We start from the raw sequence: 288358 nt of genomic DNA on the forward strand, positions 1-288358 counted from the left end.
ATCATGTTTACCAAGTCCTGTTGTCAACTATTCTTTTTTTCTCATAACAAAATCACATGAAGAAACATACTGAACAATATTTGGGTAGTACAGAAAAAATGACTTTTACTGGTGATAGGCCAAGTTATGCTGTGATAACAAATGACCCTAAACCTCTGTGTCTGGAATATAAAGACTTATTTCTCATTCAGGATACATGCATACCATAGGTCTTTGGATGGGAGGAAGAGTAGGAGATCTGCCCAACTTGGTCTCGTACAGATCTCTACCTTAACTGTTTCAGATGCTGTGACAGAATCAGAATGTAGGAGAATCTCACATGTCTCAGAAGTGACATACAGTTTTGCTTACAACTCATTTGCTGGAACTAGTTAGGTGGCTCCCTCCAGCACAAGTGGCCAGGAAGATGGAGAATCTGGAATATTTGGCAAACATTATTAATGACTTACACTCTCTTCTTTCTTAATCTGGGCAGGTGGGTAAACTAAAATCTGAAGGCTAAGGAGGGTTGTGAGCTGGCAATTACTATGCTCAGGGTGAAAGGATTAACATGAGCAAAAGAACAGAGATGAGACAGGGAAAATACTGAACACATCTTGAGAGAAGCTTAAAAAAGTCCTGCATTTCTTTTTTCTCACGGTGATTAACATGGAATTCTGAAAGTTGTTCTTTGATAATGTGAAATTATTCTGTGATTACAGTTGAAAATTGTACAGTAGTGGGTTTTTTTTTAATTGTTGTTGTGTTGTTTTTGTATTTTGAAAGATGCTTCTTTTCCCATGTCCACCAACAGGATTAAATAACCTTTAATCTGGTAGCCATTAGATTAACTCTCTTCAATGAAAGAATAAACCTGAATTCAAATCTTGCCTCTAAGTTAGCTCGGTAACTGGTACACCTTGCATTTTTTTCTATAAGAAGATTAAACAAGATATTTTCTAATATTCCTTTCAGCTCTAAAATTCTGTTTATTCAGTGCCTTTATTCTATATCCAGTAAGAAAATATCCCAGAATTTTGCATCTATCCTGTGATTCAGAATTAGTTAAATGCATCCACTGGTAAATTAGAAAATGAAAGGTTTCAATGTCATTTCTGATATGTAGCTTTTCATCTAGGTCTCTAGTTTCTTCATCTTTAAAGAAAGAGATTTTGATTTCTGGGCCACTACAGCCCTTCATAGATTAAAAATTTTGTATCCCATGAATAATGGAAGGAATACTAATAAAAACTAACTGGATTTTGTATCTTTTTATGGGATATGTACTTTTCCGAGTAATTTCTTGGGATTATCCATTTGTTATGTGCTAAATTGTGTTACCCCCCAAATTCATATGTTGAAGCCCTAACCCCAAGTATATGCAGAATGTGACTGATTTAGAGAGAAGTTCTTTAAAATGGATATGTTAGGGGGCACCTGGGTGGCTCAGTGGGTTAAGCCTCTGCCTTTGGTTCAGGTCATGATCCCGGGGTTTTGGGATTGAGTTCCACATGAGGCTCTCTGCTTAGCAGGGAGCCTGCTTCTCCAACCCCCCCCCCCACCTCGATCTGTCTCTCTGCCTGCTTGTGATCTCTCTTTCCGTCAAATGAATAAAAATAAAATCTTTAAAAAAAATGGTTATGTTAGGTTGAACCCTAATCCAATATGACTGGTGTCTCTACTAACAAGAGATGGTGGGAAAAGGGAGAGAGAGAGTGCACAAGGAAGCATGTACATGAAGCATAGAGAAATGACCATGTGAGCACACAGTGAGAAGGTGACCATCTGCAAGTCAAAGAAAGAGGCCTCCATAAAAACCAAATCTGCTGGCACCTCCAAAACTGAAAGAAAATAAGTTTATGTTGTTTAAGCCAATTGTTATGGCAGTTATGTCAAACTAATACATCATGTAATACCTATGAAAATCCTGAGTTTCGTACTATTTTCTTATCCACACTTAGAGATGAGGACACTGAGTGAAATGAAGTGACTTGTAAAATTGATGTAGTTAGCTTATGGTCCTAATGACCTTAGTTGAAACAATGGAAGTAGAAGTAAAGTAAGAAATCAAATATTTCACCTAATAATAGCTAACATTTGTTGGACTTTTAGAAGCATAATTGTATACATTTTATAAGAATGGGTTTTGTCATAACAATAGTCATTAACTACTGCTGTGTAACAAAGTATCATAAACATAGTTGCTTAAAACAATGAACAGTTATTATCTTACATTTTTTTTTTTTTTTTTGGTTCAGGAACCCCGTCACATCTTGGCTGGGTGCCTCTTACTTAGAGTCTCTCACAAAGCTTCATTAAAGTGTCAAATGGGACTAGAATCCTCAAAGTCTTGACTGAGTCCAAGCTTATTTAAATGGTCGTGGAAGGGATTTAATTCTTTAAAGATTATTGTACTGAGAGTCTCAGGTCCTTGATGAGTGTTGGCCAGAGGTCCTCCTCAGTTCTTTGCTATGTGTAACTCTCCATATTGTATCTCTAAACATGGCAGTTGGCTTCCATTAGAAAAAGTGAGAACAGGAAAGAGGGAGAGACAGAAATCTCAGTCTTTGTATAACCCAATCTCACAAGTGACATCTTTCACTTTGCCATATTCTACTCATTAGAGGCAAAGCAGTAGGTCCAGTCTACCCTCAAGGAGAAGGAATTACACAAAAGCTTGATCACCAGAAAGTGGAAGTGGTGGTTACCTACCACCAATGAGCAAACAGAGGCATGGAAATGGTAAACAAGTTGCCCAAAGTCAAACAGAGTCAGGATTTGAGCTCAATTGGTTAACTCCAGGGTCTAGGCTTTTTAGCTTTATGTGATAATGCTCACTACACACAGCAGATAAAACATTAGCAAATATGTCTTAAGACCTCTTTAGACTAGAGGTGACAGGCCAAATCCAGAGTCATGCTGTACTATATAAAATCAGTTACAGTGTTTTGAGGGCTGAGGAGTCCATAATTTATGTCAAGGTTAGCAAAATATTTTTTGTAAAGAGCCATATAGCATTTTAAACATTGTAGGCCATAAGGTTTCTATTTCAACTATTCAACTCTGCTACTAAGCATGAAAATAGCCATAGATATTAGTTAAAAGAGTGGGCATGGCTGTGTCCCAGTATAATTTTGTTCACAGTAATAGGTCACAGGCTGGATTTAGCCTGCATACTGTTGGGTGCTATCTCCTGGTCTGTAGACACTGTAGTCACTGTAGACACCCAGGTGGATCAAGGAATCCTTAATGTTGTAAAACCTAGTGTTACTTGTTGTGTTGAGGTCTCATGAGTCACTGAACCAAAAGACGGATCAGAAGCCATTTTGAAGCAGTAGAAATAGAAAAAGCTGATGTGTTTTTCCATGGTCCCTATGTCAAACACCCCTGGAATGCATTCAGCCATCAACATTCCTTGCACCTTGAATGGCTTGTTTGAACCCAGGGAAAGGAAAACTTCCTGAATTTGCCTTCTGGCTTCATTCTGTTGTAGTCTGGCTAATTATTTCTTCTTTCTGCCTGAGCTCTCTTTCTTTCTTATCAATTTCCTGTTCCTAAGCCCAGTATTGTTCAGGTTGTTGCCAACTTCCCGTGATTCCAAGTCTTCCCTTGTAGTTCCCATTATGCTCTCACAGGTGAAGGGGCTCCATGGCCTCTGGGAATTTCCATACAATTGTTAAGTTCTCTCATTCCTGAACATTCTCTCATTAAGTAAATACTTGGAAACTCCACAAGAAACCCTGGTTGGGGACTCTTCATAGAAGTTTCCTGATGTAAAAAGCAACCTGGTAACAATGTATAGCCTTAAAATTGATCTTCACTTAGACTTTCAAAATGTAGTTTAAAATGTGAAATACTTATATTAGGATGGCATCAAATAGCCAACCAGCAATTCTATTTTTAGTATGCTTTCTTTCTCACTGGAGAAAATTATCTTCTCGGCAAAAACCAACAATAACAACAACAAAAATATTTGCAGCTTCTGCTTCAATCTTTATATTCTAGAGCTGGTAATAGCTTCAGTAGTAATCTGACCAGCAGTTCCCTAGCCCTTTGCCTAGGGCATCGTTAGTCTTTTATACATATTTATTTTATTTTGTTTTATTTTGTGTCTTGGACCTTCTGACACTTAATAATATAATTTACCTTGATTATACTGCAGATGGGACTCTCCCTGAGTCAATTTAAAAAATTAATGCATTTAATTTTAGCAGAAGTGTGCAACAAGACACCAGTTGACTCAGCTAAGTAAAAGAAGAGTTCCTAATTATACTTCTAAATCAAATTGTGCTCTGAGTGCCCCTCTGGGGTTAAATCCTGCAGAAGTCTAGGGTAATTGAGGATTGCTGACTCAGTTTTCCCAAACTGTAAAATGGAGGGTGGGGGGTAATCTGTATTCAACACACCCTGAGGTTTCTAAATATTTAAAATTAATATTCACTACTCTTCCTAAAGTACAGTGTTTAGAGATGCTTAGCAATGAATGAATCTATTTTTTCTCCCCTTAGACAGTTTTTTGAATTCCATTTGGCATCACCTCCTGTTTTATTACACATTTTCTTATAATTGCTTTTGTGAAATCAGGGTTTGTGGAATAAAGAAAAAAAATGACTAGTCATATCTCAAGATGTGGAATCCAGGGTGTACCCCAAAATTATTTTAGGATTATTTAAAAATGGAAGAACTGCATGCCTTTCTCTTTTCGCATAACAATGTTTCCTCATTAGGACGGATTTATTTATCACATTTCTTTTTATGTTAGTTTGTGACATGAGAATGAATTAGAGACCTTTTCAGAGGGACTTTTTAAAATGAATAGATGTTGCTTTCTCCCCTGTGCCATTTGTTAGTGTCACAGGGATGAAGAAAACAATTTTATAATGATTTTTCTGAGATATAGTCCTGGGAGGGGTGTGGATCATACTGTCAATAGGCCAGGTTTAATTTCCAAATTTCAAGGAGGAAACTGTTTAATTGAGATGAAGCCTTGACTTGATCTATTTTGATGGAGATGGTGATTTAGAGGCAATTGACTTGGTTGTTGCCAAGGGCTTGAAAAACTTTCTGGCCACTCATTTGAAACAAATGTAATCAGAAATAGGTTGGAATCTTTGAATTTTGGAGACCTAGGTTGGGAAATCAAAGAATGAATTCAGTGGTGGGTGTGAGTTGATTATAAATGTTCTGAACTAGCAAAGTTAAAGTCTAGGGTAATTGAGAGATGCTTAACCTACTGAGCCACCCAGGTACCCAGAAATAATAAACTTCTATCTTTTGGCCTCATAAATAACAAAATTATTTTGCAATTACATTTGCATATTTGAGTAACACAAAGATCATGGGGGTTTTACACAAGGCTAAATTTTTGAGAAGTCACTATTGCTTCTACTCACAAGTCATCATGGTCCTTTGATGTCAGGCATTTCACTGTTTTCATGCCATGCTAAGGTATCTACATTTTCAAATATTTTTTATTTTTTATTTTTTTGCTGAGGATGAGAAACCCAGGGACTGAGGTGTAATCTACAGAGGGAAAACCTGAGCACAAATTGCTACCCTGGGGAGCCCGGATAGAAAATAGAGGGAGAACGTACCCTTCACTCTGTGCTCTTACTGCGCGCATTAAAAAAAATAAAGTGCCTGTGATATTTTATGGGGTTATCATTAAAATACTTCTCTTGTCCCTAGTCACCATAATACTTTGAAGTTCAAAGAAATCCAACAACAAGGACATAGATTTATGAGCTATAAATGGAAATGAGGTGTTGAGATTCTGATTTTTTAACTCAAAGTTTTCTTCTGGAGGAAGCTCAACAGCTAATAACAAGGGGCAAATAAACAAATTGCAACTTAACTGAAGAACTGTACAAGAAGGGCCTTTTTCTGAGAAGGTCCTTTACTTCTCTGAGCATCAGCCTCCTACCTAGTCTGATAGTCCTACCACTCCTTGACTCTCCTCTCCCAGGATTGCCATGAGGATCCAATTCAACCAAATTTACAGAACATTTACTTAGGACTTAGGAAGAAATTGCCATGAAAATAGAGACATAGAAATAAAAACCGTACTCTACTCACATAGAGCATAATCTCTAGTGGATGGGGAAGGAAGACACATACAAAAACGAACAAGTCTAAGTATTTAAAAGAATTTTGGAAACTGTGAAATATGATCGTAAGATGTTATTAGTTTTCTCTAACATCTTTCAGCTGCAGACTTTCTAGTTGTTAAGGAGATAGAAATATTCTTAATCATGGGCCCATGTAAATCTCTTAGATCATAATCAGATGTGAAAAAAAAAGTTGTTGCAATTCCGGTTGCTCCCAGAATGAACACATAGTTCAGGAATGAAATTCTCTTGAGGATAAAGGGAGAAACATGTTAGTCACTTTTTTAGAATCCATGTGTTCAGTGCACCTGCCACCTTGCCCCCTCCCCTCAACTCAGTTTGGAATTAGTTTTTCTTCCTTTCCATTTAGGGGAAAGATTTAATTTTGAAATTGTGTTCTCATTTACTCCCTGAAAGAGACTGGGTAAAAAAAAGACATCACCCCTTTACCCTTTTTAGGGCTTTAGCTGCTTCTTCAGGTTAGTACCAATTGAACATTTTTTTATTTTTAAGGTGACAGACCTATGTTCGGTCTTCAAGCACATTAACTCATTCAATGTCATTGAAAATGGGAAAGGGAATGCAGGATGATGCAAGATGGGGTTGGACAGTCAGGGGCTCTGTGTGCTGTGTTGCACAAACTGCTATTTATTTTCTAGGCATTGAAATTCTTTGGAAAGTTTTGGGGGCTTATTCCTTAGAGAGATGCAAAACATATTCATGAAAGAGATGAAAAGTTCTATTCCAAATAGGCCCCAGGAGCTGTGACTTAAAGGATATGGGTATGGATTTCCTCTCATTGTACATATTTAGGGACAGCTTGTTCATTGCAATCACTTAAGGTCTGAGCTCTTGCTAAGCCATTCCTTTTTCATCCCCTGAGAACTGTCTTCTGCATGCTTGTAGCCCCATTAAATGCCTTAGTTTGGGTTCTAGGAAAGAGGAAGAAGGAAGAGAATGTGGGGAAAATATACATTGTCTGAGCTCTCAGGCATGGGAGTGGCCCATGTCACTACTTCTCACTTTTTTTCAATAATAACATAACCTCGTGGTTACAGCTAACGGTAGTCTGGCTGGATAGCCAAGACCTGGCCATAATTCTTTCATTAGGTGTAACTATGGTGAACATCATTAATTGGTTAATAGCTTGATAAACCTAAGATAAGACTTGAGGGCCATCTCATCTACTTAAGTTGGTGTGTAAAGATCCGCAGATGGCACCTGCCCAGTGATGCCTCCCTCAACACAATGGAGGAAAAAGTCTACTGAAGGTCTGTTCTATTCTGTTAGTGGCATGTCTTGGAATTTATAGCCTTTGTGAGACACAAGGGGGGAGATTCAAGACCTCAAATCAAGAGGCTGGGAAGTGATCCAGTGTGCCATTCTTCCTACTGCCACAAAGGGACTAATAATAGTTGTTATATTACATTTATACTGTCACAATTTGTAGGGAGGGATTGTCTGGGAAAGTCAAAATAGGGGTTTTCTTTCTTTCTTTCTTTCTTTCTTTCTTTCTTTCTTTTTTTTTTTTTAAAGCACTCTTTTTCTTCCTTTTTTCTTTCTAAGGGTGAACCAAAGAGTAGTGTTGGCTAGAAACCTGCTGTAGTGGGTAGAAGTATTTTCCTTTTTTTGCTGATATTGTTCAGAACAGCTGTCCCATGGTAATAATGTAAAGTTGACTGATTTTAGTCAGTTTTTTTGTTTACCATTTTTAAATTCTTTGTAGATAAGATAATGTACCACATTATTGCTTGCACCAGAGACTCCTCACCTTTTCCCCACTCCTTGGTATGCCACTCATTCCTTCTTCCTTCCTTCTTGTTTTCTCAGTCTCCTTAACTGACAACAAGACTCTGAAGATTTATCTATTCTCATCATCTCCTTCTCTTTTCCCATTTTTCCAAAAGCCCAGTGGTCAGACTTTTGCTCCAACTAATTCGTCCAATTAGGTTTTGTCAAGATCACCAATGACCTCACTGTTGCTAGATTCAACTGTCAATTCTCAATCTTACCTTACTTGACTTATCAGCTTTTGTCATGCAGGTTCACTTCTTCCTCTGGAAGCTCTTTCTTCTCTTGGCTTCCATGATAGCACCCTTCCCGGAGAAGAGCTAGTTGGGCTCTCTTTAGCATTATTTTTCTTCTTGATTTTCACATGTTGGACTGTTCCAGGACTCAGTTTTTGGTCATTTTTTTTTTTTTCCCATCTACACTGATTTCCTTGGTGATCTTATCTAGTCTCAGGACTTTCAATATCACATATAACCTGGCAACTCCTATGTTTCTCTCACTAATCCAGACTTCTCCTGTACTTCAGAGTCACACATCCAAATCTTCCTCTTCCATCTTCATTGAATAGAAACCTCAGATTTTACATGTTCACGATCTGACTCCTCATCTTCCCTCTTCAATTGCTCCATTGGTAGTCTTCCCATCTGAGTTAATCGCAACTCTAGTTGCTCAGGCCAACAATATAAAGAATCATCCGTGACTCACCTTTTTTTTTTTTTCTTCGTTACTTATATTTAGCGATTTGGAAAATTCTGGATGATCTTTTCAAATATGTACCAAAAATGTGACAAGTATTACCATCTGTACTGCTATTACCAAACCAACATCTTTCATCTTTCAGTACTAAGTTAGAGTAGCCTTCTAGATGCTTTCTAGATCCCATCATTTTCTCCTACACCTGTCTACACATAGAAGTGAGGGGGTAGAAGTTAGATCAAATTGATCTTATGCTCAAACACTTCCCTTGGCTTTCCTTTTACTCAGTAGAATTGCCAAAACCCTATGAGCTGTCTCTCACCGTACATTTCCAATCTCATTTCCCAAGTTGTTTTCCCTCTGTCATTCTTTCAACCATACTTGCTTCCTTTTTGTTTCTCCACTGCTCCAAGTGCTTGCATTGGCTACTCTCATTCACACTGGCAATTTTTCTTTAGATATCTGCCTGAATTTCTTGCTCAACTTTTCAAGAGTTCACTCAAATATCATCTCAGTGAAGCTTTTCATGATTACACTGTATAAAATGACATTTCCCATTTTTCTCTGCTTGTGTAGCATTTGTCAACTTTTTGTGTAGTACCTACTTTGCTAGTTTTTTATATTTATTATATCTTTCCCCCACTAGAATATAAGCTCCACAAGGGTGGGGAATTTTGACATGATATCCCCAATGTCTAGAGAGTGCCTGGTGTATGGTAGGGGCTCAGTAAACATTTGTTGAATGAATGGATGGTTTTCCTGCTTCCTGTCTGTTTGACAGTTTAGCCCCCCCTTCCAATTCCTTGCCTTCCTCCAACACTTTCCCTCCTATGATGACTTGGTAATTTTTCTCTTACCAAAAGTTTAATGCTTTCTGTTCACCATCCATCTGTCTGTCTCTACAAGAAATATTTACTGAGCATGTTCTCTGCATACTGAACTGTACTAAGAATCTAAACGGAGTAAGAAACTTTTTTCATCCCCTTATAATTGTCTGGAGTCATCACCACTAGTGTGTGTGCAGGAGATTATGGCTGGATTAGGAGAAAGAACTGAGAACCATTTGTTTATAGTAGTGATGTTCCTTTAGGAAATGCATGATCAGCTGACTTGAAGCCTCATAGTTATTATCTGTTACCCTGGCCTGAGTAAAAATGTTGACAGGGACTCCCTTACATTTTTGGTCAGGCCAGGTAATTACATGTGTGCTCCTGCCAGGTGTGGGCTTTTTGGGGAAGCAACATGAAGAGATCCTTGTTTATCACAAGAGGACATTGCTATTCCCTGAGCAGCAGGTACTATAGAGCTGATAAAGGCCAGGCTAAAAATGAGGACTCCTCTGTTATGACTGACCTTATTGGTCTTCCTTTCTTACCAGTGAGCTCTGATTCATCCCGGGAGGCCAAGGAGTCTGCAATATATGGACTAGAATAGGGAGATTCATGCAGGGTCATTCAGCCCCCCCCACCCTTTATCTGAACATCTGCCATCCAAAGGCCAATTCCTCATTCCTAGGGGAAGGAATATGACCTTTGGCATCAAATAAACCATCAAATTTTTTCTTGGCTTTGCCACTTTCTGTTTGGCTTTGAGCCAGTTAATTTGTTCTCTTTGAGCCTTAGTTTCTCCATCTGTAAAACGAGAGGAACGACAACTGCTTTACTGCAGTGCCAAGAGGATTTGATGATTTAATGCCAGCAAAGCACTTACTTCGAGGCTTGATGTCTACCAATCATAAACTATATGATCATTATTATGATTGAAGAAGTCACTATTATTTGACTAATTTGAAAAGTTAATAGTTTTTGTTGTGCCAGTTGTTTTTGGAGGTGTCTCAGAGACACAGAGTTTGAAAATATTATCATTGCCACAAAATAAACAACAATAAGCAATTCTAACAGGGTCCACAGACCGACGCTGATTTTGGATCATTGTGTTTGTGAAAGGGAAAAAGAAGGACCAGCAGACCCCTTATTCTCTTCTGGTTCCCTCCCACCCCCTGGAGGCTTCTTGCATCTGACTATGGAAAGGATCATGCTTGCTGGTTTCTGTTTTCCCCATACTACCCTGGTCCTCTCTAGATGCCTTCAGCTGCTTTGCACACTTAGGAGACAGTTTCTGGACATCATGCTCTATTTATAGTTCCAGTTCCCAAAGTGGGCCCAGACATCCGAAGCAGCCTTCAGAGGACAAGAAGGAGGAGGGCCATGGGATCATGGGAAACTTCCCATCTCCTCACCTCAACAATTCCTTAGTCATCGAAATCTTCCATTCTAGCTTATAGCAACATTGACTTTGAGATGGTGCTGTTAATTGCCAGAGACCAGAAGTTTTTGTGTTTTGTTTTACACACCGTGCAGAATTGTTGGAGGAAGTGAGATACAGTAGAATGTTTTATACAGTAGCATGCTTGGGCACTGACTTAATTCCAGTTCCACTGGTTTCCAGCTAGGTTTCCATGGGCAAGATTCTCAACATCTCAGAGCTCTAGTGATAATATGTGCCTTCAGGATTGTTTAAGGATTAGGTAAGATGGTTTATTAAAGATCTCAAGAAATACTACGTATTTTCTGCTATTTCTCTATGACCTTCTGTAAAACCAAATTCCTTTGAAGAAGAGGAAACACAGGTAAGCTAGAGTGATGGCAGTGGGAGGTGAGTACAGAATCGATGTAGGTGTTATATTAATTCCCTAGGGCTCCTGTCACAAAGTGTCAATAAGTGGGTGGCTTGAAACAACAGACATATATTATTTCATATTTTGGAGGCTAGAAGTCCAAGATCAAGGTATTGTCATGCCATGCTGTCTCTGAAGGCTCTAGGGGGAGAATCTTCCCTTACTTCTTCTAGTTTCTGGTGTTTGCTGACAATCCAGGGTGTCCCTTAGCTTGTAAACACATTACACCAGTCACGTGGTCATCTTCTGCCTGTGTGTTTGTGCATCATCTTCCTTTTGTGTGTGTTTATTTCTCTGTTCAAATTTCCTTTCCTTATAAAGAACACCAATCATATTGGATCAGGACCCACCCTAATGACCTCATCATAACTCGACCATCTATAAGTTCCTGTGTCTTTCTAGAGGGCACAACTCAACCCTTCTCAGATATTAATATATTATTATACAGTAGTGTCCCCTTATTTGAAGTTTTATTTTCTGTGGTTTCAGTTACCCACAGTCAACCGAGGTCTAGAAGCAGATGATCCTCCTGACATAGGACGTAGCCTAATGCTATGTCATAATGCCTATATCATGCACTTACTTCATCCCATCACATAGGCATTTTATCCTCTCACATCATCATCAGAAGAAGGGTGAGTATAGTACAGTAAGAAATTTTGAGAGAGAGAAACACACTTACATGATTTTTATTATGGTATATTATGATTGTTCCATTTTATTTTAGTTACTGTTGTTAATCGCTTACTGTGCCTAACTTGTAAATTCAACTTTATCATAGGTATCTATGTATAGGAAAAAACATAGTATATATTGGGTTCAGTATTATCTGTGGGTTCAGGCATCATGGGGGGTGATTTTGGAAGATATCCCCTGCAGATAAGGGCAGACTATTGTATTTTATTTCCTTTGTTTGTTTCAGAGTAATGTAATCTTCTCTTTTTGTCTACTCTCTTTCCCTTGTCAGTGTTTTTTTTTTTTTAAAGATTTTATTTATTTATTTATGTGAGAGAGAGACGGTGAGAGAGAGCATGAGCGAAGAGAAGGGCAGAGAGAGAAGCAGACTCCCCGTGGAGCTGGGAGCCCGATGCAGGACTCGATCCCGGGACTCCAGCATCATGACCTGAGCCGAAGGCAGTCGTCCAACCAACCGAGCCACCCTGTCAGTGTTTTTTATTTGCTCTTTTTTGGATGTAAAGAGACTAACCTCTTAATTAGACTGTTATATTTCAGTTTCTCTCTCTCCCTCTCTGTTTCTCATCTATCCCCTATCTATTATCTATCTATGTATCTATCTATGTATCTGTGGATCTATTTATGTAATATCTATCTATTATCTACCTATCTACCTATCATCTATCATTCATCCATATCTATCTATGTATCTATGTGACTACATTTCCATGTATCTATCAATCATCTATCTAGCTATCTCAATATAAATTTTCTTTTTTCATTTGGAAATTTTCTTCACTGGTGACAGATATCTGTGTGAACTTTATGAAAGATTAACATGTATTAGACTCTACTTACTGGAGGGTGAAAAGACACTAGAATAATAAGGATAGTTAATTCCACTGGAGAAAAATATGCTTTCCTTAAATAGTGGAAGATTCTTTTCACTTACAGTATTGTCTCCTAGTGAAAGAAACAGCTCTATCAGTTGAAACAATGTCACTTGTGAAGCAGATCATTGGGCAACGTTTCCCGGGCCCGCCAATAACATTGGGATATACACAGCAAATCATTTCAATTTACCAACTGTTCTGAAATTATCTGATCAAGCAGAAAGCATTAATCCGAATCCTGTTACAAATGGACATTGAAATAGGGTCATGAACCTTGGGGAAGATGAGGAAGAATCATCTTCTCTCTGATTTGGAATGGCCTCTTTTATCATTGTTCGGTGTTTTTCCTCTTTTTATTTGTAACTAATGGCATACCGCAGTTCAGGTCTGCTGGTCTTAATCTACAAACTAGGCCATTAGCAGCCCCAGTCTGCATGATGGCATACCAATTAAAATTAGGAGATTAAAGAGTAATGTTCCCTGCCTGAGACCAGTTTGCATACCAATGACAATTTCTTCAGCTACTGAATGAAGAAAGACTTAAACAGCAGTGAATATCATTACATTTAGAGGACATTGAAGGGTGGGGGGCTAGTCTGTTAGGAAGCTGGGAATTAAAAGCCAGAGACAGGCATTTTAATACTTGTTTTGCTATTAAACATTTATCCATTTATTTTGATTTTCAACAAATATTAAAACTCCATCTAAATTAAAAGGAGGTCAGGGTGAGGGAAATGATAGTCAAATCCATATTTCTCCATTCCTAATAGACCATCAGAGCTCCTGTTTCCCTCTCTGTGAAGAACGAACAAAGGAAACCTAGGCTTGTATTGCAGCAAGTTGGGGAGATGGCATGGAAATGAGATAAATTCAGGACTCAATCTGGGATTTTAAAGAAGATATTAAAGGAGCGTTCAGAAACAAGAAATGGGCATTCACCCAATTTCACCTAAAAGGTGGGAAATTTAATATAGGTTGAACGTAGGACCCTGAGGTGCTTTGTCTCAGTATCCAGTCATTTCTATACATTAGCATTGTTTGGCCTCCAAAATATATTAAATAAGAAATATTTCCTCGGATTTTTTTTTTTTTTAAGATTATTTATTTATTTATTTATTTGACAGAGAGAAATCACAAGTAGTCAGAGAGGCAGGCAGAGAGAGAGAGGGAAGCAGGCTCCCTGCTGAGCAGAGAGCCTGATGCGGGACTCAATCCCAGGACCCTGAGATCATGACCTGAGCCGAAGGCAGCGGCTTAACCCACTGAGCCACCCAGGTGCCCTCCTCGGATTTTTTGAAGAAGATTTAAAATAGTAATTTTATTTGTAAACTATAGCAACATTTGCACAAATCCTTTTTCTATTTGTATTGACCCTCAGCCCTCTCCAGACTCTTTCACTTCAACAGGTGTTCTCTAGAACACTTCCTAACACCCAGTGCTTCCAGAATTTTTTTCTATCTTGGTCCATGTTCTCTGGCTTTTTTCTTCTGGTTCAAGCAAGAATTCTTCCCAGATTCCTCCCACCCTCTCAGAATATCACCTATGCTTTCAATTGAAAGGAAAACTAGTTAGCACAGACATAAACTTCCTTGAAGTGCATAGAAGGGAAGACAATCAGAAGAGACTGGGGAGATAAGAGGGAATGGCTAGAAGCATCCACACATTAATACTTCTCATCTCTGATGCCCTTAGGTTATTGGGAAGTTCTGAGGAACTGGAACAGTGTCAGACAACTACTGCTTCAAACTCTTCTGTTCTTTGGCATATGGTCTATCATCTGTGCAATAGATTTGCTTGGTTTTTATCAGAAAAGTCCAGGTTCTCTGTCATTCATCTGCCTGCATATGGTTCGTTACAACAGACCACCTCAAAATGGTGGCCTCAGCCCTTAATTTGTATAAACTTTTTGACTGAATTGCCTTAATTAAGTAATTCCCAAGAGAGAGAACCTAATAGCCCAGTTTGTTTCAGGAATTTACTTCTGGTCCAATAAGCTGTGGTCACACAGGCAGGGATCATGTGGTGTGTACATTAGGACATGATACTGCTGGTAGACTTGGCAAGGTGGAGGAGGGTGTTAGGGAAGGTAAGTAAGGTTCTATGCCCGGTCCAGAGTATTTACTTAAACTTCTGTAAAGTATTATTGCTATTTCAAACTCATTTTAGACAACAGTTCATTGGGCTTTGTACTAGATCCTGATTTTGTACTGACTGCCTTTGGACCCAGACACCTCGTTTACTTAGACTTGATTTAAAAGCCTATTTAGAAGTTTTCCTAATTCAGAAATCAGTGACCTGTCACACTCCTCCAAGATTATGAAGACTCTTTGTGACAGTTGCAGGAAATTCATCCTTGGTGGAAACCCTCAGCAGGAGAAGACAGGGTTAGAGAAGTTGGAATAGTACCTAAAATCAGGAGAAGCTCTTAGCCCTCAGTGGTATGTGCTCTGGAGAGGTTAATAATTCAATTTCTCGTGGTCTGGCAGTTATTTCCATTCAGCTCAACAGGAAAGCATATTTCTCAAGGTATAATTATCAACTTGTTGAACTAACCTCAACTTAGTTATGATATAGGTACTTTAAATTCAATATACAAGTAGTACTCTGGATTCCCTTTCACACCCAAAACAAAACAAAACAAAACACTTCTATTCTGAATTTATTTACATGATTAATGCTATCTAATTATACAAGATAGAAAATGATGAAAGCAATTAGAAGGTAATTATTTAAGATGGAGTGATGATGATGAAAATGAATTTTGCTTGGACTATTGCAATAGCCCCTTAACATTTTCACCTGCTACAAGTGTTCTCACTTTGTAATTTGTTTCTACCATGGACCAGAATTATGTCTCTGAAATTAAGGAATAAAAATTCTATGTCTCTTTGTTTATTAAAGGACAGTGTCAAAATTGCTTCCTTGATCTTACCCTAACCTATCTTAAGAGTCTCTTAAGTCTCATCACCTTTTCTCTTTGTATTCTTATTCATTGCAACATCCCTAGAGCTCTGACAATGCCTGGGACATGTAGGCACTCAATAAATATTCAATAAATTCCTTTTTACCATTGTCATTGTCATCCTCTTTCCTTTTGAAGTTGATCTTTCCTTTTATTTATATCAGTCTTTTAAATCCTTGTCTTCTTCTCTTAATTCTAAATATATGTGTGTTGATGCATGTTCTTCCTGTTTTTCAAGTTCACTTATGTGTGCACCTTTATTTCTGACATCATGCTAGAATCCCAATAAGAAAGTATTTGAGTCTTCCTTTATGTTCATGTTACTTTTGGGAAGTTAAGGTCAGAAATATGGGCACATACTGATTTCAGTAAGAATGACTCTGAAGCTCAGGCTACAAGGGCTGTGGCCTACAACTGATTGAGGAGAGAGTGGACACTTGTTTACTTATTCTGAGCATTTTATGATCTGACCTCTACTAAAACTCACCTCGGCAGTACCCTGGCAAGTTTCCTTTCACCTGTCCAGTTTTTAACCTGCAACTCTGGTTTCTGTGGCTGCTAAACTTGTTCTCAACCTGGTGGTCCTCTTGCTGGTGCAAGGAGGGTGATTTTTTCCCCCATCAGTGTCAACTTTATTTTCTCTGTTAATTTCTTGTAGATCTCCAACTGCGACATTTTACTTTATTACCAAGAGACTAATCTTATTTTTCCATTTTCTTAGAGTCCCCTCCATAAGAATCCCAATTCCTATCTCTTGGGCTGGTGTAAAGGTGGCAAAGTCTCTTCTTGACCAAACTTTAGTTTGGTTCCTTTGAACGCTTTTGTCAACTAGACTTTGACATTTGGATGTCTGTGTTCATCTTTGTATCAGCCAATTTCAGCAAAAATCCTGCTAAGTGAGTTTAGAGAGAATTCCCCCACCATTGATATCTGATTACAATATCTGATTATATGATCAAATTCCTCATCCTGCATAATTCCTCAGATGACATTGATCACCCTGGTCTGTCTTTACTAAGAATCCTATGAAGTCTATTCAATCAGGGTCCCCTCATTCCTAATATTTCCTCTTAGTAAATTTCTCTCTACTGACACCCCACCCTGCTTCTTGGCTAGAATATATTTTCTTTGTTATGTTTGGAACTGAGGCCAATTCTATACTGAGGTGTCTTTTCCTGTATACTATTTTTACCATTGTAACTACCTTCAAGCTCTGTTTTTTTTTTTTTTTTTTCTGCCCCAAAAGAGGATACCTGTGGTTGTATCCAAATCTATCCTCTACATATAGTCTACCAGAATGGAGAAACTAAGCCTCTCAATTACCTCAGGATAGTTTTCCAATCTCTGTGAGACAATCTGTGGCTGTTCATCTTTCTCCTTTACATTTGTTTTGACTGGTACACTGAATCTTATTGATCTAGGCCCAGTGATTCTTTCAATTGTAAGAATAGAAACTGCTGTGGCTATTTTTAACAGAGAGAGGTTTAATGTAAGGATCTAATGCTTGAAAAATCTTTGAAAGTGCTGTAAGTTTCAGATATGGGCCTGGCTTTTGAGAATGACTTCCACCACAAGCTGTACTAGACTGGTTCTCAGGAAACACATTCCTTTTGCCAGGAAATGGGGAATTAGAAGGCTGCCACTGAAACCGTGTCCTCAGAAACACATCACCTTGGCTAAGATTTAGGGGCAGCTTCCCAACTTCTTTTAACCCCATTTACATGAGGCCAGGGGTGGTCATCAAATTCTGCCACAGTAAATAAACCCTAATATTTCCACAACCATACTTGCAACAGCAAATCCAAAGCAGAAGGAAGTCTTCTACCTCATGCTCACCACTAAAAGTTGATGAAATTGCTTCTAACTTAGTGAAAACTCATTTATACCCCGAATCTCTCTTCAAGCAGGCCTGAGGAATATAGATTTTTGTTTTTTGCAGTAGAAGGAGGACACTGAAATGCATGGTGAATGAGTTGATCCAGAAGAGCACATTGAAAGCAGTGTAAAATATCAGGACTATAATTCTGGTTCTCACTTGGATTCCAGAATTCTAAAAGTGTGCCTGAAGAGTAGGCTCTATTCTTTGCACATAAAATTGTTATGTCCCATGGGACCACATCACCAATCAATCTGGCTGATTGGGCCAGAGAAGAATCTCAAAGCTAAGGCCAGTGAATTAATTTTTTTACTAGAAAGTTAATCAGATTGTTTCTGTTGGGATGTTGAATTAAGCCACACAGAAGGAATTTGACTAGGAGACCCAATGTAACAGAACAGAAACTGAGGCCCCCATTATAGGACATGTGTAAGATGAGTGGACAGAGAATCTTAGGAAGAGAATCAAAGAAGACAGGCCCCACAAACAGACATAAAGATAGGTCCCTGAGAAACAGAAAGAGAAGACTCAGTTTTTTCACTTGCAATTTCCTAGAGACCCTGATATGTTTAATTTTCTGACTGTGGTTGCTGAAAGAATGGCTACTGTGTCCTTGCACTAACCCCCTCCCCCATTTTTCTCAAGCTAGTTTGAGTTTCTATTCCTCACAATAGAAAGTTGATTAAAGTAAAAACACACCTCTCAATTTTCCAGCTTCTTCTCTCAGTTCTCCTAAAGAGAGAGGAGATTATTGTTGGCTGGGAGAAATTTAGGCCAATCTACATTCGCGGCACTTGTAGAATCCACAGAGGCTATATGAAAGAGAAAGACTTGGGCCACCTGAAAACCTCTTGGTAGCAGATGCAGGTGAGGGAAAGGTATAGAGAAAGGCAGAAGAATACTGATGCTTCAATATACTTGAAGTACTTTGTAACAACTTTGGTGGTTGTGTTATTTTTCTTCGAATGGAGTGTGTTTTGATTGAACCACATGGATGGGCAGAATTATACAAGCGGCATCAACAAAGATCAGACATTTTTAGGCAAATACTTCTGGTATATTTTGGCTACAGTTTAATATTGGGATGTAATATTCACACACACACACACACACACACACACACACACACGCATGTCAGTGTTCCCTTGAAGGTAACAAGAATATTTGAGAAGTCTCTCTACTTCTCCCTTTCATCCATAGAACATTGATACCATATTGCATTGGTGACAGGTTGTGGGGAGCATTTGTGTAGAAGGTGTTTTGTGGCCTATCTGCAATGATGTCGACTGTTCTGCAAGAGAGGCCTGCTTCAAATAACTAAATTGGCTTTGTCTATAAACATGATTAAGTTCCGTAATAATCATGAAAACAAAATTTTCAGTAGGAGTTAATTGTGGCTTGGATAGGTATAAATGTTAGTGACTAGAACAGATGAGCATATCCTTTTAAGATAAATGCTGGTACGAACAATCAGAAAATACATCTAAAAATCATTTCATAGGGAATTTTTTTCACTTACTTATTGCCTGGTTTTAACTACATGTGAAAAAACACTTTAACCCTGCACCTTGCAAATAGTCATGGGGAATGGTTCATTGTCCTTTGCTTGGCAGAGAGACAATGTGCTTTGAAGTAAAAAAAAAAACAAAAAAACCCAAACCAAAAACTGGATTCTTCTCTTTTCTACATGGAGCACACCATATTTCTAAAAATGCAAACCCTTCTTTGTTTTTCAGGACAAATAACATATTTAGGCCCATCTGTGGTGTCAGTTGTAAAGAAACCTCTGCTGAGAGAGGGGCTGTCAGAGTTTCTGAAAGGCTAAAGGTAGAGGTATTGTTTGTGCCTCGTTAGAGTTGTGGGTTTTCCCAACCTTGCATGCTGTTGGGTTTGGCTCAAGAAACAAGAGAGGGGTGTGCAGGGACAATTAGTTCTTTTGAAATGGCCATGGAAACAGCATAGCAAGGTGTTTATTTTTTATTTGTATTATTATTTTTTAACACAGCAAATGTCATTGGCAGCTGAATTCCCAGGGACAGGGGAAGAGCCTTACGCCAAGTGTTCTGCATCTGTACCCACCAAGATTTGCTAAGATTTGTATCTGGGGTTGTGGTGGATTGCAAATTGCTTCAAACTACTTCAATTTAGTCACTTTGGCAATTGTGCTATTTCTTCTTGAAAGAAGTGCTCTGATTGAACCACAGGCATCCCTAGCTTTATAATGGCCAAATTTACAAAGACCATAATGCTTCTGCTGTTTCTTTTTCTCCTTCTGTCTGTCTTCCTCTTCCTCCCTTCCTCTTCCTTCCTTCTCCCTCCCATCCCCTCCTTCCCTCTTCTCTCTTTTTCTCTCTTTCTTACTTTCTTCTTGTTTCCCTTTTCCCTTCTTCCCCCACCCCCAACCCCGCTTTTCTTCCAAGATCCTGGTAGAAAACAAAAATTTGAATCGTAGTTTTAAGATGGTTTGATGACAGGGTTATTTATAGACATGTGGGCAGGGTTAAGGTCCCAAGCAAGACGGACATACTTCAGAATTAACAAGTAGTAACTGTTGTACCCTGGGCCTCAAGGATTGGGTTAGAATTCTCAGATCCTGAGCTGATGGTTGAGCAAGCTCTGGGCTGGTCCACACGTTGCAGAGCCTGGATCCCAAGAAGACCTAAAGGGCAGTTTCTGGAAGAACCTTAAATCCAGAGCCAAATAAAGAGTCCAATCCGATAAGATAGTCTGGAGAGCATTAGAAGAGAGTCAAAAACAAGGTAGGCTATGAAGGGATAGAGTTTGGACATTTTATTTCAGTTGTAAGGTGGGAGAGGTTTTGGGGAGCATTTCTCTGTCCTTGTATTACAGAAATGGTAAATGTTTATAGGATGTCTGCAGCCAGTCCTGTTGTTAAAAGAATCAAGCAGGTTAGGGCAGAAAGTGATTGAAACTAATTAAGCCTTCTTACTAATAATTCAGTTGAGCAAGATGTCTCATGTGTTGCTTTGCTGTGTGTTGACTATAGCACATATCCCTAAAATTTCTTGTTGTGGATCCATTTTGATGGCCTGCTTTTTTCTCCAGTTTCTGTCCCTCATTCAGAATGAATATAGATTAAGTTACTCACTTTGTGTTCCCAAAGTCTTTGGTCATCTCACCAAAGGGTCTGTGTATCGGGAGGTAGAATGAAATGGTAGGTGCCAATGCCACTTGTTGTAAAAGGAACTGTTGAATTTTAGGAGTTGAACATTATATAACTTCATTTCTTCATTCTATTACAGTCTAATGGAGGTAAGGTGGCTCTCCTCCAACTCTTGCTATATCTTCTGGAACAGGGGCCACCGATGTGACCACAGAGGGATATGAAGTATCATGTGGGATGTTTTAAGCATCTGGCAGGCAAAAGGACTGTGTAATTCCCATTCCCATTCCACTGGCTTGAACTTAGCCAAATGGCCTCAAATCAACTGCAAAGGAGTTTGGAAAATGCAATTTTTCCCTTGGATATTCTGGAAGAGGAAACAGTAGGTTACTGCCATTATCACAAGTGAAGAAAGCTCAGGAACCTGACAAAAACTCAGGAAGATGACATCCCTCTTTGAGAACTATCATGTATGTGGCTTTAACATCTTTTGATAAAGTCCTAATCCTTTAATGATGGTCCTTTGGGAGTCAGGGGTGAGGGCTCAGAAAGTAGTGGTTTAAATAATTTAGGTTGACTATAATAATACCAAGGACTACGATGTAGGCTAAGTACTGAAAAGGAAGAAGTGGGTTGAGAACAGTCACACTGCTCAAACTCTAGTCTGGAAACTGATCTGTAGGCCACAGGGATGGGTAGATGAAACGTCATTTTCAAGAATCCAAACTGGATAGACATCAATATGGTGATTTCTATGTCAGTGTAGGAAAATTAAGAAGAGGCTAGAGTCTTTGGGTTAGAAGACAACAGGGTTGCTTTTTGATATGTTGGCATGAATGCCAAGCAGAAGTGTCCTGGTTTTGCTTGGAGAAGTGTCTGGGGAGCCATAACTGTGGTAATTTAAGCAATGGAAGCAAGTGAATGCCATAGAACTGGATGAAGCTTAGCTATAGAAGGAGGAAAGAGGTCTAGAACTGAGTTTGGGGGAAGATACATGGGCAATGCAAAAACACGTGTGGCGTATTGTAGGTTCTGCTTATCAGAGAATCAGAAATGAAAATAAGAATAGTTTCAGTAAATCAAGATTTAAAAAAATTATTTATTACTGTTTTTTGCCATTTTAATCTTTCCTTTTTAATCATTTTCTCTCCTTAATTTTTCCTTAACATTTGGGATACATAATACATGATACCTGTTTCTTTTTCAGGGCAAAGTAGTTGATATTTAATATATGAAATAACCTGATACATTCAATAAAGTAAAATACTGACTTGCTTAATTCCTTTTTCCTAATACAAGTGGTTATTGTACAAAGCCTTGTTCTATAACTTATGCCTTTGTCTGTATCACTACATAAAACTATAGAGATCTAATACTAAGAAAAACACATTTCTCACATGTGCTTAATACCTTACTAAAGGAGCAGTTTTTAGTTTTACCAAAGTTAACTTGGTCCTTTCTAACCAGTTATTTAACCATCATTTTATTAAAAATTACTAGATAAGTTATGATAATCAAGCAGGTTTGTGAAACGGATTTCCTGTCTTGAAATGTTCATTTGCTTGCATGGCTTTAACCTGTCTTGAAGGCAGGTTAACAATAATTAACAACCCCCAAAGAAAAGTAAAATAATTAATAATGAATTTGAGCAAATGACAATATAGCTAAAACGTGTGCAGTAGGAAGCAGAAGGGACTGGGACTCAAGAGGAGATAATTTTGAGACACTTTATTTCTCTTGGTATGTTGCATAACCGAGAGACTCTTTCATGATAGACTTTGATGAAATCCTCTTAGTTTAAAACCTCTGATAGGAACGCACACGTGGGCTACTTTAACCACAGACTCTGAACTATATCTCTTGGTTTTTCTCCAGAAAAATATCAGTACGGATTTAATAAAAAAGAAGATTAGAAAAAAAAGTATTTTCTGACACAAGTGTTTTAAGAGAATGTGGGGGTTCAGGCTGAGGAAAAGTAACCCTTATTATTCTCACAAATTTGAAAAAGTTTCCCGAGGTATGTGAAACATGAGTAGAATTACTGTATTTTTTAATGAAAGCAGATTGTATTTGAATGTGTTGTGATAGTTATTAGGTGGAAATTTTCCCTAGAAGGTTTTCATGTGTGTGTGTGAAGAGTTTAGTAAACACTGTTAAAATAAACATTATAAAAGAGATACTTTGCTTACTAGTAAAGACAATATAGTTTTTTCTTTTGATTCCTTGTATGCCCAAAAATATAACAGAGAACAATGGGAGAGGCTCAGGTAATGTTAGAAACAGAATATAATATGTACAGGCTGTTCTTTTATGATTTGCTTTTTTTATTTAACAAGTATTTAACAATTCCCAAGCATAACTCCAGCTGTAATTCTGAGAGTCCAAAATTTGCATACGAATTCTGGGTTATTGAGCATGAAAGCAAAGACAGTTGAGAACATTTTATGTAAACTGATTTTGAGAATGTGCTTTGAAATATCTTCCAATAATGAATTAAAAAAGAGAAATAGTATCTATATGTTGGCCTTCAGGTTAAAACAGTTCAGTTTTCTTCTTTCTTTTTCCTCTTTTTTCTTTCTGGCCTTGGATGTTAATAGCAGGGTGTTAATAGATAAACCCTTTGACCTTCTCTGACTGTCTCAGTTGATTAGAGTGTTGACCTGTGACAGTGAACAGGAGCAACCATGGCAAAGGTGATTTGTACAAAGACCTCTGGAGGTCAGTATGAGTCTCAGGGAACATTCACACTTGGGGAAGCTGCTTATAAGTCGTCTTTGAGGAAAGAAGGAGAAGGAAGGATCCAGGTAGAGGTTGGAGGTTGTTGGATCAAGGGAACATATTTGAAGGGGAGAATGGGGGCTTTGGATCTCATGCGAGTTCCTGAAGGAATGGACATCTGGTTTCAGAAGTACCTGAAGGATCAGAGACAAAAAACTAAGGAAAACCACATGTGACTTGACATTGTATATTACACTTTTAAAATTTCGGAAGGTTTTTGAGAGCATCTAAGCCTATATTATTACTTCATGGATCAAAAAACAGGATAAATTTAGAATTTGGGCTTGAACCTAAATCTGGCAGATTCCACTTTGCAGTGCAGAATTAGGGTTGAAGGTGTAGACCATTCAATAAAGTGTTGCTACATATCCTGCATCTGATTAAGATCAGTATTGTGCCCTAAATAAACCAATGGAAGAAAGATAAACTCAAAGAATTTCAGCATCTGATAATCTTGTGTATGAGAGTTCAAATGATAACGAGATCTCTAGAGAACAAGAGGCCATAGAAAAACAAGGAGTAACCAGTTTTCTGAACTTCTTACATTGTTCAGATTCAGGATGATGTTTGCTTCCTGGACCCTGGCAGGGATTCTGGGAGTTCTGGATGAGTGTGGGCTTGACACAAATCTGTAGAATGAGGAGCTGAGAGATATCGGGAATTTGATATCCATGGGTAATGCTGAAGTTGAGAACTCACACAGAATGCAGTAAAGTTATTTGTTTGAGCAGTAGAAACTGATTATGTGGCACTTGGGTAGAAGCTAGGTGCCACAGATCAAAAGGGGTTAGCCTAGCTGGAAGATTATAGGCTGATTGTGGATTGATATTCCAGTCACTTTCAAACAAGAGCCTGATGCCACATCAGAAGTTGGTGAGAAAAATCTTAAGGGTGCTGAACCCATTTGGACTCAGTTATCTGTGACCATTTAAAGGAAGCTGAATCATGAGATGGAGGAATGTGGCAATGAATAAAGTATCTTAAGGTTTTCTTTGATGCCTGACTTGGGGAAACCTCTTCTCACCCACTGTGTAGGTGTGAGTCAGGGTGGCTAGAAAACAGGATGGTGACTGGGAAGAACTGTTGACATGCCTTTTTCATTCAGGCAACAAATATTTATTGAGCACCAATTTTGTGTCAGACAATGGAGATACAACTGTGAATATGACAAGCATATGATCTTTATGATGCTTTTTAAATTTAGAAAAAAAGCAGTAAGCAAGTAGATACCTGAGTAAAAGTAAGCACTATGTGCTATGAAAGAAAGAAATAATAGAGTATCCTATGAAGAAAATTCTTTAAAGTAGATGGTTTGGGGAGGTTTATAATGGTAAGATGGTGTTTAAACTGACCAGAAGGATTTATCCATCTGGAGAACTGATGACAATCATTCTGGGCATAAGGAAAAACATATAAGGAGAAACTGAGGGAGGAAATATTCAGGGTGTCCTAAGAACTGCGAAAGGCCATGTTACTTTTTATTTCTTTTTGTTGTCTGATTGCTAGGACTATATGCCAACAACTTAGACAAGCTAGAAGAAATGGATAAATTCCTAGAAGCATATAAACTACTAAAACTGAGGCAGGAAGAAATAGAAAATTTGCACGGACCAATTACCGGTAAGGAGTAACCAGTAATCAAAAGTCTCCCAAAAAGGGGTGCCTGTGTGGCTCAGTCAGTTAAGCTAGGACTTAACCGTGGCTACTATGTTGAGTAGAAGTGGTGAGGGTGGATATCCCTGTCCTGTTCCTGAAAGTTTTTCCCCATATGAGTATGATGTTCACTGTTGATTTTTCATATAGGGCCTTTATGATGTTGAGGTATGCTCCCCCTAGATCTACTTTATGAAGGTTTTCCAAAGATTTTATTTATTTATTTGACAGACAAAGATCACAAGTAGGCAGAGAGGCAGGCAGAGAGAGAGAGGGGGGGAAGCAGGCTCCCTGCAGAGCAAGAAGCCCCATGCGGGGCTCTATTCCAGGATCCTGAGATCATGACCTGAGCCGAAGGCAGAGGCTTTACCCACTGAGCCACCCAGGTGCCCCTATGAAGGTTTTTATCACGAGTGGATGTTGTACTCTGCCAAATGTTGTGTGTGTGTGTGTGTGTGTGTGTGTGTGTGTGTGTCTACTGGAATGATCATGGTTTTTATCCTCTTATTGATGTGAAGTATGATGTTGATTGACTTGTGTCTATTGAACCAGCCTTGCATCCCAGGAATAAATCCCACTTCATTGTGGTAAATGATTTTTCAATGTGTTGTTGGATTCTGCTTGCAAGTATTTTGTTGAGGATTTTTCTATTTATGTTCATCAGAGATAATGGCCAGCAGTTCTCTTTTTTTGTGGTCATTTTATCTGGTCTTGGTATCAGGGTGATAGTGGCCTCACAGAATGAATTTGGAAGTTTCCTTCCTATTTTTTGGAATAGTTTGAGAATAGGTATTAACTCTTCTTTATTATTTTAATTTTTATTTATTTATTTTGTAATTGATCGGTGAGTCTCTTTTTTTAAAAGATTTCGGTCATACAGAAATGTAGATTATGAAAATAAATACCTTTGTATCCACTACTTAGAGTTTAAGATATAGAATCTTACAAATTCATTGATGTCTCATGTCTGTCCCTCCCTCATTCCACCTCCTCTAAGAGAAATGAGGGTTGATCTGTTGGTCTGTATTTCTGTTTTCTACAACCCTCCCATTTACATTAGAGTAACTTATTCGAAACTCCTATTTTTTAAAAAAAATTTTTTTTTAAATAAACATATAACGTATTTTTTAAAATAATTTTTTATTTTTTATAAACATATATTTTTATCCCCAGGGGTACAGGTCTGTGAATCATCAAGTTTACACATTTCACAGCACTCATCATAGCACATAAAAACTCCTATCATTTTTATACATGTAGAAAGTTAGCTGCAGTGCTAATAATGAACTATCAAAGCTACAAACTGTATCTTTCTGTTTCACACTTGGAAACTATCAAATTAGAAAGCTATTTTAAAATGCTAATACTTTCACTCATGTATTTTAGTTAGATCTGAAGGTACAGAAACTATGAAAATCATTAATGTTTAAAATTAAATGACTTACAGATAGGCATTTCAGAAATTTTGGGGGGACAGTCCCAAAATGTATTTTTGAGTACCAAAGTTCCAAATTTTTTTTTTTTATCTTTAAAGACAATCACTTGATGATTTTGAGCAATAAATATAACTCTTCTTTAAATGTTTGGCAGAATTCACCTGTGAAACTGTCTGGTCTTGCACTTTCATTTCTTGGGAGTTTTTTTGTTTTTGTTTTTAAGATTTTTATTTATTTATTTGAGAGAGAGCAAGAGAGAAAGCCTCCTTACAAAAAAGGAGCCCAGTGGGGGGCTCGATTCCAGGACCCTGGGAATGTGACCTGAGCCGAAGGCAGATGCTTAACCAACTGAACCACCCAGACATCTGTTGATGTGAGATTTTTGATTACTGGTTACTCCTTGCTGGTATTGGTCTGTTCAAATTTATCCATTTCTTCTAGCATGGCTAATTTGTTGGCATATAGTCTTTCATAATATTCTTTTATAATTGTTTGTATTCTGTGGTATTGGTTGTTATTTCTCCTCTTTCATTAGCGATTTGTTTGAGTCTTTTCTCTCTCTCTTTCTCTTTCTCTCTTTTTAAAATTTTTTAAAAAAAGATTTTACTTATTTATTTGATAGAGAGAGACAGAAGAGAGAGAACACAAGCAGGGGAAGCGGGAGAGGGAGAAGCAGACTTTCTGTGGAGCAGAGGGCCTGATGTGGCCCTCGATCCCAAGAGCCTGGGATCATGACCCATGCTGAAGGCAGACACCCACTCTCTCTTTTTTTTTAAATGAATCTTGTTAGAGTTTTATCAATTTTGTTGATTTCTTAAAGAACCAGCTTCTGGTTTCATTGATCTGATCTATTGTGTGTGTGTGGTTTTTTTTTTTTTTTTTTTTAGTTTCTATATTATTTATTTCTGTTCATATCTTTATTATTTCCATCTTTCTGCCAGTTTAGTTTTTTTTTTTTTTTGTAAGTCCTCTAGGAGTAAAGGTAAGTTGTTTATTTGAGATTTTTCTTGCTTCTTGAGGTAGGCCTATATTGCTGTAAACGTCACTCTTAGAACTACTCTCCAACCCAGTAATCTCAGCAGTAGATATTTATCCAAAAAATACAAAAACACTAATTCAAAGGAATACATGGACCCCTATGTTTGTAAGCAGCATTATTTATAATAGCCAAATTATGGAAGCAGCCCAAGTGTCCATCGAAAGATGAATAAAGAAGATGTGGTATATATATAATGGAATATTATTCATCCATAAAAATAGTGGTTTTTGTCTTTTGCAATGACACGGATGAAGCTAGTATAATGTTAAGTATAATGCTATATATAATAAGCTAGTACAATGCTAAGCGAAGTAAATCAGAGAAAAGCTTGATTTCACTTATATGTGGATTTAAGAAACAAGAAAAAGCAGCAAAAAAAAAAAAAGGAGACAGACCAAGAAACAGACTCTTTTTTTTTTTTTTTAAAGATTTTATTTATTTATTTGACAGAGAGAGATCACAAGCAGGCAGAAAGGCAGGCAGAAAGAGAGAGAGAGGAGGAAGCAGGCTCCCTGCTGAGCAGAGAGCCCGATGTGGGACTCGATCCCAGGACCCTGAGATCATGACCTGAGCCGAAGGCAGCGGCTTAACCCACTGAGCCACCCAGGTGCCCAAAACAGACTCTTTTTTTTTTTTAAAAAAAAGTGAAATTGATTTTTAAAGATTTTATTTATTTATTTGAGAGAGAGAGAAAGAGAAAGTGAGCCAGCACCAGTTGTAGGAGAGACAGAGGGAGAAACAGACTCCCTGCTGAGCAAGGAGCCAGATGTGGGCCTTGATCTCAGGACCCTGAGATCATGAACTGAGCCAAAGGCTGATACTTAACCAACTGAGCCACCCAGCTGCCCCAAGAAACAGACTCTTAACTATAGAGAACAAATTGATAGTTTCCAGAGGGAGGATGGGTGAAATAGATGATGGAGGTTAAGGGGGCACTTGTGATGAGCACTGGGTGATGTATGGAATTGTTGAATCACTATATTGTACACCTGAAACTAACATAACACTGTATTTTAACTATAGTTAACTATTTAACTATTAACTATTTAACTATCTAACTATTATTATAAAATAAAATAAAAAGTCATGAGAAGTAAGCAGGGAAGATATCATGTTGGGCATTATGGGCCTTGATAAGTGGTAGCAAGACTCCAAGATGGCTCCCAATCATACTCTTGTCTGGTCCTTTCATACATTGTAGTGGGGTTAGTCTGTATGACCAATGGAATATAGCAGTAGTTGTGGTATATGACATCTGAGATTAGTTGTAAGAGACATTATAGTTTCCATTTTGAATGTGTGCTCTCCTTCTTTACCCTTCCCTCTCTTTTGGATCACTTGCAATGTGGGAAACCAGCTACCATCTTGAGAATAACATTATGATGAGCAACGTAGCCTCCTGTTGACAGCCACATGAGCAAGCTTGGAAGTGAATCCTCTAGTCCGAGTCAAGCTATTAGACCGTTGCTGTTCTAGCCAGCTGCTTGCTGCGAGCCCACAAGGGAACTACCCAGATAAACATTTCTAGATTTCTGACCTTAAAAACTGTGTGAGATAATAAGTTGTTGTTGTTTTTTTAAGATTTTATTTATTTATTTGACAGACAGAGATCACAAGTAGGCAGAGAGAGAGAGAGAGAGAGGGGAGGAAGAGGAAGCAGGCTCCCTGCTGAGCAGAGAGCCTGATGGGAGGCTCCATCCTAGGACCCTGGATCATGACTGAGCCAAAGGGTTAAAGAAGCTTTAACCCACTGAGCCACCCAGGTGCCCCAATAAGTTGTTTTAAGCTGCTAATTTTCTGGTCGTTTTTTTTTTTTAAATGTAGTATTTGTATTCAATACAGTAAGGAAATTGGGTTTTATCTAAATAAAATGCCTTTTTGAGACAAAGGAAAGCGGGTGAGGGTGCTCTTAATAATGATAATAGTTTTTAATAATTAACTGGCTTGAAGGCTGATCAAGTCACCCCTTGAGGTTACTGCTCAATGGCTGTTTGCTGGACCTCTTCACCATAGACAGTGATATATTCAGTCTCCTTGTGTTTAGGAATTAAGTACCAATAAAATAAAGAAGTCACTTCTATTTGCAGTCTCCTTGAAAGCAAAGATGAGACTACATTTAGAGCTTTTATAAAATAGTGTTACCCCTTCCATTCCAAACTAAGAAAAGGACATTTAGTGTATCAATGTTGACTGTAATTCAGTGCAGTAATCATCTGTGGAGCAACTTTAAGGAACAGTTCTGTGCTCTGAATTGTGAGGCAAGGGCTATGACCAGAGTCTTCTAGTTACTCACAGTCTAGGGTGTGGATGGATTTTTTTTAGGCCCCGTGTCAATTGGTGGTCCTCCCTTCTCCTGACCGGAGAGCACTTGATTCTTGTGATGATAAGGAGACTGAAATTGTAAAATGCTAAAGGACAAATACTGGTCTAAGGGTTTTTCCTTCCTTGTTTCCTAACAAATGCCAAGTACTCTTTCAGAACTCTACAGAAACTGGGACTTCTTTGGTCTGAAGACTGTTGTGCCCAGGTGTTGATAAGGCTTTCTTGTTGTTAAGATGGGTGCTGAGAGTGTTAGTCTGAATCTTGTAAGCAAGTCCCTGTAGAGACAATAAGTAACTTTTCTGAGGCCAGGGATGTTCTTATCCCATTTGTTGCTTCTCTCAAGGCACAGGAACTTTTATTCTATTGTGACATCCAGTCACTATTTTATATGACCATATTTAGGACATAGAGAGACAACTCTCCCCAGTTTTACATATCCATAAAGAGCAAGCAATTTTGGTTTAAAAACAAAGGGGCCTTGAGAATTTACAAATATTGCTCTTCATTGGAAATAGTCTATCTCTCAATGATTTACAGAGGCCTTTGTACATTTCCCCTCAGGCAAACAGACAACAGACATTGTACTTTAATTCTTTCTCATCTTTGGGAGAAGCAAAAACCATTGCCTGGCAGTGACAGGGAGGTGTCGGGCTGATTGTAGGGATTTTTTTCCCAAGGGCCTCCTAGAACACTAACCTACCCAGAACAAACACTAATATAAGATAAAGGCTGATAGAAGTGTCATCAGAGGTGCATATTTCAAGGTGCCTTTGAGATTTTGAGACTTCATTTTAGAATTCTGGGCAGTCTTAATAAGCAGGTCCATCATCTCTCAGTGAAGAAAGAGGTCAGCTGGGTGCACCGAGGTGGAACTGATTGGCTAAATTGCCAATGGCCACAGAATGATCCAGCAACAGTCTGGTGCCAGGAGGACAGAAGCAGCTGTATCCAAGCTGCACTGAAATCTGTCTCTAATTACATCCATCCAATAAAAGCTTGGTTATTTACCATTGGAAAAGGGTTCATAATGGCGCTTACATTTTTCATCTTTCCAAATAATTCTGCCAGGTTTTTTTCTTCCCCTAGTTTTGAGGTGCCAAATGTTGAGAAAGCACATTTCCAGAATGTCCTATTTCTTGCCCGATGCAATGTAAAATCATCTTGTAATTGCCAAGGCCACAGTGGTATCTACTTCCTGAAAAAGAGAAGCAGTCATTCACCAGGCTGCTACTTTATCTGTGTTGTTGCCCTTAGAAAATTCACCAACCAAGTTCTTCATTTATCTGATGGCAGCTGGCCCAGGTTAACTGTATGTTTCTGGGTTAGTCCTAGTGATTGCCATTGGATACAGGTTTCCACAGTTCCACTGTAGATAATATACTACTCAGTTTGCCCTGGGGTGACATTAACAGGTCAATAAAGGCCTCATAAAGTGTTTTATATACCAGTGTCAGCTAGTACATAGCAGGACACTGCTAGTCATTAAACAGGTTGGGTCTGCTGAATGGTGCTTATTTTCAGAGACTTGTCAGTATCATGTTCCTAAACAGAAGTGTAACTGTGACACATGGGGATTGTATTGTTTTCTGAAGCTTCAGTCTTAGCCCAGCTGCCTCAATGTAATTTGAAAAATGACATTTAGCAGTTTCTGTATAGAATAGTGGTTCTTATGTTTAGCTTTGGAATCAGACAGACTTTCTTTCTTATGTGATGTAAGTACAAGGTCCTTAATCTTACTGAGCCTTGATTCCTGTCATGTGTTAGGTGGGGATAATGATACAAATAAAATAAAAGGGGTATGTCTTTTCACCATTCCTGGTTCCAAAGGAGATATAGTCTTGGCTTTGATAGAATATGCAAAATGCTTACATGTTGTCTAGTACACATTTTGTGTTCAATAAGTGATTGTTGTCATTATTGGAAGGAGTTCTGGCTTTCAGTTTATTAATAAGGACCTTGAGGGGTGGCTGATATTATTTTTGGTAACTCTATGAATTCACTGTGAGAATAGGGTTAGATGATCTAATTCTTTCTTTCTGGTGTGATGTGATTTTCATGTCCCTTATTCCTCTTAGATGCTTTGTACTGAAAAGTTCTATGTAGGAAGCATCTGCAGATTTTATGTTAACAAAACAAATAAGACAAATTTCTTCTTTTTCTCTCAAAATAAATAGCTCGCTTAGGCCAACCCACCTACTCCCTTTGTTCCATCCTTCTGCATCCCACACAGGCCTACTCTTCACTACTACGGCCCTTGAGACTGGAAACCTGTCAGCCAGCATCTGATGACCTCAAATGCTCTAGTTTTCTTTCATTAGGACAAATTCCCGAGAAACATAATTAAAAGGAGAGTAGTAATAAAGAGCAGAATGTGGTTCTTTCTTCTTTGTTATGCTGCTTGATTCTTTTCGAACTCATTAAATTCCTTAGTAAGTCCCATAAGTGAGAGACCGGGTTCCATTTACTGCACCAGCTTGGATCAACTGACAATGATTTTCTGGAACATTGTCTTCGGAAGGCTTCTGATGATGTGTCTAGCAAAACAGTGAAAAATTAAAGTGGTAAATTTAAAATGACTTCTATGAGAAAATGAAGTGGAGGTGGTGGATGTCATGCCTTGAGATTTTGGGTTATTAGCAATGCTAGAAACATACAGCAAGCATCATTGTTGATCTAGCTTCATACATTCAGTACTTTGCATTTTGCCTGTCAAACTTATATGTTTATTTCGTAAATATTTGTTGAGTGCATACCACATTCTAGAAATCTGACAATTTAACCGGAAAAGTGGGTTCTACTGTAAATATAAAGGTGTATTATATTCTGAAGCTTACCATCAACTTGTTCTATTTCTTCCTCTTCCATTCATGAACACTGTCTCAGTGCGGACCCTCTTTATCTTAACCTGGGTTATTGCTACCATGGTTTTTAGGAAAAGGGAAAAACACTCCACTCCACCAACTGTGCACTGCCAAGGTCTTAAAATCTACTTCTGAGTTCTCCCAAGGGAGGGATAAAGCAATGGTGAGGGAAGAGAGACAGAGAACAAGGAGAGACATATGGTGGAAGCAGGTGGATAATTACTTTTACTGAAAGATTATTGGGAGGAAGAAAAAAAAAGATGCTTTATCTGAAGGTAGCTTTCAAATAACCACAACCTCAATAAAGACAAATTTTCTGTCTCTTGGAATTTGGCAGATGGACAGATGCCCCTTCTTTTCTTTCTTTGTAAGGTGTAACAGCCTATGATTGCTACAGCCTCTTAAATGATGCCCTAGATATCATTTTGCCCCATTCATTCCATCCATCCCTTTGTTACTAGATATTTTTTTCTAAAATGTGCACATCTAGTCATGTCACTTCTCTGCTTAAAAATCTCTGATGGCTCCCAATGCCTGTAGTAGAAGTTCTTTGTCAGGACCTATCAGTGGTTTAGGATCATTTGTAAAGTGTGAATTGAATGTCTGTTACTGAGTTAAAGAATTGAAGATTGGTAGTGATTTACTTTTTAAATAGGAATTTCACAATTTTAAGCTCTAATATTCTTTTCTGAATAGAATAAAAAGAGATGAGGTTACGTGTAAGTCGCAGCCAATCTTTTTTTTTTTTTTTTTTTTAAATGTCATGGGATATACTGTGTGACAACTGTCCTCAGTGATGGTAATGATGTCATTGTTATTTCACTCAAAATCTGGGATTATCTAGAGATATATAACAATTGCCATAGGTTTTATAGGGGAAAAGCACTTGGCCCACCAAATAAAGTTCAAATACCATGAAGGCTATGTAGGGACTTCTCTGATAACTGATATCTCTTTAGACAACTCTTTGAGAGCATTACCCCTGTCCCTGTCTACTTATTCAACTACTTTCTGTCTGAAATTCATTTCATCCTTCACTCTAATCAATTTGGTAAACCCCTCAAATATTTTAAGATCATACTTCATTTCAAGGATTACTTCCTTTACGAAGTCTACCTTGATATTCCCTCCCAACTCTGGTAGAATCAAATACTCACACAATTACATAAAAACTGTTAGAATGAGGTCTTTTCCTTTGTGCACCTCTTTCTTTTCATTTATTATTCATTTCATTTGGTCCCAGCAGGAAGTATCTGTTGTAGGAGTAGGGACAATTCAGGACCTGCTACAGGAACACACACCTCCAAAACCTCAGTGGTTTGCAACAACAAAGGTTTATTTGTTGGTCACATTCCACACACATTGTAAATTCTTTCTACTTATCATTCAGAGACTCAGGATGAGTAAGCAGCTACCATCTTAAATATAGCTGGTTATTGTGCCAGAGGGAAAAGGGAGGGTTTCACAAAGTTCAGTAAATCCCAATGTTAGTTGTATTCTTGATCCATTAATTATAACTAATAACACAGTCCCATCAAAAAAACACAAACAAACATGAAATGCAAGACTACCTTGTACATGTAAGGTAGAGAGCCAGAACTATTTGACTGATAGTGCTAATTTTATATATGTGTATGTATATATATATAGGTGTATATAGCTAACATAAACCAATCATGATTATTTCCTAGATTATGGGAGTGGTTTATTTCCTTGGCATATTTATATGTCCTATCTGGATGCAACTGACTCCCCCTTCGGAGAAGGGGTGGGGGTTGGCTCTTGGAAAGATAACTAATAATGTCTGTCACACCTTGTTCCTCCAACTCCTGCACCTAAGTTCTGGATTTGGAAGGGGCTCAGAGCTCCACAAACCATACAGTATTTTTAGTTCCATAGAGAACCTTGAAAAGCTTTCCATAGCTAGAAACTTTTTGTGAACCATTGTTTTGGGAACTTCCTATATAACATCTCACTCATTGTCCAACAACCCTATGAGCTAGGCATTATTTTCCAGATGGGGAAACAGAAGACCAGGCAGTATAAATAGTTGTGTCAAGGTCACATGGCTAAAATGTGGTGGAACCAAATTTAATGTCAGCCTGCCTCCTGATTTCAGAACTCTTGCACTTTTCTTTATTTCTCTATGGAACCCCTGAAATTGTATTAACCTTTTTTAAAGTTGAATGTATTTTTAAGTTGTACACACTATCATTGTAGGATATTCTAAGTCTTGGGTTTGTTTTGTGCTATGTAAACCGCATGCCTTTTTGTTTTAAACACTTCTCTATCTACAGTTTTAAGAGAGAGTGTCAAGGGTTTATCTTCTTGCACAGTCCTGTTTTGACAACACGAGGGCATTTTGTAGTGACAGTGTGCTTTAATTCAGAAAAATGGATGGCACAGTGCTTCTCCTGCAGTGGGAGATTTATACTTATTTCCTCCTCTCTGTTAACAGGATTTATTCAGAGGCCCTGAACAACACATGCCAAAGGCTGCTCTCCCCACTGCCGCCTCCACCCCCCAAAAGAGCTATTGATATTTAATAAATGATCATTGTTATGACTTGAAATGCTTACTATAACCAGATCAAACACGGCAATCAGGTTTTATATTTTAAAGCTATGAAAAGTACTTAGTTTATTGTGTCTCTTTCAGAGAGTTTGGGTGGGGGTTTCAGCCACAATGATGACACTTTATTATGAAATTCTATTAGTTGAATAGACTGAAATTAACATTTGATGACTTCTTCATTGATATCTGACATTTTTTTCATAGGCAGACTTTAATAAAGAAGTCAGTTGGAGCTATTAGACATATTTTAGGGGAATTTTTTGATGCATATCTCCACTTAGATTAAGAAATTTAAATCATTGGTGCTATCAGTATGAATACTAATGATATAGCCTGCCAGATGGAAACCTTTCATAAATTTTCACTTTTCTCTTGCAGTTGGCTGTAAATCTTAAGTAAATGACTTCTTGGGTGAACTATGTTGATGTCAGCTTTAATGCCTTATGTCCACACTGATTTCAATGTCATAAGTACCTGGAAGGCAAGCAACTCTTAATTAAATGTCATTTTCTTTTTCCATTATTGAGCTAAAGCAGAGTGCAGACTCTCCTTGCATTGTCTGTGGCTCCCCGGCAAAGAGCTCAGCTCTGGCTTTGTCACAAGTGGGTTCTTTGGAGCTACATAAATGCTTTGGTGTCATGCAGTTCCTCCTCTCTTAACTAAAACTGTCTCCCTCTGTCTTTCAGAGAGTAGAACAGTGTTTCCTTAGCCCTTTGTTCTCGATTTTGACAAAACACATTCTGTAAGTTCTTGCCTCATTTTAACAATATTTTTTCCTCCAGAAATTGATGTTTCAGTTCTTTTCAGGCGTGCTAATCTCCATATGAGAACTACAGTGCATAAAACTTCCTTTTCCCCTGTGGGGATATATATCAGTATTCAGACCATAACTTCCAAAGGCCTTTCCTTACCAATTATGTGGAGTTTCTGGTAACTTGTGGTTGCTTATCTCTTAAATTCCTTGTGCAGGTTTTTCTTTTATTTTCTTTTTTAAAATAGAGCCAAACTTTGAAAGGTATTATTACTTTTTTTTTTTTTCCTTTTAAACAAAACAGGAGACAAAACAAAATAAAATTAAATGAAAGATTGTTCAAACTTTCTGGGCTTTGGAAACCCAAAGGAAAAAGATGATAAAAAACTCAACAAAAATACTTAGGTGAGTCAATAAATATTCCCGGTAGAAATCTTAGAAATCCTATAGGTAAACAACTTTTTCCACTTATTGAGTTATTTTCTCACCAGTTGTTTATTTATTGATTTGTTTTGCCATTAAACCTACGAGCCAAATGATAAATGTGCTTCTTTTGTTGTTACAGTGTAATGCATTGAGCCTTCCTTGAAGCTTCATTAAAATTATATCTAAAGCACCGATTATAAGAAAATGATTAATAATACAATAACGTGGAGCAACTGTTCTGCAGCGCTGTTTGGAGCTGTGGGGTTTTCTATCAACCCTCTGTTTTGTTCTCTGCTTCCATCTATGCAGGGAAGTAAATGCCGGTCACCATTTTTAAATTTTTTTCTTCTCATCAAGCAATAAGAGCCATCATTTCGTAAAAACAAAGGTAACAACAAAACATTCTAGACCATTAAAATAATTTTCCAACATGGTTTCAGTAATTAGTGTATTTCAGTTTCAACAACTGTAATTAAACCTGACCTTTAAGCTAATTATGTCTTGACATTTATGATTTTAAACTGGCTTTCCCTGCGGTGATGGCATGTTATACACAGGTTCTAATGAATAGTTTTGTAGTATTTACCTGTTGTCGAAGAGTCTCTGTTGTGACTTGGAGGGGACCACTTCACTCAGCATCCTGTCATTGGATGCCTGATGGTGCCACTCTGAAGGAGCATTATCTGCTACAATATCAGGTTGATGTTTAATTTTTGTAAGAGTGTTTTGATATAATTACAGGTACAGCAAAATCTCTGCTGGAAACTTTATAAAGAATAGGCCAAAAATTAACTAAGAGTTTGAGTGCAGATAAAATGGGCTTCCTTGGGATCTAATAATTTGTGGCAGGTCAGTAGAATGGAGCTTCCTAACTGCCATAAGACAAAAGCTAATTCAAAGAGGAATCGGTGAAGGGGGAGAAACCAAGATGGTGGGCCTTGTTTTGTTGGCTTTCATTAAGCTTGAACAGTGGTGGAGATTTCCTTTTTTGTTGTTGTTTGTTTGCTTGTTTGTTTTGTTTCTTTTTTAGGTTTGTTTGTTTTTATTTTTATTTTTCTGTGTTTCCCTAGGCTACTTCTAACTCAGTTTCTTCCTTCTTGATAATAATAGCTAACCTTTTCCAAGCACTTATTGTATACCAAGCACTGTGTTAAGTACTTTACATATATTATTTTGACCTTTTTACAGACCCGTGAGGTAGGAATACTCTATCACCTAGCACAGTTGATCCATAGATACTTGCTTTTCAATTGCTAAATGCCAATATCTGGTGAGGTCAGATAATATTTTGAAAAATTAACGTTCCATGTTTCTTTTTTCCTCACTTCCTTTATATGATTATCTTACCCCCATCCTCCAACCCATGCCATTAATCAGAAGAATCCATGTTGCTTTTAGAAACTGCAAGAAACTGTTGTTTTATTTTCCAATCTTCAAAGTGGATCCTAAGATATCAGGACCGTAACCAAAAATGCTGGAAAGAATGTAGAGTAAGGACCAGAGAGCTAGGCTCCTCTTCTTTCTACCCCACATTGTCAGGTCCCTGCATGAAAGGGAGGGGAATCAGAGAGGAGTCTGGGTGCCCTTAGTGGAGGGAAAGTAGGGAGATGATTAGTGAGGGAAGGTGGTATAAACCAGGTAGAGAGGTGGTGAGGGGTAGGAAGTAGGAGAAGCCAGGCAGAGCATGAGGGAGTACCTTGAAGCTCAGCCCTCATAGGCAGCCCATTTTCTGCCAGCTGGGGAGAGGACTGCCCCTTTTCAGGTAGTCAGAAAAGTCATGTTGATGAAGCCATTAGTCTCATTATCTTGTAATATATTCACTTTTCATGGAAAGTTGTCTTTAGTTGCTCATAAATTATAGATGATGAAACATCACTGAGGCCCTCTAACTGCTCTCTGTGGGGGGCACCTACTTTTCTCCATGGCCTAACATACACAGAAGAATCCCTAAATATAGGTTAGAGGTCATATATCTGGAGAGGTAGAGATGTTGTGGTAAGCAAAGCGCAGGCTTAATGTTTGAATGGAACTGGACTGCTATATTAGTTCAGGTTTATATTTACACTGGGTATTTATGTGTGACAGTGATTTTGGTAAAACAAACAAACAAACAAAACTATCCTTTAAGACTCAATCAAATGGCTCTTAATGGTGGGATTAGAGGAAGGGGGATATTGGGGCTAAAAAGGGCATTCTAAACATCCCTTAGATTCAAACTTATGGGTCTTTTCTCTTTGCATAATGTAAGGATATACCTGCTTTCTGGGCAGCACAGAGAAAAGATTAGAAAGCAAGATGCGTGCTTCACCATTGTGTGGTACAAAGGAAAAGTTTAAACCAAGACTGTCCACTGACTGAGCAGTGGCAGGGGACTTAGGAGTAAGATCAGTAAGGCACAAGCGGAGCCTGCAGATGTGATGTGGTTGGAAAATCAGAATGTAAATATTGGCAAAGCTACTCTAGTTTCAGAGTTATTTTGCTTCCTTTGCACGGTCTTCTTAAAGATATAAAGCTTCTGCTGTGAACCCTGATAAACCAAGTTTATTCTATGTTACTAGTCAAGTTAGTCCTCAACCAAGTTAGTAACCAAGTTACTAGAACATTGTGTGAAGAGACATTGGCTTTTGCCTTACTTTAGGTAGATTTCAGACAATGTCATTTAGCTTCATTTTACTCAGTTCTTCTGTATAGATAGAACTGAGGGAGGCTTAGTGTCTCTACACTACTGGTAGTTAAAAAGGAGAATGCGGATTAGAAAAATATTAAAGAGTTAAAATCAGTGGTCTTTAGAATTTGGAATTAGCTCCAATTAGACCAGTGTTGTCACACATCTTTGTGTCCACCTGATAGCATGTGACTTATGGAGTTGGGGTAATTTTTAGTTTTGTTTAGGTTGATTTTGTTTTTATATGCACAATGCTTGGAACTGATCATAAATGCTTCTGGTTGGAGAAGTCCAGACTTAGGAAAATATTTCTCCTTTCATGAAAGGACAGTCCATGTGTAGCCACTCATTCCATTGTTTTACTCACTGTCACTATTCTGGTGCCTAAGAGGAGTTAGCTGAACAAGTTGTGAAGGCTCTAATTACTCCAAGACAGCTGATCCTTGCTGCCTGGGCATCTTCTATTCCCATCAGTATGTGGACAAAGCAGTGCAGCCAGCTGGTGACTCCAGACCACCCCTGTGGTTGGATTACAGAGGAGCTAGGTGGATGGACCAGTGCTTAATTTGTTCTCCCTCTGAGAAGCCTTTATAGCAATGGGTCTGCTATTCAATAGTGCCTCACAGGAGAGAAATAGACAAATCCTATCAGCCCATATGTGTTTCATGGTCTAGAGTCTAACATGATCCCTGTAGCTCTGACCTCCGGTGGCTTCATTATCTGGGTCTTACAACTCCTTGGTGTCTTAAAGACTATAATCTGTAAAATGTGTGGTGGGTAAAACAACTAGCCAGATTGCCATTCCTGTTGTGTTATTGGCCTGTAACTCTGCCAAGGGGGCTCAGAAAGCTGTAAATCTGTTGTGAATTTATAGTGTCAGACTGAAGTATAGCCAACGACAAGAAATTCCCATTGCTTACTAACAGGTGATTGCCAGCATACCAAGACCCACGGAGCTGGTTTGTCATGAGTTAAAAGTAACATCCGGTTTCAACAGGCCTTCACCTAGCCTAGCTCTAAACACTCACGGTGCATTTATTTACCTCTACAACTCAGACCCTCCTGACCTAGATCTTTAAATTTTCTGTGCTAGTGGTTCATTCTTTATCAGTAATGATCTTTCTCGAGCCATTTGATTTGTCTGTGCAGTGACACATGATATTTGGATACACCACAATTTATTTTCTCGCTGACTCTGCATGTGGAGTTTGGTGACATGTTTCATAGGAGATCACCTGTGATGAGGACAAAGGTCAGTGGAAAGCTGTTCAAACAGAGAGGTTTGGCCTCGAGGAGCCCATCTGAACCTCAACTCTCGACCTGTTCATTGACCGTGTTTGCTAATTGGGTCTTCAGTGCAAAACAGGAAACAATGCTCAGCATTGCTAACTGTTTGTTTAGCCAGAACATGAAAATCAATCTACTGATGACCAAAAGGGCATAGCAAACAACATCCCTGTGGAGTTGGGTGTTTTTGGCCTTGGCGTTCAACAGATGTGGTCTGAGAGCTCCCATAACCCATGTGAAGATGCGATTCACATAATTAATGCCAGGTTGGCTCCTTGCATGTAGGGCTGCAGAGAGATGGAGAAAAAGCAAGGGAGCCTGAGGTTAGTAGAAATAAGTGACCTGTGAAGACTGTTTGGATTTAGTAGAAATGATGGTGCATAAGATGATGTCATTCCATGTATTCTTCAACTCCTTCTCACTGATTTTTGTAGCCTGTGAAGGGAAATAAATAACACGGACACAAAACAACAACAACAACAACAACAACAACAACAACAACAACATCACCAATAACAACGAAAACCCTTTCTCTGAGTAAATTCCTTAGTTAGACTCAAAGGAACTAGCTTGTCTGGCTGGCTGGGGACCGAGGAAAAATAAACCTGGCAGCTTCTGGGTCCTGAAGTTTCCCCTTGCAGCTCTCCTGTTGTCAGCATTTGAGAGAAAGAAATCAACTGATCTCATCTGAAAATCCCATGAAAAGTAAGCATGTTTTCATTACATGGAAAATGAAAAAATAAGCTCTTTACTTTTCTCAGCTTAATGCTGTCAGATCCAAAGGAAATTAAAGAAACATATGTTTAAATTTAGGAACGTGATTAAAGGAACACCTTGGAAAGTAGCCCTCTTGTGCTGGACCTTAGGTAGAATTTATTAGAAGCATCCCAAGTGGCAGGCATGCCTTTTATTTTCTCTTTCTCATTTAAGATGGGAAGCTCTTTGTTTCTTTCTCAGATGCTTGATGCTAAAGCAAGTACAAAATAGGAAAGCATATTTTAATCAGGGGGCTATTTTCAAAGCTTGGAACAGTACGTTACATTGTATCTATCCAGGAAGACATTAAAAAAAAAAATTAACAGCACCTCTTTTTCCTGCTGTAACTGTTGAAATTTATCTCCAACCAATCCCACTTCACGTACTTTCTTTTTAACAAAGGAAGGAAAAAGCAAAGAGAAAATAAAGAAGGAATAAATCGACAGTAACGTGGCAGATGCCTTCGTTGCTGCTTATAATTGTGTAAAGAAACAATATGATGCAGTAAAACTTGGAGGATTTTATTTGGTTTATTAGTTCTGACTGCATCCCAAGCTGTCTCACTGCTCCAATTTTAGACAACACATGACATCATAATTGCTTCTGGCACTTTACAGTAATAGATACTGGTGAGAATTTTTTAGCACCTCCCTACCCCCCCTGAACTTTATGAGTATTTCTTCGGAGAACAGCAGCCTCTCATCCCTCTCATTTGCAGAGCATGCACATTTTGACTGAGGTAGCTTTCCACTATGTTGCTTGCAAAGATACCTGCCCTATTTAAGTTTGAAGGCAGTTTCTTCCTCCACAGAATAGACTCTCAGGATTTCACATCACACCTACTGGCTTATTCAGTGATGCGCACCTGTCCAGGGTCCTGAGCTGGGGAGGTTAGCAAAATGAGCCCTGACCAGGGCAGCAATTAATCTATTCTCAGAAAACCTAGATCCTGAAAGTGATACTCTGGACCACTTTGTACTAGTTCTGAGATACTATTTAGATCCTCAGAATATATGGAGGGATTTACTTTCCCTGGCTTGGATGACCTATGCTGTGTGCTTAAGCCTTAGCTAACGAACAAGTGACAGGGAGATAGCTAAATGAAGTTACTGAGACAAATGTGAGTTTTTGACTGACTCGAGCACCGGATGATAAGGGCATCTCTATAAATATGTGAAGTTGATGCAGGCTGTGACTTCCACACAACAGATTAGCATTGTTAAACTGTGTTGCAGTCCAAACAGTGCCTGGTTTGAATATTTATTATGTTCTTTAATCTTGCTGAGCAAACAGGCTATATTTATCAATAGCAAAGGGAAGGAGCTCCCCTTTCAAGGGTCAGTGTGTCCAGAAAGGCTTCATAAAGACATTCATTGTTAGAGCTGGCAGGGTTAGTGGAGATCATTTAAGCCCCTTCTTTCTATGTGGGGAAAGAAAACCAGAAATGGTAAGTGACTTGTTCAAGGTCACATAGCTATCATGTAGTGGTGGTGAGACTGGTCTTCGGCTCCTCTGATTTCTAGAGAATCATTCTTCTCCTTGACACAAGCAACCTCACAGCTTGGGGCAGCCTATGAATCTACAAATAGTTTCTGCTGTCCTGCAAAGTCACGTAGTGATGGTGATCCTGAGCTACTTTATATATTCTCTCCCCGATGTCCCTTAGCAGTAACCTCTGGGAGGAACAGAAGGAATTTCTCTGGTCATCCCACTGCCTGGGCCAAAATCAGCATGCCGTGATATGACCTTCTCTTTGTTTCACTGAAGTTCATTTAAGGCTTATTTCTTCAAGACCGTCTCCTCACGTGTAGCTACAAATGGTGTGGGCATAAATAGTTTCATGTTGCAACATGAGGCCAGAGCCAATTGGAAATAAATCCTCTTCTAGGTCCAGGACTCTATATGTGTCTTATTTGGTTCTTAACACTTTCTACTTTGAATCACCATCTTATGTTCTCATATAATACTGCTCAGACTATATGCAAATGTCCAATACTGGTATTACTACTTCTGTTTTACAGATGAGTAAACCAAGAGTTTAAGAGACTTATGTAAGATAAATGAAAGCAAATTAGCCAACTGAGGATCCAATATGGAAGCCAAGATAACTAATTCCTGGTCTGATCTTATTTCTACTCCCACACAACTCCATCTCCCTCCAATGCTTTGCACATAAACAATAATTAAAACATTTGTTTTGAGTAAGTGAGACAAAAACTCACTTTCAAATGTTTCCAATTTCATATTTAGAGATACCTTAAACTCAGGGTCCTAGAATGAATTTATTATCTGTCCCTACAAATCTGTTTTCCAACTTTTGTTTTTTATTTTATAGGAGACATCCTGTTTATCTCTCTGCCCAAAGAAAAATCCTGCAAGTCATTCAAGACCCAGGGAATCATCCCCCAAGTCTTGCTAATTCTCTTCCTACTGTATTTTGTTTTCCATTCTCTCCTCCTGCTGCTACCATCTTAGATCAGGTCCTCATTATCTCTGAGCTGCAGTAAAGCAATAATCTTCTTAGAGGACTCTCTCCCTAAGGCTCCCCTCTCCTTCAGGTTGTTCCTCACAGAGCTGTCAGTTCTAACTCATGAATCTGATCATGGCACTCACCACCATCATGGACCTCCATTTCTCAAGGATCATAATCTTAAACAATTTACAGGACATGCCATACCCTTCATGAACTGACCACTGCTTGCTGTTAGGGAGTTCTCTCTTCCAGGCTTAACTTCTCACTCTGTATTCTAGCATTGTTGAACTCTTGTTGTTTGTCTCACAGGCTCTTTCATATGTTCACATCTTTGCATGTGTCATCCCCTGGAATGTCCTCCATCTTTGACAAAGTGGTACCTAAATCAACGCTACTGAGAAGACGTGTAACCAGCTCTTCTCCCATTGCAACTCACATTCTTTTCACAATGTTAAAGTGACATTGAAAATCAGCTTCTGGGACTTTTGCTTCAGGCAAATGAGATACCACATACTTAATAGTGGTTAAAATGAAAAAGATGGACTCTATGAAGTGTTGGTGAGGATATAGAAAAAGTGGAACTCTCATACGTTGCCAGTGGGAATGCAAAGTCATTCATTTATTTTAGCACTTTCTTTAGAAGTTCAGCGTATATCTACTTGGCCCTTCTATTCCTCAGTATTTAGCCAAGAAAAACTGAAGCAGGGGCGCTTGGGTGGCTCAGTGGGTTAAGCCTCTGCCTTCCGCTCAGGTCATGATCTCAGAGTCCTGGGATTAAGTCCCACGTCGGGCTCTCTGCTCCACAGGAAGCCTGCTTCCTCCTCTCTCTATCTCTCTGCCTGCCTTTCTGCCTACTTGTGATCTCTCGCTGTCAAATAAATAAATAAAATCTTAAAAAAAGAAAAAAAAAAAAAGAAAAACTGAAGCATACGTCTACACAAAGGCTCGTACACCAATGTTCATAATAGCTTAATTGTTATAGCCCCAAACTGGAAACCCTAATGTCCATCAACAGGTGAATGTATAAACAAATTGTGGCCTTTCTATGTAATGGAACACTACTCAGAAATAAATACGAATGGACTATTGATATACTCTACAATATAAGATAATATCAAAATACTTACAGTAAATGATCGAAGCCAGAGAAAAAGCAGGGCATATTGTGCAGTCCCATTTACATAAATAGTACATCTAAATGCATAGTGACAGAAAACAGATTAGGGTTTATCTGGGGATGGGGAAGAGAGAATGAGAAAGAAAGAGGAGGAATGGATTAAAAAAAAGGCATAAAGAAACTTTTGGGGATGCTGCATTTGTTTATTATCTTGATTGTGGTTATATTTTAACAGATGTATATGTATGTAAAAAATTATATATTTAAGTATGTATGGTTTATTATATATCCATTAACCTCAATAAAGCATTTTTAAGACTCATTTAAAAAACTAAAAGAGTGAATTTTTTCGTTAGGTTCTAAAAATTAAAAATAATGAATTTTTAGCTGTAAGAATTTCAGGCATTTTGGTGGGTGATATGATCCTGGTCAGAGACTCCTTTTCCCTCTTTTATCGAACACCCAGGAACAAAGCTCGTTTTACTGACTGTTCCAAGTCAAGTATTTCTAGGAATAAATTTTACGCCTGGAAATAAGAAAAGGAGTGGAGAATCTTGCCAAGAAGAATTAAGAAATTTCAGACATCTTCATCTGGGATTTTCTTCCCATACTCATCAGAGTAGACTATATACTTTCACAAAAGTACCCCAAAACATCAATGGCTCAAGACAATGAAATGTTATTTCCCACTCTCTGCAGGGGTTCAGCTGTCAGTGCTCCCGTGGTGATTCAGAAACCTTTATTTTCCATCTGATGGTTCTATCATGCCTCAAAACCTCAGTGTTTTCTCTTGTCAGTAGGCAGAAGAAGTATAAGTGGAGGATGACTCTCAAGATGTTTCATAGTCTAGGACTGGAAGTGGTGGACCTCACTTTACCCATATGCCCAAAGCCTACTGGCCAGAAACCATCCTCAAAATCACACTCAGTACTAGCTCTGTGTCTTGGAGAAAAGGGAAATGGCTACCAGTCTGTATGACATTCCTCAATATCACCTTCACTTTCTGCCTTTCTTAGGGAGCCAGCACCACCATTTGAACAAATGCACTCATTCATTATTTAATAACTACTTTTGGCATACTTCCTATGTGAGCATACACAGTAGGCCTGGTCCCTGTCCTCATTGTATTACAGTGTCACAAGGAAATATAGTATACACAAGGAGAAAGGGATATTAAAAAGATATGTTTATAAATGATTCATTACAATTAAAGTATTATAAGAAGAAGGATCAGACAGAGTACTCACTGGGAAAAAGTACTCAGAATACTCTATAGGAAAAAGGTGAACATTCACCCATGCAACTCTTTTTCATTGAACACTTATGCATGGGGCACTGAGCTGTCATGATTCAAAATGTCCAGTTATCCTTGCATTTCTGGAGTTTACAACAAGTTGAGGAAATAAGATACCCATGCAAGAAACTCTAAGGAAAACTGCTATAAGAATGTGGAGTGGTGACTGCCAGTTATCCACATGATCTGCTTCCCCATCTTTTGGTGAGAAGTTACATTTTCCAGATGTGCTGGTTAATTTTATATGTCATCTGGGCTAAGGATATCCAGAGAGCTGCTAAAACATTATTTTTGGGTATGGCTGTGAGGGTTTTTCCAGGAGAGATTGGCATTTGAGCAGGTACCGAACATAGACTGCCCTCATCAGTGCAGGCGGACACCATCTAATCCATTGAGTACTTGAATAAAGCAAAAAGGCAGAGGAAGGGTGAATTTGCACTTTTTTGGCTTGAGCTTAAACCTCCATCTTTTCCTGTCTCCAGATACTGAGCTCTCCTGGTTATCAGGCCTTTGAACTTGAACTGAATTATACCACTATCTTTCTTGGATCTCCAACTTGAAGACAGCAAATTGTGGGATATCCTGGCATCCATAATCACATGAACCAATTCCTATAATGAATATTCTACCTATCTATCTATCTATCTATCTATCTACTATACATCTATCATCTATCTATCTATCATCAGTTGATCATCTATCAGTCATCTACCTATTCTACTGGTTCTGTTTTTCTGTAGAACCCTGAAAAACACACCATCCTTCTATGTAGTTGGGTATAGCTATGAGACAGTTTTTACCCATAGAATGTGAGCAGAAATGATATTTTCAAATGTTGCCTTTTTCTTTTAAAAGAACGTCACTGGGGGCACATGGGTGACTCAGTTAGTTAAGCATCTGACTCTTGATCTCAGCTCAGGTTTTGATCTCAGGGTCGTGAGTTCAAGTCCTGACACTGGGTTCCACACTGAGTGCAGAGCCTATTTAAAATAATAAATGAACAGATAGCGAATAAATAAATAAATTAAAGAAGGTCATTGGCCCTAGATTCCTGCTATTTCTTTTTTCTCTTTAGCTGTGCCTGTGACCCAATTTCAACCAAGTGAAAAAGGACAATGACTGAAAGTATGGTGAGGCCAAAAGATGGAAGAAGTCTAGGTTTCTAAATGATGGGGCCTAACCTGGGCTGCTCATTGCAGAGATCTTATGACAGAAAGCCATAAACTTTCATCTCATTCAAGCCACAATATTTCTGCATCTTTTTGTTACAAGAGCTTAGTCTTTACTTCTAAAACATTCTGAGAAATACAAGAAAATAGAATGACTTTCAGAGGAAAGAGATCCCTTCCTGCAGTGATCAAAGGATGCTTCATGGAGAAGGTGGCGTTTAAATTTAACCTTTTTGACTTGGTTGAGGAAAGGGAATTACAATAGAGGAGTGTGTCTAAGCAAGGGAATGGGACTAGTAAAGCATCAATTAACTACAAAGCCACATTATCACACATAGCTACAGACAAATTCACCTTCTTTTCCCTCCCACCACACAGGATGTAGAATTCTCTAATTTTAGAAGTCCTTTTTTTCTTTCTTTCTTTTTTCTTTCTTTCTTTTTTTCTTTTTTTTGTTAGTTCCAGTCTAAAGATGTTCAATAACCTGTAGGGTTGGCAACATACTTAAAATTATTTTTAGACTTTTTTGGTGAAATTTACCATTATAATTAGAAAAGATTTCTAAGACTGCGCATAATCCCTGAACTATCACTGTAGTGAAATGAGGATAATCAAGATAATTGGCTGCACGATTCAGCTTTAAGTCTCATGACGACCTGGGTGATCTGGGCTGTTCAGAATTTAGGGCATAAATCCTCCGAACATCTCCATGTCACCTACTTGTACTCACTTAAAAAGTTATATTTATTTGTTTAAAGGGAGAGAGAGAGAGAGTACAAACCAGGAGAGGGGCAGAGGGCAATGAATATAATTCTCAAGCAGACTACCTGCTGAGCACAAAGCCAGACATGGGGTTCAATCCCTGGACCCTGAGATCATTACCTGAGCCAAAATCAGGAATTGGACACTTAACAGACTGAGCCATCCAGGTGCCCCTACTTGTGCCCATTTTTTTGGGGGGGGCAGTGGGTAGAGCTAACACTTCCTTTAATTTAAAGAGATTTTCTTTGTTCTGGGCTACCAAATTCATATGTGAAATCCCCAACCCCAGTACCTTACAGGGTGACTATATTCAGAGATGAGGTTCTTTAAAAAGGTAACCAGTTAAAATCAGGTCTTTAGGGTGTTTCTGATTCAATTTGACTAGTGTCCTTATAAGAAGAGGAAATTTGGATGCAAAAAGAGAAAACAGGGATGCATGCATACAGAACAAAGACCATGTGAGGACACAGCTAGAAGGAGGCCATCTGGATGCCAAGGAGAGAGGCCTCAGAAGAAGCCAAACCTTCTGACACCATCACTCTTGGACTTTCAGGTTCCAGAACTGTGAGAAAATAAATTTCTGTTGTGTAAGCCACTCAGTGCGTGGGATTTTGTTATGACAGCCTGAGCAGACTACTATATCCTTCGTCTTACCCTTCTCCCAGCCTAAATGTTGAGATTCTATTTCCTTGGAAGTCATGATCATGAGAATTTGCTCTATAGTTTAGAAAGTATTTGTTATATGTATGATCTCATTCCAGTTTAGGTAATGGTGAGATAGATTCTGGGCTGGTATCATTATCCCCACTTTATAGTTAGGAAAACGGATGTCCAGAAAAGGAGACATGCTTGTTGGCTTGAGGTTTTACCAATATATCATTAAGGATCCAGGAATCAAGCTCGGGTCTATTGATGTAACTCTCAGGTTTTAAGCTAATAGACCTCCTCTCCATATAGTGCTTTGTCCCTAGAAGACTGCTAACAACATCTCCACCGCAAAATAGAGAGGTATGTGTTAGTACTGGAGCCATACTGCATGGGGCTATGTCATATCCCAAATGCATGACCTTGGGCAAGTTAATCACTTTGTGCCTTAAGTTCCTTAGGTATAAAATGAGAATAAGAACAATGTCAAACTCATATTTTGGCGAGTTTAACGGATATATTATATGTCACATTCTAACTAGGTATTAGTTATTTTATTGTTATTATCATTAATTATTTTTATTATTTTCTGCCCTATTCTGATTATCTAATCCCTGAAAATTCAAGATTAAATCCATTCAAGTTTTAGGTTGTAAATTCCAAATGAAGACCTCCTGGGGAATTCCAGATCCTTAAGTTTCAATGTTCCTTTATGAAAGGGGAACTTGTAATATACAGTAGACAACTTAACATCTATAAGACTTCAATTCATCAGAACCCAGTGACCCCAAACCCTAAATTAACTAAAATTTGTTTCTTTTACTTTGTGTTTTATCTTTGAGAAAGAATCAGGAGAAGCAGTTGATGTTTACTCATATAGTAAATATTAAATGAACACCTACTCTGTGTGACATATTCTGCTTGGCCCTGTAAGGGACACAGGATCCAAATACTTTGTCTTCAAGCTGTTTATGGGCTAGTAGCTAAGACAGGACATGTACATGTAAGTTTAATGTAAGGCACAGATAATAAAAGAAATGAAAGGGATATAAGTATTTTCCCAAAGTGTTAGAAACCTGAACTTAACTTTTTTTTTTTTTTTTAAATTAGGCAAATCATAGGCTCAGTTACTTTTGGGATCTGTTTCTTCTTTTTAAAAGATTTTATTTATTTATTTGACAGAGAGATCACAAGTAGGCAGAGAGGCAGGCAGAGAGAGAGGGAGGGAAGAAGGCTTCCCGCTGACCAGAGAGCCTGATGTGGGGCTTGATCCCAGGACCCTGAGATCATGACCTGAGCTGAAGGCAGAGGCTTTAACCTACTGAGCCACCCAGGAACCCCTGGGATCTATTTTTTACTGTCTGTACAATGAAACTAATGTTAAGAAGGTTCTTGAGGATCTGCTGGAACCTCACTTAATACTATAAGATGCACTTATGGTTTATTGGGCTGATGTAGGAAAAGCCTGGGGTGAAGAAACAAAACAAGATTTTATCCTGCACCACCCAGAATCATGTCACCAGGATATTCTCTTCCTGGCTAGAAGCTTCCCTAGCCTCTTGCAGGCCAACAACATATGTTTTTAGTGTCTTCAAAAGTTCTCAGTGCTTTGGGGACTTAGAGGGGGAAGTTGCAAAAAGTTCTTACTATTTGACTAAACAGATTGGCAACAAGGAAAAAAAAAAGAGAAGTGGTAAGTAATAGCTAATTAATTCTTATAATAATTTAGTAGGTATAGATTAAGACACTGAGGCATAGAAAAATACAGCAACATGCCCTATATCACATAGTTAATAACTACTGGGGCTAGGACTTTAGCGAATTCTAGCAGTATGTGGAGAAATCATGCTTAACCCTCTGTTAAACTCTTTAAAAATTTTTTTTAAAAAGATTTTATTTATTTATTTGACACAGAGAGAGAGATCACAAGTAGGCAGAGCAGCAGGCAGAGACAGAGGAGAAGCAGGCTCCCTGCTGAGCAGAGAGCCCGATGTGGGGCTCGATCCCAGGATCCTGAGATCATGACCTGAGCCAAAGGCAGAGGCTTTAACCCACTGAGCCACCCAGGTGCCCCCTTTTTAAAAAAAATTTATTTATTTACTTAGAGAGAGAGAGAGAGAGAGCGCGCACATGAGTGGGAGGGGCAGAGGGAGAGGATCTCAAGCAGACTCTGTACTATGTGTAGAACTCAATGTAGGGCTCAGCCACACAACCATGAAATTGTGGCCTGAACTGAAACCTAGCTGGACACTCACCTTCCCCAGGAGCCCCCTCCATGTTATACTCTTAACAACATAGTACAAAAAGTAAATGAAGAGACAATTCAGAGGTGAGCAAATATAACAGATAACAAAGATTTAAAAGGATTTTTAGCCTTTCTAGTAATCAGAGAAACACACACACACACAAATTTATATCAATTTTAGGTTTGGGAGTGATACATTGTCTGTTATCATTGCTCAACTATGCGGTTGAAGCAGGAAAGTGGCCATAAAAAAATTATAAAAAATCTATGTGGCTGAGTGCCAATAAAACTTTATTTACAAAAATAGGCTGCAGGCCAGATTCAGAGGGCCATAGTCTGTTGATCTCTGCATGACGATATTATACGCAATATGATATAAATATAAAAAATAGCACATAAAGAACATGAAGATATATCACAGATGAGTATTCAGAAAAAAATCCAAGGTTTAGGGTAATGTGTAGGGTAAAACTCAAATGTTGTGAAGAATCATGTATCAAAATGTAGAGTTATATGTTGAAAAATATGTACACAAATATATAAATGTTGGTATCGGCAAAGTGCAGAATGATATGTATACTCAAGCTCCTACCATTGGCTCCTCCAGGGTTATGATTGGAGTTAAGCAAGTAGAGACTTATTGATATTTTATATCTGTGTTCTGATTTGTTTGGCTCTAGAGACCAACCCATTATTACTAGAATTGAAAGAACAAACAGTATGTAATAAAAAGAAGAAAAAAGGAAGCATGAAGGGAAAGAAGGAGGGAGGGAGGAAGGAAATAGGAAAGGTGGAAGGAAATAAAGAAGGAAGGAGGGAGGCAGGGAGGAGGGGGGAGGAGGGAGGGAGGGAGGGGGGAGGGAGGGAGGAAGGGAGCGAGGAAGGAATCTTTATTGATTCTCAGCTTTCTAGTTGGAGAAACACTCTGTAGGAAGCAGTCCTCATATATTGCAGACATTTTTTATAGGCAAAAGGTAGGTCAGGATATGTGTCTGGCGCAGAATACAGGTCCTCAATAAATTATTGGTAAGTGAAAAACTTCATGAAGGTGTTTTCATGAAGGAAAGAGAAAAGATCAATGACTTTATGCGCATTTCCCCTTCCTTTCCAGTTTTTATATGGAGGAAGGAAGACTGGCGTTGCGGATGAGTATGTGGTTGAGTTCCTGCAATGCCACTTATTGGCACTGTTTCTAACTTCTCTGTTCCTCAGCTTCTTCTACCATAATAATAGGTATTATTACTAATAATAGTAGGCATGTCTAGAAAAGCACCGTTGTGAGGACAAAATGAGAGAACATGAAATGATGCTTAGAACAATGTTTATATTGAAAAGTTTGAACCAAACACTGTTGATTTTTGACTCCATCTTAGAAAACTGGCAACTTCATACAGTAACACTCTATAGAAATGAGATCTTGCTTTGTAGTTCTTTCTAGTCTCAGGGGTTGGGTGAGAATCAGCTATAGGTATGGGGGTAGTGCCCTGGAGAAACTGGGCTGTGGAGACAAACAGTTTTGACCCTGCTTCTATGAACAGTGTGATTTTGGGCACGTCAGTCTTCTTATCTGTAAAATGGGGATGATAATATATCTTTTCCAGTTGCTATGAGAGTTGCACAGAAAATATGAGTCCTTGCACATGGCCAGCATCCACAACAAGCAGTTCTATTATAGTTGACCCACAATGTCCTCTTCCTGTTGGTTTTTTGGTTGCTCACGTGCTCTTCTCTGTGGCTGTTAACATTCTCTTGCTTTTGTTTCTACTGGTAGAAAAATTCACTCTGCCATTGCATGGCCTCCCATGGAGATTTTGCTTCCAATCCAGTGTTCTCTTTTCCCTGCGTTTGTCTTCCATCCTCTTCTTTTCCTTCCTCTATAGCTTGTCTGCTTTCAGCTCTGGCTGTTCCTGACCCATGTGTTTCTCTAGTTACTACAACTCTTAGAGAGGACTAAAACCTTCAGTGTGTGTATTTCCTGCTGCCCTGGGACTTGGATTAAGCGTCACCATGCTCAAAAATTATGCCTCCATGATGACCCCCTAAATTCTGTGATTCTAGGCAGGATTTGGGCACCTTGGTTCTCCTGTCCTTGAGGTGAATTTCTGCCACACATCATTTCCAGTTCTCACACCCTTTCATATGCTCTTTTGTCTTATTTTTATCTTCTAATAGTGTTTATCTTGATGTCTGAGGATTAACTATCATTCTTAAAATTGTCTTCCCATTTTTCCTCAAAGTTCCATAAAAGGAACTCTCAGTAAACTGCTTTAAAATGTTGGGTTTGGGGGGCTATATACAGCTTTAAAACTTCCCATCCCTAACCCCTATCTGAAGTATAGAGACCTTTGCTAAAATTAACAACTCAGGAAATAACAGATATTGGTGAGGGTGCAGAGAAAGGAGAATCCTGGTATACTATTGGGAACACAGACTGGGGTAGCACTCTGGAAAGCAGTATGGAAGCTCCTCAAACAGATAAAAATAGAACTATCTATGACCCAGCAATTGCACTAGTAGTTATCCAAAGGATACAAACATAGTGATTTGAAGGGGTAAATGCACCCCAATGTTTATAGCAGCAATGTCTGCAATAGCCAAAATATGGAAAGAGCCTGGATGTCCATTGACAAATGAATGGATAAACAAAATGTGGAAGATATATCTATCTATCTATTTATCTATCTATATATATCTATATATACACACACACATATATATTATGTATGTATATGTGTGTATATATTTTATATATTTATATATATAATGGAATATTAGTCAACAATCAAAAATGATATCTTGCTATTTGCAATGACTTAGATGGACCTGGAGGGTATTATGCTAAGTGAAATAAGTCAGAGAAAGATAAATACCATAATATTTCACTTACATGTGGAATTTAAGAACCAAAACAAATGAACATAGGGGAAGTGAAGGAAAAATAATATATGCAACTAATGAATCATTAAACACTACATCAAAAACGAATGATGTACTAAATGTTGGCTAATTGAACTTAAATAAAAAAATAAAAATAATAATGAATAAAGTAAGAGGAAAACAGAGAGGGAGGCAAACCATTAGAGACTCTTAAATATAGGGGATAAACTGAGGGTTGCTGGAAAGGAGGTGTGTAGGGGGATGGGGTAATTGGATGATGGACATAAAAGAGGGCACATGATGTGATGAACCCCTGGTATTATATGCAACTGCTGAATCACTAAATTCTTCCCCTGAAATTAACCACCATATGTTAAATAAATTGAATTTAAATTAAAAAAAAATTCTTAGAAATGTGATTGTGGGGCAGGAATGTGGAAGCAGCTCATGGAAACGAACAGAATCTTTTTCTTCAATTTTTGGTATTTTTGCTGGTGACAACAGCCTTTGCTATCAATTAAAAATGTCTGGGGTCTCAGGTTCAGGAAAACTCCAGATAACAGTCAGATGATACCAATTCTTTCTGCTATCTTGACTGCCTTAGGTGCCCTTTCCTGCATGTGAGATTAGTTGAAAATTCATGTGTGCCTGGCTTCATAAACATTTACTATCCCCTATCCATCTCATCAGAAAACAGGAGGTTAAAACTGTACTTAAACCCTATGACCTCTCTGAAGTTTGGCTTTTCCTTTATTGAGCAGCAGGCTCCTGAAAGGAGGAGTAATGACATCTGACCCCACAGGTATGCATGTCCAGAGATCACAGAACAGACTGTGTGACTTAAGAGCATGACATTCAAAATTCATGCTGTGCCCAAGGAAAAGCCATTTTAAGGATCAACATCCTGAACAGATTTTGTTCAGTACTCATCCTGCTAAACTTCTCTTGGTTTTTTTCTCAACTCTTCACCCTCTCTAATTCTTCCCATTGAAAGTGTTTGGTTCTGGTATTCAGATGATTGAGTTGACTTAAATCACCTAACCTTTCTCAGCTCTAGTTTACGTCTTTGCAAAATGGGGATAATAATAGCATCATGAAGAAGCTGTAAAGAATGGACATTTGTTGAGTCCTGACATGTGCCGTGTATTTTTTATTGTAGGGATTTTTATTGTCTTTCTGTCATCTTGGATGATATGTAGCAACCTTTCTTTCCTCTGATAGCATTCAGTTTCCTCTGGAAGATCTCCCTCTTCCCTAGTGTGGGTGTTCTCAGTGGGACTATGGATCTAGGAGCCTCCTTTCTCACCGTTGCAGTAGACGGGGTCCTTTCGCCAGATTGTTTTTTTCACTTGGCCGAATATACCTAAAGGGAAGTCACATATTCCACATATGGTTAAGCAGCCTTTCGGGCTGGGGGATCTTAAGCATTGAACAAAGTAACGGGAAGATACAACTAGAATTCATTCCCCCTAGGAGAAGCTCTGCTGTGGGACTATAGAGTGCATTCTATCATGAACACATGTTGGGAGTTTCCAGGTTCCTATCTGGTGAGAGCCCAGTTCTTTACTTTCCCTTCAATCTTTTTACTTCCTCCCACTTTTCTCCAAATCATTTCTTTCCTTTGAAATTTTTTTTTTTAAATTTGTTTAAAAAATCCCTATTTACCGGCACAGACATTATTTTATTTGATCCTGACAGTAATCCTACGAGGTGGGTACAGTAATTGCTCCCACTGTCCCAACTCCAAATGTCAAGTCATTTACTTGAGTCATGTACTAGGAGGAGAGGTGGAAATTTAAACCCAGAAGAGGAAAGATTAAAGACGATGCAAGCATTTAAAGGCACCTTGCATAGTCCTTAGCACACAGTAAGCACTTAGCAATGTTAATTAGTTCTAAAATTAATTCTGAGTCTTTGTGGTCAGTGAGAAGTGAGTGCTTACTGAGGAAACAAGTAACATCTCCAGGATGAGAAAATGTCAAACAAAGCGACGATTCAGTGATTTATCATCTTATAGGAATCTTGTTCGTCATCTTTGTCCGTTTCTTGAAACTTGGGCTTTTTAAGGGCATGTTCTCTGCTCTGAAATCTCATTTTGTTTCCAGAGAATATTAGGATAGTTGGGCATTTGAGCTTCCCTGAACAAGGTCTGTTAGAAACTAGACACAAGGTTTGGATTAAAATCTGTTTCTTGTGGTTCTGTGTGGTCCAGACTTGAAATAGCCCCAGCCACAGCTGCAAGATCCCACCGACATGCTCGCTCCACAGCAAGCAGCCACAATCTCCCAAGCCTTCCGATCATCCTTGAAGAGCATATAGCACTCACGGTCTGGGAAACGTTTGCACGTTAATTGTTTAACAGAAATTCCACAAGATAGCAGTGACTATTCACCAGGTGTTCCAAACTGGTAGAAATCTAAATGCGTGGCAACAATTTCGATAAACGCTGCTATTAAGTTTTATTTGGATTCCCGCTATGTATCTCAAAAGGACAGTTTGATTTCTTCCAGGGATATTTTCATTCAAGCAATATCAGATTTAGATTTATGTTTGGTATATGCCTGGTGTTGTACTGATCGCAATGAAACCTCCGGGCCTTGAGTGTTGATTGTGAATGAATTCCTAGGAGAAAATGGAACAGTATCTGTTCTTTTTCCTTCCTTCTTGAGGTGTTTTGTGCTTCTCTTCTTCCTTTCCCTTCTCTTTCCCTCCCTTGTCCTTTCTCCTTTTCTCCCCTTCCTTCCTTCCTCCCTCCCTCCCTCCCTTCCTTCCTTCCTTCCTTCCTTCCTTCCTTCCTTCCTTCCTTCCTTCCTTTCTTTCTTTCTTCTTCCCTTCCCCTTCCCCTTCCCTTTCCCTTCCTTTCCTTTCCTCCCAGACTAACATAGAATGGACTCTAGCCTGATTGTGGATGTTTGTGCCACATTAAATCTGACCATTTCCCCAAAGGTCACTTTAGTCATTTGGAAATGACGAAGGGTAGACCTCTCTAGGGCCTGCACCTGTTTAGTACCTTCAGCATCGTGCTCTCCAGCTTCCTTGCAAGGATATATTCCATTGCAACAAAGTGGTGTGGATTTGGAAGACTCAGGGATGGCCTGACTTTCTGACTGTTTTGTCTTAGTCAATACGTCAATAATCAGCAGGGTGCCCTCACTGTTTAACATAACCCCTGGTCTTTGCACGCACTTACTCTTCAGCTGAGTCCCTGATCACATGGGGGTCGGCTTTCACATGTACCTCTTGTTAAGCTTGTGGCTGTGTTTTAAAATAATGAGACCAGTTTGAATGGAGTGCTCTGGGGATGGAGCAAGCCCTTCTGGTGTGGAGCTTGTTAACACTTAGGCTAAGGATCTGTCATTCTTACATTCTACTTTTGGGATTTTGCCACAGCGTGGCTTGCCGCAAGTGCTGAGTGTCTCCCCTGATGGGGGAAGTTTTCTTTATTGGATGGGTGTCCTCAAATGTGGTTCACAGGTTTTCCTGGAGGATCGGCCTACTGAATCATGACATATATGTGTCTTCTGATTAAAAGAACCCTTTAAGGATGACTTATTTTACAGAAAACTATGTCCAGATGAACATGAAAGAGGGCCTTGAGGCAGCTGTGTTCATTTTTCATATAAAGAGTAACATTCCCTCATAATGATCAACATACTGAAAACATATCTGAAACTAAAATAAATTACTCTCACAGAACTCCAAAGAAATGTTGACAATCTTTCTGTGTGTGGGGAATAGCAAACATAGAGTTTGTCAGTATTCTTGAATGTTAGCTTATTACTCTGAATTTAAGGTGCATTTGTAGGAATTAAAGGGGATGACCCTTGTAACTGTGACATAGCAAATATGAAATACACGTAAAGAATTTAGGATATTAATCACATAATGAATGCTAATTTTTATTTTTGATATTGATCTCTTGAAAGATAGAATATTTGGAGAAACACAGTTGAATTCATTACTGTTATATATTTGGCTTTTAGACAGTAAAATGATACATTTTGATAAATTATTGAATTATAGTGTCCTAGATGTTAAGTGACTTGACCAAAGCCAATGTGGTGATTTCAAAAATCATGCTGTAAATCGTTGACTTTCCTTGCATCAAGAAGTAGAGGCAAATTCCTTTTTTCTTAAATATGGGCAAGACTTAGTGGCTTGTTTTTATGGAACAGAATGCAGCCTAGGTGAAACTACGTGACTTCGCAGAGCAGGTCATAATAGGCGACACGATACATCTGGCTGTCTCTATATCTCACAGAGATCTCCCTAAGAATCCAGCTGCTGCACTACAAGCAAGTGCAGACTATCTGTCAGTATTTGGCCAACAGGTAGGCTGTGCTGAAATCCCAGGTGATGGCCACAGTCAAGAGCCAGGCATGGGAGTAAGGAAGACTTTAAGTTAACTCCAGGCCCACTCACCATCTGATGCAATTGCAGTGCACCTGCACGGGATCCAACTCCTCAGTCCAGACATTTCCAGAGAGGAAATCCTCAGGACTGATTAGGGTTGCACATCCCATCAAGTTTGGTGTGCTTTTTAAACAGCCAGGAGATAACCAGAACACAAAATGGAAGCACCAGAATTAGAATCCACTCTTTTTGACTTTTGTCCTTCGTTTTTATTACTTCATTAAAATAATCTCTTGACTTCCATTTGGTTTAAATTAGAATTTACAAAATGCTTATATTTTAGATATACTGCAGGTCTTAGATAATTCTTAGAAAATGACATAGCTGGGAGAACATCAGAGATTATTTCTTTGAACTTCCTAATTAGGCAGATATATAAATTAAGCCTCAGAGAGTTCATGATTTAGGACCATTGTAAGTGGTGAGATGCAATGCTTATTTAAATCTTGTTAAGTGCCTAAATGCTACATCGTGGAGGGCAATGATGACAGTCATAAGCAATGGGGCTAGACCAAGTTGTCCCCACATACTACTGAGGGACAGTGTGTGGTTAGTTATTACCAAGTTCACTTGATCAAATAATTTGGGCTTCTACTTGATTTTGGAAGGCCTGAATTAGGCCTGAGGAATAAATTTATTTTCTAGTATCCACTTCATTTTGTGCTTTGTCGTCAGAATCAAAATACTCACTTCAATGCATCCAGAAGTGCACACACATGTGGTTATCCATTTGTATACTTTTACATTATACCTTGAAAGCTCTTTTCCTCTTCTCTCGGAAGCTATTGGAAGAAATGGATTAGAAAATTGAAAAATATAAAAGACAGAATCAAGGTGTGTGAAAAACGTGGTGTTTACCGAAGAAGCCAGTCTTCCGGGGTTCGGTGAAAGAACACACATCGCTACCATGACAGCATTGCGGTCTTGGAGAATCCTGGGGGAAGATTGTAAGAAGGTGATTGGGAATTTCTATTTTTTGCTTCTGCCCACTCTGCATATATCTGCCTGAGGGACAGAAAGTTAATCTCAAGTTATCCAGATTTTTTTTCTTTTTTTGCTGCTGCCAGTGATTTTTAGAAGCTGCAGCTCTTCTAGTTCCCTGAGGCTGAGCGAAGGGGGCCCAGGTGCCACCACCGGCAGCACATTTTGATACATTAAACCTAAAACCCCCCTTTTTCCTCTGCCAAGTGCTCAGCCGTCTGGGTGTAATGTTATTGGTGCCCCTTCCTTTCATTTCTAACTCTTTTACACTTCCAAGTGTCATTTTAGTTGAGTTGTTTTGGGCTTTTAAGTCTCTTTTGTCCTGGTTTTTGTTTTGGTGCTTATGGATGGATTTGTGATTTTCACAGAGTGTAGGCACTTTCCCACCTGCTCTCTGGGAGGAAGCGTTTTCCTGGAGAAAGAGGACACTCTAACTTCTGGATGTGTCTGAAGCTTTAGTGTAGAGGAGGGCTTGGGTGTTCTCTTCTTTATTTTCTTGGTCATTGGCTCAGAACATAGTAGACACGTCCCTGATTATGAAGCGAGTGAAACTAACTACCTTTTTTCCCTGGTGCTATGGTTTGGAGAGTTGAGTCATATTTGAAAAAGCCACTGTGGTGTCAGGAGACCTATGTTCAATCTTACTCCCATCATTTATGAGACTGGAGTACATAATTTAACGTTTTGGAACCTCAGGCTCCTCATGTGTAAAATGGGTACTTTTTACACATTTACACGTTTAACTTTACTAGTTACCAAGATACAATTTGGTAGCTATGAACCCAGCTCTTGGGATTTTTTTTTTCTTTCTTTCTTTCTTTTTTTTTTTTTTTTTTTTTTTGCTTTGCTTTACTTCTTCATAACACAACCTAGGCCAAAATTTGAATCTAATGTACTGATATCCAAGTTGAGAAAGAGAAAATAGGATAATTCCATTGTTATTTTATATGTAAAATAAAGTTTCCAGTTTGAGAAATTTTCACTCTAATGAAAACTGAAATTTTATCTGTCTGAATCTTTTGTGTTAAAAATTGAGTTTCAAAAGCCTCTAAGTTTTCTCCTCCTCTCTCCCACCCATGGATAATTTCTTGGGAGATGCAATACTTTAACCCATTCAGGATAAATGAGTTTCAGATAAACTTGAAACAAGTCCTTCTGACAGGGGTATCACTTTCATAGCAGGAGATAAAAGCACAGTACTAATGCTATGATCTTTTTTTTTTTTTTCCCAAAGAAATGACTGCTGCTGAGTTTTATTATTGCAAACACTATATTCCATGTCGGGAATGCAGCCAGAGTCCAGAGACTGAAGGTTTTGTGCCCTAAGTATGAAATGAACACATGATAGTTGTTAGGATTGGTGAAGCAGGGATAAATATCTCTGGTTTTTGTTTTAGTGCTTTTTTTTTTTTTAAACAAAAGATTGCAATCCTTTAAATCATCAAAATGCAATCCAATTAAATTTATGAGCGAGAAATTAGAAGGCTTAACATCTAGCATTATAGAAGGAAGACTGAAGTTCCTTTTTCTAGGTTACATTGAAGATCCAGGGAGGAAATGCTGTTCTAGAAAATCTAAGAAACAGAACAATGGAGTTGCCTGTAATGTGAAAACCTCCTGTTGTTAAAATTACACTTTAAAATCCTTAGGAAGGCAACCCATTGGAGGCTGACATCTGCGTCGGGAAATCCACCGCAGACAGTTTCTCTTCCAATATTGGAGCAGATGGCTCTTGTTTTCCTTGGGCACCAGGGGAAGATGTTGGCTTGCATTTGGGGGCAGGTGTGTGAAAAGCAGTTTCCCCTTAGTTAGCCTTACATTCACACTCACTGCGGTGAGAGCTTACATTCCAGAGACACATGGAGATCTCCCGAAGGGTAGCAGAACTATGGCCCCATGTCACTTCCATTCCCAGGCGGGGAGTGGTAAGGAATTTTGTTTGGAATCAATTACATTCCTTGTGTAGTTATTTCTCTATCCCACTGTCTCTCTGACTTTCCTTCTCTCTTTCTACCTGAGAGCATATATTTAAAACATAGTAAGTTAAATGTGCATATAATGGAAGTCTCCTGAATATGCATTGAACTTCTGTCATTATTTTTAAACTCCTCTGTTTTCAGACTCAGCATTTATTAATGTTTCTGATTGACTTCTTCTTTTATCCCCAGGGCTCAGAGTCACAGAAGCTGATAGAGGATGATGCAAGTTTGCTGAATGGTTGACTTACAGTCTCGGTTCTCTGAGACATCGATCCCTACTGGTGTCTGCTCAACTCCACAGGGAACCACGGAGCTTTCTTAGGTGGTCGAGGACTGTCTCTTTTGTTCAAAAATGTTCAGCCTTTTACTCTGTCGTAGTGAATAATTTATTTAATACAGTCAACTACAGCTGGGCAAAAAAAAAAAAATCATTTGTGTTTCATCAAAGCAGAGACAAACTTTCTATTCATTCTAGTAAAGAATTTTTAAAATAGTGTTAACTAAGAGAACTTGTGTTTTTTTGGTTCAGAAACCGGACATCTGATAGACGGAAGTTGAGCCTGTGAACTCGAAGTTTTGAAGTAACGTGGAGCAGAAGGACTTGCAGAAGGACTTGAAAAGAGTGTAGGACTTGCAGCCAATTGAGTGTGACTCATATGCCAGGCTTTGGGTGATGAAACTGACGCTTACTGTAAGCTAGATCCTGTTATAAGAGCTTTTCATATATTAGCTCCTCCTCAATCTACCCCCAAATTCTATGAGGTAAGGTTACTATGTTTCTCTCCATTTTAAAGTCATAGAAACAGAGGCACAGAGAAGTTAGACAACTTGCCCCAGTCCACCTAGCTAGGAATTAGAACTGGGATTCAAACCTATGCAGTCTGGCTCAATGCGTACATATTTAACTGTTGCCTCTCTGTCTCCGCTCTACTCTATCTCATCTAATCCTCATAAGAACTCTGGAGTGCAGCCACCATTACCCACACTTCACATGTAAGGTTACAAAGCAAGCTCCAATTTACCTGCTTATAAGCTGAGTGTTCAGGGCTTGGGACCAGGTTTCTCCAAAAAAGCAGAAAAAAAGAAAAAAATGTCAGAATCCTGTTTTAAAGAGGGACCTGAATTTAAGCTGTGGTTACAATGCCTTATACAAGCTCTGGGACCTCATGTCAGGCACTTATCCTACTGGAAATTTGCTTTCCTTATCCATAAAGTGGACATGACGATACAGCTCTGCCTGCTTCGTGGGTTTGAGGACAGGAGTGGGTGAAGTAATAGAACAGGTGAAATCTTGTTTCTTTCCAGTGTCCTTGGCAGTGAGTAAGGGAGTGTGTTTGGATCATTTCCCTTTTTCATTTTCAGAGAGACAATATAGTGAGCTGCAACGTGGAAGAGTTACTGTCCTTTCGTGAACATGGAAGTTACTTCCCAGGAGGGACTTGGGTACTGAAGTACTTGGATTTGCTTCATCAATCTGAGTGGTGGAGGATTTTCTAATTTTCCTGACCTTGCTTGGGAGCCCAGGCTCAGGTAGAACCTGGAGGAAAAAAGGAAGGCACTTAAAATATTTTTTTTACAAAAATGAAAAAATACTTTGAGAAAAAAAGGTGTTTTCTAAAATAAACTATTGTGGTGGTTCCTCTTGATGAAGTTTTATTTCCATGACACACATACAAATTTATAATCTGGGTAAGTAGAATACAGAAGGCCCAAGGATTGTATTTATGAGATCATATAAGGTCTGATATTATTTCAAAACTTATTAAAATTGACAAACATAATATAAGATCCTCAAGATGTGATTTTGGAAGACTTGGGTGGGGAAAAGTGAGGGCAAAATTTGGACTATGATTATGAAGAATAAGATTTATGAAAGAGAATCCAGTACCAATGGAAGAAAGCTAGAGCCACTGAAAAGAGTCAATTAAATTAGAACTTTGTCTCATCTCAATAATTCTTATTTCAATCATCTATTGCTACATACTTAGTCTGGGAGCTGGCTGGGTGGTTTTTTGTTTTTGTTTTTTAAAGATTTTATTTATTTATTTGACAGATATAGATTACAAGTAGGCAGAGAGGGAGGCAGAGAGAGAAGAGGAAACAGGCTTCCTGCTGAACAGATAACCTCATGCAGGGCTCCATTCCATGACCCTGGGATCATGACCCAAGCCAAAGGCAGAGGCTTTATCCCACTGAGCCACCCAGGTGCCCCAAGGCTGGGTGGCTTTTTGTTGGTTTTGCCTGTGCACATTCAAGTGGCTCTATTGAGCTACAACGTTAACTGGAGGTTGAGTTCAGCTGGGACAGCTGAAATGGTTGGACCTTTTATCTCCCATGGTCTTTTATTCTCAAGGAGGTTAGACTACGCTATTGTGAGGGCAGCATTATAAGAGAACAAACACCAAACTTACAAGTTCCCTTCAAATCCCTATTTCTATCGTGTTTGTTGATGTCTTACTGGCCAAAGATAATACATGTAATCATACTCGGAGTCTATGCAAGGAGACTCAACAAAGACGTGGATACTGGGAGGTCAGATGAATTGGGGGAGATCAATTTGAAACCCAGTCATTTGTGTGCAGCTTTTCTTAGTCTTGAGATCCATGAACTAAAAAGATAAGTTACTTGACTCCTAGACCAAATACACAGTGGTGAGACAGAGGACAGAGTCAAGATAACCAGTGTCAAAAACCTAAATCAAAAGGGGCAAATAGGTAGGATGTGAGAATAATCTGGCTCTGACATTTGTCAGCCCACTGATCACCAGGGTTGATCTGGCTGATCTGGCTGGCAAGGTAGGTGTCCCTTTCCTCTCTCACATCTCCTTCTGTGTCCCTCCCAAAACAGTGTGTTTGGTGAAGGAAGATGACCTTCTCCGACAGAGGAGGATTTTTCTTTGGTAAAGGGTATGTGTATATGAGTAGCTGTGTTCCCCTACCAGACCCTCCAAACAAGCTCTCAAGGTCCATTTGTAGGAGAATGTAGTGTAGTCAAGCTTCCAAGACTCCAAACACATCTAAATGAGGTACTGCATGTGGCAGTCTGCTCTTCTTAGAAAAATAAAACAAAAGAAACAGAACAAAAAATTTAAAAAAGAGGAGTAGGAGGAGGTCCTTAACAATTCTAAACTCCAGCCAGGCACACAGCACAGGGGCTCCTTATTCTAGGGAAGGGAATATTTCTTGACTAGGGCTCAGTTCTTCTCCATGGGAGTGGCTCCCAGTTCATTGTTTTCTGTGGGCCCTGCATCTGTCCTTTGGATTTGCCTTTTCTAAAAGAAATGGCCCATGTTTGCAGCTAAGTAGCTTTCTCAGCTTGCTCCCTGCTTGTAGAATGTTGGGGGCCCAGAGCCTCTTTTCATTTTGAACTGTCTCTGCCCCTTCTAGCCCAAGCTGGTACAAAGCTTTTACATTTGGCCACTCAGTGGGAATTCTGTGAATCCAACTGGGTTCGCCTCATGCCCCTAAAGTCACATCCATAATTCTTTTTGAGACAGACCTCTCTCTATTTTGGGCTAAGTGTCAGGGTGCTGTAGAACACAGCCTTTAAGATTTTTAGAAACTCTTTATTCTAGTGGAGAGGGTCTAACTAGGCACTCTGCTAAATCTTTCTGAGGCCTTTAACAAAAGGTCTTAGAGATAAACTTTTGATTTGATCTCAACCCTGAGGTCATTTCTTCATTTTTGAATCTTTTACTGACTAAAGATAGTGAAAATGTGAAATAGTTTTGTTTTCCAACCCAGTAGATCCTGGTTCTTCTATATCTTCTTGAAATTCTGCTTGCAGACTTAACCATTCTCTCTGTAGCTAATCTCTTTCTTCCTTACAGAACACAGCCTGTTGGCACTTTCAACCATTTGCCTGGAGGTCTCTTTAGTAAGATGTGCAAGTCCATTTTCTCTCTTCCAAATTAATATAGGAAATAGTTTTACAAGTTGATTTTACTAAAACCAGAGCCACTAACTTTCTAGACTCCAACGGCAGTTTCTTCACTGGGGTAAATAGAATAATGACCCCGTTAAGATGTCCATGTACTAATCTTCAAAAACTGTGAATATGTTATTTTACATGACAAAAGGGACTTTTTAGTTGTGATTAACTTAAGAATTATTAGCTAGGGAAATTATCCATATTACCTAGGGGCCCAATGTAATCACAAGTGACTTTGTAAGGGGAAAGGTAGAGGTAGGCAGATAAGCAAAGGAAAGGAGATGTGATAATGCAAGCAGGGGTGGAGAGAGAGAGGGAGACAGAAATATTTAAAGACAATACCCTGATGGATTTGAAAATGGAAGAAGGGGCCACAAGTCAAGGAATGCAGACATGAAAATGTTGGAACAAGCAAGAAAATGTCTTCCCCGTAGCTTCCAGGAAAAAATGCAGCTCTGTCAACACTTGATTTTACTTCTGTAAGACCCTTTTGGACTTCTGCCATTCAGAACTGTAAGATCATAAGTCTGTGTTGTTTGAAGCCACTCAGGCAGTCTGTTACAATAAGTGATTGGATCTATCCCATGTAATGAGTTCAAGTAGTCAGAAGTCTGATTTGAGAGAGTCCCAAGAGCATATGGACCCAGAGAAATGAAAGTGGAATTGCCTTTTCTTTTCTTTCTTTTTTTAAACATTTTTTGAGCCCAAGCAGCAGGTTGGAATGTCGGAGTTCTTACTAGAATAGGCAGTTGGCAAAGAGAGTGATTTAGTACTGTATTAAAGCTTTTGTGAGCTACTGGTCATTAGTAGGATATGTTAAGTATTTTCTACATATCTTGGTCCCTATTCCATTCTTCTTTTCCACTAACAGAAAATAAAATACTCAAAAAAGATACTGTTTGGTAATGTAGCCTCACAGAGAAAGTATTAAGATCCATGTAAGTATTAAGTATTAAGTATTAAGTATTAAGTATAAAGTATTAAGATCCAGTAAGTTAGCTTAGCTGAAATTTGTATTATCTCAACCATGAAATTTTAACAAATCAAGGAACAAACGAGATCGGTGTGATAGAGTCAGAACCTGCAAATCTTTTGTCTGTCGGTTTCATTCTTGGGTGATTATTAATGATGGCCATTTAATGCATTCATGTGTAAGGATACTAATTCATAGCAGGGAAGTGGCAGCTCTCACTTAGGATCTAACTCTGGGTTTTGTGGAATCTGAGCCAATCAAATCACTTGAGCGCAAAATGTTTACTGGAAGGTGCACACCAAGGATACAGGTATATATATCCAGAACATCCCAGGGAAAAGTTGCAGCTATTCTGAAAACTGTAGTTTGACAAACGGACACATGAGCAATTATATATGAGCTGCTTAAGAGTTCCTAATTTAATTTCTTATTTTAACTACTGTGAGAGTTCAGGGTGTCAATATGTCTTGGGAATATTAAAATGAAAATGAGAATTATAAGTAGAATTTCCATCTGTTCTTAGGATAGAAGAAAATGCCTATCATTCGTGAGCCTGAGATTATCTTTTATTAATTAGTAAAGAGATACTTCTTGCAAGTTCTAAAGAGTGTGTGTGTGTGTGCACTTTGCACTAGAAATGCTTGGTCAGTAGAGGTGAATTACTGGGCTGTGGGCAAGGGCATGGAGCAGTGAGGTGTTGGTAAATGTTTAACAACTGGCTTTCAAGAGGAAAAAAAAAAAAAAAGAATCCCTGATTAGTAGCATTTGCCATTCTCTGTGATGTAAAAACTGCTACTGTGACCAATTTCAAGCTCCTGAACTGAGTATCACTGGATCCAGATTTGGGAAGAGGCGTGCCCTGTTGGCTCTTATCAGCTAGTACAATGTGGCATCAACAGTCATATTACTGCAAAGGGATTTCAGGGGCAGAAGCCACACAGAAGCTTCTTCTACCTGGGGCTCTTTCAGACACCTACATTTGGACTTTAAAACATTGTAAATACAAGAAGGTGAGCAGTATAAGGATTTATCGTCCATTATTTTTGTTTCTGTTTTTTAGTTTCCAGATGAAAAATAATTTAAAATGCACTGATCACATGAAGGACAGTGTGATTCATAGCCTCCTGGATATGTCTGACATTAAACACGATGAGGCCCAAGTCTCAGACTGCCTCAAGTGTGGAGATACCTAACCAAGTGGCCATAGCAAACGGCACATCCATTTAGGTGGTTGGAACACGGGCTGGATTTTTTTTTTATTGAACTGTGATTCCAGTTTTAATTTTTCAGAGACATGTTATGTGAGCGATTAAAGGCCTTTTTTTTTCAGTGATTCATTTAAATCAATTATGAATAAGTTGACATCCCTGGGAAGCTGTTGAATATTTTATTATGTGTACTGACGGCACTTCTAATTGGAGATGGTTATACTTACCTACTCCAGCTCTCTCTTTCCCCAGCGCAGGTTCCCAACCCCATCAATCTTAAGCTTCTATATTTAAAAATTATTCTAAAATTATTCAAAACAGAGTGGGAATAAGAGAACCATATGATATGATCTCATTGTTCTGAATTCCTTAAGGTGGTTGCTGGAAGCGTCGGTTCTGACCTAGATTCATGATAGGTTGGAGCAGAGTTCATCTAAGGAGTGGCCCCTTGGGTTGTGCTTAGTAGGCTTGACTCAGCTGTTCAGTCTGGCAAGCACATGCTGTGAGTGTTCCCTACAAAGCAACTGTTCAATGATAATTTGAGGATGATGATGATGTCTGAGCTTCTGAGAGTGTAATGACTCAGCTCCTGGAAGTTTATCGAATTGAATATGTGGTGCTCTGATTTCCTTTACCCCAGGCAATGGCATAGGCCTGCCTCAACTGTCCTAATCTAGGCACTGAAACTAGGGACTGAGGTGGGAGGGATGATTAAGCCAACATGCCCACCAGAATATTTAGAACAATGCATAATAATGCATGTTTAAGAATGCTTTTCTCAGGGGCACCTGGGTGGCTCAGTGGGTTAAAGCTTCTGCCTTCGGTTTCGGTCATGATCCCGGGGTCCTGGGATGGAGCCCCGCGTGGGGCTCTCTGCTCAGTGGGGAGCCTGCTTCCCCCTCTCTCTGTCTCTGCCTGCCTTTCTGCCCAGTTGTGATCTCTGTCTGTCAAGTAAATAAATAAAATCTTAAAAAAAAAGCTTTCTAAGTTGCTTATAAAATTGCTAAAAATTTGGAAACAATGTAAATGTCCCCAAACGGGACACTAAAAGAAACAAATTATGGTTTAATAATACAATGGGATTTTATGCAATCATTAAAAATATCAATGTAGATGTATATTCATGTATTGGTTGAGGTTCTCTGGAACACTCTACTTAAGACATACATATATGTTGAGACGGAGAGAGAGATTATAAGTAGCTGGTTTACATATGATTATGGAGACTGAGAAGTTCCACGATCTGCCATCTGTAAGCTGGAGTATCAGGAAAACCAGTGGTAGAGCTTTGGCCAAAAACTGAAAGCCTGAGGACCAGGGGAGCCAGTGATGTAAGTTCTAGTCCTAGTTCAGGAGAAGACCAGTCTTCTAGCTTCAGAAGTCAGGCAAGGAGACTGAATTCTTCCATTCTCCACATTTTGTTCTATTCAGGCCCTCAGAGGATAGGCAACCAGATGACTCCCATCCACAGTGGGAAGGCAAACTGCTTTACTCAGTCTACTGAGTCAATGCTAATCTCATCTGGAAATGCCCTCTTAGACACAGCTAGAATTAATGTTTATCCAAGTACATGGACACTCTGTAGCCTAGTCAAGTTGACATTTACAATTAATCATCACTATTTATTCATCCTAAATGAATGAATGATGTATGTAATTAAATAAAAAACTTTATATGGTATATCTTATGTATATAAAAGATGCATATACATACATATGTATATAAATGATGGAAAGGATTTGGGGGGTTGGGGTTATGGATATTCTTTCTCATATTTTGTCTTTCTGCATTTTGCCATGCAATGGACACCATGCACTAATGAAATAATAGCAAAAGGTTAAGAATGAAAAAAAAAAAGTTGTTGTAACATTTAGGAGAGATGTTTATGAGGCTCTGGCCATAGTTCTGTCTTCCTGGACTTATTCCATCTTCCACCATTCCCTCTATGTCTCCCCTTCCCTTAGGTGAATGCAACACCAACCCCATGTAGGAGATTGAATGGTTTTATTGCATACACCTAAGGGTTTTCCTCAAGACCAGGTGAAGACCAGGATACCAGAATTTTTCGTGAAGGTCAGGGAGGTAGAAGCTATTTTAAATATTCCAAGAGGGGGAAGGAAGCCACTGCTGGAATCCAGTGACTGGAATACAGGTGATGGACTGTCCTGCTGACATTGTCACTGACTCAGACACCCAGGTCTTGTTGTCGGTTTCCCTTGACTTCTCTTATATCCCTTCTGTGGATGCGCTTTGGCCACAAGGGCCTGCAAAGCCTGGAGGAATCCTCAAGTAGCTCATCAGGATGCAGCTGCCCTCTCGGTTCAATCCTACTTAATGTCTAAGTCAGCATATCTCTCCCTTCTTAGGTCACAGTCCTCAGAGTTGTGTTTTTAGCTTTCCTAAATGGAAGCATGTCTCAAGAGGAGGATTAGCCAATTGGCTAAAGAACAAAGAATCAATTTAGTTTAAAATAGTTCCTTTAATGGCGGTATTTTGCATCTGCAGTAACTTTCCAAGGCACTGTGTACTTTTGTTTGAAATCCTCAGGGAGTCCAGAGTGGGTTGCCTTCCACCATTAGGCAGGGAGAGGTTGCAGTGGACCTCCTGCTTTCTGTGGCAGTGGAAGTTGGGCCAGAAAAGGATATCATTTTTAAACATCAGAAATGAGATGGCAACTGCTTAGGGTATTTCTTGGGTGTTTTATCCACAATAAAGGGAAAGAAGAAAATTATCAAAACCTAGAGGGAGAGGTCAGCTGAAGAATTTATAGCCTTGCCTATACACTAATTGATTGCAAGAAATGATCTAACAAGGTCTCCTGGCACTGAAACATAGCCTGATCAACATAGGGACTTACAACTGATGTTTTAAAGTAAAAAGTCTCTCATTGCATGGTTAGCTAAATAATTAGGTCATTCATGTAGCTCATTAGAAGTAGAAATCCGAATTTAGGCAACACCATCTAATAGTTGAAATCAGGAAAAATGCCAAACTTTGAGATATGTGAAGAAGGTACTGGTTAAATATCCCCTCCAAAATTTACTTTTCTCACAGGATTAAATGACACATAAAATTCTGTTTTTTTTTTTTTTCTCTACAAGAATTCAAAATATAAAGCAATGAGCATGCTGATAAAGATGAAAAAAATACAAATTTCTGAGCAGTTACTGAGCACCAAATACCAATATAAATTATTTGTTTTCTATACTAGAATTATGAAATGTAGACATAATTATTATTCCCACTTATCAGATCCAAAAACTGAGGTCAAGGAGTATCATTTTATCCTAGACCTTCTAGCGAGGCAGTGGTCGAGCCAAGCGTTGAATTCTCTTGCTTTAAAGGTGCCTGGCTTCCAATGAGCCACAAACTTTCCAGATATGTAAACAGCATCTACATACAAGGAAAGAGTGTATTTTAGAAACCCTAGAAGTACAAGTGAAATTATCTAAGGATTTGTTTGGCCGGTGAATGTCAGGTGCATCAAATACGTAGGTTGAGGCGAGAAATTGTAGTAGAGTAATAGAGTCTATACAGAACCCTACCAAATGCTAAGGCATCTGACAACTCATGGAGAATGGCATGGTTCAATGATGAAGAGGAATGTAACGATGAGAACCAAGACAAGGGAGTTAGTCAATAGTTCTTTGGAGGATATGGAACTACTAGATTGTTTCTTCAGTGCCTAGCACAGAGACTTCCTTTTGTAGTCTCCATGTTCTGTGAACAGCTCTCAAATGAGGGAATAGAGTACTTCAGGACATGGATGTTGAGGGCCCAGACAGGGGTTAGAACTACCAGGATATAAAGTCCAGGTCTGCCTGTCCTATGTAGTTCCTAAACTACTTGGTACCTGGTTTTAATCTAATCTAGAAAGAATCCGACCCAGGAGCTCTGCAGCAGAGGTTCATGGATGGACTTGTTTGGGGAAGGAGTGTGTAAATAGTAGGGTCTTTTTAGTGTTTGTGCACGGAACAATTTTTATAGTGTATGTACATTTTAATAAGGGAAGAGAACTCACGGCTTTTATCAGATTTGGAAGGACTCTGATCATAAGATGAAGTAAGGAAAAGACAAGAAAGCTTCAGAGACTGAAAAGCTGAAAACTTCAGTTCAGAGACTGGCCTTTCTATTCTAATTCATTTCCTTCTCTCCAATCTCAAAGATGCCAAAGTTATTCTTGACCACATTCCTTTGCTTATGCGGTCCTCTTTCTTTAAATACTGTCACCTAGGTACTAACTCCTCTGTATCCTTTGGAACCCAGAAATTTCTTCTTCCATCAAGTCTTTTCTGACTTGATGGTCCCATTGATTTCATTTTTTCCTGCTTCGAATTCCTATAGAACTTATGTTGTATCCCACCCAATTTATCATTTAATTATGTATTATTTGTTCTTATTGTCTTGTGAAGTCCACTTTACAATAGAGAATAGGTTCTTGGATACAGGGACCATATTGGAGATGAGTGGCTCAGAGCACATCTTTGCCTGAGTCTTCTTCCCTTACTGTTGTGCCCTTGTACAAATTATTAAATCTCTATAACTTTTGATTTTCTCCGCTGTAGAATGATGATAATAGAACTTATACCATTCACTTGATGGAAGGAAAATAAAATAATGCATACAAAAGTACTTAGCACCATCTCTGGAAAACAATAATTGCTTTTAACTATTATAGTGTATTTATTATTACCTTCCACTTGTATTTCTGCTTTCAACTATGGGAGCTCCTCTGTTCCTACTCTTGAATTCCAAGATAGCAGCAAAGACACTTAAGTTAGTTTCCTCATCTTTGGAACAAGGTAATATATTTGCAAACAGATTTTTGAAACCCTGATTTGAAACAGGGTTCAAATGAGATCATGAATACAGACTTGTCCTGGATCTCTAACCTCACAACAATCCCAGCCGGGCTGTCAAAGTTCAGGATTTTCATACTGAAGCGTTACTCTTATATTATGAGGTGCAAGGGTCTGAGCAAGAGTTTCCAGGATTGAAGTTATCGAGGATTCTCATTAAAGTTAGGAAAAAACACAGCTGATATCCAGAGAGAAGCCTATCTGAGAGGGAGAGGGGATTGGGTGCAGGGAACCCCTGCAGTGAAGTCCCCTCAACCTGTACTATTTCTTCATCTTTGTTGTTTACCTAAGTCAATGACTCCAAAGCCCTCCACCAGCCTCCATGCTCTGCTTTTCCAAAAGAGCTGGTTAGAGCCAGGTACCTGTCTGAGCTCCCAGAGTAGCTCTTGACTAATACTAAAGGGCAAGAGCGAAGTTAGTTATTCAGTAAGTGAAAAGATGACTGAGACAGGTGAATTTTTCGTTTTATGTGTGTTTTTTTTTTTTTTCCCAACCAGAAAAGAAATAGAAAAAGTCTTAGAAACTTTAGAGAGAGGGTAAGCAGCAGGCATCCCATGGGGGCTTCTTGCTAGAAGAGAAGGGACAAACACTCGTTCTCCATAAAATTTGAGGTGTGCATATACCCCTAGACCACAGAGTATCCAGAAGTCTGGGAGACTCATTCCTGTGCAGTGTAGTCTTTAGGCAAATGTCTGTTCCAGTCCTTCAGGAGGTGGCCACAATTGCAGCTGTGTGTGTGTGTGTGTGTGTGTGTGTGTGTGTGTGCACGCACGTATGTGGTGGGGGAGGCATTGATTACAAGAGGTGACAGCTCTTGGGGGAACAGCCACAATGACAAGGAAAGATCTCAAGGTAGAGAGAAGCATCTGTGAAGGAGTAACAGCTGGAGCCTCATGCAGCAAAAAGAATTCAGGATCCATCCCCTCCAGTTAGCTAAGAAACCAGAGTTTAGGGGGGTTGGGAAAACTGGAGGAGGTCCATCAATTATGCTGATAGGAGTCTTATCAAAACAGATTGGGTTCTGTGGTCCTAGAAAGGTTACATACATCTTTAGAATCTAAGGCTTAGACCATCTTTTTATCAAGGGAATAAATGTTACCTCAGTTCCTAAGCTAAAACCCTGAAGCTCTCAAGGCATGTGTGGGTGCATATATGTATATGAGGTGATTACATATGTATATGGCATAGATGTCTTGGCAGCTGTAAATATCCATAAGACTTGGTCCCAAACAGCTTCTTCTTTTCTCTGTGCAGACAATCATTTCATAAACCTAAGATTGTAGTGATCTGGGGAAGGCTGCATTTTATGCATTTTTCAGAATAAAAATTTGCCCTCTTAAGGGCAGAACCCCAGGGTCTTCTGAGGAGACTTCATTTTTAAACAACTGATTTTAGAATAAATGATTACGAAAGTAATGAATGTTCATGTCAGGAAATCTGAAAAAGAGTGTATAAAGGCCAAATGAGAAAATGGAAATTACCTGCAAGGAGACCTTTCTGAGAGGAAAAGGATTCCCTTTGCTATTTCAATATAAACTCCTTTGCATTCAATTCAATTGAAAAAGCATCCACTGTGCCCTGCAGACCTGAGTGCAGGGCATTGCGGGGTGGGGGGGTACATACTGGAATAGCCCTGAGCCCTCTTCAAGGACCTGGTAATCAAGTAAAGGCTATAAGGACTCTGCTTATATGAAATACTGAGCTACCTCAATGACTGTATAATGAAGTTCCAGCCTAATCACACTTGTCATATTTGCCAAGCCACTGAGGGCTGTGGTGAAGAAAAGAGGCTTGTACAATTCCAACAACTGGCTAAATAAAATGTGAAAACAGCCTTTTATCCTTTGTTTCTATCATCAGGCTCCAAATGATGAAGTTCAGGAGCCAAGAAAAGACTGCATTGCAGCAAACATCTAATGGCAAAGGTGTACTAACTTGCCTTTGCATTTGAGTGACTTGGGGAGGAGGCCATTGCCAGAAAGATCTGATGCAGATTGGGGCTGACTATTAACCAGCTGGGTGTACCCCACGTGTGGGCTGAAATCACCCTTACCAAATTGCCCGAGACAGGTTTTACAGAAGCTATCAGCTGCTACTAGCTTCTGACTTGCCACTAGTTTTTTCTAGTCATTTCTTATTATTGTCTTCGTGCACAAACTCTTCTGTACAGATGACTGCGTTTATTCTTTGGGTAATACATACTCAGGAGGAACTTATATTTTCAGGGGACAATTTGGGGGAGCATACAAGATGGGGGTGGGCGTGTGGAGACTACAAATGAGTTTAACAGTTATAAGAGTGTGCAAGGCAGCCATGCTTACAAAGGATTCCCAGAAACTGGGCAGCATCTGTGCCTCCTGGAGGTTGTTTTACTGCTTCTGTAGGGGAATCTCTGCTTGGAAGTGATGGGGCTCTAGGTGAAACAGGTGCAGTGTAAATGTCATCATGCTTGCCCCTCCCCCCATGCTCCGCATACCCTACACCAAATTTGAGCAGAGCAGTCAGAGAAGGGAAAAAACAAAGCATGACACAACAAAACAGAACACTAGCACATAGTCATGAAGGAAAATTACACAAGCTGGAGAGGATTAGCAAAGGACTATAATGCTGGGTTTGGGGTCAGTTCTGTGTTTTAAATTAAAATCTGAAAATAAATTGCCATCACTAAGGAAGAACTAAGTAGCTCCTTGTGGATTGTCCACAGCTGTTCAGATGTTGATTATCTTTCTTTTCTGCAGGCATTCTGGGGAAATAATCAAGGAAATAAAGTGAGCCTACTGTTAAGAAACTTCCTTTCATACATGCTACCTTGTCTGAAGGGCATGGTCCCCTCAGACAGCTTGCTGGAGGGAGGGGATTTAAGTACTTGGGCCTTTTACCTGCGTCTACAATAGCCATTTTGTCATGTGTAGGTCAAAGGCCAGGAACTCAGAAGAACAAGAGTGTCTTTCTCCTTTGAAGATTTAGGGTAAGAAGACTCCACAGCTGCCCATGTTCCTTTTGGGCACAAGAATAAGTTTGGTTGTGGTGTTCTGTGTCCTCGGTTCAAATAAAGCCACTCTGGAACTTATATCTTACTCCAACATCTCTTCCAGAATTAAATCCTCCTGGATCTTTAAGGATTATTTTTCCTCACGGCTCTTTAAGGATTTTGTTCCTCCCAGCTTCACTTGTGGTCATTGACTTTGGACTAAATTATGGTAGAGATATTTTTTTCACAGTCCTTGTTCTTTGTCTCTCCCCTCCATCCCATACCTTTCTAATTTTGACTCGTTCAGTATACATCTTTCTACTTGGTGCATACTGGTTTTTTATGCTGTGCCATGAGAAATCAGCAATTAAGAAAGAGCAATGGGGGTGCCTGGGTGGCTCAGTGGGTTAAAGCCTCTGCCTTTGGCTCAGGTCATGGTCTCAGGGTCCTGGGATCCAGCCCTGCATTGGGCTCTCTGCACAGCGGGGAGCCTGCTCCCTCCTCTCTCCCTGCCTGCCTCTCTGCCTACTTGTAATCTCTGTCTATCAAATAAACAAATAAAAATCTTAAAAAAAAAAAAAAAGAATGAGCAATGTTCCAGGAATCAGAATACAAGAATTGGATTCTAGTCACTAGTATCCTACATCCTATCACCTTGGACAACCTCTTTAAATTCAAAGCTCTTTTAAAAGAAAAAAATTATCTGTAAAATGAGATTTATAATCTCCATCACAGGGATTGTGAGGATAACATGGTAATGAATTATTTAGATATCTATGAAGATAGAAGTCTTCTGTACAACTGAAGTAGTATGTCTCTATTGCCTGCTGCTTTGACTCAGTTTGGTATTAGAAAGAATGTGGATTTCTCTTCCAAACAGATCTGCACTGTTAGAGTTTTGTCTTCTAGTCTAAGGTTTAAGCTCAGTTAAAATGGAGGCCATCATTCACCGCTAGACTCTAGATAACTCCTATGGATGTGTATTTCTGTGGTGTCCTCCCATTTTCTCCCATTATTTGAGCCCAGTAAAAAGAAAGCCATGGACTGAGGGTAATTTTTTATAGAGAGAACTTCAGACAACTCAAAATCAACAGTTTTTTGTTGTTGTTGTTGTTGAAGGCACCCAGGGAAATAGAGCACAAGGAATCATAGGGTTTTACTATTGGTTTTTGAGGCCGATGGTCAACTTTATGGTATTCTCATAAAATGCATGGTGAATACAAGTGAAATTGTATTTGATTATAGTTTGTCATTGTCTGATGGTGGATAACACTGCATTTCATAACACTTGACATTTAGTATACTTGTGGTCAAAGAACTGAACTGTTTCTAGTGGCTTAGGATTTATAAAGCATCTAGAGGACCTGAGGGTGGGATTGATGAAGGGTATGAGACTATGTGAAGCTGACGATGGCTTTTCAGAGACCCAAGGGATCTAGAAAAAAATATTTTTAATGAATGTACTTCACATAAAGATGAGTAGTGGTAATGCCATAAGAATAGTAACAATATCAGTAATAATAAAATTAATAATAACTAATGCATATTTATGGTGCACTTAGAATAACTCAGGCTTTGAACTTATCATTTTATATGCATTATCTCATCTGAGTCTCACTTCACATCCTCCCTGTGAGTTATGCAATATTATTATCCTCATTTTACTGGGAAGGGGTCTGAGAAACAAACTAACTTGCCCAAGTATGCCCAATTAATAGGGCAAATCTTGTTTCAGTGGAGAGGCAGAAGATGACTGGCCACTCATCAAACCTATTTTTGCTTCTTCTTGGTCACACAGGTAAGCTGCATTTCCCAGCTTCCCCTGCAGCTGGGTGTGGCCATGTGACCAAGTTCTAGCTAATGGGAAGTTATGTGCAGAAGCCCCCCAGAACTGAGCTATACAACCACCCATAATCTATTTCCTATACTCTTTTCCTGCTTGATGTCTGGATTTAGGGGACTTCTGACTTCAGGGGGATGGCAGAGATATAAGACTGAAGAAACCTGGGACCCTGAGTGACCACATGGTGGAAAGCTACCTGCCAGTGGGGAATATTAACATCCTAAATTCAAATGTGTAAGTTAGAAATATGTTTCTATTATGCTAATGAAATATTGGCATTTATTGGTGACAACAGGTCTTTAGAATTTATTCTTAATTTCCCATCAGTATATACCTGGAAAAGATATCCTATCAAATAGCACATTGCTCTTTATTTCCAGGTATTGTTCTAGAAAGAGGCTCACTTGTGAGGAAAAATGAAATCAACAGATCTTACATCTTCAGTGCCTATGGTAACTGAAAATCCCATGACTTCTTAGTCTGTTGGAGCTCAACATGTTTTACTATAACATACCTTCCATCTTTTGTTCTTTCTTTTCTCCCTCCTATTAAGTGTCATTGTGTTTCACCTCTCTGCTGTGTGGGATGCAGAAACTAAAATAAATTAATGTAGTCCCTGCTCTTAAGGAGATCAGAACCAAAGCGTGTGTCAAGATCTACAAGTATATATCTTGCTACATGCTATACGTTACAGTGTGGTAAGGACAGATTACCAGTATTATCAAATCACAGAGGAGGGGTATTTGACTTGGCCAGCAAGGAGTTAAGAAAGGCTTAGAGAAGGTGAAGACTTAGGGGGAATTTTCTGGGATGTGGGACTTTCAGTGTGAACCTTAGAAATTCTCAGGCAACTCTAGATGAGTTAGTCACCCTTGCTGGAGGTACTGTCATGATTTCTTCTCAAGGATGAGTAGGAGTTTGATGACAGCATTCTAGATTCCAGGGCAGCGTGAGCAAAAGCAAGGAGGAGAGAAACAGCATGAGATGTTCTAGGGGAACTGGAAGCAATGCAGAGTCACTGGAGATACAGTGTGAGACAGAGCTGGGGGAAATGAGGCAGAGAGAGGGTCAGGCATCCTGGGAAGGCAGACTGGGAAGGGTTTTGTAAATCATCTTAAGGAGCACAGCAGTACGTTAAGCAATTGAACACTTGATGACAAACACTGAAAACCTCAGGATAAGTAAGGAAGCCAGTGCAGAAGTCCAACCTGAATCAGAGTAGAGAGAAGAGGCAGTGTTGAGAAGTATTTAGAAGACAAAAATCTCTCGTACTTGGTGGTGATCTAATGGAGGGCTCTAGAGATAGAGCATAGCCCAGATGGTTTGCAGGCTTTTAGAGTGTCCCAGGTTCTAGAAATTCAGCAGAGAAGCCTCCATTCTCTATGCTTATATGTTGAGCAGCTGGCCAGTCCGTTGTCCCATGGCTACCCCTTTTCACACCCCTCCCCCCAGGAGGGAGAGAACAGCTCACCCTTTGCTGTTTTTTCAGGAGGCCTTTCTTCAGCCCCCAGCCCCACCCATGCTGTTAGTACATACACAGTGACCATAGAGCTCACTCAGTGAAGGGGCTGCCCAGCTACCTAAGAGAGATGGGCTAATGCTAAGAAAATGAAAAAGAGCACAGGAAAAGAGATATTGATATTTGGACTAGAAATTTATCAAGACCTGGCTTCAGGAAAAGGAAACTATTTTCGTTTTTTGTTTTTTTTCCATTTATTCTGTCCCTTTATTTTTTTCGTTTTTTGTTTTATCTGCCCCAAATCTCCACATGGAAAAGAAAATCTCCAGGACCTCTCCTCTCCAGACTCTATTTATTCCTAATCACCTGCCATAGTAACATTTCCACCCATCACTTGTGGAAACTTGTCACTTCTCCGGCTTCCAAATGTCTGCTCTGGGGCCCCAATTCCCACCATCTTCTTGGGACAGGTAGAGCGCTTACTCTGCACTGAGCTTTGGACTTAAACATTTTTCATGCATGATCTTATCCGAGCTTCCTCTCACATCCTCCTTGTGAGGTCGGTACTATCTTGGGCAATTGGAATCACTAAAAATGCCATGCTTAAAGTAGTTAAAGATTTTCTTTACCTAAGAGTTACCTGAGGTCAGGGACTGTCTTTATTATTCACTTTCACATCCAAGATAGTTTCCGGCCAATATTAGATGCCTAGGAGTGTTTGTAGGATCAGTGGGAGGAATCGTTCCTTGAGGGAAAATAAAGCTAAGGGCAAGAAAAGAAAGCAGCTTTGGTTGCCATTTACCCAAAATCATCTTAAGGATTCCACTGGTGGAGAAACCAAAAAGATCTCTCCCCAAATTTCTGTATTTTCCAGTATTTGGTCAAAGAGCTACTGTCATCCACCATATTCTCTGGATAAATCACCACATTCCTTGGATAAAATAACATATTTGCACAGGACAGTAATTTGTAAGATCTAGTTCAGTGCAGAAAAGAAAAAAAAAATACACACCCAAGTGTAAAGAAAACTGAATAGGAATTGCTAAAAGTTTTGTGTCTTGTTACATGACTAAATTAGACAAGAAGCTTGTATTATTGGAGCATTATTTATGTGCTACAGCTGTGACTGGAGCCTGTCCTGATTTACTGTTGTATGTTCTATGGATCTAACTGAGTCTGGGACATAAATGGCAATATTCTGTAACAGTTCACTCATCAGTTGTTTAATAAAAAAAAAAAATCAGTGTCTATTGTATTTATAAGAATATGTTAAAAGGGAATCAGAGAAACAAGACAAATATCTTCTGGATACTGGCCTTGAGAAATACACATTGTAGTTGGGAGTTTAAAGGATGCAATGCATTTATAAAAATCATTTCTCTTAGTTTGTCTTTTATTTTGAAATAAACTTGAAGAGACAATTCACATATTTTGTGGATCGTTATTTTGCTCTACCACTACATTATGTGGTCATGGGGATCAAGGAACTGAATTAGGTCATTAAGATCAAGGGGATCAAGGCATACCAAATCCAGCGAAGAGATGGAGATATACAGAAAATGGGTGATTTATCCAAAATATGTATTAGAACAGAAGCCAGAACTTGTTTTGTTCAACTCTAGATTTGGACAAAATCCAATCATAGCAGATAAACTCTCACTAGTGTTGAAAGTAGTGGGCCATCTGCTGGAATGTGATAAAATGTTTGTAATCACAAAGTGTGTATTACCATCATGTTTCTTGTATTATATCAGTCTTTTGCACAGCCTTATAAATGAAAACAAAAAAAATTATTTTTAATCAATTTCAGCTTATTTTTGACTTAATAGAAGCACATGTTTTAGTGTTCATAGCCATTGTGAGCTTATTACCTACTTTGGATTACAAAAACATCATCATCATCATCATCATCATCAAAAGAAATCCTACGCTATCAGAACTGACACACAAAACAAAACAGTAAAAACCAACCTGAGAGGAATCACTATGACTTTTGCCAATTGTAGATTTTTCATCTAAATATATGTAATTTTGGAGGGACTAATCATATTGACTTGTTCCTAAATGCAAATGTAACACCGGTTATATCTTTGAAAGATGCAAATTAGTCAGTAAGACAAGTTTCAAATGGAAGATTTCTCTAAATGTAGTTGGTTGCAAAGGTGTAAATTACTAATCTGAGGTCAGTTTAGAGTGACTGGAAGAATAATGAGATCAGGGAGAAAATCAACAAAAGAAAATGCTGCAGGTGGATTAGTGGATACATTTTTGGCCTAAAAGGGAAACTTGAAGCCCTTGAAATTCCTTCCTTGCACAGAAGAAAGGTAACAGAGTTGTACCCTAGGTGCCATCTGTTACAGGGATAGTGCCCTTCTCCACTTTCTAATCATTTCAAACATGGTCTTTCTCTTTCCAAAGGAGTAGCAGTCCATGAAGAAGTGGAAGTGTGATTAGTGTAAAATCAGTTTCAATCAGCTTTAAAAGTTGTTTGTCTCTTTGACAAAAACATTCTTTAGGTCTCGGTGATTTGCACAAAATATACAGTTAGATGAGAACTTCAGTGGACCAAGAGAACACAAGCATGAGGATGAAGTTATGGGGGTGGGGAAGGGCTGGAAACCTCGTGCTTTTACAGTGAAAAGGACAAATAGTAGAGGGGCTTCTACTTCTACCATAACATCAGCAAGATGCTATGGAACTTTTGGTGTTTTAGAGGTCATGGTCCACCATAACCAAAGGGTCATGATGGCCTGTAATATTCCTTTGTGGTTCTGTGCTTAGTATCTACCCCAGTCCACATCATAATGACTATGTTTTCTCAATCATTCCCTTCTCTATCCAGCATAACAGCTTCCTAAGATCTCAGCCTCTCATTTTGCCTTTCTATAAATCCCGTCTCATACTGGGGTGATCTTTTTCAAAAGTGGGCATTTGAGCATACCACATTCCTACACAGTATGCTTCAGCATCAAACTCTCTGCTGTGAAACAGGAAGGTCTTCACAAAATGATCCCTACTTACTTTACCAGTCTAATTTTTTTTTAACCATTTCCTTTCTCTCATACATGACCCAGCTTTTCCAACTACCTCTACATGTCTTGTAACATTTGTCAACATTAGCCATTACAGTTGTCGTTGTCTTCTTGTCCACCCAGAAAACTGCCCTCTTCTGGGAAGCTTTCCTATCAGAGGTAAATGTGTCTTCTCACAGATCTTTTTACACTGCACCTCTCTGGGTTGGGGATGGCCTCACAACAGGAAGTTCACAGCCTCCTTCCCTATGCTGATGCTATTGAGCCATCCAAAGGGACAATGGTGTCCTATGATGATAGGTGGTGAGCATAGCATAACATATAAAGAAGTTGAATCACTATGTCATACACATGAAACTAATATAATATCGTGTCTTAACTGTATTCAAATAAAAAAATTAAAGAAAAAACAAAAAACAAAAAACCCACAAAGGGACAAATTAGAAAAGTCACACCTCCTGGGAACCAGAGCTTTAATTATTTCACATGGAAAAATCTTCCATTGCACCTATAAGTGCCGAGTAAGGCCTTTTGTTATCATCATCATCATCATCATCATCATTATCAGATCATCCTCACCACTTGCTTGCTAATGATGAGCTGCTGAGCTAAGTGTCTTTACATGGACCACCTCCTTCAATCTTTACAATACTATTATTTCATTATTATTATTACCTCCATTTTATACATGATGGAAGTGGAGTTTGGAGAACTTATATGACTTGTCCAAAGTGACATGGCTAGTAGGTAGGGAAGTAGAAGTTGACCCCTTGTTGTCCAACTATCACTTAATACGCAATGCAGCTTTTATTTTGATCTAACTATAGGGAGGGAGGAATGGGTAGTCAAGTTCCTTATAAAGGTCAATATCTGCCTTTCCTATTTAAGTTTATGGATTATTTCTCTTTCACACTCATTTCCCTAGCACCTATCATGGTCTCTAGTTATATATGAGTCAATACTTAATTGAATTATGAATGAATACTGGTCAACATGGCCATTCTGGTGTTTTAGAGTGGATAAAAATTACAGATATGTATCATTGTTATCTTAAACATAAAAAGTTTTCTATCTCAAGACAAGAAACCTGGAAAAAATGATATGGAGCCCAGATGGCTTATTTATTTATTTGACCTTATTTGGTTTTTTATTTCATTTTTGTCTTAAGAAGAATCAACATCTGAACAAACCCAATGTTCACAGGTATCCTCAATATACACCAAGAACTTTTAAGAAATGTTTTTTTTTTCTTGAAAAGCCTTGTGTTTTAAGTTTCCTTTTAGTATTTTACTTAAAACTGCATCTAAACTTGTTGAGTGATTCTATCAAGGAAATGTCACACTGTGGTTCCATCTACTGAATTACTTGTTCACATCGCAGCCTAGTTAACAGTGTGGACATGGTGCAGGGGGAGAAAAAGGCTCACCAAGATCCGAGAGCTCTTCAGCGGCAGGAGCACTTCTTTGAGGAGAGTGGCTTTGAGTGTTCTGTCCTGTAATATAAAATATCACTCGGCAAGCTGCACTCTCTGATAATTTTTATAGCAAAACATAACATGCTTTTCTAGCAAGGTCAGAAATGTCAATAAAAAGGTACAAATGGACTTGCCTGTGATTCCCAATTCTGAAAACAGTCTGATCTCTTTAGTGCACTGGTGCTGAGGCTTGAAAAGCAAGTATATTTTCAAAGGGACTCTTGAGGCTGCCCTAGTCTTTTAACCAGGGCACCTGTTTGTGTGTCCAGGGGGTCCTTTGGAAGGTAAGTAGTACCTTGGCCTTGGATCGGGGTATGTGGGCACCTAGGAAAGAATGGGTTGCATGGTTATCCCTCCTTCCCCATTTCACATTTGTTGTGGGTTTGACAGTGGTAAAAATGTTTGGGATAAAAAAAGAAACTTTTTTTTTTTTTTAACCAGAAACATTACCAAGGGCCTGAGTTAGTTTTCCACTGATGCATACATAATGAAATTCCACAAATGTAGTGGCTTAAGCCAACACTCCTGTATTATCTCACAGTTCTATAGGTCAGAAGTTGGGGCTGGCTTGGCTGGGTTCTTTGCTTAGAGTCTTACAAGGTTGAAATCAAGATGCTGACGAAGCTGTGCTCTGATTTGTAGGATGTGGAGAAGAATCCACTTCTAAGTTCATTTTGGTTGCTGGAAGAATCGATTCCTTATAGTGTAGGCTCTTTGGGATATAGGAATGCTTTCTTGCTGGTTGTCACGTGAGGATCAACTTCAGCAACTGGAGGCAGTTCTTAGTTCCTTCCGTGTGGCCCCTCCATCTTAAAGGATATCAACTGCACACTGAAACCTTTTCACATTTGGACTCTTTCTGACTTTATCTTCCTTGACCAACAGAGGAAATCTTCTAATTTTTAAAGGGCTTGTGTGATTAGATGAAGCCCATGCAGATATCTCAGCGTTTTAAGGTCAACTGACTTGGGACTTTAATTACATCAGCAAAATCCCTTTATAGCAATACTGGAGTTAGTGTTTGATTGAATAACTGGGTTTAGAAACCCTTCCATTTCAGAATTCTGCCTTCCACAGGGCCAATGTGAATCATTTGTTCTGCATATGCTGTTTAATTTACACCTTTGGACAATCTTTGACATAAGTTAGTTGCCTAATTCACTCTTCCAGGAAGTGATGAAGCTGGCTTTGCATCGCAGCCTCTTCTGAATCTAAAATTGGTGCTGTTCCATAGTGATAATAAAACATGAATCCAAACAGCACTATGTGCCAGTTCTAATTTTTCACTTTTCAGGTACTAACTCATTTAATCCTCACAACAACCCTGTAAGTAGGTACTATTACTGGTCTCATTTCGTGGATGAAGTAGCCAAGGAGGAGCCAGCCAGTTATCAATGAGGCTCTCATTTGTATAATTTAATCACTCTATCTACTCTCAGCTTCTTTTTTCCAGTGCAGGATGTAGAAATTCAGAAGATTCAGATTCTTTCCCAACACCTACGGCAGGTGCTCATGGACTTCCTAGCTTGAGACTTCTGACTCAGTTCTGTTTTCCTGTACAATTGGATATGAAACCTTTCACGACTTTTATTGTGTGAAAAGTAAAACTTGCACAGGTCAAGTTCAACAGGCAAGGAAGACTTTATTCCAGACTACTGTAGTAGGAAAGAGAGTCCAGAACTCAGTGAGAGCTCATTTCTGCTGAATCAAAGTCCAGGAGAGTTAAGAGTTGGGATGGGGGCATGAAAGACCATCTGTGTGCTAATTGCATTCACCTAAAGGAAAAGTAAATTTCATGACAGGAAGTTAGGCTGTCCAATTAAGCTCCTACCCTTCCATAGAAATGGAGAGATTTCCTTCCTCTATGACTGTGTTTCCAATAGGTGGCTTCCTGGTTCTTGAGAAATTCTTGGGCTATAAAACTGGCAAGAAGCTTTTAGAAAGATTTACATCTCAAAGGAGCGAAGACAGACTTTACAATTACAAGTTTTCTAAAGCAAAGGCTTTTAGAAAAGGGAGGTCAGAACCTAGATTCAGGAAGAAATCTGTCTAAAGTTTAGTCAACTGAAGGGAACTGTAAGACCATCTTGGTCAACTGTATAGACTAAATAGTTTAATGTATGCTATCACACCATGTAATCTGAAAAGTAATATTCAAGTGTTGCTTTCTCTAGGAAGTTCTCCTTTCCCCAGTAAGTCCAGATTCTGAGCTCTTTCTCTCTGGTTTCAAAGCTCCTGATTCTTCCTCCATCCTATGAATATTATGTAAAGTTGTCAATAGCTCAAGTGCCCATCAGTAGTACTATAAACAGATATATAAATGCATAAATAGCATATGTGTATATTCTAAATAGGAATATAAACAGATAATTGTACTTTATTTGCACAAATGGTATAGATTATGTTGAAGAAAAATTTAATAACTTATAAAAGAGTTCACAGTACATTGTTATATTAAAATAAAAAATTATAAAACACTATGAAAAATATGATCACAATTAAGTAATGCAACAAATAGGCAAAATCCCCTGAAAAGATATACACTGAATTGATAGCATTTTTCTGTGTGTGGTAGGATTCTAGATGATTTTCTGCTTTCTTCTTTGTGCTTTACCATCCTTTGGATTTTCTTCAATGAAACTTTATTACTTCTGCAACCTTGTTTTTTGAGAATGAAAAACACAATTTTACACAAGGAACTATAGACAAAAAAAGGTACAAATGCTTTTTTTTTTTTTTTTATATGATTCCCCAGCTATAATCCAATAGAGTCAGATATAGCACTTTGTAGTATTTCCTGAGTAATTTCTAGTCTTTCTTTTGATACTATGCTTCTGGTGGTCCAAATTATAAGCAGAGATCAAGGTGACAAAATGGGCTTTACTCCTACTGATCCAGTGGTAAGTGCACAGGCTGCCAAACTGTAGGGAAGAGGGTTTGGGGGAAGGGTGTATAACAGGACTGTGATCAGCCTTTCTTGCTTTGGCTATATCTGCATTCTCGGTCTTGACTTAATGCCATTAACTGATGGAAGCACTTATTTCCACCTATGTACCTGGCTGAGAAGAGTAATTCAGAAATGGCATGAGTGATATTGCAAGGTAATGAGTTTGCTGTTGTAAGAGGTAATCAAGCAATGTCTTAATGCCTCTTATCAGGAACATGATGGAGAGACTTTCAGCCTCATGTAAACCAGCTGGTTACCTTTGTCAGATCTGAGATAATCCCTCAAACTAGTTCTAGGAGAGGGGGCTTATTGGTAGGATTCTTGTTCCTGAACAGAATAGGAAGCACAGCTAAGTTTCTAGGAAATGGGTTGGGGGTGATGGCAAAGTCATTGAGAGCCCAGGCAGTCACTTTCTCAGGGATTGTGAAGTTTCTCTGTTCCCTGCTTTCTTCTGCACTTGCATCTTGTATAATCTTTGCCAGCCCCATCTCGAAGGCAAAGAATCTGTCCTCCAAGAAACTACTGGAGATAGTGCATCTAGGTAAAAAGAGAAGGAGAGAGAGAAAGAGACAGAGAGAGAGACAGAGACCAAGACAGAGATTGATTCCCATTCAGAAATTTTAGGCAGGATTGACAGCATTATCACAATGATTTAAAGTAATGAGAAATTGAGGAGCCTGGGTGGTGCAATCAGCTGAGTGTCTGAATCTTAATTTCTGCTCAGGTCATGATCTCAGGGTTGCAGAATTGAGCCCCACATTGGGCTCCACACTCAGCACGGAGTTTGCTGAAGATTTTTTCCCCTTCCCCTACTCTCTCTCTCTCTCAAATAAATCAGTAAATCTTAAAAAAAGAGAGAGAGAGAGAGAGAGATCTACTGATTGGTAAAAATGCTCAAACCTACCAAAAGGATGTACCTCTATATGAGGCAAATTTTCACATTGGTTACCATTTTCCAAAATCTACTCTATCACCTGTCCTCTCCTTGATAGATCATTTGACACTACAGAAATAACTGGAGGATTCTATCCAAGCTCCTGCAGAGCTGATCAGGAAAGCATTCTGAAGTTGTCACTCTGAATTGTTTTTCAAAATACACTATCTGGAATCCAAATGGCCTATCTGAATATTTCAATTCAACTATTTTTTTTTTAAAGATTTTGTTTATTTGACAGAGATCACAAGTAGGCAGAGAGACAGGCAAAGAGGGGGAAGCAGGCTCCCTGCCGAGCAGAGAGCCTGACTGGGGGCTCGATTCCAGGACCCTGATCATGATCATGATCATGACCTGAGCCAAAGGCAGAGGCTTAACCCACTGAGCCACCCAGACCCCCCTCAATTCAACTATTTTGATTATAGGTGTAAACTTGTGTTCTTATGTTCATCTGAGGTCATTTCTTATATTTATTCAGTGGACAGAGCCAGTTAAGTAGGGAATTAAAGACATCTTTTGAAAATATAGAAACCAGTAGCAAATATAGAAAATACTGAGAGTAAAATTCCTCTCTTCTGTGTCACTGTGAGGCCTCGGGTTACAGCTGCAGGTTCTTTCTATAACCTTTAACAATATCCAGGCTCCCTGTATTGGGAGCCTTTGCCTGGAGCAGCCAGCATTTCCTTAATAATTTATGCCACCTTTTCATTTCTGTTCACTTCATCACTTAATCAGCAGTGTTGTAATTCCTGTTCCCCAATACATCTTCATTTTTGACCCTTTATGGGCTCTGAAGGCTCTCCTGTTCTTGGCATGGCACATGTCTGTTCTTCAGGCGCTCTCCTGGGTCTCTGGCAATCTGCTTCCTGCTAATTGCTGCAGATGGGAGTAGGAAGGTGAACAGAGCACACGAGGGAGGAAACAGATTCTCCCGGTAAGTAAGGGGCCCTTGGGGACAAGCACTTTGGGGAAGCTGCTTTAATACTGTCAGGCACAGTGAAAGAGCGATTTAGGGAGTCCATTCTATGACATTTTTCTTGTCCTTCAAAGGGATATATCCAATAGCTACCCTGGTGTTCACTCACCCTCTTGAGGTCTACACCTACGTAAGCTCAGAGTGATGATAATAATAAATATCACTTATTATCCCTGACCTAAAGCTGAGCATGTTGTCCATATTAATTCTTTATTAATCACAAGAAATATCTGAGCTATGTATTCTTATTCCTGCTTCATAGATGAAGAAAATGAGCCTCCGAGACAGTAAACAGCCACTTGTCTTAGTCTACTTGGACTATTGTAACAGAGAGTACCATAGATGCGATGGCTTATGAAAAACAGAAAATTATTTCTCACAGTTCTGGAGGTTAAGATATTTAAGATCAAGGTGCTGGTAGTTTCATTTTTTGGGTGATCCATTTCTAGGTTCACAAATGGCTATATTCTTGCTGTGTTCTCCCAGGGAGGGATGGGTGAAGGAGTTCTCTGGGGTCTCTTTTTTTAAGGGTACCAATCCCATTCACCAAAGTTCTACCTTCATGAACTAATCACCTCCCAAAGGCCCCACCTCCGTAGTTTTTGGGAGGACATAAAAGTTGAGTTTATAGCACTAACCTATGGGATGCCTGAGTAGAATGAGACCCCAAGTTTATCTGGTTTCAAGGAAAGTATTCCTAGATACTCACCCAACTGCCACAAGAAGGTTGAGTTTATTTTTAGATCTTTCTTCCATCCCTTTGTATGCCCTCTTTTCTCATGTCTGATACTCCTGGGCTCCATCAACTTTCCAAGAACCTGTGCTGTGTTACATGATTGTCAATAGTTATCTTGGAAAGTATCTGGTGCACTGATCCTTATTGGAGTGATAAGATGGTAACCCCAGTGTGTGCATTCAACCAGAATTCACTCTTGAGAACCAAAAGCTAATGTCATAATTTTTCATCACCACTTTTTTTTTTCATTTATTTATTTTCAGCATAACAGTATTCATTATTTTTTCACCACACCCATTGCTCCATGCAAATCCGTGCCCTCTATAATACCCACCACCTGGTACCCCCACCTCCCACCCCCCCACCACTTCAAACCCCTCAGATTGTTTTTCAGAGTCCATAGTCTCTCATGATTCAACTCCCCTTCCAATTTACCCCAACCCCCTTCTCTCTAACTCCCCATGTCCTCCATGCTTTATGTTATGCTCCACAAATAAGTGAAACCATATTTCATCACCACTTTTGCAAGCAGGGAAATAGTTTTGGGCAGGAAGCTCTGCCACACATCTTGTATCTTATTGGTGGTATTGCCTGTTTTACTTATATGATGACAAGCACCTTGAAGTTGTTTGATAAATGATTATTGAATTGACTTTCAGTGACATCTCAAGTCTTAGAAACACTTCAGTGTTTTGGTATGCATGGAATCAAGTGCATCATGGTAGACTTTTGGACATCTGGACTGCAGGTCATTAGCGCTCTGGCAAGTTCTAGAGCTCCTCAGATTTTGATTTGGGACCTAATCAAACAAGGCCCAGGACATGCTTCAAAAGATTCAATCTACCTTAACAACCCAGGGATTCTGTTGGGTGTCTGTAGGGGGCTGGTAGGGGCTTGGGACAATGGAACAAGGGTGCAAGAAAGGCTGGCAAGAAGGGCATAGGAATCTGAGTTTAAATTTCCTCCTTCCTGTGTTGATTCTACAAATATTTATTAAGAGCCTAATAATGATTAGGTACTATTCTGGCCATTGGAATTAAAGTAGCAAATCAAGCAGATAAAGCTACTGCCCCCATGGATTTTATATCCTAGTGTGGGAGACAGGTCGTGAACAAGTAAACAAATGAGCATGCTGTTTTCAGATATTGGTAAGTGCTATGGAGGCAAACAGGTGAGGTGAGGCAAACAGACTGGTGTGGGCATGTGCTGCTTCTGACAGGGCAGTCAGTCAGGGCTCTTGAAGGAGGTGATAAGACGCCAGAATAAAGTGTCTAACAGGAGTCTCCATTTAGGGGCAGACATTAGAGGGGCTGTGGCAGCTTATTTTTACGTGGATATTGCTTTGTTATTACTCATAACTTGGCTCTTCAAAATCAGTCTCAACACAATAAAATTTGTAATGACCCTTCAACATACATAGTCTAGGATAGGTTCGTCGCTTTTTCCATCCACAGGAGGTTTACTCACCGCTAAGTTCAGGATAACCCATAGGAGGTGAACAGGAGGAGGGAGAAAGAACTGGGTTTGGAAGCTGGAAAAATGCACAAGCAGCTCACTGAGGAATCTTGGGCAAAGTATTTCAGTTTTCAGGATCTCAGGTCGCGCATCTGTTAATGGGTAGGGTGGGCTGGGAGAGATGTGGGCACTGAAAAAAAAAATACTACTTCATCTCTATGGTATATCTGTGAGCTCTCCCCTTTGATTTATCCATTAAAGATATCCAATAGTTATTTATATAGGTAAAAATAACTAAAGCCTATAAGCCATATACATTTTATATGCCCTCTTAGCTCTCCCAAGACCTATACAAAGTACTAGCATTATTGTCTCCATTTTATAGATAAGGAAACTGAGGCACAGACAGATTAGGAAAAGAAAAGGGGTTTAATGTTCAGTGAAACATTTGATGATTTTAAAGCATGCTCTTGTTTAATCGTACCAACTGACTGCTGGATCTCCTAAAGGGTCTTTACATATAGGGAAACTGAGGCTTAGTGGCATTGTATGATTAGCTCAAAGGATGCAAAAAAGAGGACAGAGCCAAGGTTTGAGCCCAGCACTGGGCGGCTGCAAATGTTCCTTCTTTTCCCACACATTACATGTAGCTGGCTGATGGGTGATGCTGTTTTACCAACAGGGAAGACTGTGGACTCGTCTCTGCTCTAGTCAATACATCATTTGTAGAGAACTCTTGACATATTTCCAATTATAATGCTGGACTTTGTAACTGTCACATGAGTTATGGGACTACCGTGTCTAATTGTATCCATCAATATCACCAGTGAGGAAATAGTACCCACCTCAAAGATTTTTTTTTTTTTTTTTTGCCAAGATTGAATGACATGACAGATCTAAAATACCTCATCCATGGATACAGGGTAAGAAAGTAACTGATAAGGGGTCTCCATTGTCATTATTGGGAAATAATGACTTTTTTTCTTTTGTCTTCAGGCCTGAACTCAGCAGTTGACACTGAATTAAAGGCAAAATATGTGCTTGATGAATAAATAAATGAAGGAAGGAAAGCCACAATTAGTTAACTTCTTGGGGTTTGGGGACCTGACGTCTAGTCCAGTCTCTGCTGTCATGACTGTGAGACTACCCACAAATTGCTTATCATTTCTGGATCTGAGTGGCCTCTCTTGTCCCATAGAAGACTGGTCTCAAATGGTCTTTACAGCCTGCTTGAATTAGGGATTGATTCTTACATTATTTAATTTGTTCCTTGACTCTTGTCACTCCTTAATCACCCTATCTGCTCTTCATTTGATACCTTATATACCTGCTTTCTTGCTGTTCTTTTGGGCTTCTTGGTGTGTATACTCAGTTTCACAACTGGTGCTTTAGGACAGGAGGGGATATCTTCCTTTTGTTTTGTTTTGTGATATTGGTTCTCAGTTGTGTCCCCTCAGACATTTGACAATGTCTGTAGAAACTTTGAGCTGTCACAGCTGGGGGTGGGGGTTACTGGCATTGAGTGGGTAGCTAGGAGCAGCTAAATATTCTACAATGTCCAGGATAGTCCCCCACAACAAAGAATTATCTGACTCAAAAATGTCAATAATAATGGGGATAAAAAGCACTGTATTACATGGAAAATATATTTGCAAGGGGTGAGACTCTCCTAACACTGAATCTGAGAGCACTGCTTCCTGTCATCTGCCCTGGAAGTAGGGTGCTGGCAGATGGAAGTCTGTGCTTAGTGATTAAATGTACACATAAAAATCCCCTGGTGTTTCGCAGGATTCAAAAGCACAATGAGGGAGGCCATTACTGTGCATCAGACTCCTATACAGAGCAAACATATTATCTACCTGTAATGAAGGATTTCTAAGCAGACATGGGCTGTAGCCTCTACAGGAGAATATCTTAGCTGGGGGCATGTGGATTTTAGCTGCATGAATAATATCAGCATTAATGGGAATCATTATGCTGCCCTGCACTGGAAATTTACCCCTGAATGGGTAGCAATATCCCACAGACAGAGGCCATTGAAAATCTGTTTCACTGACAGTGTGCATGGGGAAGGACTGCTTGGGAAGCAGCATCGGCTGCCCTCTCATGAGTGCCTTTGGGCTGACTGATCTGTGTAGGAACAGAGGAGGGCAAATAGGGCAATGTTTTTCAGTGACCAGCATGAGCCTAGGGTGACACTGGGATAGGCCAGTGGTCTCTGGCACATCCCTCCTCCCCTTTCAGAGATTTCTGCTCGTGTCAGAGTGCTCTGGCTCCTGTCACGTCCTTAGGTCCATAGCCATCCTGCCTCCCTCAGGAAGGTGGGCTAATAAACTCTTTCTCTCTAAGGTGTCAAGGACTCATGGGTTACCTTCTGCAAGGTAATCTGTGGTTCAAGGGATGTAGTCAATGAAGTGCTACGTACCTGGCCATAGATCTTTGTTCTCTGGAGTGTTTGCAAGGGTGTCCCCTAGGATATAATCTTACCCCTACATGAATCCTTCAGATCTTGATTTAAGCTGCTATAGAGCTCTTTCTTGCACATCACCATTTCTGGAAGCTTGCTATGTAAAGCAGTGAAGTTGTGGAGTCCCTGTGTTGGAAGTGGGTTGGGGAATCTGGGAGCCAGGCTCCTGGGTTTCTCCCTCACACCCTACTACTGGCTTCTGAGCACCTCACTCAGGCTCTTTGGAGCAGTGCTCCTCAAGCTTTTCCCCAACCTGACCACAAAGAAAGAGATACTGTTTATCTGGAATCTGAAGTGTCTGGGGAATGCTGCCCTAGGCTGGAAGTGAAGGCCTAGCCACCCCAGAGACTGAGCAGACCAGTATTGTGCGCAGTCTGTCCTGGGAAGCTGTGCTGGGGAGCACGGCTTGAAAATCACTGTCCTTGGGTGGCATTGACAAAGCCTGGCTACTTCAAAACCTTGAGATTAAAGGGAGTAGAGGCTTTCAGCCACAGTTTTAACCTGTACTATATCAGAAACAATGGGATTGAATTCATTCTTGAATGCAGTAAGTAAATTCATGGATATTCAGTAAATATTTATCTACTATGTGCCAACTACTCCTCTCACTCCTGGGGAGACAGGATTTAAGAAATCCCTGTCTTCAAGGAATTTGGATTCCATAGGGATAAGGGTGGGTAACAAATAATCCACAAATAAACTATTACAATGAATGGATTTTATAAAATATTGCAAGATAAGCATGCGTGTGTGTGTGTGTGTGTGTGTGTGTGTGTGTGTGTGTGTTTAACTAAAACAGAGTGCTCAGAAGAGATCTTTCCAAGAAACTGGTCTTTTTAAAAAATGTATTTATTTATTTGAGAGAGAGAGAGAGAGATTGCATTGGGGATATGTGTGTGTGGGAAGAAGCAGAGGGAGAAGGACAAGCAAACTCTGGGCTGAGTGCGGAGCCTGACCCTGAGGCTTGATCCCTCAACCCTGAAATCATGACTTGAGTTGAAATCAAGAGTAGGATGCTCAACTGCTGTGCCACCCAGATGTTCCCCAAAATGGTCTTTGAGTTGAAACCTGCCACGTGAGGTGTTAGTGTTAAAGAATTGCAGACACACATCACAGCTGGGTCAAGGTATGGTGAGAGACTATGACTGGCATGCTCAAGAAACAGAAAGAAATCTCAATTTTATCTTCGAGAAACTTTTAATCACCTCCACCAATTTTTAACGGGTTTTAGCAATTTCAATATCTTTTTGCATTTGATCCTTACCGGAAGCCTTTGAGGCTTGTTCTAATCTAGCATTAGCTATTTTTAGACACACGGAAATGAGGTTTGGGGAAGTGAAATAATTTGGCCAGGCCAAATTATTGGCCTCATGCTGCTTGAGGGCATGGAAGTGGCAGAGCTAACCACAGAATTTGCTAGAGGTTTTGTTAACTCATCTTTACCTTGAAACCAAAGAATAAATGAAATTTATAGACAGACAACATTTTGAGTTATATTCAAGATGTTTAAAGGAAGGATTTCATTTATTCTTCACCATAATCTTACATAATAGGTATTATTAGGATTGCCTTTTTATGGATGAGGAAACTCAAACATATAAAAGCTAAGTTCTTGGGCAAAGTTGTAACTAGGTCAAACAGGTAAGGTTTGAACCCCAGGCAGACTGAGTCCTAGGCCTCCAGTCTTTAATGTTTTAATTTTTTATTTAAATTCAATTAAGCTCACATGTAGTGTATTATTAGTTTCAAGGGTAGAGTTTAGTGATTCATCAGTCTGCCTAACAGCCAGTGCTCATTCCATCAAGTGCCCTCTTTAACGTCTATCACCCAGCTACTCCATCCACCCAACCACCTCGCCTCCAGCAACCCTCAGTTTGTTGCCTATAGTTAAGAGTCTCTTATGGTTTGTCTCCTTCTCTGTTTTCATCTTGCTTTATTTCTCCCCTTCCCCTATGTTCATTCATTTGGTTTCTTAAATTCCACCTATGGGTGACATTATATGGTATTTGTCTTCTATCACTGATTTATTTCTCTTGGCATTATATTCTCTAGTTCCATCCATGTTGCTGTAAATGGCAAGATATAATTCTTTTTGATGAATGAGTAATATTCCATGCATGTTTATCACATCTTCTTTACCCATTCATCTGTTGATGGACATCTGAACTCTTTCTACATTTTGGCTATTGTAGACATGGTTGCTATAACATCGGGGTGCATGTGCTCCTTCGAATCACTATTTTTGTATGCTTTGGACAAATACATAGTAGTGTAATTGCTGGGTCATCGAGTCGTTCTCTTTTTAACTTTTTGAGGAACCTTCATACTATTTTCCAGAGTAGCTGCACCAGTTTGCCTTCCCACCAACAGTGTAAGAGGGTTCTCCTTTCTCTGTACACTTGCCGACCCCTGTTGTTTCCTACGTTGTTAGTTTTAGCCATTCTGACTGGTGTGATGTGGCATCACATTGTGGTTTTGATTTGTATTTCCCTGATGCCAAGTGATGTTGGACATTTTTTCATGTGTCTGTTACTAGGCCCATGTGGTGAAGATGACCTGGATCTCCATGCCAGCATGTTCAACGTTTTTAAGGGGAGTATGGTGATGGAGCCTTTCCTCATTTGGAATTCACAGACTTCACTCTAGCTCTTAGAGGTCTTGCTTAATTCTGGCTGGGATCTGTCAAAGCCTTCAAGGTGCAGTGCTTTTTGTATTTAAACACAAGACTCTGTGTCTATTTTTACTGTGAGGTAGGCTTTTCTGTCAGCTGGAAGGGAAGTCTCAGTCTTCCTTACTTGGAATGTCACTCAAGCCACTTTCTTCCCACCATATCTATCTATCAATCAAGATGTGTGAAAAATGGAAGAGAGGGAGACATAAATTTTAAAACAATGAATTTCTCTAGCCTCCTTTGAGTGAGACCCAGTAAGTCCCTGGTACAAATTAGGAGCGTTTTATAAATGCAGAGATGACTATCTCAAATTCTTCTATGACCTTTCATTATCACTCCTTTATGTTATGAGAGTGACAAAGCCCAGCCCTGTGATGCCCAGCCTCCAGTTCACAAAAACTGCAGATTTCCCAAGTCTTGGTATGCTGGGGCTTAAGAGAAGACACTTCCCTCACCCATCATCACCTCTCACTCGTTGAGGGTGATCTGAGCTGGAATTCAGACAAAGTTTCCCTGGTCTCTTGTGATTAAACTCTGTATGAAGGTCCCAGCTTCGGGGTGTTGAACAAATACACCATTAGAGCAATATCAATATCAAAACATGCAGTATTATCAGAGAAAGAGTTGACTTGGGAGAGTCAGAGTACTTTTTCAGACAAGACAATGTATGGGCTTGGTCTCCTAAATTAAGTGAATTTATTTAAAAGTTCAACCTTGCAAATTTTAACTCTAGGGAGGAAGCCTTTAGGCTATCTCTCCCTAGATAGTTTCTGTCAAGTGATGTTGATGCTCACATATGCCTGGGTACTGCTGCATAGTTCTTATCAGAGCATAGAGGGAATTTCTCATCCACAATTCAGTCACTTATGCACTATCTCTTAAAAACTGTGTGATCTTGGGTAGGTGACTGGATATTCCAAAGCCTCAATTTCCTTGGTTATATAAATAGGAATAATAACACTAATACCACAGAAAAGATTGCTGTAAGGCGGATCAGACAGGATTCTGAGCTGCAAGCAACAGAAACCAGTTCTGGCTGAGTTACACAGAAGCAGGAATGATTGAGAGAATCATCTGATGTGTTGGAGAACCAGACACAGAGCCCAGAAGAAGAACAGCCAAAGTCAAGACCCAGGGGTGTATTCATTGGTAGTGGTGGTATAGTTCCTTTTTTCTCTCACTTGTCCCTTTTTCCAACTCTCAGTCCAGCCACAAACTGGATGCCTATAGCTGGAGCATATTTTTGACTTTGAAAGAGATGCAGCTTCCAGAATAAGGGGTAGGCTCAGCTTCCTAGCAAGACTCATTAAGAGGAGAATTACTAAAACATAGGAGTGTAAATCCAATGATGGAAAGCCAAAAATAAATACAAATGTTCACTCTCTGAAGATTCAATGTGATTATATTCCCAAACAGTACCCAGTACATAGTTGGCTGTGAACAAATATGAATTCCATTTTTAACTGTTTTGGGTCAATATCTTTACTGTTGATGGTCATATTAATGGAATTTATAAAGCACATTTTAGTGATTTGTAGCACTTAATAGTTCATTTATTATTTCTTTGCTTTTTTTTTTTTTTACAGCTAGGAGAACTGTGCCTCAGGCCCCTAAAACAGTAAATATTCGAAAGGCTATAAAAACAGGTTTGTGCAAAACTCAAATTATACTAGTTTATTTCATTTACATGTTTTGTACTCTTTGCTAGAGCTTTAGAAACTCTCATTCTTTTCTCTTGGCTATGTAAAAACTCAACTTACGCTTTTAGCACTTAGAATACGACAGGGCTTTAAATATGAGCCTTGTGAGTGCTGATCAGTGGACAAGGATACTCTGGAACATGATTTGTGTGTCTAGAACTACTCTGCTTGTTTTCTTCCTTAATCACTAAGTCACTTCCTGGAAATAAATGAGTCATTTGCAGAGACACATGTGGACTCTCCAGCCCTTGGGGCACACTTTGAGCGACAGGAGAAAAATAGACTAAGTATGTTGGTGCTGAGTCCAGTTCAATTCATCTGTTTTGAGTTTCCCTTTGGCTATTCAAGTTGCTACAAAGCCGGGTGACTTATTACTACAAGGCAGAGCTGAGTTCAAACTCTTTTTTATCACTCACTAGCTGTGTGTCCTCAGGCAAGTTATTTAACCTCTCTGAACCTCAGTTGTCTTATCAGAGGGTAAGTCTGGGAGTTTTGTAAAACACTGTCTATAAAGTGGCTAGTAGAGTGCCTGGTTCATAATTTATTCTCAACCAATGGATGGCACAGAGAGACCATTGAGGATACATCTATGTTCTGTTCTACTAAATCTATTATATTTCCTTTCTAGTAAAGATAAAGAATAAGACCATAATAATGACAAAAACAAAACTCTTTGAGGGCAGGGTTAGTGTTTAATTAATTTGCCTTCCTAGGGTTAATAGAGTTCTCTGCACAGAAAACAAAATCTATGTACTTTTAATGATAGATGATGTAACCAGAGCTCATGGATGGGTGTTCAGAATTGAAAAAAAAAAAAAATTCTGAAGATAGACATTTGTGCAATAGGCTTCAGACAAACTGCACAATCTTGCAGGGTATGTTTAAGGAACAGGATTTATTTGGGAGATTTGTAAAATAAGGGTTAACAAGAAAAGAAAGTACACACTCCCCAAATTTCTTATTATCCCCAAGGGGAGGCAATTTGAGGACAGGATACTGTGCTGAACAAACCGTGGGGATAAATCTCAGGGCAGAAGCATGTTTCTTATTATTATGGTTTCTTATGGGATGCTATGTCTAAATGTTTGTGTGTCCCTTCCCCTCAAATTTGTATGTTGAAATCCTAGTGCCCAATTACGATTATGTTAAGGGTAGGACTTTAGTTGATGCTTAGGTCATGAGGATGGAGCCCTTGTGAATGGGATCAGTGCCATATAAAGAGAACCCACTGAGGTCCCTCACCCTTTTTACCATGTGAGGACACATGTGTACCAGGGAGAGGGCTTTCACCAGCACCAGACCATGCTGGCGCTTTGAGTTGGACTTCCAGCCTCTGCAACTGTGAAAAATAAACATCTATTGTCTGGAAGTTACCCAGTTGGTGCTCTTTTGATTTAGTGGCCAAACAGATGAAGACAGAAAATCTAAAATGGGAAAGTGGCCTTGTCAAGTGGTTGTGGTGTAGAGGGAAAAGACAAATACATTACTTGGAATCCAGATAATTCTGGATTTGGATGCTGCTATGTACAGTGGTAGTTTAAGAAAAATAGCTTCCTAGTACCTACAGACGTTGGGAAATGTGTGCCATTGCAGGCCATCCCTCTGTGGGATGATACCCCTAGTCCTACGGGCAGTTCGATTACAGGGAAGCTTCTTGCCTAAGGAAGGATCAAGCTCCAGTGTTAGCTAGTTCAATTCAGAGAGAACTCCTGGAATGATTTTTAGATACTCTTGTTCATAATACTACATAGAACTCTCTATAGATGCTGCATTTTGTCTCTATAGATGAGATAGTTTAAAATAATATTAGTGTTCTCTCTCTCTCTCTCTGCCTGTCTCTCTGCCTACTTATGATCTCTCCCTGTCAAATAAATAAATAAAATCTTAAAAAAATAATATTAGTATTATTGTGTCTTTGATAATATTAATATTTTATGTTTCTTCTTGAGTACTTGTTTAAGTTTTTATTTGATTTTCTCTAAAATTTTTACCAATAACTATTATATCCCAAACTCCTACTTTAAACATTTTTTTAAAAGATTTTATTTATTTATTTGATAGACAGAGATCACAAGTAGGCAGAGAGGCAGGCAGAGAAAGAGAGGAAAGCAGGCTTCCTGTTGAGCAGAGAGCCCAATGTGGGGCTCAATCCCAGGACCCTGGGATCATGACCTGAGCTGAAGGCAGAGGCTTTAACCCACTGAGCCACCCAGGTGCCCCCCAAACTCCTACTTTATATCAGTGAGCTGATGTAACATTCCCCCAAGAACCCTGGAAGTTAGACATGATTAAGTCCATTTTTCAGATGATGAAATGAGTAGCACAGAATAGAAAAGATTTTCAGAGCTACTACATGGTCAGATTGAATTGACACCTAGGACTCTGCTTCCACAGGTTGAACTCTGTCTGTCTGCTAGATGCTTCCCTAGAGATCTTGATGGCATGAGAGGGACTGTGCCTTTGCTGGCCTTTCTTTTCACGAGAAAGCAACAGAATGCAGTGGTTTTCTTCTACCTTTGTAAGGCTTAGAAGAGTGAGGATCCTCCACACACTGGGTGATCGACACCAGGAATGCTAGTTAGCTTGCATGCCTAACGAAGAGGCAATTATGTCCATCCAGTCTGTCCTTAGACCACACAGACTGGCAAGAGTTATGGACTGGAACATTATGGATATCTGCCAAAATTATTCATGCATATCTATAGGTCTGCTAGTATTTCACTAACAATCAATTGGATTCAGTTGGTCAACCAAATTAATCTAAGCATACGGTCTGCCACGTTGGCTTCCTCAGTCATTAATGAGAAAAATCAACAAAAACTAGATACCCAGAGAGCAATGTTAAAAAAAAAATGAGCATAACTATTTTAACTTAGTTCAAACATTGTCATAAAGAATTTCCATTGTTTTAGCCCAATCTATTTCCCCTGTGGAACTTGGTACGTATCCTAAACTGGACATTTATCATGACTTAAGATATTGGACATCCTACCTGACATCTTGAAATTGTTGCAAAGCCTCAGCCTATTATTAAAAAGGCCTGTCACTTAAATGAGAACCTTTAGCTGAGGGGGAGAGGAAAAATCAAGGTGACCAAAAGATATATTTTGAAAGAATTACACATTGGCAAACCTCCATCCTGCTCCAACTAATTATTGTATTCCTCAGGGGAGAGAAAGAAAGAGAGCGAGAGAGAGCGAGAGAGAGAGAGAGGAAGGGGGGAGGAGAGATAAAAAGAGACAGAGAGATGTAGTTTCATTGATATTTCTGAGACACTTGAACACACAGAAGCAAAGAAACCCTTAGTCTCTCAGTTGGTAACTTATTGATTGCATGAGCAGTTCACTAATGAGCCAGCTGCAAGAAGGCTAGATCCAAAAAGTTTCTATCTCCAAATGTGCTGACGTGTTTCAAACAGAATGTGTGTTTGCAAGGACACCCACCCATGTATGAAACTGGGGATAAACCTCTTTGGAGCCTTTGACTTATTTCTTGGGCTCACAGCTATATATTATTCATGGTGATAATTAATTGTAAGGTCTATTCACATCACAAACACAAAAGAAGCAGAGTTCAAAAGAATGATGGAAGTGCATAGCTAGGAGTGTTTTTCTAAGGGAAGAAGTTTGTTACTTGTTTTTTCTGACTTGTGCTCTGCTTGGGAATGAGATGGGCAAGGGATTTCCTTAAAAACTAAGATCTTGACAAGATCATTGTGGTAGCCCCACAGTTTTGAGAGAAACAGGTCCCCACTTGGACCATGGATCAAAGAACTGAGTTGGCAGTATAAAAATGGTAGCTGCCACAAAAAATATCATCTTGATTCCTCCAGGATGTAAAAGGTGAAGCTAAAATGTACACACAAATACACACATATTAATGAGGCACTCACATAGTGGTGCACCCTATTAGAATCTATATGTAATTTTCTCAGCAGAGGAGGTAAGCCCGTTTATCAACTCCATTGTTTGGAGCTCCTCCAGATTCCCTGTGTGCTAGGCCTGGAGTATGGAGGTCTCCCAACTTGAGAATATTGCCCCAGTGAAGATGGCCGTAAATTACATTTTAGGTTCCATTTCTAAATGCCCAGTATGAATCGCACATGAGTGCCAGCCACTGATGTGATCATTTTACATTTACTCACTAATTTAGTCCTCACAATAGCCTGTGAGGGAGGTCTTATCTCAGATTCACAAATAAGAACACTGGATCACAGAGGGGGCACTTGCTTCCCTGCCCATTCACAATCTGCCTCAGCACTTCCTGTAATACTCAGCCCATTTTTTCTATTTTACTTTGCAGGTCTCACTCCAGAGCCTTGTACCTGACCAACACTGTCTCCCGAGCAGCATGAAAACTCCATCACTGATTTAGGCCTTTTCTTTTTTCACATGAAAGAGATATGACCCTTACTAAGTAGAAATGGGATTTTTTTTCCCCTTCAACTCATAAACCAAGATACTCAGATGTAGAGGCAGGCCTAGCTTTAGACTCAACTGTTTTCAGATGCCCCAAAGACATTGTCAGGATGTTGTCTCCAGTCCTGCAAGCCACCTTCCTCTCCATGTTCACTTAATTGTCAGGCAGGATATTTTTCATAGATGGTGGATAATGTCTTGCGTTCTGCCAGCTGAGCAATGCTGGCAGACTAATGGTCTCAATAGCTCCTTCCCCCATGATTTCAACTGAAAAAGGGACAGGAACTTAAGACTGAGAGCTTGTTGAGGTTGTTGAATTCTGAAAGTTCATTTGTAACAATCCCTTTATTTTTTATTTTTTTTTAAATTTTTTATTTTTTATAAACATATGTTTTTATCCCCAGGGGTACAGGTCTGTGAATCACCAGGTTTACACACTTCACAGCACTCACCAAAGCACATACCCTCCCCAATGTCCATAATCCCACCCCCTTCTCCCAAACCCCCTCCCCCCAGCAACCCTCAGTTTGTTTTGTGAGATTAAGAGTCACTTATGGTTTAAATTCAACCCTTTGATTGGCTGCTGGTGAAATTAAGGAAGGAAGAAGAGGCTTAGTGGAGTGGAAACTAAATCTGGATTTGGGGGTCAGAATCTTTTCAGGCCTCATTTTTATAGATGTAACTTTGGAGAAGTTTTACTCTATAAACAGTCCTAAGAGAGGATCATACTAGATGATCTGTCAGGTCCTATGCAGCTTTTAGGGTCCGTGACACTACACAAGATGGCATGATTTTAGGGGACCGTGGTTATTTTATGAGAACATTTTAAACTGTCACCCAGAACTCCTGGCTCCCAATCCCACATGAGGTACAAAATTCCAAGGACTCTTTCCAGTTAAGAATAACAAAAATGCTGTCAGTGGATTTTAGTAGGGGCTAAAGCTAGGAGATTTCTCTCTAGGGTTGAGAGAAAGTTTTACGATTCAGTCTGGGGGACAGAGGAAGAAAAAGTAACAAAATGGCAAGACATTGGGGTCTTAGTCTCATTTGTTACCTTTACTGCTTCTTGCCTAAAGTCCTTCATTCTGTGATAGATTCTTCTTATGGGATTAAGTGTAGTGAAGAATTGTCCTGGACGTAGCATAGATGTAAAGGGTACCGATTATAATTTTATACTGGAGATCTAAACTGGAAGCACAAGAACCATCTGAGCCACATGGTCAGTCCAAAGCTGCAGACATCAACTGGAGGGGCTGGGGGTGACATGGGGACCAAGGTGTGATGGAGGTGGAAAGATGGTGGGAAATCCATGATGCCAAGGGGGAGGAACAGCATAATGGTGGGGGGGGGGGATGGAAATCATCCTTAGGCAAATTCAGGCCTAAATTATTCAGATATTTTTATAATTTTTCCAATTGTTCTTATAAACTGGATTCAGATAATTTACATGAGACAAACTTACAAGCATCAGAGTATCAACTGGCATGCCAATTTGAGTTTTTTACCAAGATAAATTTAACTACCAATATAACTAGACTAGAATATTGGCAAATCTGTTCTGGAAATGAATTGAAAATTGGAAGGTTGCTTGGTGAACACAGAACTAGAACACAGGGAGTTAGTTTTAGGACATAAATGTTTAATGACAATGGGCTAAGATAGCCCAAAGTATCTTTCCACAGGAAGGACACACAGGGATTGGACGGCTCAAGGGCCCCTCTCTTCTGCCAATTCTAGGGTTTCTGACTCTTCTTTCCTAAGCTCCAAGGGACCCCTTATCTATCTTGTCTCCTCTGCTTCCTCATTCTAAAGATTAACTCTTACCTTCAGTTGTGTAACATCCATTTTGATTTGTTTGCTTGTTTACCCTAAATGATTTTATCTGTAAGGCACTTTTTACATATATTGCATCTCTTAGTGTTGACTTCATAGTTCAATTCTCAGAATTCAGGTTATATGTTGCTGTCGTCCCTACTTCTGTCAGCTGTAAAGAAATTTTGGTAAGCCAATTTCTTCTAAGAGTTCATGATTGATCGATAGAAAGAAAAAAAAATTAACCTTCATGCATTTTAGTGTTGTTTCTCCCTGCTGCCGCCATGCTGAGGAGAATTTTTACTCCTCAGGTTTAATCTCCGCTCTTGATGGTGGGTTCTTCTGTTGCCAGAGTTGTTCATTAGGTTGTTATGGGGCTAAAATCACCTTCAGATTCATGGACATCCTTTTTGAATTTTGCTTTTTGATTGTTAAAGTAAGAACTGGAAGCCAAAGAATTCAAGAAGTTTTTTCTTGTAGTGTCTGTGGTTCTTCTCCTTCGGCTGGGTTTCATGACGTCACCGGGTTTGAACTTCATAGTAGAAGGTTTACAGTGATATTTTAATAGGTCGTGAATTCTCATAATCAGTACCAAATGTTTTCCTGAAAACATATGGAGCTGCAGCCACCCTTAAAGGGGGAAGCGTGTGTGTGTGTACATACCAAAGAGGTGGAAGTGAGGGGGTGGTACAAGACAAAGCATTAATTGAGAGTTCATGGGAGCTGCTTTTCTTTCTTCTGACTACTTTTAGTAGCCATGCTCTGATAAACTTTGGCCTTGTCAATAGAATGATGGCAGTGATTTTCCTGAAGTGGGTCGGCACATTCTCAGAGGCCCCAAAAAGTAACACTAAAATAATGGAAATGGAACTGTTTTAACAGTTAATTAAAACAAAACAAAACAAAACAAAACAAATCTCCCACCTACATGGGATGATTTACTAATACTTGTATTCTTTTTTATCAGAGAATTTTTATAGATTCTGCTTTAAGAAAATTGACAGGACCTACAAGAACACATGGACACCCCACAATAACAGATACACCCACAAAGCCATTATAAACATACTATTTTAAAATGATGCTGGGAGAATTTTAGGTTAATTCCATAGTGGTTGTAGCATCCTCTGCCCGAAAGAGGAAATGCCTGTTCCAGAAATTACCCCTGATTACACAACAAAAGAAACTTAAACTGTTAAGTGACAGGAAAGCTGTGTATCAAAGGATGGCATTGAAAGTAAACTTTGACAGCAATAGAGAAAAAAGTACAGTCACTCAAAGGAACACATCCAATTTCTTTCCTGCATTCATAGGATAAAAGTAGGAGAACTCAAGAGCCACTGAGGCAGACTGAGTTTAGTGAAGGGCCCAGCGTGCTCAGTCTCCTTCGTTTTTCCTTGAGGCTTGCACGGTGGCCGGGAAGCATCACTAGTGGCTTCTTCTCTTTGCTCTTCAATTTCCATGTTTATTACACTGGACCCAAGCTGTCCTCTTCTACTGTTGAGAACCTAAGAGACTTACTTGATCTTTCCAGACTCTATGACATTCTTGGATGCACAGCATTGGCAATGGTCGATATTTTCACTTCAGATGTGCAACTGGAATAGCTCTAAAACTCAGGTTGCTTTGCAGAGTTGTACGTTGACAGGTAGTCCTTTCCTGATATGGGAGCAAGTCAGGTGCAGAGTGGTCTGGGAGACCCCAGTGAGATGGGCAATGTCAATGTGTCCATCCTCTTGACAGATGCCAGAATGAGATAGGACACGCTTAAAGATTTTATTTATTTATTTTGAGAGAGAGAGTATGTGAGTGAGAGTGAGCAAGCAGGAGGAGGGACAGAGGGAGAGGAAGAGAGATAATCCCAAGCACAATCCACACTTAGTGCAGAGCCTGAACTGGGGTTGGGCCAAAGTCAAGAGTCTGATGCTTAACCAGCTGAGCCACCCAGGTGCCCCAATGATATACTTAGATTTTATTCTCTGTGTGCAATTGCTTTTTAGAGACCACTTGCCTTTAGGTAAATATTTTGAAGGTTTACTACTGTCGCTTAAATTTTTTGGTTAGAAGGGAGCACAGGGCTTAATGATATTCACCTCATATCTCATTAGTTCACTAAAGGGTGGGGGATTTATGATCCTCAGAGACCTATTAAAGGAAGTAATTTTATTAAAATCCTAATTATTATTTGAAGACATATAAATTAATATTCTTATTTGTGAAGTTTCCCTCCCCCTGCTTAGGATGCTGCATCTACAATTAAAATATAATAAAGATGATTAATAATGAATAAACATAAAATTAAAATATCATAAAGTACGCAATTAAAAAACACTAAAAATCTTAGCTGAGCAGAATCATTAGAAAGGGCTAATCATGACTAGAGGAGAAATGCTTCTGGAAGACGATGTTGCTAAGTACTATTTAACCAGTGAGAGTTTTTAAAAAATGCTTAATTCATGACTTATCACTGATAATGATGTGACTCTTGTTAGACTCTTGATGCCTCAAATGAGCAAACTAAAATGGTCCTGGGTCATACTCTGATACATCTTTTGACTCTCCAGTTGCTTCTGTGTCATAAAAAAGCCCATCTCAAGCCTGAAGGAAAGTAGCCAGATGTGTTGTCAAGCATGTACCACTCATAATCATAGATTTCACTGTTATTTTATTAAATTTAATACCATTTATGTGAGTATTGACATGCATGTATTTTTTAGAATAGCTCTCTAGAAAATGGACTAGATATCCTCTAAAGTTCTTTCCTGCTTCAAAATTCTACCTCATAGCTAAAAGTAGGGAGCTGTGATGTGGCAGAGGAGCATCGAACAAAGACACCTAGCTGGATCTGATGGTTTCTTGTTTCAAGTCCACAGTTTTCTTATCTATAAAACAGAGAGTGTAACCTCCTTCTCATTGGATTGCTGGTACTGGGAGAAATGTATGTAAGAAATGTATGTGAAGTATAAAAAGCATAAATTCCCAGAAACACTACAAATAGTTCTGCCATAGCTAATGCAATATTCAGATCCAGGTCTGATGTTTGGGCCCCATAGATATGGATGATCTTTTGGAAGAGTGCATTGATTCCTTTCCTTCATGATTGGTGATGTTCTGTTTTGTTTGTTTGTTTGTTTTCTTCTTTAATTGATCTTACATTATATGTTGCCTTTTTTTCTTAGCAATTCCACATACTTTCTGAAAAGGGATAGGATGGAAATAGTTCAAATGTCATTTTCATGGGTTTAGGGGAAACATTCGACCCATGAAATATCTTAATCAGAATTATAACCCATTGTGTAGGGAATTTATATCCTTGTGTTAGAAATAGATTCCTTTGTGTCTTTCAAGGAGCTTTGATTTCCAAGATGTTGCTGGTAAAATGCTCTGGGAGGGAAAAACATGCAAATTCTTGCCTATACAATTTATGTGCCAGAGAAGGGAATTTTGCTAACACATCAGGTGGCTGAGAGAGTGAGGCTCTGATGGTGGTCAAAGTAACAACCACTGTGCCAGATGTTGTGTGAGGTGTTCTGCATGGCTTGTCCACGGCCATTATTATAATACCAAAACATGGGCATTGTTCGTCTCTTGAGCACACGTGTAAGTGGAGGCACAGAAAAGTTAAGTTACTCAGTTTATGTAGTTGTAAGATCACATGGCACGTGAACCTGGAAGCTGGAACCCAGAGTGGAATCTTAGGGAGAGGACAAAGACAGGTATTGGCCAAATCTTCATCACAAATTTGCCTGGGAGCACCACTGTGATCTGATCTAAATGGACAGGGCTTGTGGACTTGAAGAAATATATGTTTTTACTGGGTAGTGTTTCATGAGGTATTATGTGGTATTTGTATTTATCTCCTATCATGGCAAGAAGTAAGATAAACAGAATTTGTTGCTCTTTGTTTTTTAACATTACCTCTAGTTTTAATGCATACAGTAAGAACACAGTTTTGTTATCTGTGAAATAGAAATAACAGTATCACCTACAAATTTGATAATCTATGTAAATGCTTAGCCTAGCATCTGACAAAATTAAGAGTTCAATAAATGTTGGGTATTACTATCTAATCCTCTCATCTACTGGAAACAATTAGAATGCACACAACTTGGGGGTTTTATGATTGAGGTCACCATATCTCATGAAATGCTCCATATTAATGCATATTGTGAACTGTTTGTGCCTTTGCCCCAAAATCCATATGTTGAAATCCTAACCCCAAATGTGATGGTATTAAGAGGTGGGGTCTTTGGAAGGTTATCAGGTACCATGAGAGTGGAGACTTCATGCGTGGGATTAGTGCCTTTCTAAGGAGAACTTACTTGCCCACTCTCTGTTCTCTGCCAGGTGAGGAGGATACAACAGAAGATAGAGTTCTACAAATCAAGAAGTGGGCCTTTGCTGGACACTGGATCTGTTGGCACCTTGTTTTCAGACTTGCTAGCCTTAAGAACTGTAAGAAATAAGTTTGGTTGTTTAAAAGCCACTCAGTCAATGGTATTATTCTGTTAGTAGCCCAAGCAGACTAAGACATGGCAAAAAACACAATTCTGGGTGACGAAGTTCTACTGGCTTGAAGCTTAGTGTCCTAGGAGTTGATATCCAGGGAGATTCAAAACTCAACCCCTTCCTTTCTGCCTGCCCAAGATGGCATCTGAGTTAGTAGGAAGGAGGTTTGCATGTTTAGTTCCTTTTCTGGTTTTTATAGGGTTTTCTACATGATCACTGGGTTGGTCCCCACTCTGGGAGTCATTCAAAAATGGGTGCAACAAGCGGGGACTGGCAGGTGTCAGGGAGGCATTCCCCCCTTCTCCCTCTGGGCTGGTTTAGGTCTGGGCTTAAGTTGGGTTGGTGGTCTTGAGTTAAGTGGTGCACACATACACCCCACCCAGGCTCTACTAGTATTCAGTTTTACTTCTGCTTCATGGTGAGGAAGGGCTGTCATGTACTCTCTTTAGGTTCTGCCAGCTCTAAGTGCCCATCTCCTGGAATGCTGTCCAGAGCAGTATGTTAGCACAACAAGTCTACTCCCCTCTTTGTGTCTCCATTTTGGGGCCCAGAAACGCAGAATGCTCTTTAATGCCTCTGGAGCATAAGGAATGGGCTGGGCTCCCTTCTTTTGATAAGGCGTGTCTCAATATGGTTCCCTCACATCCCACTGAGGGGGAATAACTTGTAAGCCTCCCATTTTCAGACATCTCCAAATGAAAAGTGAATGCCAGTCTCCTCATTTTGAAATCACTCCACACCTCAAGAGAAATCCTCTTGCTACGCCCACTTTACCAGGGAACACATGGAATAGAGCAGCCTCTATTGCTCTTTTTCTGCCATTCACACTCTGCTCTTCCTCAGACTCCTTCTGTATTTTTCTCCAGAAACAGTTGCAGAAATGAGGTCCATCGGGCTGTTTCAACCTCTCTGTCTCTACCACTGCCTAAAGGGTATGTCTAGAACCTAAGAAAGGTGCCTCTTTAAATGTCAGGACTGAAAAGTGGGGTTATTTTCTCATTTTTCTTAGCCTGTTACCATTTATTGGATGCTTGCCATACGCCAGGCACTGAGCTCTGTGCCTCATGGGCCACATGATGTCAAATCCTGAGAACTTCTGAGAAGTAGGCATGGAAACTCTACTGTTTTTATAGGGATGGGGTTGAGGTTTGGTGATGTGAAGCAACATGGTCAGGCTAATTAGTGGTGGGATGGGGACTTTCATCCTGAGGACTCTGATTCCAGTAGCTCAATAAATAATTGAGAAGCTGAATATCTCATGTGGGAAAGCACTGGATTTTATGTTTACCCAGATTCTCTCTCTCTTATTTTCTTTCTGCCTGGCATGAAGAAGATTCTGTCCTCAAGCAGCAATGAATTGATTATCCATTGTTGCTTCCTGCCTCCATGTCTTATTGTGTTATTCTTTCTTTGTGGATTTTCTTCTCTTTGTCTGGAAAGCTCCAACTCATTTTTCAGTGCTAAAATGTAAAATATTACTTCTTCCATCACATCCTCTCCCGCACGTCCCACTTGGGGACTGAATCATACACTCATTTTTTGGAATCATAAGACATTGTGTGGATTATACACCTCATTGTAACACTTGTGCTGTGGTTAGGAAATCTTTCGTCTTTTAACAGCAATTAGTCTTGCACATAATAAACTATTGAATAAATGAATGAATAAACAAATGAATAAATGGTGTAACAAAAAGAATGTGATTACAATAAACAAAATTTATTTAACCTATGGCTTCACAGTGTATTGAGCATTTACTCGGAAATTTTCTTTCAAAACTCTGTGACTTGGAATTTCTATTTTAGGGAATCAGACAAATTTTCACCGGTAGTTGGTCTTCCCACATATGATTGCTACTTCCTGACTATATAACTCTCTATGTCAGTCAGTTGGACCTCAATTTCCTTAACTGGAAAGATGGGATAATAGTGTTTATTTATTTCATCCATTCATATTGTAAGTTTTTTTTTTTTTTTAGGATCACTGGGATCGTCACATGTCTTGGAGCTAATCTAGATTGCCCAGGTAGTGGTTCCCTTTTCTTCCTTCCTCTGGCATAACTCTTTTTTTTTATTTTTTATTTTTTAAATATTCACTCCTCATGCAGTCATATCCCTTAGCATGAGTTGATTACAACTCCTATAAGGTAGCAAGGGGATTTCCATTTGCCATGTGAGTGATGCACTAGGAAAAGACAAGGAATCCAATAAATGAGATGTGAGGGAGAAATGGTTCTGAGAGCTTCTTGGAAAAGTTTCATTGCTGGTAAAGTAGATTTGCAGGCTCTGACTCTAAGAATTATGTTTGCTCAGGTTCAGGGAGAAAACAGCAGTCAGGGGATTATGAACTTCATTAATTGTAATAAAGAGTGTGCCTTCTTCAAAAATAAATGGACAACGCATACATAAATAAAGTCAAGAGAGAGCCGTAGGGAGTAATTGCTTTTCTTCTTTCTGTGGTCATTATTATCTGGATGGGACACTTGCTTCAGTCATTGTGTGACCATGCAGAGGTCATGTTGATAATGAAAATTCTGCAGAGCCATGGGTTGGAGGGAACAAGATCCCAGGATGATCTTTTGAGTCACTGAATCATCCAATCTAGAAGTCTACCTACCCTGGACTACTAGTTATGACAGAAAATATATTATCAGATTATTTAAGACAGCTGAGTTCATATTTCTGTTGTTTGTAGCCATTGGCATCCATCTCTACTCTTACAGACCCCAATTATTATTGTTCTCCCTAAGAAGCAGTTTACCTCTTACATCATTTTGCTGCTCTACAATACTAATATTCTCACTCTTTTTGTAGTGTCAATGACTTTTATGCAAACTTCTTTCATCCCTGGCTTAGCTTGGCTCTCTTTCTAAGGCAGTTCTTGGTCTTTCCAGGTGCCTATACCCCAGTGATTCCTCAACTCAGTTGGAGTCTCAGTAGTGAAAACACATCAATCCATGGTAAGACATGGTAAGACAAGTTCATGGTAAGACACATTGCTGTTTATCACACAACAGACCTTTATATTTTGGCTGCATGTTATCTTGGTGAATTTCTTCATTCCTTCATTAACTTATCTATTAAAAAATACATATAGAACACCTACAAGACTAGACACTGAGTCAGGCTCTGGGGATACAACAGCAAGCAGATGGAAAGAAAGACTATTGCTCGGCAATCAGAGAGAATTTTTCTGGCCAGTGATGAAAGAGATGGTGTTTTAGAAAGTTTAGGATAAAGGGAAGAATATTACTTGCTCTTGACTGACATCAACTCAGGAGAAACCAAGAGTTTTCTGATTATGGCTAAAATTAGAAAGAATGGCTTAAGTGAGCCATCATCTTTCTGTAGCTGAAAGTTAAAGTCATTTTCTCTTTCCTAAGTCTTATTATTAATGCTACTAAACAAATGCAGGAACTGGAGGCTAGTGGGAGGAAAATACTGTTAGTGTGTGTAACAGCTTAGGATGTAGGAACACCAGGTGAGGGGTTAAGAACAGGGACAGAGGGCCCTCACAATCTTCCAACCAACTAATGGTTTTTATTTTTATTTTTTAATTTTTATTTTATTTTTTTCCCCCAACCAGCTAATGCTTTAAGGTAAGTCATTGATTCTGGATATTACATCTTGAAGAATGTAGGACTGGATGTTGCCTAAGTTCCCTCTGACTTCTTGCCATATAAAATTTTATCATTGTGATTGATAGAGTTCAGAACTAATCATGAGACAATAAGGATCCCCAAAATTTACCCTAAGCAAAACAAGGAAAGGATTTAAAAAGAATAAGAAAAGGATTTAATTAATAAATAGAGACATTATTTTTATCTAAAAAGTTGAAGAATGCCAGGATTTAAAATTTGAACAAATTATTTAAGGTGCCAAATCCAGGTTTTTAGCAATGGTCACCAAAGCTCATAGAAATTCTCAAATAATTGTTCACCTCTTCTTTTAGACAATGACAGCTCAAAAGTCAACACTAACTGGCCCTTTTCCTGTTGTTGAGGAGTTTTCCTTGCAGATGTTTGGGAGAGAAGTGGCTTTAACCAATTAATGCTTCAGTTATGGGCCCTTGAATCCCATTACTTTCTTTGTGCTCATTGATTGGTACTTTCTTTGTGCTCATTGCTTGGTACGTCTTATTGCTTTGAGTCTTTGGGGTGTGTCTGTTCTGATGTGGTTGAATGCTATCTTCCCAAGTTCTGGTCATCAGGCCATGACCATATATCCATTGACAGTGAGTCCATATAATATATTGCCTAAATGGGACACATCTACAAATGAATGAGGACACTATTAGTAATTATGCTGGCGAATAGGGGTATACTGGGATTGGCTTGAACAAATTGGGCCTTATGTATACTGTCTCTATTGAGCACCAGTTATTCAGAGTGGGGAGATCATATATAATATGGAGACAGAGATAGCTATCCAGGTCACCACTCCCAGCAAAGGACCATCATCTTGGTTAGCCAAGACCAGTCTGCAGGTGCCCTTTACTCTACCTCCCACACTTGGTGAGGTCTTTATTAACCCCTTTAAGTTTCTGATGCACTTGCTTGCTTTGTTTGAAATAACAAATGTTGGATGGTTAATTGTTTCATAGGAAGTCCCCTCAATTTGTCACTTTGCTAAAAAATTAAATAAATGAATCATCCCTGCTTTATCCCCTATTTGATATAATTAATTCTAATATTCTGCATTTTCATTTTCTCCATGTTTAATTCCATCATTTAAAAGACACAAACAGAAGAGAACTCTTTTAAAATTAGTGGAATAATTCTGCTGCTCATGCTATTCTGTGAAAAGGCTGTTGAAAAAATACCATGACCTGATCTCAAACATTAAATGATTTAGAAGTGAGACCTTCAAAATCAGATTGAAAGGATCACATTGAGAATTGTTTTTATCTTGGCTTATATACTTTCAGATGTGTCCTATCTCTCCAGCACAGCATTTTACTCTTGGAGAATATTAAGCATGGATTTCTAGTTAATTACTTAATACTATGGATAGCTTCAGTTTTATACTTCCAACTCATTGTTTCTGGCATTGAACAGTATCACAAATAAACTTCAATTTTACAGCAAATAATCTGACTATTGAGATAACCTGAAAAGTGCTTCAGTAATTGCCTCTATGCATACAAAGCTTGTCACTACCATGGAGGAAGAAGAAATTTCAGGGCATTTCAAGACACCCAAGTTGGAGGAAATAGTCCTGATTGCCCTGGCTCATAAAATATAATTTGCAGAATCTGCTTGATCCAAAAATTGTAAGTGCCTTTTATATCCATAAGCTTTCTTCTTTCTGAGGGGCTACCACTCCCTGGTGGTAAGGTATTCATAGAGACATTACATATAGTAATTACAATAAAAATAGCACTCTAAATTTGCATAGCAGATTATAATTTACAAAGTAGTTTTGCATACTCATTATCTCATATGACTCTCTCTACAACCATTGAAAAAAGTGTTTTTGGCAGAGAGTGTTATGAGTTCTTAACACCCTATTTTCTTTTCCTCTTGGACAAATGCAAGATATTTTCTAGGTTTCTCTGGAGTTAGTTATGTCCATGTTCTGGCCAGTGGAATGGGAAGAAGAGATATATGTCATTTTTAAGCCTGGCCAATTAAGAACTTCTGCCCATTTCTCACTCATGCTTTGATCACTCCCCTTGCACACCGTGCTTAACCAGTTGTTTGCAAAGAATCCAGAAAATACCTTCAATAACAGGGCAGGGGTCAGAAAACCATAGCAAGTGGGTCAAATCTGTCTTGCCACCTATTTTTATACATAAAGTTTTATTGAAACTCATCCATGTTGATTTATTTACATTTTTTTCAGTGGCTGCTTTTGTGCTATAATGGCAGAGTTAAGCTGTAACATATGGCCTGTGAAGCCTAAAATATTTTCTGTAAGGCCTTTTGTAGATAGACAGTAAAGGGGATGACAGATCCATAGAATAGAAGGGGCCTTGGTCCCTGAATCTCTGTGTGGAATGCTACAGGCTAAATACCTGTACTGAAAAGTTATATGAACGAGAAATAACCCTGCATTGTGTTAAGCTGCCAAGGTTTTAAGGTGTTTGTCTGTCACTGTCTTACATTTAATAACACAATTGTTTTATATTCATTTATTGATAAAGTAATGAGGTTTAGAGAGGTTAAATTACCCATTTAAGCTCACAGAGTCAGACACTAGTAGTGGTAGACAGATAATTTAGTGGTAGACAGATAATTTAGAATTTGAACCAACCTAGGTATTTTAATTCCAATTCCAGTGTACTTTCAACAACTCAGATGTCACTTTTGATCATATTATATGAAAACATATAATACTATAAATTGAATACCTAAATACCTAAATTGAATACGTAAAAAATACTTCTCATGGTCAGAAGTAGTTAATGTATCTCTCAAAGTATCTGATAGGCTGTAGAAAGCCATATTGGAAGAAGGAATGTTGCAACATCCTTGTTTTGTAAGCTTTATAAAATTGGGGCTTGGTGAAGTAAGCTGATTTCCAAAAATTGCAATACAAAAATTGTGATAGTAAAGTAATATAAGGTGTTGTAAATAATTAAAGCAGGTCTTCAAATTATCTTCAGTATCTCTCTTTCAGGCTATGTCAACAGAAAACAAATACTTCAAAAAAGAAACCAACAAAAAGAACTTCCTTAGGGTAGGAATAAATAGGGTTATCACGAAAAATCACTGAGCCTTCAACTGCTGGGTATCTGGGTTTCACCATATTGAAGAGAAGATTCTGGGAATTTTGATTTAGGGAGCATCTTGGATGTTTGTAATCATGTTGTAGTAATATTAAGTGGTGGGTACCTTCTTTTGGGTAGAATCCTGCTAAAAATCTAATCCTGAGTATTATTTTACTCTTTACGCATTTGGAGCCTACAAACTTCCTCCTGTTTGGAGGAGTTCAGAATTGACACCATGAGGAGATTTCTTTTTTTTTTTAAGGTTTTATTTATTTGTTTGACAGAGAGAGATCATAAGTAGGCAGAGCGGCAGGCAGAGAGAGAGGGGGAAGCAGGTTCCCCACTGAGCAAAGAGCCCAATGCTGGGCTCAATCCCAGGACCCTGAGATCATGACCTGAGCTGAAGGCAGAGGCTTTACCCACTGAGCCACCCAGATGTGTCCCATGAGGAGATTTTTGAAGTGAGGAGAAACTGAGGGCAGTGGAGACATGGATTGTCAAGATGATGTGTAGATCAAGCTGGTAATAAAAAATCAGAGATCAAACTATCCAATTATTCCTAGGGCTCCACAGAAGATAGGGTGGCCAATCACACACTAAAGGAAATAAAAATAAATGTAATTTTGTTTGATTTTTTTTTTTTTTTGAGCAGTGTCAAAGCTCTTCCCTTCATCATCCATGACAGTATTTCTTAAATTCTTTCTATACGCTCTTCTCCTACTTGCTTGTCACATTATCTATCCACGACCAACTTTTGTTTTCTTTTAGTTTTATTTACTATCTTTTAGTTTTCCATGAAATGCTTTTCCACATCCATTTCTGTGGACCTTATTTTTTCGTTCCAATCCCCTTTTTCTTTGACAACTCGGGACATTGTTTCTTTAATGGGTAGATGAGGTCTGGGTCAAGCAAAGAAAAATAAGTTATATATACCTGTACATTAACCACTTTTATCCCTGTTATATTAGAAAGGCAAAAATGGAGAGAAAATATTTTCGGACAAAGTATAAATAAATTATAAAATCTTTGTCTAAAACCAACTAGCCTTTCACTGCATCTTTAGCAGAATTCGTGAGCTTTATTGGATTAGGAACCAATATGCCTTGATCATCTTTATTTTCAGGTACATGGCCTTTGCAAGGGCTGTTGAAGGTTACATCAAGATAGCTTGAGAGCAGTTGCTAATGCCTAATGCTTTTGATTTTTGTAAAATGGTCCATGAATCATTATTGGGTATTTTCTAAAATATCTACCCACCCATCTATTCCTGATCACTCTTTCAACTTCCTCTGTTGATTCTGGCATGAAGACTTAGCCTAGTGAAATGAACCAACTGAGAAAGAACATTTAATCAAGCCAGACATGAAACAAACTGGTTCTGAATGAATGAATTTGGAACTGCCTTGCCAGTGCTTATTGTCATAAAATACTTTTGGGGTAAATAAGATCAATACATCCTGGAGACGATGATTAGGAACCTTGGCCTTGACAGACACATAAGTACACATGAGGAAATTGCATCATTGGAGGTAATACAGTTAAATCCATTGATGTCTGCAGTAGCTAAGAAACCATGAAAAACTCAATGTATACAAAATGACACATAGCAAAAGCTACTTTTTTCTTCTACAAGCTTTAAAGGCTAGTGGTTTTGAATTTGGGAACCAATGATGATGAATCCCACGTAAGTGCTCTTTTTGCAGGTCAAAGTTGACTATCAAGACTTTCATGTGGTTTTGTCTAATGTCCATTTACTTCTGGTTGAAATAGTTTGTAAGATATTTAGTAGTCATATTTCAAAGCTATGTTTGAAATTCTATTTTAGTGAAGGGAGCACACTGCTCCAGGCTAGAGCGTCATATGGATATGAAACTCTGTTTATGCATTTCTTATTGTGTTTCCTTGGAAAAGACATTCCACTTATCTTTGTGTCAGTGTTCATATCTGTCAAATGGGAATTGAATATTTATAGAGATCAGAGGCTTTGTGGGAAGGATTCCTGTGGAAAAAGAGCCAAGCACAAGGTCATCACGTGAGTCAACTTTCCCAGAAATGTGCTACTTTAGGTTCACACAAACTGCAGTCAGGTCACATATGGTTCCCTAGAAAGAGGTGGATACCATGCGTCAGCAGTTAACTCCTTCTGGAGCTTACTGAGCTCTAGTAAAATGAGTATCTTGGAATGACTTCTATGTGCTGGGCATTGTGTTCAGGGTTGAATGGAGGAGAGGTCCTTGAAAAGCATAATTCATTCTTGGGTTTTCTCCTTAGCCTCAAAGGGCACTTGCTTGAATCCTAACATGCACACAATTAATACATAGGCAGTGGGTATCCAGAAAACACATTTTAAAAACATTAACAAATACTGCTTGGTTTGGTTTTAGAAAGAGGCATTGATTTAAATGGGGAAATTTTTTTTCTTTCAAGGTTATGTTTGTGAAATATTAGGCTACACAGCACGGGCACAATGTCATACATTTTACTTATTTATGCATTCCCCAGATGCAGCACCACGTATGACCTTGTTCAGCTATCCAAACTGTAAAATAAAAGATTACCTAAACGTTATCGGATATGTAAAAGAAATTACTTGGCGAGTCAGAGCTGATTTCTCAGTGCTTGTTTTTCTCTTTGAGCTGAGCAATTTCTTTTCCCTTGGCCTGAAATCCCCTAGATGGCACTAGAGAATACTATATTTAAGTGGTTTATATAATAATATCTCTAAGCAGATGAGAAGTAATTTTTATTTTTCTGCAAATAAATGTTAATAAGGAGTTGAACAGATTGGAATAGATTGTGCAGGGTTAGCGTTTATGCATACTGTAGTTAAATGGTATACTCAATGTTCCTTGAAAGTGAAAATGGGTTATTGTAATGGTGGATGTCTCAGAATTGGCTTTTGGTATTTTGACGAGAATAAAATTCATTTGTTACGGGCAAAAAGACTAGTCGTAACAGCAGAGGTCTGGGACTGATTGTTAGCCCAAATGACATTTATATCAGTTGTTAAATACATCTGATAAGACAGGAAGGATTGGGTTGAAATGGGAGTCCTGAGCTTAAATGTCCAAGGAAACGGGCAGGTAAAATGAGTGGAAGGGCACCTGAGTAGCTCAGTCAGTTGGACTCTTGATTTTGGCTCCTGGGTTCTGGGATTGAGTCCTGTGTCTGACTCTGCCCCAGCTAGAAATCTCCTTCGATTCTCTCTCCCTTTTCCTTCACCCCTCCTCCTGCTCCCATGCACTCTCTCTTTCTCAAACGTACTAATTAATTAAAAAAAAAGAAGAAGAAGAAATGAATGGAGAAGCCTGGATGTGAGACAGTGGGCTGTGGTGACTGTTGTACAGCAGAACCACAGCTTCCAGGCACGTGTGCCGTAGGTCCAGTGGGGCTCACAGGCTGTGAGCTAATTTTTGCAAATGTAATCCTCATAGCTTTTGGACAGAAATCTGAGGCTGAGATCGTGTGTCCCTACCCAAGGTCACAGAGTTATTTAGCGACAAAATTAGGCCTCAAATTCCAAATTCCATTTCTCAGATTCCATTCTCTCCGCCTTCTAATTGTCCCATATGTGCCAGAGTGGTCACTAGCTCCTCACACCTGTCCAGCCTCCCCATTGTTCTTCTTGGGAGCCCCCTTCCCAATTCCAGGGTTCTTTTGTCATGTGATAGGTTGGGTGTGCTGAACTGCAAGTGTACACTTGCAGCTCAGCACACCCAACCTATCACATGACAAAAGAACCCTGGAGTGCTCCCCGCTTAAGAGACCTAAACAATAGGCAATTCCATTCCTTCATAAAGGAACTCTGAGCTAGGGCAGCTCCAGGATTTGCTATTCAGCGGCTTGGGGATGTTATCATGGGCCCAGGATTTTTCCGTCTCTGTACTCTGCCATCTCTTCATGCACAGTTTTTGCCTCCATGGGTGAAAAGTAGCTAGCTCAGCTCCTGACATCACCTACAGACACAACTACATCTGGCAGTGAGAGAGATCTGCTTCCTCCTTGGGTCTCCTTTACAATGTGAAGAAACTTTTCTCGGAAGTTCCAGGCAGACTTCTGCTCATGTCTCATTGGCCAGAACTGGTGCCCTTGTCCACTAAACCAGTGACTGCCGAGGATAAGAGATAAGCCTGATTGCCTGGCAAGGTGCCTCTCCCCCAATGGAAAGATATGGAAATGTACAAGGATGTTCGTGTTTTACAAAGTGACTCCACAACTGTGTGAAGTATTTAGGGCTCAGGGCACAGGTGAATGAAGAATCATCTTACCCACGTGACAATATTGTCCCTGTTGAGAATCACTGGCCCCATCAGGACTTGCTACTGAGTCACATGGAAGGGGCTGAACCACTGAACCGAGGAGAACTCCTGCAAAAGAAAGGAAGGGTAGTGTAACTAATGAGTAACAATCTGCAACCCCTTCTCCCTGTTCCCTGTTACCACTTCTAGAGTTCCACGCAAGTCACCTTAAGGCCAAATGTTCAAAGAAGGCCAGCACCCCCACATCCCCACACACACTCCCTCCCAGATCTCCTGGTAATAGACTACAATTAAAGAAAATAATGTAATAATAATAATCAGGAGTTGCATGGATAACATGAATGTGGAACAAGCTGTTGTTCCTCTTCAAAACTCCAATAAAAGGAAATTTGGCTATTATTTGCACACTGGGGTGAGAACAGGAGGCAGTAGATAATTGGTGAGAATAGTTGAGTTTGTGCACTGGTTTTTGCAGGGGTGGGGGAGTTGGGAAGCCAGCTGGAGCTAGAGAAAGGCCCTGGAGTTCTTGCAGGTTTCTGAAGTGCCCTGGGAGAGCACAAACAAAGCTGAGGCATAGACATCATTTTATGGAAAGAACCCAGGCTTTGAAGCCATGGAGACCCTGTACACGGCGTCCAAGCTTATTGTGAGATATATGACCTTAGGAAAGTTACCAAAGGTCTCTGAGACACAATTGTGGCCCTTTGAAATACGGCCAACAGCAACATCTACCTAATGAATTGTTGCCACGATTATATGGGGAAGCAGAAGACAAGTCCTTTGCATAGGGCTCAGTAAATGACAAGTCCCATCACCTTTGCCTGAGCATGGCATTGTTTTTATTTACCCACCCTTTCTCCCCACAGAGGGTTGTAGGATTCAACAAATAAAAATACAGAACTCTCAGTTAAATGTGAAATTCTGGTAAGCAATTTGTTAGCATAAGTATGTCCCATGCATTTTGGGATATACTCATACTAATACGTTATTTGTTTTTTATCTGAACCTCACATTTAATTAACTGGGTGTCCTGCATTTTATCTGGCAATCCTATCCCCACATTCCCTCTTTTCCCTAGGTTCTCTCCAGCCAAAGAATAAGCAAATGCAGCCTAAGTTAAATCATTCTCCCATTCCCATGGTTGAACCTTAGCAGGAACCTGAAGACCAATGCACAGTACCTATACCTTCCTTTAGGGAACAAGCACCATCCAGGCTCAACGGGAAGGACTCTGCTTCTGCTGAGACAGGAGCAGATCTCAAAAGCCATCTTCATCTTATGAACTTTGTGCTCTATCTTCTTCCAGAGTGTTTTTTTTCCCCCCACAGTTGGCTGTTCCATGTCTGCAGAGATCTGCAGTAAATACTGTACTGCACTGCTGAAAAGGGAGGAAAAACATTACCATCTGCATCTACAGCTTGCAAATTACAGCTTGCAATCACCTGCTATTAAATAAAGACACTTTAACAATATTTTGGGTTTTAAATTAGCAATTTACATCACAAGACTCTGAAAATACTAGTCTTTTAATACTGCAATTTTCTTTCCTTTTAACCAGGCATCAACATGTATTGAATGTTTTAAAAAAGCAATACAGAGTAATGTTTATTTAAACAATAGCCACCAATGGTATGAGACACCCAGATGGAAATCCAGTAGTTCCTCACGCAGAGGGTGGCTTCATTGGAGGACCCTGATGGAGCTGCAACTCTCTCATTTACAGCACGGGGGGATATTGAGGCATTGCCTTTTTTTTTTTTTTTTTTTTTTTTAACTACTTGGCCACACCAGGCTCTGTGTCATGTAAGAAAGTAGTCTCAAGCCGGGAATTAGAGGCAAAGTCTTTGTCTGAAGGAGACTTAAAACGAAAGGCTGGAAGGGAAAGTGTTCAAGTGGGAGTATTTCTTTTTGCCACTTGACATTGGAGCTGAACTGGAGGGATTGGCATTTGTACAAAGCACACCGGATGCAAAACGAGATGGGATTTGGAAACACACAAAGAGAGAAAGATGAAACAGCTTTGTGCCTAACGGACACTACTTATATCGACAGAAGGTTATATCTATATCTAAATATAGTGGTTTGTCTTCAAGGTCTTATTATGGGACCTTTATCCCCCCTTTCTCCTGACATCTGAGTTAGAGAATGGGAAGACGCCAGGAGCTGGCACGAGTTGCAAAGAGATAAGTATAAGCTTCGCGGTGTGAATCACTGGGTTGTAAATTCCTTCACACAAACAAAAAGCATTCTGGAGCATTACAACGATTAGCAGGCAGCCTGCTTTCCTGTGTATCCTCAGCTCTTGCATGCGTTCAGCTGCCGTTGACAAACAGCTGCTTCTCACCGCTTTCCCAAATTCAGGGAATCTGCTTTCCATACTGGTTTTCTTTTATCCTAAAAAATGGACACAGCCCTTGTCTTTGTTGTTCACGTCTTGCCATTTTGCTCTTTGTAATCCCAGACACCTGTGTAAATCTGAAATTCTTTCCTTTTCATGCTCTCTTGAGCTTTGATTCCTACATCTGATGTGTGCTCGGTAAGTCTTAGATAGTAGTAGTAGTAGTAATGGTTTAAGCTATGCCACCCAAAATTCTAGGTTGAGAAAGAGTCTTGGAGGAAAACATTTAGATGTCGGCTCATTCCAGGAGCGTGCAGTGGGTGATTGGTCTAGAGGTGTGGGCAGTGCTGGATCCTTCCCCCGTTCCATTAAATTACACTGTTGAGCTTCACAAGTTCAGGCACCAGTCAAACCAAACATGGCTCTGATAGAGCCAGCGTGTGACCGTTAGTGATTTACTTGGAAAGCTGCAAATTGAATGACTCTTAGACTTTTCCAGTCCTCTTAGGCTTATTGGTCACCTCTGATGCCATTTATCACTGTATCTTGTTATCTCTGTTAAGGTCTGATGTTAGTTCCTCTGTTTAAGGATTAAATTGGTTTCAATCTAATCTCCTAAATAGAATTCAGATGATTTGGGGCGCTAGCTCAACTCTTTCCTGGCCAGAAGGCTTTGTGCAGGTCCTTTTATTAGGTGCTATTTATAGTACCATTGGCTGATAGCACCAGGGGATAATGGATAGATTTTATTCCACGTTGATTACATACAGGTTCTTTTTAAAGGCTTTTAGAAACTAAATGTACAACTTATCAGCAAAGCTTCACACTGGAGTCATTCTCATTTGCTTAAATAGTACCTGTAAAGGATCTAATTCTCTCTTGAAAAGTATATAAAGTTCTTGAGTGACATAAAAGCCCTTCAATGCGTATTGCAAGCTGTTTTGGGTTCATGACCTATCTCAAGCCTTTTAATGAATATCCTAAGTGTGGCTAGCCCTTTGATATAATCATTGTCTGAAACAAAAAAGTTGTCAGCATCTTTGGATGATTAGACTTTGAATGTTTTCTCAGTGGTGCGTGTTGTTTTTTATATGTGTGTTGGTCACAGATGCTGTGGTGTGAAGAGTACAGACAGTCCTTAAATTTTGCCCTGCCTGGTTCAGCAGTCAGTGAGGACAGAGTGAGATCATCACGTAAGCCTTTTGCAGTTTGTAGAATGCTTTTTTTTTAAAATTACTTGAATTATACAGTGGAAATTCATCCAAGCTTTGATGTCATAAAATAAGACCAACACTTCATTTTGCTAGTCTTACAGCAGGATAGTAGTCTATTTTGTGTGTCTGTGTCTGTGTGTGCGTATGAGCAGGTATATGGACATGCATGTACTGTCATGTTTGTTTTAAATGCTTCTGTTGAATTTTCCTCATAAATAAGTTTTCCAAATACAAAACAATACAATAATTTGCCTACAATAATTTCTTTTCAATGATGAGACTGCTGATTTCTTGTTTCTATGAGATGTTCTTGAATCCTTTTTTTTTTTTTTTTTAAATTTAACAGCGAGAGAGGATGCACAAACAAGGGGAGTTGCAGGCAAAAGGAGAGGGAGAAGCAGCTCTGCTCCGCGGCGAACCTGACGCAGGGCTCCATCCCAGGACCCTGGGATCATGACCTGAGCCGAAAGCAGATGCTTAAGTGACTGAGCCACCCAGGCACCCCCTGTTCTTGAATCATTTTGAGGGAGGGAGAGAGAGAGCAAATTAGAGGGAGAGCAATCAACTAACCTTTATTAAGATTTCACAATATTTGTATGTACACTTCCTTAAAACTCAATAGTTCAATGGTCCTGACATTTTACAAATCCTTGGATACTTGTTAACATTCTTCATATCCATTTTTATGATCTCTCTGCTGGAGAGAAGACAGTTTACCTGTTTTAACTATCTTTAAGCCGTTAGCTAATTAAGTAAAGATAATTTCATATAATGGGTTTTGCCATTGAGTTTACATTTTAAAGAGTCTCATACAATCTATCCACTCACTTGGGTTTTGCATAATGAATTTGGCACTACAGGACTGTAGCTGAGAAAAGCACCTTTCAGAGCCATAGTAAATGGGAAGATGTAGAATGTTTCAATCCCCAATGCTTAGTTTTGCTAATGCCGTCAACATTTTAGCCCATCTATTTCTCTCAAGAATTGCTCACAGATTGCCAAATTGATTAGATTTTCTTTCACCTTTTAAGATTTTCCCCTTGCCTCCTCTTTTGGGGCTGGTAATGATCATAGGACCATAGAATTTCAATCTTAGAAGGTATTTTAAATGTCATAAAAATCCAATAGTTCATCCCATGCTTGAATCTTTTATATGACATTCCTAACAAAGGCTAGCCAGGATCCTCTTGAATTCCTTTAGCCATGGGGCACTCACTACCTCTCAAGGGAATCCAGCCCATTTCTACACAGCACTAGTGGTCGGAAAGTTATTTGCCATGGTGAGAATAAATTCCTCTATCGACTTTTGCCCTGTTCTCAGTGGGTAGACAAAATACACGAAATCCTTTTCTTTCCCGTGTATTTGTGACCAACTGTATGCTCCTCTATGCCAAATATTTTTTTTGTTAAGATTTTATTTATTTGACAGACAGAGATCAAAAGTAGGCAGAGTGGCAGGCAGAGAGAGGAGGAAGCAGGCTCCCTGCTGAGCAGAGAGCCCAATGCGGGGCTCCATCCCAGGATCCTGGGATCATGACCTGAACCGAAGGCAGAAGCTTTAACCCACTCAGCCACCCAGGCACCACTATGCTAAATATTTCTGACAGTACAAGTCCTTATAAGATGTGATTTCGAGTCTAGATATTCTGGATTCCTCAGCTCTACATACACCATAGTTCACTGATAAGAAGAATGAAAATAAGAGCTATCATATTGAGTTTTTGATAGGTGCCAAGTATCTTACAATTATTACCTTTAATATTCACAATGATCTGATTTAGGTCTTGCAAAGAAACCAGTGGTAAATGGAAGTTAAGTATTTTTCCCAAGGCTGCCTATCTAGTAGTTGGCAGAGCCAGAATTTGATCTAATGTCTTTACTGATTCCAGAGGGCATGTTCTTAACCATACATTATAGTCCCCTTTATGAGATGTGATAACAACCCCCTTGCCAAGGCCATGAAGTAAGCTGAATATTCCAGGTTTGGTGAACAACTCAGAGTAGAGAAAGGTTGTTTATGTGGGAACAAAGGCGAAAGAAAACTTAAATTTCCTTACTAAATGTATCCCACTGACAAGTTCTTGAAACAGGCAGAGAGACATTCCTCTAGCAGTTCAGCTGCCTTGATGTTAATACCTTGCCAAGGGCAACAGGCTATCTTAGCCCAACCTCCCAGGATCCTGTAAGTCTACTTTAACATATAAAAATTCCTTTGAAAACTTCCTTTATCTCTATTCATTCCTCCCCCCCCAGATATATGTTGGCAATCGTCGCCCAAGCATATGACCCACTGATATACATCTAAAAGGGTCTTGTGACTAAGGTTTCACTGGACAGTAATAAATGACATTTTCCTAACAATAGTTAGCCCCCCTCAAGGTTCTGAACTCTGCTTCCAAAATTCCTTAGAGATTTATGTAATCCCCAACTCGCTTCCAACTTGAAAATATGTAATCAGCCACTCCTCATGACCCCAGGCACGTCTTTCTGCGCACGTGTCCTGTCCCTGTGCTTTAAAAACAAACAAACAAACAAACCATTTTTTTTTTGCATGAAAGACATCTCAAGAATTCTTTCTTGGCTGTCAGCTTCGAACCCTAACATCTTTCTACATCAGTTGTCATTTACTTTGTTCTAGAAGTGATGTCAAACCAATGGAGGGATAAAAATGAGGCCAGCAGGAGAAAGAAAGAGGGAAAATGAAGGAACTAGATGATTAATAGGATGGCTTGTAAGCCTTGGAAAAATTCATAATGGTGAATCAACAGGTGAGGAGGCAAGTCTTCAATATGTAGTGGCTAAGTAGAGAGTTGGCAGGCAAAAAGCACTGATGGTGTTGTACAAATCCCCAGTGTGCACTCCAATCAGAAAGCCAATTCTAAAAAAGCACATTCTCTGGCATCAGTTTCAGGGACTGAGCTATATTGCCTTCTGAGCTGCTCAAGGCCTTGGGATGAGAACAGTGAAGCCTGGGGGGCAGGGCGGGGCGCTGGGCCGCAAACACCAGCTCTCAACATCTTGCCTGCCTATCCCTATGCTGGGATGTTAGAAAGCCATCAAGCTTTATTTAAATTGACTTTGGAGGGAGGGTCTGGTTGTAAAGAAATAACTGTAGAGATTAGTCATTTTCTGCTTCCTCAGGAAAACTGGGCTGCGAAAGCAGAAAAAAAAAAAAACCCATACACATTAACAAATGCCCCTAGCAAGCAAAATTTATTGAAGATGAAAGAAAATAAAAAAGGAAAGTCCTAGTGTCTTTTAATTAGACCTTAATGTACTCTAAGGGAAGAGATTACTCCTAAAAGTATTAAAGAGATGGTTTTGTTAAAATTCCCATTGAATATATGGAAAACTGAGGTCCAGAAAGAAGTGTCTTGCCCTGTGCTTTACATCTAGATGGGGACAGAGAAGAGGATCTGAGTTAGGTATTGTGATCACAAGACCAGGACTCTTTTTACTATACTTTTTTACATTTCCTATTTCTTTGGTAAAGCAAGTAAGTTCTGTTGAAATACACTGACACAATGAATAGTCACAAGATAGAAGCTTACTCTGGAAGCTTGCTGTGTAATGGGATGCAGAATTGTGTTGGCTGCATCTTTCATGGGAATGCTTGCTGAAAGTACCAAGAAGGGATTTGTGGTAACATTATTCTCGCGAGCATCATAGTTTTCTCTATCTTATGACGCTGTCTACGGTGAATCCGATTTCATTTAGTGTTGTAACCTTGAAATCTGACTTGTGGGGACGGGGAATGTACACATTAAAAATGCAGGTTCTTAGGCTTACCAGCAGACCACATCAGAATTCTGGGGGAATGGAGTTTAAAAATTAGTATTGGACAAACATCCCAGATAAGATTATGAATACTGAAGTTGAAGAATTTTTGTATTGGTCCAGTAGTGAATGAATTTCCAAAGGTGGCTGTAATAAATTACACACATTTAGTGACTTAAAACAGCACATTTTTATTGTCTTACAGCTGTGAGGGTCAGAAGTCCCAAGAGGAGGTCAAAAATTTGAAATGTGTTTCATTAGATAAAAATCAAGGTGTCAGTAGGGCTCCAATTCTTCTGGAGTCTCTAGGGGAGATCTGTTTCTTGGCTCTTCTGCCTCTAGAGGCATCCACATTCCTTGGTCATGCTGCCTTCCTTCCCTTGGTCCTCTGCTTCACCATCACATCTCCTTCTCTGGCTCTGACCTTCTTGCTTTCTTCTTTCCCTTATAAGGACCTTTGTGATTACATTACCCAAGAGAAACTCCTGTCTCAAAATCCTTTAGTTAATCACACCAGCAAAGTCCCTCTTGTTATGCAAGGTAACATATTCACAGGATCTGGGGATTAAGAGGTGGACTTTGGGAAGGCATTAAACTGCATAGCACAATTGGTTTTAAAACATTTCAAAGAAACACAAAGGAGCTGAGAGTGGAACATGAGGCATCGGTAGGGTCTCCTTCTGTTTCCAGAAGTTCCCTGAAATTTCCCTTTAAGAAACCTGAAGACTCAGAAAAGCACAGTTTGAGAAAAGCAATCCTAACATATTTGCTTCCTGAGGAGTTTGCATGGAGACATCTACCAGTCTTCATTTAGTTTATCTTGCATGACTTTCCAGGAGTTAATTTGCAGCTACCACTCGGCTTCCCCTTCTCAATTTTCTGACAAACTCCATTCACACCCTGCAGAAAACAAATAAAACACGACCTTGCTTTATTAGTGATCCAATCACTGCTTTGACTGATTTTAAGAGAAAATGTCAGGAAAGGCAGGGGACTTTCAGTTAACTTTACATTCCTCAGTATTTTCCAAAATTATTCAATGAAGAAGAAAGTAAACAAGTAATTAGTGTAATTTTTTAAGGTATATTTTTTTTTCTTTTTTTTTTTTTTAATTTTATTTATTTATTTGACAGAGAGAGATCACAAGTAGGCAGAGAGGCAGACAAAGAGAGAGGAGGAAGCAGGCTCCCAGCTGAGCAGAGAGCCTGATGCGGGGCTCGATCCCAGGACTCTGGGATCATGACCTGAGCTGAAGGCAGAGGCTTTAACCAACTGAGCCACCCAGGCACCCCATAAGGTATATTTTCTTTTGTGTATTTGTATAGCTCTGTCTTTTGTCATTATGTGCCTCTCCCTTTATCCAGCACACACCTTTGTCCTTGAACTAACATCGGCATTGGCTGTGAAAGTTTAATTCTTTCTGTAATAATTTTTCTTTGAGATGCTGTTTGGGCTCTGACAAAACTCTGTAGGTGTTTCTGAATTATCTAAGAAAAAGTGGCCCTGAGTTATATATTTTAACTAATATACAACAGCACTAAAAATTATCTAATGGGAAATTAACCAAAAGCAAGAAATTACTTTTTTTTTCTTAAAAAATTCTTTCTGAAAAAATAAATCTCTGTACAGGAGACCCTTGGTCATCTACCCTATGACTGTACTTGGAAAGAATTGGATTTAATAATTGTCCTCAATGTCTGTATTAGTCAGCTTAGACTGTCATAACAAAACACCACAGTTTGTGTGGCTTCAACAACAGAAATTCATTTCTCATAATTCTGGAAGCAGAGAAGTTCAAGATTAAAGTGCCCACAAAGTATGTTGCATTTTGAGGTGTCTTCTCTTGTTTTGTAGATGGCTGCCTTTTTGCTGTGGGTTCATCTTGTAAAGAGAGAGCCAGAGCTCTGGTGGCTTTGCCTCTTCTTACAAGGGCACCAGCCTTGTAGGATTAAGGCCCTACCCTAATGTTGCCAAGGGGCAAGGATGACTAATTCTTTTAGACAAAGAATAAGATATAAGTTTAAAAAAATCTGTGCTTCTGCTTCTTTCCCTTGTCATAATCATATAAGCCATTTTTAAAAATACTGAAATGGTCAAGGTCTTGCAGGAATCAAGAAACACTTGGGATGCTCTGGAGACAAACTATGCACTGAATTGTGTCCTCCAAAAATTTGGATGTTTAAGCATTAGCTCTCCCTGTGACTGTACTGTATTAGGGCCTTTTAAGAAGTGATTAAGAAATCCCTGAAACAATTATATCTACATTATCTTTCTATCTGTATCTATTATCTCTCTCTCTTTCTCTCTCATCTCTCTCTCTCTTTGTCTCCCTCTCTCTCTAATCTTTCTTATATTTAAGTAGTTACCTATTGCAAGGAGGGAATGGGATGCCATGTTTGAAGAACAAAGTGGCTTTATATCAGTTAAAAAATTGTTTCCCAACCTGAATTTTGCCAGTCTCCAAGGAAACTCTTATCACTACAAAGAAGTAATGGGATTTACCTGAAAACTATCATTTTAACAATTTCTAAATCACTTGCATTGAAGAAAGAAAATGATTGCTTTTTTGAGAGGGGGTAAAATTCCTATTCACACTTTTTATTTTAAAATATCCTTCCTTTCTCTACTTATATAGGTCTCTAAACTTGTCCTACTCACTACTAAAAAACACAACACATAAAGGGAATGAAACTGAATCTCCTTGGTGATGTGCTCCTCCTATTCTAAGCAAACAAACAAGCATATCTGTTTTCAGCTCTGCATTTGGTTTGTAGGAACAAATTGACACAAATTAAATAACATAAAAATATGATATATAAATGAAATAAATAACTGAAAATGTAAATATAATAATTAATATATAAATATAATAAATAACAAATGAATGGATAAAGTTTGATAATATGTTTTTAGTATGGGTAGAAAGAAATGAGTGAGGTAAGGAAATAATTTATGTTTAAAAAATGTCACAGCTTCCAAATTGGAGAAATCATGGATTCATGGATTCATTTCCAATATGATTGATTTAATAATCTACACATTTTAGCCTAACATTCTGAGAAAGAGCCCAAAGAACCATTCCTGAAAGTGCCAAGTGCCTCATGGCTAGATCCTACAAGAAATGAGGACATCTTTTTATGTTGTTGAAAGAGCACTTACCTCCAAGTCAGAAGATAAGGATTGGAATCTGACTCTTCCACTAACCAACCTTATCTCCTGAACAACTCAACTCACTTCCCTAGACTCAGTTTTCTCATTGTCTTGGTAAGATTAAATGTCTATAAATCCTCCAGGAGTCTGGAAACTTCATGGAACTCAATTGATGAGAGTAGGCTTTTGTTGCAGTGGGTTGTGGGAAAGCCCTGGAGATTACAGCTGGAACATGCTATGAAGAAAGAAGCCTGCTAAGGATGATGGGGACAAAGGAGAAAATTGACCTACTTGGAGAAATTTTGCAAAAAGCTGCCTAGAGAATTTGAAAATGATTTTCAAATAACGCCCAAGTATTCCCAGGGATGCTTGGGGCAAGACAATGCTCTGCTATTTCAGGAAAGAAAATATGTACTGTGTTCTGTGAACTTGAATACAGTCAAGGACATACATCATAATTGTGTGCCAAACCAGTCTTGTCAGGATAAGTTACAGTCTGAGAACAATTCTTTTCTGGAACAAAGCTCTGTGAAGTATACAGGAGCATGTAGTACTTTGATATCATCTCTACGCTGATGGAAGGTGGTTTTTCTTTTTGGTACAAGTTTTAACAGAATTAAGTTCATATATTATGAATATTATACATGATAATGAAGTCTTTGAAAGTCGTGTGATAAATTGTGTTTTGAATATGATGATTTCAACCAGTTTATTACAAACCTCCTTTATTCACCAATGCAGTGAGGAAAGAAATCTTCCTGACCTACTATGTTGCCACTATTGACTAGGTTCTGTGGCTACAGAGATGAGTACAATGGGTCCCCACAAGTATATTTGTGAAGAATGTAAATTGAAAGCAGCTGCATTTAATTAGAAAGATAACTGGTAATTCAAAATTTGTGTGCATTCAGGAAACGTGGAATGATCAACTAGAGCTTTTGAACTCTTTGACAGTCATATTAACTGCCATGAGAATCCCAGGGATAAAGGAAATCACCCTTTTAAGCCTTGCAGATAGTATTTAAGGGCTTTTAAAATAGAAAATTTAACCTAGTAGGGCACGCATTCATGAAACATGAAGTCAGAAGGAAGACAGAAACCATATTTCATGTCTTTACTTGTTCTATGGACGTTTCATTTCTTGATTTATATTAGGGTCAATTTCTCCTATGCAAATGACTGACTCATTTATAGGATGGCAGCACACTGGGTACAGGCTCCAGGGGTTGAAGTCCAGAGTTGTTTTCACCTTCCGATTTAATCCCTTAAAGATTCTACTCATAGATTTGAAGACTGGTATTCACAAAGGGTGCCAGTTCAATTTTTCTTGACTTCTTGCCATCATCAATTTAGATCATCCCTTCTTGGAGTTCTTTTCTTCCTTGGTTTTATGACTCCTCCTGATTGCTCTTGACCTCTCTGATTGTTTTCAATCTCTCTGCAAGACCCTCTTCTTTTGCCTTCCTCTTCCTACATGGTCATTCTCTAGATTCCTCTTTTTGTCTTCAAATTTGAATTAGTTTTCTATGTTACCACAAATGTAGTGGTTTCAATAAAATACATTTGTTATTTTGTAATTCTTTTTTTTTTTTTTAATTTTTTATTTTTTATAAACATATGTTTTTATCCCCAGGGGTACAGGTCTGTGAATCACCAGGTTTACACACTTCACAGCACTCACCAAAGCACATACCCTCCCCAATGTCCATAATCCCACCCCCTTCTCCCAAACCCCCTCCCCCCAGCAACCCTCAGTTTGTTTTGTGAGATTAAGAGTCACTTATGGTTTGTCTCCCTCCCAATCCCATCTTGTTTTATTTATTCTTCTCCTACCCACTTAAGCCCCCATGTTGCATCACCACTTCCTCATATCAGGGAGATCATATGATAGTTGTCTTTCTCTGCTTGACTTATTTCGCTAAGCATGATACGCTCTAGTTCCATCCATGTTGTCGCAAATGGCAAGATTTCATTTCTTTTGATGGCTGCATAGTATTCCATTGTGTATATATACCACATCTTCTTCTTTTTTTTTTTTTAATTAATTTTTTATTTTTTATAAACATATATTTTTATCCCCAGGGGTACAGGTCTGTGAATCACCAGGTTTACACACTTCACAGCACTCACCAAAGCACATACCCTCCCCAATGTCCATAATCCCACCCCCTTCTCCCGAACCCGCTCCCCCCAGCAACCCTCAGTTTGTTTTGTGAGATTAAGAGTCACTTATGGTTTGTCTCCCTCCCAATCCCATCTTGTTTCATTGATTCTTCTCCTACCCACTTAAGCCCCCATGTTGCATCACCACTTCCTCATATCAGGGAGATCATATGATAGTTGTCTTTCTCTGCTTGACTTATTTCGCTAAGCATGATATGCTCTAGTTCCATCCATGTTGTCGCAAATGGCAAGATTTCATTTCTTTTGATGGCTGCATAGTATTCCATTGTGTATATATACCACATCTTCTTGATCCATTCATCTGTTGATGGACATCTAGGTTCTTTCCATAGTTTGGCTATTGTGGACATTGCTGCTATAAACATTCGGGTGCACGTGCCCCTTTGGATCACTACATTTGTATCTTTAGGGTAAATACCCAATAGTGCAATTGCTGGGTCATAGGGCAGTTCTATTTTCAACATTTTGAGGAACCTCCATGCTGTTTTCCAGAGTGGTTGCACCAGCTTGCATTCCCACCAACAGTGTAGGAGGGTTCCCCTTTCTCCGCATCCTCGCCGGCATCTGTCATTTCCTGACTTGTTGATTTTAGCCATTCTGACTGGTGTGAGGTGATATCTCATTGTGGTTTTGATTTGTATTTCCCTGATGCCGAGTGATATGGAGCACTTTTTCATGTGTCTGTTGGCCATCTGGATGTCTTCTTTGCAGAAATGTCTGTTCATGTCCTCTGCCCACTTCTTGATTGGATTATTTGTTCTTTGGGTGTTGAGTTTGCTAAGTTCTTTATAGATTCTGGACACTAGTCCTTTATCTGATATGTCGTTTGCAAATATCTTCTCCCATTCTGTCAGTTGTCTTTTGGTTTTGTTAACTGTTTCCTTTGCTGTGCAAAAGCTTTTGATCTTGATGAAATCCCAATAGTTCATTTTTGCCCTTGCTTCCCTTGCCTTTGGCGTTGTTCCTAGGAAGATATTGCTGCGGCTGAGGTCGAAGAGGTTGCTGAAGAGGTATTCTTCTCAAGGATTTTGATGGATTCCTTTTGCACATTGAGGTCCTTTATCCATTATTTTGTAATTCTTAAGGTCAAAAGTTTGACATAGGTCTCACCTATGTGCTGGCAGGACTGTTTCCTTCTGAAGGCTCTAGAAGAGGATCTGTTTCCTTGCTTATTCATTTTTTGACAGAATTTAATTTCTTGTGGTTGTAGGACTAAAATTCTTCTTACTTACAGGCTATCTACTGAGGCACATTCCCTGCTTCTAGATGCCTCCCATATTGCACTGCTCATGGCCCCCTTGCTCCATTTCCCAGGCCAGAAATGGAAGGTTGGATCCCTCTCACACTTTGAATCTCTTCTCCTTCTATATCATCTTTCTGTGACCATAGGTAGGAAGTTTGGGAATTCCTACTTTTTTTTTTTTTTAAATAAGATGTATTTATTTATTTGAGAGAGAGGACAGCATGAGCATAGGGAGGGGCAAAAAGAGAGGGGGAAGAAGAGTGAGAGAATCTCTCTGAGCATGGAACCTGACTTGGGGTTTGATCTCAGCACCCTGAGATCATAACCTTAGCCAAAATCAAGAGTTGGGTTCTCTTTTTTTTTTTTTTTTTTTTAATTTTTTAGAAGTTTCATTTATTTGACAGAAATCATAAGTAGGCAGAGAGGCAGGCACAGAGAGAGGGGAAGGCAGGCTCCCTGCCAAGCAGAAAGCCTAATGCGGGGCTCAATTTCAGGACCCTGGGATCAGGATCTGAGCCTAAGGCAGAACTTTAACCCACTGAGCCACCCAGGTGCCCCAAAGTTGGATTCTTAACTGACAGCCACCATGTGCCTCAGAAAGTTTCTATGTTTTTTAAGGACTCATGCAATTATATTGGGTCCAACTGGATAATCCAGTGTACTCTTCCCATTATAAGGTCCATAACCTTATTGACATCTGCAAAGTCCCTCTTGTCATGTAAAGTAATGTACTGATAAGTTATAGAGGTAAAGACATAAACATCTTTGCAGAGTCATTTTTCTGCTTACTACAAAGTCCAAAGTCAAATTTATGATCAGATTCTGTACACTGTATTTTCTTCTTGCTTTCATAGTAAATCTCTGCTGCATATATCAAAGTCTGTTACTAATCAGCAACTTCAGACATCATTGAGATGTCTTTGCTTTGTCACATCTTCCCCATTCCCCTCAAATTTGACCAGGTCTTTTCTTTGCTAGATAACTTTCAGTGGCTTCCACTGCCCATAGGATCAAGTTCAAAACCTTCATCATTTGCCTAAAGATTCTTATTTGTATTTTTATGATCCATTCCTGCGGCTCTCCCTACTCTACCTCTTTGTTTCCCCACATCTTTCGTCTACGTCATGCCAAGTCTCAGTGCCTTGAATTCTATTTTTCTTTCCGTCTGGAACATATCTCACCTTCAGCTGCTCAGTGTCTTCCAACTTAAAATGCTCTAAGAACTGACTTTTTGCCTGTCTTTGACTACCAGTGTCATGTTAATGGTCCCTCATAGAATTTCTTTTCCTTTCTATTGTCCTAACTTCGTGTGTATGTGTATGTCTCTTGCTGTTTATCTGTCATGTTACAGAGCATAAGGAACTGGAATTATTCACTTTTGTATTATCATTGCCTGGGAGAGTGCCTGGGAAATATTTGATACCAAATATATATTTTTGAATAAATGAATTAATGAGTGAATGAATAAGAATAATTTGTCTAGGGGTGCCTGGGTGGCTCAGTCGGTTGAGCGTCTGCCTTCGGCTCATGTCATGGTCCCAGGGTCCTGGGATCGAGCCCCATGTGAGGCTCCTTGCTCAGCAGGGAGCCTGCTTCTCCCTCTCCCTCTTCCTACTACTCCATCTGCTTGTGTTCTCTCTCTTTCTCTCTCTCTCTCTCTGTGTCAAATAAATAAAAATTCTTAAAAACAATTTTTGTCTCTTGAGGAACTATAAATTTTTCATAGAAATCAATTAAAAAGTATTTGTTTATAGTTTACTATTTATTAAGCATGTATATCTATGAAGTAAGTGATCTATGTATGACAAGTATAGGTAAATCAGCACATTTAGCTGTATTTTATACCAAACACCCAACACTGAGTTTTGTACTCAGTGTACCTTTTGTATAGAGGTTGCTCAATAAATGGCTATTGAATTTCCACCCTGCTTCTCTGATAGGAAACATCAGCTCAAGTGCCTGGAATTGTGGAACTTTGCATCTCCCGCATCCTCATCATTTGGAGGATTCAACTGGCTGGATTTATAGGGTCAGATTCTTGGAACGTGAAAAGCATGGATTTTCATGGATTTAATTCCTGCTTCAGGTACCAGTGCGTTCTGCATGTGACTTTAGAGATTACATTTCGTTGTTCTGAAAATATTTTACTGTTTGTAAAATAAGGCTTTTAATTATATGATTTTTGAAACCCTATCACATTTTCTGCCCACTAATAAGAATTTTCTGACCCTATCTGTGTGGCTGGCATTGGGCTAGGGTCTGAGAGTCATTCAAACAAGTATCAATCATGGTCCTTGTCCTTCAGGGAATAATCTAGCTCAGGAGGCCAGTGTGGTTGGATAGAAAGAGAGGTAGTTTGGTAAAAAAAAGTTTGAAGCACAAAAAGAATGCTTGTATTCTTATTTATTCTCCTGCTTTTCCACCTACTTGAGAAGGCAAGAGAGCTCCAACTCTTTCACGTACTCTGGTGTTCGATTGCGATCTTGAATTAGAAGGGTGGAAATGCATATTCGCAATCGTGGATGAGATGGCAGCTGTGAGAACATGAGGTAAGTGTACAGCTGGGTGGCCAAGGCTTCCAAGAGAGAGGCTAGCAGGGGTGGTGGTAAATCAATGGTTTATCAGCCCTCTAGAGATCACCTTGGAGATCAAGGATGAGTCATGCCTCCTCTTGTCTTTCCCTGCATTTGAAAAGGCTGTGGCCAAAGTATATTTCAGGAGCTAAAAAACAAAACAAAATAAAACCAAAGAACAGCTCTCTTACCAGCAGTGAGGAAACACACATACACACACACACACACACACACACACACACACAGTATTTGCTGTGGTTTAGAATGCAAAGACAAAAATTGAAACTCTGTTCTCACTGAATGGCTAAGACAAATTGAAATCTTTTTCATCTCCATTTTCTTAATATCGATTTTGTTGTCTTTCATGCTTGATGGAAGGTTGCTGGAGTCAGTTTAGATTAGAAGGCGTATGCCAACATAAATGGTTGGTAGCTGAAACAGTGCCTGACAGATCTTCATCATAAATCCTTCTCTGGAAACCAAACTTTCAATTAAAAGAGCACTTTTTTGAAAGGATGATGCCCATGTGATCTTAAAAGGATCTTGGGAAAAGAAGTGAGATAGAGCAGAGTAAAATAAAAAAGACCTTTAGTAGGCAGTTTAAGAGAGTAACCAAGGGGAGAGGAAGAAACCATTGTTACCAAGGGAAAAAATTGCAGTTTTTATTATAATTTTTAATTCAGCAAAGAAAACTTGATGAATGACTCTCTTTTCTTGGTGGTGTCATAAAGGGAACAGGAAAAGAGAAGGACTCAAAGTGATGATAATAATGCCTCTCACAGGGAAGGAAAACCAAGTCTTTGATCTGGGTATACGCCTTCTCTGTTTAAATGATATGTGCCAAGAGTTCTCTTAGTGGAACAGATAATTGAGACCTAACTGGATTCATGAGATCTATGATGTAAAGCTTCATCAATTCTACAGCAGAGTCCTAGACTGGGAAAAGAGTAAAAGATGTCTGATCAACAGAGTGGTTTGACTTAATTATGCCTTTGGAGTGGATGTCCCATTCTCTCCGGTTAACCTTTCCTTTTGACATGGATACTTTTAATCCATATGGGCACACAAAGTCCTCACCTACTTCGGAGTTTGGGCGTATTGGACAGTATTAATGGGGAGTCACCGTTCTTCACAAAGCCAAATCAATCAATCCAGTCTCAGAGATAAGAATAGTTTCTCCCATTGAATGGCTTCGTTACCCCCATACTTTGTGCTCTGTAAGCAAGCATTGAGCCCCATCTGCCAACTGGAAGGAAAAGGTGTTACTCATCCTAACCCAAAGTACTAAGGTTACTTATGTTTCCAATACCAGTTAAAAGCTTCAAGAAAAGCAGAGAACGATGATTATTGCATTTCTCTCTGCTTGGGCTGGAGATAATGAGAGGCTCCTGCTGCCCTTTACATGCATAATGCCTATTGATGTCAATGAGAGCCTCATGGTGTGCAAAAGCTGTTAGATCACATGCATCATCTCGAAAATAATAAGGACAAAGGGATGTCTTTTTTTTTTTTTTTAAACTTGGCAAAGAGAATATCTATGGTTCCAAGCCTCTCTAGATGATCCCAATTAAGAAGAAATAATTTTCCTAGAGTAGTGTGGCTGACAATGTTTCAAGGTGAGCTTTTCATGAGGAAGGGATGGAGCGGTTTCTGGGACTGTTTTAGGCTTCCAAGGTCATTTCTCCTGAGAGACATGATTAGGAAGTGTTAGCAGTCATCGCAGAGATTGATCAAAAACATGTAACTTTATATATTGGAAAGGAAATAAGGAAAGTTAAAAGAAGAACAAAAAAGAAAAATTCTTTTTCAATTGCAGGAAACGAAAGGCTTCTTTAGGAAATTACTTAACTCCTTTGAGCTTTTTGTTCCCTCTTTTGTAATGCTGGCTCTAGTCTAGATCTGTGCTTCTCACACTTGGCTCATTGTTGGTACAACTTGGGGAACTTGTCAAGGAACAAAAAAAAAAAAAAAAAGGAAAAGAATAGCTTTATAGATTTCTCTCCAGGAAACTCTGATTCAGTAAATCTGAAGTGATTCCTGGAATCTTCATTTTAAAGGTCTATTTATTTACTTATTTGAGAGGGAGTGTACTCTCAGAGGAAGAGGGTGTGGGAGAGGGAGAGTAGACTGTGCAGGGAGTCCAGCTCCAGGCTTGATCCCAGGACTTTGGCATCATGACCTGAGCCAAAGACAGATGCTTAACTGACTGAACCACCAAGGTGCTCTGGAATCTGCATTTTAACAAATTATTTTGATAATTATATAAATTTGGAAAATACTTGTAGATGGTTTCTGGTGTTCAGGACACTTGAATTTTTTTTTTTTTTTTTTTTTAGGTGTTAGATTATGGACTAACCTTGTCTAGTTAATGACTGGGCATATTGAAGAGACCATACCCTAAATTATGTCTAGCTACTAATTATAGTGGACAATGAGAGGACATGCTTCAGAGGTCGAGGAAAAGTCTAATCTGGGAGACAGGAAATAGTATTAAATGTTATAGCGACAGGTAGCAGACACTCATTCTAGCAAGGTAATGGGCAAATTAAGAGGAGAGAGAGATAGATGTTGGATATTCATATTCACATGTATCAGTAGGTATCTGGCTTCATAGCGATTTTCCAGCGTCTCATCCAACACAAGCCACTGCCCTTCCATCGTTGTTTCAAACAAAAGCCTGGAGTTATTCTTGATTCTTCTTAGACTTTTGCATCTAAGTGTGACTAAGCCTTCCCAGGTGGGATGTATCTACCCTATTTCTGACACACAACCTGAATCTGACTGCTTCTCATCTTCTTCAGAACTACAATTTCTAATCTAAGGCTCCACATTTCTTCCGTGAACCTCTGCCACAGGTTTCTAACTGGTCTCCTTGTTTCAAAGCTTGCTTCCTTGCCACCCTATACAAAGGAATCAGTATAATATAAAAAAAAAAAAAAAAAAAAAAAATCAGGTTATACCACTTTCCCACTTAAACTCTGATCAAATCTTTTTTCTAAAATTTTCTTCAATTCAGATTATAGGTGAAGGGTCTGTCTTAGTGGAAAAACTATTTGAGAAGGATTCAGCAGACTATCAAAGGTCACTCAGTGATTAGATGACACCAAGAGTATCCTTTAATTTACAGAAATAATTGTTTTCCGAATTCTCTTCTACTGTATTGTCTTTGCTGACTCACAATTAACTGAAACTTTGACATAAGAAATCTTCATCTTTCTTAATCATATCAAATGAACTTAGGAATTTAATTATGCTCTCTGCTTTTCATAAATGCAGTTGGTATTCTGCAGCTTGTTGTTGGGAAAACTTTCTCAATCAATTATTTGTAGTGATTTTTTTCCTAATGTCTCTTTTCTTCATTAAACACTGGATTAAGCAATCAATGGTAAAAGTCAGGTAGAGTGCTGGGGAAAGACATTATGAAAAGAGGAATAGTATGTCTGAAGGCACAGACATGTGTGAAGTAGTAAGAAAAATTTAGGACAGTGAAAGTCATTTGGAATCCTATGACTGAAGAGGGTGCTTCTGGAGGAACAGAGGGAGGTGAGATTAGGGATATGGACAAGTGCCATATCATGACAGGTCTTATGAGCTATTTTAAGGAGTTTAAAGTATGAAATATATGGAGAGACATAGGATATAATTCAGGGAAATAGGATGATAACATCTGAAATATAGAAGACCTCCCTGGCATCAGTGTAGTGGGAGGGATAGTGGTTTGAGAATGTGAGGAAGACAAAGAGAGGGTAGATTGATAAGACATAAAGAGGAATTAATAATATCAGGACATCTTATGGATTCTACTTTCAAATTGTAAACTGAATGTGACCAATTCTTCCCATGTACATTGTTACGATCTTGTGATAAGACATTATCATTACTTTCTTGGATTACTAGAATAGTCTTCTAAGAGGTCTCCTGGCTTCTGTACTTGCCTTTGCTCCTTCTATAGTTTATTGGCAACATAGTAGCCAGAATGATACTTTTAAAACATAAATTATATAATGCTTCATTCCTCAAAATTGTCCATGGGCTTCTCATTTCACTCAGAGTTAAAGTCACTCATTATAATAAGTACAAGGCCCTTCCTAAAATAATGCCCAGTGATATCAGTGATCTTGCACGATGGGTTTCCCCTACTCATTCTATTTCATCTGTATTAAACTTTTGCTGTTCTTTCAAAACACTAGGTATGTGCCTTCCTTAGGACCTTTGCAATGGCTATTCCCTCTTCCCGGAATGCTCTTCCCACAGATATCCACACACAACTAATTCTCTGACCTCCTTTAACTTTACTCAAATATCTCATTTCTAAAAGGTTCTATGTACCCTTCCCTGATCCTTCTTTTAAAATCGAGATCTGGGGCGCCTGGGTGGCTCAGTGGGTTAAGCCTCTGCCTTCCGCTCAGGTCATGGTCTCAGCATCCTGGGATCGAGCCCCGCATCGGGCTCTCTGCTCAGCAGGGAGCCTGCTCCCCCCACCCTCTGCCTGCCTCTCTGCCTACTTGTTATTTCTGTCTGCCAAATAAACAAATAAAACTTAGAAAAAAAAAGAAAAAGAAAAGAAAAGACTTCTAAAAAAATAAAAAATAAAAAATAAAATTGAGATCTGCTGCAACCTCCTACTCTAGATTCCCTTTCTCTTGCTCTGTTATTTCCCCTGACACCACATGCAACATACCATATGATTTACTGACCTATTATATTGTTATTAATTTATTTAGATATTTTGTTCTGTAATATGAGATCCATGGGGAGGGATCCTTCTCAGTTTTATTAACTGGTATATATTCCAACAGCCACTGTGAGGATAGGTGACTTGAGAAAAACTGTAGGAATGGAATGGGCGAGGCTTCCTAGGACTTTTTTTTTTCTTTTAGAATTCAAAGAGAAGCATTAAGGGGACAGATATTATCTGTAGTTTCTCTCTTAGAGTTTTAGACTTTTGGGTAATTCAACTGCAGTGTCAGGTGATTACTTTCATAAGCAGTTGGAACCCCAATGCTCTAGCTCTAGGGTCTTGGATTTCCTCTCTGGCTTTATCTATTTCTTTACCACTCACCCAAGTAACGTGCCAAGAGTGAGTCCCATCTAATTGTGTGATATAGATCAGGGAGAAAATAATGTCTACAGGCAACATTTATTGAATGCTCATTATGTCTCAAGCACTTAATTAATCCTCACAGCAATCCCATGAGGTAAGAGCTAATTATTTTTGTTCCTTTTTTATATATGGGGAAAACTAGCACACAGAGAGAGATTAAAGCACTTGGAAGTAGCAGAGATGGGATTTGAACCGCAGTCCTTCATAGTAACCACAATGCTTTAATTTTCTTAGAACAGTGGTTCTAATAGTTGTTCATGAAATGAAACTCTTGGGCATCATGAGAAAAATACTGTAACCATTGACATATTGATTTTTTATATAAATTGAGGAACTTAGTTGCAAGCAACAGAAACCAAGTGTGGTTATTTGAAACAGAAATGGAATTTATTAAGACACAAAATATCTTCCCAAATCTTCAAGACAGGTGGAGAATCAAACATGGAGTTTCCACAGTAAGGAATGGTCCATGAGTGATGCCATGGAATAAGAGGACTGGCTGGGCTTAGTCACTGAACACTGCTTCTAGGTATAGGGTTCTAAGATGACATTACCTGTTCTCAGATGCTGGACATAGCCACTGTAACTAGAACCAATATTGGTGTGCTGCCTCTGCAAGATGGATCTCTACAAGATGGTCTCTCCTTCTGCCACCTCACCAGAAAGGATTTTCTGCACAGACCCTGCTACTTTGTGTTCTTAACTTGGGTTTCAAAATCTGGGCTAGTTTATCTGATTGGTGAAGTGTGGGGAGTATGCTGTATACTAGTTTCAAAGGAGACTGGGAAGGTGAGAATTTGGCATTTTCAACTTTTACTTGTGCCCATTAGTCATTCTTTTAGTAAGAGGACCCTTTTCTTGGTCTTGTGAAAGTAGGGTTCCAAAAGACGTAAAGAAATAACTAAAAAATGATGAATATCCATTAGAACCTGTATATTGACACAAAAGTATCTACATTATATGTATACAATGGAAAATTATAAACTTCAATAAATGTGGGTACAGATAGCTAGAGCTGTCAAACTATGCATGATCAAGTATTTTGTCAGTGACAAAAGACATTGACTAGTTTGTGGAGGAAAATTTTCAGATTTAGATTCTCCTACCAATAGATTTATTCTTTTTTTTTGTATTTTTTAAATATTTTTTAATTTTTTATAAACATATAATATATTTTTATCCTCAGGGGTACAGGTCTATGAATCACCAGGTTTACACACTTCACAGCACTCACCATAGCACATACCCTCCCCAATGTCCATAACCCCTCCCCCCTCCCCCAACCCCCCTCCCCCCAGCAACCCTCAGTTTGTTTTGTGAGATTAAGAGTCACTTATGATTTGTCTCCCTCCCAATCCCATCTTGTTTCATTGATTCTTCTCCTACCCACTTAAGCCCCCATGTTGCATCACCACTTCCTCATATCAGGGAGATCATATGATAGTTGTCTTTCTCTGCTTGACTTATTTCGCTAATGAGTTAGGAAATGGTAGTTAAGATTTAATTTCATAAGCTTATCACCTGGGTTCAGCTTTTCAAATTCTATTTGAGGAAGAGCCAGTACTTAGTTGGGGTGTGTGTGTGGGGGGGTGCCTAGGTGGGGAGGAGGAAGAGAGGACAAGGAAGACAAGAGGCAGGCAGCAGTGAGATGGGAGAGGAAGCAGGGAAGTACATCTTTCTAAAGGGAAAGCTACTCATTCAAATGAATGTCCTGAGGACTCAAAGGTCATGATCTATAGTGGCCTATTACTAAATTGAAGTCACAGTTTTGTTTTATTTGGATTTTATAAACCAACATATTTTTGTAAAAAAAAAAAAATGGAGATTTCTTATAAAGTCTGAACTTGTGGCTTCACTTGAAAAAATGTACTTGGATTGTCTACACTCAGGACTTCCCTTGTGTGCTCATCTGGCACTAATTGGTTGGAGCTAAGTAGCTTCTTCCTTGCTTGGACAGGTGCCACAGTCCCCACTATTCCCCACTATAGCCCTAACTAATGTTGTTTGCCTGCCACTGCGTATCATTAGGCTTTCACTTTCATGTGCCTTTTAGCAGAAAAATGTTTTTCTACCTATGTCTCTATCCAAAGTTGGAAAACATGTGCTAGACTGTTTCAAGAAAAATGAGAGAAAACATATTTCTTTGCAGAAGCTTCTACATTTTCAATAAACAAACAAAGTGTCTTGGGCAAAAATTTAATGCAAGATGCCTATGTAAAACAAACCATAATGGGAATTATGAAAATTGCACAGAAAAAGCATATGGAAATGATGCATGATAAAATGTTTAATGATTTAAAAAAGGAGGTGAGGACTAAAATTTCAGTAAAAGCTATTTTTTAAGTGAATAAAATAAGGAAATCAGTTCATATTAGCCAGTCCATTTCATTCACCAGCATTACTTTTCAACCCCCGTGGGCACATCAGTTTGCTGCTGGAGTTTGCAGTTAGAGATTTATTAATTCCTTGAATGTTTAACCAGTTGGTTTGCTCCTAGAGTAAAAGAACAGGGAAGGAAACTGACTTTTATTTACAATAATGCTTCTCCTTTCTCCCATACTTACTCACCGATCAATCTGTGGTTTGAATTGTGTCCCCCCAAAATGTTATGTTAAAGCACTAACACACAACACCTATGAATGTGACTTATTTGGAAATAAGGTCTTTGCAGAAGTGATCGAGTTAAGGTGTCCTCGATGAGGGTACATATTGGACCCTAGTCCAATATGCTAGTCCAATATAATTGGTGTCTTATAAAAGCAGGAGAGACACAAAGATAGGGAGGGTACAATGTGATGAGACCCAGGAGAGAACTCCATGTGAAAGTAGAGGTAGGGACTGGAATCATGGGTGTATGAGCCAAGGTGTGTCCAGGATTGTCAACAACCATCAAAAGCTAGGAGAGAAGAATGGGACGTTTCTTCCTCAGGGTCTCTAGTAGGAACCACCCCTGCTGACATGTTGATTTCATACTTATGGATTCCAGCACTTTGAGGCAATAACTGTGTTGTTTTAAGCCACTGAGTTTTTGACAATGGCAGTGCTGGGAAACAGATGCAATCACTTTAGGAATATATTTGGGTGACTTGTCTTAAACCGTACTATTTATTCTTCTGATTCTTTATTGTCAATGACATCAATTTATAGCCATAGATATCATGCTTCTATATCAGAATGTGATTCTTCTAGTTTTCCTCACAAAAACGGAAGAAGTTACTTTTCCTATCCATACAAAGTGTGTGGTTGAGAGCCATTAATTTGTGTCTCATGCCCAGGATGAATCTCCGAGCATTCTCCTCCAACTGCATACATAAATGTTATGTGCTATTTACTAATTTGAAAGGCAGTTTAAACTTATCTTTTATCAGTATACTGTGATAAAAGAGGCTTTAAATTGCTTGCTGACCCTTCTAAGCAGGTTTACTTCACTCCTGAAATAATTGTCCTCCTTCTGTATAAAAATACTGCTTAGGCTCCCATGGTGTTACCATTTTGTTCCCTTGGAGAAGATAATATGGTAGGTTGAATCAACTGAAATAAATTGAGTAGGATTATTGTCTCAGTGCCAGCTTTGTTGTCATTCTGTAACACATTGTTGGATGCTGATGAACTTGATGAAATAAACAGTGATGTTTTCTTTATCTAAAAGAAGAAGGAAATAAGTCTTGAAAAAGGCAATTTTACTTTTTGTTTCGTGTCAGATTTCTACTCAGGACCCAACCCATTTTCCCAAGAAGAGAATTTTCCTGAAACTTTAGCCTGAACTCTCCTTTATTTAACTTTTGAAAATGCAGACTTTTTGGGAAAGAGCTAAGAAAGGATATAGACATCAGAATTCATCAGCTAGGCTTCATTTACCCCTTAATTTACCCCCATGGTGTCATGTAATCATTTCTTAGACTATTTTACTGTGCTTTGCAACTTTAAAAAAATGATTTAAGGTACCTTAAAATTTTCATACTTTGCTTTACTTTTTGTGTATATATTATTTAAATTGTCATAAACTGGGATCCTTCGACGTGCACGTGACGAGAGAGTGAGTTGGAGTGAGAAAAACTTTCACAACAGTGAGAAAAACTTTTACGGCAAAAATTCCTCAGAAATTGAAATAGCTTCAGATCTAGATCATGATTAATGATTTGTGATTGTTATTTGCTGCATGGTTCCAATGCCGGCTGTTCACACAGTATTATAAAGGAGAGTTTCTGCTGAGTATTTAGGATGAAGCACCCATAGTTTTCACACTTTTTTCTTTCTTTGTTCTCTGATACACTCTTCTCTTTAGTCAATGTGTGCCCTACCTTTATTTACATGCTTAGTTCCTTCTTTTTAATAAGCCTGGCATACAAAACAGAAGCTACGACCTTGAGAATAATCAATGTCTGAGAGCATGGTTCACTCCTTTTATTTTTTCTTTCTGCTGCCTCCTCGTTCTAACTCCTGTCTTCATGCCTTGTTTTCATTTTTATTGACTCTGTAACCATTTCTAAAATAGCATGTCTATTTTAGTTATTTTTGGCTTTTAAAAATAAAGCATATGTTTCATGTAGTCAATTGAAACTTAGAATTTCATTTACTATATGACTATGATTCATTTAGCTTGCTCCATGCCACTCTAGTTAATTCATTTGCATTGCAATATAATATTCTATCATGTGAATATAGCATGTTTTGTGTAAACAGTCTCCATTGGGCAACTGGGTTACTTCTAGGTTTTCTATCATGGGCAGTACTGCTATGAATATTCTGGAATATATCTTCTATTGTACCTCTGCAAGGAATGCTTTTGTGTAGACAATAGGATTGAACTGCTGGACGCTCAGATTTTTGGTTATTCAATATTAGACTATAAAGTCTAACTTTTCCAAACTAATTGTGCTCATTTATGTTTATCTTCCCATTTTTCTATAATTTCCTTATGATATCAATTTATATAGTATTATACCTTCTTCATATTTATGTTTGGTCCATTTTGCATAATGTAAATATACTGAGTATATAGATGAACTGTGTTTTCATGTCCTTAAAAAGACCTTCTGTTTTTTTCTTTCTTCAAACAAAATTATTAATTTTAATATAGCATGATTTATCAATTAAAAATTTTACAGGAAACATAAGAACTTTTTCCATATCCCAAAGACTAAACAGTTCTAGCTTATATTTTCTATTTTATTTTTGATATTTTAGTCAATGTGTTCGGGAACTTACTGACTATTTGATATTAAAATAGAATAGGTTTTTGCTTATTGTGTGAGGTAGGGATCCAGTTTCATTCTTTCCCCATATGAATAATAATTTTTTTCCTCCTTTATTTATTGACTAATTTCTGCTTTCCTCACTGATCTTGCATGATACACCTGTCATTCTAAAGATCCTGGTTGTTTTATCTCCATGATATGATGGTTTCATAATTGATTTTGATATATGATAACATCTTTCCTCCTTATTCTTCTTCAGAAGCGTCCTGGCTATGTTTGACCCTTTATTTGTTGCACAAATTTAGATCTCTATAAAGTGGCATAAAGACTTTTGGAAGAAGTCGTTTGAAATTTTATTGATCTTACAAATACATTTTTGGAGAATAGGCATCTTTATGATACTATCTTCTTATCCATAAACAAGATTTATATCTCTTTTCATTTGGGTAATGTTTAATACTTCTTTGTAAAGTTTTATAGTTTTTACAGGACATTATTTCTTGGATTTATTCTTACCTACTTGATATTTATTTGATACAGTTATAAACGGAGTCCTCTTTTTAATTATGTTTTCCAGATTTGTGCTGCTGAAGAATAGAAATGTATTTTACTTCTGTGTTAAGCTTATATCCATCTACCTTGCTAAATGCTGCTATTATTTCTACATTTTTTTTCTGTGCATTTTTCTTGGATTCATTGGTGAATGATAATATCTCTAAATACTGACAGTTTTATGTTATCCTTTCTAATTCTTGTGACTATAATTTTTTTCCTTGCTTAATTATAGTAGCTAGAATATTCAATACATTGTTGATTAGAAGTTGTGATAAATGTGCTTCCTTGCCTTGTTCTTGATTTTAAAGCTAATGCTTTAGAATAATGTATTTTTTTATAGATATTTTTTCCTCAGGTCAGATGTTCTTTTTTTCTAATTTACTAAGAACTTATTACCATGAATAAGTTTTGGATTTTATCAAGTTTCTTCATCTATTGAGATGATTATATAGTACTCTCTTTTAGTCTGTTACTGTGGCAACTTACACTAATGGATTTTATAATATAAACTATTTCTACATATCTGGAATAAACCCAGTTTGGTAATATTGTATTGTCTTCTTAATGTACTATTGGATTTCTTTTTTTTTTTTCTTTTCTTTTTGCTTATTTTTTTTTTTTTTTTTAGGAATTTTGATTCTATATTTATGAGGGAAATAGACCCGTAATGAGTTGTATGACTTTATTATCAGCATTGTATTGGGCTTATAGTTTGAATTGGGAGTAATCCCTCAATTGAAACCCAATTCTGTCTAGGGGAAAAAAGTAAAGAATTCTGTCTAGGGATATAGGCATAGAAATTTGTTGAAATTTTGGTGGAACTTGTCTTTTTTTTTTTTACTTTTTTTTAAAGATTTTATTTATTTATTTGTCAGAGAGAGAGAGGGAGAGAAAGTGAGCACAGGCAGACAGAATGGCAGGCAGAGGCAGAGGGAGAAGCAGGCTCCCTGCCGAGCAAGGCCCCAGCCCAATGTGGGACTTGATCCCAGGACGCTGGGATCATGACCTGAGCCGAAGGCAGCCGCTTAACCAACTGAGCCAGCCAGGTATCCCTGGAACTTGTCTTTTAAAGCCAACCAGGGTGATGTTAGGTTTGAAGAAAGATTTTTGACCACTACTTCAGTTTCGTTATTCTAAAGCTAGTCAAGATTTTACTTTCTTCTTGATGAATTTTTTTTTCTAGGAATAGCAGAGTCGATAATGCTATTCTTTTATCTTATTATTCTTCACATTTTCTGTGATTATATATCCTCATTCATAACATTGTTTCTACTTTTTCCTTCTCTCAAACAATTAACAGATTAATTTCTTTTGTTATAATTTTTATTAAAGAAGCCAACTTTTTCTTTGTTGAAAATATAACTTTTCTTTTTAAAAAATGTAAATTTTTTTTGTATTTTATTATCACAATTATTATTTGTATTTATTATTTTCATTTTTATTGTCTCTTTCCTTCTATTTTATTTTGATTAATTCTGTGGTTTGGGGTGGACCACCTAACGTCTCAATGTGAATACTTAGCTCATTAATTTTGAGACTTTTAAAATGTCTAATATAAGTATTTAAGACTATAAATTCCTTTAAGCAACTATATTTGATGCGTTCCACATATTTTAAGTAGTGTTTGCTGTTAGCTTTTTAAAAGGTCCATTATTATTTCTTTTTAAACTATGAATGATTTATCAGGATGTTCTTTTAAATTTCTGCCAGAAACACAAGAGGTAGTTTTGTTTGTTTTCTCTGATGAACCCCGAGAAAAACACACTCTAAACTTCATTTCTTGATAGGCAGAAGTCGGATCTTAATATTCTTAATATTACATATCTTTTAGATTTGTTTTGAGGATTCAATGAGTTAAGGCATGTAAATAACTTAACACAGTGCCTGGTACACAATCATCTATTAAAATGGTGGCCGGGATGATTTTTTTTTTACTCTGTATTTATGAATCATGGTATTTGTCCAAAGTTGGAGAATTTAGTGCTTATTGGAGACACTTGCAGCAAGTTTAAAGATAACACGCTAGGTGAATTCTATATGAGGAAATATTGGGATTTCATTCCACATTAATGGAAAATAAGAATTTGGAAAATGCTCTTACATGGACATGTTATTATGTTTTCTATAGCTTAATATGCCTCTCTTTATGTTTAAGAAAAAAAAAACAACAACAAAAAACCTCTTTCCCTCTCAATAGCACCAGGGGTAATCCAAGTTTAATAGCTATATCCAAGCGAAAATGAAAGTCGTACCAAACCATGCCTTAAATGAGCATAAAATATTTTCTGAACAATATGCATTTACACATTTATCTTAATTGGATAGCTACAATCCACAATCAGTGAGCAGAAAATCAGAGAACACAATGTTGGTAGGAATTTAACACCAATTTACTCGTGGAGGTTTAAATTGCAGAGTTTCTATAATAAAATGCAAAGGCTACCCCTTTATTTTTGCAGACAGTTAATTAGTATCCTCCCTCTGGTGTGAAAATGCTCTTGCTATAAACAAGACCCTATTGTGAATAAAATGTAAATATCTTTGCACAAAAACAATGCATTTGCTTTGTGAACTTCGTTTTCTCTATTTGGGCACAAACTATATATTTTTTAAAAGTGTAATTTCTACTTTTATGGCACACCATTTTCAAGGTGTCTTTCTATCCACATTGAACCTCACAATTTTTGGTGAGGTAAACATGGTGATGTTGTGATACCCATTTTACAGATCAAGAAACCAAGGCCCAGAGCAGTAGCATGAGTTCCTTAGGATTGGAGAGTCTGTAAGTTGCAGAACCAAGATAAAATTTGGATTTCCTAACCTCCTAGTCAGTGCCCTTTATTAGTACCCCTATTCCCAAATGTACTGTCCATTTCTTCACTAAATGCATTTTAATTTTAATCAAATTATCCAACATGCTTTATGCATGCCCAGAGATTGTGTTCTTTTGGAGGACAGATAAGTCTATTTGTCTCCGACAAGAATACCATGGTGTTTTTATCATTTGCCAATAAATTTATAAGCCATTGAAAAAGTATAGTACTGTTTAAAAACATGGTTTTATTTATCTCTTAGGTAATAACACTTTGATGAAGAATCTAAATCAGTGGTGTTAAGGCATTTGTCACACGGTTTATGAATGTTAGAGCCCGGAGTCAGGAGTCATCCCTGGGCAGTTTGATCCCCAAACCAATGCTTTAGTCACTGTATTACATGATAGCAAAGGAATAAAAGATGAAGGAATGAATAAACTGAGCTTGGTAATGATGATATTTTCATGGACTATAGAAGAAAGATAAGTAATTTGACCTCAACCTTTTTTTTTGGTTTAACAATAAAAATAATTATTCCCCAATAATTTACATTTTACTTAATATTTTACATATTTTATTTCTAATTTCTACACCACTACTATAAAGGATGTATTATTAATTACTATTTATTTATTATTATTTATATCATTATTAATTCTTAAAGGTAACTTGTAAGTGATTGAAATAGATTTCAAATTTCATGCTAATTGCTCTGAAAGCTTATGCTTTTACATTTTTTCATATGACTAAATCTTTTTAAGCTACAAAATCATAACTTTATTTTTATTTTTTTATGTTCAGTTAACCAGCATATAGTACATTGTAAGTTTTCGCTTTAGTGTTCAATGATTCATTAGTTGTGTATAACCCCTAGTGCTCATCCCAACGCATGCCCTTCTAATACCCATCACCTGGTTACCCCACCCATCCACCCCCCTCCCTTCTGTAACCTTCAGTTTGTTTCCCAGAGTCCACAGTCTCTCATGGTTTGTTTCCCTCTCTGATTTCTTCCCATTCAGTTTTCCCTCCCTTCTCCTGTGGTTCTCCACACTATTCCTTATGTTCCATATATGAGTGTAACCATATGATAATTGTCTTTCTCAGCTTGACTTATGTCAATCAGCATAATTTATTACAAAAAGGCAAAATAGGTATAGGATTTCAAATAGGTAGCCATTGAACTAGAAATTAGTTGTATGGATAGTCAAAGTGCTTAGCATTGTTCTGGACATAGAGGAAGAACAGATTAGGAATTCTATTTTCTTTTCTCACAACCCAGAATTCTACCATGGATAAATCACTTCAGTTTGCTTTTATTTTTTCACCTACAAAGCAGGCATTGATCCATGGTTTAACTAACTAGTGATCATTACAGATTATCTAGATACATTTTTAAACTGTTCATAAACAGGTTTTTAAGAAATGTATTCCCCATATAACAAGTTTCTAATTATACAAATATTTGTAAGAAAAATGACTTGTGGCATAAGGAATTTAAGAAACCATGTGGATATTTTAAAACATGACTCCAATCTTTTGCCATTTCTAGACTGAGTTGGTGGTCTGTATTCTGTTTTCTTGAATTTGAGTGGGCTCATGAATGCTCTTACCATTGAATTACAGTAGGAATAATGTTATATGATTAATAAGGTGAGATCATAAAACAACCATGAAGCTTCCACCTGGTTCTTAAGGAACATTCTCTATCTGGAAGGTCCCTCTTAGATGCTCCTTTTTGGATCCCAGTCACCATGTCATGGTAAGTCCAAGCCACAAGGAGAGGTTGTGTGCAGGTGCTTTAGTTGATATGACAGTCTGAGCTCAGCCAAGTCTTCAAATAATCCCAGTTCAGGGACCAGATATGAATGATTAAGGCATCCCAGAAATGAAACCTTTAATCCCAGTTATTAGAACTCCCAGCTGTTTGAATTGTCTGTCACCATTCAAGTCTTCCCAGTGAGGCCCCAAACACGTTGGAGATACAAGTTGTCCCCACTGTGCCCTGTTTGAGTTACTGATCCACAGAATCTGTGAAAATTATTATTTTATTGAGATGGTTTTTAATGCAGAAATGGCAACTGGGACAAAATTTGGTATCAGAAGTGTGATGCTGCTGTAAAAAAACCTAGGACATATGGCTTTGAGATTCGTGGTAGTGGAAGCTGTAAGGTCTAGAGGAGGTTGTTAGCAAAAGCCTGACAGGCCTCAAGAAAGAAAGTTGGTGAGGGTGCAGTGAAGACTGAGAAAAATGTTATTGGAACCTGGAGGAAAGGAAATCTTTATCACATAGCAACTTAAAAAATTTAAATGTTTTCATTTGTAAGAATGTAAAAAATAGATAATATTCTTATTGACCTGGAGGGTTTGCTAAGACTATTCTCAAAAAAAGAATGCTAAACATGTAAGCTGGTTTCCTTTATCTGAGAATTATAAGATAGGATATAGAGAAATGTGTTAAAAAGAAAGAAGAATTAAAAAGAATCATTCAGTTTCAAAAAGTATCTAGGAAAACTTTAAAGATCTAAAAATTCAATAGTTCAGGGGTTGCTGTAAACATAATTCATATCTTCCATAAGTTTTGCACAACCACCACCATTAAAAAACACAGTATTTATAGATACTGTGTAAGTTGTATTTGTATTGGAGATACCTATATCTCATATTTCTATCTATCTCTCCACCAAGATTTATATGTATCTCCACAGTGTCTATATATAAAAGTCTGCTAGTATTGCCATAATAACTAACACTGCTTAAGCAATAGAAATTTATTTTTTTCATAGTTCTGGAGGCTGGAAGTTTGAGATCAAACTGTCAGCTGGGTTGGTTTCTTTTTCTCTCCTACGCTTGCCGATGGCTCTCTTCTCCCTGTGTCCTTATACTGTCTTTCCTCTGTTTTTATGTCTTAATCTCCTCTTCTAACAAGGCTATCAGCCATATGGGATTAGGGTGTGCCCCAATGACCTTATTTAATTTTAATATCTCTTTAAAAACCTTTTGTCCAAACACAGTTATATTTTAAGATACTTGGGGTTAGGACTTCATTCAAGGTATGAATTTCAAGGGGAAACAATTTAACACATAACTGATTGTCTCTCTCTCTCTCCCAAATAGGTTTTGTAAATGTTTCATTGAGTTTTGATCCCAGGGGAACAAGATCTGGTCATCAGAGATCCTAGTTTATGTATCTCAACATTCTGAAACACATTAACCTAGAGTATCTTTGGTGAAAAGAATCCAGAGCCTTCATAGAAAATTCAAAAGAATCCAGTGCTGTGTTTCCTATTTAATTATGAAAAAAGTAGTAGAAAATATTCATAGAAAAAAAAATTAAGAATATGAAGAAATTTTCCTTAGAAGTGTTTATTCTTTGACATTAGACCTAATAAAAAAGAAAGGAAAATGTGATGTTTTCTCTACTAAAGGAAGAGGTCTATACACTGTAAATATGAACTGTTTAGTTCATAATGCAGTGTGCCAGATATCAAAGCCCTTTTTATATTAGTTGAGAATGTTCCAGAATCTCTAGAAGAGGTAGAATTATTTTGTGGAATAAACCAAGGCTTTGTCTGTTTGTGGAATATGTTGTACTCTTGCATGGAGCACATTGAAAATAATAAACCACATCAGTGGCAAAGCCCAAAATAAACTTTAACCAGAGAGAATAGAGTGAAATTAGAATAGCTTATGTCCCATGTCTCTTGGTCAGCCTGATCCAATTCTCAAGGCCAAACATTCTCTCTGGACCTCTGGACATATTTTCTCAGACTATGGGCTGGGTCTCTGTTGCCCACTATAAATGAATTATATTTTATCTATTAATATTGTAGGCTTTGGGGTGCCTGGGTGGTCCAGTGGGTTAAGCCTCTGCCTTCGGCTCAGGTCACAGTCTCGGGGTCCTGGGATAGAGCTCTGCATCATGCTCTCTGCTCAGCAGGGAGCCTCCTTCCCCCTCTCTCTCTGCCTGCTTCTCGACCTACTTGTGCTTTCTTTCTCTCTCTGTCAAATAAATTAAAAAAAAAAAAAAATAAGAGGACCCTTGATGATACTGGCATTCCTGGTTCTCTCATTGAGGGACAAGTCATCTTGGGGTTTTACTTGCTGTGTTTTAGGAATATGCTTGTACATTCTAGTCTTCTCTCCTTCACTTCCAAAGGCAGAAAGACAAGCAAATTAAATAATAGACCTCACTCATGTCAGTTTGCTCCTTCACATCTCTCAGTGAGCAATTTGCATTTGACATGGCCTGGATGGTTTCTATGGGTGGTTTAATTTTTCTCTAGATGCTTTACACTCCCTGGAAGAGAACTTTTCTGTCATTTGTTATCACCTGAAAGTTCATCTGGCCCCTTTATTCTCTGTATAAGTATTTTCTCTTCATTCTTCTCATTATAATTTGCAATTCTTTTTTTGTCGTCTTTAATTTGAGCTATTTATCTGACTGTACTAGAAGCTCCATGAATATTTAGGACCATGCCTTTCTTGTTCAGCTTTTTCGTCCCAGAATAACAGTAAGTATTCAATATATATATATATACACAAAAGAATAAAGGATTATGAAAAAATAGTTGCAGTGTAGGTTTCTTTGTGGTTGTTGGATTTTTCTGATCAGCCATATTTAGTCCTTAGCAAAGATTCTTAGTATTCAGAAGTCATGTCATCGTATTCACCTTTGCATTTCAATAAGAATCACCTTCTATCTCAGATGACTAGATAAATCTCAAGTTCTCTAATCAAAAACAACTTTGCATTTTCTTCCATTAGCATGATTTTGCCTTTGTAGTTTTCCTAGACACTAGCAAGGCAATTTAGGTAGACTTTCAAAAGTTTGACTTATTATAGTTAAGGGCGAACCTTTTGGGTGACTCTTTTGTTATAAATAGCATAAAGTGAATGAGATATGTATTTTTTGACTATATTGAAGAAACTATATGGACTTGGGGCTCACACAGTACTTTGTGTAAAAACAAATATTGTAAAACGAAACAAAACAGAACAAAATAAAGTCTTAAGATAGCTGCATAGAAGAACTCTAAACACTGGGGTGACTGGGTGGCTTAGTCAGTTAAGCTTTGCCTTCGCCTCAGGTCATGATCTTGGGGTCTTGGGATTGAGCTCCGCAAGGTGCTCTGTGCTCAGTGGGAAGTCAGCTTGAGGATTCTCTTTCCCTCTCCTCCTCCTCTACCTTCTCTCTCTCAAATAAATAAATAAATCTTTAAAAATAAATAAATAAATAAATAAATAAAAATCTGAAATGTGACTCAGAAAATATCACCATAGTTTTTAAAGGTATTTAATAATTTATATGTATCTACAATAGTATATATATTATTATATATGCTGTTATTATATACAGCATTATAATAGTATATATATAATATTATATATACACACATGAATACATATATAACAACATATATATCACCAAAACTCTTTTAGATTATAGATAAAACTGTGGAATTATTTGTTTTTGACAAACTATCTTAAAATGCTTTGAGTGTGGTGTACATTTCCCATGCATATTTCCTCAGAAGTTTGCCTTATATTCTCTCCATGATTACTGGAGTATATCCATTTATAGATCAGGAGAGATTGCAGCGATGTTTTGATATAGATTAGGAAGATTGACTATCAACTTCTCAAAAGACCATCAGAATAAACTGTTCTTCAAACAAAGCTAAGTTCATTGAATGTACTGCAGTGAGGTAGAGAATGACTTTGATAGTCTTAGCAGCATCTCAGAAAGGAAAGGTCAGGGGTAGACATTGGCGGGAGTTTGGGCTCTGGGATCAAATACTTTAAGGCAGGTCTTTCAGTGCACATATCTGATTGGGATTGGGTACAGTTCTTGATGTGGTATTTTTGGTTTGGTGGGCACAGTGATGCAAGTGTCTCGAAGGAAATTTTGATAAATAAACAGATGTTTGTTAAGTGAGATATCTGGCCATGTGAACAACCATTGTTCCCAGAGCAGAGGCTGTTTGCCCAGATGAGCAAACTAGTCACTCGAATGTTTTGGCTTTTAGGAAATTCTTGGCAATAGTAAAGTTATTTATTGGTTTATAGTATTATCTTCCTGGCCAAGAATCTCCTGAAATGAAGAGGCAAGTCATATGGACACAAGTGACTTCGGATCTCCATCCTGGCAGTTAAAGCTGTGTGAATGCAGGTGGTTTCAGTTCACAAAATTTAATGTAGGGGATAGATAATGCCATTTTTTTAAGGACCCTGAAAATATTGTGATGGTATGTAGGTTTAAGGGGACAATCAGAAAGGAAGTCAATTTTGAAGATGTTCCAAATCTTCAAGATGCTAAGATTTAAATCTAATTTAGAACTTTTTTGAATAGGAGAGGTATTTTTAAACCAAGTGTATATACTGTAACTGTGTTTTATTTCATGAAATCCAAGATCTCTATTGTCTCAGGATATTAGGAACGGAAACCTTTCATATCCCCATTTAAGTGTATGACCCTGTGGAGAGTCATTGTTTATCACCTGGTACACTGGTTTTTGAATTCAGTCACTTACATGATTCTGGGTTTTGTTTGTTTGCTTGTTATTTGTTTGCTTTGCTTCCATCCTCACTCTATATGTATAATAGTTGAAAAACATGGCCCATTCTATCTTTAAGATAGTAGGCTTTATGATCCCAGGAAATCACTGGGTAACTGGGCTCTCAACAGTAATTCCTCTTTCCATGATTCATAGCAGTTCTATCACCACTAACCTTTGTTTCTATGTGGACCAGTTGACATAAAGAAAAATTCTGGAGATTGGACAGAGGAGAGCAAGTGACTTCTCCCTTCTGTAGCAACCTGGTCACAACATATGGCCCTGAGTATAAGAGAGCTGAGCGGGGAGTTGGGTCAGGATTAAAGGATGAACAATTTTTGAGTCACTGAAGGGCAACTGTTATATATGGGGACAGGCAAGCATCTTCCATTCATGAGTAGTTTAAAAGTGATAGTTGTATAAAAATAGGGAATGTATGAAAGGAAATATTGAACCAAACCTGGCAATCTCTGGGCTTCTTAAATTGTTTTGGGGTTCTCTCATTCTAATACACGATACCTTTATAATATCACTCAATATCCTTTCTGGCTAGGACCTAACTTTTCTGAGGTTGCCTAGAAACTTACTACAGGAAGTCAGGAATTATTCAAGCAAGTGTTTTGAATGAGTGTGACCTGACGAGCAAATCATGAAATTTTCCAGTTAGAAGGTAAACCCCTTGTCTGAGAGATCTCTTCATAGACGAAAGCATGCAGAAGGAGTTATAGCCTGTTTTGCTAGCTCTTTCCAGAGTTATGACAGTAAATATTGCATGTTTTGGAAAAGAAACTGGAATTTCAAACTGTACTTTAGAAGACACCTTCTGCATAGGTCCAAGTTTCATTCTACTCCAACCTTACCCTAACTCAAAGGCATTAGGGAGAGTTTCAACTTTGATTGTTCCTATCTGGAATAGCACATTTTACTTTTCTTATGTCATTTAGAGCAAAATTCCACAATATGTCTGATTTCCATCATGGTAATATGTTGCCTTTTCCCATCTTACACAGTATTAAATTCCTTTAAGACCGCAGAGTAGATGCATTCATACAATTTTTAGTATGTGCTAACTATATAACATTTCTGTGATAGTTACTAGGGAAACAAAAAGGAAGACATCATGCTTGTCCTCAAATATCCTATTTAATAAATCTGCATTTTACTTATCAAGCCCTTCACTTCTTGTCCTATATGCTATACACATTCCACAAATATGTCTAGTCTTTAGAACTAGATGGGCTTTTATGATTTAAGAAAGAGGACTTTAATCAAAACTGAGTTTGGATCAGTTTCCCAAGGTGAGTTTAGGGACCACTCAAAGTTCAGTGCCCATTTTAAACATTTTTACAATGTTTATTGAAATGAAGTAAAACATATAAAGTTGTTCACATAGAGTAGGTGCTCCAACAATGTGAAGATTTAGTAGTCATTATTACCAAGCCCAAGGGTTTGTAAACTTCTGCGAATATTCTTGGCTTCGCACCCATATGGTCTCATAGTCACTATTCAATTTTGACGTTGTGGAACAAAAGCAGCCATAAACAATATGCTAACGAATGGATATGGATGTGTTCCAATAAAACTTTACATACCAATACACAAATGCAGGTGGCAGGCTGGATTTGGGGCATAAGCCAAAGTTTTCTGATCTAGTCCAACTTTCCTAATTTATAGAAAAGAAAATTAAAACTCTGGCAGAAAAATGAATTATTCTGCATGCCGTGTACATGCCTGCCTCATTAAAAGCATCACATTTGTACCAATTTCCATGTCAGTTGGGATGCTCATGGTAAGTTTATATAAATCAGGGTGGATTTGCCTGCCAGTTCCCTTAATGTGACTCTTAATTCTTCATTTTACTGTAAGAATTGGGTCTAAAGTCTAAGGTAATAAAAATTGCCTCTCAGATGAAATGGAATTTAATTTCAAAGCTTAAAAGACTAGGAAAACTAGATTATGCCAAACAGAAAGGAATGAAATTCAGTTTTCATTGACCACTGTCTTCAAGGTAGAAGAGCACTTGGATCTTCCAATATTTTCAGTTAAATATTGCTTTGCTTCATTTTATATTCTATTTCAAATTTTTTAGGTTTTCTTCTCTTGATGTAAACATATTTTTGTACCCTTTCTGCTTTGGCTGTGAACAATAGTGTTACAATTAACAAAAGGGTCCCTATGGGAATTATAAGAAATAAATACGTAGAAAATAACTTCACATTTTGGGAAGGACAACATACTGCTTCCTGTCATATTCATATCCAGTCTCATAGCCAAGACGGGATGGTCATATCCATATTGGCAATAAAATTTTGTTGTTGCTGCTGAAGACTCTTCTAAGTTATACAAATAGTTTGCTGTCAAAATTTAAAAACTGACATACTTGATATTTCTGGTATTTTAAGAGCAATCATTCTAGCATGGTGATTTGTTTCTCAATACTGGGATATAAAATGAATGGTCTCAATATTGACACAGTTTGTCTAGATGGTTTTTTCCCCTGAGGCTATAAAGCTATCTCAAGTTCTCTTAAGTGAAAAGAGAAAAAAATATAGAACAATGTGTATATAATGCTTGCTTTTTAAGACAGAGAAGTAGTTAGAGAGACCAGAAGGATTAAGAAACTTGTAAGAATGCTTGTTTCTGAAAAGAAAAGCAAAGGAAAAAGGCTGTAAGAAAACCTTTCATCTGATTATCCTTTTATAATATATGTAATATATAATTTTTAAATTTTGTGTTGTATGTATAAGAGATATATTCAAAAATTATATTAAATTATATACACATTTCAGTTCTTAAGATTCAGCACAATCCTACTGATCACAGTCTTTGGAGGTTGGGCCCAGGCTTTTGAAATTTAAACTCCCCCCACGATTCTGATGATCAGTCAGGAAACATTCATCTGTTCCACTCACTGGGTGCTTATTTTCTTGTATCACGGTGTACATGTGAGAATATAACTTTTTTCTCCTAAGTAAAGAAACCAAGTGGGTAGGAGAAGAATAAATGAAACAAGATGGGATTGGGAGGGAGACAAACCATAAGTGACTCTTAATCTCACAAAACAAACTGAGGGTTGCTGGGGGGAGGGGGGTTGGGGGAGGGGGGAGGGGTTATGGACATTGGGGAGGGTATGTGCTTTGGTGAGTGCTGTGAAGTGTGTAAATCTGGTGATTCACAGACCTGTACCCCTGGGGATAAAAATATATGTTTATAAAAAATAAAAAATTAATCAAAAAAAAAAATAAAAACATAAAAAAAAAAAAAAAAAAGAAACACATGGGGGGAGGTATCTCATAGTATTTCATTTTCAACACAATTTCCAGCCCAGAGGGTTATTCAGTAAATATTTTTTGATGGCAGTAGGGCAGAAGAATAATTCCCATTCTCTTCTACATTTTATTCCAGTGTAGAATAATTTTTAGAAATACATTAAATATTATAATATTACAGGAATTAAAAACTACCAAGTATGAGGGACCAAGTATCAAAAAAAAAAAAATGCCAACAATAAAGAGCTATTGGTATAGCCAGTCTGTTAAGGGCAAGTCATGAAGTTCAAAGTGAAGACCATATAACTTAGGGATGAGTCAGACTTCATATTCTTCTACATGAATTAGTAGAAACAACATTAAAATAAAAGAGTGTGTAGATACCAGATTCCAAAGAATCTCCATTTTATTCCAGAGAGTGTATAAAGCCCTCTTTTCATATAGCAAAGAACTGTCACCCTCTTTAGTGTAATATATGTGGCATCTCTACAGTTTCCAACTTTCTCTTCTACTGTGAATCTTATATCAGTTAGTATTTGTAGAGATAGTTGATGTGATGATTAAAGCCCTGTGGTTACCAACAAACATGCAATTTGCATTCAGTTTTCTTCTTTCAGATGCAACATAGCAATCCATTCTTATTTAAACCTTAAAGTCATCTGAGAACCCTAAAAAGTTCTTTGTCATGCTTACAAGTTCCCCAGGATTTCACTGCTGCCACAAAACCTCTAACATGGCCCTCCTTTCATTCTGATAATCAACTCTTTTGGTAGGGGAGGGCATGTGGGCCATATAGGGAACAATCCAAGGATGTTCTTTCTTGTTTCTTTGGGCATCTGTGAAATGTGAAGGAGATGAAAGTCCAGAATCTGGAACCCAGAGCTTTGGAATGTTTAAGGACCATACCCTTTGTCTGTGCTTTACAACAATTTTGTGCCATATCTTTTTTTTTATTATCCCCCATTTATAGAGGAAGGAATTTGAAGCTCAGAGAATGAAATCCATTTCCAGAAGTCACATACTACAGGATATAGGATTTTTTTTTAAATTAATATATAGTGTATTGTTTGTTTCAGGGGTACAGGTCTGTGACTTATCAGTCTTACACAATTCACAGCACTCACCATAGCACTCACATACTCTCCCCAATGTCCATTGCCTAGTCACTCTATCCCTCCTACCCTTCCCTCCCCTCCAGCCACCCTCAGTTTTTTTCTTGAGGTTAAATCTGTTATGGTTTGTCCCCTTCTCTGGTTTCATCTTGTTTCATTTTTCCCTCCCTTCCCCTATGATTCTCTGTCTTGTTTCTCAAGTTCCTCATATCAGTGAGATTATATGATACTTGTCTTTCTCTGATTGACTTATTTCACTTAGGATTATACCCTGTAGCTCCATCCACATTGTTGCAAATGGTAGGATTTAGGTTTTTTGATGGTTGTATAGTATTCTATTGTATAAATATATACTGTATCTTCTTTATCTATTCATCTGTTGATGGACATCTAGGCTCTTTCCATAGTTTGGCTATTTCTTAGCAGAAACTACAAAAGCCAACTGACATAGTAATGACATTTTTCAAGGTTTTGATATAAAAATAACTGTCATATTAGAATCCTATATCAAATTTTATAGCAGGTCAAAAGTAATAGTAAATTTTTAAAAAAGATTTTTATTTATCTGTTTGACAGACAGAGAGATCACAACTAGGCAAGAGGCTGGCAGAGAGAGAGGGGGAATCAGGCTTCCCGCCCAGCAGAGAGCCTGATGTGGGGCTCGATCCCAGGACCCTGAGATTATGACGTGAGCAGAAGGCAGTGGCTTAACCCACTGAGCCACCTTGGTGCCCTATAAATGACATTTTTCTATAGTTTTCTTATTGGGTGTGGTCTCTGGAATTATCTGTTCTTTAAATGTTCTTATATGAAAGTCTGAATTTATGTTCCCTCTTTTTCTTTCTCCTTCTCACCCTTCCTTTCTTTTTTCCTTTCTTCCTTCTATCTCTCATAGTGGAAATCAGTATTTTTTTTCTTTAACAATTTTCTGTTTTTTTATCCCCCCAATATTAGTGTTCTATTCTGAATTTGTCTCTCTTCTTTCTTTCTTTATTTATTTTTATTTATTTATTTTTTTATTTCCAGCATAACAGTATTCATTATTTTTGCACCACACCCCGTGCTCCATGCAATCCGTGCCCTCTATAATACCCACCACCTGGTACCCCAACCTCCCACCCCCCGTCCCTTCAAAACCCTCAGATTGTTTTTCAGAGTCCATAGTCTCTCTTCTATTGTAAAATTTAATTATGTATGTAAATAAAGTTATGTATTTTCCCAGAAAATTATCCATTTCACTCAAAGCTTCAAATTTATTTAAATGTATTTTAAAAAGGTTTTTTTTTTAGATTTTAGTTTTATCACCCTTTTATTTATATACTCAGATTTCTTTTATTTTTCCTTAATTAGTTCAACAAATGATCTAGTTTTTTAATTGTTTATGACATGGACAGTACCCTTAGTTTATTATTTTCTCCTAAAAAAACCATATATGATTTTATCTGTATTAATCTTCTCTTTATTCCCAAGTTTTATACTATTTATATTTAAACTTCTTGGATTGGATAATTAGTAAATAATTAATCTAAGCTAAAGGAAATATTAGACTTTAATGAATTTCCTCTGAGCATTGTTTAAATGTAACATATAGCTTATCCAGTGATACATTGTTATTATTGCTATTTTGTGGAAATTCTGAATTTTGGTTTCAATTCCCCTTTAACAGTGTTTTCTGTTTTATTAGTTCAAAATTTTTAGGTTATAAGACTTCTTAGTTTTTGGTTTCTTGTTAATTTCTAGTCTTGTTACAAAGAGATCAAACACTAGTTTCTCATTTACACTTTGTGGAAGGTTGTCCTTGAATATTTAATTTTTGTCATTTTTTCATAATAAAGCAGAAAATGACAACAAAACTTAGTGATAACAGAGATATATTTTATTTTATTTTATTTTATTTTTTTTTTTTTTTTTTTATTTTAAAGTGTAGCACCCAGTATTATTTTAGTCTGGGGAGAGGTTTTGAATTTAACATTCCTGTACACTATCAGTTGATATTTCTGATGATAACTTAGTAAGCATGGATATATAGAACCATTAAAAAATATTTCATATCTTTTATAACCTAATACTTGTTAAGTTGCTTAAAAAAAGATATTCATTAAGAAATCTGGAATAGAAAAAAAAGTTTTTTTTTTTTACCTTAAGGTTCTTACTAGAAAATTCATTAAGTTATTTTTATCATTTGGAATTTATTTACAAATTTGGTATAATCAACTGCTTCATATCTGTCTACCTGTAAGTGAAGGGACCATGTTGGCTTTGTTCTCACAAGCATATAGTAGCACTTCCTGGCATACAACAGAGGCTAATCTACATTTATCAAATGTAGGATGAACTATGTTTTTCAGAGGTGGACAAATCTGTAACTACTACTCTTCAAATCAAGTTTCTGTTCTTTTCTCTCTCTCTCTCTCTTCCTCTCTCTTTCTCCCCCCATGCCCTGGAATCTTTCTTTCTATATTTCTGTCTTCTCTACTGATTCACCTAATATAACTTTGTTTTCAGGAAAATCATGTTACTTTAAATGCCCCAGCTCACCTTTTCGCCTCTATTCAATATACTGACTCCTGGTGCTCTCTTTTCCCTCAGACTTCTGGACTCCAGTCAAATGGTACAAGTGGAACCTGAGCAGGATGTGAAGTAAGAGGGAGTGGGAGGAGTGGAACCCAGTGTTCCAGCACTGCCTTTCCCCAGTGTCTTTAAGAGCAGATTCCACCTCACCTAGTGATGTGCCCCAGATACCATTAATAAGGCAGTGCTTGACACCAAAAGACCACACTAAAAGGAATTCCAGGGCTGAACTTGAGAGAAGAGAAATATAAGCTTAAGTAGAAGATCCAAATTTCATGCAGCAGGAAAGAAATGATAAAAGTTAAATACATGGACAAATTCTAAATGCATTTGTGAATAAAATTATAACAACAATAGCAATGGTAATTATTGTCATTGACATTTTTAAAACACGTAGAAATAGCTTAAGTATAATGAATTCAAAAAAGCTAAGAAAGGAGAGAAAAAGAAGCATAGAACAGGTAGTACAATAAGATGTACAAAAGATGGAACTTTAAACCCAAATGTATAACAAATTATATTAAGTACATGTGGATTAAATGTTTCGGTTAGGTAGCAAAGATGATCAGACTTGGAAAAAAATGTGGTATTCACTAAATACAAAAGACAAATCTTAAGCATAGGTATATGTCAAGGTTGAAAGTAAGGTGAGAGAAACAGATTTAGTATGTAAAGTATAAGCAAAAACAAGTTCTTGTAGCTATTTTAACATAAAAAAAATAACCAGATCTTTGGCAAAGCACATTAATAGAAATCATGAAGTCATTTCATAATAATAATCTTCATCATATTATATGTAGTTCATCAAGAATATATTTCAAATTTTCACATGCCTATAACGTAGTCTCAAAATATCTAAAACAAATTGGTATGACTAAAAGGAAAAAATAAAGACATTTACAATCAAAGTGGTGTATTTTAACAAGTCTATCAGGAATTGATAGAGGACAAAGAAAATGGGAAAATTAAATCCAGTAATATATATTAAAAAAAGACAAATGCATCATGATAAAGATGGATTTGTCCCAGAAGTATGTTTAATTTAACATTACAAAAGCAATTATTAGAAAGTAAACAGATTAAAGAAGAAAAATCTTATTTAATAAGAAATTATACTTAATAAAGTTAAACATTTATGTTTAAAAATTTTAGTCAACTAAAGGAAGGAAATTTTTTAAACAGGAAGGATATACTAAAAAAACCTGAAACATACATAATAAATAATGCTAATGTATTGAAAGCTCTCCTTTTGAGGATAAATATTCAACATTGACCTAGAGATCCCAGTCATTAGAAGAAGGGCAGAAAACAAAATAGAAAGTAATATAATAAAAAAGGAAGAAACAAAATTCTATTTTCAAGTTACACGTTGTTAATATAGAAAATACAAAAGAATAAATAACGTCTCATAGAGCTTAACAGCAGACAAAGGTACAAAATCAATATGCAAAAATTAACTGAGTTTCAATACAACAGCAAAATATTTGGAAGGAATAAAATTAAAAACTGTTTTACCAACAATTGCACCAAAAATATCAAGTATCAGAACACCTGGAGGGCTCAGCTGGTCAAACGTCTACCTTCAGATCACATCATGGTCTCAATGGCCTGGGACTGAGTCCTACATCTGGCTTCTTGCTCAGTGGTGAACCTGTTTCTCCCTCTGCTTGCTGCCCTGTCCCCCTGTCCCTGCCCCCCACAACTGCTTGCTCTTTTCTTTCTCTCTGGCAAATAGATAAATAAAATATTTTTAATAATCATTGAGAAGATCAAGTATATAAATCCAATAATATACAAAATTTCTACAGGGAACATAACAACTTTATTAGAGATATAAGAATAACTAAATAACTGACAGACCTCATTCATGGGCTTGAAGACTCAGTCACTTAACTAAATTCTACTCAGATTAATTACAGATACAATGTAATCTTAGTAAAAATCAGTGCAATCTGTGTTTTTGGGGAGGATGCTAATTTTCTTAAGTATTGTTGAAGAAGAACAAACAAGTGAAAGAACTTTCTCTACTAAATATAAAGATTTATTTTGCAAGATTTTAAACTTTAACATTAATGGAGAGAATGATAGATCAATGCAATACAATTGATATCTAAGTGGTGCCTGGGTGCCTCAGTTGGTTGGGGTTCTGCCTTAGGCTCAGGTCATGATTTCAGGATCCTGGGGTTAAGCCCCCAAGGGGGGCTCCCTTCTCAGTGGGGAGCCTGCTTCTCCTTCAGCATGTGACCCCACTGCCTCGTGCTCTCTTTTCTGTTTGTCTCTCTCTCTCTCTCTCAAATAAACATATAAAATCTTTAAGAACAAAAAAAGAGTTGACATCTAGAATCACATCCATACATGTCTATTAACGCCTAATAAAAGGTAATGGATGCTTGTACTTCAACGTTCGTAGCAGCATTGTTCACAGTAGCCAAAAGGTAGAAAAAACCCAAATGACACTGGCAGCTATAAAAAAAAAATTCACTGGAATGTTATTCAGCCTTAACAAGGAAGGAAATTTTGACACAACCTACAGCATGGAAGAACTTTGAATACACATGCTAAATGAAATAAGCCAGACACAAAAGGACAAATATTACATGATTGTGTTCAAATGGAATACTTAGAGCAATCAAATTTACATAGAAAGTAGAATGGCAGTTGCCAATGGCTTGTGGGAGGAGGACATGGAAGTTAATGTTCACTGAGTACAGTGTCAGTTTGGGCAGATGTAAAAGTTCTGGAGATGGATAGTAGTGATAATTGCACAACAATGTGAATGTATTTAATGCCGTTGAACTGAACACTTAAAAATGGTTAAAATGGTAAATTTTACATTATGTGTATTTTAGCCTAATAAAAAGATAATTATAGCACTATAAAACAATTTATGCTGTGAGAATTGGGTATCCATATGCCCCATGCACACAACTCAGTGCCAAGGAGATTAAAGTTGTGTATATCAAGACAAAACAATGAAATATCAAGATTGTAATAAAGGACTTTAGAATAGAGAAATCAAACCAGACATTAAATTAAATTAAAATTACTTTAAAGCCAGGAAAAATGATGGTTAAGTGAGGAAAAAGAATACTTTTTCTTAACTTATTGAGCTAAATACTTAACATCTATCTATTATGATGTATAAAATTATACCTTAATAAAGTTAGAATTAATAACTGGCCAATAGAGGAAAAAGTAAAGCTTTTGAGTGGAGTTTCTGGAATTAGCTGGAATTTACAGAAGATACAAATACTGAGGATGACAGTAATGATGGTAATTGAAGGCTGATTGGGATGGAGGCAAAGATAACTGTAAATGAGAAAGTGAAGGAAAAGAACAATCAGATTCAGGAATGGATTATCCAAGAGTATCTCAAGTATCTTCAGGAATGGTGATCAGATAAGAGGTGGAGACAGATATTATGAGCATATTAATATCTTACAAGAAATGAGAGAAGAGGTGCCTGGGGGGCTCAGTCCATTGAGCATCTGACTCTTGGTTTTGGCTCAGGTCATGATCTCAGGGTCCTGAGACTGAGCCTCACCTGGGGCTCTGCACAGAGTGTGGATTCTGTGTAGGATTCTTTCTCTCTTCCTCTTCTTCCCTCTCTACCCCTCCCCCTGCTCATTACACAGTCTCTCTCTCTATTAAATAGACAAATAAAATCCTAAAAAAAATGAAATGATACAGGGGTGCCAGGTGGCTCAGTCAGTTAAGCATCTGCCTTCAACTCAGGTCGTGATCCCAGGGTCCTGGGATCAAGCCCAAGTCACACTCTGCTCAGTGGAGAATCTGGTTCTCTCTCTTCCTCTGCTCTTACCTGATCTTGTGCTCTCTCTCTCTCTTGCAAATAAATAAATAAAATCTTTTAAAGTAAGATATAGAGGAATATCAGGAAGTGAGGAAATGACATTTATTATTTTTTATTTTATTTTTTTCAGTGTTCCAAAATTCATTGTTTATGCACCACACCCAGTGCTCCATGCAATAATGCTCTCCATAATACCCACCACCAGGCTCACACAACCCCCCACCTTTTCCCCTCCCAACCCCTCAGTTTGTTTCTCAGAGTCCACAGTCTCTCATAATTTGTCTCCCCCTCCGATGTCCCCGCAACTCACTTCTCTTCTCCATCTCCCAATGTCTTCCATGTTATTCCTTATGCTCCACAAGTAAGTGAAACCATATGATACTGACTTTTTCTGCTTGACTGATTTCACTCATCTCTTCCAGTGCCATCCTTATTGATACAAAAGTTGAGTGTTCATCCCTTCTAATGGAGGCATAATACTCCATTGAATATATGAACCATATCTTCTTTATCCATCGTCTGTTGAAGGGCATCTTGGCTCTTTCCACAGTTTGGCGACTGTGGCCATTACTTCTATGAACATTGGGGTACAGATAACCCTTCTTATCACTACATCTGTATCTTTGGGGTAAATACCCGGTAGTGCAATTGCATGGTCATAGGATAACCCTATTTTTAATTTCTTAAGGAATCTCAACACTATTTTCTAAAGTGGCTACACCAACTTGCATTCCCACCAACAGTATAAGAGGGTTTCCCTTTCTCCACATCCTCTCCAACACTTGTTGTTCACTGTCTTGTTAATTTTGGCCATTCAAGCTGGTGTCAGGTGGTATCTCAATGTGGTTTTAGTTCGAATCCACCTGATGGCTAATGGTGATGAACAGAAATGTCTGTTCCTGTCTTCTGCTCATTTTTTGACATGATTATCTGTTTTGTGTGTGTTGAGTTTGAGGAAGTCTTTATAGATCTTGAATATCTGCCCTTTGTCTGTAGTGTCATTTGCAAATATCTTCTTCCATTCTGTGGGTTGCCTCTTTGTTTTTTATTTTTTTATTTTATTTTATTTTTTTTAAAGATTTTATTTATTTATTTGACAGACAGAGATCACAAGTAGGCAGAGACAAAGGCAGAGAGGAGGCATAGAGGAGGAAGCAGGCCCCCTGCCAAGCAGAGAGCCCGATGTGGGGCTCAATGTGGGTTGCCTCTTTGTTTTGTTGACTGTTTCCTTTGCTGTGCAGAAGCTTTTGATCTTGATTAAGTCCAAAAGTTCATTTTTGCCTTTGGTTCCTTTGCCTTTGGAGACATACCTTAAAAGAAGTTGCTGTGGCCAATGTTGAAGGGATTACTGCCTATGTTCTCTTCTAGGATTTTGATAATTTCCTGACTCATGTTGAAGTCTTTTATCCATTTCGAGTTTATCTTTGTGTATGGTATAAGAGAATGGTCACATTTCATTCTTCTACACGTAGCTGTCCAATTTTCCAGGCAACATTTATTGAAGAGACTCTTTTTTCCACTCTATATTTTTTCTGCTTTGTCAAAGATTATTTGACCATAGAGTTGAGGGTCCATCTCTGGGCTCTCTACTCTGTTCCACTGGTCAATGTGTCTATTTTGTGCCAGTACCATGCTGTCTTGGTGATCACAGCTTTAGAGTGAAGCTTAAAATCGGGCAATGTGATGTCCCCAGTTTTGTTTTTCTTTTTCAACATTTCCTTAGCAATATGGGATTTCTTCTAGTTCCATGTAAATTTTAGGATTGTTTGTTCCAGCTCTTTGAAAAATGCTGGTGGAATTTTGATTGGGATGGCATTGAAAGTATTGATTGATCTGGGCAGTACAGACATTTTAACAAGGTTTATTCTTCCAACCCATGGGCATGGGATGCTCTCCCATCTTTTTGTGTCTTCTTCAGTTTCTTTCATGAGTGTTCTGTAGTTCCTTGAGTACACATATTTTACCTCTTTGGTTAGGTTTATTCCCAGGTATCTTATGGTTCTTGGTGCTATAGTAAATGGAATCAATTCTCTAATTTCCCTTTCTATATTTTCTTTGTTAGTGTATAAGAAAGCAACTGATTTCTGTACATTTATTTTGTATCCTGCTACATTACTGAATTGCTGTATGAGTTCTAGTAGTTTGGGGGTGCAGTCTTTGGGTTTTCCATATAAAATATCATGACATCTGCAAAGAGAGAGAGTTTGACTTCTTCTTTGCCAATTTGAATACTTTTTATTTATTTATTTTTTGTTGTTGCTGTCTGATTGCTGTTGCTAGGACTTCTAGTACTATGTTAAATGATAGTGGCAAGAGTGGACATCCTTATCATGTTTCTGATCTCAAAAGGAAGGCTGTCAGCTTTTCCTCATTGAGGATGATAGTCGTGGGTTTTTCATAGATAGATTTTATGAACTGAGAAATGCTTTCTCTATCCCTATACTTTGAATTGTTTTAATCAGGAACAGCTTGTCAAGTGCTTTTTCTGCATCAATGAGAATAAAGACACTTTGGTCCAAAACCTATGGGATATGGCAAAGGCTGTCCTAAGGGGGAAATACATAACCATCCAAGCCTCCCTCAAAAAAATGGAAAAATCCAGAATACAACAGCTGTCTTTACACCTTAAAGAACTGGAGAATCAACAACAAATTTAAGCCAATTCCACACACAAGAAGGGAAATAATCAAGATTAAAGCAGAGATCAATGAGTTAGTAACTAGAGAGAGACACAGTAAAACACATCAACGAAACTAGAAGCTGGTTTTTTGAAAGAATGAATAACATCAATAAACCATTGGCCAAACTAATCCAAAAAAAAAAAAAGAGAGAGGACCCAAATTAACAAAATTATGAATGGAAAGGGAGAGATCATGACTAACACCAAGGAAATAGAAATATTCGTCAGAAATGATCATCAACAGTTATATGCCAATAAGTTAAGCAACCTAGACAAAATGGATGCATTCCTAGAAACCTATAAACTTCCAAAACTGAATCAGGAAAAAACTGACAATGTGTAGAGACCAATATCTAGTAATGAGATTGAAGCAGTGATCAAAAAGCTCCCAAAACACAAGAGCCCAGGACCTGACAGATTACCTGGAGAATTCTACCAAACATTCAAAGAAGATACGATATCTCTTCTCCTGAAGCTGTTTCAAAAAATAGAAACAGAAGGAAAAATTCCAGATTCTTTTTATGAAGCCAGCATTACCCTGATCCTCAAATCTGGCAGAGACCCCACCAAAAAGGAAAATTTTAGACCAATATCCCTGATGAATATGGATGCCAAGATTCTCAACAAGATCCTAGTTAATGGGATCCAATAGTACATTAAAAAGATTATCCACCATGACCAGGTGGGATTTATCCATGGGATACAAAGGTGGTTCAACATTCATAGATCAATCAATGTGATAGAACCAGTCAATAAAAGAAGAGAGAAGAACCACATGGTCCTTTCAATTGATGCAGGAAATGACACTAAAAAAAAAAAAAAAAGGGGGAAGTCAGTGATACCACCTCAAAATCTAAGAGCTAAGCATTTTTTGTTTTTGTTTTTATTTTTGTTTTGCGGGAAAAGGATAATAAATAACTTGGAAAGTGAAAATGAGACAAAGGAGTACTCTAGTTCTTAGCTTTGAGGTATTTGGGGGATGGGAGAAAAAAAAATCATTCTTCTTACTTACTCTAAGAAGAGTAAGGACTCAGGGCTAATAGTATCTCCATGGGATAGCCCACATTCTGTCCAGTAAAAAGGAAAAAAAAAAGTAAATGGAAATTTTAAAAAAGTTAAAGATATCGAGGTTTTTAATTAATTAATTAATTAATTTTAAAAGATTTTATAATTTATTTTTTTATAAGACAGTCTAGACCTATCAGAGGGCACAGTGGAACAATGTGGGAGATGCGGGCAGGAAGTTAATTTGGATAAGTGTGAAGATTAGGGTAAGGGTAAAGAAGGAACAGAAGGATGGGATGGGTGCTGGAGCTTCTGGCCATCACAGAAGCAAACAGAGTTGGTAGCTTTAATGTCGGGTAGTAACTTCTTTTTTTGCAGCTGAAAGAAGTAACAGCCTCTGCCTGGGAGTCCTTATGTGAGTTCTCTGTTCTTTCTGAAATGAGACAAAATCAAAATGCCTCAGAGATAATGACCAATAAATGTGTTCAATATTCTCATAAAGATGTTTTAGGATCCTAAGAATGTTATCAGAATTTTTGATATGTTACACCAGCTGAAAGACATAAAATATGCTGTTGTTTCTGGGAAATAAATAACATTAGCTTGTATTTTAAATCATTTTTCTTAGGTCATTTAGAGCTCAGATTTCAGGTTGGTTATAAGATGGAAAGGAAATTCAGCAAGGGACAGTGTTGGTCATATTGTTAAGCAGAAAAGGGTTAAATATTTTTATCTGCTATATATATACACTATATATAATAGAGCATCTATCCTTTCAGAAAAAAGATTATAAATTAGGAGATGGAGGGACTAAGTAAAATTGGCAAATCTGATTATTTTTACTTTTATTTTAGAACTCTCTTCTTAATAATATTCTTGAAGGATGACCCTCTGTTCAGTAACATAGAGACCACATGAATAGGCACTGATATTTTGATGAAAGTAAAACAGAAGTACATTTTGCCTTTCTTAATCATAGATAAAAATCACTGAAGTAAAAAAGACTTCAGTGACTGTGCCCTTTTTATAGCATGAATATAGAAGATTGCCAATAATCTTTCTTCATTTATTGTTTGGCTATTTTGCTTGATATGCCTTTATATCCCTATTAAATGTGGTTGGGAAACTAAGCATTTTGGTCAGTCTGTTGTCCTTACATCATACAATGGCCTCTTGGAAGAAAAGCAATGTAGCTAACATTTCTTGGAAGGGTTCTATGAGCCATTTTCTTTGTTATTACTAGCAATTCTCGCAATCTTCTAAGGAGGTATTACTATCCCCAATGTTATGGTCAAAAAATTTGAGGCTCAGTGTTAAGTGGATTGTGCAATACAGTGCAACTCACAATTGGGAATTGGGACTTGAAAGAAAAATAGGAACTATTTTGTCTCTATATTTTTGAGCTCCTAGAAAACGTAAGATCTAGGTTCCCAGGGAAGAGACACTAGCAATAAATAAATAATAATAATAATAATAATAATTGGTAGGTGTTCCCTATTATTTATCCAGGCTACAGGGATTCTAAATTCCTTTACATAGTTGATGGATGAATACACAAATAATTTGTTTCATGAACTGCCTAAGAGACCACAAATGCTCTAGATGTTTTATAGGATTGCTATGAGGATCCAGGAAGACAATTTATTTTAATTTGGGATAGGGCCACACTGATATGGGTACTCTTGGTGGTCATGTTTTATCCTTTCTGGCTTTTTCTGAGAAGAGTTGAGCGAACAAGGCTTTGCCTAATCTTGTAGGAATTTGGTATTTTTATAAAAAAATCAAAGATACTGATTTGAGTTTTCATCGGGTTCCCTTTGCATCCATATGCGATGAAGCTTGAGAGGAAAGATTAGCACCTTGTTAGTTTTTAGTTGTCCATTTCAGAGCTTTATGTCAGCAGGTGCCATAGCCAAACTCAGTTGCTTCTGCCTTAGGCATCCCAGCATCAGGAATGAGGCAGAACTATGAAGACTGTTTTTGGATATTTAATTGGATAGTTCTCAAGAGAAGTCTATAAAAAGCTGTTCTAAATTTCAAATGATAATAAGAATAAGAATGACAAATACTAAGTTCTTAATGTGTGACAGTATGCTGAGGGATTCTTATGTACTTCTCTATCATCCGAAACAACTCTATGTGGTAAGTGCTATCATCATTACCTTTTTGCAGAAAGAGAGGTGAATGCCAAGAACAAATGTTTACATCTCCCAAAGTCACATGTTGAAAACCTAAGCCTCAGGGTGATGATATTAGGAGGTGGGGCCTTTGGAAGGTGAGTCAGTCACGAGGGTGGACTCCTCATGAATGGGATTAGTGCCCCAATACACGAGATCCAGGGAGCTCCCTTCCTCGTCATGTCATTTGAGAACACAACAGGAAAAGAGACATCTATGATCCAAGAATCCGGCTCTCCTCAGACACCGAATCTCCTAACACCTTGATATTGGACTTCCCAGCCTCCAAGATAGGGAGAAATAAATGTTTGCTGTTTCAACCACTTAGCCTGTGGTATTTTTTGTTATATCAGCCTGAGCTAAGACAGGAGACTAAAGCTTAAAAGCATTTGACTTTCCAGAGCCTCATTGTTAATGAGTGGCAGAGCCCAAACTTAGGTATACCTGACTCTAAAACTTAAAAGCTTGGTTATGAAAGGACATTTACTGATAACAATTTACTTAATTAGGCAAACCCATATTGAGGTAAATTTACTATGTGGTGGGTGTTCTATCAAAGAGAGTAATATGCTAGAGAGAATTATAATTAGAGAGTACTAAGTGTTGTGTTAGAAATGACTTACCTAGTGACATCTCTATCAGTCAGGGTTCAACCAGAGAAGCAATTATATTCATTGATTGACTGATTGTTCCATTCACTGATATACTCATTGATTCACTGACACATGTATATGTGTGTGTGTATATATATTTTTTAATATATATGTGTGTTTGTATGTATTGCAAGGATTTAGCCTCTACTAATTGTGAGGACTGGCTGGACAGATCTGTAATCTATAGAACGGGCCTTAAGGAGAAGCTGTCTGGAACTCTCAGATGCTAGCTGACCACTGCTGCCCACAGGTGGAATTTCTTTAATAGGCAAGTTGCTACTAAGGCCTTTTAATTAGTTGAACCAGGCCTATCCAAATTGTCTAGAATATCCTTCTTACTTAAGGTCAACTGATATGGACTTTACTTATTTATTTTTTTTAAAGATTTTATTTATTTACTTGAGAGAGAGAGAGATTGAGATTGAGAGAATGAGTGGGAGGAGGGGCAGAGGGGAAAAGCAGACTCCCTGCTGAGCAGAGAGCTTGATGCGGGGCTTGATCCCAGGACCCTTGGATCATGAACTGAGCCGAAGGCAGAGGCTTAACGGACTGAGCCAGCCAGGTGCCCTGATTATGACCTTTAATCACATCTGTGAAATACATTCAGAGTGACTCATTAGAATAGCATTTGATCAAGTAGTGGAGAGCTAGCTGTAGCCAAGCCAAACTGACACATGAAACTACACATCACAGTACCTAACTTGGGAAAGAAGAAGAAGGGTAAGGTATCAAGAAAAGTTTGTGGGGGCGCCGGGGTGGCTCAGTCGGTTAAGCGGCTGCCTTTGGCTCAGGTCATGATCCCGGGGTCTTGGGATGGAGTCCCGCCTCCGGCTCCTTTCTCAGCGGGGAGCCTGCTTCTCTTTCTGCCTCTGCCTGTCACTCTACCTACTTGTGCGCTCGCTCTGTCTTTCTCTCTCTCTCTCTAACAAATAAATAAATCTTAAAAAAGAAAAGAAAAGAAAAGAAAACTGTGGAAGAATTTGTTCCTAGGATGATTCTTAAAGGATATGTAGGAATTAATGAGTCAGAGCACAGTTCAGGAGATCCAGCTGGCAAAGGAAGACACACACTTTTGAGTCTGCTAGACTGTAAAGTCCAGAAGAGAAGCAAGGACCCGTGGCTCTTTGCTTCACGTTCCTTCACTCTGCTTAACCAACACTGGACAGAGAGCAGGAAACAAGAGAGTACTCTCTTAGGAAAAAAATCAATGGATTAAGAAGAGCTGTCATTCATCCAAGAGGCATCAAGGAATAGATAGGGTAGAGCAGGGAACTGAAAAAAAGAATTTGCAAGAGCAGAGAAGCTTTCATGGCATTTCAGAGACGGCACCCAGGGACGACTCTGGAGTGTGGCTCCGTTTTTGCCACTGGTGTGTAACTGGATGTCCCTTTATTTAAAGCTCTCCATAGCTTCCATTCTGGTTTCTATCACGAAGCAAATGTGACTGCTACCTTTAACTGTTTCTACTAGTGTTCTCGTTAAAATGATGCCTCCCTCTTCTAAGTCCTGTGCTCAAATTCTAGATGCTTACATAGATTTGCACAATGAGCATGGTTTTTGTGAAGGTATTAATGTGAAATTGAGGCTCAGAGTGGTTAAGGGATGTATTCAAGATTATGTGTGTGTATTTTTTACTATGTCATTAAAAATCATGAAAAATTCACATTCCTTTTGTCATTAGAATCTCTACCAGTAAAACATGAATTTATCTGACTTCAGTCACCTAATCGAGTAAACTTTATATAATTTAACTATTTCTACCTAAAGTATCAGTCATCACATCCAGATTAGAGCTTTCAGATCTGCCTACCAAAAACTAGGGTTCTGGTTTTAGGTCTATGACTTAATGTTTCTGGATTTCACTTCCTACTTCTGTTAAAGGGGGGAGGGTAGTCATTCCGTCTCTGTCCGTCAAATCCACTAAATGAGATGGGGTCACAGCAATTGCTATACCACCACCACTATTGTTGCTGCTTTCCCATAGCAACAGAAACAAATTCACTGAGCTTTATATGAGCACTCTGTAAGTGCTTTATAACACACACTGCCCTTTGAGGTAAGCCATTTATCTGCATTTTGTGGAGAAGGAGCCAAAGCAGAGGGAAATGAATTGTTTAAGGGCACACACATTTTAAGTCTTGAGCCAGGAATCCAATGCTCTGTTTGACTTCCTGCCTCTTCTCAACTCATGGAAGCCTCTCCCAGAAGGAATACTTTTCCTTGAAGGTGAGTATCATGCATTAATAAACAATGGCATTTTCTCTATACTTTTGCATAACGTTTTTTTTTTTTTTTTAAAAGATTTTATTTATTTATTTTGTTGACAGAGAGAGATCACAGTAGACAGAGAGGCAGGCAGAGAGAGAGAGAGGGAAGCAGGCTCCCTGCTGAGCAGAGAGCCCGATGCGGGACTCGATCCCAGGACCCTGAGATCATGACCTGAGCCGAAGGCAGCGGCTTAACCACTGAGCCACCCAGGCGCCCTGCATAACGTTTTTATGAAAAAAAAAATCAGCTGTATGTACTCTGAAGAAAAACAGAGTCATTTTGCCCAGTTTGGGTGCCTGCATTTTAACTTTTGGCCTCAAGAAGACAAAATGGCTGCTTAATTTTACTGGCAGCATCTTATACTGGTGATTCAGGGGGAACATCGCAATATTTTTCAAGAAGATGAAAATTGGAACTTGCAAAATTTATCAAGAATATTCTTCAAAGACTCTGAGATCCTTTTTTGGTATGTGTTTTTTCATAGTGGCTGGCAAAGCAGGGGCAGCTTATCTCTAATGCTCTCATTTCGAGAAGTATACTCTGATTCACCAGATAGTAGATGTGACTGTTCAGTCTTTTCATCCAAGTATATAACAGTGACACCCACGAATGCCAAAGAAACAGGTGAAAAAATATATATAGGTATTAGAACAAAATCAAAGTTTTCTGAAAATGGAAATGGATTTATTTTAAGATTCTGTAGCAAAGTCAGCCACCTTATCAAGATGCAGAGAAGAGAGCTGGAGTTGAAAAAGTGGAAGGTATAACTTTTTAAAGATTTCACCAAGTTTGACTAAGGTCCTTATTCTCCAATGGTAGTCATTATTAACTCAAAATTTATTCAGCTCTAATGAAGCACTTTTTTTCCCCAATCAGTTTCTTCAGTTTAAACTGTAGGAAGAATCACTTGGTAAAATCTCTCTGATTATTAAAAATACACACATGTGCTTTGATCTAGTTCCTTCTAGGATTTAACCCTCCTGAAATTCATACATATGTGTCTGGGAATAGATGCAAAAATCTTCAGTGTAGCATGATTGATAATAGTAAATTCTTACAAATAACCAAAGTCTTTTTCAGTAGAGATCTAACGATATAGTTTCAACACATGTCAAGTAAAAACTGACAGTTTTAATGAGAAACAGACTAATCAACAAATATAGTTTTTCAAATTTTAACATGCTTCTCTTAAAAAAAATTGAACAGTGGAATTATTCAGGTTAAATAGATGATTTAAATAACACAGAGAGGGCGCCTGGTGGCTCAGTGGGTTTTAGCCGCTGCCTTCGGCTCAGGTCATGATCTCAGGGTCCTGGGATAGAGTCCCACATCGGGCTCTCTGCTCAGCGGGGAGCCTGCTTCCCTCTCTCTCTCTCTCTCTCTCTCTCTGCCAGTCTCTCTACCTACCTGTGATCTCTCTCTGTCAAATAAATAAATAAAATCTTTCAATAAATAAATAAATAAATAACACAGAGAAAGCTGGCTTTAACAAACATCCGTAGTGTTTGTGTAGAGTGTACAGTGTAGGCACACAATGTTAATGAACATAATGAACATTTTCAAGACCGTTGTAAAAACTGTCTGTGTAATGGAGCACAAAAAAGAACCACAAAGAAATTTAAGAACAGAGTTGAACATCTCTCTCCCCAAAATAATAAATTAGTACTCAATCAAAAAATGGAAACTGAGAGGCGCCTGGGTGGCTCAGTGGGTTAAGCCACTGCATTCGGCTCAGGTCATGATCTCAGGGTCCTGGGGTCGAGTTCCGCATCGGGCTCTCTGCTCAGCGGGGAGCCTGCTTCCCTTCCTCTCTCTCTGCCTACCTCTTGCCTGCTTGTGATCTCTCTCTGTCAAATAAATAAATAAAATCTTAAAAAAAAATTAAACAAAAACAAAAACCAAAAACTTTAAAAAATAAAAAAAAATTGAAACTGAAAATCCAACAGAAGATTAATGCCTGAAATATATTAAGAACTCATAAAAATAACAATAAAAATAGCCTGATTCCCAAATGGACAAATAACATAAATGTGCAATTCTTAGAGAAGGAACTGGAAATCTCCATAATTGGATGAAAAAATTCTTGGCCATATAATAATAAGGGAAATTAAAATTAAAATAGCTATAAGACAACATTTCACAGATTGATACTCTTTAGTACACCCAGTAAAGTCAAGTGATCACAAAGATGTGGGGAGAAAAGAAACACATTCATTGTGGGTGGGTGTTAGTGGGTACAATAGAAAAGGCATGCTCTTTTTAGCTAACAGTAGTACATGAGTTCTACCCTGGAGAATGGCTTGCCTTTTCATAAGTTCCATGTAGAAGGATGCATACTATGGCAATCTTAATGTGGAAACAATGTAAATGTCACACAGAAGGGTAATGTTATATTCACATAATGGAAGACATTAAAAAATACATTTAAAAATAGTTCAGATATTTACATACATTGAAAAAACATAAGAACATAATATTGGATAAAAAAGGAAGTCACTAAAAGGTAGAGTATGATATCATTTATAAGGCAAGAAGTTAGTTTTATCCATGAATATAGTTAAAAAATATCCAGCGAAATAATACATTTGAATGAGAGGAAAGTGGTGATGTCTAAAGAGAAAATGAAGAATAATGAGACATATTTTCTTGTAGGTGGAATGTTCTCTGTTCTTTTTATCTTTTCTCTCTCTCCTTCTTTCTCTCCAATCCTTTCCATAAGAACTCTTAAACAAGCATGGCACAACTTTGATATTTTAATTTCTCTTGTCGGCACACACACAGGTGTTGGTTATATTCTTTTTCATATTTTTCTGTATGTTTTCATTATTTCATAATTAAAAGTAAAACATTAAAAAAAAACTATCACTCTACTATAAGGTCCTTTTCTACTCACATTTTTCGAGCCCTGAGCCAGACTCTTATACCATAGGTCCTATCATTGCTAGAGTACCTTACGAAGCCCCCTGGCCTTCCATGCAATCTACCTGGCCTATTGCTTCCAGAATATTCCTAAAAAACACACTGAAGTAGGTAGAGCAAGCAAGCATCAGTATGTTATTGATTTTATAGATGAAGAAAAAGAGGCCTTTTGCCCAAGGCTCTATAGGCAGAAATGGACTTAAACCACTAGTCTCCCTGTGAAGTGTCATTTCATTACTCACCTTTCCTTATATTATTTCATGTCAATTTTGCCTTGAAAAATAGTTCAATATCCTTTTATATCATATACAAACATGATGAAAAAGAGAAGCAGGGCAAATAGATTTTACCTCTTGTGTCAAACCAGATTAATTTGTAATTGTTATCTATATTATGTGTTTGAGGTATTGTTCTAAAGAAACAATTCACAACAGCCATGTTTTTAGTTTTGAAGGGGAAAAAACACTTTAGTTTTATTATAAAGTAAATACCTAATGGAAGTAGAAGAAGAGGGAGATCTATGCATAGATGAAGGCAAGCAGTAAAGGAGAATAAGAAAAAGTTACATCAAATTGGGTACTTAAAACATCCAACTTCATTAGATGGGGAAGCCCTATGGTGACAGCCAAGCTGGATTCCCAATGGAGAGACCTGGGTGAACAGAGCAACCTCCTCTCAGGTGGGACTTCCAACTGACCATCCCCATCAGGGCCATAGTTATAGGACAGATGATGGGGTCCAAAGTGAGGAAGTTAAACTTGTGTTTGCCTACATGCAGTTTGGAGCAAGCTGCATTCCATGTTATTATGTCCAGTGGAGCCAGAAGGGATGCGATGCAAATTTTTTAGCTCTTAACATCCAAACCAGAAGGGCCAGTTCTCACCTGGAGGCCAGCTAATGTCTACCAACCAGGCTCCTGAGGTTACTCATGCAGCACGAGTCTCACAAAAAACTTGCTTTACCCTGCCTTCCTACCTGCAGTTCTGGACAGTGGGTTATGTAGGACAAATCACAGAAATCTCTATGCATACAGTACAGGCATTCACCAGGGATCCACAGAAACTGGGTCTTGAGTATATCTCAGGAGTTGTCTCCATATTGCTCATGCTTCAGATTTGACATCCTAATGATATTAGCTACATGGAAGGTAATTATTTGGTGATGATTCTTAACTACTTAAATGTAACCTGTTTGTGTTTCCTTACACACACACACACATACACTCACACACACACACACAGAAACATGGCCACGACAAGCATGACTTTCACCTCTTGTCTGATCTGCTTTAAACTTTGGACTGTGACCTTTTACCCTTTTACCCTGATGTTCATCACCCTTACTTTGTCCCACTGAAGAGTTCAGGGCCTTGCTGTTGGTTGACTTACCCCATGTCATACATTTCAGTGGAATATTTTATTGATTCCATTGCAATTTCTTCGCATATAAGGGCATCATTCTTTCCTGAGAAGGGCTTACATGATCCAAAACAGGCTGTAAATCTATGGGCAACTCACAGTGTTTCTTAGTGGTTTGAAATCTTACTCCATGAAGCAGAGAAGAAAAGTCTGCAAAATTAAGCAAGCAAGCATTCTTAACTTGCGTTCTGCAACCAGTTGCAATTTCTTTTTTCCTCCTAATGTTCCAAGAGTGTTAACCTAACCTAACATAGTCAATGAGAACTTTCAGATAGTGTCTCATATAAAGGTTGTATATGGAGAGGTTCTTAGAACCTTACCTCAGCTAGTCTAGGAGTGCTAACCCTTTGACAGAGAGAATTCCTGACCCCATTGCCCTGTTTGTCTCCGAGAGACAGAGCCAAGGCAGGAGGTGCCTCTTGAAACCCTCTCCTCTGGGTCAGATCTTTTTCTTGCTAACACGTCAGCATAAAATCTGGGGTGTGAAGTCTCACCCAGTTGTCATATCCATCAAATTGCTCACCATCTATTTCCATCATCACTGCCGCACATAGCTAGGCTTAATGGTCTCTTGCAGCAAAGTGAATAGAAAGGGAGGGCCATATAAAGTGAGTTAGAAAGGGTTAGGATTCCTTCTCCCTGTAGCAAACACCTCATGAGGGAGGAAAAGTGGTCATTTCTTTTTCATTCTTATAATGAATATCAAACTAATAAACCACAGGTCTTAGATTCTATAGAAAAGGAAGAAATTATAGTAATTCCTTATGTTTAGAACATTACATCTTTCAAGTTAGCTCAAAGATTTTAATAGGCTTTTTCCCAACCTCTAATCCCTCATGCCTAATGAAGACTTCTTGAACCATGTATTAAGGGGATTATATTCTTTTATTGGTTATTTCCTTATTCTCATACTCTGGAAATTTATGGCCTGCAGATGCTGAATCTTTCACAGTGGGAACATTTTTGTTCCTATTTATTCATGAGTATTGATCTTTGTACTCTCTTGTCCTTTAGGACTCTTCCCCTACAGTTTTATTTTTAATGCTTTTCTCTAAGAACATTACTGATGTTCTCTAAGAACATCACACTGGTGCTAGCATTAGAAGGCAGGTTCAGTGGGGTGCCTGGGTGGCTCAATAGGTTTAAGTGTGAGATTCTTGGTTTCAGCTCAAGTCATGATCTCGGAGTCATGAGATTGAGCTCCACAAGGAGACCCACATAGGGCCACATGCTCAGTGGGGAGTCTGCTCAAGATTCTCTCTCTCTCCCTCTCCCCTCCCTCCACACCTCTCTCTTTCTCTGTCTCTCAAATAGATAAATAAATCTTAAAAAAAATAAGGCTCGGGGTGCCTGGGTGGCTCAGTGGGTTAAAGCCTCTGCCTTCGGCTTAGGTCATGATCCCACGGTCCTGAGATCGAGCCCCGCATCGGGCACTCTGCTTGGCAGGGAGCCTGCCTGCCTCTCTGCCTACCTGTGATCTCTGTCTGTGAAATAAATAAATAAAATCTTTTTTTAAAAAAAAATAAGGCTCAAAGAAATGGAGAGGAATGGCTTCTATATTTACAATCAAAATATAAGTGTGAGTCCATTTTGACACATGTTATTTGACCCATGAGTAAATTAATTTTTCTTCCTGGACCATAATTTCCTTACCTGTAAAATGAAGCTGTTATTTCCTCTGATGTTACATGTGTGATGTGATGACCCAAAGTTCAATGATCCCATCTGTGTCTACACCTTTGTATCACCAATTCCTATTCCTTTATTCTCATGGGAGCTACTCTTCCTTGTCCATCAACTTGACTTCCATATTTGCCTTCTGTCTGGAGTCAGTTGTCTTAGGAAGTATATAGTTTGAGTTATTTTTTTCCTTCTTAGTAATTGGATAAAATTGTACTTTTCTCAGTGAATTGAATAAAAATGATTTAATTGGAGAACTTGATTGTGTTGCTGCTGAGTATCATTTACATTTTTTAACTCCCTTTGGGATGAGGGATAATCTAGCATTGCCATATGGTGCTCACACCATTTCATCAATGATTATTCCTGCAAAGATGCAGTGGAGCTTGGTAGTCCATGTCTAAGTTCTGAGATATGTTTATCAACTGAAGTTAGAATTAAAGACTTCTTTTCTGTCCTTAGGATGGAATTCCATTAAAAACAGCTAAATAAAAGAATAAAGATTTAAAATGTATTTTTGATTTTTTTTTGTTTTTGTGTGTCCTATTTGCTTTATAAATCTCTTTCTCATAATTTTAAATCAGCTATGTTTTTTTCTGGCAGGCTGTTGCTTTCATATTGTTTTATAAAATATGTTCATGTTGGGTTTTGAAGCAGATGCAGAACACCTGTCTTTGTGTAAGGGAATATGGTTGGCTTTTTACTTTTCCTTTCTTCTCTCTTGCCTCACCCTGAAATGAAGGTTGCAGTGTGGGGGAGAAAAAAGGATGGGTGCTCCATGTTCTTTACCTTGAAAACTCAGGGAGTGCAGGATTACCAGCCCAACTCATTTCTCTTTCACTAAGCATCTTCTGGATCATCTTTATAGTCTTCTGAATGTCTCACAAGTGGATCAGACATATCTGCTCTGCTTTCTAAACTTAATATAAATACTACATTTTATGAGAGGTCCCACTGAAGCCCTTCAATTTTAGGTTTGAGAGGAAGAAAGTTGAGCCCCCCACAACCCCTCCCTCAGGTGCTGGGTATGAGTGTGTGCATGACAGAGATTGTGAAAGAGAGAGAGAGAGAGTGAGAGGGGAGAATGAGAGAGAGAGAGAGAGAGAGAGAGAGAACACTTAGCAAGGACTAAGTCCTCCATTGGTTCTCTGCCAAGGAACCCTCTTCACAGATTCCTCTGTGCCTCTTCAATATACTCAATAATGAGAGATGGATCCAAGAGACTTGCAACTAGTTCACAAATAGTGGCTTTAAAGATTTCTCTGGGAGAAGAAATCTGTTTTATGCTCTTAGAGATATCTGATATCTGCTGTATTTTGGCTTTGCAGTAGAAACTTTGAGTTTAATGTCATATTACAAATGTAGTCATAACATTGACAAGAAATCATATTTTAAAAGACACATCTTGACTCAGATTCAAACTTTTAAGAGGACTAACCATCCTCCAGTCATTTAAACTTGTTAAAAACTTGGTCTTGAATAATACCAGGTCACTATAAGTTAAAATGAGACATTCTTTCACTTTTTAAAGTTTTAATTACAATACACCAGAACTCATTCTACAACTATCTTTTGAGCAGCTACACTATGACTTTTTGTTAGTTAAAGCATGCAAAGCTGAATGATACAGAGGTTTCCTCCTCAAAGAGTTTGTAAATGAATAGGGAAAACAGGTAATTAGAGGGCACTCTATAAGTACAGTTAACAAATACATACACAGTGTCACAAGAGCACATAAGAGAAGCACCCAGCCCTATCTGTGGGATATCATGGAAGGTGTTCTGGAAGAAATGGTATAAAGAATAAGCCTGAAGGTTGAGTATAACCAGGAGAACAGAAGGAAGGAGAGTTCCTGGGACAGAGCAGAACATGTGGAAGGATCCCAGTTTATTAGAAGAATAATTCATGAACTCAAAAGGGCACAATCACTACAACTAGACAATATGATATGGCAAGAGATATAAGCAAGAGCTAGGTGGTCATGACCTTTTAAAACATAGTATCACAAAATTTAGACTTTACTTACTGGGAAATGGAGAACATTATATTAGGTGTTCAGGTCCTAAAGATACATTAGGCAGCATCCGTAACTATGAAACAGAGTATAGAGGTTATCTTTTTTTGCATAGGTACTTTGTAGGTTTTTTTTTTTTTTGTATATTTTCTTGCTTAGCTTTCATAAAAAAATTATAATAAAAGTGTTGGCTTCTTATAGAGTCGAGTAAAATGGGCTTACATGTGCTACGAGATTTGCTCAAAGTCACACGATAGCTTTGGTAGCAGGAGATTTTGAGTCTTTATCTTTTAAACTCAGTTCCTCTTTATTTTCATCATGCTAATATAGGTTTATGGACATTTGAAAAACTCTAGGTAATTTTATCTTTTAGCCAGTGATTGTTTACACACAAAGATCAACAGTTACAACCCTAAGAAAAATTTTAAAAAGTTAGGTAAATCTATTCTCACCTAATGCACTTTATTCCTTTCCTTTCTAGTTAATATAAATTCTTATAAGTTTTAGCTCTACCTATGCTAAAATATCCCTCCATGAGGAAATCCATGAACTTACCTGGGTCACCCTAGTTCTATACTCACTGCTTGGCATCTAACTAAATCCATTCCTACTCTCTTATCATGGAAGCAATTTTTTTTTCAAAATTTTATTTATTTATTTGAGAGAGAGAGAGAGTGCACAAGCAGGAAGGAGGGGCAGAGGGTGAGGGAGAAGCAGACTCCTTGCTGAGCAAGGAGCCTGAAGCAGGGCTCAATCCCAGGACCCTGGAACCATGACCTGAGCCGAAGGCAGATAAACATTTGACTGAGCCACCCAGGTGTCCCTAATCTGGGAACAATTACTCCACTTGATAAATAGGTGTTAGATAATATATAGTTAGATGATATAGATAAATAGATAGATAAACTTAAGGACCATTTATTAAGCTGTTACTTTAATAAAGTAAAGTAAAACGGTTAAAGATCAACAAACCAAGTTTCCCTGTTGCTTTTAACTTTAAATAATTTTTGTTACATTCTCCAGAAAAGAAAAATAAACAAAATGAAATGAAAGGCTAATAAGGCTAATACTATCTGAAATGGCGTGTAAGACCCAGAGATTGATAGAGAATGGACTCTAGGTAAGGACATCTATTGGGGTGCACCAATTAAGCATCTGCCTTCAGCTCCGGTCGTGATCCCAGAGTCCTGGGATTGAGCTCTACATTGGGCTTCCTGCTTGCAAGGAGTCTTCTCCCTCTCTCTCTTCCCCGCCCCTGACTTGTGCTTGGTTTCTCTCTCTCTCTCTCTCTTTTTCTCAAATAAATACAAATGAAAAAATAAAGAGCCTTGAAGGATCAGGAACCCTCCTTCCTCATCACTTAAATATTCTCTCTACAAATTCATGACCAATGAGGTGTTGAATGATAATAATCACATATTAATGTTATTTTTAACATTTTTTTTAAAAAATAAGACTTTATGTTTTTAGAGCAGTTTCATGTTAATAGCAAAATAGAGGGGAATGTACAGTGATTTACCATATGGCTCCTGCCCCCACACATGCGTAGCCTTTCCAATCATCAACATCCCCTACTAGCATGGTATGTTTATTACCACTGATGAACCTACATTGACACATCATAATCACTCAAAATTCATAAATTTACATTATATTTCACTCTTGGTGTCCTGTCATTCTATGGGTTTGGACAAATGTATAATGACGTATATATTCACCAATACAGTGGCATATACAGTATTTTCACTGCCCTAAAAATCCTCTGTGCTCACCTCTCTGATTACTTTCAACTTGTGAGGGAGGAATTGATATGAACACAGGGAATCTGGCTTGACAGCTCCAGATCTTCAGCTCTATACCATTGTGTTCTCTCATTTGGTTTGAAAAGTATCTGGAAAAGTCCCTGATGGTCCCTTTTGACTTTTCCTACTACTAGACCAATAATCTGCATCCAGAGATCCAGAGTCAATTAAAAACATGAATGCTTCCATTGGAAAGCTGCTGGGAGTGTGGGAAAGCATCTTACAGAAGAAATGGGGAGGAGTACTGGGCAGGTGGAGCAGTCATGCCCGCCAGATTCCCTGCATTCTTATGAAGTGGTAGCCTGGGGTCTGCTTAAATGCTTCAGTGATGGAACAATAAGTACCTTAATGAGTATAAATGTTCTGCAGTATTATTTCTGAAAATTTCCTTAATTGAAATGCATATCAAACCTACAAGCCCTTGTTTTCTTAAGATCTTTAAAATGACCAATCAAACTCTCAGAGCAACAGGACTGAGGAATTTGGAGAACCCTTACGGTTCACTGGTTGCCAGAGGAACTGAAAATGAAAAGACCAACAGAGTTGTATTTTTAAGCACTTGAACTCCAAAGAGTATTGTTTGTGAGAATTTTGTTTTATAATTTATTTTTTTTCTAAATAAAAGCTAACAGTCAAGTATTTGAGCTATCTTGGTTTAAACAAATAGGAAAAGAAAATTGGATTGGCTTGATCCTTCATGAAAGTTAGGTAGCATATTGTACATGCAGTGAAGGGCTCTGAGGACCCTTCTGCCAAGCAAATTGGCATTGTTTCCTACTCTGTGTGTGAGGTAGAGCGTTCGGGAAGAATGTGCATGGGTAAGCAAGCAGCCGCTGGTGGGCAATGAGGAGAGAATCGGATGCGGTGAAATGACACTTTGGATTTACCCTTCTAAACATGTCTGTGGTCTTAATTCCCTGCTATTTCCTCTTTGTCTTAATAGAGAGTTGGGAGTAGGAAAAATAAGAAAATGAGATTTTTTAAATTTGTAGCTTTGGAAAGCACTAGACCGAGCACTGAAGACTTAGATTTAAGCCTGGTTTTGATAATTTACAAGGTGGCTTTCTTTCTTTTTTAACTTAGTGATTATAATATATTGGATATTATAATATGCTAGACTACATGCAATTATAAAATTAGTTACATATAGGAACAGACTTAATCCTCAAAACAGCCTTTTGAGCACACTGTTACTATTTTTGTCCAGTGTAGAGTTGAGGAAACAGAGAGATAAAGTACTTACCAAAGTCATCCATCCACCAAGTAGCAGAACCAATAGTGTGATTCTAGACACCCCCCCCCAGCTCTACATCATCTTTCAATAGTTCACTTTTATTAAGCACTTACTACATACAATATATTATTTTATGCACTTTGCACGTTAATTTTTATCATAATTCTAATTAAATCAAGGATTAAACTGTGAGTGTTTTATCGAGTAAAGAAGAAGTGAGTGCAAGGCATTATGATAATTATTAATTATGTTCCAACTTCAGAGAAATCTTGTAGCATAATATTTTTCTACTTAATTTAGACAACTACTTTTGTAGTAGGAATTTTATAAAAATTTTGTAATTTTATAATTTTATTTTCTCTATAATAAAATGCATATTAAATATTTTAAGATATTATATATAAAATACATTATTGTATAATAATAGTATTATCAGTGCTATCTTAACTGTTTTTTATCTAGTATTCATTTAGTCCTGAAAACTGCCAGTGAGATGGTACTGTTATTTTTCCCAACTTGTAAATGAGAAAAGAAAGGTTCAGAAATGGGGCCACTGTGATACCCAAAGCCAAGCATTTCATTCACTCTAGAATTCTGGCTCTCACTGCCCTAATTTTCTACCTTGTCTTCGTTTTTCTCTCCGCTTATCAAAATTGTATATATATGTATATATATATTTTTACCTCTAAGTGACTGTGAGTTAATTCATGCTAAAGTGCTTGTGAAATCTCTAATTTCTCATCTCCTGGTGCTTTTGGAGATGCAGGGATAGATGAGGAAAAGCCAAGATAAGGCAGGCAAAGTATCCTTGTTCAGACTTTAATGATGCTCTGTGTGGAAGTGAAAGCATGTGTGTGACACATGTAACAAAATTTTCTCTTAATGAGCATTTCTTTTTCTCCTCACCATCTTTTTACTAGAATGCCACCCTGTCACCTGCGGGGAATCCTGAGATGATACAAATTGCTTCAGCCTCTGGAAGAAGAAAGAGAAATTCCTTCCAGAAAAAAAGAAAATTACTTAAGTGGATAAAATTCTGAATCTTATGGCAAATAGTCTTTTCCTTTCCCTTCCCTTTTCTTTCTTTCTTTCTTTCTTTCTTTCTTTCTTTCTTTCTTTCTTTCTTTCTCTCTCTCTCTCTCTCTCTCTCTCTCTTTCTTTCTTTCTTTCTTTCTTTTTTTCAAGAGCCCTGGGGAGTGAGGCACAGAGAAGAGGGACAGAGAGAGAGAGAATCTTAAGCAGGCTCTCTGTCCAGTGCAAAGCCCAGTGAGTGGCTCAGTCTCAAGATCCTGAGATCATGACCTGAGCTGAAATCAAGAGTCAGATGCTCAAACAACTGAGCTACCCAAGCGCCCTGAGTTTGTTATTTATTATTTGTAAATCCTCTTATTACTGGAAATGTGGCATACTAGTCAGCCCCACAAGTGTGCTCTTTTCTTAATGAGCACTGAGGTGCAGAAATGGGAGCAGGAGTAGACATAAGAGTAGACAGCGGCTACTCTATATTAGAGTAGCCATTTTAAGAGTAGACAGTGGCTTCTCTACATTTATGTAATGCCTATGGACCCCATGTTTTCAGAGGCAACTTTGCACTCCTGTCTGCTTCACCTCACAAAACATAACCTGACTTGCATGGGGCAGGGGTGTGCACGTGAGGAATGCAGTAGGGCATAAAGTTCCAAAGGGCTAAAGAAAGTTCAGGTGTGGATTTTGCTTCAACCTCACAGTGTATGAACTAGGGCAACAGAAGTGACTTGTTATGTGTGAGTTTCCTATCCTTAAACTGGGCATAATAATAAGGGTACACAGCTCATACAGTTGTTGCAAAGGTCAAATGAGAAACTATCAAAAAATAGTTAACAAAGTCTGGCAGATTGCATTCAACTATGATTATTATTATGATGATCTTCATTTATAACATCAGGATAATGACCTATTTTTGTTGTTGTTGTTGTTGTTAAAAAAACCCCATATATGTCCTGTATGCAATGCCAAAACATGAATGAGCACAGGCTGGGATTTTGTTCAGAATTTGTTTTGGATAGCTCCACTGTTCTGCCATCACTGTCTTGCCCAAGGGAAGTAGGAGATAATCTCACATCTTTTCCCAGCCTCAGTTCTCCATAGACATTCTCAGATAATGGATTTTGTCACCCAAGCCTGTGGTCTTTTGGAATGACAAATACTCAAATATACAGATTGCTGAACAAATCTGCCAAGACTTCTAATTTGTGTCTCACAGAATTTGAAAGCTACAAGGGACCACATTAGCTCTTTCACAGATGAAGAATTGATGCACAGAGGATAATCTTTTGAAAATGTAGATTTTAATTATATCATCCTTCTGAAAGAAGCCACTCAGTACTCCTACTTAACATAAAACACTCTTTAGCTTGAGTTACATTACTCTACCTAGTTTCGTCTTGGTTCATTCTTACAGACTCTTGTTTCCATGTCCCCTACTCTTTTAGTTTTACTTAACTCACATTGCCCCTGTTACTGTTAACATACACTTTCTATTGCTAGGAATGTACCACTTTCTTCTTCCCCTGCTCCCCTTCACCTAGCTAAATTCTACTCATTCTTAATATGTCAGTTTAAAAACACATTGTCTTAGAAACTTTTTCTTGATCTCCTACGCTATATCAGGTCCCTGCTGATATATGCTCCATTATCTATCATAAAACTAACATTTTTTTCCTTAGTATTATTATCTTTTTGACTACCTATCCCATGTAAGACCAGAAATTGTGAGAAATTTGAAACTATGCCTTATTTGATTAACATCGTATTAACATTGTTTAACAGAGTGCCCAGTGTATCATAGACATTTAATGAAGAATAGATGAATGAACTAAAAAATAACATTGCAATGATGATTTTGCTAATGGCCCAAATCACATTACTGATCAGTGAGGTAACAGTAATATTAGAGCTAATTTCTAAACAACCATGACCAAAGAAAGAGCCTATAGGAATGAAATATACATCATAAAAGGAAGATCTCTGAGAAAACATATTTCAGGAAGATCCTTGAAGATATAATTGTTACTTCTTGTTTTGATTCCACTAGTCACAGGAATTTATAGGGATTTAAATTTTGGTTTTGATCCATGCTGATAGCAACAAAAATTAGGGTACAGGCAAGCATCAACAAAGCTACCTACACACAGGTTGCGTGTGAGGAAATGGCCAGCTGTGGAAGCTCGATAGAGTATTTCTATATGTGTTTAAGCATATAAATATCCTAATGATTTATACCAGGCATTAGAAAGCAATTTATTAATCAGTCTTTTTTATAATGTTGTGCGACTGAAGAGTGGGTAATTATACTGACATTAGCAGCATAATGGCTTTTTTTTTTTTTTTTTTACAAAAACAAAAATCCTCTTTGAATTTCTTTCAGGTACTAATGTGGGACTTTCAAAAATGCCAGGTGGTGTAACATGGACTTTTGAAAAGCAGGGGATACTCTCTGCTTTAAACCATTTTGACATAAGAAAGTTTTCATGGGAACGCTCTCTCTACTTTTATGTAACAGCGGAAGTGCATGTTAGAATTCTATTTTTTATGAAGATATTATGTGTCTTAAAAAATGCTAAGACAATATTGATAATAAAAAGGGGTGACAAAGATAGTAGCTAGAGAATTGATAATTGGCATAACGATAGGATGCAATTTTTCTCGGTTTTGACACATTTTTATCTCATCTTTCACATTACTCATTAGAATGGTCTTGGAATACACAGTAAAAAAGAAAGCAAGTTTCGGAAATTGATCTTATTATCATTAAAATGTCAAACATAATAAGATTCATAGAAGGATGGAGCATTAATATATTTAAAAAACATGCATTTTGAGAGTTTTAAGGGATTTAACTTTTTGAAAGTTTTACCAAGATCTGTTTTATGTGAGTAATTTAGAAACTTGTGGTCTTAAAATAACTACAATTAAAGTAATATGTCAGAAGGTGATAAATGCTTTAACCTATAAACATATTATTTTTTAAAAATAGTGTTTTTTTTTTCCTCAAAAAAAAAAAAGAAAACACTTTTTTCCCTCTTCTTTATTCTTCCCTGGAAATATGTATTTTCATTTTGTGGTTTCACAGCAGGGTGGAGAAGATCATGTGTTTAAGTTTGCATATTTCTATGGTATTGCCTTCATAAATTGTTATTTATTTGTTCCACTATCTGCATTCAATAGATAAGTGAAAAATTTAGTCTTCCTTTTTTGGTTTCTGCTTACCATTTCTTTCTAGCATCAGATAATAAAATATATCAACCTAGCCCCAAACTCTCTATTCTGTCTCTGATTCCCAGTCATGTTTCCATCTATTGTAGTTAAGCTGCCTGACGTTCAGAAACTGAGTACTCCTCATATTCCTATCGATATCAGATAGAGAGATTTGCTCCATCCACCAAAAAAAAATAAGTAAAAACTCACCCATCAATCAAGTCCCTTATCTATGAGGATAGGCCTTGTCAACAGCTCATTATCTCAGTTACAACCATGGTATTTTCATCATGACATGGGCGGCCATTTGAATGGACATTCAAGAAATAAGTCACAGGACTGTAGATGTGAAAGAGATTATGAGGCTCATCTGATGTAACCAGCTTCCCACTTACATATGAGAACGTCTATAACATTCCTTGACATCCTGTTTTGCTTTATGGATTTCTGGTGGGCCTTCAAAATGAAACAAAGTGGACTGATAACATTAGCAAAAGCTTATCTTCTTGGTTGAGAAGCAAAATACAGTTAAGATCAGAAATGTAAGTTGAACTTGCCTGTAGGGTGCACTATGAATAGCACAGGGACAGATGAAACTGCATTATGGTAGCTTGTGCTGAGAGGCCAGCGACAGGCAGCGACAAGAATGGAGACAGCAAAGTTAAGAAAAACCCACCATCTACTACCAAGGCTTTTGTCTGTAAATAACACTTGGCTTAACACATGTCATGTGCTGAGAACTCTGGTCGTTTTAAGATTTAGAGAGCAAAGCAAAGCTCCTAATATCAAGGAAATTATAGTCTTTGTAAAAAGACAATCCCCCTGAGGTAATAACTGAATAAGTGCTTAATTATTAGGTATAGAGACATTAATTGGAAGCATTTACATGAGTTAGATATAAATTAAGTTTCTACGCATAAAGAATACCTAAAGACAGTAAATATCTGATAGAAAAATACGCATTCTCTCATCAATTTATACTCAGATATTTAAATACTTTATTATTGTAGCAAAATCAAAGACTATAGAAAGGACACTGAATTATATTAATTGTTTTAGTGGTTGCCTTAGGATTTACAATGTACATCTCTAATTAATCAGAGTCTATGTTCAAATGATATTATATACTTCACAAGTAGTGTTAATCATTAGAACTGTATATTCCAAGTTTTTTCCTCTCATTCTTTGTGCTATTGTATGTTTTATGTTTCTATATGCTGTAAATACACAATGATTGTGACCATCTTTGCTTTAAATGGTCAGTTATCTTTTAAGACTGTTCAGATAAACAAAGAAAATTACTTTTACTTCATCTGCTCCATTTCTTATTGTTTTTTCTTTCTTTGTTTATATCCAGATTTCTGCCTGTTGCCATTAGATCTTTTTTAAAAAAAAATCATTTTATTTTTTCAGTGTTCTAAGATTCATTGTTCATGCACCACACCCAGTGCTCCATGCAATACGTGCTACGTGCCCTCCTTAATATCCATCAGGTCCTCCCAACGTCCACCCTCCTCCCCTCCAAAACCCTCAGTTTGTTTCTCAGAGCCCACAGTCTCTCATGTTGTCATTAGTTCTTAAAAAACTCCCTTTAACAGTTTTTTAAGATGGATCTCCTGACAATGAATTTTCTCTATTTTGTTTATATGAGAAAGTTTTGATTTGTCCTTTATTTTTGAAAGGTACTTTCATTAAGTTTAGAATTGTAGCATAAACTTTTATTTCCTTTAGCACTTAAAAAATGTCTCTTCATTGTCTTCTATAGTTTTTGACAAGAAGCATTTTATATTTCTCATTTTTATTGTCCTGTGGATAACATGTCTTTTTTCTATGGCTGTCTTTAAGATTTTTTCCTTTGGTTTTTAGCAGTCAGAATGATATATCCTCATGAGTTTTTTTTTTTTTTTTTTTAAAGTATTTTCTTTTTCCCCTCTGGTACTGATATTGCTTGGTGTTCTCTAAGATTCTTATATCTGGGGTTTGGTGTTTGCTCTTAGTTTTGGAAAATTTGTGGTTGTTTCTTCAAACTAGGACTGAAACATCAGCTCTTTTTGGGTCTTGAGGTTGTAGGATTTTGGACTGAAATTACAGCATCAGTTCTCATTGGTCTCCAGCTTGCTGACCCATTTGTGGACATTGAGCCTTGTCAGCCTCCATAATTGCATTAACTAATTCCTTATAAAAAACCTCTCTTTTGGAGGGACCTGGATGACTCAGTCAGTTAAGTCTCTGCCCTCAGCTCAGGTCATGATGGCAGGGTCCTGGGATGGTGCCCCGCATTGGGCTCTCTGCTCTCTCGGAAAGCCTGCTTATCCCTCTTCATCTGCTGCTCCCCTTGCCTGTGCACTCTTTTTCCTCTTTCTCTGTCAAATAAATAAAGAAAGTTTTAAAAGAAAATAAATCTCTCTATATATACAGCGAGACATCTTGCGCAGGATAATAGTCACTGTGGTAAATGGATTTTATGCTTGGAAATGAGCATGACTTTCCTTCTTCTAGGCCTTCAGTTGTGGGAGTATGAGTCACTTTAGCTAGGAGTTAATCAGCATTTGGGATATTTGGTTGTTATGGTTAACCTCAGGGCATTACAGTCATCAAATTTCCTGGTGCTTCCTGGTTTTCCGAGAGGCGGTGTCCCTTCCAGTGGGCTTCCCTCCATGTCAGCTCTAACCTCAGCTTAAAGAGCCTCCCCTTTCTGCTTCCCTCCTTCTCCCGGCCTTGCACCACTCCAGTGGTATTCCTATGCATCTTGTTACTGGGTACTGGTCAGCTCAACTTGTTGCTGGATACTGGTCAGCCCAACTTGTTGCTGGATACTGGTCAGCCCAACTTGTTACTGGATATTGGTCAGGGCAACTTGTTACTGGATACCGGTCAGCCTTACATTAAGACTGGTGGGACTGTTCTTGGCCATTGTCATGAATCCTTGGTCCTGAGCAGGCTCTGTGTCCCTGATCTTGGGGATATAATCAGGTCAGTGTTCCCATCCCTTCCCTGACTGTAGTTCTGGGCAACTTACCCTCTCCCAGGTATGGAGAGGTTTTTGTTTGTTTTCCTATTTCTACTCCTGTTACAATGAGTTTTCAATACTGTCCCAAAAGACAGCAATTTTTGCCCCTTTGCCTTTAGTTCAAGGCTTTTGTTCCATAGGGGGCACAGGAAAGAAGCCACTGGGTGGGTGGGGGTGGTGTTCTGTTCCTTTCCCATAGTGGCTGTCTTCCTACAACTAGCGTATGCCACAGGAGACTCTTTCTCAGGTCTCTAGTTTAATATATTTGTGAAAACCTTTCGGAGTCCATGGAGAAGAGTCTGAATGTAGCTGGGAATTCCATTTATATCTGTACCCCCAGCAGTTCTATATTCTCTCATTAGCCAACATTTTGTCTTTCCCAATTTACTAATGACTACAGCTGAATTATTTTTATTGGCATCTCAGGTAAGCAAGTATCTTGTCTCACCCTGCTGGGATCCATCTATTCAGAGATTTCAGCTGGCTGTTTGCCTGAAGAACGCAGCCTTCAAGCAGGTTCAAGAAAATTGTGAGTTCAGATATTCAGACTGCTTTCTTTTTGTAAGAGTGTGAGAAATGTACTTTGCAACTTTTTACAGTTCAAGTGGAACTGGAACACTCTGCAAAAATGTTTTAGCCTTGGAGCTACTTCTGATGATCACATGAGGACACTGAGTTTAATGCAGGGGAACAGTGAGGTATGGTGCTCAGGGCCCTGAATTGGTAGTTGTGTCTGGGTTCCAAGACTGAGAATAATTACAGTGTACTCTCAGACGAATGGTATATTCTCTTTGGGTATCAGCTTCCTCCATTTAGGCTAGATATATCTAAAGTCCTTTCTAGATTGACAAGGGTAAGGGATTTTTTTTTTTTTTTTTTGACTAGGATATAAGTCAATGCAGAAATAAATCATTAACAGTCTGGCAGTTATCTGGTTACTAATTTAGGATTCTTCTGAAAAATCCCCAATTTTTTCAAAAGTTATCTCCTAGTCTAGAATCACCTTTGAGATTTCTGATATCAAATTTTAATTTAGTTGTTCTACTAGTTAAAAATAGTTTTGATTATAGATAATAGTAAAATCTGAAATTTAACAGTAGGATGAGGTTAGTTGTAAGGATAATAATTAGTGAACAATGCAACATACTACACATGTTTACTATGTACTAGCTACGTTTTAAAGTATACTCTGTAAAGAATCCAGAGTCCAGGAAATAAACAGAGTCCAGGAAATAAACCCCCTCCTCAGAAGGGAGGGGGTAGGGGGATGTGGTAACTGGGTGATGAGTATTAAGGAGGGCACGTATGGTGATGAGCACAGGGTGTGATATATAACTAATGAATCATTGAACCCTGCATCAAAACTGATGTTGGTTAATTGAACATAATAAAAAAATAAAAATATTTTAAAAAGTATATTCCATGAATTAGTTCAACTAATTCTCAAAATAAATTGCATGTGATAGGCATGACCATTATGAGTCCTATTGCAGAGGAGAAAAAATAGGTTTTTCAAAGTGAAGTGATAGAGGTATGTGTTCTCTGACATCAGGGTAGGATATTATTAATTGTGGCTTTGAAAACCAAGCAAGTGGATGCAATTATCTAGACAAAGCATAGAGAAAGAGAAGTAAAGAAATATATTTAAAACAAGACACTTCAAGACAGTAGTCTGATTAGATAAAAAGACTTTGTATTGGTTTTCCATTGGTGTATAACAAATCATCCCAAAACAAAGGGGCCTGAAACAACAATTTTAATTTACTCATAGTTCTGTGGGCTGATGTTTTGAGCTGGGCTCAGAGGGGATTTTTTTTTTTTTTTCTTCATGTGGTATTGTCTGAGCTCATTCATTTGTCTGGAGCTTTTGGGACAGATAGACCTGTCACTTCATACAGAGTCTCTCATTCTCAAGAGAGTCAACCCCGTTCACAAGATGACAGCATTTCAAGAGAAGCATGTTCTATGTGACACTTTCTGAAATCTATGCTCAAACTTGTTCAGTTTTATTTCTGCCATGTTCTCATAGTCAAAGCAAAACACAAGGTCAGCCAGTATTCAAGGGACAGAGGCACAGACTTTTTGTCTTGATGGGAGGAGGGGTGCAGTTACCCTGCAAAAAGGCATGTGTGCAGGAACGAGAACAATTTATGGCCATTTGTTAGTCCATCATCAAGTGTTCTATGTCCACAAATTATACATATTCTTATCTTGTGCTAAATATGCTCAGGACCCAAAAATTGTCATCTAATTTTCTCACCAAGCCTAAAGTTCAAAGTCCATGAACACATGATGAGATCTGGATGAAAATAAGACCCAGCTATTTCCCTTTGTATATACACCTATGGACAAGAATTAAGAGTTATCTGCCCCGCCCCCCCCCCCCCTTCCCATACAACACAGTAATCACTGCCATTTATAAAAGGAGGAACGGGAAAGAGATAGCAGTGCCTATACCATAGAAGTTCTGCAGCGTGGCAGGGCATAAGTTATCAGGTTCTGCAAGCCTGAGGACAGCAGGAATTCCTTGAATAAGTTTTAGTCTGCTCCCATGGAGTGGTTACTTAGTCTAATAATTCTCTGAGGCTCTTGGCTCTGTCCTTTTGGTTCTTGATTCTGCCCTTGGAGATGTCCTTATTTTTATGTAAAAGATGGCCCTGAAGTGAGAAGCTGAACAGCTTTCTCACTTTGTTGCTTAGCCATAGGAAGTTGGAGACTCAGACACTCACTTTTAACTGTCCCAGTCTTTCCTTATTCATATTGGCAGAGTTCTTTATAGATTTTTCGTGTATCATACTATAATCAACATTGTAAAAAATTGTAAAAAGTACAATTTTTTGCATATGGTTCTCTCTGTACTTTGACATCCTGAGGACCTTTGTCGAGATGAGAAGTTCTGTTATGCACTACCTCAAATCCTTATAAGGTATTGACAAAGGCTTACATCCTCAATCTGATCTTTAGCCTGAGGCTCTACCTTACTTTTAGAGCTTTTTTTCTGGTTTGGGGCCAGATTTATAAGAATGAGCTTTATTTTCCAACTGAGAACATCCTGGGTTGTTTTTTTCTGCATTTTCTCAAAATTCAACTTGTGAATTGGAACAGTTCCTTTATCATTTCTCCTTCTGGTCACATTTGACTAGGAGTGCTTAATTGATACTTTCAGCATTCTGCTTGCTATTATCCAAATCTACACATCATTAGGTACATATTCACTCTTGCAAATTATCATCGATGATGGTTTGACAATCTTTTTTCTACCCCATAAGAAAGATCACCATTTTCTAACCTGTTATAGAAGTTTTCTCACTATTTTCGTCTTTTCATTACCTTTGTTAATAGTTCCCTTGCTACTTTTCCAGCCAACTGGTTCAAAGCCAATTCTACCTGTATTGGAGTTTTGTCCCAGTGGTGTCCCACTTGTAAGTATGAATTGCTACATCGGTTAACTTACTGCATAGGACCACTGTGACACTTGTTGCCTTGAAACAATAATAATCTATTTGCTCACAATTCTTTGGGTCAATAATTTGGTCTGGGCTCAGTTGGGACAGTTTATCCCTGATCTGCATTGTACACTTGGGCCTGTCCTCATGACTGGGACTCAGCTGGGATGGCTGTGATGTCTGTAATGTCTGTAATATCAGAAATAACTGAGCCATCCTACCTGGATGCTGGCTGGAGCTTTTTCTCATGTTGACAGTATTCTATTAGGTAAAGCAATTTTCATGGACATTCAGATTCAAAGTGTAAAGGGATAGACTCCTTCTCTGTGTAGAATAATGTCAAGATCTCACGGCAAAGTGGTGTCCGTACTATAATGGGAACATTTTGTAGCCAAGTTCTACAGTTTACCAGAGATTAATATCCAGAAGGGAGAGGAGTTTTAAGGTGGAGGGGTTTCTTTCTTTCTTTCTTTTTTTTAGGGAGGACTTTTTTTTTTTTTTTTCCAATAAAGTCTAATTAACATCGTGTTGTATTAGTTTCAGGTGTACAATAAAATGATTCAAAAAAGTTCTATACATTATTCAGTGATCATCAAGATAAGTGTACTCTTAATTCCCTTTATTTTGCCTATCGCCACCTCACTCTGGCAATCACCAGTCTGTTCTCTGTATTTAAGTCTTTTTTTGTTGGTCTCTTTTTTTGCTTTTGTTTATTTTGTCTCTTAAATTTCACAAAGGAGTAGAATCATATGGTATTTGTCTTTCTCTAAGTTATTTCACTCAATGTTACACCCTCTACAACCATCCATATTGTTGGAAGTGGTAAGATCTCATTATTTTTTATGGCTAGGTAATATTCCATTGCATACACATACAACATCTTCTTCATCCATTTATCTATCAATGGACACTTGGGTTGCTTCCATATCTTGGCTATTACAAATAATGCTGCAATAAACAGAAAGCAAATTAGTGTTTTCATTTTCTTTGGGTAAATATCCCATATTGGAATTACTGGATCAAATAGCAATTTTATATTTAATATTTTGAGGAAACTCCGTATTGTTTTCCACAGTGGCTGCACCAATTTGCATTCCTGCCAGCAGTGCATGAGGGTTCCATTTCCTCCACATCCTCACCCACACTTGTTATTTCTTATGTTTTTTATTTTAGCCATTCTAGGTAGCCATAAAGTAGTATCTCATTGTGGTTTTATTTGCATGTTTTTGGTGATTATTCATGTTGAGCTTCTTTTTCACATGTCTGGCTACTATCTTTGTTTGGTTTTTGTAAAAATGTTACTTAGCTCCTCTGCCCATTTTTAAGGCAGATTATTTGTTTTTTGGGGGTTGTTGAGTTGTGTAAGCTCTTTATTTATTTTGGATAGAATACCCTTACCAGATATATCATTTGCAGATATCTTCTCCCACTCAGAAGGTTGCCTCTTTGTTTTATTGATTGTTTTCTTCACTGTGCGAAAGTTTTTATTTTGGTATAGTCCCAATAGTTTGATTTTGCTTTTATTTCCTTTGCCTGAGGAGACACATCTAGAAAAATGTTGCTATGTCTGATGTCAGAGAAATAACTGCCTATGTTTTCTTCAGGATTTTTATGGCTTCAGTTCTCACATTTAGATCTTTAGTCCATTTTGAATTTAGTTTTGTGCCTGGTGTAAGAAAGTGGTCCAGTTTCATTCTTTTGCATGTTGTTGTCCAGTTTACCCAACACCATTTGTTGAAGAGATTGTCTTTTCCCCATTATATATCCTTTTGTCCTCTGTTGTAGATTAATTGACCATATAAATGTGGGTTTATTTCTAGTCTCTCTATATTGTTCTGAGGGAGGACTTTTTCTTTCTTTCTTCTTTCCTTCTCTCTTTCTTTCTTTCTTTTTTTTAAGGATGAGAGAAATATGCGTATTCTTAAAGATTCAGCCAGAGAGCCAAGAATTAAGGAGAGTTAGAAAATTTTAGTAATAGAGTAGATAACTGTCAGAACAAGTTTCCAGAGGTAGTGGTGGGAAATATGATCAAAGGCATAGGATTGATTAACTTGCTTTGGGCAAAGGAAAGAGACTACTTATATGAGTCAGGACAGGAACAAAGATATGTGTGTATGCAACTAAATTTGGATGGGGCATTGACAGTTGAAGTGATCTTCCCTTAAATGTCATTAGCTTTCTTTTTTTTTTTTCTTTTAAAGATTTTATTTATTTATTTGACAGACAAAGATCACAAGTAGGCAGAGAGGCAGGCAGGGAGAGAGGAAGAAGCAGGCTCCCTGCCGAGCAGAGAGCCCAATGTGGGGCTCAATCCCAGGACCCTGGGATCACGACCTGAGCCGAAGGCAGAGGCTTTAACCCACTGAGCCACCCAGGCGCCCCTGTCATTAGCTTTCTTGATGAGATAAATGGCAGTATAATTTGCTGATAGGGGAGTAGTGACTTGATGACAATAAATATTTAGACTAACTCTAGGGCAATGAGAGAGTTCATTGAGTAGAGAAGAACTGAAGGATTATTGCTCCATGTTGAGGGCCCAGGTGAAGGTGAAGACAAAGAATTTATAGTGGCAAAAAATGAGGAGCTGATAAAGGAGAGTCATACAGGCATAGTTAAGTTTCCATTTTGGAAGGATAATACCGACAACTTTGTGGGAAATAAGTCACAGTGATAGCAGATCAGAAGTAGGACCTCTGAACCTGAGTTTCCATGACTATAACAAATTACCATGCACTTGTTGTCTTAAAAACAACAGGAATTTATTTCTCACATTTCTAGAGAGTTGAGGTCTAAGATCAGGATGCCATCATGGTCAGGGTCTGGCAAGACCTCTCTTTTAGGTTGTAGGCTACCAATTTCTCCTTGTATTTTCACATGGTAAAAAGTAGGTGAGAGAGCTCTCTGGTGTCCCTTTTTAAAGAGACTTTAGAATTCATGAGGACTCTGCCTTTATGACCTAATCACCTCTTGCAGGTCTTACCTCCTAATACCTTCACATTGGGGGTTAGGCTTTTCACATAAGAATTTTGAGGCAACACAAACATTCAGTCCCTGCATCCTGTTATGATGAGGCTGTTCCAGTTGCCATTGCTGCATAACCAATTTTCCTCAAACACAATAGCTTAAAATATTCATGGATTTTGTGGGTCAGGAATACAGAAAGAGTACAACAGGGTTAGCTTATTCATGGTCCATGATGTCTGGCCTCAAAAAAAGCTGCAGGAGTCATGGGTGGATTGATGGCAGGGGGATGAGATCATATGAAAGTTTGTTTACTCACTTGGCCAGTCTCTGGACTGCCAGGAAAGACAAGGACTGCCCACTAGAGCACCTATCTTTTGTTTGTTGCATAGGGCTCCCCTTCCTTGCAGCATGGTTGGCTGAGGGTAATTTGACCTCTATCATGGTGGCTCAGGATTTTAAGTATGGTGTGAGTGTTTCAGCAAACAAGTAGAAGCTGAATCAGACTTTATGATCCAGCTTTGGAAACCACATAGAATTCCTTCTGCAGTATTCTGTTGCTTAAAAGAAAGTCACATAACCACACAGATTCAAGCAAAGGGGATCTGGTGTGTCCCTGTTGATGAGTAAGTAGCAAGGATCTAGAAAAGCATATGTGGGATAGGGGATCTTGTAGTCATCTTTAGAAAATGCAGTTTGTCATAACGGCTTTGCAGTTATCTAAGTAGAAAAAAATGGAAGCCTGGAACTAAGGTAATGATAGCAGAAATGGAGAGACAGACTTGGGTTTGTAAAACACACCACCTATGTAACTGACAGAACTGATCTCATCTCCTAAATCTTCTACTAAGAATGTTACAGAGCACAGGTGTATGGTCAAAAATGCTTCCTAACACTATATGTCTCAGTATTTCCACTTCTTTATATAGTCAAGACTTACAGTATTTTCTTTTCATTCACTGTGTATGACATTCTAAAGCCTTGTGAAGAAAGAGAAGTTATGGTTCATATGAAGAAATATGGAGCTCAAGTACTCAGAAGAAAAAGTTCTAAAAAATTATATACTTACTGCTTTTTAAAAGAAATTCTTTAAGATTTATTTATTTATTTATTATTTATTTTTGAGAGTGGGAGAGGGGAAAACAGAGAGGGAGTGAGAATTTCAAGCAGACTCCCTGCTGAATGTGAAGCCTGAGAGAGGGCTCCATCCTAGGACCTTGAGATCATGACCTGAACTGAAATCCAGGTGTCCCATATAAATTCTTTTTAAAAATGGAATGTAATTGCAACTTCTTAGAATAGCATACATAAATCAGTGCTAAGGGGAACAAGAATTTGAATATTTGAAGGGACAACTGACACACTAGGTTGGGGAAATGCAAAATATTTAGGTGAAATATACAACTAATTGGTAGAAAGGAAAACTTGGGGTTTTCCTTAGGCATTTACATTCTTTCATTTTGAGGTTGATAATTAAAGTGGTTTTTATTTTTTGTTTTTAATGGTCTTCACACATCCAGATAACCTGGCATGCCCCTGGTTATTTTTTTTTTTTCAGTGATTTAATATATTTATTTAAAAAATCTATTTTCTGGTTCCATGGATTTCCTTGATGAAATGTATCATGTTGAGTGAGCCTCACCTCTGGAGGACAGGAATCCTCAACTTCATCTGGATGTTTTGTCACTTGGGTATTTGTTCATTTTGTGCCTCAGTTTTGTCATCTGAAATAAAAGAGTGAGCCAAAGGCCATCATAACTTGAAAGATTTTCATAAAGATAAATGGGTGCAATAATGCGCAGTATTTATGTACTCGTTCAAAAGACTTGCTACCTCAGGCGAAGCCAATGGATTTGTCTCAAGATGGGAATTCAAAACCAGTGCTGAGATTGGGTAAATAAAAGTGCATGTCATAAAGCCAGGGACATTTTTCTCATAAATATTTACACGGAGATCTTAGGTGACTGCAAATCTCCAAATGTCAAATACTAATGGCTGTGTTGGCTTTCATTTCTTATACTCAAAATAATCACCCTTCATACTAATATAATTTCAAAGGAAATTTTGAAAGGGAATGAATAGAGTAGCAACTTCAAAATTAGGAACTGGTGTTGCTGTTCAGTGTTCAGGTATTTATGAAAAGAATTGCTCTGTTTGCTTAGCTCGTAAAGCTCATGTTTTTAGAAGTTTTCAATTTTGGCCTTGATTTGTTTTATGAAAAGAGACTTTTTTTCCCCCAATAAGAGCATTTTAATAAAGGTTACTTTGTGCCTTAGAATTATGCTGATGCAAGTCGGTTGGCAACTTTGAGCCTGAATCCTACTTCTTCGGGTAAAATTCTTCACAGGATTTTTTTTTTTCCTAATTCATCTTGAGAGTCAGTGTCCCAAGTAAACAATAAGGAAGTTATGTTTTTATGTTTACTGATAAAAAATTATAAATATTGGTGTTTTATGAATAGCTGAAAGGATACTCAAAACTAAATTATAGGCATATTGGAAAGATACTTATTCACTAGTTGGGTGACCTTCAGAAGCTTACCTAATTTTTGTTTTCCTATTGCAAAATGGGGACAATAATACTTTTTTTACTATATAAGTTGCTTGTTAGTGTTAATCAATATAGTTTTACTCAACTGTCATTTATTGAACACTTTCTACCCTGGGTATGGACAGGTGAAAAGGATATAGCCCTTGTTTTCCAGGTATACTCTGTTTTGGGTAAAAAGGTATTTTTTTCACATTTCATATTTTTTTCACATTAAACAACTGAGTGTAATGTCATACACATAGAATCTTTGTAGTCTACTTTTTTTTAGCACAAGGAAACACATTCAATTATTCTATGGTTCATCACCATAGGTTTCCTCTGTTGCCTTCTAAAGAAAGAGAAAACAGTCCTTTTTTTAACGCAAAGATTTAGCTACAAGGTAAGCTTGATATCATTTAATAGCTGATAATGGATATACATACATATGTATATGCATTATATGTTCCTAGGGTAAATACTTTGTGTTTGTTGTTATTCATGCTAACACATCAATATTCTCATTTTTCTAAATCCAGCAAAAAACATACCTCATTTGTAATCCCTCCTCCTTATGCCTTTGGAATTTGTCACTTCCTTATTCCTGCAAATCTGAAATTGCATGTTGTTTTATCTATCTATCCCTCTATGACTTCTCAGATAATTTGTTTTGTATCCAGGATCCAACAGAAAGAGGAGTTTCAAAAAGAAGGTAGCAAGTTAGAGTCAAACACTGCTGAGAGATACAGTGAAGTAAGGTAGGAGAATGCACCCTTTTTATCGTACAACTGGGGAGTCTGGTGGTGTTGGCAAGAAGAGCTGTGAGTGAGAGCATCTAGTGGAGGGTGAGGTACAGAAGTCTGAATGAAATGGCTTAAAGAGAGAATCGGATATGAGGAATCAGGAAAGAAGTACAGACAAGTAATCTTGGAGTCATCAGATTAAAGTGTTAAGGACCATTCCAAAGTAGCTACAGAGTCTGGAGCCTGGAGATTTGTGGTTATTGCTTAGATAGGGAATAGTTACAAGGTTGTGCTGGTTAGGGTGATTCAGTAGACATGAAAGCATGGATTTTAGCTTTTTGATTTTTTGTTTTTTAAATTAATATATAATGTATTATTAGCCCCAGGGGTACAGGTCTGCGAATTGCCAGGTTTATACACTTTCACAGCACTCACCATAGCACATACCCTCCCCACTGTCTGTAACCCCACCACCCTCTCCCTGCCCCCTTTCCCCTGCAACCCTTAGATTGTTTTGTGAGATTAAGAGTCTCTTATGGTTTGTCTCCCTCCTGATCCCATCTTGTTTCATTTATTTTTTCCTACCCCCCAAACCCTCCATGTTGCATCTCCACTTCCTCATATCAGGGAGATCATATGATAGTTGTCTTTCTCTGATTGACTTATTTCGCTAAGCATGATACCCTCTAGTTCCATCCATGTCATCGCAAATGGCAAGATTTCATTTCTTTTGATGGCTGCATAGTATTCCAGTGTATATATATACCACATCTTCTTTATCCATTCATCTGTTGATGGACATCTAGGTTCTTTCCATAGTTTGGCTATTGTGGACATTGCTGCTATAAACATATGGGTGCGTGTGCCCCTTCAGATCATTACATTTGTATCTTTAGGGTAAATACCCAGTAGTGCAATTGCTGGGTCATAGGGTAGCTCTATTTTCAACTTTTTGAGGAACCTCCATGCTGTTTTCCAGAGTAGCTGCACCAGCTTGTATTCCCACCAACAGTGTAGGAGGGTTCCCCTTTCTCTGCATCCTTGCCAGCATCTGTAATTTCCTGACTTGTTAATTTCAGCCATTCTGACTGGTGTGAGGTGGTATCTCATTGTGGTTTTGATTTGTATTTCCCTGATGCCGAGTGATGTGGAGCACTTTTTCATGTGTCTGTTGGCCATCTGGATGTCTTCTTTGCAGGAATGCCTGTTCATGTCCTCTGCCCATTTCTTGATTGAATTATTTGTTCTTTGGGTGTTGAGTTTCATAAGCCCTTTATAGATTTTGGATATTAGTCCTTTATCTGATATGTCGTTTACAAAGATCTTCTCCCATTCTGTCAGTTGTCTTTTGGTTTTGTTAACTATTTCCTTTGTTGTGCAAAAGCTTTTGATCTTGATAAAGTCCCAATAGTTCATTTTTGCTCTTGCTTCCCTTACCTTTGGCGATGTTCCTAGGAAGATGTTGCTGAGGTCGAAGAGGTTGCTGCCTTTGTTCTCCTCAAGGATTTTGATGGATTCCTTTCTCACATTGAGGTTCTTCATCCATTTTGAGTCTATTTTCATGTGTGGAGTAAGGAAATGGTTCAGTTTCATTCTTTGCATGTGGCTGTCCAATTTTCCCAACATCATTTATTGAAGAGACTGTCTTTATTCATTGGACATTCTTTCCTGCTTTATTGAAGATTAGTTGACCATAGGGTTGAGGGTCTATTTATGGGCTTTTTATTCTGTTCCATTGATTTATGTGTCTGTTTTTGTGCCAGTACCATGCTGTCTTGATGATGACAGCTTTGTAATAGAGCTTGAAGTCTGGAATTGTGATGCTACCAACTTTGGCTTTCTTTTTCAATATTCCTCTGGCTATTTGAGGTCTTTTCTGGTTCCATACAAATTTTAGGATTATTTGTTCCATTTCTTTGAAAAAAATGGATGGGATTTTGATAGGGATTGCATTAAATGTGTAGATTGCTTTAGGTAGCATAGACATTTTCACAATATTTGTTCTTCCACTCCATGAGCATGGAACATTTAGCCATGAATTCCAGGCTTTGCTTTCTTCTCCTCTGGAATTCAGCTGTTCTCCTTGGTAAGTGAACTTGGTCTTGGCTGGATTTCTTGCTGATCTTCTTGGGGAGGGGCCTGTTGTAGTGATTCTCAAGTGTCTTTGCCTGAGGTGGTATTACACTGCCCTTACCGGGGGCCAGGCTAAGTATTCCACTCTGGTTTGCTTTTGGGAGCTTTTGTTCCCTGAACGCTTTCCGTAGAGTTCCAGAGCATGGGAATGAAAATGGCGGCCTCCCAGTCTCTGGCCTGGAGGAGCCGAGAGCTTGGGGCCCCACTCCTCAGTGTGCCTTCGGAGAAAAGCGCTCAATCACTCCTGTCTCCCTGGCCTCCGCTGTGCTTTGAGCTCACTCAGCCTGTGCCCAAGCATCTCTGTCTCTGGCACACAGCCCCGCCTGGAGTCTCCAAACCCCACAGATCCCTGCGTTCTTCCAGATGTGTCTCCCTGGATCTTGTGGGGTCCCCACTCACAGAGCAGTGGTCTTTGCCATGGATCACAATTTAAGGTAACCCCTAGTTGAAAGCTCACTCCTCAGCTCTGTCTCTCTAGCAAGCTTCTCTGCTCTAATACCTGTGAACTCTCTGACACTCAGACACCCCCAATCCTTCTGTTACCCTGCAGGATCTGAGATCACACTGTCCCCGTGTGGGCTTCACCCTGGTTTAGTCTCTGGAGTCTCAGTGGAGCAAACTTCTAAAAGTTCTGATTTTGTGCTCTGTTGCTCCGCTGCTTGCTGGGAGCTGGCCCCTCCCCCTGTGGTCTATTTTCCTGTTGCATTGGAATCACTTTTCTTCAGGTCCTACCTTTCAGAAAGTGGTCGATTTTCTGTTTCTAGAATTGCTGCTCTTCTTCTCTTTGATCTCCTGTTGGATTTATAGTTGTTTGGAATGGTTTGATAAGCTATCTAGATGATCTCCTGCTACCTGATGTTGTCTCAGCCTGCTACTTCTCTGCCATGTTGGCTCTGGATTTTAGTTCTGAAGAGCAGTTGGGGGATTCCACTCATTGTCCAAGGAAGATGAGTTGAGTATACAAATGCAGGCATAGTTGGTAGGTAGGTCTAGAGAAAGCATGATTACGTGTTCTCTTCTTATGCTTCTATTTTATTAGGCAAATGAGATGCAAGGTCAATATCTGTGATGGCCAATTTTGTGGGACAACTTAACTGGCCCCAGAGTCTCCAGATTAAACACTATTTCTGCATGTGTCTGAAGGTGTTTCTGAATGAGATTGGAATTTGAATTGGTGGGCAGTAGTTTGCCCTCTCAAGGCATGTGGGCATCATCCTATCCACTGAGGGCCTGGATAGAATAAAAGACAGAAGAAGGAGGGATTTTCCCTTTTTGCTTTCTGCCTGCATGGATTGGGACATCTCATTTCTTCTTCTGATGAGAGTTTAAACCATAGTTCTTTCTGGTTCTCAGACCTGACATGGTTTGAATTATACTACCTAGGTCTCTAGCTTGCAAATGACAAATCAAGGGACTTAACCTCCACAATCCTGTGAGCCAATTTGTCACAGTAAATAAATATATATTTATAAATCTATTTTATCTGTCTATCTTACCCTTCTATCATCTATCTATTTCTCTCTCTCTCTCTCTCTATCTATCTATCTTCTATTAGTTCTGTTTTTCTGGAATAATTTGACTAAAATAGTATCTGAGAGTCAGTAAGAAGGCATATTGAAGATGAGAAAATATAAGAATAAAAATGTAATTTGTATTTCAATACGATACTCAGGGAATTGAGTATGGGATGTATTAGAACTTTCAGGCAAGACAAAAAACATCCTTATTTTTTGTGATCCTTGATTAAAAGTTGTGTGCTTTTTCTTCCACTACGTTTGGCTATACAAACCTAGGCTCATAGCTGAATGATTGAATTTAACCAGGAATTGGGATTTTTCTTTTAAGTAAATGGAGGGAGAAACCAAGGAATTGAAAGTACATGAAAGGAAATGGGATATTTTTTCCTCTATACTTGATGGTCTTAACCAGTTTGAAGGCCTAAAATATCTTTCATACCTTAATATCTGTCAATACTATCATCATCCTAAATATGTCTCTAAATTCATATGCACATTCTCAACTTTGTACTTGGATGTCTAATATGTATCTCAAAATTACAATATCCCAAACCAAAGTCTGTATCTTCTCTCCAAAACTTGCTTTCACATCTCAGTAAATAACAACTCCATTCTTCTTACAAAATATAAACTCTTGGACTCATCATTGTTATCTTCCTCACACAACACATCCTCTACATGTAGAAATATTGCTACTTTTTCCCTCAGAATATAGCAGAGCCTGGACATATCTCATTTTGTGCTGTCCACTGCCATGTATCCCAAGGCACCATTATAGCTTGTCTGCATTTCTTGTCTGCTTCTAACCTGATAGTGTACTCTCAAACCAAGACATTTAGAAGAGTGATCCTTTAACAACACAGATCAATTCCTATTGTTGCTTGGCTCAAAACAAGACAGTGGTTTCTCATCTCACCTAGAAAAATTGCTAAGTCTTTAATATAGACCAGCAGGGCTTATATTTCTGACCCTTTTCTCTCTGATCTCATTCCCTACCACTCTACTCCTTGCTTATCCTACTCCAGTAATACTGATCTGCTTGTTATCCCTGGCATTATACCTTTTAGTTTCTTTCTTCAGTGATATTCCTCCCTCAGATTTCTCTTTTCCTAGATACCTGCATGGTATTGTGAGGCCTACACTGACCACTCCACTTAAGATGGCACCCTCTCTTCCTACTCTCGGTCACTTTCTAAGCTCCTTCTTGGATTTACTTTATTGTTATTTAACTTGTGTGTTTTGCATAGCACTCACATTTGACTAAATACACTTGTGTTTAGGGCAATAATTGAACCAAAGCTGAGTGTCACTGTTACAGAATAATAAATCTGATTTATATCTAATATTATTTATTTTTACATGATTTTAACTTTATTAGTAAAAATATGGGTCATTGATTTTACAAAGCTTAGCCTTACAGAACCAGAGCAATCCCTTCTTCACTGCCATGTGTTAGACTATTCAGGCAGCAGTACTATACTACATCTTTGTGATACTGAATGGATGCTCACTTCCAAAGACTATGATTTTATTTTTTCTAGCTCTGCTCACATAGGGTAATTTTGATGGGGTTATTCCCAATAGATCCTCAAGTTTTAATTTCTCAACATGAGTAAATAACTAGGAAAAGGCATATGATTTTCATCTCCTAGATCAGAAGATTTTGTCAATGGTGATAATGTAGTTTCATTGAAACAAACCCATGAATTCAAACTTTTACACTGCTACATAAAAGATGCTTGCTGAATATTTTCAGAAGAAAATTTGAGATCATTGTTCCATTTATTATTTGTTATTTCTGATATTTTTGCTCTACACAATACCTTAAGAAACATGTTATTTTATTTAGACAATCAAGAGACATGGATCTAGCAATTCAGAAAAGGAGGGAAAATTGGCTTAAAGAGAACTCTGTGCTCTCTCAGCTTCTATTGATATCTCCATTTTCATTGGCATTGATGCTAATTTTAGCAACCACTGTGCTGTAGAATGCTATAGAACTTATCAGGGGAGAAATACATACACTGTCAAGGTTTATCAAGTTTACGTATAGTTCCCAGCAAGTAAACTGTGTTCTCTGCAAACAAAAGTCCATCCACTTTAGGATTCTTATAAGCTAAGTTAAGCAAAAGACATTCTTTTGCTCCAGAATCTGTTTTAAATCAGGGGATTGCTGCTGTTTTATCCTGCTAGGACTTGTTATATAAGAGCATAGCAAGGTGATAACAAAATCTGTTGTGTGTTAGGAGTTTGTCTTTGGCTGGAAATGAGTGTAGTCAACTGTCTCTCTGATAATGGTCAGTTGTTCATTTATATCACACAAGACTATATCAGTCTATAAACATTCAGCTGCAGGGTGTTAATGTCTATTCTGTAAACATTTCTTCCATCAGAATCATCATGTTGTTGTCAGTGTGAAACCCAGCAATTTCTTGGCCCTCTGGTTAAAAAAAAATTATTGTCAAATTCATAATAAATTCATATGCTGTTGAACATTTAAAAAAATCATCTGTTGTTTCTCTATATCCAACTGATTGAGCAGAACAGAAGAGATGAATTTAATATTATCACAGATTTCTATGTGCATGGAAAACTATAATAGAGAAAAAAAGATTATTTTGGTAGCTTGATGTAAGCCGTAATTGGATAGTGGTTGCATTATGGTCATATTTGGAAATGGCCTTGAGTCATTGTAAAGAGAAAAAGATCTTTCCAATCGGCAAAGCTATTTTGATGCACCTGGGCATCTATTTTTGTGAAAGGAAAGGTGGCCTGAGATGAGGATGTATACAGTTTTCTGGGCAGTGGCAAATAACCTAGCCAGTTGCCTGGAGTTCTGGAAGGAAAAGGATTGGGAATCAGAGACAATGTTTTGGGTAAGATCATGTAAATGAATGTATGGTAGTGTGTCCAAAGTGTGAAGATTTTTGTAACATATATAAATGCCCTCCAGAAGTATCCATTAGAGAAAAAACACTCAATTAATAAATATTGATCCTACATCAACAACCACCTCAGAACTAGCACAATGGTAAAAAAAAAAATGGAGTAGCCTGTTGCAGATATGGTGGCATGGTTTCTCACTTACTGAGGGGGACCTAGATGATGTCCAATCTACCTGCCACAAAGACTAATGTTGCTAAAACACTATTCCTCGAGAAGGCTGGCAGGCTTCTTCATGGCAGATAGACTGTATGGATGGGACTCTTCTGTCCTGGAAGAGTCAGTAGCCAAAGATAAACACTTACTTTGTTTTGTTTTCCTGTCTGCTGAGTCCTAGTCAGGGCCATTTTCCAGAAGCTTATGGTACCTTATGGCAGTTAAAGAATGCCTGATCCATAAGCATGGATTCTTATACAAGACAACATCTGACCAAGGGACTGACCAGTAGGTATAAGAATGAGCCCATGACTCTGGAATATTCTGGTTGTTTCATATATAAAACTGGCCAAAAGATACTAATCTATAAAGCATTTGGATGGTCTACTGAAAGTACAGCTAAAGTGTGAGCTCAGAGCCAGTACTCTTCAAGAATGAGGTCCCATTTTTCAGGACACAATACCTGGATTGGCTCATTCTATATGGTACTGTTTACAAAATAATAAGAGTTAATGAAACAGAAACCAAGAGGTAGAAGCAGGCCTGGCTCCACTTGCCATTCTCCCTAAGAATCCTCTGTGGGATTGTGTTTGTGTCCCTATAATCCTAGAACCTGTAGAGTTAAAGGTCTTGGTCCTGGGAAGGAGAGAATTCTTGCCATAACATAACAGTGGTTTCCTTGAACAATAGCTGCCATCTAGGCACATTGGACTCTTAATATCCAGTGACCAACATGTGAGAAGATAAGGCACAATCTTGTCAGTGGTAATTGACACTGATCGATAGAGTGAGAGAGGGCTGCTGTTACACAGTGGGAAGAGGAAGGAACACAGTGGAATGCAGGTGATCCATTTTGATATTACTTGATTTTTTTTTCCAATTATGAATGAGATGGACATGTACAGTGACCTTAGCTTGAGAAGTTTATTGTTACCAAGGGCTCAGAGCACTCAGGAATGAAGGTTTGGGTCACACCACCATGTAAAACACTAATGGATCTCCAGAGGTAATCTCTGAGGGAGAGAAGAATTTAAAAGATAGTTGAAGGAGACAATGAATACCAGTAAAGATCCCGAGACCAACTAAAACTCACTAATATAGCCACTGCCCAGATTAAGAAATAGATTATCACCAGCACACAAAAGCCTTTGTCATGGTCCCTCTGCATCATACTACTCTTCTCTACACTTTCTTCTTGTAAATTTAGCCTACATTCTGAGTTCTAGCAACACAACTGGCTTTCCCCCATTTTTAGAACTTTATGTAAATGGAATCATGCTGTGTATGCTCTTTTGTGGCTGGCTTCAACATTTTGTTTGGGTGTTAACAAAGTTAACATGCCCCTTGTGGTCATTCCACAGCTGTTCCAGACAAAGCTAAATGCTATTCCCTATCCAATTGTTGCAGCTGCCAAGTTCCCCTTTATACAGCTCACTGCTAATTTTCTGTCTATTGCTTTGTTAACATCATGAATTCAGGCTTTTCTTCTTTCTACTGTGAGTATAGGAGGAGACCAATTTACCTTTACAAATAGTCAAAGATTTTGTGAGAGCTTTCAAAAAAATGAGCAAAGGTAAAATGAAGATGAAAATAGCTTCTAGACCATTTAGATAAGGCAGATGTCATTATAATTGAAGTCAGGGATGAAATATATACTTTACTTGATTAAATTTAGCTCTGAACTCACTGGTCATAAAGACAAAAATGGAAATGATCTTACATAGTTCTCATCGATTATTAATTGGAAATATACGAGGTTTCTATAGATTTATTTTTCTTGCTTTCTCATAGTCCTTCTTTGAGCTATTCCACAAACTATAAAGAATATCCCATTCTAGCTGACATGTTGTGTTAAATGTCACAAAAACTGCAAATTTGTACCAAAATCTGTTTTATTCTTACAGTCTTCCCTGTGTTGGTGTAAAATAGTATCACAGACTGAGCGTACTTGGGAGGATGGAAGAGTCCTTCCAAAGGCGATATTCTGAAAAGGCCACACTCAAAAACATCGCGATTCCTTATGTTTATGTTGTTTAAAAAGAAGGACCAAATATTCTAGATTTGAATACCGGTGTTAATGGTTTTATCTTTGTCGATTTAGGCAAATTATTTGGCTTCTTTGAGAATCGATTTCCACATCTCAAAGATGATGCTTGTCAAAGGGATCTTGAAGTTTTGTTGTAGAGATTATAAACGAGTTAGCTAATTGAAAAATACTTAATGAATCAATGAATCCTTGAAAAATATATGTAAAACCTTTGGCACATAGTAGATTTTGGAAAAATTCATTGACTATTCTTTCCTTCTAAGGCAAATTAATAAATGTTTAGAAAAAAATGTTGACCTGTTTCATGAATATAAATTGTATTTTGCAAAAGAACAAGGCTTATGATAATTTCATTTAGTTTTCTGTGCTTATAGATACCTCATCTTGGGAACTGTATACTTATGAAGAGGCAAGCCTGTGATACCAAACCACAAACACTGTAACTGAGGAATCAAACAGCTTTGCCATTTTCTCTGACTGCCGAAGTGATTGTCAAAAGACTTTCTTCCTGCAGCCCATTTTGTAAAAACAGCATGGAATATCAGAGAGAGCCTGGGTAGGAATGTACATAAGTCACCCACAAATGCAGTCCTTCATTGAGTCTACAGATCACACTGTTTTTTTACACTGTTTTGAATGCTCCCAATACTGTAGGGCCTTTTGGAACTTTCTTTTTTTTCCCCCTGAGAGGCTAAGTGCTCTGATGTTCAAAGGATGACATTCTGGGTTGAGTGCCACACAGTTCTATGCATAATATAAGTTTGACTTTAATTTCTTATTCTCCATTACCCTTATGTTTATAAGTAACTAGGCTTCTAAGACTCCATTTAGCTTGTCCAACAGAAAGACTCCTTGAGGAATCAAATATTTCATGCCAGTTCCTACTCAAGCTACAGTTTAAATGAAATACCAAACATAAGCTATAGCTTCATTCAGGAATTCACTTGTTTCCAGAGACTTTAAATTGGCCATTATCAAGGTCAATAAGTCTGGGTGAACTTTATCTTGCTGCATCAGAGCTTCCCATACCTCAAAGTAACCTTGAAATATCACAAAGAAAATTTGAGTGTCTCTAAACCTAGATTTGATCAGATTTATTCCTAAACACAAAGACACAATTATTTTACTTCTGTTTAAATAAAGAATCCTTTGTGAAAAATTGAAAAAAAAAACCCTATAAATCTTTATTTGTTGTTATGCTATCTCTTAAATTCCTAATGCTGTTCCCTGAGTCATTTCATTAATTGTTTTAAAACTCAAATTTAAAGTAGTGAAATTGTGTGTATAGCTTTATTAATCCTAGTTTTGTTTTTGTCTTGTGTCCTCCCATGGGATAACCTCAAACCTTGATTAGTTATTTAAAAATCAATATCTTATAAACAGAAAGTTGCTTTTATATTTTACTTTATAGTGTTTTGCTACACACTGCATTATTGGTTTAAATGGAGAAATGTTAACTGTTTAAATCAAAAGTAAACTTTATATACAGCAAACTTAGCAGGCATGAACTACTGCATGGCAAAAAAACCCACATGAATAAAGTAGTTTATCATCTACTTATTCCCCAAAATTCATTTAGAATTAGATTTAATTCTGCTAATTAGTAGCTTATTGTTCTGTCCACTTGTTCTGTGATTTTTTTTGTTTGTAAATGTTTTAATGACACATGATTTTAAGAGCTTGTATTCAGAAATTTAATTTAGATCAGAAGTTACTTATTCCATGACTAAAACAATGGCCTGTCGTCTATTTATACGGTTGATGTGCATTTACTTTATTTAAATTCTTTTTTTTTTTTAAAGATTTTATTTATTTATTTGACAGAGAAAGATCACAAGTAGGCAGAGAGGCAGGCAGAGAGAGAGAGAGGAGGAAGCAGACTCCCTGCCGAGCAGAGAGCCCGATGCGGGACTCGATCCCAGGACCCTGAGATCATGACCTGAGCCGAAGGCAGCGGCTTACCCCACTGAGCCACCCAGGCGCCCTATTTAAATTCTTAATCTAATAATAAAAGCTAAAGTCAGAGAGTTAAAATCCTCTCCTTGCTTTCTAGTACTTATTGCATGAATAATGTGGATTTTGTTTGTCTGTTTGTTTTCTTGTTGTTCTCTATGCAAATATATCCCTAGACCCAGCCTTCAAGTGAAATGTAGCTGTGATGTTTAGGGCCACTGTATGGGATTTTGTTAGAGTTGAAAATGCCTTTCTTGTGTTATACCTCTTTGGAAGAAAGCTGAGACATCTCATTGGTAGGATTCCTTTATATGTAAAGTGTTCACTGATTTAACAAGATGCTGGATTCTTATTTTTAAGAGTACCACAGATTGACTAGAGGGTATTATGCTTAGCAAAATAAGTCAGTCAGAGAAAGACAACTATCATATGATCTCCCTGATATGAGGAAGTTGAGAAGCAACGTGGGGGGTTCAGGGGGTAGGAAAAGAATAAATGAAACAAGATGGGATCGGAAGGGAGACAAACTGTAAGAGACTCAATCTCACAAAACAGAGGGTTGCAGGGGGAAGGGGAGCAGGAAGAGGGTGGTGTGGTTATGGACATCAGGGAAGGTATGTGCTATGGTGAGTGCTGTGAAGTGTGTAAACCTGGTGATTCACAGACTGTACCCCTGGGGCTAATAATAATACATTATATGTTTAAAAAAAAACCCCACTAAAAAAAAAAAAAAAGAGTACCACAGATTGGGCACTGGAATGGTGCTGAAACATATAATTCCAAAACTTTTGGAAAAGCAGACAGGATGTAACACAATGAGGTTAATAAATGAAAGAAACACAGAATGTCAAAATAAGCCAAGTAATGAAGGTAACTTCTGTAGAATGATAAGCAATGAAGAGACTGTCTTGTTTTCCACAAACTGATCATATTTTGAAGCTTGAAGGTACATGTAATGCTTCCAGAATGAAGACACAAGAGAACTGCTGATTGTTCTTTCTGTGAAACAACTCATAATTATTCTGCTAAATGGTGTAATTACATACTTTCATTGAAGAAGTGCTGTTTTTTTTTTTTTTTCTTTTTTCTTAGTGTGGAGTGTGGTCTCAAGCACTACTGAAAAGAGCTTTGGGTTTAGAGTTAGCCATAGGTTTAAAACTCAGCTTTAACACCAACTGCATGAATTTGAGTGTCATAGGAATGAACTTTTTTCACTGTGTTCCTGAGAAGACTTACAGAGGCAAATTCATCTTGGAAACCTGGCACAGAGTCAGAATCGATGGATATTAATTGTCCCTTTATCTCTCCTCTTCTCCATTGGGAAAAAAAATGCATTTGATTTACTCACTCAGGGTGGGAGCCAACGGAGAACAGGCTGAGGTATAACCTGGGAGATCTAGAGGGTTGATAGCTTGCACTGCTCTAGCTAGAAGCAGGTGACCCACGGAAAGGGGTTTAAGCAGAGTAGAAAATGGTTACTCTGAATAGCCAAGGAATCATGGTCATTCAAAAAATAGGAATGTGTAAAGGCTTAATGATCTGGAAAATAATATTAATATGCAATTTAAATATACTAAAGCTGACCATTTAAAAGAGCTGAGGAGGAGGAAGCAAATTAAGTGTTAACACAGTCAAAATTCACAGACGGATCCACATGATTGTTAATAGATGAAGGATTTTTTTTTCCTTTCTCTACTACTTAATAGAATGTAATTTATTTATGTCTGAAAAAGTGAATGTGTTTTAATGTCCTGGGAGGCTGATATTTGGTTGTTTGTTTTAAAATAAGCTTTGTGTGTTGGTTATCCTTGCTTTCTGGGAATTTTATATGAGTTTTCTAGGCTCTGCTAATAAGAAGCACTGCATGGATTAAAGATAAGGGCATGGTAAAAAATGAGAATTTTAAAAATAAGATAAAAAAAAAGTAGAAAGTAATTTCCTAACAATAATGGTGATGATGTTGTACTTTTCAATAATAATAATTCTACTATAGAGTATTGTAATTGCCACACATTATAGGAGAAATGGAATTAAGAATATTAAAAAAATAAGTAAATAGCTCTATGTAAAATGTATGAGTTTTAGGCTGTAGGGTGTGGCAGAAGTAGGAAGAACTAGGACAGGCTGTAATATAATGGAGAAAAAAATAGATTTGGGATCCATACATCCTTGTTTAAGTTCTAACTCTACTACTTATTCACATAACCACTTAGAGACTTCTAACTACAAAAAAGTATAAAAAAGCATACTTCGCCTCATGGCTTCCAACCATGATGGAATGACTTGTGTTCCTACAGTAAGCAACTGTAAAGTTGAATAAAATATAACTGTATGCATGTATTGAACAAAAGGGACCACAATATTGTGATCCTTGAAAGAGAAAAAAACATGTGAATTCTACCCCATGCTCTTTCTAGGGACATTTTTGGAGGTTAGCACTATGCTGTGAATTTCAAGTAAAGGACAATAGTCTAGTGGAGTTGAGAAAGAGTTTTGAGTTTGAGGCTGTATCAGTATATGGGATGTTCAGGGTATATGGTCCTAGAGAGGCCAGAGCAGCAAAGCCAGGGACAAAAGAACCAACCCTCAGTGGGGATTCTTCACCTGGTCTTTGGCTAGTATTTGGACTACATATGCATAGAGCAAGGCTTTGTGAGGCCCAGTGAGTAGTCCTTACTACAGGACTAAGAGTTGAACAGAGATGCTAAGAGGTCATGAATGCTTGGAGATGATGGAGTTCAAGACCAACAAAAGTGTAAGAAATCACCAAAGATTCTAAGCATTTATTGAGATCCCAAATGCCCACATCTTAGAAATAAGGATGATATCTTGGAGTAAAAGCTCTGGATGGGCTAAGGACAAACCTGTACAAAATGTTCATAGCAGTGGTGTTCATAAACGCCCAAATCTGAAAACAACTCAAATGTTCTTCAGAGGTTGAATGCATAGACAAACTGTGGAACACTATTAAGCAGTAAAAATGAGCAAACTATCATTACATGTCATGATATTAAAAATATAATGCTAACTGAAAGAAATTAATCTCAAATAGACATAAACTATATGGTTCCATTTGCATGACAATCTTAGTAAGAGAAAACTATGGTTGCCAGTCTTGGGTGGGGAAGGGTGTGGCTACAGAGTGATAGCAAAGTAAGTTCTGGGGGTAATGAAATTGTTGTGTGTTCTGATTGTTTTGGTGGATATGTGGATCTTAATATATGTCAAAATGTGTAAAACAGTATACCAAAATGCTAATTTACTATATGGTAATCAGACATAAAATTGGGGGGAAAAAAGTGTGTGTGTGTGTGTCTTAGTGGAGAGATGGAAATTTTGAATTTTGAAAAAAGTAACTAAGTGGATATTACATAGTATAATATCAGAAATTAAAAAAAAATTAATGGACCTTACAGCAGATTTAATTATGTGAAAGACAGTTATTGAACTTGAGGTCAGATTAATAGAAATGATTGAATTCAAAAAAAGGGTAAAAATATTGAAAAAAATATGCAGGATCTCAGTGTTTTGTGCAGCAACATCACACAATTTTACAGATATATGTATATACACATTAGCATCCTATTAAAAAAAAGGAGGAAGAGATAACATGACCCCCCAAAAAAACACCTGAAGAAATAATGGACTTATATATCCTAAATATATAGAGAAGTCTATAAGTCAGAAATAAAAAGACAACCCTAAAAGGAGACAAAATACTTGATAGACACTATAAGGGAATATACAAATGGCCAATAAGCACATGAGAATATGCTCAACATCATCAGTCCTTGGGGAATTACAAATTAAAAGCACAATGAAATACCATATCAAAGACACTGGAACACCACATTAAAAGTATTCACAGAGGTGTGCTTGGGCGGCTCAGTTGGTTAAGCCTCCAGCTCTTGGTCTCAGTTCAGGTCATGATCTCAGCATCCTGGAATGGAGTCCCACATTGGGCTCGATGCTCAGGAGAGAGTCTGTTTCTTTTTCTCTCTCCCCTTCTTCCTCTGCCCCTCTGCCTGTTTGCAGGTACATGCTCTCTCTCTCTCTCAAATAAACAAACAAACAAACAAATAAATAAATCTTGAAAATAAATTATTAATAGAACCAAATGTTAGTGAGGTTTTGTGACAACCGAGGTACTTATAAATTGCTGGTAGGTGTGTAAAATTGTATAACCACTTTGGAAAACAGTTTGGTGATTTCTTATACAACTATACCAACTCTTAAGTATGAACCCGACATATACCCACAGACAGACTTACGCAGAAATATATCTAGTAGTTTTGTTTGTAATAGGCCCAAACTGAAAACAAATTGTTTTATATTCATACAGCAGAATTCTTCATAGTAATAAAAATGATGTAATTACTGATGCACGTAAGAATATGGATAAATCTCAGAAACATTATGTTGAGTGAAAGAAGCCAGACACTAAAAAGCACCTATTGAATGATTCCATTCATATGAATTTTTTTCAAGAACAGATAAATCTATGTTGTAAAAATCAGAACAGTAGTTACCTATCAGGGTGGAATAACTGTAAAGAAACAAGATGGGGTTTTCTAGGATGGTGAAATTTTCTACTTTTTTTTTTTTTTGGAAGTTTTTATTTATTTATTTGACAGAGAGAGACACAGTGAGAGAGGGAACACAAGCATGGGGAGTGGGAGAGGGAGAAGCAGGCTTCCCGCTGAGAAGGGAGCCTGATGTGGGGCTCCATCATAGGGCCCTGGGATCATGACCCGAGCTAAAGGCAGACACTTAATGACTGAGCCACCCAGGTTCCCCCAAATTTTCTATGTTTTGACAGAGCGATTATACCTACTATAAGCCAAAACTTATCCAATTGTCTATCTGTGATCTGTACATTTCATTTCATGTAAGTTCTACCTCAATAAAAAATATGTACCTCACAACTTTTGGGGGGGAATGAATGGAAGCACATTTTTTTAATATTTTGTTTTAATTCAAAAGCTATTTCCCTATAACCAGTTATAATATAGAAAATCAAAAAGTAATTCTGTACCTTTAATGTCATAGGGCAAATGGAATTCCTCTAATGTGGTCAAATCAATTTAACAATAATGTATTTTATGATCAGTGTGACATTTAAAAAATAATAATTAATGAGATACATCCTAAGTAGCCAACATTAGAAACATATCTGAGTAAATTATGGCATTGTAAACATATATACAGATAATTTTGCCAAGTTTTAATGTAAAATTGAGTGAAAACCTAAAAATAGAGAATTCTGAATGTATAGTATGATATCAGCAGCATGAATACTTGAATGTATATGCTATGTGTGCGTGTGTGTGTGCATATGTGTGTGTGTGAGTTTAAGCAGTCAGTAAGTGGAAAAATTATTATATCATTACCTCTGGTTGGTGGGATTATAGACAAATTTAATTTTCTTTTCTATACTTTTGCTATTTTCTTAATATTTCACAAGCATACATTTTTATTATGAGATAAATATACAATAGTGAACTATTTTTCAAATTTTATAGCACAGCCCAATTTCAAAGTTTTTGATACGGATGAACTTATCTAATTTTCACCACTGTTTGTTGTACGTAGGATGACTGCAGTTGTTCTCATTTTATAAATGTAGCTCAAAAATGTGAAGGGAATAAACCAAGTTCAAATCATATAATAAAGGGCAGGGCAGGGAGTAGAACATGTGTGTTGCATTTTCTGATTTTAGTTTAGCTTAGTTTTGTTTTGCCATACCTTATTGCTTCTACTCATCAATGAAGCAGGTGCTCTTGTGAAGTATGTTTGTACTGCAGCCTTCCCAAGAGAGTTTGCTAAAGCCTTGGCTGAATATTGTAGTGGCAAAAAAAGAGAATACAATGGTTGAATAATAGAAAAAGAAGCAGACTTTAAAGGTACTGGTGAAATTCCCATGCACGGGAAATATTTGGAGGAAATTTTAAAAACTCCCTCTTGATTATTGGGGTGAAAAAAAAAGTTTTTATTTTTTTCTTTTTAGCTATATGCTCTGCTTTGTTTCCAGCAGGGCTTTGGAGTATCTGAGATTAATGACATATTGTCATTTTTCCAAAAATTTTATTTCAAATTTTTCTAGCATACATGCTACCAGATGTTTTTCAGAAGTATGGGATGTACTAAACTGCAGTTAGTAACCATGTTAAAATTCAATTTTTCCAGAAAATAGTTTTACTAATAGAACTCAGAGGAATGATTTCATCTTTTCTCAGTGTATCTTTCTGACAAAAGAATCCTCATCTCAGAATTCAGATCTCTCAGGACAGTAGTCTTTTAAAGCCAGCTTTCCTCCAAACTTTCTGTTTTGGCATTATAGCTCTTATTAAAACTGGTATATGTTGTTATATTCTTGGTATCTGGAGTAGAGTTATTGACAGTGTATGTGTAAATTATATTATTTGATTTTATTCTGAACTTCTGTTTGTAGGTACTCGAGCAACTTACCTACTTGTTAGTGAGTCCCTAAGTAGTCTTCTTGAGATTAGTAGTTTTATTTTTTTCTCTAATAAACAAAGAGTTTTAAAAACAAATGGAAAGATGTGACTCATTTTTGGAAAGTTAGGCAGCATCATGAAGAGGTCAATTCTCTCACAATTTATTTTGGAAATTTAACATATTAAGTTTTATTATTGATTTAGTGTATTTTAATACATATACTAACAGGATGTTTCATTCCTGGAGCTTTAGAAGTAGATTATGAAATATGCAAGAAAGTGATGGTAAGAAGATTTCTAAAATAGAAAGGCAATAAGATGGAGGCCTAGCCTTACCATATGTGAAAATATATGATAAAATCTACATAACCAGAAGCATGAGGTATTTGGATATGAATAGACAGAAAGACCAATGGAATTAATTGGAATCTTTAGGAGATTCATTTTGTTTAGAGACTAATACTTGATGCAGAGAAAGATTAAAAAATGTATAAATAGTGTTGAGACAACTTGATCACCATTTGGAGAATTAGAAGCAGATTTGTATCTCACCTGATATGTACCAGAACAAATACCAAATAGATCAAGCATCTAAATGTGAAAAAAACATGAAACCATTTCTGTTTTAGAAAATATTAATGTGAAATTATTTTATAACTTGACACTGGAAAAACCTTCCTGTTTTCCAAATTCTGAAACAATAAAAACAATGATGAGTTTATTTAAAAAACAAACAAACACATTTTCATGGATTGAAGAAAAGAACAGGAACAAAGTCAAAAAACAACACAAAGAGGAATCATAATATTTGCAACTTTTATGACTAGCTAAGGGGTAACAGTCCAAATATATAAAAAGATCCTAAAGGTGGAAAAGAAAAAATTCCACCAAGGTGAACAGAACAAGTAAATAAAAGCAATAGGAGATTTAACAAATAAAAGAAGCACAAATGACTGTTAATTATACATAAAGTACTCCTGCTGTTGCTTGAAAAAAAGATGCAAATTAATCTTCATTGAGAGCATTTCTCAATTGTTTGATTGTCAAAAATCCAGAAATTGACAAAATTCTTTGTTGGTGAGGTTGTGGGGAAATAAGAAGTCATATATTCCAGGTGGGAATAGAAAAATTGTCCAAGTCCTATGGAGAGGAATTTGGCAGTATCTAGTTACATTGCATCTCCTTTGGCTGAGGTATCTTATTTCAAGAAAACTATCTTGAAGACACACTTGAAAAAATAATGAATGATTTATCCAACACTATACCTCATAGTACTTTAATAGCAAAAAGACTAGAAACAATCCAAACACAAATTAAAAAATAAATGTCATTTCACACTGCAAAGAAGTATCATGCAGTTGCAAAAGAAATGAGTTAGCATTCTATTTATTCATATGGGTTGAATTAGTTTTTTATACTTTAATATGTCACAATCTCTAGCATTAAGTGAGTAGGAAACCATACAAAGCATAAAAAATAACATGATTCTTTTTGTAAATGCAAGTGAGTATATGATTACATTTGCAGAACAAAATAATTTGAGTTACCAAATTTGGTTGTTAATGCTGTTCTGGAAGACTAGTATTGTGCAGTCTCGCCTCCCCTAAAAGAAAATACTCCAGAGGGATTAATCTCCCCATCAGGCTGTCCTCTTGGAATCTGGACCCAGTTATAGTATCCCAGACCATTTTCATAAAGATGAGTTCAAGGGTTCTTTGAGGCATATGGACAAACCTGTAAGAAGGTAAAAGTTCGCAAAGTCCCTGAAAAGGAGTAATGGGGACTATGGTATTGCTTGATCCTAGTCCCATCTACTGGAGGGGGAGTTAGGCAAGGTCTAGAGAAGGCAATTCTAGACAATTCTAGACAATTGTAGTGCCTCCTGAGATGTGGGTCCCAGGGTAGGAGCCCTGCTTATCCAGGTCTAAAAACAGTAATGAGGGGCAGACTGGGTTCATAGAAATGAATTTTATATATTTCTTACAAACCTGTGAAGAGATCTTAAACTTCATTCATCAGTCTCAATGTCAGTAATAATACTGGTATTGCTATGTCAAAACCATCACAATTACAGTCAATTGGGCTATAACGCAATATACATTAAAATCACTGTGCTATGCAAAATAAAACCACAAAACTTAAGAGAAAAATGGGGTTAGAACATAACACTAAAATATTTTGCAAATAATTATAATGCATTAAAAATAAGATATGAACGTACCAAAAAGAGTAGCAAAATATAAGGCATGTTAAATGGTTAGGAAATCAATACTACAGTATATGGTGTGTAACTTTGAGTAAGACCTGACCTTTGTGGAAGTGGACTTTCAAAGTTTGCATGTTGAAGAGTTATTGAGAGGTGTAGGGGATGGATGGTTATCTGAAATTGGAAGGAACATTATTGCACTAGATGAGTGGACCTCAAAACATAGGCATTGACCCAAAGTATCTGGTAAATGTTTGATGTGTGTCGGCTTTTTTATTTTTGTTTTTGTTTGTTTATTGTATTTCTATGTGGCTCAGTTCATCTGGGGGCAGTTGTTTGCATTTTCCTAGTGTTTCTTGCAAATGCAATCATGCATAAGGAAGTGAGAAATTCACATTTAAACTCAGATCGTTCCCTAATATATAAATCATATTAGAACAAACAGATATTTTAAAAATAAGCATTATAGCAGAACTATGTAGTATTTTAAGGCAAAGCAAATATTTACAGTAATATTGTAAGGAGGCAAGATTTCATCATAAGAGAACAAGATAAAAATTAAAAAAAAAACTTGCAATGGTAAATAGAAAAAGTAAATATTAGTCTTAATTTGTAATATTTTCCTTTAAAAAATATTTCTTAGTTTGTCCTCTTAAAATGCCTAGATGCAATGAAAATCCAGTCAATGGCCACCCCCAGTGGCCATATGTTTGTATCTAAACAGAACTCCCCAACAAAATAAACCATGGATCTTTGGAAAATGACTCATTACAGACTGGGAAAGAGAATGGTAGGGATAAAACTAACTATTTTACAAAAGACAAATGGCAGCATGTTTAAAAGACACGAAAGTAGATTCAAAGGGTTTCCAAGCTGGGCAAAAATTGTCAAAAAATGAAGAGCATCAAATAAAATCAAGACTATAATTGATTAAAACACATCATTAAATATATAACATTCATGATCTCATTATGAAATTTAAAAAGAAGGGAGAAAAAATATCAAACTAACTGGTCAGTATTGGAAGTTGATAAGGTACCTACCCATTAATCTGACATTAATAATTAAAGAGAAAAAATTAATTGTTTATTCTGTTTTTTAGGGTAATTCACATATTCATAGTAGGGATAATGGGATCAGGGAGGGTAGGGATACCACTCTTTGATACAGAAGAAATTTCAGCTAAAGGGTGTAGAAGGAATGGTAGAATTAGCAAAGCCACAATTTTGTAACCCTGAATGAAATATTGGACTTAAGCAATGGTTATTAGCGATGGTAAAGAAAATTATGTAAAAATTTCAAGGTGAACTTTATAGTAAAGGGATTAGGCTGTCACCACTTGAACTCTGATGTCCAGTTTTAGAATTAATGCAAGCTGAACAGCTGATAAAATTTGTCTCACAGTGTAGTGTAATATTATGTATATAGCAGCACTCATGAATTGTTATTTCATAAATAAACTGGAATCTTAATTTATCAAGCCTTTAGATTAATCTCTCAGTCTGTAGGAACCAGGGGCTAGAAGAACAAGTTAAATACCACCATGAGAATGTAATCAGTCAAACCCAGTATAGGAGACGGTTTATAGAATGCTGATTTAATTTCTAGAATAAGTCAATTGCATTGAAAAGGAAGGGCAGTCTTAGATTAAGTAAATGTAAAAGATATTAAAAAGATAAATCAAAAATGATGACTGATCCTTATCTAGACCCTTATTTAAAAACAAAAACAAAAACTGAAAAACAGTATTTAGATGATTGGGGAAATTTGAATATAAACGGTACACTGAATGATATTAAGAAATCATTTTAATTATTTCATGTATTGATAATGGCTTTGAAGTTATGAAAAAGAATTCCTTCTGTTTTGAGGCACATAATGAAATATTTGTGTGAGTTTTGTTATTTTGTGCCTGGACAGTGCTTTAAGATATACCAATAAAACAAATAAAAACAGCCCTAAAAGGAATTCATCCTGGGGATAGTGAATAAAACCTATGACAAAATATCGTGGTTATGATGTTAAGTGATAGGTTTATCTAAGTTTTATTTGTAGTCCCTACTCTGTAAAGGTTTGGAAATTTAAAAAATAAGTTTAAAAAAAAAAAAAACAATGTCATGTGCCTACTAAGTCTAGTCAATGTAATTTATTCAAATTATAGGCATTTAGCTTAGTAAAAGTTTTTCAATTCCATGCCATTTGAATTAATCTCTGTTCAGTTTTTCTGTAATAAAAGTCAGAAGAAATTTTAAGCAGTATTTACTTTTGGCTAAAGCTATAATTCATTAAACAGGTTTGGAAACCAATTTAGTTTTGAAACCAGCATCCTCCAAAATGAAATAGAAGGGAAGCAAAACATAAATGAACACCTACCCAAACAAATTATTAAAATGAAAAGGAAAAGGGATCTCGGTACATCATAGGAGATAATGAAAAATCATTACATAGAAAATTATGATTGTGTTAGGTTGTGATGTGCAATGTAAATTTTATGCTTAAAACCATAACAGGCTCATGCAATAAATATGCTTATCAATCACAACTAAGCCCCACTAAGCCCTGCCTGACCTGTGAATCTTGTGTATCTCCTTCTTTTTACCTTGGTTCCATCACTGGGCCCAGAGTGCTTATACCTTTCTTAGAAACTGAGGGCTCCAAACCAAGGACTTTGACCCACCAAACATTATATCTATGACCCTGCTCAAAACTCATTTCCCTAACCTGCCAACATAAGATGACAGTCACTCCAACCTGGTCCTCTGGCATTCCTTAGTCCACTAAATCTCCTTCTGTATGACAGAGAGAGAGAGAGAGTGTGCGCACACAAGCGAGCTTGACCCGGGGTCACGGGGGCAGGGGGAGAAACAGAAGGAGAGAATTTTCAAGCAGACTTCACACTGAGGGCACAACCCTACATGGGGCAGAACTCATGACCCTGAGATCCTGACCTCAGTCAAAACCAAGAGTCAGAGGCTAAACAAATTGTTCCCGCCACCCAGACACCCCCTAAACCTCATTTAGTACTTTCGATTTTTTTTTTTTAATTTTCATTTCCAGCATAACAGTATTCATTATTTTTGCACCACACCCCGTGCTCCATGCAATCCGTGCCCTCTAATAATACCCACCACCTGGTACCCCAACCTCCCCCCCCCCCGTCCCTTCAAAACCCACAGATTGTTTTTCAGAGTCCATAGTCTCTCATGGTTGATTCTTTTTTAAGTGTGAAATATAACACACAGTGAATTATGGATAAAATATGATGTATAGTATAAAAAATAATTATGAAATAAAGCATATGGAACCACTCCAGGAAGTTTGTTTTCATTTAACCCTTATTACTATTTGACTTCTTTATTTTCTTAGTTTCCTGGCAGTCTCTTTCCTCAAAACTTACTATGAACTTCATCAAGGCAGCATTTTTACTGTTTTTTTTTTTAATTGCTATATTCCCAATACAGAGAATAGAATAGGTAGGCATTCAATAATTGTTTTGTGCAATAAATCAACAGATATACGTTGCGTTTCAAATGCATGCTCTTGTTGGGAATTAAAATAATATGAATGCATCGCAGTAGCTTTTATTTAATTTTTCAATTTTCAGTTAGTATCTACAAAAAGTATAGCAACTAGTATGTGGAGATCCATATTAGGGTTCAACAACAACAAAAAAACGTAGAATCAGGAGATTAGATGGAGAAGTAGGAAGATAATAGATGATGATAGATGGGTAGATAAGTAGGTATGTAGGTAGGTAGGTAGGTAGGTAGAGAGATAATAAGGAATTGGCATATGTAATAGCAGGGGCTAGGTAAGCAAGTCCAAAATCTACAGGGTAAGCAGAAAGGAAGATCAGGCCACTATAGAACCCACGGGCATAATTTTAGTTTAAAGTCAACTGATTAGTGTCTTTAGCTACATGTGCAAAATCCTTCTACAGCAGGAGCTAGTTCAGTGCGTGATTGAATAACTGTTAGAGGGTGCCCATGGGCAAAATGTCTGTTGGCCCTTTACTCCCTTCTTGTAGTTCAGCTAAACTAGCCAAGTGGAGACATCACAAATCATCTGGGGTCATAAAGTTTTTGTAAATGAAAACATTAGTAATCACTGTTTTGTGTCAATATTATAATGTCTCATTGAGACTCTCCTGGTTTATGAGAGCCCTGAGTCTACCATGACACACTTAGCCCAGGATATGGAAGAGTTTCCCAGTCTGGGCTCCTGTAAAATGATTGCAAAAAAAACTTTGTTACTTTGGTCTACTTATTACACAGTGGATGCTAATGAAAAGCCAATTTTCAGGTCCCAAGTTGTGTCACAGAGTGCCAAGACAATGAGGTTCTGAGAGAGACCACTGGCCATTCTAAATCAGACTGATACTTTTTCTACTAACCTGATCACTTAAAAATCATTCATAGAATCAAGATTTCTCAGAGTTTGGTGACAAAGTACCTTGACCTTGGCATTGGTAGAGGCCATTTTTTAAAAAATAGAGTTTGTCATATCTCATGAACATTTTATTCTTGCTTTTTCTTCTGCTGTTGTTATTACAGTGACAACTAATGTCAATTGAAATCTGACAGGGAATTTCAACATCAAAGACATACTTTTAATATTAAATTCCATAATGTTCTGGTTGCTGATTTATGCAATGGTTTTCTGAACGCTAAGCATTGCTGGTCTACCCAAGATAACTTGTAGGCAGTTGACCAATTAAAAAAACCCAATTATTTCTTGTAATGGTTGTTTCACTTAAAACCTGGTAGCTTGAGGAAGTTTGAGCAGAATGAAATTACCTTCCTTGCTCAGTTACTTAGACCATTCTCTTTCCTCAGTGACACAAATCCTGGAGCAATTTGGTCATAAGAATTACCCAAGTGAGAGAAAAGCTGAAAATCAGCAAGTCTGTGTAAATTTAGTCAGATTTTGTGGCTCCTCTACAGGGTAAAAAGAACCAAGTCAGACTCTAAAGTGTAGTTATTTAAAATCTGACTTACAGAGGAGTTCTTACATTAGCAAACTCCTATTCACCCAGCCTTCAGCTGGAAATATCATTATTTCCAAAGGAGAACAGAGTATTGCATGCTTATCCTTTATCAGCTGTGATCTTGAGGATGCTCTGCATCTATTACATAGCCAGGGATCCATGCCTGGAAGGCACTTAGAATGCTTTAGAGTCAATTGGATTACAAGTTTTCAAACACATGTTTTCTTTGGTAGAAAGGCTTTTTTTTTTTTTTTTTTTGGTACTACTTGGGAAATACAAACTAGACTTCCAGGTTCATAATGCAGAATTTAAAGTTAAGCTAGTAGTTTTGATTTTTATTTTTGAGTGAGAATAAAGTAAAACATGTTGAGAGTATTAGAAATGATTGATACTAAAATTTAATAATGTGAGATCAAAAGCAGATACATTCTTTTCTTCTTAATATTGGTTTCTTTATAAATAACTTTATAACTTTAAATGTATGAAAAGTTGTATTAAACAGCCATTGGTTTTACCTAAATATCCACTCTTTTAAAAGCCTTATTTGCTATGTACTTCATAGAGGTCTTCGATTGTCTTTTGAATTCTTTTTTTTCTTTTCTTTTTCTTTTTTTCTTTTTTCCTTCTTCTTTTCTTACAACTTCAGAGCACGGTGTCATTAAAACAAATAAAGAAACAAAAAACCCAACATTGTACTAATAATGTAACAATATCCATTTTACTAGGTTTCATTTTTGTTCCTTTGAAGTGTCCCTGTTTACATTCAACAACTATAGTAAGCCATTTTAGAAAATCAGAGTTTATTTGGCAAGGAAACATCCAGCAGTTTGCCGGAAATGTTTTCATGGGGTTGCAGTGATTACCCTGTAAATTTTCTATGGTCTGGTGTCTGGTCATCCTACCCTGTGGTCATGAAAATGTGATTTGTCAGTTTTTCAATAGTGGATTTATCTCATAGGTAAAGATTCACACTAACCGTGTCTAAAGACTGATACACAATGTAAAAAGATCCTGTAAACCAGAATTCTGTGCAGTTCTACTGGACATATTTTCTTCCTGACAGTATGCCCACATGGGAAGCCAGGGGTTTTTGTTTTGCTTTGTTTTTTAATTTATTTGGAGAGAAAGTGAGCCAGAGGGATCATGAGAGGGCAGAGGGAGAGAGAGAAATAGGCTCCTCACTGAGCAGAGAGCCCCATGCAGGGCTTGATTCCAGGACTCTGGGATCACGACATGAGCCCAAGGCTTAACCCACCCATGGGCCCCAGGAAGCCAGGTTTTAAAGAGAAGTTTCCTTTGAATATGGACTCAAGATTAGACATATAATATGATTGAAGGTTCTGTGTCTGACAAAAATTATTAAAACAACTGGAGTCAATTGACCACAACTCCTTGTATCTATGATTATGCTAGGAATTTTGTAGCCTGGGTAGAACAGAGGTCTCATAGGCATCCTCACTGAAAACTGCCTTTAAGTTCCTGTATATTTATTGAGATTATTACAAAGCTTGGCTGGCTTAAGAACCATATCATCTTTTGAAGGTCACTTTGCCTCTTTGTCTTGCTCCATTTGTGTATGGACTTTTAATTTTTATGACAAAAATTTGCAACAAAAATGACCACTCTTTTGCAAACTTGTGAGGCATACCTTTCTCAAAGTACACTTGGTATCCTAAACACTTTTTCACTTTGAATTACACAGATTTGTGGTAGATAGTGGAGGCTTTTAGGACTTACCCTTTCCTTCACTCATGAATTTGGTTACTACTTTCCATTCCTCCCATGGTTTTTTCCTCTGTTGGTAATCAACACTTAAATGAGGGCCTTGAGGTTCTATTTTTTGCTGATTACTTGTATCTTTGAAATTTGTATAGACTTAAAGAGTTTCCAGAAAATAACAGAAAAAGGGGTGCCTGGGTGGCTCAGTGGGTTAAAGACTCTGCCTTCGGCTTAGGTCATGATCTCAGGGTTCTGGGATTGAGCCCCGCATCGGGCTCTCTGCTCAGCAGGGACACTGCTTCCCCCTCTCTTTCTGCCTGCCTCTCTGCCTACTTGTGATCTCTCTCTCTGTCAAATAAATAAATTTAAAAAAAAGAAAAAAAGGAAAAAAAGAAAATACCATAAAGATCTGCTGACATAAATGCCTTAGAATTTCCAAGGCTATTGTGTAGTTATTTCCTGTGACACTTAAGTTTTAAAAGAAAGATATTTCTAATGAAATACCTTTCTAACATCTTACTAAGTTAATTTGTTAAAATAATTGTTTCTTCTTTTAAAAATTATTACATGATTTTATTATTACACAAGTAATTTATTTTTATTATCCTTTTTATGTAAAAACACTTCCTTTTTGTATATATTATTTGTTTTGTACATATTTAATGTTTTTCTGGCTCTAACCATGTGGCGGGAGATAATTTAAATTAAATATCTTCATCTGAACTGTGATATAAGCTCTTTTGAACTTTTAGTTAGTCCTTACTTTCAGGAAGATTCTAAGCCGTTTGAACAGCAATGAGAGTGATGTTTTTTTCATGGAAGGCAATTGGCCATAGATATGATACATAGAAGAATATGGACATTATTTTCATGTATTTATTCAATATATATTGCCTCCTCTGTACCAGGTAGTGTGTTAGGCTCTAAAGCTGCACTGCACATTATGCGAGAAGGAAGCTACGTGTGACGATCAAGCACCTGAAATGTGGCAGTGTGACAAAGAAGATGATTTTTAAATTTTATTTAATTTTATTAATTAAAATAAAAATACTTAAAGTAGTATAAATTTTTAAATTGATTATATGTCAAAATGGTAATGTTTTAGATGTATTAATTACATCAAGTATATTACTACAATCAATTTCATCTTTTTGCATTCTCCTGCATGGAATATTAAATGTCTATGACTCATTATATATCTATTGCATGGTGCTATTAATAGAATAGACATGGTCCTCAGCATCATGAAACTTTAGCCCATGATTTGTCATGAACTTTAGATATGGAAGGCTGCTTTTGATCACTAACTTAACAACGAAAATTACACCAAAAATAAATAGCTAACAAAATCCATCCAGAGTAGAAGTAAATAGAGAATTTTTGAATATTTTTATACTAAAAAAATCATATAAGAAACTAAGTGATCTTAAATGACTAGATGAATGAGGTTTCACTCTTTTTATGGTTTATTGGAACCCATTTTATTATTGCATATTTGCCATTTTTTGATTCTGGACAGAAAGCCCTTTAATTTATGGAAGAGTTCACTTAATTATTAAAGTAATTCTGTGGGGCAAGTAGTCCTTCTCCTACTTTACAAAGCAAGAAAGAAAGGCTTCCAATAATTATTCGACCTTTTTTTTTAAGATTTTATTTATTATTTATTTGACAGAGAGGCAGAGAGGCAGGCAGAGAGAGAGAGAGAGAGAGAGAGGAAAGCAGGCTCCCTACTGAGCAGAGAGCCCAATGTGGGGCTCGATCCCAGGACCCTGAGATCATGACCTGAACCAAAGGCAGAGGCTTTAACTCACTGAGCCACCCAGGCACCCCAATTATTCAACTTTTTAAAATTTATACAAAAGTGATGAACAGAACAAGGGTATAACTTATATTTCCCATTTCAAACTTTAAATCCCTCTTCTACCAAGGATTAGGTCCCTTGAAGTTGAAGAAGGTGGCTTTGCAATGCTATTTTCGGAAAATAATACTCTACTTACAGGTCTTATCCAGGATACTCATACAACATTTTGTATTTGACCCCAGAAAAGGAATTTGCCTTATCCCATTCTGGGATTGTTCGTTATTATAATGCATTAACCAGAGTCATTCAGTCTTCTCAGCATAGAAGTGTTCTCATGTTTCTTCTCTTGCTTAAAAGCCCCTGCTACAAGTTGCATTAAGGACAATACCAGGTAGTCTTAGATTTGGATACTATGAGAGATAAATTAATGGAAGTAGTTTTCCCAGTATAATCTGACATTGTCATTAGGAAAATCATCTATTCATAGGGATCAAGACAAGATTTTCAGAACACATTAGCACAGACACAGATGGAATCACCAAGTGGACTTCTTAAATTCAGATCAGCCAAACAAAATGTAATTATCTGAAACTAAAATAAGTGATGGGTAAAGGTGGTCAAAGATACAAATGTCCAATTATAAAATAAAACATAAATAAGTGATTTCATAATACATAGTGTTCTACATAACTTTTTAACGATCTTCTGAAAAAAATTTCTAATTCAAATTTAAAATTTCTAATCTCTGATTTCAGTTTTTTGTTTTCTGGTTTTTGTTTGTTTATTTGTGTTTGTTTTTTGAGAGAGAGACAGAGATAGAGCACCAGCAGGGGGAGGAGCAAGGGAGAGGGAGAAAGAGAAGCCTCAAAATTCTCCCACTGAGCACAGAACCCCACACAGAGCTCCATCCCAGCACCCCCAGGTCATGACCTGAGCCAATGTCAAACACTTAACTGAGCCACCCAAGTTGTCCCTGATCCTCAGTTCAAAACCTGTGCTTGTATAAAATGAAATTAAATCCCTCTAAATTTAGAAAAAAAAATAAGAGAGATCTTAATATAAATTAAACACTAATAAATCATCAGGGATAATTAAATTAATATTCTGGAGAAGAAAATTATATTATATATTTATTAGTTTAACAAACTCTTCAAACAAGAGTTAATTATTATAGAAATCATCCCTATTAGGCACCTTTATTTTTCATGGCTGTGTGTTATTTTTGTAGATTCCAAAAGGAGCTATCCTCTTTCTCACCAGGACGTACTTGCAAACTAGACAATGCCAAAAATTGTATTTATTTAAATATATGAAGTATTTTATTAAGCAGATAATATCCTTTCAAAATGATCAGATAGGGCAAAGCAACAAATTAATGATATTAAATTGGAAAAAATCAATTAGCCAACTTACATGTACACTAGCTGAAGACGCTTGAACACATCTCGATCATAGCTGAGCAGGGAGAAAGAAAGCATCTTCCGCCCTGAGATACACTAACAATAAATAGGGTCACTCTGCCTCCTTCCCACTGAAGTAAATGAACCAGGGAACATCTCCTGTAATTGGCTAATTCCCTAACAAAACCGTGATTCCTGATTTTGTAGTATTAATGTCGAATTTTATGGCACAAACTTTGTAAACCCATTTTCTCTGTGAAATGTTTCTGTCTCTGAGGCATCTTTTTACAACACATAACTCAGAGAAAAGCAAGGCTTATCGAAGTCCATGAGGTTGGAGCGTATCGTCAAAACAAATTTCTGCTCCAGTTTGGGTTTATGGATTTGTCTCATTGGAGGGGAATGTGGATATGTTAACAAGCATGTTAGAAAGAAGATAGGCATTTAAAATGCAAAAAAGATAAAGGAAAGGACCTGTTTTTACCTTAATAAAGGTTTTTCAATCCAGCCTAGGGAACTCTTATCATCATAATTAAAATCAGGCAGATAAATTCAGCTGCATTTTTAAATTGTGTCAATCTTTCAGTAATGGAAAAATGACTTCTCATTTGTCTCAACATGGGGATACTATAAATAACCATCCGAAAACAACCGTGTGATGTGGTTGAGTCCAACATCATCACTATCAGAGAGCATAGATCTCAATGTCTTTCCAATCTATTCTTGCGCTCAAATCCTTTTATTAAATATGGTGAATTGCAACTAATTCAATGAGTCAAAATCCTCTTCATGTAGTAGATATTAATTAAAGATATCTCGTCTTTTAGGCTCTTTGGCAATTATGTAAAGACAAAAACATTTTGAATTTTGCCAGGTTTTCAGGTATAAAAGTATTTTATTTTCTGGAGCAGGCAATGTAAGGTATCTGGGGTGACCCCTTTCACATAGTTCCCCAAGGTGAAATTGTTTAATATTTTGTGCCTTTGGAAGTGTTATTGTCACTCTTTTAACTAATGAAGACCCTTTATCCCTAATAGTAAGAGACGGTGATCCTTTTGCCTAATTCTGGGTATGTGTGTATGGCAAGTGGGAAAGTATGACAAGGGCATCAGAGGTCTGTAATGCTTTTATATAATGTAAACAGCAACAAAATGTAATTTCCTTTCAACGATAGAGATGACATTCTCTTTATATTCTAACTTGAATCAAATTTAAAAATATACTGTGCGAAGTGTCATGCATGAGAATCAATGAAAGCTTCAGGTGAATGTCCCATTTCTAAAAGGTTTTAATGGAAAACACTTAACAAAGAGAACTAGAAAACCTGAGGAGCAGAACCAGAAGAAAACAAAAAAGGAGCAACTTCTAGAAATGAACATTTATGAACCACCATGACTCAGGAACCCAAATAAATATAATGATTAATAAACTTTTGTGGGAGGTGAAATAAAATGGAATGAAATAAAATGTTAAAGACCAGGAGGCACTTAGGAGATATTCTTGATGCACGTCCTTACCAGGTGGAACCATGAACTTTGGATCTCGGCCACATGACAGTTGCAAGGACTGCAAGAACATCTGTTACTTGCTACAGCATTGGGCTTTTCTTAGAGTCAGCCTAAGCAAACAATATGTTAGCGTGACAATTACGTGTAGGCATGATTAGTTTTCTGCCATCAATGCCAAACAAAATTCCTTGTAAACAAAGTATATTGGCATTTTCTCTTGCCTTTATTTGTTTATTTATTTTAAAGGTTTTACTTATTTATTTGAGAGAGAGATAGAGAGAGAGCACAAGCAGGCAGAGTGGCGGGCAGAGGAAGAGGGAGAAGCAGGCTCTCCACTGAGGAGGGATCCCGATGTGGGACTCGATTCCAGGACCCTGGGATCATGACCCCAGTTGAAGGCAATGGCTTAACTGACTGAGCCACCCAGGTGCACCTCCCTCTTGCCTTTAAAAACCCCTAACTTTTGTTCCCAAACAAAAGAGTTTTGGGTTTTACTGCTCAAATCTGTGCTCTCTTAATTGCAGTTCTGAGACCCTAGATAAGTGCTTAAGTTCTTTTTCAGTTCTGCCTCTTTTCTGCTTAGAGAACGTATCTGCATGTTCTAATTCTAAAAATATAAATAATTGTATTCCAGTTCAATATTATCACTGCTAAATCTCCCAATAATTTGGAAACTAAATTAAGAGGAATAGTAATCTTGCTTTATATATCTTCAGAAAATCCTCTCCAGTCTGTGAGTCTATGTACATTCTACCCTACTTAATCGTCATTGATTGCTTCCCTATTTCTCTCAATCATCCCATCGTATTTATAGAGTGGCTTCTACATGCTAGTCACTGCTGTGGGTGCTAAGGTAGAGCCAGAAATGAGAGACAAAATGTTCATGTTTTCTTGGGGCTTTCCAGTGGAGGGATGAATGAATACCTAAGATAGTTTCAGTTCTTGGTGAAGGTTATAAAAAAATAGTCGGACCACTGTGTTAGTTAGCTGGGACAGCTCTAACAAAGTACTACACACTGAGTGGCTTAAACCATAGAAATGTATCATCTCACAGGGCCTAGAAATCAAAGATCCAGCTGTTGGCATGTTTGGCTCCTTCTGAGGGTTGTGGGGGGTAGAGGGGTCTGTTCCATGACCCTTCCCCAGCTTCTGGTGGCTTGTTGGAAGTCTTTACTGTTTCTTGACTTGTATAAGCATTACCTTGATGTCTACCTTGGTCTTCACATGTTGCTCTCCCATGTGTACATGTCTCTGTGTTCGCATTTCTCCTTTGTGTACATCCTTCATATGGGATTAAGGCCCACCGAAATGACCATGTTTTGACTTGATTACCTCTGTAAACATCGTATCTCCAATAATATCTTTTCTGAGGGTCACAAGGTAATACATCACGATCATTAGTTAGAGACTGACTGCTGAAGGATGTTATAGGGAGTTAGGTTAAAGAGCTGGATGAGAGGAGTTAAGGGGCCAGAGCTTCCCTTGAAGAGTGGATCTCAAGTGCAAAGGCCCCGAGCTGGATCAGATTTGTAGTCTGAGTAGTAGACAGGTGGCTGGGTGTGGAGACTCTGGGGCAAAGAAGAGTAGTGTATTAGAAGACCAAAGAAGTAGGCAAGGCCAGATTGTAGGGTTCTTCAGAGGCTGTGAGAAGGAGTTTGGAGTTACACTAACTTCACAAATCAGGAGCCAGAGGTTATAAAGAGGGAACGATGCACTCTGATGTGTATTTTTAGTGATCACTCTGGCTGATGTTTCTCTTTTCTCTGTGGAGGCCAGCTAATCCCCTCAACTCTTTGTGATGATCTCTTTTTTTCTTACCACCAGGATCATTTACTGTCATTCTCACTCTATGGACGGTGTTAGTAGAGGTACAGGAATCACACATTTATCAGGGGCTGCATTTATTCACCTAGAAGACTTAACTGTCATCTTTGTAAAAGATCTTTCTTTCAAAGCAGCATGTTAATTGGTTGTTATACTTGGTATCATTTGATTTTGTATACATTCAAAAATGTTGGAGATTAAAGTCCTTAGAGACTTTTTAAAAAAGTCTCTCTGAGAGACAGAGAGCACAAGCTCTCTGTCTAAAGGAGTGAGTGGCAGGCAGAGGGAGAAGCAGGCTCCCCACTGAGCAGGGAGCCCGATGCGTGACTCAATCCCAGGACCCTGTGATCATGACCTCAGCTGAAGGCAGATGCTTAACTGATTGAGCCACCCAGGAGTCCTGATTTTTTTTTTTTTTTAAACATATAACAGAAAACTCATCCATGGTCCAGGGTAAACCTCACCATCGCGTTGAGGCTTATATGTCCCCCTAGCAGCCCTTGCTTCCTTTATAGGTCAAACCTGAATTTTAACTCTTTTCCTATTTTGTCGTACTTATTTGTTATTTGTTGCTCCAGAGAGCCTGTGAGCTCCCTTCATTCAGGAACTTAGATTTTATTTATTTTTAATTTCTTCTAGGCCAACATTACATAATCCCTGACAATAGGAAGAAACTAAATGTACTTTGATGATTGTGATACATTCCTAAGGACTGTTCTCTAAAAGAACTTTATTTCCCACCAATGAGAGAAGTTAACAGTACTTCAAAACAATGAGATTATCATAATAGATTGGCGGTGGGGGCACCTGGGTTTCTCAGTTGGTTAGCTGCCTGATTGTTTATTTCTGCTCAGGTCATGATCTCTGGGTCGTGGGACTGAACTTCATGCTTGCTCTATGCTGGGCATGGAAACTGCTTAAGATTCTCTCTCTCCTCCCGTCTCTCTGTCTCTCCCCCTCTGCTTGCAGTCTCTCCTTCTCTAATAAATTAAATACATACATACATACATACATAATAACAGGCTTGTGGTTGTTTTATCATACCTACTTTAGACTTTACAGGTGTTTGTTGTCACTTTTGTTCCAAAAGTCCCTTGCCTTTTTGCTGAACCTGGTTGTCATTAACATGCACCAGAACCTTCGAATTCTTCTGCCGCGGGCTCCTCTCTGATTCATGCCTCTTGGAATGACTTTCACTCCAGAAGGTCCTTCTCTTCACCTCCCCAAAGAGAGGGGAGATGATATCCTTTATTGAAGTATTCATTGACAACTTTTTTAGACCTCCTGTGTATTATGCATGTTGAATTTCCAGCATGTTGATTGTAAAGCCATGAGACTTACAAATAGTGCAGCATGCACTAAGAAGAAAGGATGGGACTGTGTTTTAAGGGCCTGTGGTGTTACTATTTTGCTCTCTTGGCTCTGTTGGGTATGTTGGATAGGGTGACTCTGGTCACAGATATTTCCACTGATGGTGATTTTGCCCTGTGAATTGCATAGGCTTTGCATGCTTTTCAGGCTGTGTATACCAGTATTTAAAAATTCTTTTTATATCCATAGAGCTGTACTAAATGAAAAAATACAGTGGTTTGTTAGTGATGACTTAAATAAAGATGAAGATGAACTCATCCAAAATTCATCGAGTTTCTACAATGCACTAAACACAAAAAGGCAAGAATGAATAACAGAGTGACCAAATTATCCTTGTTTGCCCAGGACTGTTCCAATTTTAGCACTGAGAGCCCTGTACTCCAGGGAAACCCCAGTCCCAGTCAAGGTGGTCATCCTATGTCCAATAAATTTTTATTTCATTATAAAGATTCATTTTGGTCCTTTAAAAAACCCCCTTTATCTTTTTTTCTTCTTCCTCCACTAAAGAAATAATATTTAAAAGACAATCAAATACAATGTTCCTAAAATGTACGGGAAGAAATTAAGGATGAGAGATATTTAGGTGAAGTTTATTTGGTGAAATAAGTGTGGTGGCCTCATTTTTCCTTGAAGAGAGTAGCAGTTTTGTCACTGAATGTTAGTAGGTCCTTGACTCATTGAGCCTTATCTAGGAACTGGAATTAAACTACTCCAGCAAAAAAGGCAAACAATAGTGGACAGTCCCGGACTCCCTAATAGCAGTATGGCTACCACCTCTATCCTGAATGCCCTTCCCCAACATTTTTAAATGACATCAACTTCTCTTTCACGAGGATATGATCAATTTAAATCCCTGTGGAGAGAATAATAATTCAAGTAATCTCCTTGAATACTTGAGAAAATAATTTAAAATTGAATAACTAATCTTTTTTTTAAATCCAAACTTGCTTCTCTTTATGCAAGATGCACATCAATTCATGCTGACTTTTTACTTCAAGACTCACCCGTTGGCTGCAGGACAGTCCATATTCTTTACTATTGGAGAAACTCCTCAGAGATTCCAGGCCATGCCAGCCACACCACAATGACCTCTTTCTTGGTGATTCCTCTATATGAACCATCTTGCTTTCTCCACTTCCATCCTGCAAGCCTCCATTGCTCTTCCACCTAATTAAGTCTTAGTCATCCTTCAAAACTCAACTTCAGTGTTACCATCTCTAATAAGAATTTTGTGACCTATCCTACCTCTCTCAGCCTAATTAAACATATCTTTTGTATATTTATTCCATAGTCCCTCATGCAAAATTCCGTTACTCCTTTTATCTCTCCTGTCATTGTCAGTTTCCCTTCGAGAGTGAAAGTGTATTCATAGAAGAAACAGTGATCCTTATTTCCATGCCTGGTATATAATAGATAAAAAATGTGGTTGTGGATAAACGACTGGATCTGAAGTTGGTAGTCATAGTGTATCTTAGATTCTACTTCAAAGGAGCTCTATTTCTCCCAGATTGTGCAGAGTGAATTGTCACTTTATAGATATGGCTTTCTAGAGTGTGGTAGCAAGGTCGTGCCCTAGAGTTTATGGAATACAGAGTTGCAGCTTGTTTGCTGACAATGCATTAGGATTGTATCAGTTATGCTCATCCTCTCAATTAAATGTCAACCGTCATCATCATAGAATTCAGAGTTCCATGCAGGAGTTCCCTCATGACACCACGTACACTGCCTGACTGGCAGAACTATCCCCTTGTAGATCAGTGACTCAATGATGGGAAGATGGCTAACGACCAGGTGAGACTTCTCTGCTTTCCTCTCACTTAAATTTAAGTTGTACTTTCTTCAACTGTGGTCAGACTTTCAACCTGTGAAATGTGTGTATTTTTCTTTTAAACAGAACAGCTGCTTATTGACCAAAGAAGACACTATGCTCAGGTACAGGGGCCCATGGTGGAGTTGTCCCCTGACCAGGAAGCTGATCTGGGAAATGCTGAGTTCTGTTATCATTTCCTTATCTGTAACAGATAAGAATTCCCACCTCAGTCTTCTATTGAAGGAATGGAATCATAATACATATAAAACAGAATATGCACTTTCTCCATTTCAGAATTATATCCAGTATAAGTTATTGCTAAGGAGATATTTCTTATTTCAGTATTATACCACATCCTTCTTTTGAAAGGAAAATATAAATTTGGGTTGGGAGCATGTTTTTATGCTTATTTCTTGAGCAAACTGAGATTGTTTCTTATAGTTTTCACATACTCCAGTCCTTTGGTTTTTCCTTTGCCTGTGTGATGTTATAAGAAAATATTCACATAATATATGGTCACCTAAAAGTATAGGGGTTCATTCTCTAATATATAAAACTAGTGATGGCTCAGACAATAAACATGCTCATATTGTGATAGTTAAGCAGCAGGTGGCTAGCTTGATGAGGAACCAAAACTGAGATTGGGCAGTTCTAAAATACCTCTCTTACTGTTACAGCAAAGTTATAGGAAATAACATAAATGACAAGTAGGAAACCAAGACAGTGACTTCTCTATGTCAGGGTGAATCACACACACTTGAATTTCATCCCTGAAAAGCATGGAATTCTTTGTCAGTGTATTGAGCCTGTTGGGGCAAGGTGAGAAGTTGTATATAGTCAGCTGCTTAACTTCCCAAAAGAGAGAAAAATGGTAAACTGCTTGTCCTGTACTCTTTTATAAAGCTAATTAAAAGATCTTTGTGTTTCATGGGTGCTATCACTAGAATGAACCTGGTGGTGGTGTTTGGGTGAAGTTTTAAGATGGGTACAGATCTGGAGATCTTGGGAAGCAGTTGGAAGCATTCTGTATAGGTGCAGTAGCAGGAATTTTATACGGTAAAATGGTGAAAGTAGAGATGCATAAACACACTGGAGAAGAAGTTTGGGTAGAGCAGAATGGTTACAGCTGTCCCATTGAGACAATGTCAGGTGGATGAAGGGGACAGGGCTGAAGGAGTGGGTGAAGCATGGGATGTGGTGGGAGAGTAGGAAAGAGGGCCCACCATGTAAAAGGGACAGAAGCATAAAAGGGTAGGGTGATTTTCAAGAATGATAGAGGAAAATCAATGGTAGTTAAATGACAAGACATTTTGTTGCAAGATTTTGGTATCTGTTCTGAGGCTATTGAGAATTTTTTCCTGGTTACCTCTGCTATGATGGGTCAATAAAATTGTCTTTTTTTCTCCTATGATTTCTAGACTTTACGTTGACTAATTCTATAGCTTCTCAAGTATGGATATATAAAGGGAAGATAGGATTATTATCTTTGTTCTTTAATTCAGAAATGACAATTTCATGCATCACTACATTTTCACTCAAATTACTCTTCTTACACTTAAATACACAGAGCTCCTAATTTTCTTACTTATTTCTAAAGTTTTGAAGGTTAAAGGAGGATTCTAACATTCTATTAAATAATTGAAAGTAAGAGAAACCCTGGATTATGAGTGGGCTTTATTCCAGTAATTACCAAACACATGCTTTCTAAATCATCAGAGATTGCTTCTCTGAGTTTTCTTCTTTGATGGTAAATAAATGTGTTATGCATCTTACTATAGCTGCTTTAACATTTGGGTTGATTTCCACAAACCTTTTGGGCCATCGGGACATGAAACAGAAGCAAGATTTTAGTGTGTCCTTCATAATTAATTAACTGTATTTTAGAGGAAGTTCTTTCATTTCTCTGGGATTCTTTTTATTCATTTGTAAAATAGGGATAGAATAAACCCTTAAAATGAGAGATAATGAATGTAAAAGCCAAAATTTCCTTGGCAAGGATACTATATAGATATGCTGTCTATAGGACAGTAGTTATATCACATTCCATCTTTAAATAAAACTAGTTACACACTTTTGTTGAGTGACCTACACACATGCAGACACACTCACAAATGTAAAGATATAGTATTTCTGACTAATTCACTTGGATGCTTTTTTTATATTGAATATACTAGTTGGTTGATTTTCTCTCTCTCTCTCTCTCTTTTTTTTTTAGATTAAACCTTGTAAAAGCATGAAGCGTTTCTTCTTTCCCAAAGGATGTGAATTGGAGGCTTTTCTCTAGAAAAATGAATAGTTTCTGGATATTCAACGTAAAACATTTTTATCTTGAGAAATGAGGTTGGTTTAGTAACCTGCATATAGAATTTGTGCTGGTATTTGTGATGTGTTTATGTCTCGCATTGTAACAGTCTAATAAAAAATTTAATAGAGCATCGTAAGTGAAGGTGTGACTTTTAAGAAATCATGAAATTTATGAACAATCTGAATTTTAATTTTTATAATAACATTTCATTTTTATACCAGCACTTTTAAATCCTATAATGTGCTCATATCTGGATTATAAGGAGGATGGCATGTTTTCTCTCCAGACTTGCCGTTTTAAGCAAATACTTGTTCGGCCTGTGTTTAAGCAAATACTTGTTCGGCCTGTGTTTAAAATAAGACTCCTGAAGCACCTCCCCAATCCCTAAATACAAAGTGTTCTAATCCATTCTTAGCTTTCCTCACTACTCTGAACTTAAAGTTTTCTGGCTGCCTTTTGGGGACTAGGAAATGAGAAAGTGGATAAAATAACACTGGGCATAATTTAGAGTAAATCAGTTAGGTTCATTATTTAGTTGCTTTAAAGACAGGATCAACTCTGAACTGGATAGATTTTTATAAAAGCCACGTTGTACATGTGTTTCTTTGTTCAGGACTAAAACATAGTGATATTGAAGTAATTATTTTACTACCTCTCTGTGAACAGAAAGGGATGGAATGCTGCTTGACCCTAAGAGAATAAAGTTAATGCAAGGCTTTTTAAAAAATGAACAAAGAGTCATACATAAGGATTTAAGTCAACTATTCATTGTCATCTAAGAGACCCAAACATAATCACTGTCAGGGTCACAGGATTTTTGAACAAGAAAATGACACAAAAAAATCAAATCAACTTATGTTCAGGCTTTAATTATTTTGCTTGTGACTTGATGGCATGACCCTGGATTTTATTTCTTTTTATTTTGGAGACAGAATCTGAAGGGAAATAAATTATTTGATGTTTCTCAACAGACAAATCTGCAGGTAGCTTACCACTTTTCACATCAACATTTGCTCTATTTGGGGTGAACAGAATTAAAAATATTTCTTGTAGACATATGGAGAGTAGGTGTGAAGCAATTCTCACTCTATTAACACATTTCTTGACAGCATCTCACATTGGTCAAGAAATGGTGGCAATTTTCAAGGAGCTGAGAAGTTTATAACCTGGGGATGAGACATGTTCTAGAGATGGTTCAGGCAAAGCCTAGAGTTACACGAGCCTCTCTTTAAATAACTTGGATTGCTGTCAAAAGAGTTTGACTGAAGAGAATAACTGGAAGTAGATAGCTTTAAACTAATTTATGTTCAGTTAAAAAAAAAAAAAAAAGGTTCCCACCATGAAGTAATAAAATATTTAGAAGCTGAATCAAGAGGATGAGTTTCTCAAAGGCGGAATTTGAGAAAAATGTGATCTCTGAGGCAATGGACATCTTTTACATAGTGAAATGCAATATCCCACTCTGGAAAATAGATTGTTCTGGGCTCTGGTCCTCCTACTTTCACCTTTGTTGTGCATCAGACCCTGTGGCTTAAAATGACATAAGGTAGAAAATACTTCCACTTAACAGATTATTCTGCAGCTGGCTATTTTTCTTTAAATGTATGTTTTCTTCTTGTGGACTCTCAAATTTTTTGTTTGTTTGCTTATTTATTTGACAGACAGAGATCACAAGTAGGCAGAGAGGCAGGCAGAGAGAGAGAGGAGGAAGCAGGATCCCTGCTGAGCAGAGAGCCCTGATGTGGGCCTCGATCCCAGGACCCTGGGATCATGACCTGAGCCAAAGGCAGAGGCTTTAACCCACTGAGCCACCTAGGCACCCCAAAGACTCTCAAATTTTGTCCAAGAGTACCCAGCTTTTACAGGTATATGGTATATATTTTCTCATCAAATTTTATCAATGTTTTGACAAGAAGACCTTCTCTGATGAGATCAGATTTGGTAAAACATAATATAGTTATAGATGGGTCATTTTGCACATAAAATGGCTGCACATCGATAAAGATAGAAGTGGAAAAAGTGAAACATTTACCAACAGGCTTTTAAATTGTATTCTTCTTGAATTTGGGTGGGTGTTGTCACTGATTTGGTGGGGAAAAAAGATTTCTGGACTTCTTCTAGTAAGCCATGTCTATAAGACTGAATGTTTATGAGACTTTGTCCACCAGTTCATGTAACATCTCCAGTTTCAAAAAAAGAAAAAAAAAATGTTGTTCTTCCTACAGCTTTGTATTAGTGGCTTGGAGCAAACTCTTCCCAAAACACATTGGATTAAAAACAGCTGGATAATCCAGATTGTTTTACTTATTTTTATACTTTATGGATTTAGAGATAAGGAAGCAATTAGCAAAAGACACACTGATGGAGTATCTTAAAGATTGGCTAAACACTAAAGGAAAACAGAACTTGCTTTTACATGATCTTAATGAGTTATTAGAGAAATAGAGCACATGTGTATGCACTTAAAATGAAATCCCTAAAATTGTAACTTTAGTTGTGACTTTCACCAGAAAAAAAGTGACTTATCATGTGAGATGAATGGGAACTCATTAAACTGGGATTTACCTTGGATTTCAATTTTTTTTCCCTTTGCCTTGTTTTTGTCATTGGGATGTTTGATGACATATTCATTGAAATTCCTTTTGTAGGGACGTCTGGGTTGTGCAGTTGGTTGAGCATCCATCTCCTCACTTCAGTGCGGGTCATGATCTTGGGGTGCTGGGACCAAGCCCCATGTCTCTGTACTCAGCCTGAAGTCTAAGATTCTCTTTCCCTCTCTCTCTGCCCCTTTTGCTCATACTCTCTCTCTTCTTCTCTCAAATAAATAAATAAATCTTTAAAAAAATAATTCTCTTTGCATCTCAGTAATTGCTATTAAATGCATTTGGACTTCTAATCTCTCTGGACAGAATCATGGCTCTAGATGAGAGGCATGAATAGTGAAGAAAGGAAAGCTAGGGTTTAGAAAGAACTTGTCTTCTATTCTTAGCATGTTTCTTTATCTCTAGTAGGTTAATGTTTTCTTAAGTATTGTTCTTAGTAGGTTGTAACAACAACTATATACTTTATAATAAACAGCTTATTCTGATCTTTAAATCTCAATAATTTCTTTTAATCTTTTGATTGGAACTTTATTATTTTCAAATTATGACTGATTTTAAAACTCTGGTAACATGAAAATGTACAAAAAAGCAAGTGTCAATTATTCAATAATATGCTATATAGAAATAAACATGCTTTGCATTAAAGTTAGTATCTTCTTTATATACTTTAATTTAGATTTTGTTTTTAATTGAGATTTTAATTTATTATGAATAATACTCTATTAAATTAGTGGGCAACCAGCATTAAAACAATGGACTAGAATAGAAAATTCATTGCATATAACATGCATAGGTGTATTAAAGAAACTTAATTGCATGTGTGTGTGTGTGTGTATTTGTGTGTGTCCTCCCTGATGTAAGTCTTGTTTTGTCCTGTAGTTTATAATCAAATATATTTGAAAGCTAATGACTTGGACATTAGATTCAATGGATGAAGGCAACCTTAATCCAAGAGAGCAGAATGGAAGACTATTGCTATATATATAATTACAGTTGAAAATGGAAAAAGATCAGGGACTAGAAAAGAGAGCATCTGTATTGGTAATCTCAATGTTCAAAATTTTAAAACATGTAATTCCTAACAGAGATGTGCAGTGACGAATGTAAGATAAAGCGTGGAGGTTAAGGAGTCAGAAATTGTGGACTTAACGTCAGTTGCCTCTTCTACTAAGGAGAGCATAAGCCCCAGATTTATAGTTGCTTTATCTTTAAAAGACATTAAAAACATTTCTAATAACTAGTTCAGTGTGCCTCAGGATTGTAACTAGGATAAAACAAATTACCCTATTTGAAAACATTTTGTAAAGTATAAAGCAGCAAATAAATGAATAAAATATTTTTATTTATTCTAGGAATTACTCTATGTCTGAAAAGGTAAGGGACTTCATAAAATGATACTGAGTAAACCTATTACACTTTTTTCTAAATTCTAAATTTTGCATCCACATAAAGAAATGGAAGCAAGGTTAATTGTTAAAATCCAACAATAGCTGCATTATGGACATCCAAGTGAGAAACATGTGATTGTCTGAGAAGTGTTGCCTAATAGGATGTACTCCAAGATCAAAAGTGCAAACACAGTGAGAAAGCGTACAACCTGAACTGGAAAGATTGAGATCAGATGACTCCGACGGCTGATGGCAGAGACAGTTTGATAAAAGGCACGCAAGATAAAAGATCGCAGAATCAAAGAAGGAACTGTTTATTCTCAAAGATGAAGTGCCATGGTATTTGGAGCATGAAAGATATGGTTGTTATATTAAAAAAAAAAATCTATAAAGGCCTTTAAGCCAATGGTGGTATTGTAGGACAAGAGTGAAACAAGTCAGTGAGGTTTACTCTAAGACGTTTGGAAAAGAAAATCACTGTTTTCTTTATCAAGGGCTGGTTCTCCCTTCTTTGAATTCTGTGTGAAGTATGAGTCATATGTATAAACTCTACTCAGGGTTGTAAGAAGGAGATCAAGCTTCAAGTAGGGTGTGGGTGCAAAGTGGAGGAAGTTTCAGTTTTTTCTCCATTCGAAGTGAACATTGTCCTGACTGGACTGAATTTTGAAAATCAGGTAGCTATGGCTAAAGGAGACCACATTCAATAGCTTTGAAAACAAGATACAGAATGCAAAAAGCCATGAAGTATTTAAGAAGTTTTGATTCAAAATGCTTTGGAGATTAAAACTCAAGGCAGAAAGGTAAGTTTGTTGTTTTCATGGTTAAGAAAAAGTATTCCCTGGTGAATCAAAACTGAGCTAATGTGTTACTGAAATGATGTGGCTGATTTACAACAAACATAGTAAAGGACTAGAATAAAAGTATTCAAAAGACATTGTTTTCAAGAAATAATTTTAGGAACTACTATAAACCATTTTAATCACTAATATAAATAATTTTATAATGATGTATCAAAAATAGCTCATTTATCGAATGTCTTCTGTGCATAACATTTTCAAAAGTAATTTACATAGACAAGTTCTATTTATCAAAACAACATGGAGGAGTACCTGGGTGGCTCAGTGGGTTAAGCCTCTGCCTTCGGCTCAGGTAATGATCTCAGGGTCCTGGGATCAAGCCCTGCATCGGGCTCTCTGCTCAACGCGGAGCCTGCTTACCCCTCTCTTTCTGCCTGTCTCTCTGCCTACTTGTGATCTCTCTTACTGTCAAATAAATAAATAAAATCTTACAACAACAACAATAACAATAAAAATGGAGAGCTTATTACAATCATTTTACAGACAAGAGACCCAAGGCTCAATCTAGGAGGAGCTTAGGTACACAGCTGGATTCTGTAAATGTCCAAACAAGTAATCAACACTTCTTTATGTCCAAAGATTTTTTTTTCACTTCTTCTCTCCATTGTGTTCCTCCTTCCACCTTCTATATGACCTGCTTTCAAAAACAGAAACCCATGACCTCAAAAAGAAAGGAGCAACCAGGCAGTATATGGAAAAGGCCCAGGGTTGAAAGACAGAAACCCTGAATAATGGTTTTGCTTCTTTCTGTTAGCTAATGTTTAATTTGGGAAGTTCTGCAAAGTGACAATTTCTCTGCAAAGTGACAACTAAATATGTACCTTTTGCCCTGGAACAGTGTAAGTGAACAGTTCTGGAGAAGACTTTTTGAATATCTCATGCAAAAATTTCTATTTCTAGAACAGGATTTTGTGATGAAAATATGACCCTGAGTCTCAAGCCTTAAAGTTAAGATAATTCAGAACTTCTGGTTCTAGGTTTATGACAAATAAAAATTGAAATCCTCCCTCTAGTACTTATAAATACTGCAAAAATAATATTTTTAAAGCATATATCATACATTTAATACCTTTAGCCCTCTCAATCCCAAAATTTGACATATATGTAAAAAATAGAAATTCACTGCACTACCTATTAAAACATTACTAGTAAAATTCATAAAAAAATGTACAAACTGTTATCAAGATGTGAAGTGATTTGGCTATAGATATTTACAGTAGATACATTTAAAACTATGTGTTAACAGATACAGTTAAATATAATTTGAAGAAAAGACTGAGCAAGTGACTCCAAAGGGAAAAAAAAATCCCTGTAAACTTCATAATCGGAAACAACCTGTTAAATGATGTAATTAGATGTACCAAGGAGGGGACATATCCTTATAATGAAGACCTAAAGGTATCTGTAAAAATATTCTTATAAAAGTGTTGGTAGATTTTATTTCAAATATTAAAAGACGTTCACGTTTAAGAAGGTTAACAAATCAACTAAATTTTCCTTGAGTTAGATAGGAAGGAAGGAAAGATAGGAAGAGGGGAATGATAGGAGGAAGGAAGGAAGAGAGAGAAGGAAGGAGAGAGGGAGAGAGAGGAGGAGGAGGGAAGAAAGAAGAAAAGGAAGGAAGGAAGGGAGGGACGGAAGGAGGAAAGAAGAAAGAGGGACGGAGGAAGAGAGAACGAAAAAGAGAAAGAGAGAGAAAGAAGGGGAGGGAGGGAAGAAGGAAGGATGGATGGAAGGAAGGAAAGAAATACAATTCAAGTGCCAAAATCCAAGAGAGAAATGAAAAGCAGAGCAACTTGAACTTGAGCTCAACCCCCGATGCATCTGGAGATAGGCATGTATGCTGACACAACCTTGTGCTCTTTAATTCCCAAAGTCAAAGAAAACATTTTAAAAGCAAGCAGAAAGGAATGAAAGTTTATCCTTAAAAAGCCATGATTAAACTGACAACAGGCATATCAAGACCATCAATTTAAGACAGAAAGGCAAAGCTATACTCTCCTCAAAAGGTCAAGAAAACAAAAAAAGATCTGTCTACATCACCCAGCAGAACTGTTGCTCAGGAGCAAGTGTTATCTTTAAAAAATATATTATTTATTTAAAAAATTATTATTAGAGAAAACAGACACTGGAATAAGGATTCATTTGAAGATGATTTTTTAGGTTGTATTCCTAGAAAAAATTGGTATGACTGGGAATGAAAGGATGATTTAAAATTTTTAATAAATAGTGCTAAAGAATCAAGTAGCCATATAAACAACAATAATTAATCTAGAGAGTATGTACCTAAATACGAATGTTAAAAAGGGGAGGTGAACCATGAGAGACTATGGATTCTGAAAAACAATCTGAGGGTTTTGAAGGGGCGGGCGTTGGGTGGTTGGGGGAACCAGGTGGTGGGTATAAAGGAGGGCACAGATTGCATGGAGCACTGGGTGTGGTGCAAAAACAATGAATACTGTTACGCTGAAAAGAAATAAAAAATTTAAAAAAAGTTTCTAGAAGAAAATTTAGGAGAATATCTTTACATCTTTGGATAAACTTCTTAAACAGAACACAAAATACACTAATATGGCTAGTGTCTAAGTTCAATGCATTGGACTTAATTAAAATAAGAACATCTGTTCACCAAAAGAAACCATCAATCAAGTGAAAATGTAAGCTATACATTAGGAAAAAAATGTTTTCAGCATATACATCTAATGAAGAATATGAAAAGCTCTCCAAAAACAGCTTAAAAAAAAACTGCTATTTTTCTATGGACTTTTTAGTATGAGGCATTCATCTTTGTTATCTCCTGATATGTTATATAATTTATATCTTATTTGCTAGAATTTAGCTGGAAGATCACACAGCTACAACTGTAAGTAAGAAAGATATGCTTCATTTCTATTTTGGCCATGTGTCCAGATAAAATTCAAGATGTTCTTACTACAAAATTCTGGGAATGTGTATAGGATTAGTTAGATAGCAATCCTTAAAACACAATTTTGATGTACACAGTGTGATTAATATGTTATTCATTTACTTTATTGAAGATAACTCTTATACTATGTTTTTTTCCCCCTAAGTACTGAGTGAGGGAGAAGCTTAGAAATTAAAAGCTAAATAAAGCAGGGGTGCCTGGGTGGCTCAGTCAGTTAAGCAACTGCCTTCAGCTCAGGTCATGATCTCAGGATCCTACGATTGAGCCTGGCATCAGGCTCCCTGCTCAGCAGAGAGTCTGTTTTCTTTCTGCCCCTCACCCCTCCTCATGATCTCTCTTTCTCAAATGAATAAATCAAATGCAAAAAAAAAAAAGGGTAAATAAAACATTGTCCCTGTTTTCAAGGAGCTGATAGTCTAGTAGGGGAAGGTGAAATGTATAAATAATCTTAACATTTTAAAGATTGAAATGTACTGATATTTGAGTTCACATTTAAAAAGACAGCTCCAGAAGAATTTTGAATAACTTCATTAAGAAAGATATTTTAAGGTAGATGAAACTCATGGATGCATTCATAAAGCTGGGATATTTTAGGTAGCTATGAAAAAAAATAGTTCAGTTTTCCTAAAGAAGTGTGAATATAGTAGGCCTTAATTGTCAAATCTTGGCCTTTACTTATTAAGGAAGAAGAACCCATTAAAATTTCTGAGCCATGATGCTTAAAGTGTGTGTGTGTGTGTGTGTGTGTGTGTGTGTGTGTGTGTTGAATTTACTATTATTTTGTGTCACATCATATTCCTTTTTTTTTAGAATTTGTTTATTTGAGAGAGAGAGAGTGTGTGTGCGTGTGTGCACACATGTGTTGGGGGAGGATGGAAGGAGAGAAACTTCAAGCAGAGTCCCTGTTGATGGTGGAGCCCAATGTGGGGCTTGATCTCATGACCCATGAGAGCATAACCCGAACTGAAACCAAGTTGGAGGCTTACCTGAGACACCCAGCTATGCCGGAAATTGGTCTTACAATACAGGAAAAGCAAATAAAAGGAATCTGCAGAACAAAAGTGTCAAAAGCAAGATAATTCCTGAGCCAATACTTTCCAGGTTCTCGGTAGCACGAAGTCAAGACTTCTGAATTAGGATAGTTCCATTTAGTTTTAGACGAGACTTCTAGCTTCATAATCTGCCCAATTTACAAGGCAATATTGTGCATAGTAAATATTAATACTGATTAAAAGTTCATCATTCATAAATGAACTGAAGCATTACATAGCCAGCCATATTCAAACCCCTGGTGGAACTTTCAAGCCATGTGATGAAGCAGTGAGAAGATGACCAGGAAGGAACAACCAAAACCGGAGGAGAAGGCATTGCTATTTGGCCTGTTTGATGTCTTCTCCATCTTCCCATGGCCGTGGCTGTTTGACAGAGTGAAATAAGCTGCAAGAACTTTGGGGAGGGATTGTGGAGAAATGCATGTTCACTTTTCCCATCAGGGCCTTCATTCCACTGGCTTGTGTCTGACCTTGAAAGGTTGATGGGTCCAGCAAGTAATACATGAGGCCAGAATACCTGTGAGAGGAGTTGGTCCCAGGAGGTTCAAGCATAGAGCATATGTAGAAATTGATGGTCCAAAATAAACAGAGCAAAAGAAAAGAGAATTTAGTAATAGGTAATTTGTTCCCAATGGCAGGGATTAGAGCATGGAAGAAATGGACTATAATTCCGATGCATAATCAGTTATCAACTGCTTTATGACTGAAGTAGGACCTGATAAACTGATGCTTGACTCTGATTTTTAATCCTTATGTGAAGTAGAGACTCTTTTCACATATTATGTATAAGAAAGGAAAGAGTTATGTCAGTGTTTTTCAACCTCTGTGTTATAAACATTTGGGGCCAGATAATTCTTTGTTGTGAGCCACTGACATGTGTATTGTAGGATGATTATCAGTAACCCTGACTTCAACCTGCGAGATCCCAGAAGCAACCCCTTATAGTCTTAGGAACCAAAAATGTCTCTAGAAATTTCCCCTGGGGGGAAAAAATCACCCCCAATTGAGCATCGCTAGTCTAGGTAATTCAAATAAATGAACACACAGAATGTCCGACCATAATCAAATTGCCCAGCTACATCAAGTCATGATGTAATAATAATAATATTCACCGTACTAGGTACTCAGATGTTGGCCTGATGGCTCATTAGGCTAGAAAAATATTGCATTTGAGTGTAGCAATGGCATCCATACTCATTTCCAGAACTAGACCTTCATACGTGAGTAGTAAAGTAGATTCCCTCCCGAGAGAAAATTGACTGAATATTTACTCTGTTTGGCCTTTCTTTTATAAGACAGGAAATAGACAATTCACTGAGGTATGATATAGGTCCAAATTTTGATATTTCTATCCTCTATCTTCTTTTGGATCTCTCTCTTTCCTCCATGCCCCCCTCCTCTCTATTGAAAGATGAGGAGGAATTTGGTATAAATAAAAGTTCCATTTGTGCAACTTGCCTATCTGGTAGCCAAATCAGGAAGTTAATATTGTGTCATTTTTCTAAACCTTATACAGTCCTATCTTCCTGCTCTTTTAAATTAACTTTACAATTGTAATATTTCAAGGGTATGTTACGATTTATACAGGTTTTTTTTTTTTTTTTTAACCCCTAACTTACTAAAAAACTTTCCAGGTCAATACTTTAGTTTGCTGAAATTCAGATATTTTTGTACTCAAACACATGAGGCTTTCAGCACAACAAGGTGAACTCAATAGCAAGTCAAAATACATTCTCTGCAATGTGAAAATGACCTGCTGTATGGGAGGGAACACTTCCAGTGCAGGGAAATGTGTCTCTGCTGATGTATAGATAGCATTTTAAAATGTTCACAGAAGCACACTTCAAAACTATTCAGGCTAGCACATATTTTTAATTGTTCTTTAATGTTTGGGAGAAATAAACGTGTGCAATAATATTTTGTTGATTTTTCAAGTTAAAATGGCAAATAAAATTTTATGTGGATGATAAATCCCTTTGTAGAATACTATAGCTGAATTTGCTGAATGAATTAAAGTTAATGAAACCTATGAGTTGCCTTACTCTAAGATAAATGCAATCCAGTGAAACTCAAATAAAATATGTTTACTTCTGATATGAAAATTTTTAAAAATGATGAGTCTATGTGTTAAAATGGTTTCTATGAGGGCAAAATTCTACTGAATAACTTGCAGTTGCCAGGTAGAGCAATAGATGTGTATATATGTATGTATGTATGTGTATGAACATATATGTTTATTAGGCATATCAAGGTGAGCTTATGTGAGTAGTATGGTATAATAATTATTTGATGACTGTGATTGGTTCTTACCAAATGTGAGTTTTCTTTTTTTTCCTTTTCTTTTTTTTACTTTCTTCAACTAGTTGATGTCAACACCCATGAAACTTTCTGGGAAAGTAGTTTCAAAGTTGGGGAGAGCCTGTTTAATCATATTTGCATTCAAATAATTACATAACATGCTTATATCATGGAAAGTCACATCAGAAAAGTAACCCAAACCTTAGAAATGGGGTTTTATCATTGAAGGAGGTAATATACTGAGAGAGAAACAAGATGTGGGCTTTGAAGTGAGACAGTGCTGATTCAAATCATATCTCTATCACCAGTGCAGCCTCTATTATCTAGGGAAGGCTAGTTAACCTTTCTGTGCTTAAGGTTCTGCATCTGTAAAATGGAGAGGGTAACTCCAATCTCATAGCATTACAGGGAGTATAGTGTTGCAAGGATTACAGTGTTGTGTGTGTATGTGTGTGTGTGTGTGTGTGTGTGTGTAATATTCATTTATGCAAATCTGCACCTATGTATATAAGTGCATCCACAAAATTTATCTACGTATTTATACACATATATGCATATATGTGTACGGGTGCATACATGTACACACACACATCTGGTATAGCACAGGTGCCTCCAAAACACATTAGTTCAGTCTCATTTCTGGAACAAAACAAGATACAGAAACTATAGGCACTAGATTAGAATAAAAACTTAAGAAAAACCCCAGTTTTGAGTTTTGATCTTTTCCTTCCTAGCTGACTAGATGACTAACCATGGGGCTGTATCTCCAAATTGAAGCTCACTTAGAAACCCAATATGGAAAAGAGATAATTTGTGGAATTCTCTAACTCAAGGGGGGGTGGACAAAGGCTCCTCTGTGGGCTCTGCAGAGTACAACTTGGTAATCATTAAGTTTTATAACCCTCAAGGGTCTTTCAGTTCTAAAATAACCAAAGTAACAGGTCTTCGCTCAGACATGGTCCTACTTACAGATAAGGAATGATTGATATTATCATTCTAACTTGACCATTTGAAATTGTTTATGATATATACTACTTCAGCAGCTGAAATGCCTATATGTTGGGTATGACCTCAACTGCAGAAGTTCAGAGACCATGTTTCTGGCGTAATTCAAGTCTACTGCTAGCTATAAAAATCCTATAGGATAATACACATGAGATTCCTTTGAGAAGTCTAATTCTCTGTGCTTATGCATGCATAAGAGTTTGTTCTTATTATTCCTCACTTCCTCTAGCCCCATTTTATTCTCCTATCCTTAAAGAAGTGTTTCTGCTTGTTTGTAAAAACAAAACAAAAATAATAACAACAGAAACTACACAGGCTTTGCTATGGGATGAATTATGGATCCTCCCCCTAAATTTATATGTTCTAGCCCTAACCCTTAGTGCCTCAGCATTTTAAAGATAGGACCTTTAAAAAGGTAATTAAGTTAAAGTGAGACCACTAGGATATGCTTAATCTAATCTGACTGGTGTCCTTATAAGAAGAGAAAATTTGGCCACACACACAAAAAAAGACGCCAAGGACCTGTGTGCACTGACAAAGTAGGAGACCTGAGAGAAAATGGCTATCTGGAAGCTAAGGAGAGGGGTGTAGAAGAAACAAATCCTACCAACACCTTAATCTTGGAGTTCCAGCATCCAGAACTGTGAGAAAATACTTTTCTGTATAAATCACGGGGTCTATGGTAGTTTATGACATCATTAGTAAAGTAACACATGTTTCATATGCCACTTTAAAATACTAATATTTTAGGGTATCAGAATGACATTTTGAAGGGGACAATTTCTGGTATGAATTCTTAGATATAAAATTAAAACCTAAAACTTAAGGTTGAAGTAACTTAATGTGTTGTTTTCTCCACATCACTGTTTATTTTCACCATAGTTCTTCATCACAATCTGAAATTTGATTCTTCATTTACTTTCTACAGCTCCCTCAAACTAGAATTTAATTCTAATGAAGGCAGGGAGTGCGCAGTTTGTACAGTATTTCATCACCAAATGTCAGGAGACCACCTGGAGTAAAATAAGAGTTAAATACAAAATTGTCAAGGGGTACCTGGGTGGCTCAGTTGCTTAAGTGTCTGCCTGTGGTTGTGGTTATGTTCCCGGGGTCCTGGGAGAAAGCTGGGCATGGGGTTCACTGCTCAGCAAGAAGCCTGGTTCTTCCTCTCCCTCTTCTCCTCCTCCTACTCATGCGCTCTCTTCTCTGTCAAATAAATAAATAAAATCTTAAAAAAAAAAGTAAATTATCATTAGATTAAATCATAGTGTTTTGAGTAATTTATCATCATAGATTAGTAGGAATGACATGATTTACTTCATCATGAAGCAGCGAAGCATTAAAGCAATGAAAATACAATCACCAGCAGCTTTCAATTATTTATGACGGTGGAGAGTCAACTATAATATTCTGCCTTATACAAACAAGGAAAGATTTTGAAGGGTTAACAATGGCTGAAATATGTTGTGATATTATTTTAAAATGTAGTGTGTTTGCCACACATTTTTGAAGTGTGAAATTCAAGGCCATTGCTTGAAAACCCAAAAGCACTTTAGGGTTTTTATAAAGATGCCTGAGTTTTGGTAAACATTTTTGTGCAGTCTCTGGAGACATTGTTTAACTTAAGTTATAAGTGACCTTTAAACTCAACGAATATGTTTCAAGAAGTGTATTTTGGTTTATTTGAAGTGGGAAGTAAATGAGTGATAAATTTTGTTTATTTTCAGCTGTGAGAGAAACGCAAGTTCATAGCATGATGTTATTTGACTGGTAAAAATTTAGACTGGGTGTTCAAAGAATTAATGTTTCAGCAAGCATTCAATATATCAAAATATGTCTATTTTTGAGAAGCTGAATTTAAAATCTTCCAAGTACATAAATTCCTGGTAAAAGCAATTATGAACTTCTGCTTTTGTCTTTGTAAGACAAAAGACTTCCAGTGACAAATTCTGAAGACTAATTCATGGACTTCATAAACTGAATCGCATTTGGCAGTGTACATTGTATTCTGTTCATTGCATAGTTAGCATATATATTTTAATTTTTTCTGAAATGTTATATTTTATTCAATAACCTAATCATAATTTTTTTGGTTTCTATTTTAATTATTTTTATTGTGTTTCTCTTTCTCATTAAATTTTTGGTTCAAAGCATGGTTTCAAACTTTGGCAAGTTGTAGTTGCAATCTGAACCCTGCCACTTGCTAATTGTATGATCTTTCTGAGCCTCAATTTTCTTATTGTTACATATTATAATAGTGCATATATTTCAGTTGCCCCAAAGAATAAATAATACAATATATGTAACATTGATATTGCCTGACACATAGACACAAGACATTGTAACTATTTTTATTTTTGTAGGAGTCCATTTGTGTATGTGTGTGTGTGTGAGAGATAGAAAGAGGTAGCGAGTTACTTACTTAGTCTAGACATTTAGGTAACTCCAGTTCTAGCACTAGTAGATGCTAATCAATGTTTAATTTGTTTAATTCAAGACTTGGATAAATTAATTTTCATGAAACTAATGTTTCAGGTAATACTTTATATATTTAAAAGAACACTTAATATAAGGTCACTTTGAGGCTAAATAGTTTTTTTAATCTGAAAATAAGTTGTGTGGTTTTGTAGAAATCTATTATAACAGATTGGGTATCCAGGAGATAGATTTTGAGATAACAATTTACATGTAGCAATGTTAGTGACATTCTTAGGATCAACAATGAGGAGGAAGGAGTGAAAAAAGCAAGATTGGGCAGAGGGAGATATTGGGCTGTGATTAGTAACAATAAAGATTTTAGCTAGTCCATGGGTCTTTGTATTCCTGCACTTACTGCAGGCTGCCCTAAGACAGGAGTATGACCTTGCAGGCTGACTCCCTTTAGAAGAGGATAATCACTCGGAAGGTGGCAGCTTCAAAGTGGTAAACCATGTGATAGGAACCTAGATTCCATGTTGACGTGCCCATGTCTGTACTTCTTTTGCTCTAAAGTGGTCTAAATGCAAAGTTTCTTAGCATCCTGTATCAGTAGACCATTAGTCTTTGAATAGTAGTCCATTGGTCTTTGATTAGTGCCCATTAGTCTCTAATGATAATGCTAGATTAGGCTTTTCTGGACAGAAAGGCAAAATAGTACTCAGCATATAGATAAAAATCAATCAAGATATTATTGATTCTTCCTTCCAGAATCTCCTCCCTCCAGAGTAGAATATGTTTAGTGGAATCAGTGTTCCACTAAGTGGCTATTTGGACTCCTGTAGGAATGTTGCTATATTGGGAAATTAGCACTGGTCTTGTTTGCTGGCAGTTGGACATTTAGCAGTAGCAGTGATAAGAGGGGATCCATGTTCTTGGACCCAAACATCCCTGGTAGGCATGGCTACCCAGTTCATGGGCCCATTGTGCCAGCACTGAAGTGGCTGATGGACATCATCTGGATGATGCCCGCTGACCTAGTCCATCTGTTTAGCTGTTCAGTGTTTTTATAGGGTAGAAATTTTGGGATACGCACTGACATGTGATATAAAGATGGTCAAAGGTCATGCCTGTTTTCAATATGTCTATTCTATAGACTTCATTGTGCTCCTATCTTAATCTTTCTAAGTCCTTTATCCCTTAGCCAAGAAACTCACCAATGTTCATAAGTCTATATACATTCTAAAAAGTGGGCACATCTCTTTCTACATATGGTGAATGGACAGGCCAATCATCCAAATATCTATCCAGCAAGAGAATTTCCCCCCACGGTTGTTTTTCAGAGCCAGCTCTCAGTGGGATTAGAGGCAGTTAAGTCCATTCAAATGTGAGTTGCTGATAAAATAGTGGTGGATGACCTGGAGGCCCTGGCTACCTGCTCATGCCCTCCTCTTCTGTTCATCTGTAATCCTGAACGAAGCGCTTCTATACCATAATAGATTACCGTTAGGCACACTGGACCTTATGAGGCAGTGGGCCTATCAAAAGTTGAGTGAGATAGTCAGTTTATGTGTCAACTTGGCCAGGCCACAGTCCTATATTATTCAACCAAATGCTAATCTAGGTATTGCCTTGGGAGTCTTTTGTAGATGTAATTAACATCTTTGATCAATTGACTTTAAGTAAAAAAAAAAAAAAATTATCCTAGATAATCTGGGTGAGCTAGATCTAATTAATTCAAAGATTTTAAGAGAAGAATTGAGATTTCCCTGAGGAAGAAGAAATTCTCTCTGTGGACTGAAGCCTTGGCTCCTTCCTGAGAGTTCTCTTATCTTCCTGATGATCTGGGCTATGATTTCTGACTCGCCTAGCCAGCCCCCCAAATCATATAAGCTAGTTTCCTTAGTTTCTTGCAATAAATTTCCCTGCCCACTACATATATGTATATATATAAAAAAGCCCCCTGATGTAGTCAACATCCAAATATTTGTAAGAGATTATCTCATATCCTCTGCAGTATATTTGTCTTCCATGGATTCCAACCTCGCCACTTCTTGTTCATCTAGTCTCATGAGGTTGAAGTCATCCATCTGTGCGATTTCTACTCTGTCTAGTTTCCTTTGGATGATTTGTTATAGGCAAGTAGTGTTATCACAGGCCTGTGGCAAGAAAGGTACAGGTTTTCCCCGCTATCTGAAAGTAACCCATTCCTATGAAAACGTTTGTAAACTGAAATGGCATAAAGAAAAAAAAAATTAACATGAATTTATATGGAAAAATTTTGGGGATATTCCCAGACTCTAAAAAATAATCTCTTTAAGGCTTTTCTGATAGCTTACACCATATCTTGCTAAGGGATGCACAAAAGAAACCAAGATAAAGCTCAGAGGCTCCCAGGTGTAGCTCAAAGCTATGGCGGTTTGATGCTGAGATGCTGAGTGTAAGTCCTGGGGAAGAAACTTGGTGGCACCATTCCTGCTGATCCAGATGCCGGCAATCACTGTAATGGCTAGCTTCAAAACAAACACTGAAGGCTATTTTAGCTTTTCGCTTTTTTTACATAAAACAAGTATCCTCTTTGAACTTCATTCAAAGTAATGATGAACTACATTTGAAGTAATGTAGATGACGTAAATGAACGTGACTGTAACCTTATTTGAACTAATTTTGTATTCAAAGAAGCGAGAGAACGTGTTTTCCTGTGAGAAAGATATAGATATACTAGTGTTTCTCAATCTATGCAAACAGAAGAAATTAAAGATTGATGATCAGGAAGCTAAGAGTAGCCACCCAAATTAAAAAAAAAAAAAATTCTTGTATCTCAGTTCATGTCTATTAGAATGGACTATGAAGTCCCCAAAGAATGTAGAAAAAGGTCCTGGAAATGGGAAGGAAGATTTAATACTTGTAAGTATTTATTTCTGTTACCTTTATTCTGTAAACAATATGGAATTTTCAGGTAACTTATCTTCAAGGTATTTGCAAATTAACAGGAGGACATTATACCACCTCCACCAATAGTCCCAAAGGGGGACTATTTCCTGGTGCTTGGAGTTCGCCAGTCCTGGACAGCACTTACGTCTAATTAACCTTTGAAATAACGTAGATAACGTAAATGAACGTGGCTATAGACCTTATTTGAACTGGTTTTGTATTAAAAGAAGCAAGAAGTGTTTATTTTTCTTTCTTTTAATGCAATTAAAACATAAACTATCCAAATCCAGTATGAAGATTTACTTGCATTCACTCACCATGGGAAATGACACTGACTGCTTCCCAATTTCCGAATGTGATATTCGAGGAGGTGAACACTTTCATCTCAAGTGCTGTCATATGTATTTGTCCCTGTGAGCATCTTTTAGGTTTCTGCCATCAGATCAGCAAGTTGCCTTCAATGTGTGGTATTTTATCATGTTGCCTTCCCGAGGTAAATTCTAATTCTTCCTTGGCTTGGCTGTGACCACCTGTTCTCCCACACCTGTTTCAATTTATAAACCATATGCTGTAGTCACAGCTGAGAACCGCTGTAGACATGATGTGATTTCTCATAAATATTTCATAAATTCAAAGTTTCTTGCACTCCAAAATAATCTGAAGGCACTGATTTTACTGAAAACCTCACAGAGACTGACATACACTCTTTATTATCATCACCGTTATTTAGGCAAAGAAAGATAAAGTTTACAGCCTTATAAAATAACCTGCCTCTATACTAGAACAGCACTACCTGGTATTTATGATTTTTGACAAACACAGCCGCAGCCTATGGTAAAATAATTCAAGTGCAGTAATTGGTCTGAAATCTACATATGCTCAGGAAATCTAGGGAAGCAGATGTTTTCACACTGCGTTTCCTACACGGAATAAGAGACACACTTCACAAAACAAATATTCACCAAAAATCAATGTATGGTAATTGACATGATGTTTTCATTATTTTGAGAATTTAAATGAAGTGAATTTTTACAAAAAATAATTTGCAAGTAAGAGAAACCTAAAATCAAATGTGATTAAATAACAATAATAAAAATGCCTGGCTTATTAACTGAACAGAAAAAGCTATTGAATTGTAGGCTTGGATTGATTCAGGAATACAAGAACTGTGGGCAGCAGTCTGCTTTTCTCTCTCCACTTCTCAGCTCTGTTTCTACAGGAGAGCCCTCTGATAATATTTAGGGAATAGATGCTATTATTTCCTCAGCCTTCATTCTTTCCTAAGTCAAGTGCAAAAGATTTTCTTATGGTAGCAACATAGAACAAACAAACAACAATAAAAACCAAGACAATAGCAAAGAAGAAAATTCCTTTCTCTCCAGAAGTCTGAAGAATCGTTTCTCCTTTTACTGATTATAATTTAAATGATCATTTATGAAAGAAACATTCTAAAGCAAGAAATGGGGTACACTGAGCCAACCTGGTAGCTCAAGGGATTCATCTCTCTGAGACTGCATAGTTGATAATCCAGAAGGTGTGAATTCCCGCAATAGAGAATTAGGATACTTTTGTTGGGAGAGGGAGAATGAAGCCAGTTTCTATCTACACCCATTTGTCTACATAGCTGTAGATATATACATACACACACAAAATTGAGATGATTCTGTATTATTCTTTCTTGTTCTTTAGACTTGGGATTTATTGCTTTTCCATGTCAATTAATAGTCCACAAACATGGTAGACTTCCACATGAGTGAAGACCAGGTGTTATTGCTAAGTTGGCCACTCTTCCATTTTATGGGTAATATAGAACATCTTAATTTGCCTAGAACATTTTGAAAAGACATAATGACAAGCAGAACAAACAAACAGTTTTTATGTGTAGGCATGTTTCCTAATGAAAAAAGACTTGACCACAGTGTGTGTAATATTAATATTGCACTTACATTTTCCCACATAGTAGTATTTCTTTAGGGTATAATTTTCTCTTTTGAGACAGAAATGGAGCTCATATTATTTCTTTCTGATTTAGTTCTTCATTTGCTTTATTTCTTTATTTGCTCACAATTCTTTTACTTTTAAATCAATCCAGGCCTAAAATTAGAAGAGATCTACCTCTTGTCTGTTCAATTACTAAGCCAGGCTAATTTTCTTTATCAATTTCAGCCAGTTTAATTTTAGGTTTCTGTTACTTGCAAATCATGATTTACAAAACATCATTTTATTTAAATTCTCAAAAACGAAAAATTATACTTTGAATAATGTTTATCACTCTGGAAATGGTATGTCAAACAGAGGCCTGTCATGCAAACTTTGTGTCTTCTGCAGGTAGGAATAATCATGGAATATTGGTTTTGAATAGTTTCCTCCGAGATCATCTGGGGGTGGGGAGCCATATCTAGCTCCTTTCCAGCTATGCCTGTCCCTGCTGATTCTTATATTAATATACATATCACCTATGGCTGCTTTCACACTATAAAGGCAGAGTTGACTAGTTGTCACAGAGAACATATGGCCTACAAATTCAAAAATATTTACTACTGACTCTTTTCAGAATATGTTTGCCAACACCTGATATAGACTATAGAAATCTAGAAAAATAGACTTCCTTATGCTTGAAATATTGGGTAAACTCATGATTGTTTCCTTAATGGCTATTTGGAGGACAGGGAGGAGCCCAGTGGAGCACTGCTGAGGTCTGTTATGAGTGTCCAAAACGGACCAGTGCTTGCACGTATGTAGATATTAACAATTGCTTTCAGTATAAAAATAAAGGAGAAAAATGTTTATATGAACATTTTGCTATGAACATAATGCTGTTTTAAGAGATAGGGAATTTGTTTCTGCCTATTACTAACTGTGTGTCTTTGAGTAAATCATATAACTTCTTGGTCAGTGTTCGCCTTCTGTAAACCAAAAAAGTGTAACCATGCCTAGCTTAATTATACCATGGAGTGGTTGCCACCATCAAATGTGAAAACATGTGGGAATGTTTTCATTATTATTGGACTAAGAGAAAGAAATACCACTAATTACCATATTATAAAACTTTGCTGGAAATTGCCACATAAATAACATCTCCACACCAGGCAATTTTGACTCTATATTTTTTACAGAATATGTATTCTTCGTGCTGAGTTATTTTATCAAATGTACATATAAAATCTTAATTCTAGAATATTATATCATATACACACATATATGTATATGTACACATTTAGAATCATATTATATATGCATGTATATGCATAGCATAATTCTAGAACAAAGAATATATATGTATATCTGACTCTAGCATAAAATATGTATATACCCACCCATATTTTAAAGCCTCTTGAATAACAAGAAAAGAATAATAAGACACTTATATTACCAATGATGGTGATTGAATAATGCTAGTTGAAGTGATCCTAAAAATAAATGGTCACAATAGATAGAATTTCTCCTTTTCTCTAAATGCATTTCCTCCTATAGGAGTGTGAGAGTTGATAGCCAACATTTATCAAGTACTTAGTTCAGCTACAGTAGTATAATGGGCACTTCATATATGTTGGCAAATTCAACTTTCTTATTAGTCTATACCTTAGGTACTACTATTATTGTCATTTGACTTATTTAAACCCGAGTGGCCTGGCACTGAAGCCTCTGTTCTCCTCTGTACAATATTGCCTTGTGAAGAATGTGAAAAATGGAAGCATATCTAGGGCATCTTAGGGTTGCTTTCCTGATAAAGAATGCCCAAATGGTTCTAAGGAGGAGACTGCCATTAGTGTGCAAGATGGGCTTGCTAACAAGAACCTGTACAAAGTGTCCTCACATTTTGGGGGGGGGGCAAGAAGTATTCATCTCCAGGAAATACCACAGTCCCTCAAATCATAAGATACAACTGCATAAAGGAAATAGGCATGGACATTTCAAACCCTGGGCTTGAGGTACATTTAAGCTCAAATGCCTTACGTGGCAAGGTGATGAAGCTTGCTCCCCCACTGCCACAAAAACTTTCTACTTTCATTGAAATGATGAAATGGAAGTGATGGCACTGGGCCTAATGAACTGCTCTTCTTCACCTGATAATGTGTGATGTGGTAAGGAATGGGATTTGGAAAGGGAAGAACTTGGAAGTTCCACAGTCAGCAGGATTGGAGGAAAAGGTGGAAAACATTTTAGAAAAAAATAGTATCACGACTGCTGTTTCAAAGATTTCTTCTTTTCTATCTATGTCACTCCCATTCCACATTTAGTGATTACATTGTACCAAAACTGTTTTACTTAACCCAATTTCCCCTGCAATCTACTATTATAATCCTACAAGAGCCTGCTCATTTATCTTAAGCACACTTTACCTTGAATTTCTTTTTTTTTTTTTAAGAGTTTATTTATTTATTTGACAGAGAGAGCTCATGCAAGGGGAGCAGCAGGCAGAGAAGGAAAGGGAGGAACAGGCTCCCCACTGAGCAGAGAGCCTGATGTGGGGCTCAATCCCAGGACCCTGGGATCATGTTCTGAGCTGAAAGCAGATGCTTAACCCGAGTCCCTAGGTGCTCTTCCCTTGAATTTCTTTAAGAATGCTTTCCCCCTCAACTTTTAAAAGTACATATGTACCTTATGGGAAACTGAGAATCAAAAGAAGCAAGGAACACAGAATCATCCATGATTATAAGCAGTCTATATTTTGATGTATCCTTCCAGTTTTTGCTGGCATTTCAATGTTTGCATGAAGTCCTTTTGTGTGCACACATTTATTCTGAGGAGTATACATTTTTTGAGATAGTGCGATATGTATTTTTTTTTAACATCATAACTATTTACAGTCCAAAGTCTTAAGACCATGAGTAGTTTGATTATCAAGAATACACTACACTGTAATATCCAGGAAAGAAATATAATCCAGTCTTTTCTAGGGGCAAATACTTCTCAAAAGAAAAAATGATAAAAGACTCTGGATGAATATTGGTTAAGTTACAATTAACATACTGTATTTTCTTAATGCTCAATTCAAAATAAGACATAGTCCAATAAAATACAATAAGCACAATACTTTTACATGATCCTAAAATGTATAGTATTAACATTCCAGTAAAAGGTATGTTATCCTTAAGTATTTAAAAAATCTATTCATATAGAATGGCCAAAAGAACTTCACACAATCACTGATGGTTATAATCAAAATGTAAACATGAACACAGCTGCACACATTCCTTTCCTTGTACTTCCTTCTGCCTTTGTGTCATCCCAATAGTAATAAAATAAGTCTTGATGTATATTGTTTAGAGGTGATTTAACTGTTCTATCTTCTATCTTCTTTTCTATTATACCTAACAAAAAGATATTCACAAGTTGTTTTATTCACGATTTCTATTTTTTTATATACACTGTGACCTTGAAACATTTAAAAAGCTTAGGTACTGCAAAATAAAGATAGAACCTTGTTCACAATAAGCTCAGGCACTTTATAAAAAGTGAACATATAGAATCACGGTTATAATCTGAAATTATTTTCTAGCTATGGACACACTATCAAATAATTCTCCTTTTTACCTTCTCTCCCCTCTTGGCCCTCAGGCCTGAGGATAGTAAATGATCTCCGTTATGACTATCCCTGTGGTACTGTATTATTTTTTGATTGCTATCCTAAAACTCGCCTTAAAACTTTTAAAATTGTTCTTTTATTAAACTCTACTTATATTATTCAGTTGAAGTGTGTTATCTATTTATGAATGCACACTTGACTGATACCAGCTAAAGATTTCAGGTTATAGTTAATGTCAGGAGGAAAAATAACACTATCAATTCAAGAGATTGTTGATTTCCTGAGAGCAGACACCTTTTATGACTTGTTAATTAATGTGTCCTTATGACTTGGTGTAAATAGATGTAATATAGAAACACACAGAAATAGTTTTTAAATAAAGGAACAACTACTCAAATGAAAGAATGTGGGTTGAAAAGACTCATAAGAGGGTCATTCAAGTCTTGTAATTCTTTGTCAGGGTTTTTCAATAGTGATAAGACATAGCATCCAAGTTATAGTCTGAAATTATTCTGATATGAATTGAGAAATTTAATCTTTATGAATTGAAACAAATATAGTTGTACTTGGCTGAATCATGTCCCACCTCCTTTACTGAATTCAGGTCCAGCCGGAACTCAGAATTTGGATCTTATTTGGAAACAGAATTTTTGCAGATGTAATTAAGTTGAGGTCATGCAGGATGAGGGTAGGTTTTAATTCAGTAATTGCTGTACTTATAAGAGAGAAATTTGGTGAAACAAGATGGTATCAGGAGGGAGACAAACCATAAGAGACCCTTAACCTCACAAAACAAACTGAGGGTTGCTGGTAGGAGGAGAAGGATAGGATGGCTGAGCTGTGGACACTGGGGAGGGTATGTGCTATGGTGAGTGCTGTGAAACGTGTAAGCCTGATTATTCACAGACCTGTACCCCTGGTGCAAATAATACATTATATGTTAATTTGAAAAAAGAGGGAAGTTTGGGCATAGAGAGAATGCATAACGGGAAGATAATGTGAAAAAAACAGAGAGAATGTCATGTGAAAATGGAGGCAGAGATGGAAGAGACGTGTGTTCAAAATAAGAAATGCCAAAGATTACTGGGAACAACCAGAAGCCAGGAGATAGATCCTTTCCCTGGACCCCAAAGAGGAGCCAATTTTGCTGACATCAGTATTTTAGCTTTCTGACCTCCTGAACTATGAGACAATACATTTCCATTGACTTAAGCCACCCAGTTTGTGTAATTTTTACTGTCTTAGGAAAAAATATATAATAGTTCATTTATTCTGCAGATGTTCATAAACATCTAACATATGTCAGGCACTAGGCTAGGCATGTGACAAAATGGTGCACAAGACAAAGAAAATGTCTTCAAGAAGAACATATTGGAGTGACAGTAAACAAATGACAGTAAACAAAGGCACAAATAAGCAAGAGATACTATGTCAAGGAGTGATGGCAAGTACAAAGGAAGAAAGCATGGTATGATAAAGAGAATTAATGGAGGGTACTGTTTTACATGAATTAATTCCAGACTTAGTGAGGTAGTTGTACTTAATGAACAATTTAATTGAAATGGAGACTCCAAATATATGAAGATCTGGAATAAAAGTGTTCCAGACCAAGAAAACACACATATAAAAGTGCCAACATGTGAACAAGTTTGATGTATTTGAGAACAACAAGACTAGTGTGTCAACAGGATAATAAACAAGGCATATCACATGGGTGAAATAACACAGTAATGTCACAGATTCCCTCTTAATATTTAGTAAGGGATTTTTGTTTTATTCTAAGCATACTTGGAAACCATTGCAGTTTGTTTGTATAACTGAGGGTGACTATAAATTATTTAATTTGTATTTTAAGAACATCACTGTGGCTTCTGTGTGAAGGCACGTTGGGAATTTAGGCAGTGGTGGTCATGAAAATAACCCAAAGTTAAGACAAATTCTGGGACAAAAGAAAAGAAAATTTGCTTCTAGACATGAAGATGTGACATGTGGTGTGAAAAAAAAGACAAGGATCAAGGAAAAATTCTAAGTATTCATCCAATGCAGTTTGTAACTGATGATGGGATTTACTGAAATGGGAAACCAGAGAAACCAAGAGTTCAGTGGCCCAGCAGAGTTTGGAATGCCTACAGCATAGTTAATGAGAAAGGTAAATTGATAATTGGATATTAGAGTCAGGATCTTGGGAGTCATTTTTCTATGAAAACAAGGAAGAGAAATGAGACAGTAATTACAAGGGCAAAATAGTATTTCAGGGAATTAATCATGTGCATATTTTTAACCTGAGTGATATTATGATGTTTGTCTGATGATGGAAATAGTCCAGAAAATAGGAATACATTCATCATAAATGGGATTTGGAGGGACAGGAAAACTGCAAAAGCATTGTCACTGAAGCAAGTGTGAAGGATACAATGTGCAAACAAAAGGGCTGGACTAGAATTAGGGTCAGTAGACCCACTGTAGCAGAAGGAAAGGGCAGAATAGAATGATGCAGATCTAGGCTATTTGGTTCATTTGCTGGTACTAAATTAAGTAGTTTTCTTCTAATTGCTTCTATTTTTCTTAAAGACAGGGAAGCTTAGAATGAAGAGTGGAGAAAAGGGATTAGTGTGTTGAAAAGAAAACAGTCATTAAAAATTATGTTGGAGAGAAGAGAATAAAATATGAAATTAACACAAGCTGATTTCATAGTCTGGAAATACTGAGGGCCCAACTTAGTTGTTGTAGATTTAAAATGAGACCAGCTAGTACAGTTCCATTTTCCCTGGTTATACGCTTAGGCATAGGTGAGGAGGGGTTAATGTTGGCTTTGGCGGGATTCAGATTTTGTAAAGTCAGTATGATAAAAGGTCAAAGAATTAGTATGTGTACAAAGTGTGATGATGGGCTGTGGGATTTAAACCAGTAGAAAGGGGAGTAGGGACATCAAGGTGATGAAGGACATTTAAAATATGATATTCAAAAATGGTATAATTAATTATTGAAGACCTCAGTGGCTAAAAATTGTGTTAGCCTTGTAGATGCTAAAGTGAGTGAGCTAGATTTAAAAATTGAATTCAAAATGCACAATAAATATAAAACAAGACAATTAAATTGGATTCAAGAACACACACACATTAAGTAACTGATACGTTAGGGAAAATCTTTGGACACTATTAGAGAATTTCCACCAAAATTTGTAAAGTAGAAGTTGGTTTATAATGGATGTTATTTTCATGGGTTTTAATTTGCTATGTTTCTTGCTCCTTCTTAACTTAAAATTGTAGAGTATTTGGAAAAACTATTCAACAACATGAAATGTTGTTTACATAATAGTCATAAGAAACAATCACTTCTTCACATAAAAGTGGGCTATATATTTTTTTTTAGAATTAGAAGTCCATACAGTTTTTGATAAATCCTTTGATTTTGTTTTCTTTTACCTGTTACAATGTGGCAGAAGGATTTAAAATTTTTTAAGGCAGCAATGCTATTTACATCATGAATCAAAGTAGGTGAGAAATATCTCTCCTATTATCAGAAATAAAGCTTGATATTTTGGTTCAGACTTTTTGAAAATTTTTTTCTTCTCTATTTTAACACTTATTCTCTAGGTGTTTCAAGAAGAAGTTTGAATCAGAAGCCCTAGGACCCAGTAAACATTATGATAAATATTTCTCAATGGAAAGGGATGTTGGTTTTCATTGTTTAAGTATATATCATCACAAAATACTATGAGAACTCACAGTATTATGTTTTATCTATCTATGGAGTATAGATGGCCCTTCTTTTCACTACATCTGTGTCTTTGGGGTAAATAGCCACTAGTGTAATTGCAGGGTCATAGGGTAGCTCTATTTTTAATTTCTTTAGGAATCTCCACACTGTTTTCCAAAATGGCTGCACCAACATGCATTCCCACCAACAGTGTAAGAGGGTTCCCCTTTCTCCACATCCTCTCCAACACATGTTGTTTCCTGTCTTGTTAATTTTGGCCATTCTAACTGGTGTAAGCTGGCATCTCAATGTGGTTTTGATTTGAATCTCCCTGACGGCTAATGATGATGAACATTTTTTTATGTGTTTGCTTACCCTAATTATTAATTTATTTCATTAATGGCCATTTTCTAGATAATTAAAATATCAATATGAATTTTTTAATGCCCCTTTTAACATATTTTACTTTATTCCACTCTTATTTTTTATTTTAAAACTTAAAAGTTAAGTTCATAATTTCTAGATTTTTAAAAAATAGCATAACTTATTTTTCAAAATATAATATATAAATAAAATATATAAAAATGTATATATGTGTATTGCAACCACAAAAAATGAGAAAATAATGGTTAATCTACAAAATCAAACATATTCTTAACCCTATCAGAAAAATGAAGTTGCAAGGAAACAAAGTACAAAAAGAGACTAGCTCCTCTGGTGAGAGATGGGACCACAAATGATATCGTCTTTAGCAGAGCACAGAAAAAGATGTGCCTATCATCCAAGTGGATAACAAGAAGTCAGCTAAAAATTGAATGAATTCTTAAAAAGGCCAAGTGTAGGTTAGTGTTGATTTGAAATAGCAGAAAGAAAGTTCATAATCATTTCCAAACTTTCCCCCACAGACCTCCGCAAGGAAACCACATAAAAGATTAGGGACAGAGCAGAGGGAGCCTTTCTCCTTACAGCAGGTATGGAAGAAATGATTGAGCCAGGCAAAAGCCCCACCTACATCCTGATCTCTCCCTTTCTTCTATAAAGTAAAAGATGTTAAACCACTAGGGCAGGAGCTACACATGCTCCAACCTATGGAGTTTAGGCAATGTTTCTCAGGGAGAAATAGCAATAAAATCCATCTGCCTCTGGCTACTTGCTCTCGAAGAAGGAGGGATAGAATAACATATCCCCGGGACCTGGGTGGCTCAGTCAGTTAAATGTCTGCCTTTGGCTCAGGTCATGATCCTGGAGTCCCAGGATTGAGCCCCACAGCAGGCTCCCTGCTCAGCAGGGAGTCTGTTTCTCCTTAGCCCTCTGCCCCTACCCCACCCTCACTCCTGCTCGCTCTCTCTCTCTTTCTCTTTCATTTGTTTGCTTTCTCTCTCAAATGATAGATAAAATCTTGAAAGAAAGAAAGAAAGGATGGAAGGAAGGAAGGAAAGAAAGAAAGGATGGAAGGAAGGAAGGAAGGAAGGAAGGAAGGAAGGAAGGAAGGAAGAAAGAAAGAATCCTATCCTGAGACAGCAAGATCCATTGCTATTGGGGGAAAGGGGAAGGATAGAAGCAAATAATTCTCTAATCCTGAGAGTCAGAAATCTGTCTGGCTAGTTCTTACAATGAGGACTCATAGAAGTTTATAACATATAGACATTTATGCACAGAGAGAGAGAAATAAAAAGAAAGCCTCAGTGGGTGCAGAAAAGAACTCGATAAGATCCAATATCCATGTGTGATAAAAACCATTAGCAAACAACGAATAGAAGAATATTTCTTTAACTTGCTAAGTGGCACCCATGAAAAAAAATCTGTAGTTAGTATGTTTACTAGTGCAAGAATGACTGACCACTTCCACACTTAGATAGGAAACAAGTTAGAGACTTTTGCTCTTGCAACTTCCACTCAGTATCGAACTGAAGGTCTCAGCCAGTGAAATGAGGCAAGATAAATAGGTAAAAAGCATACAAATCATAAAAGAATAAATGAAAGCATTTTCATTGACTGATGTTATGATTTCTACATTGGATTTCCCAAAGGATTTATAAATAAAACTATAGAACTTGTAAGTAATTTTAACAAGGTCTCAGGATTATAGGTTAAAATATAGAAATCAATTTTATTCTATGTACTACTAGAAATGAAGAAGTGGAAATTCAAATAAAAGATCAATGACAGTTACAACAGCATTTAAACCATGAAGAACTTAGTGATATATCAAACACAGTACGTACAAGAATTGCATGCTAAAAACTAGAAAATATTGGTGATAGAAATTTAAAAAGACACAAAAACTTAAATAAATATAGCACATCATGTTTCAAAAGACTTAGTATTTTTATGTTACTAATGCTTCTAAAAGGATTCTATCTAGTAAATGCAATGGCCAATCAAAATATCAGCAGACTCCCCCCCCCCCTTTTCTTGTGAATACTGACAACTTGAGGCACCTGGGTGGCTTATTTGTTTAAGTGTCTGCCTTTGGCTCAGGTCGTGATCCCAGGATCCAGGGATCAAGTCCTGCATTGGGGATCCCTGCTCCCTACTCATTGGGGTCTCCTTCTGCCTCTCCCCAAGCTGTATTCTCTCTTTCTTTCACTCATTCTCTCAAGTAAATAAGTAAAATTAAAAAAAAGAAATTGACAAATTGATTCTAAAATTTACATGTTAATAAAAAACATCTAAAGCAAATAGTTTTTTTAAAATAAGAATGAAATAGGAGGACAAACTACTTGATTTTCAAGGTTTAATGTAAACCTACAGTAAGTAAGAAAAGAGTAGACATATAGATCAATATAATAAAATAGAAAGCCCAGAAATAGACACACATACATGTGGTTAGTTAATTGATTTTTGACTAATTGTCAAGACAATTCAATGGAAAAAGAATAGTCTTTTCAACAAACAACAATTGGATATCCATATGTAAAAATGACTTTTATCCCATGAGAAATTAACTCAAAATGGAGCATAAATGTAACTGTAAATCTTAACACTATAAAACTTCTCAAAGTAATGGAGAACATTTTTGTAATCTTATACTAAAGCAAGAGTTTACATATAAAATCATAAGCTGTAATAGAAAAATGATAAATAGAATTTCATGAAAATCGGGTACTTCTGTTTATTGGAAAATTATGTAGAGATTATAAATAAGTAAGCCGCTGACATAGGTAAACTGTTTGCAAACAAACACATCTCTGATGAAATACTTTTATTCAGATCACATAAAGAACTTTCACAAATCAACAGTAAAGAAACAGAAACATCAATAGAATTTTTATTAAAGATTTGAATATACATTTTATTAAAAACTACAGATACAGGTGGCAAGCAAGTGCTTGAAATTATCCTCAACATCAATATTTGTCAAGAAATTGGAAATTAAAACTACAATATGATATTAGTGTCTGCTATGGGCTGAACTGTGCCTCCTTCAAATTCGTATGTTGATGTGCTAATAATCTCTTAATGACTATATTTGGAGCGAGGGCTTTTAAAGAGGTGGTTAAGTTAAAAAGAGGCTGTTAGGTTGGGCTGCAATGTATCTGACTGGTATCCTTATAAGAAGAGGATTTTTGGACATACAAGGAGACACCTGGCAGCCATCTGCAAGCCAAGGAGAGAGGCCCTAGGAAGAAAACAAATCTGCTGATACCTTGATCTTAGACATCTGGACTCCAAAACCAAAAGAAAGTACATTTCTGTTGTTTGAGTCACACAAACTGGTGTTTTGACAGCCTTAGCAAATTAATACAATATCCGTTTACTAGGATAGTTAACATTTTTTTTTTTTTTTAAATGACAACACCAAGTTTTAAGGGGCATGTAGACCAATCAGGATTGGTGGTGGTGGGAAAACAAAATGGCACAACCATATTGGAAACCTGTTTGTCAGTTTCTTTAACTATTAAATGTATAACTCTTAAACTCTTAACTATTAAACTATAAAACTCTTAACTATTAAATGTGTAACTTTATAACTCACAATATTTATCCCATGGAAATAAAATTATATAACTACACAAAGACTTATGCCTGAAATGTTGTTGCATATTTATTTGTAATGGTCCAAAACAAGAAAGCATCTAAATATCTGTTGACCAATGAACACATAAAACTGTGGTGCACCCATACTATAGAATACAATTGAACAGTCAAAAGGTAGGAACCACTGATGTACATGCAATGACATGGAAAAAATTTTAAAGTTTTATACCAAATAAAAGAAGCCTGAAAAGAAAGAATTCATACTATATGGCTTGATTGTATGACATTCTTGAAATATAAAACTAGAGGTAGAAGTAAAATAGGTGTTTTCATGTAAATAAAAAATCTGAAATAAAAGGGGGGTTGCTTCTGAATGCCTCAGTTAGTTAACTGTCCAACTTTTGATTTCAGCTTGTCAAGATTGCAGGGTCGTGGGATCAAACACAGAGCCGGTATCAGGCTCTGGGCTCAGTGTGGAGTCTGCTTGTCCCTCTCCCTCTGAGCACACATGATCTCTATTTTTAAAATAAATAGATAATCAAAAAAAAAAAAAAAGAAAAGAAAAAGAAAAAGGAGGGCGCCTGGGTGGCTCAGTGGGTTAAGCTGCTGCCTTCGGCTCAGGTCATGATCTCAGGGCCGTGGGATCGAGTCCCGCATCAGGCTCTATGCTCAGCGGGGAGCCTGCTTCCCTCTCTCTCTCTCTGCCTGCCTCACTGCCTACTTGTGATCTCTGTCCGTCAAATAAACAAATAAAATCTTAAAAAAAAAAAAAGAAATTGAATAGGTATTTTCAGTTTCTTGAGTTGGGTTGAAGACATTGACTACAAAGTAGTAGAAGAGTAACTGTGTGTGTGTGTGATGTAAATATCCCATATCTTGCTTATGATAATGATTATGACTATATATACTTTTCAACACTCCTACAACTGTACATCTAAAAAAAGAGTGGTTTTGCTTTATATAAATTATAGCTCAGGGGTGTCTGGGTGGCTCAAGCGTTAAGTGTCAGCCTTTGGCTCAGATCATGATCCCAGGGTCCTGGGATTGAGCCCTATCAGGTTCTTTGCTCAGCAGGAAGCCTGCTTCTCCTTTTCCCACTCCCCTTGCTTATGTTTCCTCTCTCACTGTGTCTCTCTCTGTCAAATAAATACAATCTTTGAAAAAATTATACCACAATTATACATTATACCACAATAAACCAGATATATTTCTAAAAGAAACACTTTTAGAAGGTGTAAAGACAGTTTGTAAATGTTGAGACACTGAATTACACAATAGTTTAATAAGAAAGAACATTATGATAGTATTAAAGAAATGGTTATGGACTTAGTAAAAGTCAAGTAACATATGTTAAATACATAATTTGACCTAAGCTTTCCATTAGGCATGCCATAGAATATAGGGGATAAAAATATATTATATGTTTATAAAAAATAAAAAAATATTAAAAAAATAAGTGATATTCTCCAGGGATCAGTGCTAGGGCTCTGCAGTCCCTTATTTGATTATCTTTTAATATAAAAGCTCTGGAAGAAAGAGCACTTAATGAGATGATCAAGTTTATAGATGAAAGTATGGCCTCCTGGGCTGAGGAGTGCCAAACTAATGGGGATAAACTTCAGCAGTTGCTCATCAGGCTATAGAATGCTCAGAGCCAGGGTAGATAAATTTGAGAGCAAGCAGGCATAAAGTTTTACTTTCAGTCAAAAGAATTCAGACAAAACAGATGAAATTAATACTTCTAAGTGGTGTCTATGAGCTGGGGAAATAGTCTTTCATCCGCTGCTGGCCCAGGATATTTTCTCTGAAAAAAAGAGTAACCTCCTTGAGTATCCTTAGGGAAAAAAAAAAATGAAAAAAAGAAAATAGAACTACTTATTTGTTTTTGAATTCTGCATGTAGTTTTAGGTTTTGCACTTCAAGAAAGAGAAGGTCTTGCTAAAGGCACTGGAAATGACCAAGAAGTTAGAATGATTTTATAATATAGGAAAAGTTAAACGGATATAAACATAGGCTGTAGAGGCACACTTTTAGACTAAGAAAAGAATGTTTTTCAAGTGTGAGAGTACGATCACCCCAGTACAATTCAGCTCATTAATTTCAGATCAGATTCAGATTTCTAAACTTGTAGGTTTTATGTTTAAGAAAAATTTGATAGAAAAACACATAATTTATTCCAAGCATCTTCTACCAAGAAGAGAGCCCATGAAATAGAAAAGGGCATCCATCCAACGTAGACCTTTTACCTCGTTCTCATGAGACTCTTTCAAAACAATGGTAATAAGGATAGCAACTGTCTGGTGATAAGTACTGGTTGTTATACACAGCTAATGAATCATTGAACACTACATCGATAACTAATGATGTATTACATGTTGTTTAATTGAACATGATAAAAACAAATAAATAAATAAATACACTGACAGATAAGTTAAAACAAAAAAACAATGGGATGCAGGAATTCTTTCTTCTTTTTGGGAGTTTAGGAAATGAACTTTAAATAGGTTATTTTTATTTTTTCTTATCGAGCAGGTAGCTGGAGATATAACAAAGATTTAGACTCCTTCCTTTTCCAAATCCAGTACTTGTTCTGCATCATGGACATTGTATTTAAGTAGAGGGAAATGGGGAGTTTCCTTTACTTAATTACTCAGTAATCATACCTGGCCCATGGAATATTTAAATTACTGTGGGTTATTTAGCTAATAGAAAGGGACAGAGTCTCACATAGATTTTAATCTGTATTTTCATCATTGTGTTGACGATAAAAGCTTTCTAATTCAAAGATTAATATACTGTAAGTATTATTAGGATTGTTGGATTATTGATATACCTAATTAAATAATGCTAATAGGAATATTTATTACTCTTCTACAAAATGCTTCCAAAACATGACTTTCTTTAATCTTCACAGTAGTCTTATGAGGAAGATATTTTCATTAACTAAAAACCCAAGAGAATACTCTCATTTCTTCCTCTTGCCTACCAATCTCTCAGATCTTTGTTCTTTTTCAGCCTCGGTGCCAATACTTTGCTTAAGGCTTATCCCTGAACTACTTACCTTCCCTCTGGTTATAACATTGCTTCTGCCTGCAGTTCTGCTCCATCCCATCTTCCTCCATGTTCTGTCCACTCATTTCCTTAAATGCAAGTCTACACTTGCTGGAATACCTACCTATTGTCTATGAAGTAAAGTCAGTGTACATACATTCTCTGCTGCTCTGCTCATTCATATCTTAGGCAAGTCAGTGACTACACCTTATTCTTTCCATTAGATTGGATGGCAAGGGAAAGATAGTGATTTAACTTTAGATTGATGGGGAGGTAGCACGAATAAAACACATTTTTATATTTTTTGTGGAATCAGGGTAAAGAATCAAGGAAGAGAGAAAGAGAGAATGTAAGAGAATTGGAGTCATGGAAACTTAGAAGATCTGAGTGAAGGATGAAAGTGGTAATGCCAATGGCTCTGTGTGTGCTTGCACACTTACACATATAACTTAGAATGGAGGAAGAACTGTAAAGGTTTCTGTCTCATGAAAAGACTACATAAAATATGAATAGAGAAGACAGTTGGACAGGTTTCATTTCAGCAATCCCCTGATAAGTATAGTTTTTACAAGCAGGAATTCAAATTAAAGGAAAAAATTGCCTCAAGTATTTGAATCTTTTCATTGTTTTCTGTATTGTGTGGGTGATCCACAGTTTTATTAGATTATGTGAGTATATGTGTGTGTGTGTGTGTGTGTATGTGTGTGTGTGTGGTCTGTGTATGTGTGCAAGAATCCCAGAACTTTATTTTTTAATATCCTCATTTGCACTTTAAAAAATTTTTTTAATTTTATTTTCAGCGTTAACAGTATTCATTGTTTTTGTACCACATCCAGTGCTCCATGCAATCCGTGCCCTCTCCAATACCCACCACCTGGTTCCCCCAACCTCAGTTTTATTTTTTTACTTTTAAAAATATTTTATTTATTTATTTGACAGAGAGAGAAAGAGAGCACAAGCAGGGGAGTGGCAGGCAGAGGGAGAGGGAGAAGCAGATGCCCTGCTGAGCAGGGACCCTGATGTGGGGCTCTGACCCAGGGTCCTGGGACCACAACCTGAGCTGAAGGCAGATGCTTTAACTGACTGAGCCACCCAGGCACCCCCTTCATTTGTGTTTTTCATCAACAAACAATTTTCCAGGGATCTAACCATTGATGCTGAAGCTTTTTCCTGAATATGTAATATATATCCAAGTCATTTTATTAATTATATATATTTTTTATTCTTTTAAAATATATATATTGGTCTTTTTCAAATTATGTATGTACTTTAAAAGGTCAAATAATTTTACAATGTCTTTAATGAAATAGAATTAAACTTATTCTCAAGCCTAATTCCTGCTCTACAGAGGCAATCATATTTTTAGTTTTTATTTCTAGTATTTACTTTCAGGTCGTTAAAATTCCTTCATAGTATTTTTATATTTCTTTTTTAAAAATTTCATTTTCTGTTTATTACTCTTCTAATGAGGAAGCTTTAACACTTATAATATACCTCATCTCTGTGCCTGTACATCTGCACACACATCTCATGTGTAAATCCAACCATTCTCCTAAATTTATTACATTGTGACCTGACCCAAAGGTAGATGCTTAACCAACTGAACCACCCTGGGAACCTCTTAAACCCCAAATCTATGTAAGGTACATAGCTGCAGCTATAAACAATTTTTATTCACTTAGGGCCCTTAAAAAATATATATATGCTTCTTTCTCATTTTATCTTTTTTTTTTTAAAAGATTTTATTTTATTTATTTGACAGACAGAGATCACACGTAGGCAGAGAGACAGGGAGAGAGAGAGATTGGAGGAGGAGGAATCAGGTTCCCTGCTAGACAGAGACCCTGATGCAAGCCTGGATCCCGGGATCCTGGGATCATGACCCAAGCCGAAGGCAGAGGCTTTAACCCATTGAGCCACCCAGGAGCCCCTATTATATCTTATCTTACCTAAATTCTTTATTATCTCTTTGTTGCCAGGGAGTGAGTTTTTCTGGAGTTCTCCAGTCTTTCTCCAAGGATGCAGCCCTTCAATCATGCCATTTCCTGAATATAGTTCTATTCTATTTTCTCATTTCACACAGGCATGGATTCAGCTTTGTATATAAGCTTTACAATTTTGGCCCTTTTGGCCCTTGACAAATTTTACAAAAATCAACACCTGTAACCCTCCCCTCTTAGGCCAGGGTGACTGTAGCATCAGCTAAAATCGCATTTACTTTTCGTTTGCTCTCTGTTTCTGGTCCCTGGAAATATCTCCATCCTTTCTGGTTAGGTAGGCTTACCACTTACAAAGATACTTGTTATAATTCACTGTAAATTTCCACATGTTTGAAGTGGAAGATTATCAGGTAATTTAATCTCCCATATTGACAAAACTCAACACTTCTTCAGTTTTATTCATTTCTATAAATCTTTATTTTAGACATTTCTTTCCCTATTGGAAAATAAGTGATTTAGACTGTGTTTTATTGTCTTTTAAATAGTTAACATATATTAGATATTTAAATAAATACTTCCATAGAATAATTGAAAAGAATCAGTGATATGTTGTTACTCTTTTTCTTGAAACATATTTAGCCTTAAAGTAAAATGGGCTTATTAACAAAAGCATATAGAATATGCACAAAGTGTGATCACTGAATATAATGCAATATATGGGAGATAATTTTCATTAATGAGATCACCTGCAAGTTGGACTTTCAGTTTGAAGTATTATCTTCTCTAGTTATTCTTTACATGTACTTTGTGAGGTTATAAATTTAAATTGAGTAATTACAACTTTAAAAAAAATGTTTGACCTGAAGAAAAATGCTAATTCAAAAATATGCAATCAGTCCACGAATATAATATTATAATCTAGCTCCAAGTAGCTGTCCTGAAAGCCAGATAGTAACTTTCAATGATGACATTTTATTGCATACAATGAAATCTTCCTATCTTGAACATAAAATTTACCAAAAAGGTATATCCATGAATATAATTCTAAATATCATAAGCATGAGTAAAACTGTGAAAGAATAATTCAATATTGTATTTCACATCTTCAGTGTCATAGCAAAGGGTCTTATTCTTTAGTAGTAGACAATTCACATCCCAATATGCGATGCAAAAAGCATCCATTGTGACAAACAGGAGAAATAAAACTGTTTTGCGTTCCTGACAGAGACAAGATTAAACCCAAGCAAAAGAAGGTAGCCATATAGAAGTCCCAGCTTCAAAATTTCACACTTCTAAGGAAAATGTACTAATCATACAATAGAATAATGCTAAAGTTTTGCATGTGCAAATAATAAAGGTAGGGGGAAATGGAACACAATTTCAAATGAATTATGTAATCATACTGAGTGAAATGTAAGAGAATGAATCCAAGTAACTTTTGGATACAATGCTAAAGACAAGAAGAGCTATAAACAAAGAACATGCAGACAAGAATACTTTATCCAGCAAAGTTGACATTCAAAATGGCTGGAGAGATAAAGAGCTTCCAAGACTGGCAAGGTTTAAAAGACCATGTGACCACCAAGTGGGCACTACAAGAAATATTAAAGGGGGTTCTATAAAAGAAGAAAGAACCGAAGAGTGACACAGAACAGAAATTTACAATCTATAAAATAATTTTTTCAAAAATTTCTGAAATGCTTAACTAAGTTTAAAATTATTTCATAATAAATGTTAGAAGCAAGCAATAAGCTTCATATTTGTAAACAATAGCCAGATAGAAGATATAAAGACAAAATGTTATTCACAATAGAAATATAAAAGATATAATATTAAGGAATGTTTAACAAAAAAATGAAATACCATTTTATACAAAAATATTGAAATAATTAAGAGACACAAGTGTATTTGAACAAATATTTAGATATCCATTTTTAAATTTTTTTAATGATTTTATTTATTTATCTGACAGAGAGACACAGCGAGAGAGGGAACAAAAGCAGGGGAATTGGGCGAGGGAGAAGCAGGCTTCCTACTGAGCAGGAAGCTGGATTCGGGGCTCGAACCCTGGAGACTGGGATCATGACCTGAGCTAAAGGCAGATGCTTAATGACTGAGCCATCCAGGTGCCCCTAGATATCTCTTGTTTTAGATAGAATGACAAAATAACATAAATACATATATTCTCCTTAGTTAATTTATACATTTAATGTGACAACATTAATTTTACCAACTTTTTTTTTAAGATTTTATTTATTTATTTGTCAGAGAGAAAGTGCAAGCAGGAGGAGCATCAGGCAGAGGGAGAAGCAGGCTCCCTGCCAAGCAAGAAGCCTGATGTGGGACTTGATTCCAGGACCCTGGGATCATGACCAGAGTCAAAGGTAGATGCTTAACGACTGAGCCATCCAGGTGTCCCATCATCAATCTTTTTTTTTTTTCTAGAAATTTTCCAAATTATTCTAAAATTCATATAGAATTTTATCTTACTGAGTGAAACTGATTTTATCATACTGAGGAAAACTTGAAGGACAAAACAACAACAACAACAAAAACCAATGAAAGGTGATAGCAGTACCTGGTATAAAACATGAAAATATGTTCAATTTCATTTATATTTCTTAAACTTCATTCATTATACCAGAAATGAAGATTGAAATTTACTGAAATACCGTTTCTTACAGTTTCAATTCAAGAAAACTAAGAAAACTTGTCACCAGTGAACCTATATTATAAGAAATGCTAAATACTGAAATATTATACTAGGTAGACACTTGGATCCTTGGAAATGAATGAAGATCATCAGAAAAGGTAATTGTCCTCTTAATTTGTTACAATACGTATGACTGTTTAAACAAAAAAGTATATTGCTGTCAGTTACAATTTTCAGTATATGTATAAGCCATACACATGAAAATTGTAACCTAAGGATAGATTGCAAGGCTTATACATTTTATATGAGTTGGTATAATATAAAATATAAGCATGCTATTTTGTATATTGTAATCCCTAAAGCATTTTCTCTCTCTCCCCCAAATACAACCCAAAGATAGTCTGAACACTATCTACCACCTTAATCTAATTAACATTTATGAAACATTACATAAACTAACTTCAGAATAAATTTTTTTTGTTGCACATGAAATATTCACCAACATAGACCATTTGCTGGGCTATCAAACATGTCTCCACAAATATAAAAGAATCAAAATTATATAACCTGTGTTCTCTGACCACAGTGGAATTTAATTAGATTCTAATAGCAACAAGATTTCTGGAAATAAAAAAAACTGATTTATGACAAGGTCATAACCCAAAGAAAATAAAGATATATTTTGAATTGAATGACAATGAAAACATAGTATATAAAAAATTGTGGGATGCAGCTAAAGCAGCGCTTACAGGGAAGCATATAGCTTTAAATGGTTATATTACAGAAAAAGAAAGTTCTAAATCACTCAAGTGAAAAAAAGAAACAAAACTTAAATAGTCTCATATCTATTAAACAAATCAGACATTTTATAAAAAAAAATACATACATTTCAAGCCCAGATAACATCACACAAGTGTTTACTAATGCCACATTTTTATAAACTTTTCAAAAGACAGCATAATCCTAATGCTCAATTATGACAAAGTTACAAAAATAGAAAATTAAAAAACATTAATCCTTCATGAACATAGATTCAAAGAACATTAGGAAATAAAATCTAACAATAAAACACCATATTAGAGTAGGAATTACCTCAGTAATGCCAGGTTGAAAATCAGTGTAATTTGCCATATTATGATAATTAAAATAAGAACCTATAATATTTTACTTAAGGCAGAAAAAAGCTCCTGACAAAATTCAGCATCATTTATCATTAAAAATTATTCAGTAAACAAAACAGAGCAGGTCATTAATCTGATGACAAGTACCTTTGTAAAACCTACGGCTAACATTACTTTTAATACTGAAAGACTGAGCTCTTTCCCCCTAAAACTGGGAACAAGACTACCACCATTACTGTTTAGCATTCTACTGGATGTCCTTAGGCAAATAAAATAAAATTTATAAGACAGGCAAAGAAGAATTAAAAACTGTCCCTATTTATTCTTCAAAACAAACTGAGGGTTGCTGGGGGGAGGGGGTTTGGGAGAAGGGGGTGGGATTATGGACATTGGGGAGGGTATGTGCTTTGGTGAGTGCTGTGAAGTGTGTAAACCTGGTGATTCACAGACCTGTACCCCTGGGGATAAAAATATATGTTTATAAAAAATAAAAAATTAAAAAAAAAAAACCTGTCCCTATTGGCGTATACCCTGTTCATTTAGAAAGAAGATCCCAGTGAAATCACTGGTTACTGGAATTAATAAGTAAATATAACTTATTTACTTATAGTACAAAGGTTGGTATAAAGCCAAAAAGTACAAGGCTGGTAGACAAAAATCCATTGTATTGATATACACCAGCAGCACACATTTGGGAAACGAAATTTTTAAAAATCCACTTCAAATAAAGACAAAAGTTATAAAATATTTAAGACTAAATCTAAGAAAATATGTACAAGAGAACTACACTGAAAAATAAAAACACAGCTGGGGAAAAATAAAGAAGACAAAAATAAATGCAGAAAAATATCCTGTATTGGAAGGATGAAATAGAAAAAAACCCCAACCAACTTTCACTACCTTCAGATATAATGAGCATGTTACTGTCAAAGGAAGAGGCTATCGCTGAGTCAACTTCTTCTTCTTTTTTTTTAATTTATTTTTTATTTATTTTCAGTATAATAGTACTAATTATTTTTGCACCACACCCAGTGCTCCATGCAATCCGTGCCCTCTATAATACCCACCACCTGGTACCCCAGCATCCCATTCCCCGCCCCTTCAAAACCCTCAGATTGTTTTTCAGAGTCCATAGTCTCTCATGGTTCACCTCCCTTTCCAATTTCCCCCAACTCCCTTCTCCTAACTACCCATGTCCTCCATGCTATTTGTTATGCTCCACAAATAAGTGAAACCATATAATAATTGACTCTCTCTGCTTGACTTATTTCACTCAGCATAATCTCTTCCAGTCCCGTCCATGTTGTTACAAAAGTTGGGTATTCGTCCTTTCTGATGGAGGCATAATACTCCATAGTGTATATGGACCCCATCTTCCTTATCCATTCATCCGTTGAAGGGCATCTTGGTTCTTTCCACAGTTTGGCGACCGTGGCCATTGCTGCTATAAACATTGGGGTACAGATGGCCCTTCTTTTCACTACATCTGTATCTTTGGGGTAAATACCCAGAAGTGCAATGGCAGGGTCATAGGGAAGTTCTATTTTTAATTTCTTGAGGAATCTCCACACTGTTCTCCAAAGAGGCTGCACCAACTTGCATTCCCACCAACAGTGTAAGAGGGTTCCCCTTTCTCCACATCCTCTCCAACACATGTTGTTTCCTGTCTTGCTAATTTTGGCCATTCTACTCTGGTGTAAGGTGATATCTCAATGTGGTTTTAATTTGAATCTTCCTGATGGCTAATGATGATGAACATTTTTTCATGTGTCTGATAGCCATTTGTATGTCTTCATTGGAGAAGTGTCTGTTCATATCTTTTGCCGCTGAGTCAACTTCTTAACTATAACACAGCGAGGTGGGAAACAATGGAATTATACCTACAGACCAGTTAGGTAAAAGCAATACAACACTAAATCCCATTGACAGGCAAGATATTACTCACCTACCATGGAGGAAAAAAATGATTTTGTAAGAAATCAGGGGATATGTCATTCAATACCTAACTGAAGATATTATCAAACTAACTATATAATAAACTAAAATGGACTTCAGACTAAAGAAGTCTTAAGCAGTAGGAAAAAGAGATTTGAGAAATGAGCCTTGGCATGTATGAATTTGTTGCTAACCTGCTATTAGAATCCATCTTTTTGAAATGAATGTAACAGCAGATGAATTAGAATATTCATAGGATAATGGTAATAAGTGACAATGGTGAATCTCTATTAGTAAGAGAATATTTGTGAAGATGGTGGCAATCCATACGATGAAATTTTATGCAACAATTACTAAAAGAAAGAATTAGGTCTATAAGACAATTGGGAAGGATTTCTACAATATACACTTATCTGGGAACATCAAAAAAAGATGTAGTAAAAAGGTGCAAAATATAGTGTTGCATTTTTGTGAAACACCTCAGAAATGAATAACCCAGTGATTAGGTATACATGACTACAAGAGCACCAAGAAGGGAACAGCATCTGAAGCTTGATTAGAACCTTAATTAGGGAGATCAGCAGAAATGGCTCATCTCAGCTCACATGGTCTGATCCTTCAATAGACTATCTTGGGTTCCCTCACACAGTATATACTATATTCTAAGAGAATGGAACTGGAAGCATCAAGGTCTCTTCTAGTCTGGGAAGATGTACATCACTTCTGGTCAAGCAAGTATAATAAAGCCAGCCTAGATTTGGAGTGGAGAAATAGATTCCATTATGTGTGTGTGTGTGTGTGTGTGTGTGTGTGTGTGTGTGTGTGTGTGTAGTGGCAAAATCACACGGCAAAGAAGCATGCATCTAAGCATCAGAAATTCTTGTGAACACCTTTGCAAACAATATATCACAATGGAGGAATGGTGGGATGATTGAGGAAGGAGAAAGGTGAAAACAGATTCAATATTTAAGGCTAGTGTTTGAGCAGTTCCATTAATAAAAATATAATCTCACCTTTGAAACATGAAGGAGGACACAGTGTAAATTGCATGCACAAGCTCAGTGTGGGACAAACACAAATAATTCACTTACTTAGAAACTCTGGTTAGGGGGTTCTTGAAAAGTAGAAATTGAAGAACTACATAAGAACTCATATATTTTTGTAAAAATTTCGTTCATCTGTACACTGTATATTTTACAAAAATAATTGTTAAAGTTTCTCTCTAAGTTAATCTACATGGTCAGAGTAATTCCAATGAAAATTATAATAGGATTTTTAGTGAGAGTAGACTAGATAATTCTTAAATAAATGCTGAAGAATAAATGTTCAAGCATAATCAAACTATTATAATGAATAAAAATGAGAAAATCAGTCTTACAGTATACTGATTTATTATAAGTATAATTAAAATATTTTCATATGGCTTCAGGGGTAAAGATATTAATGGATAAGAATATGACCTTGGAATGAAACTCACACATATATGAAGACTTAGTATATTAAAAAAATGGCATTAGTACTATTTGAGAAAAGGGGAAAAAATCCTATACAAGAAATTATAACAGGTAGTTAATATAAAAGGAAATGTGTCATCTATTAAACATATGACAGATACTCAAAATACTAATAATTAGGAAAATATAAATTTATATAACCAAGAGATACTATGTTTTCTCTTTGATAGGCATAAATTAAAATGCTTGAAGATATCAAGTTTGGCTAACATAAAGTTGACTTCTCATTCACTTGAGATAGAAGAGTAAATTGATCATTCATTTTGACAGTAATTGGGCAACCTAGTAAAGTTGAAAACGTATGGACCATATGGAAAAGTAATTTAACTGTTTATATGTCCTTAAGAACTTCTTGTATGTTTTTACAATGAAACGTGGCTAAGTATGTTTATTGTTGCATTTATTTTGCAAAGTAAAAAAAATTATAAACTATTCAGTAGGGTTATTGATAAACTATAGTATATTTGTATGAATAAATAATACATAAAGTTAAAATGAATGCAATATAAAAAATTTTTCAAGTAGAAGTAGATTTCAAGTAACAATTTTGAGCGAAAAAAGTAACTTTAACAATGATGCATAGGGTAACATTTATATTAATGAAAAAATACAGAAATATTATGTTATTTTTACGTATGTTTGTGCTAAAAAACACTCACCATAACTGTAAAGATACATACTGACTATTTGATAATAATTGCCTCTGGGACAGAAGGGAAATGAGATTAGGAGAACACTAAAATTTTTAACTAGAGTGTGGTTTATTTCCTTCAAAAAATATTTGAAGTGAATATGATACAGTAATATTTTTAAAATTCTGGGGCACCTGGGTGGCTCAGTGGGTTAAAGCCTCTGCCTTCCATTCAGGTCATGATCCCAGGGTCCTGGGATTGAGCCCTGCATTGGGCTTTCTGCTCAGTGGGGAGCCTGCTTCCTCCTCTCTGCCTACTTGTGATCTCTCTCTCTGTCAAATAAATAAATTCTTAAAAAAAAATTCTGGGTGATGTGCAAACAGATATTTGTTATCTTATTCTTTTTCTTTTTTTTTTTAATAATCATATAATGTATTTTTATCGCCAGAGGTACAGGTCTGTGAATCGCCAGGTTTACACACTTCATAGCACTCACCATAGCACATACCCTCCCCAATGTCCATAACCTCATCCCCTCTCCCTTGTTATCTTATTCTTAACTTGTATGTAGTTAACATAAAATAAAGACAGTGAATTTTAGTCATTTAATATCTTTAGCTCTGAAAATAAAAACTGATCCAAGAAAAGTTTGATATTAAGAAAAAATATTCATTGAATATATGCCATATTCCACAACATATAAGATGCAATGCAGTAGCTAATCTTCAGAATAAACTTATGTGGTGGATGATGTTTTTGTTACCATTTATAGGTTAAAAAACTGAGCTGCCAAGAGATTAGGCTTATTGTCTAAAGTCATAGATCTAGTCAGTGGTAGAATTGGAATTAGAAGTAAGGTGTTGTGACTCCAGGATCTGGGTATTATGTGAGATTCATTCTTGGGCTTTAAGTTCATTGTCCCATGAAAAATAAGTTGGGAGATTTTATTATACAAGTTGTAAGTCATGAGAGGAAAGTATTGACAGAATTTGGGTCCTGTTAGGCAGGGTTTGGCTCTTCGAAGGCTGCTTATACAGGGCTACAGATGAGAAGAGTATGGGGATTTAACAGTAAGTGCAGAAGGAGTGTGGTATTATTGGCAAAGTAGACCTCTCTACTCATAAAAGGGCAGATGGCATGACTCTTGCAGAACCAAATGATAGGCTGATGTTGACATCAAGTATCAGACACAGTCATTAAAGAGACAAAAATCTATGGATAAAATATAGTTACTGGACAAGGTGGAGGAAACAGGCAAGATGTTTAGAAACTTTGAAAAATAAATTAAAGGAGAGTCACTGTTAAGTAAAACAGAAAACTCCATTGTTGGCAAATGCTCTTTTGATGTTGATGCTATCATTTCTACACCCAAGATTTTACATTTCTCCAGTCTATTACTTGGGGTGTTGAGGAAGAATTACAATATAGTTTTGAATCTGGAATGATGTAACTGACTTTTGCAAAAACAAAACAAATAAAAGAGAGAACCTGGTGATTCCCTCTTCATGAAGGGAAAGAATAGCTTCTCAAAGCAACTTCTCCTTGTAACATCTCCCAAAATGGAATTCTTGGCCAAAAAGATGGGGCATTGAATCACAGGGATGGCATGTCTTGAGAAGGACTGTCAAATCACCTTCTCTTCTCTTAAATTTTAAATCATTTGGAAAAAGAATTATCAATCATATGTGACCCTGAATATCAATTTGGGACTTATAAGGCTAACCTGGAAAATCACAACTTTAAATTGAGCTTACTTCTCTAGACATGGGTGGATTTGGGTACCATTGGGCCTTCCTCAAAGGGAGAGGCCTTTTTTTTTTTCCCCCAAAGATTTATTTATTTGACAGACAGAGATCACAAGTAGGCAGAGAGGCAGGCAGAAAGAGAGGAGGAAGCAGGCTCCCCGCAGAGCAGGGCGCCCGATGCGGGGCTCGATTCCAGGACCCTGAGATCATGACCTGAGCCGAAGGGAGAGGCCTTAACCCACTGAGCCACCCAGGTGCCCGGAGAGGCCTTTTTAATCTGGCAGAGAGAAGAAAATCTGTACTTGTCAAGGATAAATCACTCTGCTCTGGAAGAGACAAAGCTGCTGAGTCATACCTTCTCTATCATTTGGGCCTCTATGGAAAATGCTGATAGTATGATGTGATATTTTCACTGGTTTGTGACTTGAAAAGGCAGATCAGGGATGGTCAGGAAAAGAAGATACCAGAGGGTAAAATACACCAAAAACATTTTTTAGGAAAGTTTAAAGATCAAGTTGAAAAATTTCTGATATATTCTCCTCATTTCAACCTCCCTTGTGTTTCTTTCATCTCATTTAAAAGTATAATATCCTAACTTTCATAGTTTTCCATTGTGTTCTTTTTATAACCCATGTAGACCAAGTCATTTAAGTTCAAGAACTGTATCATACACTTGTTGGCATCTCCACCTACAACTGATTAGAAGGTTTTTCCTCTCAATACAGTCTTAATAGGTACTGTTTGAAATCATTAAAGAAAATATCATCCTAAGTTTCTTTAAAATAAATGAGGGCATTGTTTACGAACTATCCTTATTCCATTTGGACAGAAATGCAAACTGAAACATGTTTTATCACAACACAGAGCCTCATGGCTGATGCCAATATTCTCAGCCTGTCTTGACCAGACCATCTTTATTCTACATTGAAGACACAGATGGTAAATCTAGCCTAGCTAGGTTTATTATGAGTATCAATTGTTGATATCTAGAATGAAAAGGAAAATGAAATTCAGAAATCTGAATATCACAAAATAATAGCCTTTGCTCAAAACTGCAAGTTTTTAAGAATTATAGTGATTTGGTATCTCCTAAGTGTAAAGATATCACATTATTGTTAAACTTATAATAGACATTAAAAAGAGAACTTTTTTGAAAACCAGACTAGGAGAGTATAGACTAGCTATGTTCAACAAAATTTCTGTGATATAGAAATGTGCTGTGCCATATGGGAGCCATTACACCCATGTGACTATTGAGACCTCAAGATGTGGCTTGTGACACAGGAACTAAGTTTTTAATTTTATTTACTTTTAATTAAGTTAGGTATAAACATCCTGCATATTATATAGTTCAGTGGGAACATTTTGCAGTTCAAACTCCAGACTCAAGTTATTTTGACTCTCTGAACCCTGGGGGGTATAAATTTTATGCCATTTATGACTGTGAAGCAATAGAAAGAAAATATTTAAAAAGGTAGGTGTTGAGATTTGCAAGATATATTACAAACCAGGACTATTTTAATGTGAATATTAACTGAATGCAGCCATCAAAAGAAATGAAATCTTGCCATTTGCGACAACATGGATGGAACTAGAGCGTATCATGCTTAGCGAAATAAGTCAAGCAGAGAAAGACAACTATCATATAATCTCCCTGATATGAGGAAGTGGTGATGCAACATGGGGGCTTAAGTGGGTAGGAGAAGAATCAATTAACTGAAAGCGCTTTCTATGTGTCAGACATTGGTTAAAGGGTTTCATAAGGATTAACTCATTTTTATCTCATAATAACCTTTTGAAACTAGTAATATTTTTGCACCCATTTTATTTGGCACCCATTTTATTGAACATGAAGCACAGAGAAGGTAAATAACTTGTCCAGGGCCAACCAGCTCACAAGTGTTAGGAGTGTGGATGCAGACAGCCTTACTCAGAATAGAACCTCCAAGTATAGCTTTCAGTTATCCTGGTACATATACCATAATTTACCGAATTTAAAATACTGTTGATTTAAGATCCTCCACTATTTTATCCACCTCTATAAAAAGAAAAACAACCACAAATATTGCCAATAAA

General features: G+C 37.4%; 1 long non-coding RNA gene across 1 annotated transcript; it reads left to right on the top strand.

The window, feature by feature from the left end:
* The first annotated feature begins 64018 nt into the window (after positions 1-64018).
* On the top strand, positions 64019-80903 carry LOC116583760. The gene is made up of 3 exons (XR_004282877.1): positions 64019-64082; positions 73206-73209; positions 80893-80903. It is a non-coding gene; the product is annotated as an uncharacterized LOC116583760 (long non-coding RNA).
* The last annotated feature ends 207455 nt before the right edge of the window (positions 80904-288358 follow it).

Source organism: Mustela erminea, chromosome 2, assembly GCF_009829155.1.
Source record: "Mustela erminea isolate mMusErm1 chromosome 2, mMusErm1.Pri, whole genome shotgun sequence".
In the NCBI taxonomy this organism is placed as follows: domain Eukaryota; kingdom Metazoa; phylum Chordata; class Mammalia; order Carnivora; family Mustelidae; genus Mustela; species Mustela erminea.